The sequence below is a fragment of the Hemitrygon akajei genome, chromosome 2, assembly GCF_048418815.1.
Source record: "Hemitrygon akajei chromosome 2, sHemAka1.3, whole genome shotgun sequence".
Lineage (NCBI taxonomy): Eukaryota > Metazoa > Chordata > Chondrichthyes > Myliobatiformes > Dasyatidae > Hemitrygon > Hemitrygon akajei.
In genome coordinates this window covers 143,334,886-143,589,010 of record NC_133125.1, presented here as the reverse complement: position 1 = coordinate 143,589,010, position 254,125 = coordinate 143,334,886, and the positions used below count along the sequence as shown (strand labels likewise).

Genomic DNA, 254,125 nt, shown 5'->3' with positions numbered 1-254,125 from the left:
AGAAGCCAGAGTGTGCAAGGGAAAGAGGTATGTGATGAATGAGTGGGTGGGGGCAGTGTGGTGAACTACATATACCTGTCTGGACACGCCCCCCCCCGCTTACTGCTCCTGTGGCTCCTCCCACAGACCCCGGTATAAAGGCGATTGGAGGCACAGACCCTTCCTCAGGCTCCAGGATGTTGTGTGGTGGTCACTTGCTGCTTGTGCTTTCTTCCAGCCAATAAAAGCCTACCTTAACCCACGTCTCAGAGTTATTGATGGTGCATCAGGCAGGCAGAGAAATGAAGGAAGAAGCTGGGAGAGGGATAGGCGGAAGAAGTAAAGGGTTAAAGGAGAAGGAATCTGATAAGAGAGATTCAAAGATTCAAGGTATGTTTATTATCAAAGAATGTATAAATTATTCACCTTGAGATTTGTTTGCTTATAGGCAGCCACAAAGCAAGAAACCCTAAGAACCGAATTAAGAAAAAGACTAACCAATGCACAGAAAAAGGAAACACACACAAAAACAACAGAAGCAAATGACAGCCTTCCAAATCAGATTGAGTCCGTCGATCTGCTCCTTGGAGCAGCTGGAGTAGGCCGAAACCCCGACCTCAGTCCGTCATGAAACTCGCAGGGACAACAGTCGCCGGAGACATTCACAGCCTCATCGCTGCAGAGAGGAATGAACATCGCAAGAGAGTGAGCGAAGTCAGCCTCACTGATTCAGATCATGCAAGAAAGGGAAGGAGGAGGGGAAATGGAGGTGATGAGCAGGTGAGGAGAAGAGAAAGGGCGGAAGGGGAACTACAAAGAGGAATGGGAAAAAGAGAACAAGGGAGGGGGAAGAGGTTACAGGAAGTTAGAGAAACCAATGCTATCAGGTTGGAGATTATCCAGGTGGAACACGAGGTGTTTCTCCTCCAGCCTGCCTTGGGGCCTCATCGTCTCCATGGAGGAGGCCATGGCCATGTCAGAATAGGAATGAGAAGTCAAATTGAAATGGGTAGCTACTTTCACCATAACACAGCAGAACCACAGATCCTGCCTGCCCTGCTGACTGTTTCCTGGATACATCACATGTTGTCCCCTCACTGACATATTTCTTTTTCCAATAATCTTTGCTGGGATTGGGTGTCATTGTCCAGGCCAAGCCCTATTGCCTATTTCAAACTAAACCTTAGGAAGATGGAGTGAGTCACCTGAACCACTGCTGTCTGTCCAGTAGAGGTTCTCCCTCAGTGCTAGCTTGTACTCCACCTTGGTAGCCTCCAACTGATGGCGTGAATACTGATTTCTGCTTCCGGTAGAACATTCCCCCCCCCCCTTCTATTCCCCACTTGGCCCTCTCGCCTCTTCTCACCTGCCTATTACCTCCTTCTGGGTCCTCTCCTCCTTCCCTTTCTCTTATGGTCCACTATCCTCTCCTATCAGATTCCTTCTTCTCCAGCTCTTTATCTTTCCAACCCACCTGGCTTCACCAATCACCTTTTAGCTATCCTCCTTTCCCAACCCCCCCTCCCCACCCCCAACATTTTATTCTGGCATCTTCCCCCTTCCTTTCCAGTCTTGAAGGAGGGTCTCAGCCTGAAACATCAACTGTTTGTTTATTTCCATAGATGCGACCTGACCTGCTGAGTTCCTCCAGCATGTCGTTGGGAACTAAATTCCAGGATTTAGACCCAATGACTGGTGATATAATTCCAAGTTAAGACATGTCTTGGAGGGAGTCACGAGGAAATCTGCAGATGCTGGAAATTCAAGCAACACACACAAAATGCTGGTGGAAAGCAGCAGGCCAGGCAGCATCTATAGTCCTGACGAAGGGTCTCAGCCCGAAACGTCGACTGTGCTTCTTCCTATAGATGCTGCCTGGCCTGCTGTGTTCCACCAGCACTTTGTGTGTGTTGGAGGGAGTCCTTTGGCTGGTGCTGTCCTCATGTGAATGTTGACTTGGTCTTCCTGATGGTAGAGAGTGGAGGTTGGGTGGGGGGATGGGGTGCTGTCAGAATAACCTGGGTGCTTAAACACAGTGCGTTGTGTAGGCACTGCGCACTGCGGTCATTTTTGTTGTTAAGTAGTTGAATTCTGCATCTTGACCCTGCCATTCCCTGCCAATACATTGTTCCATCGTATAAATCAGTTTACTATTGACAATGTACTAAGGTCCATGGTAAAACTTGTATACCGCCCATACAAATCATTTCATTACATCAGTGCGTTGAGCTAGTACAAGGGAAAACAATAGCAGAAAGCAGAATAAACTGCTACATTTACAGAGAAAGTGCAGTGCAGACAGACAATAATTGTGAGGTCAAGAATCTATCTAGGGAACTATCCAATAGTCTTCTAACAGTGGGATAGAAGCGGTCCTTGAGCCTGAAGGTACGTGAAAGAGAGAGCGTGCTTCAATTATTGTGGGCTGTTTGTTGACCAGTCCTCAATCCATATTATGTTCTCTTTATCCCAGAGTTAAGAGCCTCACATTTGAACAACTCTTGCTGTGGAAGTTTGGTAAATCATTTCCAGCTCTCTGTTGAGAACAAATAGCAAAGAAAACACAAATTAACCTTCTGCTAAATGGCCTGTAAAGCAGGGAACCAGAATTGAAACCGCCTGACCTCCCGATCTCCTGTCTTCAGTCAACCTTAAGTTAATCATTACCTGCACAATTTCAAAGTCAGCCTTAACCAGGCATTTTTTTTTAAGATTGTTAACTTCCAGATTGAACACAAGAGTCAAAAAGTCGGCTTAGTTTCTCAAACAGTTCAGAGGAAACTTGGTAATGGATAATGGAACATTGCTCTCACTGCATTTTGAAACCAACCTACTCATCTTGTATTGTGTTAGGGGAAAAAAAAATTATGTGGTGCCGCTTTTAAGTTCAAGCGTTAGATGAAAATCAGTACTTTGCCACTGCTTCGGACTTTGTGAATTCCAATGGCAAGGTCATGAAAGCATGGAATAAGTTATCAATGACAAAGAAACACTGACTAAACACAAGAAGTTGCACAGATGCTGGAAATCCAGAGCAACATACCCAAAAAGGGTGAGTGATTTCAAGTTTCTGTGTCAACATCTCTGAGTATATATTCTGCGCCCAACATATTGATGTATTTACAAAGAAGGCTCAACAGCGGCTGTATTTCATAAAGAGATTTAGTTTGTCACCAAAGGCACTCGCAATTTTCTACAGATGTAGTGTGGAGAGTATTCTAACTGTCTGGTATGGGGGGGGGGGGGGTCAATACCTCATAAAGGCAGCATCCATCATTAAGGACTGCCATCAACTACGCCTACATTTTATTTGATGCCATTCCTATTGAAATGCTGGAGCTGTTATAAAGTAATCTATAAAATTCGGCCTTTGAACATTATGAATTAGCACGAGCTCAGAGTCATCTCAAACATTTCAAAACTTGAGGGCAAGGTGGGGAAGGTCCACCACTATAACAAGTTAACTTAGATAACCTATACACCAAACTTACACTGCAGAAACAACTACCTTCTCACTGCTGCCATGTAGAAGGAGCCTTAGGTCCCACACCACCAGGTTCAGAAATAGTTATTGCCCTTCAACCGTTAGGCTCCTGAGCCAGTGTGGACAACATCACTCACCATAACACTAAACTGATCCCCGAACACAACTCATGGACTCACTTTCAAAGGCTCTACAACTCATGTTCTCAGTGTTGTTTATTTATTATTATTATTTGTGTTTTTTGTATCTGCACAGTTCGTCTTCTTTTGCACATTGGTTGTTTGTTAGTCTTGTGTGTAGTTTCTCATTGATTCTATTGTATTTCTATATTCTACTGTGAATGCCTGCAAGAAAATGAATCTGAGGAATTCATCTAAATGGCATGTAACAACTTTGGTAATAAATTTACCTCAAACAGTCTAACAGGAGGGGGCCATCACTTCCCCAGCTATAGGCTGACTCATTATAGAATGGTTGAGGGTAAGAATGACCTCACATAGCACTTTTTGAAGCAGGACAGTTGTCTTAGTCTGTTACTAAAAATGTTCCTCTATTCAGCTAAGATGGCATGCAGCTGGTGAGAAACATTGTCCAGAATTGCCAGGTTTTCTGGAGGGTCCTTTGTTCTGTCACACCCTCTAGTGTGTCCAGTTTGACTCCCGTAACAGAGCCAGCCTTTCTAATCAGTTTATTGAGCCTGTTGGCATCACCTGTGTTGATGCCATTGCCCCAGAACACCACCGCATAGGAATTTGCACTGGCGACAACAGACTGGTAGAACATGTGTAGAGGCCTGCACACTCCAAAGGACCTCAGTCACGTCAGGAAGTAGAGGCAACTCTGGCCCTTCTTGTACACAGCCTCTGTGGTGGTGATCCACTCAAGACTGTCATCCAGGTGCACCCCCAGGTACTTGTAGTTCCTCACTACATCCACGTCCTCACCAACAATAGTAACAGGGAGCAGTGCAGGCTTAGTTTTCCTAAAGTCCATCACCATCTTCTTTGTCTTACTGATGTTGAGCTGCAGCTGATTCAGCTTGCACCATTTGACAAAGTCCTCCACCGGGGCTCTGTATTCATCCTCCCATTCTTCCTTTATACACCCAACTATTGCTGAGTCATCAGAAAATTTCTGCAGATGACGTGACTCAGTGTTGTATCTAAAGTCCAAGGTATCCAGGGTAAAGAGGAAGGGAGGCAATACAGCCCTCTGTGGGGCCCCAGTGCTGCTTATAGCCCTGTCTGACACACAGCTCTGAAGCCGCACAAACTGTGGTCTGCTGGTCAGGTAGTCCGTTATCCAGGATACATTGGAACCTGCATTGAGTGGAGCTTTTCCCCAGCAATGAGGGCGGTACGGTATTGAAGGCACTTGAGAAATCAAAAAACATGATCCTAACAGTGCTGCCCTGCTTATCCAAATGGGAGTGACTGTAATCGGCTCAGTATTGTCCAGTCCTGATTTTATTGATTTTATGTGACTCTGAGTCCAAATCACCTGTAGACAACCTTTCCCCTGCCTTCACATCTGGGTCATGTGAGATGAATGAGAAGTAAGAGAAAAAGATTTTAAGTTACTCTTGCGGCCACTTTATCAGGTACATTACCTCCTGCACCTAATAAAGGAGCCATTGAGTGTACGTTCGCTGTAGTCCAAAGCTTCAAGAATTTCCAACGTGTTGTACGTGCAGAGATGCTCCCTTCTGCACACCACTGTTGTAATGTGTGTTTCTTTGAGTTACTGTCACCTTCCTATCAGCTTGAACCAGACAGGCCATTCTTCTCTGACCTCTCAAAAACAAGGTGTTTTTGCCCCAGAACTGCCACTCACTGGATGTTTATTTTTGTTTTTCGCACCATTCTCTGTAAACTCAAGTGCAGGGGTTCCCAACTTTGGTTAATGTTAGGGGTCCATAGCATAAAAAAGTTTAGGAGCTCCTACTCTAGAGACCATTGTGGGTGAAAATCCCAGGAGATCAGCAGTTTCTGAGATACTCAAATCACCCTGACTGGCACCAACAATGATCATGGTCAAAGTCACTTGGATTACATCTCTTCCCCATTCTGATGTTTGGTCTGAAGAACAACTGAATCTCAAGACCATTTTTGCGTGTTTCTATCCATTGAGTTACTGCCCCTCGATTGGATATTTGCATTAAGGATCAGGTGTAAAGGTGTGTTGAATAATGAGACTACTGAGCCCAGACTGTGTCTTACTATTTACTAATTGCAAAGTCAACTAATTACTAATAAAGTGTAATTAAAGAGTTGCAAGAATAACAAGGAGAATAAGCAGACAAGTCTTTGTCAGTAGCAGACCAGTGACCAGATACTGACCCAGAGGTCGGTTCCCCATCAGTAGGATGATACACACTGTGCAGAAGTGGGTTGGAACTGCATGTTTCTGCTGAACTTTGCCTCCACTCTCAAAGCTGAAAGGGTCACCCAGGAGCTGCAGCTTGCTACTGATACTAGCAGATAGTAGCTGAGCTGAGGCTGTGGGAGCATAAACCAGCTGGAGACACTCCTGTAAGCTGCTGTGGTGCCCTGGGTCAGGCAGACAGGGCTCCCTCCCAGTCACACAGATCCCTCCTTCCAGCCTGCACCACTCTAGGATTGATTTTGCAAGAAGGTGCAAGAGGTGCCTGGGTCCTGTTTGCCTGTGGACTCATTTTTGGAAGACTCTTCGGTTCAGGTTACATGTACTTCTGGATTCTAGTTACTCTTTTTGTTCTATTTTGTGCGATTTGATTGGGGCACTTCCGAGCAGACCGGCTCTACGGCGTGCAGTCAACATGCTAGAGTGAGCTGATCTTTCCTAGACTGTTCCGAGGACGCTGCAGTCTGATATGTAATATTCTGTGTGTTATTCACTCACTTTAGCCTAGCCGTTGGCACGATTTGTTCTTCGTTCGCGCATTGGTTGAATCTTTGATTCCTGAGGGATGGTTATCACAGCAAGAATTTGACACACCATGCTTACAGAGAAGGGGTGAGGGGGTTAAGAATGCATCTGGTCGGACAAGTGGGGTGCAGGCTTCAACCTGACTTTGTGGGTATGAGGGGCGAGCTCCGGGGGAAGGGGGAGAATGTTTGGCAGCTGGAATGGGATTCATGTCGAATTTGGGGAAGAAAGCTGGTGGATGAGTGTGTTGTTCAGTGCAGGGGGATCAGCTCAGCCCCACAGAGCCTGCAAGTACTGACGGGAAGTCAGCATGCTGCAGAGTAATGGTCTGATGCTGCTCTTTTTTTACGTTTCCGGCAACAGAGAAATTCTGTACCATGCAGTAACTGAATTGCACAGAGAGGCACTCAGGAACAGTTATCACCATCAGGTGATTAAATCTCTGGAGCTCTTCACAAATAAATTCATCAACATAGGCACATTTAGTCATTATTCTGACTTTGAGGACACTGTAAGTAGTTTTATGCACAGACTTGGCTGCTCTGTGATGCCCTGCTGTCTTTAGCTATCAGTTAGAGCTATGGTTAACACCAGCCTCCCTGCCTAACCAGGTTATTCAGCAATCCCCTGACAAATGGTTTGTCCATTCTGTGCTTGGTGGATCTATTGGGCAAAGTACAGTATATGCATAAGAACATAAGAAATAGGAGCAGGAGTCGGCCATCTGGCCTATCGAGCCTGCTCTGCCATTCAGTAAGATCATGGCTGATCTGACCATGGACTCATCTCCACCTACCTGCCTTTTCCCCATAACCCTTAACTCCTCTTCTATCCAAAAATCTATCCAACCTTGTTTTAAATATATTTACTGAGCTAGCCTCCACTGCTTCATTAGGCAGAGAATTCTACACATTCACCACTCTCTGGGAAAAGCAGTTCCTCCTCATCTTCATCTTAAATCTACTCCCCCAAATCCTGAGGCTATGTCCCCTAGCTCTAGTCTCACCTACCGGTGGAAACAACTTTCCTGCCTCTATTTTATCCATCCCTTTCATAATTCTATGTACTTTGCATATCTCTTGTTTTCCTTTGCCTATTTCCTTCCATCTATTTAATTCTTGGTCATTTCAGTGAAGCCGTGTTCCCTCTCTATCTGGTCACGGAGTTCCACCTGAATGAATGAGTTCACTGATCTCACATTACTCTGGCTGTGGATAATTTTAGAATGCAGGAGCTCTAGATCATTTTACCTGCAGTGTAGATGGGATCACACACACCACAATGAGCAGATGGGCCAATGCAACATGTGGTCCCAGTACCTACTTCCATATAGACATCCCTGCAAAATTCAGTCTACTTCCATTGAAGCTAACATGCTGAAACATTGTGTGTGTTGATAGAAGTCCGGATTTTGCAGTATCTGTGTAGAAGACTCACTCAGCAGAAACCTAGTCTGTTCCCAGTGCACTTTGTACTTGAGCTGTATGAACAGGTGTGCAGAGGCAGTAAACAGAATAGATGTGAAATTGCTAATGTCACTCCACTCTTTAAGAAGAAAGACCAGAGGCAGGAAATGATAGGCCAGTTAGCCTGACTTCAGTGGTTGGGAAGATGTTGGAGTTGATTGTTAAGGATGTAGTTTTTCGGGATACTTGGAGGCACATGTCAAAATTGGCCAAAGTCAGCATGGTTTCTTTAAGGGGAAATATTGCCTGACAAACCTGTTGAAAATTTTTGAGGAAGTAACAGGCAGGATAGATGAAGGAGAGCAAATGGATGTTGTTTATTTGGATTTTCAGAAGGCCTTTGTAATGTACGAATCTATTTCTTCTAAGGCAATGACACCCACCCCCTTAGCATTATGTATTGATCTGTGGTCTATGCATGTGCATTGTTTTCTCTCTCCTACTGTGCACTGTGACATTATTTTCATTCATTTATTATGTGGAAATTGGTCTAAATAAGATATTTCATATAATGATTACTTGTCTTATACTCTGATTACCAACATTTAGTACACAGTCCCAGTTGACAGTAAGGAATGATTGATGAAGGCACTGTTTGGGAGTGAGTATAGGGAATTGCAACCAATGATCCCTGAAGAGTTATCATCACTTTTTCCAGGATAATTTGTGACTTGAATGGGAACTTGGAGGAATTGTTGCAACAACTTTCATTTCCATTCTAGTGTAGTAATTCTCAAATTACTGAGAATTTGGTTAAGTCAATTCTCAGTAACAAGCCATTACTGTCTAGGGTTGACTTTCAAGGGACTATTTAGATAATAGAGATAAACTTTTCAAGTTGTAACATACAATATATTTAATTCAGGCAAAAGGGATTACTACTCAATTCTTTACAGAACTGATTTCATAGAAGGTAGAATGTGGATTGTAGAACACTACAGTACAATATAGGCCCTTTGGCCCACGATGTTGTGCCCACTTTTTAAGCCTACTCTAAGATCAATCTAACTCTTCCCTCTTACATAGCCCTCCATTGTTCTGCCTTTCTAAGAGTTTCTTAAATGCCCCTAATGCATTTGTCTCTCCCATCAATGCCACCCCTGCAGGGTGATTCATGCACTCACCACTCTCTGTGCAAAAACCTTGAACTCTGACATCTCCCAAGATATTCCTCAAAGCACTTTAAAATGATGCCCCCTGGTATTCTCCATTTTTGCTTTGGGAAAAAGTCTCTGGCTACCCTCTTGTCATCTTGCAACCTCTATCGTCACTTCTCATCCTCCTCCACTCCACCCCAAAGAGAAAAGCCCTAGATTCTCTACATATCCTCATATGACATGCTTTCCAATTCAGGTAGCATCCTGGTAAATCTCCTCTGCACCCTCTCCTATAATGAGGTGACCAGAACTGAACACAATATTTCAAGTGTGGTCTAACCATGGTTTTATAGAGCAGCAACATTACCATGAACTCTATTCCCCTATTTAATGAATGCCAACGTGCCATATGCCTTCTTAACAACCCTATCAACTTGTGTAGCAACCTTGAGGAATTTATGGACTTGGACCCTAAGATCCTCTGTCCCCCACATTGCTAAGAATCATGCCATTAACTCTGTACTCTGTCATCAAATTCACCCTTCCAAAACGTATCACTTCAATTCTCCAGGTTGAACTCCAGGGTTTAAAGTTAGTTTTATGGAGATCTTTATTCAGTAATAAAAACAAAAATAACTTGCATTGTTTACTGCCAGTTTCAAGGAGAAAGCACAAAAGATTTCAATGCAAACTAAAACATAATCATGTTAAAATGGGAACACTAGAAGAGTGGATTAATATACCAGAAGAGGAGAGATTGCCTTTTCAATATTACTGGGCTGGGTGGACCTCCTGCTCTTCTCTCGCTTATCCATTTGTATTCAAAGTTCTCTCCAGCAAGTTGTTCTTGCTAATGTTGTGTCAGTTTCCATGTATGCTGATGGTACTGAATTCTGTATTACAGATTTTCAACTTTTGCTGATAATTACCTCAGCATGCACTCGATAAACACTTCACTGGGTACACCTACTTGGTAATGCAAGTATCTAATCAACCAATCATGTGGCAGCAACTCAATTGAATAAAAGCATATGGACTTTGTTAAGAGATTCAGTTGTTGTTCAGACCAAACATCAGAATGAGGAAGAAATGTGATCTTAGTGGCTTTGACCATGGAATGATTGTTGGTGCCAGATGGGGTGGTTTGAGTATCTCAGAAACTGCTGATCTCCTGGGATTTTCAAGCACAGTAGCCTCTAGTGTTTACAGGGAGTGGTGCAAAAAACAAAAATAAAAATCCTGTAAGTAGCAGTTCTGTGGATGAAAACGCCTTCTTAATAAGAGAGATCAGAGGAGAATGGTTCCAGCTAGCAGGAAAGCAACAGCAACTCAAATCTATCAGGAGGTACCTAATAAGTGTACATTTACTGAGATAGCATTTATATCTGATTAAAATGCTTCAGTCTGGGTTCAGTTTACACATATCATTTCCTTCCTTGACTTTGTTTTGAAAAATCTCATCAATTGTTGCTGGATCTGGCCATGAGTTTCAGTGATATTATTGGATTTTGAAGGATTCTTGTGCCACACCAGAGAAGAAAATGCCGTGGCAATAAATAATCACACATAAATTTGGACGAGACGATTTTGAATTTCCAGTGACCTTAAGCTCCTGCCATTTCCAGTCATCTCGAAGGACAGTACACTCAGGACTCCAGACTTGTGTGTGAAAGTATATTCCCACAGATTTCCTTTGCACCTCTAGTCTCTTGTCTGACACTCTCCCATCATGGGAAAAAGATAGCAAATATCTACTTAATTCTTATGTTAATTCTGCTTATCTATCAGTACCCCAGCCTCCTTCCCTCCAAGGAAACAAGTCCAGCTTATTGAATCTCTTCTCGTGAAGCACTACAAACCAGGTAACACTTTCCTCTGCACCCTCTCCATTGCAGTGTCATTCTTCCTATAGTGTACTAACCAGAACTGCACACAATTCTAACCAGATACTTTATAAGTTCTCTTGATGCAAAAGGAGTGTTGTTTTGTGGGAAGTTCTGAGCATGATAGTTAGTGTTCAGCTAACATGACTCATTGATGACAGTGAGAGTGAAACCGTATCACAAAAGGCAGGCCTGTTTATTTTACTGCCTCATACTGTGGAATGATTACTCAAGCATTCCTGGCACTGGTTAAGGAGGATCAATCATATAGAATTAGATCAATTACTGTTAATCTCAGTTACCTTTGTTTACCCTGGAACAAATTAGAATGGATTGGGAGGTTGAAAGGTGACTTGATAGAGGTGTATAAGTTGATAAGAGGCATTGATAGAGAGGACAGTCAGCGGCAGGCAGAAATGGCTAACATGAGAGGGCATAATTTTAAGGTGATTGATGGAAAAATAGAGGGGATGTCAGAGGTAGTTTATTTTGTTTTACAGAGTGCTAAGTTCATAACACAAACTAATGGGAGTGGTGGTAGAGGCAGATATATTGGGGACACTTGTCAAGACTCTGAGATGGGCACATGGATGTCAGTAATGTGGAGGGCTATGTGGGAGGGAAGGATTAGATTCACTTTAGAGTAAGGGTCAGCAGAACATTGTGGATGGAAGGGCCTGTATTGTGTCCTGTTCTATGATGACATGAAAACAATGTATTTCACAATATCTTGCTACATGTGATAATAATAAACCAACTATCCAGCCCAACGTTTCCTCTCCCAGTAAGCCAACAATTCTACCAACCAGCCCTTCACGCATAATGGAATGCTTAAGAATAATTTCAAGATCATCTGGCATCAAGTCACAAATCAAATTCAACCTACCCTTTTGCACTGTTCCTCAGATCTTTATCTCTGTGGATTATATCCTCATGTTCCTAGCATAAGACTCTGTTTCAATAATGTTGACAGTGTTTTATTTAGGGCAAACAAAGCCCATGGCACTGAAAACAGATCACTACTGCTCATTGAACACAATTACAATTTTATTTAGCTCATTTTTTTTTACAATTTTGCACAATGACTGAATTTTAAAAACATAACTATCCTGTGCACAAGAAATCATTTCTTGAAAAGTAAATTAGAAAACAATTATTGCCTTACATTAATCACAATGTTATTTTATCACCACTTTAAATTCCAAATATACTCTTAAAATCTGATAGAGCGATAAATACACCCACATATCATTTCTATTTGCTGCATTAGGATTTCAACATGAATTGGATCAGCAGGATTGAATGAAGTGCAGTGACTAGCTGTTTTCATACTGCAGGAATCAGAATTACATGCGCTTTCTGTTTACAAAAATGGTGTTATTTGAGGAAACCACTTTTTCTGTTCCAGGTCCTTCATTTGCCGCAGGTATTTATTATTTGCACTTGTTTTTCCTTTTTAGTCAAAGATCCAATATTCTAGGCCAAGCTAGCATAGGTCAGACAGATTTCCACTGGCTTGATTCCTTTCAGCAATTTTACAGTGAAAGTATTAAACATTCTTTACAAAGCTACTGCATGAACATCCTTTCAATTTTTTTGAAAAAAATCATGAAAACACCAAGGGCCAAATCCAAAGTTATTTACAACATTGACTTTATTTCTTTGACCTTCGACAATTGAATCCTGGACATTTAAGTGAACAATTGACCAATGAATATATAACTGAAAGTGATCTTGATAGAATCTTAAAACCAAGTTTTTAAAAAAAAAATGTAGTCTACATTCCAAGTTTTATTATGATAATGAGTATTGCACATTTAAGAATATTTTCCAGTTGGTAAAATAATATTGGAAATTTGTTTAATCTAGTTTGAAAAATACAAATTGGTTGTCAAAACTGGACTGAAACAAATAGACAATTCTTACCGACAGTAGATTTATAACACGAGCTTTAAGCATGGCAATGTTCTTGATCTTGTGCAATGAGCACTAATTCCATATTAATCATAGTGATTTCTTGTTAACCTTGTATGAGAGTATATGGGACTTCAAAATATTAACCTGCACATTAACTATTCAGCTTACTAGCACTAATTTTCACTCTAAACTCTGCTCACTTTGTTCTCAACTCCGAGAGGAATGCTTTAACCTGACTTTCATACATCTTTTGCTTTATATTTAAAAATATCATACACATTACTAAAAGCAAGTTTCTTTTACCAATCAGAATTTTAACAACTGAGAGCATTAGGAGTGTAATGAACAGTTCCAAACATCACATTTTAGGTAAAGCAGAGCAAGCGCAGAATCCTTCCACTAGACGTAAAAGCAATGAGATAATCTATTTTTTTTAGTAACACTGGACTCGTTATCTTCAAAATAATATATCCTACTGTAGGTTTGGAGATCCAGTAACAATACCAGCAAATGAGAAACCAACACTCAGTTCAGACTTAAGCTTGTTTACCATGAAGTTCAGTGTTTCAGTCACAGACTAGTCATACCTCATGAACCAACATTAACCCGTACAGACAGAAAAATATTATCCATCAGTTAAAATTCTGAGAGAAAGGCCATACTTTTGATGGTCAAACAAAATGAAATTTAAGAACACAAATGTAGTTACTGAACAACATGGGTAAAAGCAACAAAGCGAACCCAGTTTTAAACAGGTTTGTTGTTGCATGTTCCAAATATTCTGTAACCTCTCCTCAAATCCACCTTTCTGGTTTGAAAAGTTTGTCTCACCAAGTTAATGATGGCGTCATTGTATTTCTACATGCAGTGCCAATTATCCCTTTGGTGCTGTTTTCTGAAGCGCACCCTTGACTATTACATAACCCAATTTACCTATTTCTCAACAGAAAAACAGATTGGGAAATTGAAAGTACCTTTTTTATTGCCATAATTTTATATTTTAACGGCTTTCCAAAGCCTCCTTGGCCAAGTAACATGCCTTAGAATCAATCTCACAATCCAAAAAAAACAAGATCAGTTCATATTTGACAGGTTTCTGAAACCTAGAGATGACCTGCTGTAATGGTAATGTAGTATTAGGCTCTTCTTCATATGGATAAAAGCGGCTCCTATGAAAAGGCCACTGAAGAATCAGATTCTGAAAACACAAAGTGTACTGTAAATGAAGATAGAATCAGGGCAGAATGCCAAGCCCTGTGCTTTGTATAAAATCCAAAGGTGGAAAGTTATGCAAAGCTTACATTACCCAGAGACTAAAACTTATCTTGGCCAACAAATAAAATATCTGAAAGCCATCTTTGGTTCTGCGTTCAGGGTTTGGAACAGATCTGTATAGAGTTGGTCAGTTATTGGAATCCAACAAAGATAAATTCTCCATGTTTCTCCTTAACACAAACTAAAACATCTGGTGTTGAGAGTGGAGCTGGCAGACCTGCTATTACTGGACTTCCCCTTCCCCACAATTTCATTCTGGCAAAAAGTCACAAGACTGCATCACACATTGGTGATTGTTTCACAAAAGTGCTCCATGCCAAAACAGTTAATTCTGAATGCTTTGATTTCAGCCAATGAAACTACCGGTACAAGATTAAAGCTTTATGATGATGACTACTCTGAACATGTACAAAAGCCTAATATAACAAGGATACCTTACAGCTCATATATGCTAGTGGCTTATGAAATGAGGTGGTTACATTTACACTAGCAGTGGTTAAAAAGTGAACTCGACTTGTGAGTTATAGAAAATAAAAAGCATACAATACCAGTTATGGCAGAGACAGAATACTGATACGTGTTTCACTACTGGTAAGCAGACTTCACATTTGAACCAACACATCCAGAATAAACTATATCTATAAAGGATGTCTGAACAGATAATTAATAACCAGACATTGAATGCAACAAATGTGTTAAATACAGAAAAGGAATGCAAAGAAACAAAAATAAAACATAAATACTGGGGAAAAAACAGGTTTTGTTTCAAGTATTCTCAGTGAAAACCCATTTTAATCTTCTAGACTACGGAATGCAGTTTGCATGTCTTCATAAAGTTGTAGGTAGTCTGCTTTGATTTTTGCCTCACCATCCTTCACTGGGTCCTGGAAGAAAAGATTATTCACATCAACAGATAATTTAGTTATGTTTCACAAGTAGCAAGTCACAAGTGAAATCGTGTTTCATGTCCGTTTTGGTACTTATTTCTGAATGTCCTAAAACTACATTTTTTAAAATCTACAACAGGGTACAGTGACATTGTTTTTAGGTTACTGGTCTGATACAAAGGCCTGAAATGTAGATCTAGGGACAAATATGAATTGCAATAGGAAATTTAAATTTAAATTGGCATACTGTTTATTATTGTCATATGTACTGATATGAAATACAAAACAATTCATTACAACAGTGCATTGTGGTAGAATGAGGCAGTGCTGAATAAAGTGCTATAGTTACAAAGTGTAGTGCAGGTGGACAATAAGGTACAATGTCATAACCAGGTGGATTGTGAGGTCATCTTGTTCTTATAACAATGGGATAAAAGTTTCCTTGAGTCTGGAGGTATGAGTTTTCATGCTTTGAGATCTTCTATCTGATGGAAGGGGAGGGGAAGGAAAGGGTAGGCAAGGACTTTGATAAAGTTGGCTGTTTCTCTGAGGCAGTGAGGAGTGCAGACAGAGTCCAAAGAGGGGAGACTGGTTTCTGTGACGTGCTGAGCTGTGTCCATTACTCCTTGCAGTTTCTTGTGGTCACAGGAAGAGCAGTTGCCATGCCAAGCCATGGTGCATAAGGATTGGTCAGGGTCAAAGGGGACACGATAAAATTGTTAACTAAATTTGGAATAAAATGTCAGTATCATCTAATTGTGAACATAAAACTACTGACTATTTTTCCTTATTAGAGTCTGTGATGTCAGGGCAGAGTTGCAACAGACCCATTTGGGACACGATGTCCCATACCTGCCATTTATCCCATGACATTGACACAGAATGCCAACTATCCTGTACTTCTGGAGGCTGAGGGTAAAGCCAAGAGTCTCCAGTGCAGAAATTCCTTAAAAGATGATTGTAAAAATCGCCTCTGCCACGATCTGCTGTCTATCTAGTTCCCACATCTTAAGTGATGTTGGGCATGGGAACCCAAGTTAGATTTTTCACTGGCACTGACTAATCTTAAATAACTTTTTAAAAAAGATTTATTAAAGGCATAATGGACTGAAAGATTCTTTGCCTTGGCCTCCCTTCCTGATGAGACAAACAAATATAGATAAACCTGAGGGATTGCCCTGTAAGCAATGAAGTATTTTTTCAGATTGGCCAAGGAGACACTGTGTATATCTTCTTAGCTGAGGAGTTTGAAATGTTTGCCCCAAGTTAAAGAGTGATTAAGTGGGTTTGTGAAAACTAGCTTTTATATATTTTACCTTTTAGATTTCATGGTCAGATATCAGGAATGGGTAACCAACAGATTTTATATAAGCATAGAAGAAGGCAAGAGAAAACCACATTTATTTTCATGGTTACCTTGAATTTCATGGAGCTCAACTTGTACAGAATCTCTCCCATCTGCTCACGGATAATTGACCATGTGATCTTGTTATCACTTTGTGCGGTTGACTCCACTGCATGTCGAGCCATATCATAGAAGCCAATCATATTTGACAGCATACCGACTGTTTTATAGAAAGGACAAAAGCTTGGGGAAAATAAGAGAACTTTGTAAGAATCCAACAACAATAATCTTACTTCCAAACTCATGGTTTAACAACTCTGTCATTAAAAATAGAGTACAGGACTTAGCCATTTGATGCCTTGCGCATGGCCAATTTTTTTTTTTTTTAAACTTTATTGCAATTTTATACCAACCCCATAATTCTTGGTTCCTTCAGCATGCAAAAATCTATACAGGTCTTGAATATACTCTGACTGAACTTCCATAGCCCTTGGATGGAGAATTACACAGACTCATGACCCATTTTGGAGAATAACTCTTTCCTCATTTCAGTCCTGAATGACTTAAGTAGTTATTTTGAGACAGTGGCCCCAGTTCAGGTAATCCCAGCCAGGGAAACAGGATCCCTATATCTCTCCTGTAAAGGTCCATTTGAATTTTGTATATTTCAATGAGATTACCTGTCAGTCTAAATACCATGTACAAAACCTAATCTACTCAGTTGCTCAGTATGGGACAATTTCCTAGTCAAAAGCATCAATCAGAATCAGGCTTATTATCACTGACATATGTTGTGAAATTTGTTGTTTTGCAGCAACACAGAATATATAACTTATGAAAAGAAATATATACAAAAAAATTAAATAATTATAGCACTGCCGCCCAGATTAATATAATCAGCAAACATATATATATATTAAACTTGATCCACTCAGTCAATCACTGAACATCTGGGACTCCAGCACCACTTTCTGTGTTCCCCAATTAGTTAAAGCTTCATAATGCAAAAAATGACCCTTTTATTCCTAATATGTATCTCTCCATTAACAAATCTTTAGCTGATACTTCCAAACTCTTACAAAGTAATTTTATTAATAACCTCACATGGCATTTTATCAAAGGTCTTCTGTACATTCATGGTCCATCTCTCATCTCATTTACAACTTCAAATCAAACTACAGACTTCAAACATGAGTTTGCTATAACAAATCCATGTTGAGTCTTTTTAATCCTATTATTTTCTAAATATCCCATTACCACTTCCTTAACAATAGTTTCTAAAACATTCCCTGCCATTATAACCATATAACAATTACAGCACGGAAACAGGCCATGTCGGCCCTTCTAGTCCGTGCCAAACGCACGGACTAATAGCAAGCTAACTAGTCTGTAGCTCACCCATTTCTTCCCTTGTTAAGGAACAAAGCTACTTTTATTACCTTTCAAATCAGTAAACAAATCGCTTGGATAAAACCATACAATATTGCTCTACAGTACTGGTTGCCAACCTGTCGATCGTGATCGACTGGTCGATCTTTGAGACTTCCCCCAGTAGATCCCGAAAAAAATCAAAAATAAATACACAGATACTGCTGAGACAACAACACGCACAAAATACTGGTAGAACACAGCAGGCTAGGCAGCATCTATAGGGAGAAGTACTGTCGATGTTTCGGGCCGAGACCCTTCGTCAGGACTAACCGAAAGGAAAGATTGTAAGAGATTTGAAAGTAGTGGGGGGAGGGGGAAATGCGAAATGATAGGAGAAGACCGGAGGGGGTGGGATGAAGCTAAGAGCTGGAAAGGTGATTGGCGAAAGTGATACAGAGCTGGAGAAGGGAAAGGATCATGGGACGGGAGGCCTCAGGAGAAAGAAAGGGGGGAGGAAGCACCAGCGGGAGATGCAGAACAGGCAAACAACTAAATATGTCAGGGATGGGGTAAGAAGGGGAGGAGGGGCATTGACGGAAGTTAGAGAAGTCAATGTTCAGAGAGACTGTTGAGAGATTGTTTCCGGGTTGCGGGGTTTTAGTTCTGTTCTTTCTGCCCAGTGCGCATGCGCGTAGCTACCCGCACTACACAGTGTACTTCAACACGTACAAACAAGCTGGATGAATTCAGCAGGTCGGGCAGCATCCGATGAAATGAGCAGTCAACCTGCTGACTGCCGAGTTCATCCAGCTTGTTTGTACGTATTGATTTGACCACAGCATCTGCAGTGCACTTTGTAATTACGCACAGTGTAATTCAGTGGTCCCCAACCCCCGGGCCACGAGGAAACAATATGAGTCAGCTGCAACTTTCCTCATTCCCTGTCTCGCCCACTGTTGAACTTGAACGCACGCGAGATCATCAGTCGCCTAAACGCAGTGACACCCTCGCACCAGTGTTCGCCTCGCGCGGCTGGCGAGAACCGCTGATGCTACCGGCCCAGAGCGCAGCCGGCAGGAAGTGCCGTTGCTACTTTCGGGCTCAGGGTTCCATAAGTATCAGAGCAGCTACCGCGCTGCGATCTACTAAAACAAACTTTTGTCGGCTGATAGACCCTACTGGGGGGGGGGGGGGGGGGGGGCGGTGGGTGGGCCTGTCAATCTCCTCACTCAGTAGCTGTCTCCGGACTGGAACCGCCATGGCTCCGGCATGGGGACCTCCGGCCCTAACCTTGTCCTCTCACCCCACCCACGACCAGCCGCACCTGGCCAAGGCGTATGGCGGCGGGCGGGCGGAGGCTGTCTAATGAGGCAATGAAGCCCTCAAAACTGCTTCAGTACCCTGAGTCCAAGCACCCTGCACTTAAAGCCGAACCCATTGAGTTTTTTCAGCGGAAAAAACGTGAGCAAGCGGGACAGAAGCTAAGTGCTGAGAGCCGCTAAAACTACATTGCGGAATAGACTGGGCATAAGGAACCTGCTTTGAGTATCGGTGTATTCCGGTTGTCTTTAACACCATCCCCACCCCTGTCAGCCGGTCCGCAAAAATATTGTCAATATTAAAGCGGTCCGTGGTGTAAGAAAGGGTGGGTACCCCGATGTTTATACATTATTTCCACTTCCGGGTTGCGGGGTTCTACTTCCGGTCTCTTCTGCCCCGGTGCGCATGCGTGTAACTAATCGATCGGGGGGGTTGATCTCGCCTTTGACTATGGCCGAGGTAGGGGATCTTGAGCTTAAAAAGGTTGGTGACCACTACTCTACAGAATGTTGACCAGTGCTATCTACTCCCTGATATCCTTCCTTCAGTAAAAGTAGCAGCAAATCAAGCAGTTCATTGTCCAAGATTATGGTTTCAGCAGTCATCCACAATCATGACCGCCATCATTCAATCCCTTTTATCCCCTGCTTTCCATCACAACGCCTAAAAAGCAAATTTAAACATAATTTCCACAATTTAATCCCATCAAGCACCTGTTCATTTGTACTTCCTTCAGCCTTTTCTCATTGAAAAACTCTTCCCAATCACCTCATATCCATCTCATTAAATTCAGGCAGTTTTGAATAGTCATAATATAATTATTAGAATTCCAGTCAACTGCTACACCATTAAGAATCCCAACTTATTTCTTCTCTCTAAAACCAGAAAGAATGATTGTCTACAACTTCTTTAAGAAATAACTCTTTAAGAAAGTGGAGATAGTAAAAAGAAACACTCTAAACTAAGACCCGCAGTGGTATTCATACAAACAACAATCACCACTTATGGCATCTTGGTTACCAAATTAGAAAAGCCAGCTCTATACTTGCACTGTATGGAAATAGGTGCTTCAACCCAACTCATCTATACTGATCAAAATGTGTTCCTGAACTAGTCCCATTTGCCTGTATTTGGCCAATATCCGTCTAAACCTTTCCTATTCACGCACCTATCTAAATAGTTTTGAAATGTTGTAATTGTACTGTTATTATTTCCTCTGGCACCTTGTTCTAGGTAATAAATTTGCCTCAGGTCTGCCCTCTAGCTTTTAGACTGCCCCTACCCTGGAAAAAGACTGTCAACCCATCTTATCATTGCCACTCACCTATCGGTTTGTTTGTTCCAGGGAAAATTGTCTCAGCCTATTCTGCTTTTCCTTACAAGCCAAGCCAACAGTCTAGCAACGTCCATGTGGACTTTTTCTACACACACTCTTGGTTAATCATATTCATCCAATAGTAAACTGAGCACCATCTTTAACACCTTGTCCACTTGTGACACTGCTTTCAGAGAATTACGTACTTGTCAATGGTCTCAGGGTTCTCCAGGGCCTTATTATTTACCATATATATCCAGCCCTAGTATATCTTTTCAAAATGAACAATTTCCCAAGAGTTAAATTCCATCTGCCACTCCTTGGTCCACTTTTCCAGTTGATCAATAACCTGTTGTAACCTTAGACAACCTTTTTTCACTGTCCACCACATCACCAGTTTTGGTGTTATCAAGCTTCCTAACATGCCGGTGATGGTCATGGTAATTCCAGGCATGGCTAACATTTCAGTTCTCTCCTCTACAAAAAAAAATGTCAATCCCCAGACATCTGTCTTTGGCAATAATTAGTGATGTGACATTCCATATAAGTCATTGCAACAATATCTCTTTAGTAAAACAATCATTCAGAATTGTCTGAGACACTATAGAGGGAAACTAGACAAACTTTCCAGTATTTTGAACTATCCAGCAAATGCTTTCATTAACACTGGAAAAAAATTTGGAATAGTCCAGAGCAGAAAACCTTTCTCTCATCACTACCAATCACTTCAACTATGCAACAGTAACAAATAAGCTACAACTGATTGCTAAATATTGCCAAACAAGTTTATAAGCAGAGTAATAACAGAAAATACTGAACACACGAGTCAAACAGCATCCTGAAGCGTTAACATTCCACTTCTCACACAGATGAGAAACACACTTTTCGCTTCACCCTCTTGACATCTTGCTTTATGCCTGAGTTTTGTTTTATTTTGGATTTTTAGCATTTCATTTTTGTACTGGATGTTATTCTCAATTCAAACTTCACTTAAAAATAATTACATCATGCATTTGTTGGGATTGAGACACTTACCGATCATAGGGAGTGTATCCATTCTGTTGTAGGAAATCGTCCTTTATCAACTTTGCTACCTCCAAAGTTATTTTGTCTGTCTCTGCCAGAGATGCCTGCATAGAAATTTAGACATTGGAAATAACTATCCAAATCCAGAAAAAATTGTCAGAGATCATCCCTTCAAATCAGGAGCCAAAGAAATTTAGTTTCACTTACAACATATATTGTAAAATGAACAAAAAGAAACTGCCTAAAATAAAGCTGACTTTTACACTGCACAGAGTATGAAACTTCAGTAGTCTTTCAGAATCCAAAACTTCTTTTAAGCCATAAACCAGAAGGAAATAAAGCAGCCTTTTAGCACAAATACTTTAGAGGAAATGATAGTTCAGTTAATTCAACTTTAAGTCACTATGAAATGACTTTAAAATGAAAAATAAATTCAAACAACTTCTCAAGCTACTTTTAGGCTAAAATGATTGAATACAATCACCATTCCAATCCATTTCCATGTGCATTGCTCCGATGTCACAAAGTGGAAACTCCACACTGCAGAATGATAATGTGGTGGGATAGGTGACTTTATGATCTGGGAGACAGGCAGCATCAATGTAGCACAATAATGTATACCCAGAGGGTATACTGCCAACAGCCAGTGCAAGGGCAAGGGAGTGACTTGTAAAGTAAGTTGTTGTAGTACACTTTAAAACAAACAAGTAGGGCAAGGTCCGAGATCCTGTAAGTGTTCTTGCGTCCAGATTACAATTTAAAAAGCAGAACCTACTGGCTCAACCTCTTGTCTTTAGCACAAGGATAGGGTATACCAACCGAACCTAGTGTCCCATAAAAAGGATCAGTAAAAGGTTAGAATGTGCTAACTGTCTTAAGCTAGTAAGAAGTGGATGACCAAAAAGAAAAACAGGGATGACATTTCAGGTTACTAAGCTTTGATCAGTATACTGATGAAAGAATGCCCACCCAAAATATTTATTGCATCTTTTTCTGGAGACGAGACCTGCCCTGCTGAGCATTTCCACATAGAGTGGTTGATGCGAATGGTATGGTTGAATGTAAGACACTGAAAAGTACACGAGGTAGAAGGTAATGGAGGGAAAAAGCTTGAGTGGAACATAAATATCAGCATGTTCTGATAAAAGATTAGCTTTATCTGTCATATGTTCACTGATACAACGAAATTCCTGTTTGCATCAACAATCAACACAGTTTTTGAACGTATGCTGGGGGCAGCCTGAAGTGTCGCCATGTTTCCGGTACCAACATGGCATGCCCATGAATTTCCTAACCCTTACTAATCCACATGGCTTTGGAAATGTGGGAGGAAACCAGAACACCCAAAGGAAACCCTAGCAACCACAGGGAGAAGATGAATACTCCTCACAGACAGTGGTGGGAATTGAACCTGATTCCTGGCATTGTAAAGTATCATGCTAACCCACTACGCCACTATGCCAACTTATTGGATCAAACTCCCTGATTCTGTACTGTATATCCTATGAATCCTGTGCTTTTGGTACCTAGGATTTGTGTGTTATAAAAAGGATCAGCTGGTAGGAAACTTGTTTGTGTATATGCATGCTTCCCACTTCTACAATGAAGCCTCTAGAAGCCACTATTGAGAAACAAACTCACTTTTCCGACAAGCTGGACAATTTCCGCGAGGTCCTCTTCTTCCTGCAGAATCTCTTTAGCTTTGGTCCTCAGTGGCACAAATTCAGTGAAGTGCTTTTCATAGTACTCATCCAAAGCACGGGTATACTTGCTGTAGCTGATCAGCCAATTGACTGAAGGAAAATGCTTACGCTGAGCCAGCTTCTTATCCAAGCCCCAAAATACCTCAAGGAAAAAGTTAGCAAACAAAATGGTAAAGCCAATTTTCAGGATATCAAAATGTCAAAGAGGAAGACTGTTAACAAAACAGACTTTCCATTCCAAAGAGCTTCAATATTATACAATTGTGCAAGGGGTAAAAGAAAAAAAAAGTGACAAAGAAACCAAGAGCACAGGCTAAAGACTAGAAAATCCAATTGCTGTAGTCTGTAATCCAGAGAATTCAATCTGTTTTGTATACTATACCTCTTGATTAGATAAGTATCAAGACATGACACCAACATTATCCAATGCAATTTTTTTATATGAGAAGGTAAGGGAAATCTAATATTGCAGATAACCCTGTGGCCATTCTTTGCTTTGGATACTGTTTTGTGCAATGACCTACCAGGGGAAAGCTGCAGTGACTGGTTTCTGGCACTGAGTTTGGGTCTGTGGCTTGTAAGGGAAGGGGGAGAAGAAGAGATTAGTGGCGATAAGGAATTCAATAGTTAGGGGAACAGATAAGAGATTCTGTGGATGTGAAAGAGACTCCCAGATAATATATTGTCTCCCAGGTACCGGGATCAAGGACATCTCAATGGCAGCGTTTCAGATTGGTGGATCTTTGAGATTTCTTCTAGGAGAGGTAACACCTGTATAAAACAGACAGGTTAGACAGACATGAGCTCAATAGGGACCAATATTCTTGCAGGGAGACTTGCTAGAGCTGTTGGGGAGGATGGCAGGGGAATGGGAGCCAGTGTGATAGGTCAAAGGATGGAGCAGTTGTATAATGGTAAGTGGAGAGAGACAGTGAGAAAGGATAGGCAGTAGATAGGGCATAATTGCAGTCAGTTGGATGGGTTGAAATGTGTCTATTTTAATGTGAGAAGTATCAGGAACAAGGGTGATTGAAGAACATGGATCAGTGCACGGAATGATGAGATTGCGGCCATTACAGACACTTGCCTTGGTGAAAAATAGAGGGCTGAGGGTAGAATGAGAGTAGGTCTGATCAGCGAAAGAGGAAATGTGCCAAGATTCAGAGAAGGTAGGGGAGATCCTTAATGAATACTTTGTTTCACTATTCACTCGTGAGAGGGTCCTTGATGAATGTGAAGATAGTCTGGAACAGGCTAATATGCAGGAACATGTCAATGTTAAGAAAGGATGTGCTGGAACTCTTGAAAACATTTTATGTCCCTGGGGCCAGACGAGATATAACCCAAGTTACTATGGGAAACGAGGGAAGAGATTGCTGCCCCTTGGTCAATGATCTTTAAATCCTCACTGGCTGCAGAAGAAGTAACAGAAGATTGGAGGGAGGCAAAGGTTATTCCGTTGTTCAAGAGAGGTAATAAGAATAATCCTGGAAGTTATAGATTAGTGAGTCTATATCAGTGATGGACAAACTATTGGAGAGGATTCTTAGAGACAAAACTTATGAAAATTTGGAGAAGCATAGGCTGATTAGGGTTAGTCTTCAAGCCTTTGTGAGGGGCAGGTCATGCCTGAATTCTTTGAGGAAGTGACAAAACATATTGATGAAGTAAGAGCAGTGGATGGGTATATATGAATTTTAGTAAGGTATTTGGCAAGGTTCTCCATGGTAGACTCATATAGAAAGTCAGGAGGCACAAAATCCACTTTCAAATGAACTGATGATATACTTTTGAAGGCTGAACCTGAAGGCAGAGTACAGGGTTAATGGCAGGATTCTTAGCAGAGTGGAGAAACAAAGGCATCTTGGGATTCATGTCTACAGACCCCTCAAATTTGCTGCACGAGTTGATAGGATGGTTAAAGAAGATGAGGTGTAGTGGTCTTCATTCGTCAGGTGACTGAGTTCAAGAGTCGGGAGGTAATGTTGCAGATCTATAAAACTCTGGTTAGACCACACTTGGAATGGGTGAGCTAGGGCTTTTGTCTTTGGTGTGAAGGAGGACAAGAGGTTACTTGATAAGGTGTATAAACAATAAAAGGCATTGATAGAATGGACAGCTAGCACCTTTTCTCCAGTAGTTATAATATTAAGGTGATTGGAGAAAAGTACAAGGGGAATAGTTGGTCAGCACAGTACTGAAGGGCCCATACTGTGTTCTATAGTTTTTAAAACACAGTTAAGTGCAGTTACTCCAGTAACACATCTAAACAACCCAAAAAAGACAGAGGAAGAATAACTGCAAGAATTAAAAATGTTCTACCTTGAGTAATGTTCATTTTGGATGATAAACCACTATATATACTGGGTCCCAATCAATTACCAAGAGTGTATTTGATTATTTCTTTTGGCAGATAAAAACAAATTCTATTAACTTCGGCTTTATTGATTGCTAAAGGAGTGGTATGACAAGAGAAATGTTAAGGTTGTTTTGTTACCTGCACAATGCCAAGTGTAGCTGATGTCACAGGATCAGAAAAATCACCACCAGGGGGCGAGACACTGAAACAAAACACCCAATAATTTGAAGCAACCAGTTTATCTAGGTGCAACACACACAAAATGCTGGTGGAACACAGCAGGCCAGGCAGCATCTATAGGGAGAAACACTGTCGACGTTTTGGGCCGGGACCCTTCGTCAGGACTAACTGAAAGGAAAGATACTAAGAGATTTGAAAGTAGGAGGGGGAGGGGAAAATGCGAAATGATAGGAGAAGACTGGAGGGGGTGGGTGAATCTGAGAGCCGGAAAGGTGACTGGCAAAAGGGATACAGAGCTGGAGAAGGGAAAGGATCATGGGACGGGAGGCCTAGGGAGAAAGAAGGAGGGAGGGGAGCACCAGAGGGAGAAGGAGAACAGGCAGAGTGATGGGCAGAAAGAGAGAAAAAAAAAGGAGGGGGGGAAAAAACTAAATATATCAGGGATGGGGTAAGAAGGGCAGGAGGGGCATTAACCGAAGTTAGAGAAGTCAATGTTCATGCCATCAGGTTGCAGGCTACCCAGGTACAACTTCCATTTTGGAAGTATTGTCAAAAAGAATTGTACTAAGAACTAATGAGTAGAGAATTTGAGTGCAAATGAGGGCATAACCAAGAAAAATGGGAGGAATATATACAGATCCAATTATTAGGTTTCCTGATACACAAGGAAACTTCTGGAATGAACAATAGTCCTGATGAAGGGTCTCAACTTAAAACATCAGCTGTTTATTCATTTCCTAGATGCTACCTGATCTACTGAGTTCCTCCAGCATTGTGTACGTGTTGGATCTTGAACATCCACAGAATCTTGTGTTTTAGAATGAGATCAGGTTGGATATTATCAGTTTGAGATATCAGCAACATGGTAGAACATACATATTCTCTCTCATGGTCATCTCTCTATAAAGTGGACAAACATCGTAACGGTGATTGAAAGTGTGTCCCATACCACCTACCATTGTTTTCTGATAGATTTAGGAATTCTGAGGTAATGACGGGTGACTGGCAGCTTTATATGCTCACTGACTGCAGAATAAGGGGACAATACTGAGCAGTTATCAAGTAGAACCTAAATGTGCACTTACTCCGAGCTAACCAAGGAATGTTTCTCCATTGTTGCTGAACATATCAACTGTAATGCCAATGAAATATCAGATCATGACCTTACAAAAAACAATAATCTGGTTACACGAACCTCCTCTGGATTATTTTGCTGCTTTGCTCATGTAAATGTCGGATTTTGTGTAGAGTTCTTGATTGCAAGATTATATACTATAAACAACTGTTGAAAAAACTATGGTTTCCAAAAAGCAAGAACAATGGGCCAAAAGTACATTATTCTCTGATTTCAGCTTTTATTTTTATGAAATTCTAAGTGTTTGAAGGAAATTCTCCTTCATATTCTGGACTGGTACCAGGCCAATTTCACTTTATTTAGTATCGATAAAAATTATAATCCAATAATGGCCATAGCAAAATGGATCATTCTCAAAAACAAACCAAGCAGTTTCCCTTAAAGGCACATGAGATAGATATTTTGAGTTTCTGTGGAAATACTTACGCTCCAACAATGCTGATACTGCCCTCTCTTTCAGGGTTTCCCAGACACTTGACACGGCCTGCACGCTCATAAAATGAGGCTAAACGTGCACCCAGGTAAGCAGGATAACCACTATCTAAGGAGACAAAAAAGTTAGAAATGAGCATCAGGCTAAGTATGCTGCAAATACAAATCAAAGGCACTTAGTTCCAATTGCTCTTTTTGGATAACTAAATACAACTACAAATTTTGCATAAAATTTCACATATGTGTAAAAGATGCTGACTCTTAAAGAAGTAGCTCAAATCTTGGGTATCAGAGTGTACAACCACTGCAGTGTAATAGTTCAGCATTCAACATCATAATTCCCTCCTGGCTCGATAAGAAACTCATCGAGACTTTGGCCTTCACCCTGCCTTGTGCAGCTGGATCCTGGACTTCCTGTCAGACTGTCGGCAGGTGGTAAGAGTGGGCTCCCTCACCTCTGCTACTCTGACTCTCAACAACATACCCCTCAGGGCTGTGTACTGAGCCCCCTTCTTTTCTCTCTGTATACCCATGATTGTGTCGTCACCCACAGCTCCAATCTGCTAATTAAATTTGCTGATGACACTACACTGATTGGCTTAATCTCAAATAATAATGAGGCAGCCTACAGAGAAGAAGTCATCACCCTGACACAGTGGCATCAAGAAAACCTCTCCCTCAATGTCACAAAAACAAAGAAGCTGGTTGTGGACTGCAGGGGGAATGGAGATAGCCTAACCCCTATTTGACATCAATGGATCTGGGGTTGAGAGGGTGAACAGCTTTAAGTTCCTCTACATACACATCAATACGGATTTCATGTGGTCTGCGCGGTGAAAAAAAGCCCTTTTCACCTCAGATGGTTGAAAAAGTTAGTTATGGGTCCCCATATGAAAGGAAACTGGCGACTATTATCAAAGAAGATATTAAAAGCTTTTTTAAGTAAATAAAATGTAAAAGAGTCGAGGGTAGATATAGGCACAATACAAAATGACGCTGGAGATATTGTAATGAGAGATCCAGAGATGGCAGAGGAACTGAATGCGTAATTTGCATCAGTCTTCACAGTGGAAGACATCTGCAGTATACCAGACATTCAAGAATATCAGGGAAGTGAAGTTTGTGCAGTGAAAATTACAACTGAGAAGGTGCTCAGGAAGCTTAATGGTCTGAGGGTGGATGTATCTCCTGGACCTGATGGAATGCACTCGTGGGTTCTGAAGGAAGTAGCTGGAGAGATTGCGGAGACATTAACGATGATCTTTCAAGAATTGATAGATTCTAGTCTTGTACCGGATGACCGGAAAAATTGCAAATGTTACTCTGCTATTTAAGAAGGGTGGGAGGTAGCAGAAAGAAAACTATAGACCTGTTAGCCTGACATCAGTGGTTGGGAAGTCGCTGGAATCAATTGTTAGGGATGAGATTACGGAGTACAGGTGGCCCCTGTTTTTCGAACGTTTGCTTTACAACACCTTGCTGTTACAAAAGACCTACATTAGTTACCTGTTTTCGCTAACAGAAGGTTTTCACTGTTATCAAAAATGGCAGCGCACGCTCCAAGCAGCTAAGCTCCTCCCCCAGACTGCATTCTAGCCGCCATTGCTTAAACACGTGCCTATGAGCATCTGTGCTTTATGTCAATTTATTTTGTGCATCCATTAGCAAAATGAGTTCTGAGGTATTGGAAAAGCCTAAGAGAGCTCCTAAACTAGACATAATTAAGTGTTTCAATTAAGGGTGTACAAAGTGTGGTGTTCCATTAAGTTATCTTATACTTAAGGAGAAATCAGTCAGTCGTGTTAATAAGCTGAAACAGAAAGCACTGGACGATGGTGATGAAAGTGTTGCGAAAGTAGAATTTAAAGGTAGTCATGGGTGGTTTGATCGGTTTCTGAGGCGAGGGTAGCTTCATAGCTTAAAGTTTACTGGAGAGAGTGCTTCGGCTGATACTGAAGCTGCCAAAAAGTTCCCAGCAGAACTGAAGAAAATAATTACAGAAGGTGGTTATTCATATAAACAAGTGTTTAACTGTGACGAAACTGCAATTTATTGGAAAAAAATTGCCAAGCACCCCAACCTCCGACGAGTCAGCCCAACACACCATCAGTGTGCTTGCTGTCTTCCCGATTCTGGTAAGTGAAACTACACTGTACATACATTATTTCTACTTTATATAGGCTGTGTATTTTTATGTGTTATTTGGTATGATTTGGCAGCTTGGTAGCTTAAAGGTTACTGGAGAGACTGCTTCCGGTGAGACTGCTTCCATTACGTAGTGAGATTACATGCTACGTTAAGACAGTGCTGCAATGATTGCAGAAAAGTATTTCTACTTTATATAAGCTGTGTATATATATCATTCTTGCTTTTACTGTATGTTACTGCTATTTTAGGTTTTATGTGTTATTTGGCATGATTTTGTAGGTTATTTTTTGGGTCTGTGAATGCTCACAAATTTTTCCCATATAAATAAATGGTAATTGCTTATTCACTTTACAACATTCCGGCTTACGAACCGTTTCATAGGAACGCTCTACCTTCGGATAGCAGGGGAAACCTGTATCTGAAGGCACATGATAAGAAAGGCCAAAGCCAGCATGGTTTCCTGAAAGGAAAATCCTACCTGACAAACCTACTGCAATTCTGAGGAGATTACAAGCAGGGTAGACTAAGAAGATGCAGTAGATGTGTTGTCTTGAATCTTCAGAAGGCCTTTGACAAGGTGCCGCACATGAGGCTGCTTAGCAAGATAAGAGCCCATGAAATTACAGGGAGGTTACTAGCACTGGTGGAACACTGGCTGGTCGGCAGAAAACAGAGGGTGGAAATAAAGGGATCCTATTCTGGCTGGCTGCCGGTTACCAGTGGAGTTCCACAGGGGTCGGTGTTCGGACCGCTGCTTTTTACCATGTACGTCAATGATTTGGACTATGGCATTAATGGACTTGTAGCTAAATTTGTCGATGATACAAAGATAAGTGGAGGAGCGGGTAGTGTTGAGGAAACAGAGAGCCTGCAGAGAGACTTAGATAGTTTAGGAGAATGGGCAAAGAAGTGGCAAATGAAATACAATGTTGGAAAGTGTATGGTCATGCACTTTGGTGGAAGAAATAAACAGGCAGACTATTATTTAGATGGAGGGAGAATTCAAAATGCAGAGATGCAAAGAGACTTGGGAGTCCTTGTGCAAGATACCCTGAAGATTAACCTCCAGGTTGAGTGGGTTGTGAAGAAGGCAAATGCAATGTTAGCATCCATTTCTAGAGGTATAGAATATGAGCAGAGATGTGATATTGAGGCTCTATAAGGCAGTGTGAGACCACACTTGGAGTACAGTGTGAAGTTTTGGGCTCCTTATTTTAGAAAGGATATACTGACATTGGAGAGGGTTCAGAGAAGATTGACAAGAATGATTCCAGCAATGAAAAGGTTACCATATGAGGAACGTCTGGCAGCTCTTGGGCTGTATTGGAGTTCAGGAGAATGAGGGGGGATCTCAAACATTCTGAATGTTAAAAGGTCTGAACAGATTAGATATATAGCAAAGCTAATTCCCATGGTAGGGGATTCTAGGACAAGAGGGCACAATTTCAGGATCGAAGAACATCCATTTATAACAGAGATGTGGAAAAATTACTTTAGTCAGGGGGTGGTAAATCTGTGGAATTTATTGCCATGAATGGCTGTGGAGGCCAAGTCATCGGGTGTATTTAAGGCAGAGATAGATAGGTTTTTGATTAGCCAGGGCATCAAAGCGTATGGGGTGAAGGCAGGGGAGTGTGGATGACTGGAAGAATTGGAACAGCTTATAATTGAATGGCAGAGCAGACTCGATAGGCTAAATGGCATACTTCTGCTCCTATATCTTATGGTCTAAACTAGTAGTCGCCAGCCCGTCGATCACGATCGACTGGTTGATCTTTGAGACTTTCCCAGTAGATCCCAAAAAGAAATGAAAAATAAATACACAAATACTGTTGAGAGATTGTTTCCGGGTTGCGGGGTTTTAGTTCCGTTCTTTCTGCCCAGTGCGCATGCGTGTCGCTCCCCCGCACTACACAGTGTAATTCAGTGGTCCCCAACCACCATGCCGCGAGGAAACGATATGAGTCAGCTGCACCTTTCCTCATTCCCTGTCAGCCCACTGTTGAACTTGAACCCACGCGAGGTCATCAGTCGCCTAAACGCAGTGATACTCTTGCGCCAGGGAGCACTGGTTGGCCTCATGCGGCCGACGGGAAGTGCCGTTGCTACTGGCCTGGAGTGCGGACAGATGGGTGCCGCCTCTGAACCTGTTTACCACACTGAACGTTCGTGGGGAACCTGGTGCTAAAATATTCACAAACGACCTAATTCGGGCTCAGGGTTTCGTCAGTAGCAGAGCAGCTACCTCGCTGCAATCTACTGAAGCAAACTTTTGTCAGCCAATAGATCCTACAAGGATGGCGGGCGTGCGCCCTGTTACACTCCTCGCTCGGTTGGTCACTCTCTCTGGACTGCGACCGCCGCGACCCCGGTACGGGGACCTCCAGCCCTGACCTTGTCCTCTCACCCCACCCATGACCAGCCGCACCTGGCCAAGGCATCTGGCGGCGGGCAGGCGGGAAGCTGGAGCTCAGACCCGGAGGCTGTCTAATGAGGCAATGAAGCCTTCAAAACTGCTTCGGTGCCTTGAGTCCAAGCACCCTCCACCTAAAGACAAACCCGTTGAGTTTTGTGAGCGGAAAAAATGTGAGCAAGCGGGACAGAAGGTAAGTGCCGAGAGCCACGAAAATTAAATTGCGGAATAGACTGAACATAAGGAACCTGCTTCAAGTATCGCTGCATTCCCATCGTGTTTAACAACTTCCCCTCCCCCATCGTCGGCTGGTCAGCAAGAATATTGTCAATATTAAACCGGTCCGCCGTGCAAAAAAAAAGGTGGGTATCTCTGGTGTTTAAACATTATTTCTACTTCCGTGTTGCAGGGTTTTACTTCCGGTCTTTTCTGTCCCGGTGCGCATGTGTGTAACTAATCGATCTGGGGTCAATCTCGCCCTTCACTAAGGCCAAGGTAGGGGATCTTGGGCTTAAAAAGGTTGGTGATCACTAGCCTAAACCCTAAGGACTTTTTACAGGGGCACAATTAAGAGCATCCTGACTGGCTGCATCACTGCCTGGTAAGGGAACTGTACTTCTTTCAATCATAGGACTCTGCAGAGAGTGGTGCAGACAGTCCAGCACATCTGTAGATGTGAACTTCCCACTATTCAGGAGATTTACAGAAACAGGTGTGTAAAAAGGATCCGAAGGATCATTGGGAACCTGAGTCACTCCAACCACAAACAGTTCTAGCTGCTACCATCTGGGAAAGGGTACCACAGCAAAAAAGCCAGGACCAACAGGCTCCAGGACAGCTTCTTCCACCAGGCCATCAGACTGATTAATTCATGCCGGTACAATTGTATTTATTTGTTATATTGACTATCCTGTTGTACAAACTATTTATTATAAATTACTATAAATTGCACATTGCACATTTAGATGGAGACGTAATGTAAAGATTTTTACTCCTCTTGTATCTGAAGGATGTAAATAACAAAGTCAATTCAATTACCTACAGTGTAACTATTACATAGAGTGTCAAGATTTCACAAGCTTCTCCGATCTCATTTGTAGATATTTTACATTCAATGATTGGAAGTGCAAGTCTTCTGATATCACCCCCCTGATATGTTTGTTTTTGGAAAGTTTAGAGAAATGTGACCTAGATTGCAAGTACACTTCATTGCTATATAGATGATCCTGGGTTGATACAGAACAATGCAAGTCAAGCTATGTAATAGACTCTAGATAACTTAGAGTTACAGTTGCCAGTCATGAATTGAATTGCCATCAACATTGGAACAAGTTTTGAAATTATTTGTTAACAGTATTGTTCAAAGAAAACTTACCAGCAGGCATCTCTGCCAGTCGTCCAGAGATTTCACGCAAGGCCTCGGCCCATCGGGAGGTTGAGTCTGCCATCATGCTAACGTGATATCCCATATCCCGGAAATATTCCGAAAGTGTAATACCTTTTCAAAATAACATGCCAAATCAGAGGAAGGAATTAGAATTGAAATTATGTAACTGTTATAGATAAAGTGTGGCATTTTTCTGTGTGAAGGTAATGGGAAGAACTTTGGCATTACCATTTGAACACTTCACTAGGAGTCACCAAGATAGAGAGATAAGTAGGGTGTACCAGTGAGGTACTAGCGTGAAATTTATACCTAGGGATAAGGATAACTAGTGCAGAAATGGAGTGCTTTTTTTGTGCATTGAGAGAGCCAAGAATAGAGTCAAGCAAATGTGATGCAAAAATAGACACTAAAGCACAGAAGGTTACGTTACAAATAGAGAGACAAGAAACCGCAGATGCTGGAATCTGACGGACCCACTGAGTTCCTCCTCCCACTTTTGTTTATTGTATTATGAAAGTTTACATACTGTCAATATAATGAGATTGTGCAGTGCAAGATTGCCTCAGATGTAGCTGCTTGTGACTTTGGCAACTTGGAAAGGTGGGAGTCCTGACACAAGAGAATCACACAGTTTTATCAAAGATGGGAAGGAACAACATCTCCTATGTAGCATTAAAAAAGGAGTCAAAGATAGGTTTTTAAAGGGTGTGATCATCACAGCTGTTGTGAAAACATTTTACAATCAATCGGGAAATCAGGAGTTTACTTTATAAGTTTGCCTTCAGAAGCAGTCAAGATTAAACATATACAATGAGAATGAGAGGATGGTGCAGGAAGAGTGTTTGAAAATTTTTTTTTAAACACACAGACACACACACACATACATACACACACACACACATATATATATATATACACACATACCGGTATAGATGGAAGCTTCCCTGGCAGCCACAGGCATGTTGGAAGTATTAGCTACCAAAGATGTTCGCTTCATGATGCTTTCTACTTTACCATCAACTTCCATCGTCAACTACAAGAGGTAGAAAAATGAAGGCCATTAGCAGTGATCCAAAGAGTAAGTTTAGAGAGTGGTCATTTAGCCCAAATGATGTCTGAATGCAGCCTTCTAGCAATATGAATAACTTGAATTGCTCTTAAGAGTAATAGTAAAATCTGTACCCTCAAATTCATGCTAGCCCAACAACCATATTTTCTTTATAACAGAAAGAGACTAATAGAGAGCTGAAGGAGATTCCTGGACGAGAATACTATCTAAGACTGAGCACTCAACTTTAAGAAATTACAGGTGTTGAAAAAACATCCAAATGAAAGAGATCTTTGAGTCACTCTGACATTATAACAGGGTAAAGACATAAAGATATCTTTCTTTAGACCTTAACACATCCAAACAAGCTGGATGAACTCAGCAGGTCGGGCAGCATCCGTTGAAACAAGCAGTCAATGGTTCAGGCCAAGACCCTTCGTCAGGACTGCCACCACAGCATCTGCAATGTACTTTGTGTTTACTTTAGACCTCTGCTCTTGTCGGTGGGAAGTGCCCCAGGAAGAGTTTTGTTCAGTAGAATAAATTTTAGTTTCTGGGTGGAAGTCTCTCAGGAGAATAGTTATTTTTCACTTAGTCTTTGCTTTTGCTGAACTTGGAGTTTATGCCAAATTCTCAGGATATTTTGCAATGTATTCTTAAACAGCACATATAAATACTTTTTCTTGAAGGCAATTTTAAACCAACCTCTGGGAAATCTCTCAGTACTTCAGACATCTCATTGCCACGCTCCCCACATCCGACGTAGATGATCACATCACTATTGGAGTACTTTGACAGAGATTGAGAAATCACAGTTTTACCACAACCAAAGGCACCAGGGATGGCTGTTGTTCCACCTTGTACACACCTTTAACATAACAGAACAAACACTGGTAAATGAATCAACTCTCAGCTAACTTTCTAATCATACAATCCAAGTAGAGATAGGAGACTATTCTTTTTTCATCAGATGTATTAGTTATTAAAGTAGCTGTAACAGCATGTAGAAAATGTTAGTGAATAACCCAAGGTCCAGAGTATGGAGCCTTTTTTAAAGATTTGCAAGAGTCAAGAACATAGGTGAAAATCAAGGTGGGCGCATCTAAAAAGAGGGAAAAGGGTGGAAGCTGAAAACCTGCAGCTTACAGTCAAACATTAGATATGCATAAAGTCTACAAGGCCAGAGTCTGTTGCATCCTCCTATTGAATTTCAACATATCCTGTAGAAATGATCTCGTTATCAGCCACTAAGAGACACCGTGCCTGTAGTGATTACATAATCACTAACTTATGGCAGCTAGACTATTCTGACCGAGTGGGGCAGGCTTTACAATATTTCAAATATTGGACTGAAGATAAACTCACGGGAAAAGTGCATCCAGCACTCTCTGTCCTGTCAGTAGAGGGTGACTTGCTGGAAGCTTCTCAGTGACTGGCCTGACTTGGCGGACAGGCCAAACCTGAACCATGGTGAATTTCTCTTTAATTCCTTCAAATTCAAGTTCCAGCACTACATCCTTCAAAAAGGGAAGAAAAACATGAAATTGACAATTAGACTTGAACACTGTCATCTTCTAAAGGGATTACCATTTCTGCATACCCATGATCTTCTCCCTTTATCTATGTATGGAAGGCATCCACACATGTGGTGGCGTGTTGGGGAGGAAGCATTAAGAAGAGGGACGCCTCACGTCTTAATAAGCTGGTAAGGAAGGCGGGCTCTGTAGTGGGCAAAGTACTGGAGAGTTTAACATCGGTAGCTGAGCGAAGGGCGCTGAGTAGGCTACGGTCAATTATGGATAACTCTGAACATCCTCTACATAGCACCATCCAGAGACAGAGAAGCAGTTTCAGCGACAGGTTACTATCGATGCAATGCTCCTCAGACAGGATGAAGAGGTCAATACTCCCCAATGCCATTAGGCTTTACAATTCTACCGCCAGGACTTAAGAACTTTTTAAAAGCTATTATTAATGCTTTTTGAGATAGTGATTTAGATGCATATCATATTTTTTACTGAGTTAAGTATTGTATGTAATTAGTTTTGCTACAACAAGTGTATGGGACATTGGAAAAAAGTTGAATTTCCCCATGGGGATGAATAAAGTATCTATCTATCTAAACTCCCCGGCTCACAATGATCTGGGATCCCCTGCTGAAATTTTCATCTGTTCAACACTTCCAAAGAAGGTCCTCTAGGGACAACTTTCATTATATTTCTTTCTTCATGCTTTTAACATAAGGAGCTTCACAAGATTAGATATGTATTGAAGCAAAATGAAGTGAGATGTCTACCTATTCAGTTTCATAAAGTATATTTAACTGATAACTATAGTCATAATTTTGATCAGATTTATGACACAAACTATCGTAAATACTTACAGAGACATCATAGTTCCCTTTTGGGGCAATGTATGTCACTGTTCCTCTGTTTTTTGGAGGAAGCATGATCTTGTGCTTAATAAGAGAATTTTCAAACACGAAGCCATATATATCTCCACCAGTGATGTGACTACCAACCTAAAAATAAAAGATACGTGTTATGACTAAAAAAGACATTCCACACATTTTTGATATTATCCATCCAAAACCCGTTTACATTAGAATTTACATCAAGAATGGTACAAAATACAAATTCTCAAACTAATTACACGAGTCAGAATGATTCAAATTAGATCTTATAACTGCTAGAAAGTAACACAACTAAAAAAAAACAACTTTTATAAACTTGTTACCAAGAGCTCTTACCCGCATATTCTTGGAAGGTGTAAACTCCCACTTTAGGTCTCTACTCAGAGCATTTACATTGACCCCACGGGGGATGTAAATACTCTGTGTCAGCTTATTGATGTCCTTTAGGGGTCGCTGGATTCCATCAAAGATGGCTCCCATAATGCCAGGTCCCAGCTCCACAGATAAGGGCTTCCCTGTTCGCAACACAGGATCTCCAACAGATACACCCGCTAGTGGAGACAGCTCAGGATATAGGGCTTAAAATATTGCCAATAATGAAGCATCAATGGCTACCTTCAATGGCTTTGAACCTACTAAGTGAGGAAACCACTGCTCATCAACACCTGTGGCCTAGTTATTCTGCTACTTTGGCCAAGCTGTTCATTTGACTGTAACCAGATCCCTGAAAGAGATATTCAATTCATAGAAAGAGGTTACTAGGCCCATAGAGTCAATAATTCATGGATGTTCAAAGTATCATCCCCACCAATTACTAGTCAATGACTGTTCGAAGTGGGAGTAGTAGTATTCTAGATGGTACGGACAAACTCCAATTGATGCACTGGGGGCACTACACTGAATAACCATCTGTAAAAGACTCAATAATTCCCACATTGACCTTATCAGTCACCTCAGAACCTACTGAGAATGTTATTATAAGAAAAGGTAGCACTTCTATCTTCAAAGGAGAAGATTCCAAGTTTAGCTGGACTTCAGGGATTCTAGGCTGACACAGCCAGTGCAGCACTCACAGGGAGACAGTTGGGTGAGACAGTAAAACAAGGGCAATCTCTCAGATGGATGTAAAATACCCCATGAAACTATTCTAAAATATCAAGGTAATGTTTACTGATATGCTGACCATTAATCATTCTTTTATCAATGTAATTACTAAGTTACATTGCAATTTGTAGGAATCTGCTGTAGTCAAATCAGTTGTTTTATTTCTCACATTTTAAAACTATAATTCAAAAGTATTTCATTGGTTGTAAAATGCTTGAAAGCAAGTGCTTGAACACACATCTTTCTTACATTCTGTCCACACAAAGAATAACTCCTTGATAAAGTTACAATATATGGAATTAAATCATGGGTGTTTTTAAAGTTATTTTTGTCTTATTGACCCTAATTTTTCCTGCTGATCTCAAGAGATTAACCTGATTCTAGGGGATGGATATCTGGTCATGTTAGTTCAAAGTAAATATGATCAGAGATGTGCATTTATGAGCATATCACTCAAATTTTCTAAGTTAATTAGAAAGGATACAGGTTTCTTCATAGACCTGGATTGTGGCCATATCTCCCTCCAAGCGAATAATCTCACCAACCAGCTCAGAGTGACCAACACGGACCAGCTCGTACATTGCTGCTCCAGCCATATTTGAGGCAGTGACAACTGGAAAATACAAACGGTGAAAGGAAGTAAATGCACCCCTCCAGATAAAAGAAAATCTTGTCACTTTTCTTGCAAAATGAGCTGAGAATAGTCCGTGTTACCAAATGTCAGGAATTGACAGGAACAGGGTTGGCTAGTTGTATTTTAAAGAATCAGCTCATCTTTAAGGTAAATTTTAAAATGCCCAGAGGCAGATCCATACTCTTGAAATTAAGAGGAAGATAAAGAATCTGATAAAAAATTCAATGCACAAGAATGCTTATTTATAAATGCCGGTCAGTAAATGAAGTTCTAGAGAACACATCTTTCTTCTACTAAGTTTGCATCAGTTGCTATAGGATGTCTGTGTGCTTTTAGCAGTCAGATGCTTATGTCTGAGAATGAAACATAGAAACAGAGAAAACCTTCAGCACAATACAGGCCCTTCGACTCACGATGCCATGCCAAATGTACTTATTTTAGAAATTACCTAGGGTTACCCATAGCCCTCTAAAATGCTTTCCTGTTCCACAACAGTTCTTTATCAGGATACTCACCTGGTCCAGAGACACCATGAACAAATCCAACCATCGTCTCTTGGTCCACATCTTCTATTTTGCGAAGTTTGCTGAAATCCATCTTGATCGATCTGAAAATATTTGTTGTGATCAGTATACAAGTAGAAAAAAACCAGTGCCAATTAAAAAGAAGAGGGAAACTAATGGCTCCCTATAGAGATGGGAGAGTTTATACAGAGAGTAAGGAAATAGCCAAAGAATTAAATACTTTATAGCTTTATCACAGAATGAAAAAACTTTCAGTAATATTAAAATCAATGATCTAATGCAAATGAAGAAAAAGAAATTAGCATAAGTAAAGAAATGCTGCTAGAGACGTCAATAACCTTGAAAACTGCTAAATCCCAAGGACTTGATCTACATTTGGTTTTGAAAACAGTGGCTATGGAGTTAGTAAATGCTCTAGATCATGTCCCAAAATTCTATGGATTTGCTACATTTCCTATAGATTGAAGGGTAACAAATGTGACAATTATTAGAGATGGAGAGTGAAAATGGTGATAAACTGCAGAGGAGGACTAATATCAGTAAAATGTAAATTACTGGAATCTATCATGAAGTACGTGATATCAAGATACCAAGAAAATGTACGAGTACAAACAATATGGATTAAGAAAAGGGAAATCATGTTTGAATAATCTATTTGAGTTCTTTGACAGTACAAAAGAGAACACCACTGGATATCATCTATTTGGATTTTTGGATGGCTTTTGATAAGGTCCCACATTGGAGGACAGGACACACGAGGCTGGCATAATAATATATTTCTGTGGATTAGAAGTTGACATAGTAATGAACAGACTTATTTAAGGTTATGGCCAGTGAGTTGTTGCAGAGATTGCTTTGATCCAACTATTTAAAATCTACATCTAGTTGAGAGGAGTTATGCATATCTCTAAGTTTGCTGTTGACCTGAAACCAAGTAAGAATGTGGATAGCAATGGATTACAGAGAGCCTTCAGAGGAAAATATAAACACAAACTGAGTGAATGTGAAACTTGGCAAATGGTCTATAGGGAAGAAACATAGAGATTATCCAGCTCAGTAAAACAAACATAAATTTTGACACATTTTTAGAGAAATAGCGAGAGATCAGAAAATGTTGCTATCCTAAGGGACCTGTGTATCCTTGTACAGAAGTTACTCAAAGCTATGTGCAATTGCAGCAGGCAATTTGACATGACAATGGCATGTTGTGCTATATTGAAACAAGATTTTACTATGACATTATGTAGGCATCTTACTATAATTATATAGTGGTTTAGACAAGACCAGGCCTGGAATACTGCATAGAATTTTGGTCTCCTTTACTTAAAAGATACCTCAGTGACAGAAGTGAAAGTTTGGGCAAAAACTCCAATTTGAAACATTGATTCTATTTCTCATAGCTACAGCCTGATATGCTCACCATTTCCAGCATTTCATCTTTGTTTTAGATTTCCAGCACCTGTCTTTTATAAACTTTCACCATTCTGTGGAGTTTAGAACTACAAACCCCATTTCCAGAAAAGTTGGGATATTTTCCAGAGTGCAATAAAAACAAAAATTAGTGATATGTTAATTCATGTGAACCTTTATTTAACTGACAAAAGTACAAAGAAAAGATTTTCAATAATTTTACTGACCAACTTAATTGTATTTTGTAAATATACGCAAATTTAGAATTTGATGGCTGCAACACACTCAACAAAAATTGGGACAGAGGCATGTTTACCATTGTGTTACATCACCTTTCCTTTTAATAACACTTTTTAATCGTTTTGGAACTGAGGATACTAATTGTAGTAGATTTGCAACTGGAAATTTTGTCCATTCTTGCTTGATATAAGACTTCAGCTGCTCAGCAGTCCGTGGTTTCCGTTGTCTGATTCTCCTCTTCATGATGCGCCATACATTTTCAATAGGAGATAGATCTGGACTGGCAGCAGGCCAGTCAAGCACACCCACTCTGTGTCCACAAAGCCACGCTGTTGTAGCCCGTGCAGAATGTGTCTGGCATTGTCCTGCTGAAAAAAGCACGGATGTCCCGGGAAGAGACGTCGCCTTGATGGCAACATATGTCTCTCTAAAATCCTAATATATGCCTCAGAGTCAATGGTACCTTCACATACATGCAACTCACCCATGCCGTGGGCACTGATGCACCCACATACCATCACAGATGCTGGCTTTTGTACCTTTCACTGATAACAATCAGGATGGTCGTTTTCATCTTTGGCACAGAGAACTCGACGCCCGTTTTTTCCGAAAACTAGCTGAAATGTGGACTCATCTGACCACAGCACAAGGTTCCAGTCTTTCGGTCCATCTGAGATGAGCTCGGGCCCAGAGAACTTGCTGGCATTTCTGCATAGAGTTCATGTATGGCTTCCTCCTTGCGTAATACAGTTTCAAGTTGCATTCCTGGATGCAGCGACGGACTGTGTTAAGTGACAATGGTTTTCCAAAGTACTCCTGAGCCCAGGTGGCTATAATTGTCACAGTAGCATGACGGTTTCTTAGGCAGTGCCGCCTGAGGGCTCGAAGATCACGCGCGTTCAACAGTAGTTTCCGACCTTGCCCTTTGCGCACTGAGATGTCTCTGAATTCTCCGAATCTTTTCACAATATTATGTACTGTAGATGTTGAAAGACCTAAATTCTCTGCAAGCTTGCGTTGAGAAATGTTCCTTTTGAACTGACTAACAACTCTCTCACGAATTCTGGCACAAAGGGGTGAGCCACAACCCATCCTTGCTTGCAAAGACTGAGCCTTTGATGGATGCTACTTTTATACCCAGTCATACCCAGGCGTGTTGGGGAGGAAGCATTAAGAAGAGGGACGCCTCACGTCTTAATAAGCTGGTAAGGAAGGCGGGCTCTGTCGTGGGCAAAGTACTGGAGGGTTTAACATCAGTAGCTGAGCGAAGGGCGCTGAGTAGGCTACGGTCAATTATGGATAACTCTGAACATCCTCTACATAGCACCATCCAGAGACAGAGAAGCAGTTTCAGCGACAGGTTACTATCGATGCAATGCTCCTCAGACAGGATGAAGAGGTCAATACTCCCCAATGCCATTAGGCTTTACAATTCTACCGCCAGGACTTAAGAACTTTTTAAAAGCTATTATTAATGCTTTTTGAGATAGTGATTTAGATGCATATCATATTTTTTACTGAGTTAAGTATTGTATGTAATTAGTTTTGCTACAACAAGTGTATGGGACATTGGAAAAAAAGTTGAATTTCCCCATGGGGATGAATAAAGTATCTATCTATCCATCTATGATACCTCACCTGCTACCAATTAGCCTGCTTAATGTGGAGTCTTCCAAACCGGTGTTACTTGAATATTCTGTGCACTTTTCAATCTTATTTTAACTCTTATTTTGTTGAGTGTGTTGCAGCCATCAAATTCTAAATTTGTGTATATTTACAAAATACAATTAAGTTGGTCAGTAAAACTATTGAAAATCTTTTCTTTGTACTTTTGTCAGTTAAATAAAGGTTCATGTGAATTAACATATCACAGATTGTTGTTTTTATTGCATTTTGGAAAATAACCCAACTTTTCTGGAAATGGGGTTTGTATAAGATGAACACATTCAAATGTACAAAATTCTTAGGGTAGATATAGAGAGATCATGTCCCTTGGCCAAAAAGTCCAGAACTAAGGAGTTACTGTATCAAAATAGCAAGCAAGCCAGCTAGGACTGAAATGAGGAACAATTTCTTCGTTTAGAGCATACTGACACTGTGGAATTTTCTAAACAGAAATGTGGAGGCTTGGTCATTGATTTCATTCAAAGCCAAGTGGATTTTTTTTCTAAATCACAGAATCAAGTGATTATGGGGATAGGATGAAAAAATGGTGCAGAGATAAATCAGCCAGGACCTTTCCATATAATTGAAGGATCAAATGGCCTGTTCATGTTGTAATTTCTAATTTTTTGCTAAGCACAAAATTCAGACCTGAATTACATTCACATGAGTACGTTCTTCTGAATTGGTCCATAGTTACAAACACTGTAGACCAGTGCTTCCTAAAGTGTGTGATGTCGACCCCTGGGGAAACTCAATAGCAAGGAGGGCAACAGAGGGATTACAAGATTAATTTAAGAACTAAATTACTTAATATAAACATTTGATCCTAGTGCCTCATTATTGATTATAATTGATACCTCATCTCTTGCTAACATATCATTTTCTTAGACTTTGCTTGAAGTGCATTACTGTTGCTGAAAAGCATTGTGATACTTCAATCTTTGGCATATCATGAAAAATCTGGACTGAAGAAATGGTGCTATTTCCAGGCTGGCCCGCATATTATTGCCATTCATTTCTAGTAGTGTTAGCTAGTATGATCCCCAAACTCTAATCATGCAATGACAATTCCTGGTGGTATTTCCAGGCTGGCCTGCACATTATTGCTGTTCACTACATAGTAGTGTTAGCTCAGATTCCCAAACTCTAATCATGCAATGACAATTCCTGGTGCTATTTCCAGGCTGGCCTGCACATTATTGCCGTTCACTACATAGTAGTGTTAGCTCAGATTCCCAAACTCTAATCATGCAATGACACAATTCCTGAGAATTAGGCAATGGTGTTCAATGGGGTAAAGTTTAGAATCTGCCCTTTCAAATGGACTAGTCTCAAGCGCATGGTCCAATTAAGATATTTCTGCCCCACTTTATGTACCTTCAGGCAGAGAGTCAGGTTTTGCCTGATCTATGATGATATCATAACTTTCCTCTTTATGGATCACAGTGCTTGAGGTTGGACTTAAACAATAGGCAACAATGAAGATGTCAGAAGCAGACAAAATGAAAGAGTAGACAATATAGTGTGGAGTATCTTAAGTATGGATTTATATCAACACCAGGCAAACAGCAGCAGCCAATGTCTGTTGTACGCAAAAACTTATTCAAATGAAGCAATGAAACTGTCCAGACTCATAGAAACATAGAAAACCTACAGCACAATACAGGCCCTTTGGCCCACAAAGTTGTGCCGAACACATCCTTACCTTAGAAATTGTTAGGCTTACCTATAGCCCTCTATTTTACTAAGCTCCATGTACCTATCTAAAAGCCTCTTAAAAGACCCTACTGTATCTGCCTCCACCACCGTTGCTGGCAGCCCATTCCACGCACTCACCACTCTCTGAGTAAAAAACTTACCCCTGACATCTCCTCTGTACCTACTCCCTAGCACCTTACACCCGTGCCCTCTTGTGGCAACCATTTCAGCCCTGGAGAAAGCCTCTGACTATCCACATGATCAATGCCTCTTATCATCTTGTACACCTCTCATCCTCCATTGCTCCAAGGAGAAAAGGCCAACTTCGCTCAACCTATTCTCATAAGGCATGCTCCCCAATCCAGGCAACATCCTTGTAAATCTCCTCTGCAACCTTTCTATGGCTTCCACATCCTTCCTATAGTGAGGCAACCAGAACTGAGCACAGTACTCCAAGTGGGGTCTGACAAGGTCCTATATAGCTGCAACATTACCTCTTGGCTCCTAAATTCAATTCCATGATTGATGAAGGCCAATACACCATACGCCTTCTTAACCACAGAGTCAATCTGCACAGCTGTTTTGAGCGTCCTATGGACTTGGACCCCAAGATCCCTCTGATCCTCCATACTGCCAAGAGTCTTACCATTAATACTATATTCTGCCATCATATTTGACATACCAAAATGAACCACTTCACACTTATCTGGGTTGAACTCCATCTGCCACTTCTCAGCCCAGTTTTGCATCCTATCAATGTCCCGCTGTAACCACAGACAGCCCTCCACACTATCCACAACACCTTCAACTTTTGTGTCATCAGCAAACTTACTAACCCATCCCTCCACTTACTCATCCAGGTCATTTATAAAAATCACGAAGAGTAAGGGTCCCAGAACAGATCCGAGGCACTCCACTGGTGACCGACCTCCATGCAGAATATGGCCCATCTACAACCACTCTTTGCCTTCTGTGGGCAAGCCAGTTCTGGATCCACAAAGCAATGTCCCCTTGGATCCCATGCCTCCTTACTTTCTCAATAAGCCTTGCATGGGGTACCTTATCAAATGCCTTGCTGAAATCCATATACTCTACATCTAATAATCTTCCTTCATCAATGTGTTTAGTCACATCCTCAAAACATTCAATCAGGCTTGTAAGGCACGACCTGCCCTTTACAAAGCCATGCTGACAACTCCTAATCATATCATACCTCTCCAAACATTCATAAATCCTGCCTTTCAGAATCTTCTCCATCAACTTACCAATCACTGAGGTAAGACTCACTGGTCTATAATTTCCTGGGCTATCTCAACTCCCTTTCTTGAATAAAGGAACAATATCCACAACCCTTCAATCCTCGGGAACCTCTCCCGTCCCCACTGAAGATGCAAAAGTCATCACCAGAGGCTCAGCAATCTCCTCCCTCGCCTCCTACAGTAGCCTGGGTTACATTTCGTTCAGTCCCGGTGACTTATCCAATTTGATGCTTTCCAAAAGCTCCAACACATCCTTTTTCTTAATATCTACATGCTCAAGCTTTTCAGTCTGCTGCAAGTCATCATTACAATCACTAAGATCCTTTTCCATAATGAATACTGAAGTAAAGTATTCATTAAGTACCTCTGCTATTTCCTCCGGTTCCATACACACTTTCCCACTGTCACATTTGATAGGTCCTATTCTTTCACGTCTTATCCTCTTGCTCTTCACATACTTGCAGAATGTCTTGGGGTTTTCCTTAATTCTGCCTGCCAAGGCCTTCTCATTGCCCCTTCTAGCTCTCCTATAATCTTCTAGATCTCTAACATTACCCAACTCTCTGAACCTTTTGTAAGCTTTTCTTTACTTCTTGACTAGATTTATTACAGCCTTTGTACACCACGGTTCCTGTACCCTACCATAACTTCCCTGTCTCATTGGAACGTATCTATACAGAGCTCTACACAAATATCCCCTGAATAATTGCCACATTACTTCCGTACTTTTCCCTGAGAATATCTGATTCCAATTTAAGCCTCCAATTTCCTGCCTGATAGCCTCATAATTCCCCTTAATCCAATTAAACGCTTTTCTAACTTGTCTGTTCCTATCTCTCTCCAATGCTATTGTAAAAGTGATCATAATTCTATCTCCATCTCCAAAATGCTCTCCCACTGAGAGATCTGACACCTGACCAGGTTCACTTCTCAATACCAAATCAAGTACAGCCTCTCCTCTTGTAGGCTTATCTACATACTGTGTCAAGAAACCTTCCTGAAAACACCTAACAAACCCCACCCAATTTAAACCCCTTGCTCTGGGGAGATGCCAATCGATATTTGGGAAATTAAAATCTCCTATCACGACCACTCTTATTATTACACCTTTCCAGGATCTGTTTCCCTATCTGCTTCTTGATATCCCTGTTACTATTAGGTGGCCTATAAAAAAAACACCCAGTAATTGACCCCCTTCCTGTTCCTAACCTCCACCCACAGAGACTCCGTAGACAATCCCTCCATGGTGTCAACCTTTTCTACAGCTGTGACACTATCTCTGATCAACAGTGCCACGCCTCCACCTCTTTTGCCTCCCTCCCTGTCCTTTCTGAAACATCTAAAACCCGGCACTTGAAGTAACCAATCCTGTCCCTGAGCCATCCAAGTCTCTGTAATGGCCACCACATCATATCTCCAAGTACTGATCCACGCTCCAAGCTCATACGCTTTGTTCACAACACTCCTTGCATTAAAATAGATGCATCTCAAACCTTTGGTCTGAGCGTGTCCCTTCTCTATCACCCGCCTATCCTCCCTCTCGCACTGTCTACAAGCTTTCTCTATTTGTGAGCTAACCTCCTCTTCCCCAGTCTCTTCAGTTCGGTTCCCACCCCCCCCCCCCCAACAATTCTAGTTTAAACTCTCCCTAGTAGCCTTAGCAAACCTCCCTGCCAGGACATTGATCCCCCTCGGATTCAAGTGCAACCCCTTGAACATGTGAAGAGAACACACTGATAAAAGAAACAAGAACTTGGGTTACTTTCAGTCACTTTGTGAAAACTTTTAGAAATGGGAAACACTTCAAAACATGTTTGCCAGCATTTCACAACAGCGAAATACAACATTTCATTGCTCATTGCTAAATGTGGAGAGCCCCACGGAATTGTTGAAGAACTTATTCTGCCAGCAGTAAGGGAGATTCTGAGTAAAGTTTTACATAAATCACTAGACCAAATAACACTGGACAAGAAAGATTTTGCCTCCTGGATACTTTTAGGTGTATCTCATGATGTTGGACAGCTGATCATGAAAATTACCATATAATTTCCGTATCATGCACCTTTTCTTTGGGGAAATCGCCTATATTTGTTATTTCAATACATAATTCAAGTCAATTAAAATGTTGCCCACAATACAAGCCAAAAAGTTTATCTTGTCCAGGCATGCCTAGACACACTTAGGCAGGGAGGATGCTGCATGGCAGGACAGGTTTTAGAAAGGCAAAGAAACATCACACACACACCATTTTATTCATTGCATATACATGTATATCAGTTTGTGATCTCATAGTTAGTGATCTACCCGCATAGTATATTGGGCGTATTTTTAGTATTTGTGATAGCAAAATATCTCGCCAATGTTGCAATAGCCATGACACTTTTTGCTATATTTGTGGCAAATATGCACTGAAATCTCAAAGATGGAGCACGAGCTCTACTTCGGATGCAAAATTGGCAATCAAGATAAAGCCTAGGCTCCTCACATTTGTTGCATTACATGTACTGCCAATCTTAGAGCTTGGCTCAGAGGTACTTGAAAGTCAATAATATTTGCTGTCCAGGTGATATTGTGAGACCAGAAGGATCATGTGACACACTGCTACTTCTGTCTGTCCAATGTCTAGTTTCTCCGTTAAAAACAAGAAATCCATTGAACACACCAATTTCCCTTCAGCCATGAGACCTGTACCATATGACAATTACCTTCCAATGCTGAAGCCACCAGAGACATGGTGCCCAGAGGAGGCAGACAAAGATGCTATGATACACGAGCCAGGAATGGAAAACAGCACTGATGCAGGAACAGATTTTGAACCTTTTATGTCAAGTGAGCATCTGATAACTCAATCTGAGTTAAGTGATCTGGTCAGAGACTTGGGCTTGTTAATGTCAAAAGCAGAATTACTGGGTTCAAGACTGCAAGGATGAGATGTGCTGTCATCAGGTACAAAAGTTTCCATGAAGGATTCAATATTTGAGACAGATATATCCCAGAATACCTGATGCCAAGATTAAAAAAGGTATTTTTGTTGGTCCACAAGTTAAACAGGCCACCAATGACAGGCAATTTGAAAAACTTCTAGTGGGAGTGGACAAAATCACATGGAAGGCATTCAAGGATGTTGTTGAAAATTATCTTGGTAACTACAGAGCACCAAACTACATGCAGCTGGATGACAACATGTTTCAAGCATACAAAACCATGAAGTGCAACATGTCACTATAGAGTCATTTTCTGCATTCCCATTTAGACTTTTCCCTGAAAATCTTGGCAAAGTCAGTGATGAGCATAATGAAAGGTTTCACCAGGACATTGCGGTCATGGAGAAATTGTATCAGGGTAACAGGAATCCAGCAATGCTGGCTGATTATTGCTGGACTCTTAAGTGAGAAGCTGCAGACACCGAAAACAAATGAATATCATCAACAAAATTTTTTTAGCTTTGTTAAACAACTGCAAAGCATCAGCACTGTTATGCAATTAAACATATTAAATTCAATAAAAGTTAATTTCTTGTTTCTTCAAATTTCTATGTAACACAAGTAGTCTGAAATAATATTTTTGTTCAGCTTCAAGCGGTCCATTATAACCACAGAAAGATTCTGAGGAAGCAATACTTAAAAAAAAATGCCGTCCAATGTAATTAAAGAGCTTCCACTCAGTAACAACTCTGTTCAAAGACAAACAGATGAAATATCTAAGAATGCGGAAGACACATTGTGCAACAGAATAGACTCTGCAGTTGGATCAGTCAACTTTGCTAAGAAACAAAGCTTTGCTTCTTGGTCATGTTTGCTTCATAAAAGATGAAAGCATGGTTCAAGAGTTGTCATTTATAAGGGGACTAGAATCAGATGTAAAGTGCGAGTCAATAGTTTGGGTTGTTGAGAATTTTTTTTTTTAAATAGAGAAGGACATTTCACTCACCATTTTTCTTGCTTGCGAAACAGATGGAGCACCATCTATGACAGGGCACCACTGAGGGGTTTTATGTTCTTGAAGAAAGCAATACCTAACATATTTACCATTCACTGTGTAATTCACAGACAATATCTTGTCACAAAAGAAACAAGTGATTGGTTGCACAAAGTATTAAATACTGTTACCACAGCGGCAAATAAAATCAAGTCCCATGCACTCATTTCGACTATTTCGAGAGCTTTGTATTGTAAATAATGAACAGATTGAATGCTTGCTGTTGCACACAGAAGTCAGATGGCTCTCAAAAGGAAACTGCTTGAAATGCTTTTATGCGCATTTTGAAACTGTGATAAAATTCTTTGGTGACTTGAATGCTTCACTCAGTTATCAACTCCAGAATATTAGGCTACGTCCACACTACACTGGCTAAATCTGTAACCGAAGCTTTTTCTCTTCGTTTTTACCCTCTGTCCACACTAAAACGGCGTTTTCCTCCCCTGAAACCGGAGCTTTTCAGAAACGCTGTCCAGGGTGTGTAATTTTGAAAACGCTGCTTGGGTAGATCAGTGTGGACAGGGTAACGTGAGAAATCTGAAAACACTGTCAGACGGCAGCGCGCCATTTCATTGTTTTCCTGAACACAAACCCCACACACAATCTAACAATTTCAGAACAGACGGCAACAAGACTGAAGCCAGAAGAGTTGGAAATATACTCACCAAATACTTTGACCCATAATTTACTGAATAAATAAGCATACTCTCTTTGTCGTTTTCTGTCCTTGCTTCTATGAAGGTGGTTTACCTATTTATGCAAGTACTTCTCTGACATAGATGTGTAACAGCCTAATGTAGACCATGGAAATACAAGATAACACTGATGCAGGCATGTTTTATACATTTAACAAGGTGCTTTATTAATGCAACAGAGTTAGTCAGTTTTTCAATGTTCGTCGTCAGTCGGTTCATACTGTCCGTGAACTCCCTGTCGGTTGCCTCCATACGCTCCAGTATTTGTTTTTTTTTAACTTTTAAGTCATCCTGCGCGAGAGCCAACAGCTGCCCGTCGTTTAAGTTTTTTTAGTCTGTAACTGCACAAATGCGCACTTTCACAGCGAGATTCAACACCAAACATGTCACTTGTATTTGGTAGATGTGTCCTGTGCATGCGCAGGAGGAGATTTGCCGAAATCTCCGTTTCAATGTGGACAGAGATATTTTAAAAAATGCCTAGTATGGATGCCTATCATTTTTATGCGAAACCAGTGTTTTCAAAATTATCCTGTCTAGTGTGGATGTAGCCTTAGGCATGACACTCTTTATTTGTCTGAACTACTCACAACACTTACAGAAATGAATTTTCAATTGCAAGGAAATGATGTGAATCTTATCAAAGTCCTATCAATTGTCTCCACATTTCTGTCAAAGTTAACCCTATTTAAACAACATTAGCTGTCACAACCTTTTCCCATTTCCAAGCCTCTCTGAGTTGGAAGAGAAAGAAAGAATAGCTTGATGATGATCTTCAAATATACTGTGCCCATCTGGGTGAGCTGTATAAAGATATGCCAGAGAGATTTCAGAATTTCTCTCGATCCAAATTCCAGGTTGTGTAATAAATACATTCCTAAACAATCTTAATGAGAAACTAACAGGAAGAATGGAGGATGAATTGATCTCACAACAAAATGGACTTTGAGCTGAAGTTGTGGTTAAAAAAAAAATCACATCAAGACTTTTGGTTAAAGAAAGAAATTTCTGATCATTATGCTGCACTGTGGAAAAAGGTCAAGTTGTTTTTTTCTAACATGAAATTTAGTGGAGCATGGTTTCAGTGCAGGCACCCAACTTCTTTCAAAGCAATGAAACAAACATCAATGACGGATCGTGGGGATCTGAGACTCCTTCTGAGTGACATTCAGCCCGATGTTGAGAAGCTGATATCACTGCACCAAGCCCATGCATCTCCTTGAAAGGTGAAAAATCAGTGAAGTAGTGAATAGTTGGACTACAAATGTATGCTCTAAAATTGTTGGGGAGAAAACTGTTTTTACTGTATTAAATAAAAAATCAAAAACCATTATAGTTTTTATGTCATGGTCAAAAAGGGAGAGTGTAGTGCTGGGAATGTGGTCTGGGAGCCAAGGCCTAAAAAAGTTTGAGAACTACTGCTGTAGACTGTGCTGGTTGAATTATGTTATAATTTCAAAGCAAAAGAGAATTGAAGATTTTACAGAAATATATGGCTCACGTAATGGATAACTGAGCACACATTATGTTTCCTGTTCTACAAATGGATTACTTTTCAAGTTGTAAGTGAAAAGGATACTGCTGTTGTGCAGCTCGTGAAATTTAAATAAGGACTGAGCAACTACAGTGCCCTCTAGAGTACATGTACTTTCTGTAGCTACAGTGGGATCCTTAATTGGAAAAGGATATGAGTAATAATTAACATTCTACTTTCATTGCACAAGATTCTGGGATTATTTTAGACTCCAGTCAAAGTGAAAAATCAAGGGTTAAAATGTACAGGATTGAGAAAACTTTCAAATAAAATTGTAGATACTTTCAAATAGGTTACAACATAATCCTTTCACTTCTGCAATCTTAAACTAACTTTGGGACCTGTTTCTTAGTTGTTTGTGCAATTTTGGTTTAGTTTCCAGGAGAGCAAAACCCAGATTTAAACAAGGGTCACTGTTATTTTGCTGACACCATTCCCATCCAAATTTATCAATCTTCCCAACAGCAATTCATTGTCCCAATGAAACATATTGGAAGGATAAGCATTCATCATCATCATCAAGGGCAAGGGGAGAAAAATTCAACACTTTTGGTAAGGTTCCTAAACAGAAGGATCCAAATGATGAATGATGAATATAATTTCTGATTACTTCAATTTCCCCCTAGAAAAACAATTCACTAATTCTTATTCAAGTTATATCCTGTTCAGTTGAGACTAAAAAGGACAGCAACCAAGTGTCTATAACTGTCCAATTATAATTCAGTTAGATGACCTGAATAAATAAGTGATAAATAATCAGTAAAATGCCCTTATTGACTGACTAACCAAACTAGTCAGTAATCAGAAAGCACACTCTGAGCAGTGAACTAATGCAGCACTGGAGGTTTATACTTTTTTGTTCCTGCTCAAGCTAATTAGCAAGAGCTTCATTGCTTTCCCTTTTGGTGTTCAAACTGCAGTCACAGCAGGTTGGTTTTGCCCAAGGCACTATTTTTCTGGAGCTAGAAACGGTAAGGCAAATGCATATCAAAATTCCTTAAATCTTACGTTTTGTTTTGGATTGTCATATTGATAAAGAGGGAGTAAACCAAATTTTTATATTTAAACTATCCTTTTATACAAGCATGAACACAAGAGATCCTGCAGCTGCTGGAAATCCAGACTAACACACACAAATGCTGAAGAAACTCAGCAGATCAGGCAGCATCAATGGAGAAGAATAAAGAGTCGACAATTTAGGGGCAGGACAATCTTGACTGCTTTTATATATGCAACTTACTTCAATGACATGCATTCAGAGCTTTTGAAAATATATCAAATTTCAGAGACCTGTGTGGGGATACCTCACTCCTACACAATAACCACAGATCTTTTATAACATTTACTATTCACAATTTTAAGGAATAACTGCTGAAGTTAAGGAAGCAAAATATTAACCATTTCTCAAACTCAAACTTACTGAAAAGTAACATCTAAACAACATAGTTAACATGCCTAAAACATAAAGCTCAGTTGAAAGTCCAATTCTAAGTTGGCAAAGTTACTTAATAAAAATGTTCGTTAAGCATCATGATGTTAATATTTATACACACAATTAAACATGCTTATGATTTTCAATATAAATTTACTTGCATGACCTGTCTTATTTTTAAAACTTGAGTGGAAGCAATCACTTATTCATGTATAGTAATTCATGACAATGTCAACTATTTGCTTTTATAAAATAGACAAGAGTAAGACTAATTAAATTTGATAAAGATCTTTAAAAGGATTAACTTTGAAATGACCCATTATACAGAATTATACAGTGAGCAAGTTAGTGATGCAGTGGTGACTTGCGCAAGGTTAGTGACATTCCACTATGAGAAATCTTACTCAAGAAGATCGGTCACACCAGAAATTCCTTACTTCTAAGCTTCTGAAGAGCGATACATTTAATGCTAAAAAATAATATACTGCTCTTCCAATCTAAAATAGTTGAGAATCTAATCGTAGTCATCAAAAGCACATAATGAATTAAGAGCGAATATATTACATTAACAGTTTAAATGAGAAAAAAAATGATAGTGATGAATTTTGTAATTGGATAGAATGCAGTTGGACAATATGGCCCAAAAAATGGCAGTGAGCAATCAGCTCTAATTGCAAGACAGTACATTTTATGATATAAATCTGTAGCCATATTTGAAAATAAAGGCAAACGGCCTGTAGATGTGCAGATTTGCACTTTGATTTTGGAAAGCATCATGTACAAGTATACTTTTCAATGTAATTACTGTTGTTTATTATGGGTGAATCGCTTAAACTTTTTAACCTGAACAGCAAATTTCAATTGTGGATATCTTCTGATTCTGGCTGGGATATGACATTTATTTTGTGGCTGTGCTCTGATGTTGGACTCCGCATGGAAATCTTATGATGAAACAGGTGGTTGCTCAGCAGTTACTGTACATTGGAGAATCTGCTCTCAGATCCTGGCGTGGGTTATACTATGGCGCAGGATCTGCAGGCACATTCTTTGGAATGACAACTGTATGGCTGTGAAATATTTTATGTTAAGTTATAATGTGATGGCTTTTTTTTAATTATAAAGTTTTTTTGCATAACTTCTTTCTTTTCTGAATGGTAGGTGTTGCAGGGAATGCCAGGAATATTCAAAAACTTGACAGCTTAGATACATGGCAAAGCCAGGGAAGGTGGCTTGTTTTCTTCTAAGGGTACCTAGCAGAGACTTGCCCTGACCCAACAACATAATGCACAAGGTTCAGGTAATCCCTGGCTTGTTTTAAACAAAAGAAAATCTGCTGTATTGATTTGGATCTAACAAGTTGGGGATTGTGTGGCACACACTTAAGTATTTCTTGAAAAGTAGGCCAAATTAAAAAAAGTTACTCCATTACAATTATTTACACATTTTGCTTAATGTGCATGAATCCTGGTTATGAGTTTAAAACTTGCATGGAGTACAGAACAAGACAGCATGGATACACATCCTTTGGCTCACTGAGTCCCTACTGACCAGTCCCCACCCTGCCAGGACTAATTTTCTGTGTTTTGCCCACATCTCTTGAAGCCCCACCCCTTCATGAACATACCTAAGTGCTTGTTAAATGATCCTACCTCACCACTTTCTCTAGCTGCTCATTCCATATGCTCACCACCCCACGTATGAAAAACTGGCCTTTATAAATCTTTTCCCTCTCACCTTAAATCTATGCCTCCTAGTTTTAGTCTTGCTGCCTTTGATAATTTTAAATACTATAAAGTCACTCCTCATTCTCCTATGTTCAAGGAATAAAGACCCAGCCTGGGCAATCTCTCTCAACTCAGGTTCTCCACTCCCGGCAATAACTTTGTAAATCTTTTATAGACATAGAAACATAGAAAATAGGTGCAGGAGTAGGCCATTCGGCCCTTCGAGCCTGCACCACCATTCAGTATGATCATGGCTGATCATCCAACTCAGAACCCTGTACCTGCTTTCTCTCCATACCCCCGATTCCTTTAGCCACAAGGGCCATATCTAACTTCCTCTTAAATATAGCCAATGAACCAGCCTCAACTGTTTCCTGTGGCAGAGAATTCCACAGATTCACCACTCTCTGTGTGAAGAAGTTTTTCCTCATCTTGGTCCTAAAAGGCTTCCCCTTTATCCTTAAACTGTGACCCCTCGTTCTGGCCTTCCCCAACATCGGAAACAATCTTCCTGCATCTAGCCTGTCCAATCCCTTTAGAATTTTATACATTTCAATAAGATCCCCCCTCAATCTTCTAAATTCCAGTGAGTATAAGCCTAGTCGATCCAGTCTTTCTTCATATGCAAGTCCTGCCATCCCAGGAATCAATCTGGTGAACTTTCTCTGTACTCCCTCTATGGCAAGAATGCCTTTCCTCAGATTAGGGGACCAAAACTGCACACAATATTCTAGGTGCGGTCTCACCAAGGCCTTGTACAACTGCAGTAGAACCTCCCTGCTCCTGTACTCAAATCCTTTTGCTATGAATGCCAACATACCATTTTTCACCGCCTGCTGTACCTGCATGCCCACCTTCAATGACTGGTGTACAATGACCTTATGCACCTTTTCCAGTTTAACCACACCTTTCCTATAAGAGTGGCCAAAACTGTACTAAGTTCTCCAAGTGCAGCCTCACCAATGACTGACACCACTATAACATAACGTCCCAACTCCTAAACTCAATGCCCAGAAAGATTGAAGCCAGTGTACTTTAGCCTTTTCACCACACTGTCTAACTGTGATGCCATTTTTAACAAACAGTGCACGTGTGCTCACATATCCCTCTGTTTCATTGCACTCATTTGTTCATAGCACATGTCCTTCACTGGTTTGACATTGCAAAGATCATCACCTTACACTTATCTGCATTGAAACCCATTTACTACTCTATCTGTCACATGTACAGTGTAAAAACACAGAGAAATGTGTCAAATCAGATCAGCGAGGATTGTGCTGGAGGTAGCCTTTGCTTCCAGTACCAATATAACATGCCTACCATATATCTTTGGAATGTGGGAGGAAACCCACGCAGTCACAGGGAGGACGTAGGAATTCTTTACAGACAGTGGTGGGAATCAAACCCCGATCAGTGATCACTGGTGGTGCAAAGCAATTTCACTAACTTCTATGCTACCGTGATTAAGATCCTTTTATATATGATAGCCTTCTTCAATATCAACAAACTTGATTAAGCCTTGTGCATTTGCATCCAAATCATTTATATAAATAATGAATAAAAGTGTCCCAACACAGGTCCCTGTGGCACACCACTAGTTACCAGCCTCTATTATGAGAGAAAAAAGATCTTCAACTACTTCCTATTTACCTAACCATGAGCCAATTTTGATCCACCTATCTAGTGCTTTCAAGATTTCATTGGGAGCTTCCAGACCATGAACATAATTTCTAAAATCCAAACAGACAATATCCACTGCCCTAACCTCTTCTACCTTTTTGGATTCTTCAAAAAGTTCAAAGGTTTGTCAAACATAACTTCCCATGCATAAAGCCATGCTGACTCCTCCCATCCAAATGCTGGTAGATCCTGCCCCTCAGAATTCTCTCCAACAACTTTCCCATTACTGATGTCAGGCTGACCAGCTGTAGTTCCTTTGCTTGTTCTTGCTACCCTTTTTAAACAAGGGAAAATAATTAGTCTTTTGAAACTTCATCAGTACCTAATAATGAAGCAAATATCTCCACAAGGGTCTTGGTGATTCCCTCTTTCACTTCCCACAAAGCTCCAGGATGTACTTGGTCAGGTCCTGGGGATTTATCCACCTTTATGCTTTAAGATGCAAATATCTCTTCCCTGGTAACAAGAACACCCTCTCAAACATCTCCACTTGCTTCCCATGTTTTCCATATCATTCCAAGTGTTTCCCATTTTATGACAAAATTGGTTTAGTTCCTTTGTTGCAGCTAATATATTTCAATTTGGACCCAACGCATTTGGATATACTCTCACGAATTTAGTGATAATACAGATCTTTGCCACTGAATAACAAAAATGCAATATTGAATACAATTTTTTGCCCAATCATAAAGGAAACAACAAGACTAAAGTCTGGGATAAAAATGGAATGAATTCACGTTTCTGTCATGGTGCAACCTGTGAAATTTATGAGATGTGCACAAAGATACAAGAAACATTTGGTTACTGATTTACAAAAAACACTAGTGAAATAGATTTTCAATACTCACCACCATAACTTTAACCTTAGCTAAATGCAAAATATTCTAGTGCATTTCTACATTGTTGGTTGTTTAGTCACCGACTGTCAATAAGGATTGTTTAAAGGAAAAACAACACTTATTTCCCAGCCATAAGCTCCCTGAGAAATGGTTTTAGATACAAATAGCATGGTAAGGCACTGCAGAGAACATCAAGCCAGATCAAGTTGGTGGCAAATTTCTGACTTTGACAAGTGTTAATGAATCTATTGAATTTGTACAATATAAGATCACTTCCTGCTCTTAGCCAAAATATCAATTAAATGCAATGTTGCAGTTTGTCACAGTTGGATTGTACATATATATGCCAGTCCTCTATCATTCAAGTCATCTATATACCCATTAAACATTCAGGTGAGAGGTGGGAAGGAAGAAATTGAGAATAAATGAAACAAAATAACATGAATCTGACTGGATCATATGCAATATAAAAGTTTTTCACTGTATCTCATACAAGTGAAAATAAACCAACGTCAAGATTCAGCAAACAATGATTGGACACTACATTAAGTCCTCCCACATTAGTTGTGAAACTCCTGTTTCATTTCCTAAACTGGTACAAGGCACAGCTCTCATCCTCCCAATTTTCCCTGGGTGACTGATAATTCAGCACACCTACAGCCAATTCACTTGGCAATACACAAAAGACGTCAAAGCTGATAGGTTTGGAAGAAGAACGGACAATGGAGATTGTAAATGTGAACATGTGGAGATAAAACAGAACGTAATCAGGCTAGTGGGGAGAGATTAAAATCCAGCTTGATGCAGAGAGAGGGAGGATGCCCTCTCCCTCTCAGGATTTGGATTATTATCAATGACATATTGTGAAATTTTTTTGGATTATACACTAAAATATTATAAATCAAAAATAGTGCAGAAAAAAGGAATTAATGTCATGGGCAGCTCATAAATCTGATGCCAGACTGGAAGATGCTACTGTCTTCTTTACTACCTCCCATCCCTCATCGGCCCCTGACTCGCTGCCCTCTCCCCTTCCTCACGGCCCCTGACTCGCTGCCCTCTCCCCTCCCTCACGGCCTCGACTCGCTGCCCTCTCCCCTCCCTCACGGCCCCTGACTCGCTGCCCTCTCCCCTCCCTCGACTCGCTGCCCTCTCCCATCCATGACCGGCCCTGACTCGCTGTCCTCTCTCAACCCTCACCAGCCCCTGACTCGCTGCCCTCTCCCCTCCCTCACGGCCCCTGACTCGCTGCCCTCTCCCCTCCCTCACGGACCCGACTCGCTGCCCTCTCCCCTCCCTCACGGCCCCTGACTCGCTGCCCTCTCCCCTCCCTCACGGCCCCTGCCCGCTGCCCTCCCTCACGGACCCGACTCGCTGCCCTCTCCCCTCCCTCACGGACCCGACTCGCTGCCCTCTCCCCTCCCTCACGGACCCGACTCGCTGCCCTCTCCCCTCCCTCACGGCCCCTGACTCGCTGCCCTCTCACGGCCCCGACCCGCTGCCCGCTGCCCTCCCTCACGGACCCGACTCGCTGCCCTCTCCCCTCCCTCACCGCCGTACACCGGAGCCGGCCAGTCGGCCAGCTGCCCATTACCTGCGTCTCTGCACCGTCTCGCCTCCGTCTCGAGCTCCCGCAGTCGGTTGACAGTCAGCTGACCACCCACCACGCATGCGCACCCTGCCGAACAGTAAGCGGCGCTACAGAAGGCACTCAATTTCTCACAATTAATTTTTATTTATTTTTTAATTCCTCATAAAGATTAGGCTTTGAAAGTGTAAGCAAATTATTACTAATACATTATTTTCTTAAAAGAAAATGATATTTGGGATGCAATAACTTAACGGGCGTGACGTCAGCTTTGGTTTCTTCTAACCCGAATTCTGAAAATTATTCATTATGAATACAATTTAATTTAAAGATTTGATTATTTGTCGAGGTGAGACGTTTTGATCCGATGATCGGTTTCATTTTCCCGTAAGATAAACTCTTTGGGGGGGGGGGGTGGGAGGAAAGAAATCACAGTCACGTGATAATCGTTTTCCCAACAAATCCCTTTTCTCTTTAAAGCCGAAAAACATAAACATAACGATTGTTCAAATACAGTTGATGAATCTCCACTATGTGAAGATAAACGAAATATAAAGCAGGAGAGTATTAAAAGATTCATGGTTTCATTCTTTTCTCTCTTTTAACTCATTAGTGTATTGAAGCCAGTTTAAGGGACGTATCAAAAGAGATAAACATAAAAGAAGATGCAAACGGCTGCGAATCATTATTTCTGTGAGATTTGCTGTGTTCGGCTCGATTCGGGCCGGGTCGCTTGGAGTCGGCGAGACGCTTGACTCCGTCCGACAACGCTCGAACCAGAATTGTTTAGATTTGAACAAATCATTGCAGATCCTGGAAATCTGAAATAAAACAGGACACGTTGGGAATATTTAGGAAGTTATGCAGCGCTTGTGGAGACAGAAACGAAGTTAACATTTCAGGTCGTGACTTCCGTTTGTGTTTGTTTCGTAAAGACTCGGGTTCCGTTCGGCCGGACTCGGAAAATCTCGGGTATGTTCGGATGAACTCGGGATCCGTCCGGCCGGACTCGGGAAGGTTCGTGTCTCAGTCGATGAGATGCGAACGGAGTGTTGGCTCGGAGGTGGGGTCAGAGGTCGGAGGTGAGAGTGGGTGGCGCGGAGCGGAGGGAGCGCGGTGAGTGGCATGTGTTAGAGGTTGAGGAGTCGGGCGATTACCTTCATCCCCTACCCCGCTCAGTTAACAGGTGAAGACGGACAAGTGCCCGCGCACCATGAAGGGGTGAGTGAGTGGGCCCATGGGCCCGTCCTGTCGGGCGTTCATTCGTGGCGGGAGTTGCGCGCTGAGTTCATAGTCAAGTTGTTGAAGTGGAGGCCTCGGGCCGCGGCCGCCTCGGACTGTGCAGCTCCCGGCCTTTTCCTGCTGTGACTCGGGCGCTGTCTTCATCAGTCCCCGAGAGGCAATATTGCCGCCTCACAAAAATCTTTCTTTACCATAGTTATTTTTAATGGTCCCCAAAGGACTCCCAAGAATTGGCCAGATTTGCTGAATTTGGGATCTGCGCTTTTCGTCTGTTGTTTGTACCTGTCGACATGCTTGAAGTTTATTATATTGTTTATTTTTTTCTATTTTTACATAACTGAGCGAGACTGTATTTTTAATATCACTTTGTAACTGTTCATCAGTCTGCTGGAGGCTCGTAACGTATTCATTAGCTTTTGGTTATTTTATATTACATTTTGGAATGGCTGATGTGAAGTCTCGGTATAATTATGTATCATTTCATAATACTGTTAAGAAAGTTGAAAAAACCCTCAAAAGTACTTTTTTTTCTAAAGTAGGAACAGTTTCTTTTTTTCGAGGGAGTAGCTACATCAAAGCAAAGTTTGAGAAACTTAATAGCTTAAACACTTGGAAGTTTGAGGTTATACACCAGGCAATATAAATAGAAAGTTTTTTTTAGCTTGAGGGATTAGTAAAATTCTGAATTGCTGATTTATATTTAAATTTAATATAACATCTACTGTGTATGCATTGACAACATTCTGCCACCTGTAGCTTACTGGTAGGCCCTGTTGTTTCTGAGCTGGAATGTTAGGGGCTCACATCTCACTCCAAAGACGAAGCGCAAAACATCTAGGCCAATTTTCCAGGGCTGTGGGGTACTCTTCTGAAGGAGGCACAATCTCTTGGTTGAGTTGTAAAACCAAGGCCCTGCCTATTCATCTTGTTGCTCTCGTGTTGCTATTATAAATGAGTAGTGGACTAAGTCTTGGGCAATGCTTGTTCCCTGACCAACACTGCAAAAAAGTTTTCTAGTCATCACAATATTGCTGTATTTGAGATCTTACTGTGTAAACTAGCAGCTAGTATTTTTTTCCTCCAGTAATAATAACTTTAAAGATGACCTGAGATTACTGAAAGTATTGTAATAGAGTCATTCGTTTATCCCCTTCTCTGGCAAATGAAGCTGACAACTGTGTTGACAGCTTTGTGTTGTGTTGATTCTGATGAGTTTTATGAACTATATATCCACTGCATCAATATCTAAAATTATCTACCTTTGCCCCTGCTTTAGCTCTACTGCTGATGCCCTCTTACCTTTTAAGCTATTCCGATGCTCCTGGTGGGTAGGGGAGTACTTCTTTCCTACTTCAAGCGTGAAGCAATACAATTAAGCTGCTGATACCTTGACTTCTATTATGTTTCCTGTTGCTGACCTACACAGCCTCTTGGTTAAGCAATCCATTTCAAAATTTTCACTTTTGTTCTCTGCCTTCTCCCCACTATTTATGCTGTTTCGGGACTGTACTTTATCTAAGCTCATTGAGCTTTTGTGTTACTGCTGTATCATTGCGATTTGTCTTCTGCTACTGATGTCCAAAGTTCTGGAACTTATTTCTGTTCTATTAATAAACATTAATAAACTCATTCACTAATCTGTCTTTGTGTAACTGGCCCATTTGGATTCCCAGCTTTTATGCAATTTAAATCTTTAACTGGGTCATTAGTAGGAGGACTGCATTGATAGTGAACCCTGTACCAGGCAGCAGAAGATCAACTGCAGTTCCTCTTCCTCGTCATACCTGGGGTAACAAACCAGTTCCATTTTTACAAACATCCATGAGTCAATTTTGTCCATAGGTCAGAAATTGCACAACAATCACTTTGCAATACCTCTACAGAAAGAGAGGAAAATAGTTCTGATTTTGATAGGAAGAAATTTATCTACGCACGTTACACTACTGAATTTAGTATGGAGCTTGTTCCTATAGGGGTATCTGTAAGTCAGGTGTTGACAGCCCATGGATGGCCTGTACTGCATATCTAGTGGAATGTAAGTTTTGTCACTTTTGAACAACTTGTGTGCTTGAAAAGGAATCATTTCCATGGTAGCTTTTTGGATGAGATACCTGACTGGTCCCATCATCCATGAAACTGCTCAGTAACAAATGGTGTTTACAGGAGAAGTGATGAGAGAGTGAAAAGCTTTGCAGAGTAAATCTACAAAAAAAAAATAATCCATACTCATTTTGGATAAATCATAATCAGTGATCAACACTGGAATTTCATTTCTGAACAAATGAAAGCTAAATAAATTCAGAGTGCTTTTTAAAAAATTAAAGTCCCTCCTTGGCACTGGTCTTTCTAATCTCTATTATCCAAAATCTGCACTATTCCAGTTCTAGCATGCATAATTTCCTTTGCCCTAACCTCCTTACATTTCCATTACTAAGACTCTCTGGAACTCCCGTTTGTGTGTCTCTCCTTTACATTTTGAATCTCCTTGCAATCTGCATGTTGATTCAAACTGAATCTCGTTCATCATAACGTTTCCTCTGACCTAGCATCAGTTTTTATTTGATTTTGTTTATGTGAAGTATGTCATCTTGTGTTTAGGTAAATTCGATGCTATCGTTCTGAGACAGTGGTTAATTACTTCAGAGGACATAATGAAACACATAGGAATGAAGCTCAGACCACTGTGTTTGTTTAATATGAAGCTGAGTGAGTTTGTTTAAAATGAAAGAGCACAAAAACTTGATATTGAGACGAGTTAATTGAAGTGCTGAACAGAATGGTGTTATGTCAGGCATCATGTTACTTGGAATGGATTTCAATAAAAAGTGCTTAAATTAGGGAGGGTGTGGCATATGGTGATTGCATTTAATACAGCACCCGATATAATTGATCAAGGTGTAATTCTGTACGAAAAGATAATTTAAGAACCATTCCATTCACCACTTCTTGATTTTGTTAATAGGGTAAGCAAGAATCAGATGATAGGAATGACATGGGTAGCCCAAAATGGATACAATCTATTATCAAAGGTGTGAAAGCAAGTTCACTGCATAAGAAATGGGCCACCTTGACCAGTTTGTTCATTTGACAGGAACTAGAAATAAAACTGTGGTAATAGCACATCGACATGGGGGATTGCAGAATGTAATCAGACCTCTCGCTGTGAAAGGCTCAGATGCAAGAAATACGAGCTATTGGAGGATTAAGCTACTTGACGCAGCAGTTAACACATTTTGGACCATTTATCCAAGAGTAGCCATGTAGGAAACACTAATGAATGGTAGTGACCTAGGGAGTATTATGGAACAGAGGGACACAAGTACATAAACTTAAGGATCTTGGACAACTTGAAGTGCTGGGAATAGTTTTGGTGCATTTAAGGGAAAGCTGAGTAAATACAAATGGATGATAGGGTATGTTGATGGTTTAAGCCATGGCAGGGTGCAGAAACGTTGGCAGGTTCAGTTGAAATGCCTGTCCATGTGCTGTAAATGTACTAAATATTTAGAAGGTGAGCATCATTTCTATGGTGGGTGACTTGTGTAAAAAGTAAGCAAATAATCCAGGGAGGAATTCCAGATGCTATTATTGAACGATAAAAAAACATAGGATGAGACACTGTGGCTGCCATTTTTGCTGCCACTTGACTGTCTTCCTGGGATATTGATTAGCTTCTCTTTATGTACTTGCCAAGTATTTGTAAACATTTCTTTCTGCTTGCAAAGTTAAATCTCTGCAAATTAAACAAAATTGCTTAAACGTGTGGAAGAGAAAGTGATCATGAGGATCACAAGAATAAGCCACTTATCTTTCCAAGGCAATTCTCCCACACTGTAAGAACATGACTTTATTTCAATAGACTACCTTTGCATTGAACGTTAACAACGTAGTTTTTCTTTCAGTGGGAGTCCCTGGCTAGTCACCTTTCATTGCCCATTTCTACCTCCCAATTAAGCTGGTGGGCCTCTGCAGTCCATGTGCTGAAGATGCTCAATAGTGCAGCTGAGCTGTGTTTAACACAACAGTGTAAAGCAGTAGCAATGCATTTTCAAGTTGGGATGACATGGAACTGGAATTGATGGCACTTCCTTGCCCTTCTACCTGATGAAAGTCAATTTGAGAGGTGTTGCTAAAGAGGTCCCAGCGTGTTGCAGCTGGGCATTTCACAGATGGCGCAGATTCAATCCTGTAGATGATTGAGGTTTATTGGTCTTGTGTGCTTTCATCCTGAGAGTCCGAGATTCCGTCACCAGGCTTGAGAGGGTCAGTAACTTTAAATTCCTTGGTGCCACTATCTTGGAGGACCTGTCATGTACCCATCATATAAATGTAATTGCAAAGAAAGCACGACAGCACCTCTACTTCCTTAGGAGTCTGTGGAGGTTTGGCATGTCATCAAAAATTTGGGCATAATTCTATAAATGTAGTGGAAAGGGTATTGACTGGCTGCATTATAGCCTGGTGTGGGAACACCAATGTCTTTGAATGGAAAATCCTACAAAAGGTAGTGGATGTAGCCCAGTGCATCACGTGTAAAGCCCTCCCAACCACTGAGCACATCTACGTGAAATGCTGTCACAGGAAAGCAGCATTCATCGTCAAAGCCTAGGCCATACTCTTTACATGCTGCTGCCATCAGGTAGAAGAAGGCACAGAGTCGACTGTACTTCCTTAGAAGGTTGGCGTCATTCAATGTTTGTAGTGAGATGCTGAAGATGTTCTATAGGTCAGTTGTGGAGAGCGCCCTCTTCTTTGTGGTGGCGTGTTGGGGAGGCAGCATTAAGAAGAGGGATGCCTCACGTCTTAATAAGCTGGTAAGGAAGGCGGGCTCTGTCGTGGGCAAAGTACTGGAGAGTATAACATCGGTAGCAGAGTGAAGGGCGCTGAGTAGGCTACGGTCAATTATGGAAAACCCTGAACATCCTCTACATAGCACCATCCAGAGACAGAGAAGCAGTTTCAGCGACAGGTTGCTATCAATGCATTGCTCCTCAGACAGGATGAAGAGATCAATACTCCCCAATGTCATTCGGCTTTACAATTCAACCGCCAGGAGTAAGATATGTTAAAGTGCCGGGGTTAGGACTCAATGTATTTAAGTAACCTACTTAAGAACTTTTTAAAAGCTATTATTAATGCTTTTTGAGAGGGTGATTTTAGATGCATATCATATTTTTACTGAGTTAAGTATTGTATGTAATTAGTTTTGCTACAATAAGTGTATGGGACATTGGAAAAAATGTTGAATTTCCCCATGGGGATGAATAAAGTATCTATCTATCTATCTATCAGATATCTTAGGACTCGCACTACTGGCTCAAGAACAGTTACTACCCTCAACCATTAGGCTCTTGAACAAAAGAGGATAACTACACTCATCTATTGAAATGTTCCCACGAACAATGATCACACCTTAAGGATTCTATTTTGTTATTTCATTTTCTTGATAGTTATTGCTAATTATTTATATTTGCATTTGTTGTTTGCTGTCTTCTATGCTCTTGCTCTTTCATTGATCCTGTTTACAGCTACTGTTCTATAGATTTGCTGAATATGCCCACAGGAAAAGAATCTCAGGTTGTATGGTGACATGTATGTACTCTAATAAATTTTACTTTGAACTTTGTGGAAAACTAGCTTTTGCAAGAAATGTTCCCTTACTACGTTGCAAAATGTCATGATTTCTAAAAAAAATACTCAATATGTTGAGTCGATGACTTCCCTACATGTGTGTTCCTCTGCTCCATCTTAAATTTTAACTATTTAACGGTTTTAAATGCCAATACCTACCACACTGATTTTGCAGTAGTCAGTATCAGCTCTTGGGGCCATCATGTTCACACTAACTTCCATCCTTTCTTACATATGAGGCACAAAACTGCTCACAGTCCTCTGACCAATGCCTTATAAAGCATCAGCGTTACACCCTTGCTTTTATAATTCTGGTCCTTTCAAAATTAATGCTTACATTGCATTGCATTCCTTGCCTCTGACTCAGCCTGCAAGTTAATCTTTAGGGAACCTGCATGAGGACTCACAAGTCCCTTTGCACCTCTGATTTTTGAATTTTCTCCCCACTTAGAAAATAGTCTATCCTTATTCCTTCTGCCAAAGTACATGACCATATACTTCGCCATTACAGATTCCAGCTGCCATTTTTTTTAACCCATTCTCCTAAACTGCCTAAGTTCTTCTGCAGATTCCCTGCTTCCCCAAAACTACCTGCTCCTGCAGCTATCTTCGTATCGTCTGCAAACCTGGCCACAAAACCATCAATTCTGTCACCCAAATCATTGATACATAATGTGAACCGAAGCAGTCCCAAAACTGACTCCTGTGGAACACCACTAATCACTGGCAGTACACCAGAAAAGGACCCCTTTATTCCCACTGTGTACCTCCTGCAACTTAGCCAACCTTCTATCCATGTTAGTATCTCTCCTGTAATACCATTGTCTATCTTGTTTAGCAGTCTTGTGTAGCACCTTGTCAAAAGCCTCCTGAAAATGGAGGTTAGCACTATCCACTGACTCCTGTTATTTTTTTCCCCTTAAGGAAAGCATGCTGACTTTGGCCAATCTTATTATCTGATTCTTGAAAGATCACTACTAATGTCTCCACAATTTCTTCAGCTACCTCTTTCAGAACCCGAGGGTATAGTCCATCAGGTCCAGGTGGCATCTACCTGCAGACTTTTCAGTTTTCCAAGCACCTTCTGCCCCCTGACATACTCAAATTTCTGGGTATACTGCTGGTGTCTATCATAGTGAAGACTGACTTAAGGTACTTGTTGAGTTTGCCCACTATTTTTTTGTCCTGTATTACTACCTCTCTAGCGGCTGATAACCACTCTTGCCTCTGTTACCCTTTATATAACTGGAAAAACTTCTGGTGTCCTTTTATAGTATTTTATCTTTTGATGCTATCCTTTTATATTTTCTGTTCCCTGGCTAGTGAAGACAAATACTGTTACTTTCTTTACCACTTTACCTCCCCGTACTGTCACCTTTAGGAATCCTTAAGTCTATATATTTGTGTCCCTCTGTTCCATAATACTCTCTAGGCACTACCATTCATTAGCGTTTCCTATCCTTATTAATCATCCAAAGACCATTACCTCTTCCAGGAATAAATTCAAGCTTGCATTGTTTTGCCCCCACCCCCCCCCCCCCCAACAGGACAATATCATCCTATAGCCAATGACTATCATCCATATCACCAACATTACTTATTTTTGTGTCATCTGGAACTAATTATACCATATATGTGTACGTTCAATTTGTTAATGTATAAAACAAGCAGTAAGGATCCCAGCACTGATCCTTGTGATACACTACTAGCTATAGGCTTGCAATCACTAAAATAAATTTCCACCATTACCCTTTGCTTAGCCAAGTCAATTTTGGATCCAGCTTGTCATCTTGTCCTGCCATATTATCAGCTCTAAACTTTTAGGACTGGTCTTCCATTCAGGATCTTGTCAAAGATCTTACTGAAGTCCATGTAGACATCAGCACATTTTGTTACCTTTTGAAATGTTTATTCATATTGGTAGTATAGATTAAACAACCCACTTAAAGACTGCCTGTACTTCAAATCATCTCTAGTTTACTTATAATACCTAATACAATGTAAATGTTATGTAAATAGTTGTTATACTGTATTGTTTAAGGAATAATGACAAGAAAAAAAAGTCTGTACATGATCAAACAACGAGTGCTGGGGAGAGAACTTCCGGGTTTTCCGATCTGCGGTTGGTTGAATCCGCACATGTGGAACCCGCGGATAAGGAGCGCCAACTATAATTGATTTGCCCTCTCAATTAAATACTGTTCATTTAAAAAACAATGCTGCTTCTAGAAATTCCCTATAAAACACCATAGTCATAGAATGAATAGGGATTTGTACGTTAAATCGGAGCAGGTACATCCAGTATTATTTAGCGTCAGTCAAATGTTTGTCTTAGTATATAGTATATATTTTACCTTTCTATACATGTAAAACACTTAAATGTATGTATTTCAATAATTAAACCACTGCGTTGCTTAGTATTAATTGTAGCTTTCATCGGGGCAGGGCCTTCACATGCTCCATTATTCTCACTTTACCCTTTAAAATTGTTCCAGCAGTTAACCGACTGTAGCCTAAAGCTTTTCCGATGACATTTCACCTCTTTCCGATCGCTTTATTATTTCCACTTTATTTTCAATCGTGATCTTTTTCCATTAACGGAACAGAAACACTGCAGATTCAGCAGCAGCTGCGGGCGGCGGGTCCGGAGCTCCGCTGGGTCCTAAAGTCCACCGCATTGAGACAGGTTAAATAAGGGACTTGAGCATCTGCGTTTTTTGGTATCTGCCGGGGGGGGGGGGGGGGGGGTCCCGGAACCAATCCCCCACAGATAAGGAGGGCCGACTGTATAGCCTTATGTAAAAACATAACTGAACATTATTAAATTTTCTGCCACAAGTTATATATGTGGATTCTATTCAATGTAATCTTTGATTGTATAATATAATTGCTGTTATGCATATAAGAGTGTTTGGTGGACTTCAAAAATCTGAAGGAGGACGACTTATCGCATACTTAGGATCATAGGAGATATGTGGTCTGCTGTAGCCCATCCACTTCAGGGTTCAATGTGTTGTGCTCTTCGGCACATCACTGTTTAATGTGTGGTTTTTTGGGTTACTGTATCCTTCCCATTAGCTTGGACCAGTCTGGTCATTATCTCTGACCTCTCTCATTAACAAGATGTTTTTGCTGACTTGATGTTTTTGTTTTTCACACCATTCTCTAGAGACTCTTGTGTGTGAAAATCCTAGATCAGCAGTTTCAGTGATACCACCCCATCTGGCACCAACGATCATTGCACAAAGTCACCTGGATCACCTTTCTTCCCCATTCTGAATCTTGGTCTGTACAACAACTGAATCTCTTGACCATATCTGTTTCTATGCATTGAGTTGCTGTCACATGATTAGCTGATTAGATATTTGCATTAATGAGCAGGTGTACCTAGTAAAGTGTCCACTGAATATCTTTTTTTGTAACTGAAATTGAACATTATATGTAGAAAATTCTCCACTGAGCTTTCTTTTTTCACATCACCTTTCTACGAATTGTATTCTTGGGTATGTTCATTTAACTTCCCCTTGAGTCCATTGATTTTCTGTTCGAGTCACTACCTTTGATAGCAAGTTTCATATTCTCATCTTGAATAGAGGTTTTGTGAGATTTATTAGTGATTCTCTTATACTTTTGTCTTTTTTGCTCCCCCCCCCCCCATGAAAATTATATCCATTGGAACTTATTTACAATGATCACTCTGTCATCTTTTTGGCTTGCCTGAGCCTGTTCAGTGTTCTCTGACAGGTACAACTTTTTTGTCTGGTGTTGTTTAAGGTTGCATGTGTTAACTCTATTCCTATTCTATGTTCATCTTTTGCTCAAAGTTGAAGTTTATACAGTGCACAGAACAGCAGATTTAGAATTAACCAAGTGACATGTATACCTTTACACTAGATCTCATATTTGCATTGCTCATTTATCCTTTGCCCATTGGGGCTCAGTGGATAGTGCTTTCATTTTTAACTTGAAACATTATGGTTTCAAGTCCTTCTCAGTCTTCCTCGTTCCACAAGAAATCCCAGAGCCCCTTGCAGTCAGTGAAATGCTTTTGAAACTCGGTTGTTGTAATGTAGGAATTGGTTGCTATTGAGACAGTGAATCAGAATCAGGTTTATTATCACCGGCATGTGACGTGAAATTTGTTAACTTAGCATCAGCAGAGAGGAAAAAGGTATCAATAATAAATAAAACAAAACATAATAAATAAACAGGTAAATCAATTATGTATTTTGAATAGATGATTAAAAATGTGCAATAACAGAAATACTGTATATTTAAAAAAAGTGAGGTAGAGTCCAAAGCTTCAAAGTCCATTTAGGAATCGGATGGCAGAGGGGAAGAAGCTGTTCCTGAATCACTGAGTGTGTGTCTTCAGTCAAGTCAACTTTTATTGTCATTTTGACCATAACTGCTGGTACAGTGCATAGTAGAAATGAGACAACGTTTTTCTTGACCATGGTTTACATGACACAGTACAAAAAACTAGACTGAACTACGTAATAAAAAAAACACAGAGAAAGCTATACTGGACTACAGACCTACACTGGACTGCATAAAGTGCACAAAAACAGTGCAGGCATTACAATAAATAATAAACAGGACAGTAGGGCAAGGTGTCAGTCCAGGCTTCGGGTATTGAGTCTGATAGCTTGGGGAAAGAAACTGTTATATAGTCTGGTCGTGAGAGCCCGAATGCTTCGGAGCCTTTTCCCAGATGGCAGGAGGGAGAAGAGATTGTATGAGGGGTGTATGGGGTCCTTCATAATGCTGTTTCCTTTGCAGATGCAGCGTGTAGTGTAAATGTCCGTGATGGCAGGAAGAGAAACCCTGATGATCTTCTCAGCTGACGTCACTATCCGCTGCAGGGTCTTGCGATCCGAGATGGTGCAATTTCTGAACCAGGCAGTGATGCAGCTGCTCAGGATGCTCTCAATACAACCCCTGTAAAATGTGATGAGGATGTGGGGTGGGAGATGGACTTTCCTCAGCCTTCGCAAGATGTAGAGACACTGCTGGGCTTTCTTTGCTATGGAGCTGGTGTTGAGGGACCAGGTGAGATTCTCCGACAGGTGAACACTGAGAAATTTGGTGCTCTTTACGATCTCTACCGAGGAGCCGTCAATGTTCAGTGGGGAGTGGTCGCTCCGTGCCCTCCTGAAGTCAACAACCATCTCTTTTGTTCACATTAAGAGACAGGTTGTTGGCTCTGCACCGGTCCGTTAGCCGCTGCATCTCCTCTCTGTAAGCTGACTCGTTGTTCTTGCTGATGAGACCCACCACAGTGGTGTCATTGGCGAACTTGATGATATGGTTCGAGCTGTGTGTTGCAGCACAGTCGTGGGTCAGCAGAGTGAACAGCAGTGGACTGAGCACACAGCCCTGGGGGGCCCCCGTGCTCAGTATGATGGTATTGGAGATGCTGCTCCGGATCCGGACTGACTGAGGTCTCCCAGTCAGGAAGTCTAGGATCCAGTTGCAGAGGTGTTCAGGCCCAATGGGCTCAGCTTTCCAATCAGTTTCTGAGGGATGATTGTGTTGAATGCTGAACTAAAGTCTATGAACAGCATCTGAACATATGTGTCTTTTTTGTCCAGGTGGGTTAGGGCCAGGTGGAGGGTGGTGGCAATGGCGTCATCTGTTGAGTGGTTGGGACGGTACGCAAACTGCAGGGGGTCCAGTGAGGGGGGCAGCAGGGTCTTGATATGCCTCATGACGAGCCTCTCGAAACACTTCATGATGATGGATGTGAGTGGACGGTAGTCATTTAGACAGGACACTGAAGACTTCTTCGGCACAGGGACGATGGTGGCGGCCTTGAAGCACATTGGAATGGTGGCGCTGCTCGGGGAGATGTTGAAGATGTCAATGAGAACATCTTCTAGCTGGTCTGCACATCCTCTGAGCACTCTACTAGGAATGTTGTCTGGTCCAGCAGCCTTCCATGGGTTGACCCTGCACAGCGTTCTTCTCACGTCGGCCACGGAGAGACACAGCACCTGGTCATTCGTAGGAGGGATGGACTTCCTCTCCGCCACGTCATTTTCCGCCTCAAACTGGGCGTAGAATTTATTCAGCGCATTTGAGAGGGAGGCATCACCTGCACAGTCAAGCTTCTGTACCTCCAACCTGATGGTAACAGTGAGAACACCTGGGTGCTGGAGGTCTTTAATAATGGATGCTGCCTTTCTGAGACACTGCTTCCTAAAGATGATCTGGGTACTTTGTAGGCTAGTACCCAAGATGGAGCTGACTAGATTTACATCCTTCTGCAGCTTCTTTCGTTCCTGTGCAGTAGCCCCTCCATACTAGACAGTGATGCAGCCTGTCAGAATGCTCTCCACGGTGCAACTATGGAAGTTTTTGAGTGTATTTGTTGACATGCCAAATCGCTTTAAACACCTAATAAAGTATAGCTGCTGTCTTGCTTTCTTTATGACTACATCAGTGTGTTGGGACCAGGTTAGATCCTCGGATCTTGATACCCAGAAACTTGAAGCTGTTCACTCTCTCCACTTCTGATCCCTCTATGAGGATTGGTATGTGTTCCTTCGACTTGCTCTTCCTGAAGTCCACAATCAGCTCTTTCGTCTTACTGACGTTGAGTGCAAGGTTGTTGCTGTGGCACCATTTCACTAGTTGGCATATCTCTCTCCTATATGCCTTCTCATCACCACCTGAAATTCCTTCTCGTCACCACCTGACATTCTACCAACAATGGTTGTATTGTCAGCAGATCTGTAGATGGTATTTGAGCTATGCCTAGCCACACAGTCATGTGTATATAGAGAGTAGAGCAGTGGGCTAAGCACTCACCCCTGAGGTGCACCAGTGTTGACTGTCGGCGAGGAGGATATGTTATCACCAATCCACACTGATTGTGGTCTTCTGGTTAGGAAGTCGAGGATCCAATTACAGAGGGAGGTACAGAGGCCCAGGATCTGCAACTTCTCAATCAGGATTTTGGGAATGATGGTATTAAATGCTGAGCTATAGTCGATGAGCAGCATCCTGACGTAGATGTTTGTGTTGTCTAGATGATCTAAAGCTGTGTGAAGAGCCATGGAGATGGCGTCTGCTGATGACCTGTTGTGACGATAGGCAAATTGCAGTGGGTCCAGGTCCTTGCTGAGGCAGGAGTTCAGTCTAGTCATGACCAACCTCTCAAAGCATTTTATCACTGTCGATGTGAATGCTACCGGGTGAATGTTGTTAAGGAAGCCCGCATTATTCTTCTTTGGCACTGGTATAATTGTTGCCTTTTTGAAGCAAGTGGGAACTTCTGCCCGTAGCAGTGAGAGATTGAAAATGTCCTTGAATACTCCTGCTAGTTGGTTCGCACAGGTTTTTAGAGCCTTACCAGGTACTCCATCAGGACCTTCTGCAGTTATGTTTGATTGTTATGAGATAAATATAGGCACAAGGTGTTGAACTATTACCTTGCGATCTTAATGCTCACTTCAGAGAGTATCTGTTTAATGTTCCATTACTAAGACAGTGCCACTGACGGTGCCCAAGTTCTGTACTTATAACTCTAAAGTGGAACTTACACTAACTTCTGAGTCAGACCTGTATTGTTCTAGACCATAACTGTCACTTTGCCTTGATGACCATTATGCACTTATTCCATTCATTGGTTTCTTTAGTTTGCCCTCCATTTAGTGGGGGGGGGGGGAATCATTAAGCATTCCCCCATTCTGCCATGTGCAGAAGTTCGCTGACGACACGGCCATAGTGGGGTGTGTCAGGAATGGACAGGAGGAGGAGTATAGGAAACTGATACAGGACTTTGTGATATGGTGCAACTCAAACTACCTGCGTCTCAATATCACCAAGACCAAGGAGATGGTGGTGGACTTTAGGAGATCTAGGCCTCATATGGAGCCAGTGATCATTAATGGAGAATGTGTGGAGCAGGTTAAGACCTACAAGTATCTGGGAGTACAGTTAGACGAGAAGCTAGACTGGACTGCCAACACAGATGCCTTGTGCAGGAAGGCACAGAGTCGACTGTACTTCCTTAGAAGGTTGGCGTCATTCAATGTCTGTAGTGAGATGCTGAAGATGTTCTATAGGTCAGTTGTGGAGAGCGCCCTCTTCTTTGTGGTGGCGTGTTGGGGAGGAAGCATTAAGAAGAGGGACGCTTCACGTCTTAATAAGCTGGTAAGGAAGGCGGGCACTGTCGTGGGCAAAGTACTGGAGAGTATAACATCGGTAGCTGAGCGAAGGGCGCTGAGTAGGCTACGGTCAATTATGGAAAACCCTGAACATCCTCTACATAGCACCATCCAGAGACAGAGAAGCAGTTTCAGCGACAGGTTGCTATCGATGCAATGCTCCTCAGACAGGATGAAGAGGTCAATACTCCCCAATGCCATTAGGCTTTACAATTCAACCGCCAGGAGTAAGATATGTTAAAGTGCCGGGGTTGATTGTATTTAATGTATTTAAGTAAACTACTTAAGAACTTTTTAAAAGCTATTATTAATGCTTTTTGAGAGAGTGATTTAGATGCATATCATATTTTTACTGAGTTAAGTATTGTATGTAATTAGTTTTGCTACAACAAGTGTATGGGACATTGGAAAAAATGTTGAATTTCCCCATGGGGATGAATAAAGTATCTATCTATCTATCTATCTATCATTCTGATTCAGTCCCCACTTGCAGATTTGCAACCTTTTCCAATGATTGGATCAAAGGCATGGCTTAGAGCAAGTCTTCATTTTCAATACTTTTATATTTAACAAAAACATGGGTCCTAATCAGCTGTAAACTCTGTACCGCACAATGCAGATACCTGGGAGGTACACATGGGTCTGTGATACTGCCAGTTTAATTGCTTTTAAGTTTATGTTTGATACAGAAGGGTTCAGGCAACAGGGAAAGTGATTCTGATGTTCCCCAACTCTGGAATTTTGAGAAAATGACTTGCTCAAGATACCTGCCCCTTTGGCATTTAGCATAGTCATTGTTCTGTATATAGAAGTTAAATGATTGAAACAGTTACTTTGAAGTCCTTAATACATCGAAATACTTTGTATTTCATTTTTCTGTGTTTGAAAGCGAAGGAGGGAAAACCTATTCCTGTCAGCGGCACATATTGAAATCCCATATCATGATTCTATTTTAATGCTAACACCTGTTCAGCCTATCTAAATGTAGTCCTTTACAGATGTCACTGCCAGCTCAGCATGTAATATGTAAAGACTAATAGTAATTTTATTAGCAAAATGCCCAAACAATCTCAACAGTTTGTAGTTTCTGTTATTTATATGTATTAGATTAGATTCAACTTCATTGTCGTCGTGCCGAGTACAGATACAAAGCCAATGAAATGCAGTTAGCATCTAACCAGAAATGCAGAGAATAGTGTTATTTACAAAATAACTGCAAATAAAAAGTGTTACAGCACACAAATATAAAAGTACTGAGACAGTACAATATGGGTGCAATACTGCTTAGTGCTGTGAGGTGAGGGTCAGCAGGGTCACAGCCTCAGGGAAGAAGCTCTTCCTGTGCCTGCTGGTGTGGGAGCAGAGGCCTCTGTAGTGCCTACCAGATGGGAGGAGAGTTAAAAAGTCCATGGTTAGGGTGAAATGCATCCTTGTTAATGCTTTTTGCTCTGCCCAGGCAGCGTTTATGGTAGATGTTCTCAGTGGTGGGCAATTGGGTGCTGATAATGTGCTGGGCAGTTTTCACCACACGCTGGAGTGCTTTGCCATCTGATACAGGACAATTGCCATACCACACTGAGATGCAGTTGGTGAGTATGCTCTCAATGGAACAGCGGTAAAAGTCCATCAGTATCCTGGGAAAGAGGTGAGCTTTCTTGATGCTCCGCAGGAAATAAAGGTGCTGTTGCGCCTTTTTGATCAGGATAGAGGAGTTCAGGGACCAGGTGAGATCCTCGGAAATGTAGACACCAAAGAATTTGAAGCTTGATACACGCTCCACGATGACGAGCTAAAGCTTGGAGAAATTTTCACAGATGTCAATATAGAGCTTGTGGACAAAATGGAAAATGGGAGAATCATTGGTCAAAACACTTTTCCTCAAGCGTATTCAAAATAAACCAATATAAATCATATTTTCAAATGTTGGCCATCATCAATCTAGTCTATGTCTTGAATGTTTCCTCATGTGAGTCATCTAAATTTATGGAACTGATGTACTGTGGTGTTACTGAAGTTTAGTGTAAATGATTTCAAACCTCGTGGCACTTTGAGAATCTGAATTAATTTTAGTCTGAAAATGAAAAGTTGCTTGCAGTAAAATTGACCAGAAATCTGCAAAGCACCAACTCATGTCCTTTAAGGAAGGAAGCTTGCTGTTTATAACAGCTTTGTAGCTCGGTGACTATAGTTCCCATCTATGTTGTCAATGATGTCAACATCTCTGAGGATCTACCCTGGGCCCAGCATATTGATGCAATTATGAAGAAGGCATGCCAGTGGCTATATACCATTAGGAGCTTGAGCAGCTTTGGTACATCAACAAAGATTTTATCAAATGTCTACAGATGTACGGTGGAGAGCATTCTGATTGGTTATCTCGCTGTCTCGTATGGAGGCACCAATGCATAGGATCATAAAAGGCTGCAGAGTTTTTAACTCAACTAGCTCCATCGTGGGCAATAGCCTCCCCACTATCGAGGATGTCCAGAATGGGCGATGCCTCCCCGCTATCGGGGATGTCCAGAATGGGCGATGCCTCCCCGCTATCGGGGATGTCCAGAATGGGCGATGCCTCCCCGCTATCGGGGATGTCCAGAATGGGCGATGCCTCCCCGCTATCGGGGATGTCCAGAATGGGCGATGCCTCCCCGCTATCGGGGATGTCCAGAATGGGCGATGCCTCCCCGCTATCGGGGATGTCCAGAATGGGCGATGCCTCCCCGCTATCGGGGATGTCCAGAATGGGCGATGCCTCCCCGCTATCGGGGATGTCCAGAATGGGCGATGCCTCCCCGCTATCGGGGATGTCCAGAATGGGCGATGCCTCAAGAAGACAGCATCCATCATTAAGGACCCTCACTATACAGAACATGCCATCTTCTCATAGCCACCATCAGAGAAGAGGTACAGAAACCTGACACCTTCAACATCTTAGGATTAGCTTCTTCTCCTCTGCCATCAGTCCATGAAAACTTCCTCACTTCTTACTCTTTTTGCAGCACTTATTTTTTTTAGTATTTGTAACTAGAGTATTTTTATGTATTACATCACACTGCTGCTGTAAAATAACAAATTTCACAAGATATGCCAGTGATACTAAACCTGATTCTAGTTAACTCTTAATTACCTTTTGAAGTGGATTTTAAACACCATAGTTAAGAATTAAATATATAAATAAAACACACCTTGGAAGTAGGAAGTGACAACAATTTAAATAGAATTTGCATCTGATGCCTAAGCATTCAGTTTGTAATCCAGGCCATATCATATATTGTATATGCTGTCAAAGCTAAGACAACATCAGTCCTGTTTATTAGGATTGTTGTCCTCCACTTGCTACTTGAATTGACAGTGTTCAGTTCTCTTTCACAAGTAGATCATCTGATATTATTGTAATATATCTAGCAGTGTGTGGTGCAGGCAGGTGCATCCCTTGAGCTTGTTTCTTCTGCTTTCTCCCATTTTGCTAGGTTTGTATCATGGAATTTTTCTTCCTTCATCCCATTAAAACTGGATCTTTGTAGATTCTGGCTTACTTAAGTTTTGAATATGGTTCTCTCCGACCATCTTATTCCACTTTCCTCTTTTGTCTGGTAGAGCTGTTATGACAATATGGTTACCATGTATTCTAGAGGTTTTGAATAAGCCCTCTCTTGCAGGCGTTGTGCCATTTAGATTCCTCCTCTACCTTCTTCCATTCCCTTGACGTATGTTTCTCCTTTGTCTATTTTTTTTGCCAATTGAAATGTTCATTGAAACATCTCATCCTCTTCACATTATGTCCTTTATTGAGTGTTCATGGACCATGTGTCTCCTCTATGCTGGTGCTGAAAGTATATGTATCTTGATGGCATGGTTTGTACTTGAGTTTGAAAGCATAGAGGTGCAGAGAAAGTACAGTTATACAGTACAAGCACATTAGCGGCAATGCTGGAATTCAAAGTAAATAACGTATATCAGCATATACAACCCTGAGATTCACTTTCTACTGGGCATACTCAGAATTCAGTGACTATAATGGAATCAATGAAAGACCGCACCAACAAATGGACAATCAGTGTGCAAAAGTCAAAAATAAATAAGCAATAACTATTGGGAACATGAGATGGAGTCCTTTAAAGTGAGTCCAAAGGTTGTGGGAGCTTTTCAGTGAAGGGGCAAATGAAGTTATCCTCTTTGGTTCAAGACCCTAATGGTTGAGGAGTAGTAACTATTCTTGAACCTGGTGGTGTAAGTCCTGAGGCTCCTGTATCGCCTCCCTGATGGAAGCAGTGAGAAGGGATCATGGCCTGGGTGGTGGGGGTCCCTGATGATGAATGCTGCTTTATACTCAAAGTCCTCTCTTGGTCCAGATTCATCCAGCATGTTTCCCTATCCTGAGCAGTATATCCATTATGTACCTTTTACAATTATCAAGTAAAGACTGCAATATTCTACTCTTGGAATTGACAAGTATATGAATTAGATGGCATGGATGAAATTATTCTGAACTTTAACCTTCACAGTGCCTTGCTTGGTTATTTCATATTTTTGTTCACATAATTGCTCTTCAGTGAAGAGATGGATTGTTAAAGGTTGCCTAGGTATGGTTGAAAGTGGGGTAATCTGTTTCAAAAAAAAATTCTCCCATATTGGAGTTGGGAAGCTTTCGGCATGTCATCAATATCAATATAGTTGGGATTCTCCAAGCATTTTGAAGCAGTAAATGGAATCATTTTTAGCAGGTAGTGATACTGGGCACGAACATAGCTTGTTTCTGTCCAAACTTGGAGCAAGTACAAGTTATTTTAATTAGTATTATTGAACAACATGGGTGGCATCTGGGGTGGGATGTACAGTCAATTGCATGACAAATAAAAACAAGGCATGACAAGGAAATTACCTATCAGCTCAAATGGTATCAATGGAGATGAACTATTAACATCCCCAGTTGATCAGCATGTGTTGATGAAAGTTTATTGACTGTTCCTCTCTCCACTTGTGTTGCCTTATCTGAGTTTTTGCAGCATCTTGTGTTTTCATTCAGATTTCCAACATGTGATATTTTACACTTGCAAATGAAAATCAGACTGCCCAGAAACGTGTGTATTAAATGAATAGAGGGAATAAACTACAGAAACCTCTCCCAATAAAAGCAGGATAATTTATTCAAAGATGACAGGTGGTGAAGAATAATTACATTTAAGTTATTTGCATTAAAGTGATGTTGGCTGTTTGAGAGTTGGGCAGCTTGATTGATTCTGGTCATGGACCATAAGCAACCAGTAGGACTGATTATGCTGTCGTTGCCACTCAGGCTAGCTGTAGCAGTGCCACATAGAAACTTCATTGGAAGCAACCTGTGAATCGAAGAAGCACATGCTTCTAAACATTGTTATTTTTTCATATTAATTTATTATCTTTGATCCTTGATACTTTAGGAAGGGCATGAATGTTCTGATGAGTACGGAGTTACTGGAAGGGGTGTGAATTATAATTATGTTGTTACGAATGAGGAGCAAATCTGATGGGCAGAAGGGTACAGAATCGCCAATGCCCCCCCCCCCCCTTTTGAGAATCGCAAGATCGCTATTATTTCGGGTCTGATACCCAGGAAATGAGAGAGATACACATCATGTCAGTAATGAGAGAGAGAGAGAGAGAGAGAGAGACGCAGGATAACAGAAAAGGCAGTTGTTATTGACAATGCAGGAATACACAAAAAGTGGAATGTCTCCTAACAAAAGCGGAACGGAACCACTGATTACTGCTATTGTCACTTGGAGAAGGAATTGTGTATTGAGTACTGTACTATTCATTGAAACCCCTCAGGGGACAGCCAGAGTGGTCTGGTTGAGGGATTGCATCATCCCAACCTGATTGACACCTGAGACCCCGTGAGTGAGAATAAAAGTAGGGTCTGGGGAACACCCCTCAGACGCACCAGGAGAAACGCTACGAGACCGGTGGGGGCTTGTGTGTGTGTCCACCCTTGCCTGGGTGGAGTCCACCACGGAACGGTCTAGCTAAAGGACGCGGAGGGGTCATACGTGAATGGCCACAACAACAATGAATCGAAGGATCCAGATCGTAAAAGGAAAGTCGGCAAGTTAATAGCAGTTACTGCTTTTTCTCTCTTTCTCTCTCTCTCCAACAATTGCAACACCGCGAGCAACAACGACTGCAGCCTGTATGAACTGAACTGAACTTTATATTTCCATCGGACAATTTATTATCCCCTAGACAACGATAGAGCTTATTTCTTATTGATTATTATTATACCCGCACTTTTAGGTTTAGTATTGATGACGTATATTATCTGTATATTTGCACTGATATTATTTTTGTGTATTTTTACTAATAAATACTGTTAAAAATAGTATCATCAGACTTCAACGGCTACTCCTATCTTTGCTGGTAAGACACCCAGTTACGGGTTTGTAACAATGTAATGAATCTTACCTGGTGGATTGAAGAAGCTGGCTGGGCGTGTTCTCCATAAGAGTAAAAAAAAACTAAGGACCTATTTTCAGTTTTTAAATTTTTAAATTTATATGTTATAATTTTCCAATTCAAGCAGTTTTTGTAAACCTGAAAGAAGACACTGGCATTCTGGAAAGTAAATGAAACAGCTGCAAGTAGTGATAGGTCAAAACCTGAATAATTCTGAGGTCCAAAGCTATTGACTGAGTAAATGAGGAAACACTTCTCAGTGGCAGGAGGTGTGGTAACTATGGTAACTAGAGGGCAGTTTTAAGGTAACTGGCAGTTAACCAAATGACACACAGCAGCACCTTTGCAGGTTGGAGTGGGAGTAACTGGTTTGCTTCCTGGCATGGTCATGCAGATTTGCATGGCCAAATGGCCTCCTTCCATGCTGTGCTTCTAAATGTTTGATCTCTGTAGCGCTCTAAGTGCAGTTAAATATAATGTCTTTGTTTTGTTTCAGTAGCCGGATTGAGCTTGGAGATGTTACTCCACACAACATCAAACAGCTGAAACGGTTAAACCAAGTAATCTTCCCTGTAAGTTACAACGACAAATTCTACAAGGATGTACTGGAGGTTGGCGAACTTGCGAAATTAGGTACTTTTATTTTGCTTCTACTTCTGTTAATCTTGTTTAAATGTCTTTAGACAATTTGCTAATATTTTGCATGGGAATATTTTGATAGCATTGTATTTTCTGCTGCTACTATATTCAATTGAGTAACTGATTGAGGATCAATTATCCATTTATCCATATTACACAGATTTTGATTCACCTGATAAGATGTTATTTTGCAGAATTGGGGAACAAGAGGCAGAGAGTCCCCTAGGTTTCAGTAATATTTTGGAGAGATTCACATCATAGAGTGATGGTTAACAATTCTGTCTCAGGAATGAGGGGGTAGGAAAGAAGGTGGTGGGGTATGCTGAACTCAATTCTTGAAGGTGAAGCAATGCAGGACAATTCAGGGAGTGTCTGCTTGCATTCAAAAACCCCTCCAGAAATTCTTTGTTTTGGAATCTGGTACAGCAAATATGATTACTGTAATCCTTTCATTTTCTTTCAATGCCAGGAACGAAAATCAATTACATTGCTGTCATGCATTCAGCTGAAATTTGAAAGGATCTGTTTTGTGGGCATTTGGCATTTAACCACTTTCATTTGCAGAAGTGTGTTTGCTGCCCAAATTTCTACCACAAATTGTAGACCTTTCAACTTCTAAATGCTTGCAGTTATGTTACAGGGACACCAGAGATGGAATCCAGATTACATTGTTTAGGTTTGGCAAAGGCTCTGTTTCTGTACGATATTTAACTTGTGCTTTCTTGAAGTCCAATTCGCTGCTTATCTTGTGAAGGTAAGTAAGTTCATTGCAAAGAATAGCAAAAGTGAACCATGAAAACTGGCTGCTGTTGGAAACTAAAACACCACATTTATTCCTTGGGTATCAGTGAAGCGATGGGAAGAGCCTTACTGAAACAGTTGCATGGTCCAGTTGGATTGAATCCCTTTTTTTAAATGCATCACTTTCTAAAATAAAAGCTTAAGCATGGTTTGTAACCAAGCCACAAGCTTGTGTACATTTTGTGAGTCTGATCTGTCAGTGGTAAAAGCATGGGGCTGATTCCACCAGTAATGGGATTGCAAGTATCTAGGCTTGACTAAAAGCAGTAACAGAAAGATAAGTACTGTTGGTGTAATCCATTATAGCTTCTGGAACTTAGTACAAAAATATCTTTGGGACCTAAAGGGCTACATAAAGTTACAAACACAAGAAAAATCTGTAACTGCTGGAAATCTGAAGCAGCAGACACAAGATACTGGAGGGACTCAGTGGGCCAGGCAGCGTCTATGGAAAAGAAAAACAGTTGATGTTTCGAGCGGAGACCCCTCATCAGGACTAGAAAAAAAGACGAGAAGTCAGAGCAAGAAGGTGGAGGAGGGGAGGAAGAAGTACAAGGTGGTAGGTGATGAGTGACACTGGGAGGGCGAGGGGTGAAATAAAGAGCTGGGATGTTGGTAAAAGAGATAAAGGGCTGGAGAAGGGGGAATCTGATAGAGGATAGAAGATCATGGAAGAAGCAGAAGGGGGAGGAGCACCAGAGGGAGGTGACGGACAGGTAAGGAGATAAGATGAGAGAGGAGAACGGGAATGCTGAAGGGCGGGGGTTGGGGTAGGGGGACAATTACCAGAAGTTTGAGAAATCAATGTTCAAGCATCAGTACCCAGACAGGATACAAGGAGTTGCTCCTCCAACCTGAGTGTGGCCTCATCATAAGAGGCCATGGATTGACATGTTTGAATTGAAATGGGTGACCAGAGAAGATCCTGCTTTTTCTGGTATAGGTGCTTGGCAAAGTGGTCTCCCAATCTACGTCAGATCTCACCAATATACAGGAAGCCACACTGGATACAGTAGATGACCCCAGCAGACTCACAGGTGAAGTATTGCCTCACCTGGAAGAACTATTTGGGGCCCTGAATAATTGTTCCACTTATAAGGATAAACACGAGGAGGGAGATGAGTGAAGGATGAAAGGACAAGGGACTCGTGTAGGGAACAATCCCTGCCAAAAGTGTGGTGGGGGGGGGGGGAAGAAGAAGATGTGTTTGGTGGTGGGATCCCACTGGAGATGGCAGAAATTGTGGGGAATTATGTGCTGGATGTGGAGGCTGGTGAGGCGGTAAATGAGGATGGGAGGAGCCCTATTCCTAGTGTGGCGGGAGGATGGGGTGAGGGCAGATGTGCATGAAATGGAAGAGATGCAGGTGAAGGGAGCATTGATGGTGGAGGAAGAAAAGCTTTCTTTGAAGGAGGACATCTCAATTGTTGAATAAAAAGCCTCACCCGTGAGTGCAGATATGGCGGAGGAACTGAGAAAAGGATGGCATTTTTACAAGTGAGGGTGGAAGGAGTTATAGTCCAGATAGCTGTGGGAATTTGTGGGTTTATAAAAGATACCAGTAGATAAACTGTCTCCCAAGAGAGACATCGAAAAAGTGGAGGGAGCTGTTGGAAATGTACCAGGTAAATTTGAGGGCAGGGTGGAAGTTGTTGATGAAGTTGATGAGCTCAGCATGGGTGCAGGAAGCAGCACCAATGCAGTCATTGATGAGGTGTAGGAAAAGTTGGGGAGTGTGATCACATGTGGACCCATGGTTACAACTTAAATAACTGGATGCTGCTTTGCATCAACTCTTGGTGCATGGTGACTGTGGGTAATAAGAACACTAGTATTCTCTACAAATTGGGAACCTTTGAACATTTTGTTCTTGAGCAGTTTATTTTAAATGTTTAACTGATAGTGAAAAGAGATTCTAGTTTTCAGCCTTGTCTCTGTGAGGTACTTCTCCATGGCATATTAGCCTCAAATGTGAAAATCGTGAGATCCCAAACCCAACTCATTTAATCTCTCTAGACCAGGGGTTCTCAACCTGGGATCCACAAACCCCTTACTTAATGATATTGGTCTATGACTTTAGTGGTTAATCTGGATGCTTTAGAAATGGGAGTTACGGTTATAGCTCCAATACATCTTAAGTGGTTTTGAAAGATGATTCCAGGCACATGAAATAGAACATAGAAATCTACAGCACATTACAGGCCCTTCGGCCCACAATGTTGTGCTAGCCATGTAACCTACTCTAGAAACTGACTAGAATTTCCCTACCACATAGCCCTCTATTTTTCTGTGGCCTATCAAAGTCTCTTAAAAGACACTATTGTATCTACCTGCTGGCAGTGCATTCCACACACCCACCACACTCTGTGGAAAAACTTACCTCTGACATCCCTACTGTACCTACTTCCAAGCATCTTAAAGCTATGCCCCCTCGTTAGTTATTTCAGCCCTGGGGAAAAAGCCTCTGGTTATCCACATGATCTGTGCTTCTCTTCATCTCACTTCTATCAGATCGTGGTGAGGCCACATTCAGGTTGGAGGAACGTTCCGTCTGGGTAGCTGCCAACCCAATTTCTCGAACTTCCATAATGGGCTCCCCTCACATGCCCCCCCTCACCATTCCCCTTCTCCCTTTACTCTCTCTCACCTCCTCTCCTTGCCTGGCCATCACCTCCCTCTGGTGCTTCTCCCTCCTTTTCTTTCATCCATGGCCTTCTGTCCTCTCCTATCAGATTCCCCCTTCTCCAGGCCTGTATCTCTTTCACCAATCAACTTCCCAGCTCTTTCCTTCACCGTTCTCCCTGCTGATTTCACCTATCACCTTGTATTTCTCTCTTCCCTCTCTCCAGTTGTTGTCATTCTAGACTTTTTTTTAAAACCTAAAATTGTAGCTAGTGCACAGTACAGACAGGCCAGCCTGTCCATAGCAGCAGTTATTTCTACTTCCACCTTCTCATATCAATCACAACCTCATATTCCTCTTTCTCTTGTAGCTGTCCAACTTCCCTATAAACCCACTGTATCTATGTCACTTGCTTCAACCACACTGTGGGAATAGGCTCCATGTTCTCACTCTTTCTGCAGTGATTTCTCCTGATTTCCAGTTTTGCTCTTTATAGCTTAAGGAGAAGTATTTTTCAAGTAACTACCTAGTCAATAACTTCCATAATTTCAACTGCCTTTAGATTTTTCTTTTCAAGAGATAACTCTGCCTGTTCATCCTCTATAATTTTTCCTCTTCTCTGCTTTTTATTAGGACAGTTTACTTCAATTTGCTCAAATGCTTCTGGGTTCCTCACTCTGCAGTTGCAAAATTGGTGTGTGTGAGGGTTCTAATTGGGATGTAGAACAGGCAATCCCTGTGTGACTCGAAAATGGTTTGCACCGTGATTTCTCTTAATTTGAATCTGTGTCATCTGTGCATCCGTGAAGTAGCATGAGCTAGATTTACATTTTTCCTGCAAATTCTGTGAGAATGAATTTTTATTCTGTCTCAAACTTCTGGGCAGTGATTTGCAAATTTGTAAGGCTAGATCCATTATCCGTACAGCCGTAACTCAGTCACCTGTAATCGATAGAAACTTGATTGCATTGAAAGCAATGAGTAATTGCAAAACACTCAGTGTAAATCTGTGGCAAAGCCTTAAAGGGAGAGAATTTACAGATTGAAGCTACAGATTTCCATGCAAAGACTACAGAAAGATTCATGTCCTGCTGTGTTCTGAAATTTTAACAGCAAGCCCTTGAACACTTCAGCAGTATAAGTGAGTTTATGGATTATGAGCTTTCTGTGGGGCAGCAGAGGCTTGTGCAATTTTACAGTATTCCTGGTATGAAAAGTTCTTCATCTAAGTGTAAGATCCAAAAGGAGTTTTTATTGATTAAAGGAGGAAGCAAAAGAAAACTTTGACAAACTTTGGAAACATCAAGAATGGAAAAGGCTCCAAAAAGTGGACGATACAGCCCACTCAATCACAGGAAAAGCCATTCTCACCATTGAGCACATCTAAAAGGAGCACTACCGCACAAAAATAACATTCCATACATGAACGATTCCCACCGTCAAGGTTATGCTCTTTCTTCTTGCTTCTGCCATCGGGAAGGAGGTGGAGAGCCTTGGGTCCCACACCATTAGGTTCGTGTTCAGTTATTATCCCCTGAACATTCAAGAATTTGAACCAAATGGGATAACATCACTCAACTTTACTTGCTCTATCATTGAAATGTTCTCACAAGTTATGGACTTACTTTCAAGTACTGTCATCAATACTTATTGCACAGTTTGTTGTCTTTAGCACATTGAACTCCTAAGTTGGTGTGTTCTTTCTTTGATTCTATTATGGTTATTGTTCTGTTATGGATTTACTGAATATGCCCACAAGAAAATGAATTTCAGGGTTGTATATGTGACATGTATGTACTTAAATAATAAGTGTTACTTTGAACTGAATTCCTGCAAGAAAATAAATCTTGGGGTTGTATATGGTAACCTACTGTATGTACTTTGATAATAAATTTGAACTTCAAGCTTTTTCTTGTACAAGTGGTTCCCCTCCTAAACTGACCTGTTAGTAATAGTATCTATTTCTTCCATTTATGATTTGGAATAAAAATGTACAGGAAGCTATTTGGCCCAGTGTGTCTGTCCCAAATTGTGAAAGAGCTCCCCAATCAGTTCCATTCCATTCTCTTCTTTCCTTATAATGATGACATGTCACTTTTCGTATTTATCCCATTGTCTTAAAATCCAATGAACACTGTTTCAGCTGCTCCAATACTGGTCTCCCTGTGAAAGCATTCTTAATTCCCCCACAAGTTCTTCTGCTGATCACTTAAGATCTATGTTCTCCGATTTCCAGCCCTTTGACCAATGTACATCTGTACAGTATCATCAAAATTCTTTTCTGTAGTAATTTGAATACTAATTTATTTGCACACCTTTCTCAACTTTCCTTATTTATTCTGCCTTAACAGTGGATCTCACATCATTTCTGGCTCTGATGCAGAGATGGACTCGATGAGATTGAATAAAGAACATATTTTCCTGAAAAGGGATTTTACAAGATCTGGGGTTTTGAAGAGTGGTCCTACATACTAATTAAGATTTGGAATTCCCACTTGACAGTCCTCATTACATAGTCCTTGGGAGAGATGAGAGGCAAAAACAATAGTCAAACGGATCAAACTAAGTGGGGAAAATTTGGATTTTATAAAAATTTGGTATTTGAAAGGTAGTTAATCCTTGATACAGATTTTAGTCTCTGTAAAGTGGAATAGGTTTACAAAATTTGCATTTGGGGTAATTTTTTAGGGATTTTATGTATTTTTTACAGTAGCGTGTGTGGAAATATTTAAAAAATTGAATGGCACTTTGCCTTGCAGCATATTTCAATGACATTGCAGTGGGTGCAGTGTGCTGTCGAGTGGATCATTCGCAAAACCAGAAACGATTGTACATCATGACCTTGGGATGCCTGGCACCGTACCGGAGACTAGGAATAGGTAAGCTCTTAGGGGAGTATTGCACTAGTCTGAGTTCTCAGTTACTGACTAATATCACAGTGTGAAGACATGGTTAGTTTTCTTTCCAGGATATGAGTTTGCAATCTTTAAAGGTGCATAAAAAGCTGGAATTTATTTGCCTACAAACAGTGATTGTAGATGCTAGAATCTGGATCAGCCATCTGCTGCAGCAACTCGGGTGAGCAGCAACTGTGTTTGACAGGAAAGAATTATCGATGTTTCGGAATCAGCATACAATTTTATTGTATGGGTGAGAGAATTAGAGGGGAAAGAATTAAGTTATTTATATAGAGTTCACATTCAGGGCAAGTGTGATTCAATTGGCCAAAAAACTTCTGGAGCCTAAAGGTCTCCCCTTTGTGCTCCAATGTTCCTATAAATTTGCCTGCTGAAGATAATATTGTTAAATGTACTAGAGTTCTTTTTAACTCTAGAGTGTACTTACCCTATTGTCAGTAGAGATTGAAATTTCTAATTTTACTATTGTGAACCAAAAAATTAATCTTGAAGTGAAATGCATTTTGGATTGGGGCTGTTTTAAAACCATATTGGGGCCATTTGTGCTGCTTTGGAATTGAACTGACTTCACCAAGCTTTTAAATTGGTTTATTATTGTCACATGTATCGACGTACAATGAAAAATGCCAGCCATATAAATTATTCTTTCCAACAGTGTATTGAGTTGTATAAGGGTGAACGATAACAGAATGCAGAGAAGGTGCAGTGCGGGCACACAACAAGGTGCAAGGGCCCAAAAGGTAGATTGCAAGGTGACGAGCCCACCTTATTGTACTAGGGAACCATTCAATTATCTTATAACAGTGGAATACAGGCTATCCTTGAGCCTGGTGGTACGTGCTTTTATGTTTGTGTAATGTCTGCCCATTGGGAGGGGAGGGGGGAAAGAGAGAATGTATAGGGTGGGTGAGGTCTTTGATTATGTTGGCTGCTTTACCAAGGTAGACAGATTCCATGGAGAGCAAGAAGTTTTACATATCTTGCTAACACTAACAAGGTGCTTATATTGTTTCACATTGAATGACGGAATCTTAAATTGTGCTAGTGATAACCTGCCAAACTGCTTTGTCATGGCATTTTAAATTTCCGATTACAGCTTCTAATAAAAGAAAAACATTGCCTGCTTGATATTAACAACTGGTGTATTTCCAACTTTAAATTGTTTTGCTGAATTAAGCCATAAATGCCACTTTGTGCATTAGAAGGTAAGGAGTGCCCAAAGATTTCCAGTCTTTACATTTCACTCTTATAGCTCCAAAGATACAATTTCAATGAAGTGTAGACCAGCTTGAATGGCAGGTGTACTCATTATGTAATTTAAATGAAATGTTTTTATGACCATAGCAGTTAGACAATCAGCATCTTTATTCCCATTAGCTTTTTCCCGGAATGCACCAAGTGCAGAAGTTCAATCTCCCATGGTACTCCACCAGTATTCCCTACACTTGGTTCTTGCAAGTAACCTGTTGTGTTACTGGCTACTTATGATTCCAAAACATGTGAGCTATGCTTCACGTTACTTCCTTTTCCTTTATTTAGGAACCAAAATGCTGAATCATGTGTTAAACATCTGTGAAAAGGATGGGACCTTCGACAATATTTATCTGTGAGTATCTTATATTTTCTTTAAATCCAGTTCATTCACAGAATGTGTTAAGTTCGCTTAAGATTATGCGAGGGTATTAGCAATTCAGAGAGTATTGCTATTGCAGACTCAGAATATATCAACTTAGTGGCTGCTAGCATTAAGAAATACTTGTTGTATTCTTCCATTGTGAAATTTGAGAGTCAAGGTTTTTATATTTATAATGTTTATGGTGTTTGTGCTTTTCTTTAATAAAGTTAAAATGTAATTTTATTTTCTGATGTAAAGTTTGGAACATTGCAGGATATCTTGGTTTTAGTAGATCAGTTATAGAGCAAGTGATCAATTATGGGTAAGTTGTGCAATTACGAAGACTGGCTTTATTTGTCACAGTGAAATGCATCGTTTGCATCAACAACCGACACCATCTGAATATGTGCCACCATTTCTCTGGCACCAGCATATCATACCGACAACTTGCTAACTCCTTACTAATCGGCATGTCTTTGAAATGTGGGAGGAAATAGAAGCGTCATGCGGAGAATGTACCAACTCCTTACTGACAATGGCAGGAATTGAACCTGATCACTGGTGCTATAAACTGTTTCACAAGTCATTATACTACCACGCCAACCTGAGTTGTCTATGGGTATTTGTATTGTTCACATAGCCAAAACCAGCCCTGTGGATTGTAGCAATGTACCAGTCCAAAGGAGCTAGCTGAGTATAATTAAGAGCTAGGAATGTTAGCCTGTGAGAGGATACAGAAATTGGCTTGCTTATTCTCGTAGATAATTTGGAGAATTTTGTAGAGACAGCACACACAAAATGCTGGAGGAACTCTGCAAGTCAGGCAGCATCTATGGAGGAGAATAAACAGTCAACACTTGGGACTGAGACCCTTCATTGGGTATGGCAAGGAAAGGGGTGGAAGCTAGAATAAGCAGAGGGCGAAGGAGTACACGCTGGCTGGTGATAGGTGACACTAGGTGGGAGGGGGAAGGTGGGTAAATGGGGGGGAGGGTAATAAAGTTAAAATCTGGGAGGAGATAGGTGAAGCAGAAGGAATCTAATGGAAGAGGACAGTGGACCATGGAAGAAAGTGACAGCGGACAGGAGCCAGAGGGAGGTGGTGAGCAGGTGAGAAGAGAAGGTACGAGAGGGTAACCAGAATAGGGAATAGAAAGAGAGGGGGGGGGGGGAAGAGAAATTACCGAAATATTGGAGAAATCAATGTTCAATTACGTTACAGTGTGGGTGGCATCTTAGCAGGGCTTTGAGGTGTATTCCCAAAACTAGGCTCTGAAAATGGACATTCCAAGCTCTGCTATGGAAAGAGATGACTGGGCAGATACCGGAAAAGATCCTAGAATGTACTAAAGTTGTCAAGTCTGATATCCCCACTGACTCTTGGAATTCCCTGGTCCATTTACCCCCCAAGGAACATCCTGAGGCTGTGCCACAACTTCACATGGAAGGAGTCCTTACACATCTGGAGAAAAAGGATGCTTATGTGAGAATGCTGTTCTTGGACTACAGTTCAGCATTCAACACCATAATTCCCTCCAGGCTTGACAAGAAGCTCAGAGACCTCGTTCTTCACCCTTCCTGTCAGATTGATGACAGATGGTAAGAGTGAGCTCCCTCACCTCTGCCCCTCTGCCCCTCAACACAGGTACTCCATGGCTGTGTCCTAAGCCCCCTCCTTTACTCTCTGTATACCTATGACTGTGTCGCCACCTACAGCTTCAATCTACTAATTAAATTTGCTGATGATACTACATTGATTGGCCTTATCTCAAATAATAATGAGACAGCTTACAGAGAAGAAGACATCACTCTGATAACAATGATGTCAAGAAAACAACTTCTCCCTCAATGTCACAAAAACAAAGGAGCTGGTTGTGGACTACAGGAGAAATGGAGACAGGCTAATCCCTATTGACACATCATTGGATCTAGGGTTGAGAGGGTAAAGAGCTTTAAGTTTCTCGACATCCACATCATCGAGGATCTTACGTGGTCTGTACATACCAGCTGTGTGGTGGAAAAGGCACAACAGCGCTTCTTTCACCTCAGACTGTTGGAAGTTTTGTATGGGCCCCCAAATCCCAAGATCTTTCTACAGGGTCACAATTGAGAGCATTTTGACTGGCTGCATCACTGCCTGGTATGGGAACTGTACTTCCCTCAATCGCAGGACTCTGCAGAGAGTGGTGCAGACAGTCCAGTGCATCTGTAAATGTGAGCTTCCCACTATTCAGGACATTTACAGAGATGGGTGTGTACAAAACGCCCAAAGGATCATTGGGGACCGGAGTCATCCTAACCAAAAACTGTTCTAGCTGCTCCCATCCGGGAAACTGTCATTGTCGTGGCTATCCCTTGAGGTCAAGGATGATGGTCTTCATTCCATTGATCTTTTTATGGGCTCTCAAGTGGCTTTGAAAGTTCTTCCACATTCAGGACAGGTAGTTCCAGCTGGCAGATCGGGCTTTGGTTGTTGCTGCCTCTCTTTCCATTTTCTTCTCTTTTCTTCTAATTCTACACATCTGTTGGCTTCAAAAGTTGCTGTTCCTTCTCGGATGATGGTTTGCCAGAGTTTCCTGTCCTTGGCATTGGTTTCCCAATTGTTGATGTCGCTGTTACATTTCTTCATGTTGGCTTTTAAGATGTCTTTGAATCTCTTCTGTTGTCCGCCTCTTTTACGTTTGCCTTCTTTAAGCTGGGAGTAGAAGATTTGTTTTGGCAAATGTTTGTCTTTCATCCGAGCAATATGACTGCTCCATCTTAGTTGGTTCTTGATGACGTAGGCTTCAAGGCTTGTTGTTTTTGCTTCATTTAGCAAGCTGACGTTGGTTCTTCTATCTTCCCAGCTGATATTTAAGATGTTTTGAAGACAGTGTTGATGGAACTTTTCAAGTACCTTCAGATGTCGTCGGTATGTTGTCCAAGTTTCTGATGCATACAAGAGCGTTGGAATCACCACTGCTTTGTACGCTAACATTTTGGTGTCTGTCTGGATGTCACGATCATGAAAGACTCTTGTTCGGAGACGTCCAAAAGCCTTTCCAGCGCATTTAAGACTATGTTGGATCTCGTCATTAAGGTCGACATTGGAGGAGAGGTGACTTCCAAGATACGGAAAGTGGTCCACATTTTCCAGGGTTGCTTCGCCAAGTTAAATTGTTGGTTCAATCCAATTTGTCTCAGTTGGTGACAGTTGGTAGATGATCTGAGTCTTCTTGGAATTGATGGTAAGTCCAAGTTTCGTGTATGCACGTTTGAACGCAGTCAGAATCTGTTATAGGTGGTTTTCTGAGAGAGCTACAACACTGTTGTCAGCTGTGTATTGGAACTCGATGAAGGAACTCGTGGATGTCTTGTTTTTGGACTTGAGATGGGCAAGATTGAAAAGTCTGCCATCTGTTCTGTAGACAATTTTGGTTCTTGGGGGTAGGTCGTCCTTGATGTGGATGATTGTTGCAATGAAGATGGTGAACAAAGTTGGGGCAATCACCCATCCCTGTTTTACTCCTGATCTGACTTGAAAAGGCTCACAGTTACTGTTGCTGACCATGACTGTGGCAAGCATGCCATCGTGGAGGAGTCTCAGGATTTGAATGTACTTTTCAGGGCATCCATAGGTGGATAGGACATCCCATAGGAGTTCCCTTGATACCGAGTCAAAGGCCTTGGTGAGGTCGATGAATGCCATGTACAAAGGTTGAAGTTGTTCACGACATTTTTCTTGTAGTTGTCGCATTGTGAAGATCATGTTGATTACTCCAAGTGATGGGCTTGTGTCTCCGTCTCCGGAAGGATCTTCTCGGCTAAAGGCTTGAGCCGGTTGTTCATGATGTGGGTGAGGATCTTTCCTGCTGTTGATAACAGGGAAATTCCATGATAGTTTCCGCATTCGGATCGATTGCTTTTCCTTTTGTAGATGGTAACGATTGCTGAGTCTCTGAAGTCTGCTGGTATGTCTTCATTTATCCAGATCTTGATGAGAAGTTGATGCAGTTGGTAATGAAGCGGTTTACCTACAATTTTGTAGACTTCGGTTGGTATTCCATCAAGTCCAGCGGCCTTGTTTTTTTTCAAGGTTTTGATGTCTTCCTTGACTTCTTCAAGTGTTGGTATTTTGCTTAGGGAGTCGTCAGCGGGCTGTTTTGGGATGTTGTTAATCACATTCCTGTCAAATAGACGGTCTGATTTAGAAGATCTTCAAAGTGCTCCCTCCATCTGGAATTAATGTCAGCATTGCTCTTTAGAATGGTTGAACCATCTTTGCTTTTGAGAGGGGCTTGACCGTGAGTGGATGGGCCAAAAATAGCTTTAGTTGCGTTGAAAAAGCCTCAAGTGTCATTGGCGTCTGCTAGTTGTTGGATTTCCTGAGCTTTCTTCCTCCACCATTGATTTTCAGGCTTCGGGTGCTCTTCTGGACTACAGTCCTGCATTCCTGATAGCGTTTCCTTTTGGTAGCCGATTGTCGGTCATTTTGTAAGGGGATGAAAGCTTTTCTTTTCATTGATGAGTTGTTGGAGTAGTTTGTCATTATCATCGAACCAGTCCTGATGTTTTTTCGTCTTGAACCCAATTGTTTATTTTTAGGAGGTGATGATAGCGTTCTTCAATTGATTCCACTGTTCTTCTACAGATGGTGAGATTTGTTGAGGCAGTTCTTGAAGATTTTGTTGGAACTTCTGTACATGGTTGATGTCTCTTAGGATGTCAACATTGAATTTCTTAATAGTGTTCTGATTTTGGTGTTTCCTTTTGGGCTGAATCTTCGTTCTTATGATGGATAAGATGAATCGATGGTCTGTCCAGCACTTGTCGGCACCAGTAACAGCTCTTGCTATCAGTACATTTTGTTGGTCCCGAGATTGTATGATGATGTAGTGGATGAGGAGCCAGTGTTTGGAGAGTGGATGCTGCCAGGAGACTTTGTGCCTGTTTTTCTGGCAAAATACGGTGTTTATAATCACCAGTTGTGTTCAGCACATCTGGTGAGGAGGAGTGTTCTATTGGCATTAACCTTGCCAACTCCTTCCTTGCTTATTATTCCAGTCCAGAGCCGATGATCTTTCCTGACTCTGGCATTGAAGTCTCCCAAGAGAATGATCTTATTGTTGTTGGGAACAGGAAAGGATATGGTCAAGTTGGGCATAGAAGTTCATCTTTACTTCATCTTCAGCGTCCAGGGTTGGAGCATAGGCGCTGATGACGGTGGCCTGTTGGTTCTTGACGAGTTGGATTCGCAGAGTCATGAGAACGTTTGTTGGTTCCCAGTGGTTGCTCTGTCAGCTTCTGAAGTAGGCTGTTTTGGATGGCAAAACCTACTCCATGGATCCGCGGTTGTTCAGGATCAAGTTCTTTCCAGAAAATGGTGTATTGACCTTGCTTTTCCTTTAGTTGCCCTAATCCAGCTCTGCGGGTCTCCCTCAGAGCAACAATGTCAAAGTTGAATTTTTGGAGTTCCTGGGCAACAAAGGCCAGGAACTCCTCTCTGGTCGGTCTGAGTTTGGGTTATCCATCAGAGATCGTATATTCCAGGTTCCAAATTTCATAGTTTCACTTCTCGATGTTTTTTGACCGCATGATGATGATCCCTCTGGATGCAGCTTTCCAGACAGGATGGGGTGAAGCAGACTATTTTTAGGGCACCTTTTCCAGCCCCCTCCCAATGCAGCGTGAGCAGAGTGGATTGTAAATAGGGCTGCTCAGATGTGAATACTGCTACCAAACAACTTCTCTGCTTCTGTCCAAAAGTTGAGGACTGAATCAAGTATTCACCATTTCTGTGCCGGTTCTTGACTAGGAGCTTCTAGCCATTACATTGCATGCTCCCGTCGCCCTCCCCCCGATCGCCGAAAGACTCGAAGATGTGGCCCACAGCGCAAAGATGCCTGTGCATGTATTTGTTTAATGTGTACTTGATGTTGCACTCCAAGAAGCACACAATATTTCACAAATCAACCAACTGATTCCAATGGCATGGAAACCACGATGACTGGAGCTGATGGATTTGTTGCAGCCTTCATCCACCTTCACAGCCGTTGAGTTTGAAGTAACTTTGTCCGCCTGTTCCACCGTTGAGGTCTTGGTTGGATTGTTCTTTGTCAGGGTCCTCACCCTCAACCTTACTGCCGTGGGTGACCCTACCAGGAGCATAGCCCCAGACGGCATTGCTTTCGGGATCTCAGGACCACACAAGCTTCTCCACCACGACAAAGTGACAATCCATGGAGAAGGGGAAACTCTATTGCAGCATAAAAGTCAGGACCAACAGGCTCCGGGACAGCTGCTTCTACCAGGCCATCAGACTGATTAATTCATGCTGATACAATTGTATTTCTGTGTGATATTGACTGTCTTGTTGTACATGCTATCACAAATTATTATAAATTAGATGGAGATGTAAAGAATTTTACTCATGTATATGAAGGATGTAAGAAATAAGGTCAATTCAATTTAATTCAATACCAACTTAATGCACCTATTTGCTTGCGTCACTTGCCCATCTGTGTAAGAGCCTTTAGTTCACATATAGGTCTTGTTAAATTGGGTTTCATGTCATATGCTGAAGTACGGTGAGGTGTGGGAATGAAGGAAAACCTGCTTGCAGTAGCATCACAAGCAGTTAGATTCAGACAACACACAGAACAAATGCACATAAATTAGATAACACAGTGAAGAGATAAAAACTATCCAAAACCAGACATTAGTATAAAAAAAACAAACCAGCAATCAGAGATAAGACCATGACAGTGCAAGAGGTGGTCCATAGAGTTCCATTGTTGAGGTAGGATTAGGGATACGTGGGTGAGTTGTAGGAATGCATCTGTTTCTGAACTAGTTGGCGTTGGACTTCAGGCTTTCGTAACCTCCTGTCTGACGGGAGCAGCAGAAAGATGGCAGAAATTGCCAAGAGAGATGCTGCTATCTTGAGCTGTGAATAATTGGCTGGAAAGTTTATTGATCGGCAAGGATCTGAAAGACCAAATGGCTACCAACTGTTCAGTATGATCCCAATGTTTTTGCCCGGTGAAGGGGGGGAGTGCAGGTTTAACCCGTGTGGTTGCTTTGGTTTTGACTGCGGTGGGGGGGGGGGGGGGGGGGGGGGGGGTGGAGAGAGAAACTTTTTGAATTGCCTGACCACGCATTAGGCAGAAATAGCATGCCCAATTCTGCAACACTCGGGATGGGGGGAAACAAAGCAGCTAAATAAGCAACGAGGGCTTTTAATTGGGAGGTGGCTGGGGTCATATTTTGGAGAGCTTGTTACTACTGAAGCTTTCATTTCTATAAACAAGGGCATAATCTCTTCCTCAAGTTTGACTCAATGGCTTGCAGCCACACTGCAGTTGGAGGTGTCAATTAAGTGTGCAGTGGGAATCCCCTAACACTTAACATAATCTGAGGTAACTTGCAGTAAGCCCTCCAAGATCTTTATATACTGTTCCAAAATGAAAAACTGACCTCTGGGCAGCAACATAGTGATGTATTCACGCCTGACTAGTTTAATATAGATTGGAAACATGATAAAATCTGCAGATGCTGGAAATCCAAGCAACACGTGCAAAATGCTGGAGGAACTCAGCAGTCCAGGCAGCATCTATGGAAAAGAGTATAGTCGACTTTTCGAGCTGAGACCCTTCAGCAGGAGGGTCTTGGTCTTAAATGTGGACTGTACTCTTTTTCCATAGGTGCTACCTAGCCTAATGAGTTCCTCCAGCATTTTGTGTGTGTTACTTAATATAGATTTGCATTAACACTCACACCAATGCATTAATGGAATCAAAGCCAAGTGAGAATTTCTTTAGGAAATTGTGCCTCACTTCACTCTGTTATCTAGATTACACTGTAACTATATTTTATTCCAGTGCCACAGTTGAGTATTTTTCAGGGCTATCAAAACTGAGCTCCAACCTTCTCATTTCTAGATTAGAAGCTTCATAGTATTAAATTGGTTTCTTTCATCACTCTTTCATCTATAATGTACTTCAAATTTATTTTTTAGCCCATCTTTGGTGGAGTGAGGATTATGAAATAATGGTCTGGGTAGATGTAAAAACCCAATTGGTCCCTGTGTTCATGCGGGGGGTGGGGGGGGGGGGAGTGCTATCTCTATCAGATCAGGCCAATCCCAATCTTTCATTGACATATCTTGCCATTGTTTTCTGAAGTGACCCATTAAAGGCATGCAGAGAACACAGCAGAACTTGGGGCAACTGTGGATTGGCAGAATGGGCATAAAACCAGTGATGCCCACAGTACATGCACATTCCTTTTAAATTAAGAGATTCATGATGAAGCTACCAAAGTGCTTAACAGCAAATGAAATGCTGTTTTTTGAGATTTGGGCCAATAACTTTTCTATCCGTGAAACATGTTAACCTGAAATTTTGAAATTATATCTCTTCTTGTGAATACTGCCCAATCTTCTGAGTATTTTCAACCTTTTTTTTTTGGTTTTTGAAATACTTTTTAATTACAGTGTTACGTACCCCATAACTGGGTGTCTGACCAGCAGAGAAAGAAGAATCTGTTGGAGTCTGGTGGTACTATATTCAAAAGTGTTTATTAGTAAAATAAGCAAATCAATATCAATAATACAAATATATAGATAACACAAGTTAGCAATAATAAACCTAAAAGTGTAGGAATAATAATCAGCAATAATAAACAAGCTCTATCGATGTCTAGGGGTAAATGAATTGTCATAGAAAAGTATAAAGTTCAGTTCAGTTCATGAGTGCTGAGGTAGTTATGGTTGTTGTGTTGTAATCGTTGGGGGGAGAGAGAGAGAGAGAGAGAGAGAGAGTGAGCGAGATGTAACAGCAGCTGTTGCGGCAGGCAAACCTTTTACTCCTTTCTTAATCCGTTGTGTCGTTGTGGCCATTCAGTTATGACCCCTCTGTCATTCAGCTAGACCGTTCTTCTGTGGTGGACTCATCACTCTGGCATGAGTGGACACACACACGTCCCCACTGGCCCTGCGGTAACACTGTGAGTTTAACTGACCGATCTCCTGGTTTGGTCTCCGATGCCCCCACCTTTCCTGTGGGTTCCAACACTCAATCAGTGTCCACTGGTGTGTCTGAAGGGTATCTCTCCAGACCTGTCTTTTATCCCTACTAACGGGGTCTCAGCTATCAATCAATTTTGAATGACTGTGTCCATCAAACCAGCCCACTCCTGCAGTCCACTGAGGAATGTTAATGAGCAAAATGGTAGAAGATAAATAACTCTTGCAGAAGTCATAATACAGTAAATCAACAATTCTCTCTCCCCTCTCTTATCTGTAGCAGATGTTCTTGCATGTTTTTCATCTCTCTCTCATGAGCAGCATAGCAACAGTAATGGTTCGTGATTCTCGGGGGTGGGGGAGAAATGGGTAACTCTGCACCCCATTGATCATCAGATCTGTTCATCACTCATAACACCCCCATCCTTCTGGGAATTTTCACCAGAAAATTAACTAATACAGCATATTACAGAATTACAGAGTTTAACAAAATACAGAAGTAGTCTTAACTACAAAAATAAAACAGATACACATTCAACTTAATATCTAGATAAACAATCAGCAATTACATTGTCACTCCCCTTTACATGTTGTATTTCAATATCGAATTCCTGTAACAACAGACTCCAACTTAATAACCTATTTTTATTTTTCATGTTAGCCAAAAATACCAAGGGGTTGTGATCAGTATAAACAATTAATACTGTTTATCAAAATGCTGTATCGCCAAGATAAGTGCCAACAATTCTTTTTCCACAGTGGAGTAATTTCTCTGATGCACATTGAACTTTCGAGAGAAATACGCTACTGGGTGTTCCACTCCATCCCCTGCTTTCTGCAATAGGACTGCCCTTGCAGCCTCATCACTTGCATCAGTCGCCAGGGAGAAAGGTTTAAAAAGGTCAGGTGCTTTTAACACAGGGTGATGGCATAGTATGGTTTTCAACTTCTCAAAAGCTTCCTGACAAGGACTGCTCCACTCAAATTTTTCCTCCTTCCGTAGGAGTTTTGTAAGCGGGAGGGCAATGTCCGCAAAGTTCTTACAAAATTTTCGATAGTACCCCACCATGCCCAAAAACCTTCTCGGTGCCCTCTTATTTGTTGGGACAGGAACCTCGGAAATGGCCTGTACTTTAGCCTGCACAGGAGCCAACTGCCCCTGTCCTACCACATACCCCAGGTACGTGATCGTGGCATGGCCAAACTCACTCTTTGCGAGGTTCACTGTGAGATGGGCTGCAGACATTCTTTTAAACAGTTTTTCTACAGCCTCAATGTGCTCATCCCAAGTGTCACTCCAAACTACTACATCGTCAATGTAAGCCTTTGTGTTTGTTAACCCTTTAATCACGGCGTCAATCATCCTCTGAAATGTCCCTGGCGCATTTTTCATTCCAAACGGCAAGACATTGTATTCGTAGAACCAGGATGAGGTGATGAAGGCTGAAATTTCTTGAGCCCTGTCCGTTAAAGGAACACACCAGTATCCCTTTAGCAGGTCAATCTTAGTGATGTATCTCGCTTTACCCACTTTATCAATACAATCTTCCACCCTGGGGATAGGATAAGCATCTGTTTGTGTGATGGCATTCACCTTTCTGTAATCTGTACAGAATCTTATACTGCCGTCCGGTTTCGGTACAACCACGCATGGAGATGCCCGTGCAGAGGAAGATTCACGAATGATACCAGCAGCTAGCATATGCTCAATTTCTTTCTCCACTAGCTTGCTCTTTTCCAAATTCATCCGATAAGGGGATTGTTTAATCGGCTGGGCCGAGGTAACAATAACATCATGCTCTGTTACTTTGCATCTCCTGGGAACATCTGGGCATAAATCTGCATGCAGTTTAATTAGCTGTGTCAGCTGCTCTCTTTGTTCAGGGTCTAAATGACTGACTTTATCGGCAAAATTGGCTAAAATAACAGAGTTCTCTAGTCGGGTGGGTACTACGCTTATCTTTTCAAAACGCTCAGGCCCCTCCTTATCAATCTTTTCTGCTTCATCGGTCTTCGCGACAACACCGACCACTGTGGGGGTCACGTCATGATAACCTTTCAGTATGTTAACATGAACCAACCGGCTCGGCTTTCGTCTATCGGGTGTTTCAATCACATAATTCAGAGAGTCTATTTTCTTGATCACTTTATACGGCCTTGAAATCTTGCCTGTAGGGGGTTGGTAACTACAGGGAACAGGACCAAAACCTTATCGCTCACTTGAAATTCTTGATCTTGGGTTCGTTTATCATACCATTGTTTCATTTTAGTCTGGGAGTCTTTAAGATTTTGCTTTGCCAACTTGCAAACCTTATGGAGCCTTTCACGGAACCTCAAAACATAGTCAATCACATTGACTTGCACATTCGGACTAGACCATTTTTCTTTGAGTAAGGTTAAAGGTCCTCTGGGTCTGTGACCAAAAACGAGCTCATATGGACTGAACCCCAGAGATTCCTGAACCGTGTCCCTCACTGCAAATAACAGAAGTGGTAATGCATCATCCCAGTCTCGAGTGTTTTCCTGGCAGTAAGTTTTAATCATGGTCTTTAAAGTCGCGTGGAATCTTTCCAACGCTCCTTGAGATTCCGGATGGTATGCAGAGGCTAGAATTTGTTTAACTCCCATCTGTGTCAACATTTGCTGAAATGCATGGGATGTAAAGGTACTCCCCTGATCCGACTGTATTTCTCTAGGTAACCCTACCGTGGAGGAAAATTTAATGAGTGCCTTTACCACTGCAGGAGTCCTAATGTTTCCCAGGGGCACAGCCTCCGGGAATCGAGTAGCAGCACACATCAGGGTCATGACGTACTGCCGCCCACTCGCAGTTCTGGGCAAAGGACCCACAAAATCCATGATGATTCGGGAAAAAGGCTCCTCAAAAGCGGGTATGGGTCTGAGAGGTGCCTTAGGGATAACCTGATTTGGCTTTCCTACCACCTGACAAGTATGGCACCTTTTACAATAGTCCGCAATATCCTTCCTTATATTTGGCCAATAAAAATCTTTCATAACCCTATCTACTGTCTTCCTTACTCCCAAATGTCCATCTAGAGGTCCCTTGTGAGCCAAGTTCAAAATTTCATCCCGATAAACCTTCGGAACTACCACCTGGTGTACCACCGCCCAGTCCTCATCCACTGGCACCGTGGTCGGCCTCCATTTCCTCATTAACACTCCCTCCTTCAGATAGTATCCCTCTGGTTCTTTATCAATCTCTACTTCAGAAAGAGCTGATTCTCTCAACGCCACAAGCTCCTCATCACGACTCTGTTCCTTTATAAATTCCCTCCTGGCTAAGGGTAGATCTACCTCCTCTCCTTTACTCTCTTTAACCTCACGATTCTCTGCTTTACCACCCTCTAACCCTTCTTGGTACAGGGTCGGTAAAAACATCTCTGCTAAATCAACACTGGACTCATTTAAACTGGCTCCTTTCTCAGACGCCTTTTTAGACATGCTGCGAGTGATTGCGCAGGTGGGATAAATCTTGGAATCTGTGGGCGGGTCCTCAGCGCTTACAGGCTTACTTGTTAACTTCACTGCTGAATACACGTCACCACCTACCAAATCGTTACCAAGTAGGACGTCTACACCATCCATCGGTAGTTTCGATCGCACCCCTATTTCAACTGGTCCAGATACCAGGTCACATTTCAGAAACATCCTGTGCAAAGGTACGGCCTCTGTCCCTTTTCCGATACCCCTTAACACAACCTCTCCAGTCTCAGTCTCCGGGCCAAAATCCAGCACCTTCTTTAGAATCAAGGACTGATCAGCCCCAGTATATTTCCAGATCTGCACTGGAACTGGGGTTTCTCCTTCTTTCACAGACTGTCCCTTCCAAGATAAACTTCTCACGCCCCTCTTGTGCTCTATCTACCTTTGCCTTCCTCATCGATCTGCTGACCGACTCAATGCAACCAGTAGGGATTGCTGTTTTCCCTTTTCCAGTCTCCTTCTTCGGAGCAAAGCACTTAGATGCTATATTTCCAGCTTTCCCACAATTATAACAGGTAAAGCTAGGAACCTTCCTGCCAGCCTGCTTTTCCTCCTCCTTACTTTTTCAACTATCTCCCGGCTTATTCTCTGCCTTAGACGGTGGACTTTCTCTACCGTCCCTACTGCCTTTCTGGTAGCTCTTATTTGAGGAAAACTTTGACTTGTGGGTTAAGGCGTACTAGTCTGCTAACTTGGCAGTCGCAGACAGAGTCTCCGTCTCCTTCTCATCCAAGTACGTCTTCATACTCTCAGGGATACAACCTTTGAACTGCTCTATCAGCATTAACTGTAACAGTTTATCATAATCTCCAACAACCCCTTTTGAGGCGCACCAACGCTCACAATACATTTGCATCTCACGGGCAAACTCTAAATATGTGTGGTTCCATGGCTTTCTCCAGTTCTGGAACTTCAGCCGGTATGCCTCTGGCACCAACTCGTAACTCCTCAATACAGCCCTTTTTACTTCCTCATAATTCCTAGACTCATCCATGGACAATGCCGAATACGCTTGCTGAGCCTTTCCCCTAAGTACACTCTGTACCAGAACAGCCCATTTTCTCTCAGGCCAGTTCTGATTCACAGCCACTTTCTCAAAATGGAGGAAGAACTTATCGACATCCATCTCCTCGAATGGAGGTACCAACTGAATCTCCCGACCAATCTTGAACCCCTCATTTGGGTCTGCTGCCCGGTCTCTTCCCTGCTGTACCTTTAATTTCTCTATTTCCAGCTCATGCTGCCTCTCTTTCTCCCTTTCCTCCCTCTGCTTATCAGCTTCTTCCTTCTGCCTTGCAGCCTCTTCCTTCTCCCTTTCAGCCTCCATCTCCTTTATCCGGAGCTCATGCTCCCTTTTCTCCTTCTCCTCAGCCAACCTTAATTTTTCTATCTGTAACTGAACCTCACCTGCGACAGGTTTCCTGTCAGGGAACAGGTCCAATACATCCGATGTGAACACACCCTCGGATACATAATGCATAGCTATTACTCTCTGTACATCCAACTTTCTCATCGACGATTTCACCGCCGAGAGATTTAATCGTTTCGCAACACTCACCAATTCTGCCTTCCTGGCATCCTCCAATGCCCCTGAAGTCAGATCTTTTAAAAAATTTGTCTATTTCCATCTCTGCTGGTTTCCCGCCTGGTTATCCATGCAACCAGATCAGATAAGGGACGTTTATCCCGATTCACTGGCCCCCCCCCCCCAATTTGGTAATCAAATCCCGGAAGATGAGGCCCCAATTTGATACGTACACCGTAACTGGGTGTCTGACCAGCAGAGAAAGAAGAATCCGTTGGAGTCTGGTGGTACTATATTCAAAAGTGTTTATTAGTAAAATAAGCAAATCAATACCAATAATGCAAATATATAGATAACACAAGTTAGCAATAATAAACCTAAAAGTGTAGGAATAATAATAAGCAATAATAAACATGTTCTATCGATGTCTAGGGGTAAATGAATTGTCATAGAAAAGTATAAAGTTCAGTTCAGTTCATGAGTGCTGAGGTAGTTATGGTTGTTGTGTTGTAATCATTGGAGGGAGAGGGGGAGGGGGAGAGAGGGAGAGAGAGAGAGAGAGAGATGTAACAGCAGCTGTTGCGGCAGGCAAACCTTTTACTCCTTTCTTAATCCGTCGTGTCGTTGTGGCCATTCAGTTATGACCCCTCTGTCATTCAGCTAGACCGTTCTGTGGTGGACTCATCACTCTGGCATGAGTGGACACACACACAAGTCCCCACTGGCCCTGCTGTAACACTGTGAGTTTAACTGACCGATCTCCTGGTTTGGTCTCCGATGCCCCCACCTTTTCTGTGGGTTCCAACACTCAATCAGTGTCCACTGGTGTGTCTGAAGGGTGTCTCTCCAGACCTATCTTTTATCCCTACTAATGGGATCTCAGCTATCAATCAATTTTGAATGACTGTGTCCATCAAACCAGCCCACTCCTGCAGTCCACTGAGGAATGTTAATGAGCAAAATGGTAGAAGATAAATAACCCTTGCAGAAGTCATAATACAGTAAATCATCAAGTCTCTCTCCCCTCTCTTATCTGTAGCAGATGTTCTTGCATGTTTTTCATCTCTCTCTCTTTCATGAGCAGCATAGCAACAGTAATGGTTCGTGATTCGGGGGGGGGGGGAGAAATGAGTAACTCTGCACCCCATTGTCCATCAGATCTGTTCATCACTCATAACAACAGTTACAGAAGGAAATGCAGCAGTCAGTTAGTGGCATACAAAAATTGCTGGAGAACTCAGCAGGTCAGGTGGCATCTATGGAAATTCATAAACAGTCAACATTTTGGGTTGAGACCCTTCTTCAGGACTGTAAAGGGAGGGGGAAGGAGGGTGGCTAGAAGGTGATGGGTGAATCCAGGTGGGTTGGAAAGGTAAAGGGCTGAAGAACAAGGATGGGTACAAGGGAAATGTCAGAAGTAAGTTTTTCAAAGTGAGGAGTGTGTGGAATGCGCTGCCAGTGATGGTGGTAGAGGCGAATACAATGGGGTCATTTAAGAGACTCTTAGATAGGTACATGGAGCTTAGAAAAATAGAGGGCTATGCAGTAGGGAAATTCTGGGCAGTTTCTAGAGGAGGTTACATGGTTGGAACAACATTGTGGGCTGAAGGGCCTGTAATGTGCTGTAGATTTCTATGTTCTTTGTCTTATGAGAGGAAAGTGGACCATAGGAGAAAGAAGAGGAGGAGGGGACCCAGGGGGAGGTGATAGGCAGGTGAGAAGAGTTGAGGCCAGAGTGGGGAATAGAAGAAGAGGGGAAGGGGAGGATTTTTTTTATTATTGGAAGGAGAAATTGATATCCATACCATCAGGTTGGAGGTTACCTAGATAGAATATAAGGCCTGCACTTTATGCAGTCCTGTGTAGGTCTGTAGTCTAGTGTAGCTTTCTCTGTGTTTTTTTTTATTACGTAGTTCAGTCTAGTTTTTGTACTGTGTCATGTAACACCATGGCCCTGAAAAACTTTGTCTCATTTTTACTATGCACTGTACCAGCAGTTATGGTCAAAATGACAATAAAAGTGACTTGACTTGAGGTGTTGCTCCTCTACCCTGAAGGTGGCCTCATCTTGGCACAAGAGAAGGCCATGGACCGACACGTCGGAATGGGAATGGGGATTAAAATGCAAACACGAGGAAATCTGCAGATGCTGGAAATCCCCATAACAACACACACAAAATGCTGGTGGAACACAGCAGGCCAGGCAGCATCTATAGGGAGAAGAGCTGTCGACGTTTCGGGCCGAGACCCTTCGTCAGGACTAACCGAAAGGAAAGATAGTAAGAGATTTGAAAGTAGTGGGGTGAGGGGGAAATGCAAAATGATAGAAGAAGACCGGAGGGGGTGGGATGAAGCTAAGAGCTGGAAAGGTGATTGGCGAAAGTGATACAGAGCTGGAGAAGGGAAAGGATCATGGGATGGGAGGCCTCAGGAGAAAGTGGGGGGGAAGCACCAGAGGGAGATGGAGAACAGGCAAACAACTAAATATGTCAGGGATGGGGTAAAAATTTCGGTAACATTGACTTCTCTAACTTCCATTAATGCCCCTCCTCCCCTTCTTACCCCATCCCTGACATATTTAGTTGTTTGTCTGTTCTCCATCTCCCTCTGGTGCTCCCCCCCCCTTTCTTTCTCCTGAGGCCTCCCGTCCCATGATCCTTTCTCTTCTCCAGCTCTGTATCACTTTCGCCAATCACCTTTCCAGCTCTTAGCTTCATCCCACCCCCTCCGGTCTTCTTCTATCATTTTGCATTTCCCCCTCCCCCCACTACTTTCAAATCTCTTACTATCTTTCCTTTTGGTTAGTCCCGACGAAGGGTCTTGGCCCGAAACGTCGACAGCTCTTCTCCCTATAGATGCTGCCTGGCCTGCTGTGTTCCACCAGCATTTTGTGTGTGTGGTTATGGGGATTAAAATGCTTGTCCTTCGGGAAGTTCCGCTCTTGGTGGCTGGAGCAGAGATGCTTGACTAAGCGGTTCCCAATTTACTACGAGTCTAACCAATGCAGAGGAGACCACATCGGGAGCACCAGTCTCAATAGATGACCTCAGCAGGTTTGAAGGTGAAAAGTTATTTCACCTGAAAAGACTGGTGCCCTGAATGGAGGTGGGGGAGGAGGTGAATGGGCAAGTGACCAATTAGCTTGCAAGGATAAGTGCAGGGAAGGAGATTAGTGGGGAGGGATGAATGGAAAAGAAAATCACTGAAGGAGAGGTCCCTGTGGAAGTTGGAGAATTTGTGGGGGGGGTGGGGTGGAGGTAAAGATATGTTTGGTGAGATCCCTTTGGAGATGGTGAAAATTGTGGAGAATGATGTGTTGGATGAGGAGACTCGTAGGGTGGTAGATATGGGCAAGAGGAGCTCTATCACTGTAAAGGCAGCAGGAAGATGGGGTTAGCGCGAAGGTACGGGAAGTGGAGGGGATGCGGGTGAGGGCAGTATCAATAGTGGAGGAAGGGAAACCCTGTTCTTTGGAGGAGGAGGTCTGTGATGTCCTGCAAAGGAAAGCCACATCCTGGGAACAAGTGCAGTGGAGTCGAAAGAACTGAGAAAAGGCAATACAGGGGATGGGGTGGGAAGGAGGTATAGTCAAGAGATATTGGTGGTTCGCTGTGCTCAGATAGTTTTGAAATAATCATTTGAGGCTTTGAGGAATAAATGTTGCTTTTGGATGTGGAGCAGAATACTCTTGTTCAGATTTGTCTATTTGAGAGGGCAGGTGAGGCCTCCTACAGTGCTGTGGGAGTACTGCACTGATGGATCTCTGTGTCTGAGTTTCTTTAGTGGAACTTGATTTAACAATATTTTGACGGAGAGAGCTGTTAATTGAGTCACAGATAATATTAGTGCTGGTGAGTTAGAAGAAGGTATCTTGATGTGGAGTTAATGATTCATCTTTTGACTGAAATGTATTTATTTCTAAAAGCAATGTGAGCATTAATGCTGTGTTTACCTTTCCAGGCACGTTCAGATCAGCAATGAATCAGCAATTGAATTCTACAGAAAATTTGGCTTTGGAATAATAGAAACTAAAAAGAACTACTACAAGAGGATAGAGCCAGCTGATGCACATGTTTTGCAGAAAACCCTCAAATACATCGCTCCATCGCAAAGTGTGGAATGTCAGAAATGAAATTGTGGCTGATCTTGCACGTTTGTTGCCAAAAAAAATCTGTACAGACCGTTGGAGGGTGAGCGTCAAGAGGAGCCAATTCTCTACAGCGCTTTGTGGCAATAGGCTTACCACATTAACCAGAAACCACTCAAAATTATTCCCGCATAAAGCATTCTGTATCTTCACCAGTTAGAATTAATGTATCTGAGACAAGCAACCCATCCGCCAGGACTGTAATCAAAGCATGGGGTTTGGTCGTGTTATTATTACTTTGCCAGGTCCTAGGTGGGACAGTTTTTGTTTTCGAATTCAAGCGTGCAAACAAGTGATCTGATTTTGTATTTAAAAACAAAGACCTGTTCATGCATAGTTAATTTTTCCATAAAAGTTTAATTGGTACTTTCAAGAACTAATTGTCCTACAAACTTATTTGTGCCTATTGGAGTGATATCTCCCACTTTTCATTTTGTGGAATAAATATTTCAATTTTAAAGATGAGACTGGATCTTCTGTGGTTGCTCTTCATTTTGTTGGTTGGAGCCATGTCCTGCCCTGTCCTCCTGAAATTGTCTGGCTGCATATTTACCTCGATGTCGGTTGTCATAAAAAAAAATGGCTGCAGACCTCATCGGAATGGTTAATGGTTCAAAATGTTGTGACTACAAAAGACTCGTTGATTTATTTAATAAACAGGGCAGGAGGGAGGGAGAGAGTTAAAAGAACAAGTATTAAAGAAACCTCTTGGGCAACATTGAATTATTTCTGAGCTTGGAGGTGAGGGAGGGAGAGAATTTGCTGCACTGAAGAAACAATTCCTTGCACAATCTTAAATTATCTGTTTCATTTAAAACCTTGAACAATTAAAGTCAAGCAAAAGTACGATAAATTAACAGAATCAACAGTGGTCACAGAGAAGGAACACGTGTATCACAAATTTCAAGTTATCATTAATTATCCCCATTCTTTTCCACTTTGAACTGATAAGGCTGCATATGAATTAATGTTACTGTGGCAGACAGTTGTCAGAATCATCTTGTACTAATCTCATTATTCTCTTCAATCAGCTGCATGTCCTCTCACCTTCAGGAAGACTGCATAAGTTATATGGGTCATTGGGACCACACCCAGAATATTATAAGTAGGTCTGGCTTCCAAATGTTAGGAAGGATATGTTGACAGAGGGTGGAGCAGTGTTAACCAGATTGTTTACTGAGATGGATGTGGGGGGGGGGGGGGGGTCCCTTAAGTGGAAAGGTTAATCAGACTGGGCTTTTAATCAAGTTTGCCAGCAGGAGAACATACAATATTCTTACATGGCAGATACAGTTCATACTTCCTCTGGCTAGAGTGGGTGGACCCAGGGGTCACAGATTCAAAACAAGAAGCTGGTCCTCAGGGCTAAATTAAGAAATTTCTCTGCCCAGAAGGTAGTGAATCTTAAGAATTTCTATCCAAGGCTGTAATCTCAATTATTGAGAATGTTCAAGACCAGACAATAGTAGACTCCAAGCATATGGAGAATTTAAGTAGAATCAACGATATGAAGTGAGTGCAAGCAACTTGGGCAGAGGTAAAATATAAAGTTTGGTGTTACTAAATGGTGGAGTTGGCGCATAGGACAGAATAGTTTTCAGTTCTTAGCCCTCGATTGCTCCTTTTTGTTCTCTGTACTTGTATTGCATGTTACTATAGCTTTGCTGACAAATCTTGGTTCTTAAGTTTCAAGTTAGATTGTCTCTCTTTCACCTGGTTTCAAGCAGCAGTTGAACGTGACCACTCATCTCATGCTGGCCATTAGGAGGAGTTCTCCATTTGGCACTACTCTCCAAACCTTTCCATCTGGATCTACATAACACACAAGATTATACAAATGCTGGAAATCCAGAGTAATGTATTCAAAATGCTGGAGGAACTCAGCAAATCAGGCAACTTCTCTGGAGAGGAATAAACAGTCAATGAAGGTTCTTGGCCCAAAATGTTGACTGTTTATTCTTCTCCATAGATGCTGCTTGACCTGCTGAGTTCCTCTAGCATTTTGTGTGTGTGTTCCTCTGGAACTATAACAGTTTCCTTTTGAGAGTACCTGTTGAATATCCTACCACTGCCCTTTCAAGACTCAATATCGTTTCCTGTCTGCTTATCTCAAAAAGGGCAGGGAATTTCTAGAAATCTCTGCCTCAGATAGTTGTGACCAGATCATTAGATATACTTACAATGGAGATGGAAATTAAGCATTGATAAATTGAAAATTATGGGAAAATGGCACAGCAGAGTAAAGCCAGTATAGATTAGCCATGATCATATTGGATGGCAGGGCTTCCTTGAGAGGCTAAGTAGCCTACTCCTGTTTTCTTGTGTTTATGTCATTTACCTTCAGTTTGTTCTCATGTTTCATTCTGCTACCAGAAATGATCACTTAATTTACTGTATCGAAACTCTTCATTACCTTAAACTCTTGTATTAATTCTTGTTGATTGTCTTAAAATTGGAATTCCTTTATTACTGTGAACAGTGAAAAGCTGCAGATTGTACATCTGCCCCAGGAGCTGCAATGGTTGTCCCAAGTCCTGAATCACTGACGGGTGCTCAACAACCTGTGGCAGGGCTGGAGTGCCATCACCCCTCACAAAGTGAAACCAAGTGACGTTGATGGCAAGGCTTTGCTTCCGGATGAAATCAATGCCTTTAATGCTTGCTTTGACTGTCAAAACATGAAGGCACCTTCACAAGCTCCCTCAGCCCTGATGACCCTGTGATTTCAGTTTCTAAGGCTGATGTGAGAGCATCCTTTAGGAGGGTGAACCCATAGTACCTGGCCCAGATGGGAGATGCTGTGCTGGTCAACTGGCTGGAGTGTTTAACCTTTCTTCTGAGGTACCCACCTGCTTCAGGCAGGCTTCAATTATGCTGATAACCTGTCTCAATGGCTATTGTTCAGCACTTACACCCACTGTGGTGAAGTGCTTTGAGAAACTCATGATGAAACATCAATACCTGTCTGAGATGTGACTTGATCCTCTGACTCAATGTCAGCAAATTCAATTACTGACTTCAGGAGGAGTAAACTGGAGATCCAATCCTTATGAGGGTATCGGGTGGAGGGATTCAGCAACTTTAAATTCATCAGTGTTTTCACTTCAGAAGATCTGTCCTAGGTCCTACATTTAGGTGCCATGAAGAAAACGTGGCAGTGCCTCTACTTTCTTAGAAGTTTGCAAAGATGTTGGCATCTCATCTAAAGCTAAGAAACTTCTTTAGATGTGTGTTATATTGCTATTGTGGTACCACTCTGCCAGATTTTCAATTTCCCTCCTAAATGCTGATTCATCACCACCTTTGATTTGGCAAATGACAGTGGTGTCAGTTAACAAAGTTGTCATTGGAGCTGTGCTTAGCCCCACAATCATGCATATAAAGCGAGTAGAGTGGGGGGTACCACACAGCCTTGTGATGCACAGTGCTGACGGAGATTGTGGAAGAGATGTTTTTGACAGTCCGAACTAACCTGGATCTGCAAGTGAGGAAACATAGATCAAGTTGCACAAGGGGCATTGAAGCCAAGGGGGTGATAGTATTGAATGCCAAGCTGTAGCCAATAAAAATGCAGATTTGCTGTCCAGATGTTCCAGAGCTGAGTGCAATGAAATGGCATCTGCTTGTTGACCTGTTGTGATGGTAGGGAAGTTTGCGTCTCAGGCAGGAGTTGATATGTTTCATCACCAGCCTCTCAAGGCACAGTATGCAAACACCAATGCTTGAGCAAAAAAAAAAATGCCTACCAAAAGGTCACGAATACAGCCCAGTCCATCATGGGTAAAGCCCTCTCCACCATTGAGCAGATCTAGATGGATTGCTGTTACAGGAAAGCAGCATTCATTACCAAGGACCCATACCATCCTGGCCAGGTACAGGAGCTTCAGGACCCACACCACCAGGCTCAGACTCCTGAACTAGAGGGAATAACCTCGCTCTCCCTATCACTGATCTTGCCACAACCTATGGATTCACCTTCATAGACTTCATTCCATGTTCTTTATATTTATTGCTTCATTATTGTTGTTGTACTTGTACACATTTACTCTTTGAATCTGTCCCGTTCGGTGCAGTCTTCAGTGATTCTTATGGTGTTTCTTGCATTTACTGTGAATGCCCGCAAGAAAATGAATCTCTAGGTTGTATATGGTGACATATGTACTTTGACAATAAATTTACTTTGAACTACTAAGTCCCTCCTCCAGAGGGATGCGAAGGCAGCGTAGTCAACCGATCAATCAACGATCGTCACTGTTGCCCCGCCCCTTCTAGCACAAACACTTCCGGCTCCCACTCAACCGAACTTGACCCACGGCTCCCGCCTATTGGCCCGTTGATGTCACCGCCGGCTCGGCGATAGGCCCGATCGCCATGACAACGGCGGGTAGCACGTTCGGCTGCATTGGGGCCTGATTCTGAGGGGGGGAAGGCCTGGGCCCGAGCCCCGAGCTTAAGTTAGTTGCGGCCGTCTGGGAGTGAGAGCCTCCCCCCCCTCACCCCGCCCAGCCCAGCGCCCCGGAACTCCTGCTGGGTCTGAACCTCCACCTCCTCCTTCCTTCACCCCATACCCGTCTCGGTGGTCCTTGGGCAGGGTGGGTCTGGGGCTGGGCTGGGCTGGGCAGGGCTGAGTTGAAGCCGAGGCCCGCGCTTGTCTCTGGGACGTCAGTGGGCCCAATGTGTGTGTGGCAGATGAGGTGAAGAGACCAAGACCCTGGCCGGCCCAGCCTTGGAGCCTGAGCCCCCCTCCCCGTACCTGCCCTCTCACTCCTTCCCCACCATCCCCAAACACAGTGGGAGGCGATGTGGGCGCCGATGTCCGAGGCCACCTGGGAAGCTGCTGCACTGGACACTTCCCCCGCCGTACCCTGAGGTAAGGCAGGACTTTGGTGGAGGGCGGTGGGCGGGGGTTCAGTGAAATCTCCACCTCACCTCAATCACACACCTCTCAGGATTGAGCCCAGAACAGTAACCAGCTGTGTTTTGGAGAAGAGGGGTGAGAAACACTCTCAAGCAAGAAGGTTGTAGATTGAAGCCTTTCTCCACAGAGCTGCTGTCTTCTGGATGAAATAGTGGTCTGACTGCTAACTTGGGCAGGTGTAAACGATTGCATTATAGTATTCAAAGAACAGGAAACTTGTGTTTAGTTTCTGTCTTATTAGACTTTGCTACCACCTTTCTTGGCACATTTATTTCACTGATCTGTTTGTGATATTCCTCTATGAAAATAGATTGCTGCATTCCCATGTATGAAAAGGATTATACCCTAAAAATATTTCATTGGCTCTCAAGTGTTTTGGGATGTTCTGAAAGACAATGAAGATACAGTAGATATGCTTGTTCTGTTTTATTTTCCTCTTTGGTGGTGTTGAAGTCACTTTGCCCTTCCAATGGTAACTGTTCCTTCAGTTTTCAAGATCATAATCTATAGCCTCTTGCCATAACATCCTTATCTCCTTTACAAAGTTCCTTAAAATCTATCTCTCTGATGGAGCTCTCAACATAAATCTAAACTTCTCTTGTGAGCTGCTGTTAGATTTTCTCTTAAAGTTGCCTCGGAGTTACTGGACCTTGGGATGGTTTACTCTATTAAAGTGTTTTGTAATAAAAAAAATTGTCCAGGAAATACTCATCTGGTCAGGCAGCACCTGTAGAATAAAGAGTCAGCAAACTTTCAGTGTGCCAATTTTTTCATTAGCGAGTTGACCCGCTGCTGATCTTTACGTTATTTGTTGTTGCTAAATTTCCAGGCTCCTGCTTCATCATTGCGTTGTTGTAGTTATTACCTCTGGTAAAGTATGCTGGCCACATCACACCGAGTAACATTGAGGTCTTGCTGTATTTGTTCCAGCTTGCTCAAGTGGGATTGATTTTTGTCACTCTCTGACTCCTTGAGTAGAGAGGCAACTGCCGCCTTATTAGAAGTTGAAGAGTTGTGTGCTTTTTGATGCTCCAATGAGGCAGAGTTGCATTGGCGTCGCTGACAACAATCATAATGCTAAAGAGAGTGAGAGTTGGCCACTTAACCCTGTGGGTCTGCTCTAATATCCAACAACATTAAGCTGATCATCCTTTCCTTTCCTTCTCCCATTGGCATTAAGAAATTTATTTACCACCTTGTATAATGACCTGGTCTCTGTTGTCTTTGTGGTAGAGAATTCTACAGGCTCATTATAGTCTGAGTGAAGAAATATCTCCTGACCTCTGTTCTAAATGACAGCCTGTAACATGAGGCTGTGACCCCTGGGTCTGGAATCTCCAACCATTGGGTACATCACACCTGTATCTTGTCTGTTTCTCTTGGGGACATTGGGGAGGTGGGGTGGAAATGCATCTCTACCAAAGGAGGTGAAAGGCGCTGCTTTCCTCCATTAGCTGAAGGTCACCCTTGAGCACAGTGTAGCACCTGCTTAGCCCCCTCCTTCCCCCCGATCCAGGGGCACGTGAAGCCATGGTCATACGAGCAGCTGGTGCATATCACAAATCCTAGTTATGCAACCACTGACACCAGGCAGACAATCTCTGAGGAGTGTTGCTGATGACTGGGGGTCATCGTCTTGTAAAGACACAGCCAGGAAGAAGGCAATGACAAACCACTCCTATAGAAAAAGTTGCCAAGAACAATCATGGAAAGACCATGATCGCCTATTTCATATGACATGGTGCATAACAAACAAATAAGGCATACCTCTTATTCTTCTGTTGTCATGAATAATCCAAGACACTTTGTCCTGCAACCATAGGAGGCACAAACCTTGTCCTTACACCAACTCCCTACAACCTTCCAGAGCTTCACCTGTACCTCCATCCTCGTCCATTTCATTTGGTGCTGTCACTGTGGTGTCCTGTGGAATCCTGGAGGTTCACTCCTGCAACTTTCATCATCCATTTCCTTGTACTTTCTTAACATTCTTGGGAAATTTCACAGACCATTAACCATCCTTGATGTAGCAATCTTCAAATATCTGTTAATTTCATGCTGTTTTTCCATTCTGTGACGGCTGTTTTAACCACTGACTATCACAGTGGACGAGAATGAACAACTCTTAATTCATGAATATACTATTTAGATATCTTCCACTGCCTATGTCAAACCTTATAGCTAATTTGTGCCTCATGTCTTTGCAGCTTCCTTTGTTCAGATTCAGGGCCTCAAATTCCAGTACTTCACTCTTCTTCTTGATGAAGAATTCTGTCATGTTCTGTCACTTTGCACTCAGTAACCACACATGAAAAAAATAATTATTCCCTTCCATAGCATCTAGTTTAGGATTGCCTGCTATCTAGTCGGCCTTCAAAGTAAAAAGTACCAAAAAAATCAGTTTAAAGTAAATGTATTATCAAAGTATGTATAAGTCACCAAGGAAATACAATAGAATCATTGAAAAACTACACACAAAAACTGACAGACCAAAGTTCAAAAGAGACAGGTTGTACAAATACAAAAAAACTAATAATAAACGAGTGAGTGAGGCCTCCATTGGTCCTAGTTGTCCAGATAGGCAAGTCTGGGTAGTATGATATGGAGAGCAAGCTGTTGTGCGTGCCTTGTCACACAACTGATGAAACCAAAGGGCAGCAGAGACCAATACAGTTTGGTACCAGCAGCGTCGCAGCAGTTGCTAGTTAGCATTGAACTCAATGTAGGGCTTCCTTAGGGACTCCAGCTCCAGATTTTATCCTCGGGGTTTATTCCCGAAGCCTTCCCCGTGAGTGGGAGTAGCCGCAAGGCAGTGGAGATTTGAGATCAGAGTTTTCCTTCCAGATGGACTGCCAACCATGGTTAACGAGCCCCATCTGCATGAAGCGACTGGTTTTAAGGAGCCAGTCCCTTCTCCTGTCGGTAAAAATGTTTCCGCTGGGCTGAGTAACTAAGCCACGTGTAAAGGCCAGGCGCTGGACTTGGTTGTCAGAGGCACATGCTGTTGGGAGCATTTAATATGTAGTGAGAACTTGTTCCCATTGCCACCCCCAGCTATAACAACCTTAAGGAACCAAATAATAATAAACAAGTGAATAAATAATAGTTGGAACATGACTTGTAGAGACCTTGAAAGTGAGACCATATGTTGTAGAATCAGTTCAGCGTTAAATTGAGTGAAGTTATCCATGCTGTTAACTACCAGAAGTCAGTTGATTGAATGGTAATAACTGTTCCTGAACTTGGTGCTGTGGGACCTCAGGCTCCTGCACCTTCTTTCTGATGGCAGCAGTGAGAAGAGAACACAGCCTTGGATGGTGGATACTGCTTTCTTGTGGCAACACTCCTTGCAGATGTGCTTGATGATGGGGAGTGCTTTTACTGTGATGCAATGGAAGAGAATTATCCCATGTTGCCAAATACAAAATGGTACTTTCTGAACCAAATCAAAATATTATTAATGTTGGTAATCATTGAAAAGCTGAAGGAAGTTCATTTTGGTCATAAGCATTGGTATTGCAAAATGTAAAACAAACTCAGAAAAAGCTGGACATAATCACTGGTTCAGGCTGCACCTGTGGAAAGAGACAGAGTCAACATTTCAGATCTGAACCCCAGAGATTCTGCAGATGCTGGAAACCCAGAGTAAACACGCACAAAATGCTGGAGGAACTCAGATCAGGCAGCATCTATGGAAAGGAATAAGCAGTTGATGTTTCAGGTTCTGACTCTTCTACCTACTGTGCTGTTCCTCACCCTCACTTTGGAAAGTCTGATCATCTGGCTGTACTTCTACTCCCTGCGTATATGCAGAGACTGAAGACTGTGGAAACAGTAGTGAGGACCAAGAAGGTATGGACAAGGGTGGCACAGGAACACTTAGAAGACTGCTTTGCAGTGGTGGGCTCTACTTTATTCAGGAATTCATCTTCAAATCTGGATGAGTATGCCACAGTTATTACTGACTTCATTAAAACCTGCGTGGTTGAGTGTGTGCCTATGAAAACTTGCTGTACATTACCAAACCAAAAGCTGTGGATGAACCAGGAGGTTCGTTATCTGCTAAGGGCTAGATCTGTGGCATTTAAGCCTGGTGACCCAGGTCTGTACAAGAAAACCAGGTATAACTTGTGGAGGGCTATTTCAAGGGTAAAGAGACAATTCCGAGTGAGGTTGGAGGCGACATTGGATGCATAACAACTCTGGCAGGGATTGCAAGACATTACTTCGTACAAAGTAAAACCTAATAGCATGAGTGGCAGCGATGCTTCACTACCAGATGAGCTCAGTGCCTTCTTTGCCTGCTTTGAAAGGGAGAATATAACTACAGCTGTGAATATCTCTGCTGTGATCTCTGTCTTGGAGGCTGATGTCAGGCTGTCTTTAAGGAGGGTGAGCCCTCACAAGGTGGCAGACCCTGATGGAGAACCTGGTAAGGCTCTTAAAAACTACTGCCAACCAACTGGCAGAAGTATTCAAAAACATTTTCAGCCTCTCACTGTTACGGTTGAAAGTTCCCACCTGCTTCAAAAAGGCAACAATTATCCAACTGCCTAAGAAGAATAATGTGGGCTGCCTTAATGACTATCACCTAGTAGCACTCATATCTACGATAATGAAGTGTTTTGAGAGGTTGGTCATGGCTAGGATGAACTCCTGCCTTGGCAAGAACCTGGACCCACTGCAATTTGCCTTTCGCCACAGCAGACACAATCTCATTGGCTCTTCACACGGCCTAAGATCACCTGGACAGTACGAAGACCTGTGTCAAGATGCTGTTCATCAACTGTAGCTCAGCATTTAATACCATGATTCCCACAATCCTGATTGATAAGCTACAGAACCTGGGCCTCTGTACCTCCCTCTGCAGTTGAATCCTCGACTTCCTAAGCGGAAGACCACAATCTGTGCAGATTGATGATAATATCTCCTCCTTTCTGACAGTCAACACTGGCGCAGCTCAGGGATATGTGCTTAGCCCACTGCTCTACTCTCTATGTACCCATGACTGTGTGGCTAGGTATAGCTGAAATACTATCTATAAATTTGCCAGTTAGACAGCCATTGTTAGTAGAATCTCAGATGGAGATGAGAGGGTGTACAGGAACAAGATATACCAGCTAGTTGAGTGGTGCTGCAGCAATAACCTTGCACTCAATGTCACTAAGACCAAAGAGCTGAAGGGTAAGACAAGGGAAAGCAAACCAATCCTCATAGAAGGATCAGAAGTGGAGAAAATGAACAATTTGAAGTTCCTGGGTGGCAAGATCTCTGAGATCTAACCTGGTCCCAACTTATCGATGCAGCTATAAAGAAGGCAAGACCTGGGCTATATTTCATTGAGAGTTTGAAGAGATTTGGTTTGTCAACTGAAACACTTGAGAACTTCTATAGCTGTTACATGGAGAGCATTCTGACAGGCTGCATCACTGTCTAGTGCTGGGGGACGGGGGGCGCGGGGAAGCTACTGCGCAGGACCAAAAGAAGCTACAGAAAGCCATAAAATTAGTCATCTCCTTCTTGGGTACTAGCCTCTGTAGTACCCAAGACACCCTCAAGGAATGGTGCCTCAGAAATGCGACGTCCATTATTAAGGACCCCCATCACCCAGGGTATTCCCTCTTCTCATTGTTACTGTCAGGAAGGAGGTACAGTAATCTGAAGGCACACACTCAAAGATTTAGGAGCAGTTTCTTCACCTCTGCCCTGGACATTGAACCCATGAACATTACCTCACTTTTTTAAAATATATATTATTTCTGTTTCTGCACTATTTTTAATCTACTTAATAAAGAAATACACACACACACGCACGCACACACACACACACACACACACACACACACACACACACACACACACACACACACACACACACACACACACACACACACACACACACACACACACACACACACACACACACACACACACACACACACACACACACACGCACAACAGTTGTACTACTGCTGCTAAGTTAACAAATTTCAAGATGCATCCTGGTGATAATAAATCTGATTCTGGTCAGGATTTTCAGATCTAAGCCATGCTTTAGATTCAGTACAGATATTAATTGGACCTCTGCAGTTTTTTTTTAAATGGGATTGGGCCCAGTATTTATTTTGATCATTTTGTTCACTGGTGAGATGGTTAGTAATTGGATAACATTTTTAGGATAATCAGTTTAGGTTTCATTTTGTCTGAGTTTTTAACATTGTTGTGATTTATTAATAGTCATCTGATTATAGATATCTTCTAATTATATTACTGTTTAAATTGTAGAGGACATCCAAGGACTAGACAGGGCCATGCAGGTCCCACTACACTCCCACCCCTCTTCCACTGTTTTTGGATGAGAAAATGGCTAATTTGTCTTGAATTCCATTTCCTGAATTATTCTTTACTCACAATTTGTCAGTGTGGGTTTTGAGATTTACAATGAACTTCCAGTGTCTAGCTGCTTAGGAATTTGGGGTTTGTGAACACATATTTGAAAAGAAGAAATTTGTACGGTAATGGGGGAAAAGGCAGAACTGTTGGACGAGTTGGATAGCTGTTTCATTGCCGGCACAGGAGCATATAAGAAGCATCATCTGAAAAATGCTTTGTTCTGCTGACCATACTATTAATAAACCTTTTGGTTTCATACTATGTCAGTTATCTCCAGTAAGGAACATAATTAAGAACTTGGTTGTTTATTTTCCAGATACTTTTGATCATCATATAGAATTTTCCAATTAATCCGATATCCTCCCCTGTTTTTGGGTTACTGACTGCATGGTTGGTTCCTGTTCTTTAGATCTTACTGTGCATTTGTTGCAGACCTCTGAATTGTAGTCAGAGTTTGGCATTACTTGTTATGTATCCAATTCACTATTTCAACCAATATGTCAGTCCATGGCCTCTACTGCTGCAATGAAACCATACTCAGATTGGAGGAGCAACACCTTATATTCCATCTGGGTAACCTCCAACTTGATGGCATGAACATCAATTTCTCAAACTTCCAGTAATAGTCCCTCCCTCCTCTCCTTCACTGTTCCCCATTCCTTATTTCCTTACCTGCCCATCACCTCCCTCTGGTGCTCCTCCTCTTTCCCTTTCTTCCGTGATCTTCTATTGTCTCCTTATCAGATTCCCCCTTCTCCAGCCCTTTATCTCTTTCACCAGTCAACTTCCCAGGTCTTTACTTCACTTCTTCCTCCCCTCCTGCACCTTCTTACTCTGATTTCTCGTTCTTTGCACAATCTTAGCCTGAAACATCGACTGTTTACTCTTTTCCATAGATGCTGCCTGGCCTGCTGAGTTCCATGTGATGGATCTCATTGAGCCATGCAATATTCCAGGAGAGTCATAAACACAAGGAGTTCTACAAATGCTGGAAATTCAGAGTAATGTACACAAGTGCTATTTCTGCTCAGCAGGTCAGGGAGCATCTTTGGAGAAAATAAGGAGTTGACGCTTCAGGTCAAGACCCTCAGCAGGATTAGTCTCGTAAAGCAGTACAGCAGGGAAACTGGCCCTTCAGTTCATCTACCAATGCAATTTGAACTTCTGCGTAGTCTCACATTGACCATATCCCTCCAAACCCTTCCCATCCATGTACCTATCCAAACTTCTCTGAAGATGCTGAGAGGTTATTTCCCTTGGCTTGACAGTCCCCCCACCACCAGAAGCAGTGGAAGTTTTTAAGGGGACAGTGGGGGTTGCTCAGTCGCAAGGGGAACACCTGAGGGATTACAGGCTTAATTTATGAAATGAATTACTTATTATAAGTATTTGAACTAAAGTGTCTCATAATTAATTACAATGATCACATAATCACCTCATCGCTTGCTAACTCACTGCTCTTTTGGACTTTGCTCGAAGCGTGTTATAGCTGTTGATAATGTGTTTGGCATATCATGAGAAATCTGGAGTGATGAAATTGTGTAATTTCTGGGCCTGGTCTGCATATTATTGTCATTCACTATGTAATATAGTGTTAGTCAGTACTATTCCCATTCTCTAATCATGCAGTCCCAGTAAATGAGGGTATGGCGTTGAGTGGGGTAGGGTTCAGAAACTGCTCTTTTGAATGGTCTTGACCATATTTCTCGAGCCTATGGCCCAACCAAGATATTGTTGCACCTCATGTATCTTCAGGCAGAGAGTCAGGTATTGCCTTAGCTATGACGACTTCATAACTTTACCTTTTATTGATTGCGGCACTTGAGGTTGGACTTAAACAAGAAGTAATGACCATGGACATTAATCTGTAATGAAAAATGAAATTGCTCATTGATAAATCTAGACAGCCCCATACAATTGGAGAAAAACTGATTCTGCCAGCAGTAAGGGAAGTTCTGAGCATGGTTTTGCATTAGTCAGCAGGCCGAATAATCAAAACAATGCTACTCAGAGACAACTCTGTTCAAAGACAATAGATGAAGTGTCTGAGAATGTGGAAGATATTGTGCAACAGAATTTGGACAACAGAATACTTAGAACAACAGAATTTGCTCTGCATTTGGATGAGTCAACTTTGCCAGGCAATGAATCTTTGCTTCATGGTTATTTTCGCTTAATAAAAGATGAAAGCCTGGTTCAAGAGATGCTGTTTGCAAGGAGTCTGGAGGCAGATTACAAAGTGGGAATCAATATATCAGGTTGGTGAGCAGCAGTTTTTCAAAGAGACGAGCATTCAACTCATCAACATTCTTGTTGTGCAACAGAAAACGTAGAAAGGATGGTAGGGTACAGGAACCATGGTGTACAAAGGCTGTTGAAAATCTAGTCAAAAAGAAAAGAAAAAGTTTACAAAAAGTTCAAAAAACTAGGTAATGATAGAGATCTAGAAGATTGTAAGGCTAGCAAGAAAGAACTTAAAAATGAAATTAGAGAGCCAGAAGGGTCCATGAGAAGGCCTTGGCAAGCAGGATTAAAGAAAACCCCAAGGCATTCTACAAGTTTGTGAAGAGCAGGAGGATAAGATGTGAGAGAATAGGACTAATCAAGTGTGACAGTGGAAAGGTGTGTATGGAACCGGAGGAGATAGCTGAGGTACTTAATGAATACTTTGCTTCAGTATTCACTACGGAAAAGGATCTTGGTGATTGTAGGGATGACTTACAGTGTATTGAAAAGCTCAAGCATATAGGCATTAAGAAAGAGAATGTGCTGGAGCTTTTGGAAATCATCAAGTTGGATGAGACTGGACAAGATGTACCCCAGGCTATTGTGGGAGGCGAGGGAGAAGATTGCTGAGCCTCTGGCAATGATCTTTGCATCATCAATGGGGATGGAGGAGGTTCCAGAGGATTGGAGGGTTGCAGATGTTGTTCCCTTATTCAAGAAAGGGAGTGGAGATAGCCCAGGAAATTATAGACCAGTGAATCAAGTTGATGGAAAAGATCTTGAGAGGCAGGATTTATGAACATTTGGAGAGCCATAATATGATTAATAATAGCATGGCTTTGCCAAAGGCAAGTCGTGTGTTATGAGCCTGATTGAATTTTTTGAGGATGTGACTAAATACATTGATGAAGGAAGAGCAGTAGATGTAGTGTCTATGAATTTCAGCAAGGCATTTGATAAGGTACTGCACGCAAGGCTTATTGAGAAAGTAAGGAGGCATGGGATCCAAGGGGACCTTGCTTTGTGGATCCAGAATTGGCTTGCCCACAGAAGGCAAAGAGTGGTTGTAGATCGGTTATATTCTGCATGGAGGTCAATGACCAGTGGTGTGCCTCAGGGGTCTGTTCTGGGACCATTTCTCTTTGTGATTTTTATAAATGACCTGGATGAGGAAGTGGAGGGATGGGTTAGTAAAATTTGCTGATGACACAAAGAGTGGGGATGTTGTGGATAGTGTGGAAGGCTGTCAGAGGATACAGCAAGATATTGATTGGATGTAAAACTGGGCTGAGAAGTAGCAGATGGAGTTCAACCCAGATAAGTGTGAGGTGGTTCATTTTGGTAGGTGAAATATGATGGCAGAATATAGTATTAATGGTAAGACTCTTGGGAGTGTGGAGGATCAGAGGGATCTTGGGGTCCGAGTCCATAGAACACTCAAAGCTGCTGCACAGGTTGACTCTGTGGTTAAGTTATATGGTGCATTGACCTTCATCAACCGTGGAATTGAGTTTAAGAGCTGAGAGGTAATGTTATAGCTTTATAGGACCCTGGTCAGACCCCACTTGGAGTACTGTGCTTAGTTCTGGTCACCTCACTGCAGGAAGAATGTGGAAACTATAGAAAGGGTGCAGAGGAGATTTACAAGGATGTTGCCTGGATTGGGGAGCATGCATTACGAGAATAGGTTGTGTGAAGTTGGCCTTTTCTCCTTGGAGTGACGGAGGATGAGAGATGACTTGAAAAAGGTGTATAAGATGATGAGAGGTGTTGATCATATGGATAGTCAGAGGCTTTTTCCCAGGGCTGAAATGGCTGTCATGAGAGGGCACAGTTTTACGGTGCTTGGAAGTAGATACAGAGGAGATGTCAGGGGTAAGTTTTTTTTTACGCAGAGAGTGGTGAGTGCGTGGAATGGGTTGCTGGCGATAGTGGTGGAGGCAGATACAATAGGGTCTTTTAAGAGACTCCTGGATGGGTAAATGCAGCTTAGAAAAATAGAGGACTATGGGTAACCCTAGGTAATTTCTAAAGTAAGTACATGTTCAGCACAGCATTGTGAGCCGAAGGGCCTGTATTGTGCTGTAGTTTTTCTGTGTTCCTATGTTTCTAGATGGGCCACCAATAATAAGATGCCACCATGGGTATACTGGCTGTGTGGTGAAAAAGACACAACAGTGCCTCCTTCACCTCAGACGGTTGAGGAAGTTTGGTATGGGTCCCCAGATCCCAAGAACTTTCTAGAGAGGCACATTTGAGAGCATCCTGACTGGTTGCATCACTGCCTGGTGTGGGAACTGTACTTCTCTCAATCATAGGACTCTGCAGAGAGTGGTGCGGACAGCCCAGCACATCTGTAGTTGTGAACTTCCCAGGTGTGAAAAAAGGGCCTGTAGGATCATTGGGCACCACTTTATTCGGAGGCTGTGTCCTTGGGGTTTAGACTTCCCCACCATAGGAAACATCCTCTCCACATCCACTCTATCGAGAAATTTCAAGATTTGATAGGTTCCAATGAGATTCTCCCCTTCCCCCCCCCATTCTTCTGAACTCAAGTAAGTACAGGCCCAGTCATCAAATGCTCATCATTTAATATATCTTTCAATCGCAGTATCATTTTCATGAACTTCCTTTGAATCCTCTCCAATGTCGGTACATTCTTCTTGGATAAGAGGCCCAGATTTGCACACAATAACCCATGTGAGGCATCACCTGTGCTTTATAAAGCCTCAACATTACATCCTTGCTTTTATATTCTAGTCCTCTCAAAATGAATGTTAACATTGCATTTGCCTTCCTCACCACAAACTCAACCTGGAAATTAACCTTTAGGGAATCCTGCACAGGGACTCTCAAGTCCCTTTGTGCCTTAGTTTTTTTGAATTCTCTCCCCATTTAGAAAATATTTATGTAGTTGAGTGAGTCTTGAAGTGAGGTAGGATGTAGACAACTTAGCAAGTTAGGAAGTAGGCAATAGAGTTTAAGATGAGCTGATTTTTAGTAAAGGTAGAAGCTGTGGTGCTGGTCAGGGCCAATTAGGTCTGGACCTTAATAAAGTCCTTGTGAAAATTTGAGCAGCATATAAGGGCAGGCATTAAAATGTGGTTTCCTCTGCCAGTGGTAAGTCCAAAAAAATTGATTGAAGTTGCAAGGAAAGCCTAAAGCTTCTTTCCAAATGGTCTCCAAAGCACAACATGGCTTGTCACTCATTGCCTGGTTCTTGAGAGTTGAACTAATTCATTAAAAGCAGGCTTTTCATATTCTAGACATAACTTGCAATTTTCTTTTCCAAATCTATGAATACATCAGCCCTTCTGATGTATTTTATTTTCCAAGTATAAATTACGTTGTGTCCTATAGTTCAATAAGTGATATTGTAAAGAGTATTGTAAAGATCCAGGCACAGAATTGGTTTGGGAACACTATGTTATTTTGAGCAAGGTCTTGGAGGTCTCAATAATGAGACAAAGTTTGTTCATGTGGGAACATGTAAATGAGGCGTTGTAGGGGTTCAAAGTCAAAGTAAATTTATTATCAAAAAGGCTATTCAATCCAACTGGACCATGTAACTGTTTAGGATCCCCTTAAAGCTCTTTCTATCCCTTTAGTAGTGGCAAGAGAATAAACGTGGCCTTTTGTGGTTTCCTGTGGATCTCTCCAAAAATATTACTGGAACCTCTTGCTCCCCAATTCTGCAAAATACCATCCTATGAAATGAATCAAAATCTGTGTACATCGATAATTGATCCTCAAACAATCAGTTAATCAATTGAATATAGTAGCAGCAGAAAATGTATTGCTTTCAAAATATTAGCAAATTATCTAAAAACATACTATGCATGGTTCAAGAAAGTAGAAACAAAAACAAAATTTTCCTAATTTTGCAAGTTCACCAATCTCTAGCACATCTTTGTAGAATTTGTCATTGTAACTTGCAGGGAACCTTACTTTGTTTAGCAGTTCCAACTGTTTGATGTTGTGTGGAGTAATATCTCCAAGCTCCATCTGGCTTCTTGGTGCAGTCTGTGTAGTGCCTGGGTTTTCCCTGCATCCTCCAGTTTCCATTGCACAGTCCAGAGATATGCCAGATCAGTTAATTGGTCATTGTAAATTGTCCTGTGATTCGGTTAGGGTTAAATCAGTGGTATCGGATGTCGCTGGATAGTGAGCCTCAAAGGGCGAAAGGGCCTATTTTGTGTTGTATCTCTAAATAAATAAACTTAAATCAATGTGTGTACAGTATATATCACCTTGCAATTTTATTTGCATGCATTTACGAAAATGAAATACAATAGAACTTCTGAAAAACTATACATAGAGACTGGCAGACAATGTAGAAGGCAAATTGAGCAAATAGTTAAAAAAAAAGGTAAATAAATAATGCTGAGAATATGACTTGCAGAGTCCTTGAAAGTGAGTCTATAGGTTGTGCAGTCAGTTCAGTGCTGAAGTGAGTGAGTTAGCTAGGATGGTCAGGAACCGGATGGTTATAGGGTAATAACTGTTCCTGAACCTGGTTGTGCGGTTTACTTACTCTTCCAAAGTTCTAGACCATTGAGTTCATCCCACTATGGTAACTGGGGAATTCAAATTCAAGTAATTAAGGCTGGAATTTAATTCGTAAAAGGAACAATAACTATGAAACTGTTAGATTGTTGATAGATAAACACCTGGTTTATATAATATCCTTCAGAGAAGGAGGTAAGCCATTCTTTCCTGTTTTGGCTAATGAGATTCCAGGCCTGCCCTACCAAAGTGGCTGATTCGTAACTGCTTGTAGGGTTTGGGGTAGTTAAGAATGGTCAGCACATGCTGGATGTCATAGGAAATCACTCCTAGCACTGTGCTGCCTCCTTGGCTCCTGTGACCCGAGTTTGATCGTGACTTCCACTGCTGTCTGTGTGGAGTTTGCATGTTCTTTCTGTGATATCATGAGCTCCCTGGTTGTTCCAGTTTCTGTAAGGTGTGCAGGCTGGTTGATTAATTGTGCTGGTTGTTATATAATTGGCTGTAGGATGCAGTAATTTATTTTTCCATAATCTATTTGTTATGATAGGAGTGCTGTCTCAATGCAGAAATCACGGAAAACAGGGCAGTTGATGGGTGTGCAAGAGAGAATTGGCTTCAGGAATATCAGTTGGGGAATGGGATCTCTGAGAGATAGCATGGACTTAGTGGGCTGAACAGACTCCACCAATGTTAGAATCCAACCACCTCAGATTTACAATCATCCATTGCCTTTAGGTAAATCAAGTTTCACATTTCTACCACCCTGTGTGCATAGTAGAATGAATTTTAAAGTTTGAGAACAAAAGGGAGGTATGATGAAGTTAACTGAATGAATTAGACAAATCAAGTACAGAATGTAACAGAGGCAAGAAAGTGACAAAGTAAAAGAAAGATATTAAAATTCTGACATTTCTAAGAGTTGACTACACAGGAATGTGATTGCATAATTTTTATGCAGCAGATACAAAGTACTTGAGAATCTCAGCAAATTTGGCAGCAACCGTGGTGGGGGAATAAGCTGTTGACATTTCAGGCCAGAAACCTTCATCAGGACTGGAAAGGAAAAAGGGGGCAGAGGCCGAAATAATAAGAATGGGAGAGGGGAAAAATACAAGCTGGCAGGTGATGGGTGAGGGGAAAGCTAGATGGGTAGAAGAGGGGAAGATCTATTCATAGAACAATACAGCACAGAAATGAGCCATTCAGCCCATCTAGTCCATGCAGAACTATCATTCTGCCTAGTACCATTGACTTGCACTTGGACCATAACCCTCTGGATCCCTTCCATCCATGTAGTTATCCATATTTCTCTTAAATGTTGAAATGGAACCCACATCCACCACTTCCACTGGCTGTTCATCCACACTCTCACCACCCTCTGAGTGAAGAGGTTTTCCTCATGTTCCCCTAAACATTTCACTTTTCACCTTTAACCTATGACCTCTAGTTGTCTTACCCAACCTCAGTGGAAAAGCCTGCTTGCATTTACTCTATGCCCCTCCTAATTTTGTATACCATTATCAAATCTCCCCTCATTTTCCTACATTTATTTCCTGGAAAATAAAGTCCTAACTTATTCAACCTTTCCCTAAAGCTGAGGTTCCTAAGTCTCGGCAACTTCCTTGTAAATTTTTTCTGAACTCTCAATTTTATGGATTTCTTTCCTTTAGGTAGGTGACCAGAACTGCACACAACATACTAATATGCTATTACCTTATTTTTTTGTAATTGTTATGATAGGAGTGCAGTCTGCAGTCACAATGCCAGAAATGACAGAGAATCAACTGCTGCGCAGAACTCACAGGTAAGTGTGGATTGATTTTAAGCAAATGCGTGAGATGATTCTTTCAGGCTCTAATGCATCCTTTGTATTCAGAAGCTTAGAGCTAGTTGAATTTCGATCCTTGTTTAAAATATCTCTCGAGGGCCATCCTTTCCCGAATGATCAAAAGTTTATAAGGAGAGATTGAATAGGCTGGGTTTATTCTCACTGTAATTTAGGGGTTACCTTAGAGATTTACAAAATCATGAAGGGCCTAGAGTATTTTTTCCAAAACAGGAGAACCTAGAACTAGTGGGCACAGGCGTAAGATGAGAGGGGAGAAATTTAAAGGCCATCTTAGAGACAAGGTTTTCACAAAGAGAGTACTGGCAATCTGCAGCGAGCTACCAGAGGAGGTAGTTGAGATAGAAAAAACATACATTTAAAAGACATTTGAACAAGTACTTGGATAAGGGTCTCGTGCAAGGAAATGAGATTATCAAGGAGGAGGTGAGTTGAAGAGCCTATTTCTGTGCTGTATGATTCCCTGATTTTATGAAAACGCTGGAGTTACTCAGCAGGCCAGGCTGCATCTGTGGTGAATAGAGTTAATGTTTCAAGTCAAAGACTCTTCATCAGAAATGATCAGGAGACATAAAAAGCTTGCTAAGCTGCAGGAAATTTGTTAGGGAGGAGTGGGTAGGGTTGGTGGGGTAAAACCTGGGATTAACTGGGGGGGGTGGGGAAGAAGTCCAAGCTAAGTTTAAATTCAAGTTTAATTGTCGTTCAGCCATACATGAATACAGCCAAACAAAACTAGAGTTCCTTTGGGGCCAGGGTGCAAAACACAGTACTGAGTCACACATAACACATACATATAATTACGATAGCAGTAAACATACGGTCACCAAAAGAATATAGACCAAGACCCCGAGTGTCATGTCCTGTAGACTGATGTGCATGGGATGTTGTTCTGGAACCACATTTCTGCAAGCAGGTGATAGGTGAAGCCACAAACAAGAGAAAGTCTGCAGATGCTGGAAATCAAAACAACGCACACAAAATGCTGGAGGAACTTAGCAGGCCAGACTGCATCTATGCAGGTACTGATGAAGGGTCACGCCCCGAAATGTTGACTGTTTACTCTTTTCCATTGTGGCTGCCTGGCCTGATAGGTGAAGTCAGGTAGGTGGACAAAGGAAGTAAGAAGCTGAGAAGTGATAGGTGGAAAAGGTAAAGGGCTGAAGAAGAAGGAATCTGATCAGAGAGGAGAGTGGGCTATGGGAGAAAGTGAAGGAAGAGAAGCACAGGAGGGAGGGACAAGGTGAGGAGAAGAGAGGGGAGCTAGAGTGGGGGATGGAATAAGTGGGAAGGCAAAGGAGCAATATTACTGGAAATTAGAGAAACCAATGTTCATGCAGTCAGGTTGGAGGCTACCCAACCATGACCTCCTCTACTGCCACAATTAGGCCACACAGTTTGGGGGAGGAATACCTCATATTCGATCTGGGTAGCCTCCAACCTGATGGCAGGAACATCGATTTAGGGATGGTTAGAGAGAGAAAACATGGACTAAAGAATGTAGACAAACGAATATTGGAGTACAAGTGCAGAACACCAAGGCAGACCCAGCTGATCAGGTTAAAAATAAAGGACAAAAGGCTGAGCTATGTCACAGATGAGGGTGAAGAAGTGGCAAGCAATGTTTGTGCTGGAAGAGTGCCTGGCAATGACACTCCCCGATGAGAGAAAACCCAAGTTTGAAGTTCAATTGCATAACCATTCTGAGTCCTCTACCATCAATATCTTTGGGGGGGGGGGGGGGTGGTCATTATTGATCAGAAACTCAGCTGGACCAAGTACTTAAATACCACAGTTGTGAGGGCAGTCAGAAGTTAGATAATATGTGGCAAGTGACTTGCCTCCTGACATTCCAAGGCCTTTTCACTGTTCATCAGATACAGTTCAGGTGTGCAGTGGAATACTCTTCACTTGCCTTGATGAGAGCAATGTATCAGGAAGACACAAAATAAAGCAGCCTCATTAATCAGCACACCGTCAACCACCAAGTATTCATTCCTTCCACCATCTGCACACAGTGACTGCATTGTGTGCCATGTATAAAGTTTGCTGTCATTACCTGTCCAAACTCATGGGCAGCAGGTGCATGGGAACATCCGCTCCAAGTTTCACATCATCCAGTTTTGATGGGTCTAAATCCTGGAATTTCCTGTGTAGCAGCACTGTGTGTGAAATCCACCAGAACAACTTAAGCAATTCAAGAAGATGGATCAGCACCATCTCCGCTCGAGTAACATAGAACTGTTGTGACCTAGTCCAAAATCAATCTAACCCTTCCCTTCTACATAGGCCACCATTTTTCACTCATCTCTTAAAAGCCCCAGATGTATCTGCTTCTACCACTTACCACTTGTGTTTTTTAAAAAATAATGGCAGTTAATACTGGCCTCATTGATGAGGTCTAGACCCCAGAAAAAAAAGGATGTATTTACAGTATAATGACTTACTCTTTATTTTTCTCTTGTACATAGGAAGAAAAATAGAGAAACTCACAATGCAGGTAAGTGTTGTTACTGCTGATGATTAAGTATTACTCCCTTTTGGTTGTGAAGGGGAGTTTGAGAACACATTTCTTGAATCCCAGGGGACCAATATCCTGGCGGGGAGGTTTGCTAAGGCCATGTGGGAGTGTTTAAACTAGAATTGCTGGGAGGTGGGAACTGAACTGAAGAAACAGACGAAAAGGCGGTTGGCTCACAAGTCGAAAGCTTGGGGACAGTGCGAGCAGGAGGATAGACAGGTGATAGAGAAGGGACACGCTCAGACCAATGGTTTGAGATGTGTCTATTTTAATAGAAGGAGTATTATGAACAAAGCTTAGAGCGTGGATCAGTACTTGGAGCTCTGATGTGCTGGCCATTACAGAGACATGGATGGCTCAGGGACAGGAATGGTAACTTAGAGTGCCAGGTTTTAGATGTTTCAGAAAGGACAGAGAGGGAGGCAAAAGAGGTGGGGGTGTGGCACTGTTGATCAGGGATAGTGTCACGGCTGCAGAAAAGGAGGAAGTCATGGAGGAATTGTCTACGGAGTCTCTGTGGATGGAAGTTGGGAACAGGAGGGGTCAGTAATTCTACCGGGTGTTTCTTATAGACCACCCAATAGTAACAAGGACTTTGAGGAGCAGATAGGGAGACATTCTGGAAAGGTGCAATAATAACAGGGTTGTTGTGGTGGAAGATTTTAATTTCCCAAATATCGATTGGCATCTCCCTAGAGTGAGGGGCTTAGATGGGGTGGAGTTGGTTAGGTGTGTTCAGGAAAGTTTCTTGACACAATGTGTATGTAACATTTACCCAACAGGCTGGAATATGTCTAGGGGAAAAGGAGATCCAGCCACTCACCAACCCCACCTCCCGTACACGCAGGTGCTGTGAGAATCAAGTTTATGCCGCGCTTACACAGACAATATCAAACTCACACCGGATACCATTATGGAATACACTTTAAAGATTTTACTAAAACTAAAAGAGTACTATGCAATACAGTATATATGAAAGAAAATAAAGTAAAAGGCACCAACTTATCAAAGTTCAGTCAGTTTAGTGCACATCGTTGGAGCTCAACCATCGAACTATTCGACCCCTCGTCACTTTCCTCCGACCTCCACGTTCTCGCACCTGGGACCACCCCCGGTGGTCGACCGAGCAGTGCAGCGCACGTCCACCTTCCTCGGTGTCTCCTTCCCGCCTCCCCTCAAAAGACCGCGAAACCCCCAAGCTCCCAGCCTCACAAGACAAAATAACATTCCCCATTGGTTAACAAATGAATACAATCCCCATATCAGCAAGTCCAAAGCTAAACAACTGCGAGAGAAAACACTTATCAAATATAGAAGTGTTCCTACTCTAGCAAACCAAAGAAGCCATTTTGATTAACATACACAGTACATTGTACATTCTTCCCCCCCCACCAGCAAATGTCATACCCTCATGACATTACCAGAGTTCCCCAAGGCTTCTTGCAACACACAAAACACAACCCAGGTGCAGAAAGCAGCGACATAACTACCCAGAGCAGTAGAAATCACACTCGGTTCTCCTGGCACCACATATGTCAACCGCTCTGGGGGGCGCCTACTCCTCTGAGATCTCCGTACCCCTTCTGCTGACCTTTCTGCCTCACTGGGCTCCCTCTTCACCTGCGAACCCTCTGCCTCGGACACCCCAGGTCTACCTGTCAGATCCTCACTCCCTCCCTCACGGGGTTCCCCCCTCACCTGAGAACCCTCCGGCTCATGTTCAGGTTCCACCCTCTCTCCCCCCAACCATCAACACCTTCCCTCCTCTTGCCCATCTCAGTAGGGGAAGGGCCAGGAGCCTCCTCTTCTGGTACTGAAACGCCAGCGAATGGGAGCAGGGGCCACTCATCTGAGTTGTCATCTTCTGAATCGGTATCCATTCCCGGGTTAAGGACCGTCCCGGCTCTTCAGCAGCGGCCTCTTCCCTCGCTTCGCGCCCTCGCAGAGTCCTTGTACTAGGCGCAACCTCCCACTCTGGCTCCTTGTCCACCCGCACCGCTTGACCCAGGGGCAGCAGGTGATTCCGATGGAGTACTTTGATAGGCCCATTCCCATCCTCAGGTTTCACCCGGTAATCTGGTAGATTCGACATCTGGCTCTCTATTACATAGGGGCTGGCCGCCCATCGATCTGCCAACTTGTGCTTACCAGGGAGTCCCAAATTCCGTAAAAGGACCCGGTCGCCCGGCAATATTTGGGCAAACTTCACCTTTTGATCATACCGCATCTTATTCCTCTGATTTTGTTTGGTAGCCGCCACCTCGGCCAACTCGTACGCCCTCTGTAACTCCCTCTTCATATCGGACACGTACTTTAGATAGGGCTTCCCGGGTAATTCACCCACTTCAGCCCCAAAACACGTCAATGGGCAACCTCGCTTCCCGCCCAAACATCAGACAATAAGGCGAGTACCCTGTAGCATCATTGCGAGTACAATTGTAACAGTGAACCAATTGTCCAATATGATGACTCCACTTATTTTTCTGCCCAATCTCCAGCATCCCGAGCGTATCCAACGGGGTCCTGTTGAACCTCTCTGGCTGAGAATCACCCTGTGGGTGATAAGGGGTAGTCCTGGATTTCTCAACCCCAAGCATAGTCAGTAATTCATGGATAAGGCGGCTCTCAAAGTCCCGCCCCGATCACTATGGATTCGCCTGGGAAGGCCATAATGAACAAAATACTTCTCCCATAACACCTTCGCCACTGTCGTCGCCTTCTGATCCTTAGTGGGAAATGCCTGAGCATAGCGAGTGTAATGATCGGTGATGACTAAGACATTCGCGGTGTTGCTGGTGTCAGGCTCAATCGACAGGAAATCCATACATACCAAGTCCAGAGGTCCCGCACTCTGCAAGTGCGACAGTGGAGCTGCCGACGCTGGCAGGGTCTTCCTCCGGATGCAACGACTGCATTTCCTACAGTATTCTTCAACCTCCCCCCTCATCCGGGGCCAGTAGAACTGGTCTTTGAGTAATCCATAGGTCTTTTCCACCCCCAAGTGTCCGGAATCATCATGTAAGGCCTGGAGTACAGTCTGCCGATACTCCTCCGGCAGGACCAGTTGCCAACGGTGGGGTTGGTCCTGAGGTGCCGTGACCCGGTACAAGATTTGGTTCTTTAACTTTAACCGAGGCCACTCCTTCAATAACAGAGGCTCGGACGCGAGTTTCGCCTTCTCAGCCAATGCCACATCCCCCTTCTCTACCGCTCTCCACACAGTGCCAAGACCCGGGTCATTTTGCTGAGCAGCTGCCATTTCCCCCGGACTCAGTTCCGGCAACTGTTTAGTCCGCAGTGCGGTCAGGTCACAGTAAGCTAGGGGTATGGCGTCGTCAAAACCCCCCAAATGGTCCACGGCTCGTTCCAGCCTCCCTCTTCCCTTGGCCTTCACGGTGATAGCAAACTGGCACATCGCCTTCACTCCAGGGGCAGGGACACTCTCCCACTCCTCATCCCTCTCCTGTTCCTCCGGCTCCCGACGAGACAAAGCATCCGCATCGACATTCTTGCTTCCGGGGCAGTACCTCAGGCTGAAATCATATACCGACAAGGCCGCCAGCCACCGATGTCCTGTGGCATCCAGCTTAGCCAAAGTCAAAATATAAGTGAGAGGATTGTTATCTGTTCTCACCTCAAACTTGGCTCCGTACAGGTAATCGCTCAGCTTGTCCACCACCGCCCACTTCAGCGCCAGGAACTCCAACTTGTGAGTGGGATAGTTTCTCTCAGAGGGCGACAAGCTTCGGCTGACAAAGGCTACCGGTCTCAATGCTTTGCCATGCTCCTGGTACAGAATAGCCCCTACACCCTCTCGGCTGGCATCCGTGTGCAGCAATATGGCTTCTGGGGGCCTGGGTCAGTGCCCTTTTCAAAGATTGGAATGCCTCTTCACATCGATCATCCCATCTCGAGCCAAGAGGTCCTGCCGGGTTCCAGTGTCCTCCGGCGTCTTGCCTCCGGTCCCCCTTCCTTTTCTTTCCCACCGGGGGATAGCCACACAACAGCTGAGTCAACGGGTGACACATTCTGGCGTATCCTTTCACGAATCGGCGGTAGTACCCACAGAACCCCAAAAATGAGTGCAGAGCGCTCACGTTCTGGGGTCTCGGCCAGGTGGTCACGGCCTCTATCTTAGTTGGATCAGTAGCCACTCTTGCAAAATGATATGGCCAACGTAGCTGACCGACGACTTGCAGAACTGGCATTTGTCCAGGGAAAGCTTCAGCCCTTCCTCCTTAAGCCAGTTTAATACCTTTAACAGCCGCTCTTCATGTTCCTCCAAAGTCGATCCAAACACTATCAAATTGTCCAGGTACACCAGCACCTCCAACAGATTCATATCCGTCACAGTCCTCTCCATGAGCCTCTGGAAGGTGGCTGGGGCCCCTGATATGCCTTGGGGCATTCGTCCGAACTGAAAGAACTCCAGCGGGCTGATAAAGGCCGTCTTCTCTTTATCGCCCTCACTCATCGGGATCTGTTAATACCCACTTCTTAAGTCCAGCTCTCTGAACCATTTCGCTCCACTCAGGCAGGCCAACGCGTCCTTGACCCTCGAGACAGTATATTGATCAGGGACAGTTCGCTGATTCAAAGTCCTGTAGTCAACACACATGCGCACCCTCCCATTCTTCTTCCATGCCACCACTATTGGGGACGCATAAGGACTTCGAGACTCAGCTATGATTCCGGCCTCCTTCAACTTGCGCAGGTGCTGCCGCACGTCCTCAACATCTGCCGGAGCCAGCCGCCGGGATCTCTCTCGGAACGGGGTGACCTCCGTCACCCGGATGGTGTGGCGAGTGCTTTTGGAGCAGCCCACATCAAACTCGCCCCGAGAAAAAACAGCTTCCATCTTCAGCATCTTCTCCGCTAGCCTGCGTTTCCACTCCGGCGACACTGGAGAATCCCCAAAGTTAAAGGCTTCAGCAGTCAGCTCCCTTCGATGCTCCAATCCCACCCCATTAGGGGTCCTCACTGGTGTGCTAGACATTACCGTCACTGGGAACAGATGCGCTAGCGGCATTCCCCTCTTAAAGGTGATTTCTCTTGCCGTAGTGTTCCTGACACTTACGGCTATCTGCCTCGCATGTACCACCCCTGGTCTCTGCACTTCAGGCTTCACCAGCACCCCCGCCAGAAATTGTGTCTCCCCTTCAAGATCGTCCGGGGCATCTACTAACAGGGCTTTGCCCGTCGGCACTCTGGGGAATCTGGGGATCCCCATCACGAGTGCTAACTCCCCTGGTCGAATCACCTTGGGCCTTGCCTGCGTACACCACACCGTCCCTCGTTTACACTCCGGGTCCAGCCCTTGGGGGGCAACCCCTTCTTCGAACACCGCTCGAAACACTGGATGCACCGAGAGGGTCTCCAGAAAGTGTTCCCCCCCCTTTCTCCTTACAAGCTCCCAGGAGCCGTCGCACAACGGGGGAGTTAGTCCCCACCAGGAGGGCAGCACCACCGGTTTCCACCGGGTCAGGACACACCAACACCAACGTCTCAATAGCTTCGGACACTCCCACATCGCCCTCCGAGAACTCCAATCTCACTGATAGGTACCCATCATACGGGTAATCACCCTCGCTCACACCCCAAATCTGCAGGGCATCAAATGGGGTTACAGGCAAATGCTTTAGATATTTGTTGTAGAAAGACCGGTACAATAAGGTCACCTACAATCCCGTATCAAGAACGGCTTTTGCATAAAACTCCCTCTATCCGTAGACCCACACTGGCACGGGGTCCTACCAGCCCATCCGGAATAACCAGCCGGTGGTCCCCTGGCTGATCTCTGGGAACATGTTCCTCCAGAGGCTCTAGTCCGTTCCTTCACTGAGCCTCTCCTAAGTTTCCCGACACCTCTCCCTTCTTAGTCGCAGGGGGGCTTGCCCTCCGTGGGACTCCTTGTCTCTCACAATCCCACCGAAAGTGTCCCTCCTCTCCACAGCTATAGCACACCCTTGGCTGCCCACAGTCCCGCCTGAAATGCCCCTCTTTCCCACAGTTAAAGCACACGCTGCCCGCCGCCCCTCCTCTCCCAGGACGGCCCCCGCTGCCAACCCATTGCACGGGCCGCCCCTGGGAGTGAATATCTTCCCTGTTCTTCCCCTCCAGAGAGGGGTCCCTACTCCCCTGGGGGTTTTCAGACCTCCACCCAGCCACCACTTCCTGTATCGCTGAGGATCACTCCCGGTGGCCCGAGCCCCTTTTCTGCCCCAACGCTCTCTCTTCCTCCTGCACCTCTCTGATCAGTTGCCCGAAGGATGGAGGGGGGCCCTTCCTATAAGCCTGCCGGATAGTCCAAGCCACCTTGTCCTCCTCCAGAGAGCCACTGAATATCTGACTCATCCTCACGCTAGCCACGTCAGGCACTTTCACTACCCCCCGGCGCCGCAACCCCGTAAGCATCCTCTCCATCCGAAATATGTACTCGGAGAGCTTTTCCCCTCTCCGTTGTTCCAGGCATTGGAACTCTGCTAAAAGCAGCCAGGGTTCCCCTGACAACCCAAACGCTCCCTCCAAAACTTCTATGCATTCCTCCACTGATACCCCAGGCTTTTCAGCTTTCAACTCCCGGACTGTTTTGGCTGCCGAACCCCTCAAACTTCCCACCAGTCGCTGCCTCTTCTCCTCCTCCGAGCCTGGCCACTCCTCTAACATCAAAGACATATGCTTGATCCAGGTCTCATAGTCCACCTCCCCATCTGGGGTAGGCTTGGCTCCGGAGAACACCCCCAGCTTCAGCCGTGGCCTCTCAGCCACCCCCACCAGGGAGTTAAGTGCGGCTGCCAGCTCTGAGGCTTCTCCCCTACCTGGGGGGCTGGGCCTAGTTACGCCTTCCCCCTCCGACCAGCAAAACTGGATGATGTGAACCCCCTCTCACAAATAATAGGTGAAGTTGCCTCACCTCACTATGTCCCCCATAACTTCATCTCTCTTAATAGGCATGTACTAATTGTGTTAGTGGTTGCTAATCCAGAGGCCTAAATTAATAGTCTGATATACACAAGTCTCACCATGACAGCTGGGAATTTAACCCCTTTACCATGTATAAAGTACTTTATACATTGATTTATTGTTACAATGACAACTACTCTCATATCTTTTTCTTAATTATAACCAACCATTAGAAGTAGAAATGATCATATTTATTGATCAAAATTGTTGTGGTAATGTTTATTGTAAACATTACAATGACACTGTAGTTAACTTATTGGCCTGAATTTTTCAGTTGCAAAGGTAGAGTAACAACTTGTGCTCAGCATCACTGTTCCATGTAACTGACAGCAGCCTCACAACATGAAAATACTCCGATGTCAGTGATTCAGTACTTCTTCATTTACAATATGCAGTTTTCTCCAATGCCGTCAAGCTGAAATTCCTTGAACTGACATGAATTTAAACATTTTACCAAATTAGTTGTATTGTTAAAGAGCATGGAAATCCCACAGTAACAATAGTGTTGGAAATTCACAGCAGGTCAAAGAGGTGAAAGAAACAAAGTTAATGTTTTTTTCAATAGCAAATTTCAATAGCAGTTGATGAGGACATCTCTTGATTAATTTTATCAGCTCTGAACATTTTTAATTTGCTTTCCAAGCCATAACAATTAAACAGTCTGTCCCTTGATTTCCATACATAAAATTAGTTATTATTTCCTTTTATGTTTATTTCAAACTACACAAGTTTTTGTAGATTTCTCCTTTGTGGTGATATTTCTTCTACTTTAGTCGTTTGTAAATCCAGTCTCTGTTTAGAATCAGATTTATTATTACTGACATGTGATGTGAAATGTGTTGTTTTACCACAGAAAGGCAAAGATTTATTAATTAAAGATCTAAAAAATCTATAAATTACAAAAATAACTAAATATTACAAAAGGAAAGGAATGTCAAGCTATAGTGAGAAGAGGGCACGCCCCGATTTAGATGAAGGCATTGAGAATAACATCAGCAAGTTTGCTGATGATACTAAGCTGGGTGGCAGTGTGACATGTGATGAGGATGTTAGGAGAATTCAGGGTGATTTGGATAGGCTGGGTGAGTGGGCAGATACTTGACAGATGACGTTTAATGTGAATAAGTGTGAGGTTATCCACTTTGGGAGTAAGAACAGGAAGGCAGATTATTATCTGAACAGTGTAGAGTTAGGTAAGGGAGAAATACAAAGAGATCTAGGAGTCCTTGTTCATCAGTCACTGAAGGTGAATGAGCAAGTGCAGCAGGCAGTGAAGAAGGCTAATGGAATGTTGGCCTTTATTACAAAGGGAATTGAGTACAAGAGCAAGGAAATCCTTTTGCATTTGTACAGGGCCTTGGTGAGACCACACCTGGAGTATTGTGTACAGTTTTGGTCTCCAGGGTTAAGGAAGGACATCCTGGCTGTAGAGGAAGTGCAGCGTAGATTCACAAGGTTAATTCCTGGGATGTCCGGACTGTCTTACGCAGAGAGGTTAGAGAGACTGGGCTTGTACACGCTGGAATTAAGGAGATTGAGAGGTGATCTGATTGCAACATATAAGATTATTAAGGGATTGGACAAGATAGAGGCAGGAAATATGTTCCAGATGCTGGGAGAGTCCAGTACCAGAGGGCATGGTTTAGGAATGAGGGGTAGGTCATTTAGGACAGAGTTAAGGAAAAACTTCTTCTCCCAGCGAGTTGTGGGGGTGTGGAATGCACTGCCTCAGAAGGCAGTGGAGGCCAATTCTCTGGATGCTTTCAAGAAGGAGCTAGATAGGTATCTTATGGATAGGGGAATCAAGGGATATGGGGACAAGGCAGGAACCGGGTATTGATAGTAGATGATCAGCCATGATCTCAAAATGGCGGTGCAGGCTCAAAGGGCCGAATGGTCTACTTCTGCACCTATTGTCTATTGTCTATTAAAGATAGTGAGGTTCCTTAGTGATGGATACTGCCTTCTTTAGGCACCACTTCTTGAAGATGTTGTTCATGATGTTTAAGGTTGTGCTCGTGATGGAGCTGGCTGGGTCTACAACCCTCAGCACTTTTAGTACTGATGTTAAAATGTAAATTAAAGTGTTCTGTAGTTCTCTGTAGAAATTGTTACACATGATCGTCGGTTTGGAAAGCTGATTACTGACTTGATGGTGGGAATGGGTATCTCTAACGTAAGATTATCCACCTGTAACACATTAGTTTTTGTTTCCACAGATGCTGACTAAGCACTGGGTATTTCCAGAATTAGTTTTTATTTCAGATTTCCAGCAGCTGTTTATTCTGCATCTCTCTTTTTACTGCTCCCTGTGCTTTTCTTATTTATTTATCTCTTATTTACCTTCCTCTAGATGGATCAGCTTCTCCTCCTGTGACACTGAAATAACTGTAATCATGTGGACAACCTAACACACACATTCCCATTTTCAGCCCTCCTTTTTCCACTCTCTACATGCTTATTTTCTAATTTTTCAGCTCTTGAGGAAGGTCATTGACCTGGAATGTTAACTCTGTTTCTCTCCCCTCAGATTCTGCTTGACCTGCTGAGTATTTCCAGCATTTTCTTTTTTTAAAATATTTTTGATGACTTAACTGATACTGGCCATCAGGAATCCTTTTGAACTGATACCTGATAGAAGCAGTCATTGGAACATGGCAAGTTCTCTTCAAGGAGATTGCTTAATATTTGTTGGGATCTCTTTCTTTTTCCCCCTCAATGAGAAGCATAGTTACTGTAGCTGTGACTGTAAATTCTGAGGCACTTTATTATACTAAGGTAATAATCATATTCAATATACTATATTTTTGCAGAAGTTTCAACATTATTGTATACCATCTGTTTTTGTTATTGTTAGTTGAATAGTTTTACTTATGCAGTTTTGAAAATGAATGATCCAGAATTGTAGTTGTTCCTCCAATAAAGATAGCAATTTCATTGTCTTCACTTAATTACTAACGTTGAGATACAGTCTTTCCTGTGACTATGAAGAGGGTTAGAGTTCCATCATTGAATTGAAATATACCATTGTGGTGACAGAAATGAGCACTAAGCCAAGGACAGAGTTATGCGGTGGGGGTGGGGAGAGTTTTGGTAAATCTGGGTGTAAGTTAAATGCTGAAGCTTGCTGTGTCTGAATGCCATTTGATCGCTGAGTAACAAACTTATTGAACACTAAGGACAGTGGTTAGATGTATAGCAACAGTAAAAGTGTCAGGAATCCATTTTATGGGCAGCACATAGCAATTTCATTGTCATATGCTTTCGAGTAACGTGTATGTAATTTCAACTTTCCTATCACAATATTTCTGAGCCTTGCTGCATGTGGATCTGTTACTGGAAAGTTAAATATAGAAAATAAGGATTAGAAATTCAGTTCCTTCAATTTTTAAATGGAAAAATTCTGATTTTCTAGTCGAAAGACATCGAAAGAAGAAGATTAACTCTGGAATAAACAAAATTGGAGAACTTATTCCGTGCTCTCCTGCTTTGAAACAGGTAAAACAGTTCCAATTTTGTACGGCTCTTTGGATTTAAAAAATTAACAAATTAGATAGACAATGTAAGTTTGTATCCAACAAGGACACGGCCACGAATCAATCCAACCATTAACCTTCCCCATGTGATTCCAGATGCTGATACATTTCTTCCAAGTTTCTAATTCATGACCCTGTTGTGTAATACTGGATGGTGGGGGGGGGGGGGGGGCGTGGAGTGAGGAAATAAAATGTCAGATGTATAGCAGAAAGACCGAGGGGCTGGTTTGAAATAAAGAGCAAAACTCCAAATTTCACTTTGGTTCATTTGTATGCTTGTATAAATAATTTATGTACTTGGGAAATCTCTCTGCTCCTAATGATTTCTATTCCTTTGCCATTTAACTGTGTCAAAGAACCTCTAAAACACTTGTTTTCTACAGTCCTTTTTCTTTGTACCGCTTTTAAAAGCAGCAATGAATACAACTTTGTTAAACTATTTTTTTCTCTTGTACACAGAGTAAAAATATGATACTAGATCAAGCGTACAAGTACATTTCAGAGCTGAAGAGGCAGAATGATGAAATTCTTCTGAATGGAGGAACCAAAGAACAGGGTGAGCGTATGATAAGATAATCTGTATATTCAGTCTTTTCAGCCTTACTCAGTAATTGTTCTCTTCACTGCCCTCCCTATCCCCCATTGTATTTTTGTGCAATGCAATGGTGAAGATTTTAACAGCGTTTCATCATTGCTATATGTGAAGCTATCACCCCTGATCCTTGATCTTATAAACATAATTTAGCCACACAGACTCTCAAGTGGATGATTTGTTTGTAACTTAATTTGTTATATTCTGCAGCTGAAGAAATTGTCAGACTGCGTAAACAGCTGGATGATCTACAGAAGGAAAATGACCGTTTTGTGGAACTACTGAAAGCTAATGACATCTGCTTGCATGATGACCCTACGATTCACTGGAAGAGGAAATTCAAGGGCACTAAAACTACTATGATGATTTCTCCCAACCAAGTGCAGGAAGATATACTCATCTACACAAACGGAAACCAACTGAATGGGAATTGCCACCAAGCTGCAGTACAGAGTTCACTGGAGCTAACTCTGAATACCCTGAAGAACACTACTCAAGAAGCATGTCTTGATATAATGATGCCAATGGCAATACCTGACATCGGCCAAGTGGTAAATGGGATCCAGCCTCAGACACGGATCTCTCAGCGGAACATGCCCGAATGCCTCCCTACGACTCAGAATTCTCTGAACACTGCACTGTGCACCACCACTGCGGGCACGGTCCAGAGTGTGCTGAATGTCTCTACTAACAGTTCTGGGCCAGTGCTTCTTCAGTGCCCCGTAAGCACCTCTGCACAACTTGTGCTGGAGTGTTCACAAGCCACATTTGGGCGGACCACCTCAGGAGTTGCCAGTGGATGCCCCGTCCTGAACATTGCTGGAACTTCTGCCAACACCTGTCCTGCTTTACCTTTGCCCTTACAGCAGATGGGGTCGATGTGCATGGGTGTGGAGTCTCCTCACCAAACTGTTCTGGGGTCCACGCCATCCTGCATCCAGAGTTCCGAGTTCAGGTCAACGAAGTGGCCGGTTAGTGAGTGCCCACAGGGCGCGATGGTGCCAAACGTTTGCCAGAATTCACCTGTGTCGGCCCGTGGCTTGCCGCCACCTTTCAAAGCTGGGACAATGTGTCAGGGTGGTCTGGTGTCGTCCTGTCCCATCACCAGCTTGTGGACGGTGTCCTGCCCAGCTTCCACCTACACCTGCGCTGCTGACACGAATAGCCTGGGTGCTTTTACGTGCATGACCTTCGCAGGTAACACACGGACAACCTGGACCACACTGCAACTGGCAGGCAACACTGTACAGCCTGTCAGCCAGGTGAACTGCAGTGCTTTGCCAACTACGTTAAATGAAAATGTGAATGCCAGAGGCTCCTTCCCTGCTTCCGTTGCCGGGCACGTAGGAGCAGCATCCTCCGCTCCCTCCACACTTCATGGGGTGTCTGTCTGTTCTGCCCACAGTCAGCTGAGTTTCCAGACCCCAGTGCAACCTCTCCCACTGCAGCCAGTTCTGGCGCAGCCCCACGCTCCCGCCCCAACTGCCCCCAAGGTGGTGTCCCTGCTGCCCCCTTTGCAGGTGATTCAGATGGCCCACCCCCCAGGGGCCAGCGACCCATCCTCCCCAAACAGCCAGAAGCTGATTATCCTGCAGCCGGCCAATGCCAGCTCACCGGCCATGGTGAGGGGGGCCCTTCACAGCCAGAGGCAGGGTCAGCAGATTGTCATCATACAAGCAGCCGGACAGAACCCGGTCTCGGTGGTCCCCCCTCCGGGCAACAGCAGGGCAGCCCCCTCTCTCGACTCTGGTCAGGTGGGGTGTAGCAGTGGCAGTCAGAGCACGCCCAGCATTCAGACAGTCGGAGGGAAACACCTGGTCCACATCTTGCCCCGGCCCGTGCCCGCATCTGCCCCCGCCCCCAGCAGTTCGCAGTCGGCGGCCACCACCGCCCCCAGCACCCCGCAGAAGACGATTTCTGTCAACGGGCAGCTCTTTGCCCTGCAGCCGGTGAGGCCAGCTGGGGGCTCCAGCCACACCACCATGCACGTCATCCAGCCCACCACCAGCGCTGACCCCCACACCAATGTGGCCCTGAATGCTTTTGGAGCGCTAACCAGCCTCAGCCAGAGTGTGTCCCAGATGGCAGGCAGCAGGGCGATGCCCACAGCCCAGTGCACTGCTTCCACTGGCTCCAGCGGGCAGGTTCCCTGTGCCCCCGTCAGCAGCTTGTCTGCTCCCACTCCTGGCAGGCCCTCCCACGGGGCGCTCCAGCCCTCCAAATCCAAGAAGACCCCGAAGAAGCTCCTGCCTGCAAAGCAGGGCCTCCCCAGGAAGGGCTGCGCCACTGGGCACAAGCCACGGGACTGCGCCCCCTCTTGCCAGCCCAGCCCATCCGAGCGGGTATCCCCAGCCGAATGCCCCGCCGCACCTCCATCCTCCTTCACGCACCACATCCCGGCCGGGGCGGCTGCCACTTCTGCCTCGCCGGAACCAGCCCCCACCAGGCCCCCGGCGCCAAGCGCTAGCGAGGATGCACCTGAGGGACCGTCAGAGAGCAGCACACCCTTGGCAGCCCCCTCGACTCCGACCTGCCTGGCTACAGATGGTGCGTGCGCTGTCACGAATACTGCTCCGTCCCCATCCCACTGCTCCACCTCGCCCCTACCAGGGGCAGGAGAGGTGGCAGCTGGGGAATTCCAGGTGACCACGCCCACCCCTTGTGGCATCAGCAGCGTTTCCCAGCAGCTGGAGTCGCTGGCAGCGGCACAGTGCCAGGGTTGCGGAGATGTGGCTGGGGGCACGGAGCGGGGGTGGCATGAGCACTCCTCCATCTCCTTGCAGACAGCCCCGGGAGGCCGGGCCGTCTGGAGACCAGCTTCCACTGTGCACGCCGGAACACGAGAGTGCAGGAGCGCCAGCTGGAACCCAGCGCCACACTGACTCGCCCATGTCCAGCAGCTCAGGCAGCGGCCGAGGCTTTTCCGTCGCCTCCCTGCTGCCAGACAGTGCGCGGGAGGACTGCACCTTCAATGCCTACAGCCTGCCAGACCACAGTGACATCGTGGCCCTTGCAGCTCGGGCCATATTCGAGCAGGAGAGCCCGGAGAAAGGCGCCGCAGCAGAGGATGCGGTGCTGAAGCCGGAGAAACAGAAACCCCCGAGTGCGGACAAAGACAAAGGCCGGGATTCGAGCCTCCAGCCCGAGCATGACATCGGAGTGGAAGGGAGAGTGCAGGAATCTGTGCTTCCAGCCCAGGGTCAAACCACCCATACCTCGTCTGCCCAAGAAACGCCAAGCCTGGCGTGTCCAGCCCTGCCTCCTTCCAACTCATCAGTGCGAAGCCAGGGCCATAGCTGCCCACCGCTGGCAGCCGACCCAGCCACCTACCCGGAGCAGGTCGAGCACACGGCGGAGTACCCCTCCAGAGCCCCTCCGCAGCCTCCTGTTGGCCCGAAGCAGAGCACCGAGGTGCGCAAAGATGCAACCAAGCGCAACGGACCAGCGGATCACTTGATCTCCACGGCCAAACGTCCGAAGCAGTGTCCGAGTGGTGCGGTCCGTCCAGATGGGAAGCCGGGGCCGGGCGCGCTGGTGGAATCCCCGTGTGAGCGAGAGCAGCCATTCCTGGTTCAGCTGCCGGTCAGCTCCTCCAGTGCATCACACGGCCACAACCTGGGCACCTTGTTCCCCACCGCCAACTTGCTGGGCTCCGGCTCGGTACCCCTGCCAAGGAGCGCCGAGGGTCACTGTGGCGGGACGCCAGCCGGGCAGTTGGCACAGCAGCATGGGCTGGTGCAGGCCAATGGGTCGGCGCAGGGCGGGGTGCCGCTGGCCCACGGACATTCCTACTATAAGCACCCGCAAGGCCAGCTCCGCGAGCGGCACCTGTACCAGTTACAACAGCAGCAGCACCTTCCGCACGCCGAGAGCCTGGCACACGGCGTGCCCCAGGACACCCAACTGCAGAAGAAGCGCGGGCTGGTGAGGACAGGCCAGACGCTGGCCCTGCCTCAGAAGCAGCAAGCGGGGGCCAGCGGGCAGAGCCGCCACAAGGGCTCCCAGCAGCCGCCGCTGCTGCTGCAGCACTGCTTTGGCGGCGCACACCCAGAGAAGCGGTGCGAGAACCCAGTGGGCGGCAGGAACACGCATCCACAGAGCCTGCACGGCCCGGACCTCCTCCCGCACCAGGACGGCGGCCGCTGTGGTCCCTCTGCCGAGCAGGTGGCCGGACATCCCCGCGTCCAGAGGCTGCTCACCTCCAGGCCGCTGGAGCAGCAGCTGGGGCCCAAAGGCAGTCCGGCATCGCGGCCGCCCGACCTTCACCGCCCGGAGCGGAACCGCATTTCCAGCTACTCGGCCGAGGCCCTGATCGGGAAGCCGTCCAGCTCCATGCAAAGCCCCAGGAGCAGCACTGAGCAGCCCGAGCTGCGCACGTACCTTGACCTGTCCGTGAACAAGAGCCTGCCCGTGCACGGGCTCCAGTCTAAGCTCTCCCTCGACCACTGCATGGCTACCGACGTGGCTGATTGTCCCCCCTTCAAGGCCAGCGTATCTGCCCAGTCAGTCGGCACCTTCGAGGCACAGTCGTCCCGGGGCAGCGAGATGGGTGGTGGCATGGCGGGACACAGGGGGATCCCGGCCCACAGCTTCAGGCTGGCCCAGGGGACGGGGGTCGAGCGCCAGGGCCGGTTGCCCTACCTGCCTGTGCAGGGCATCTCAGCAGCGGGCGGGGCTTCGTTGAGGGATGGGGAGGGCTCCTGCCACCAGAGTTTCATGCAGGGCTTACTGCCCCCACCCCTGGGTGAACAGCTGGGCGGTGGACAGAGGTCGGGCCCCGATCATGCCAGGAGCACTCAGTGTGCACCGGTTGCCAGCATCGAGTATCCGTGCGCGCCGCTCCGGGAAGCGGTGCAGAGCCGGGATGGCTGCGATCTGAGCTTGGGCACACTGGGACCCCGGGGCATCGCGTACCCAAACCCCTCGTCGGTGCCCGAGATCCAGAGTCGCAACAGCAGCCCAGGTGCGGCCCCGCAGAAAGCGACGCTCGGAGCCGGCAACAAGTGCCACACTAGTCCGCAGGTCTCCAATCCGCACGGAGGTCTGCGAGCGGCCCTGGGGCATGGGGCCGAGCGGCCTCACTCTCTCCAAGCCGGTTCCACGGTGTCGCAGAGAGCACGGCACCCGGCACATGGGGGCTCAGCCGGCAAGCTGCGCCAGAGTGACCGGCCACGCTCAGGTAACCATCGGAGTGCCGAGGTGCTGGAGCGTGGCCTCCAGCTGCCCTTGCCCTCGGGCGGAGGCGTGATGCTTGCGCGGCAACAGCCCAGCACCAGCCGCAATGCCAGCATCGTGCGCTTCGTGGCTGACAGTCAGCAGGTTCCGAATGAGAACTTGGCCCCAGAGCAGCACTCTCTGTCTCAGAGCTTCGGCTTCCCTTTCATCGCGGAGGGCGGCATGAACCCGCCTCTCAATGCCAATCCACCGTTCATACCCCCAGTAACGCAGCCGGGTGCTAACCGGACCCCCACCCTCATCCCAGTCGAACCGCAGAATCCGCTGCCTTCATTCTATCCTTCCTACTCACCAGCACACCCCACCCTCTCCAACGACCTCTCCATCCCCTACTTCTCCAACCAAATCTTCACCAGTCCCAGCACGGAGAAAGCAAGCAACCCGTTTGGTTCCATCCTCTCCCCGCCCCGGCCGGTTGGCTTTCCACAGCCCAGCTTTCCTCTCCTGCCCGACATCCCTGCCAGGCCGATGGCCAACAGCTCCAGCATCACCCCACACCTGTCCAACTTCAACCTGACCACCCTGTTCCCCGAGATCGCCACTGCGCCCCTCACTGCCGACACCCCAGCCATGCCCATGTCGCCTTTGTTGCCTTTAACCAACCCTGCCCTCTCCGACGTTTCCAAGCAGCACTCCAACAGGTCAGCGCATAACATAAGCCACATCCTAGGCCACGATGGCAGCTCTGCCGTGTGAAGCCAGCCACTATGCTGTCTGCCCAATGCCCTGGTCTGAGTGGGCTCGAGACTCCCTCCACATCCTGCGAGGGGTGCAAAGGAGCCCAGCAGTCAGTCCGTTCCATCAGCAGGTCCTGTCAGGTGTACAGGATGCTTTTTCTCCAGTTCCCTTTGTAGGAGTGTGAGGGAGGGAGAGAGGTAGTAAGGGTGGGGATGCCAGGCGAGTGTGGTGGACAAGGGGAGAACCACGGGTGCATCACAGCCATCCAGCTGTTCCCATCACTTCCAGAGTACCAAAGTGTTCCCAATTCTAGTGGCGAGGACAGACCTTTCAAGAAACTGTAGGTACAATAACCTGTATTTCCACAGCTGCCGATAGATACAGAGTCTTACTACATAATAGAAGATTAATAAAATGAATATAAATATACACAGATGGAAAACAAACTGTTTCAGAAACCAGTGTCTGTTGGGTTTGATGCTATCTATTGCTTTGAGCGTGGAGCCGGTTAGTAGCTTTTTCGCCAAGCAGGTTGGCTCTCTGCTGTTCTTACCCACAGGAAAGTGTACAGGAGCAAGAAGTAATGTTAACAGGAGTGCTCCATGTTTTCATTAATGTCTTGATTCATTCCCCAAACTGCCATACAATCTGTTTCACAATGGGGTAAATCTCATGCCCATCAGATCTAATTTACCCAAATAAAGTGGGTAATTTGACACCACCTCTCCACTTACCCCATGTATCTAAGGTACAAGGTGACTAATTCAGCATTAGGCAGAGGTGAGATAAAGGCGTATTCTGTGTTTTATTTCATGGATGAGGGTCTGAATTTGCATGTGTACAAATATTTAAATAAAAATTCTAGTTAATTTCTATATAAATGTATTTTAGTTTGCCTTATTGTAAGGTACTTCAGTATATTTGTTTTAGTCGGAAGTAGGTTGGCCTCTGCAGGAATCTGACTGAAATTTGTCTTGAGCAATATTTTAAGTTCGATGGTGTTTGCAGCCACATTTATCTTTAAATGGCAGCTTATATCAGTGTGACTCACTGGCACTTTAAAGCAATACATCTGCTCAGGAGGTCAGGTCACTTGACTCACTCTTCTTGGGCATTCCTCATCTTGGAATTTCTGTGCTATCTTGTGTATCTCATTGTCTGAAGCAGAACGTGCAGTGAACGAGTATGTTTCCCCTTCACCTCCATCCTCTTGATTGTGGGCATATAGGAAAGGTTTGGTCCTGGTTTGTAATACATGTCAATGTGTCACTTGACAGGCCAGAGGGTATGGACGGTGGGCAGAGAATAAAAATACATGCTATTGCTGCTTCAAATGCTAGATTGAGGTTGGGGGTTCAATCTCAGTTTTTTATGGGTTGTTTCTAACTTGGGAGTGTTGTGATAAAAGTTCAGAAAAGGAGCTCTTCATCAACAATGTGTGCCAAGAAATTTGCCTAAAGTTGTAAATATTAAAGTGGTCTGTGACAGGTAGCTTTTCACTCAGCCAAGTTTACTACTATTGAACAATATATGTAAATCAGAGATAATTAAAGAACAAATTTAATATACAGATTCAGTCCCCATTGGTATCAGATACCTCAGGTGACTTTTTCTCTTGGACAAATTTTACTTGCTTCAATTAGATCATTATAAAAGGCCTGTTTAGACATCTATTATATGGGCTAGTTCTGGTGTTTCTCTTTGTCCAACATTCTAGTTGCTTTGTATCAACATAAACACCTTGTTGGGTAAAGTGGAACACGAGCAACTACAGGGGTAGTTTAATGATTTCATTGTGTTTCACTGGCAACTTGGAATCACTGTTTAAAAATACAACAAAATTACATGCACCTCCTTTATGGAGCTCATAATAGAATTTATTCAGAAAGCAAATTCTCAAGTAAATCTTGATACTTTCACCCTGTTGTTTTTCCAAATATATGCAATGCTGAGCATTAAAGAAAGAATTATCTATACAAAGACTGACAGGCAAATTTTACTGCAATAGCTATTATGTCTGGTGGTAGTTTGAGCTAATGTTAAGTTGGCTCCTTGAATTATCTTAAACTGATAATAAGCATAGCCAGGATGTTTTGAAAATCCGTCCACATCTGTAAAATAAAAGTGTTCTAAAAGTTGCAAAATCAGATATTTAAAGGTAACAGATTTACTGGTAATCAAATTCTGAATAAACTCCTCTCATCCCTTATCATCTTGTGCACTGATGTAGCTTCCTTGTGCATCCTTCCTTTGATGCTAGTTCCTTTCTCTTCATCAAATGTAAACTCCCACATCTCACTCTAGCTTCCAGCCTCTTGACCTGAACTTTGTCTTGTAGGAATAACTTTGCTAACAAAAGGTGGAGCAGGAGGAGCCCTTTCTTCTAGCACGTAGAATCACATTCCCAGAAACTCATGCTTCAAGTTGCATCTCTTGGGATTTGGGTTGTCCATGGAACATTGAGAATTTGCACTGGTACAAAGGAGTTTAGGGTGAATCAGTAACTGGCTTTGCAGGCTGGTCGATCTTCATTTCCATAGAGTGAAGAAAACTGTAGAACAGTTGTTATTGTGTGAGGAGCCCATTTCACACCTACTGCACAAGAGACCGCTTAGCCCATCATGACTGTCCCAACATTTTGTAAGAACTCTCAAACTAGATTCCATCTATTTCCTCATGGTGCGTAAGAGAAAAGAACTGCACATTCCAACCAACCCCTCACTACTCCCCACTGAATGTTAAATCTGTATTTTCTGACTATTAATTCTCACAGTAAAAACAGTTTCTTCCCATCTCCTGACAAAAGTTCTTATACATTTGATGACTTCAAATCTGTAACTCCTCTTTAGAGAATTTTGAAATTTTGTCTTTCTGAGGGCTGATTGTTGCTGCTGAAGACGGTTTTGTGAGTGTAAATGCCTGCACTTCTACAATTGAACCGTATCCCCCACATTGGTTTTGTTCCTTATAAAGATTTAAATCCTCATTTTAATTCCTTGGTCCTTTGCCTGTGACCTTTTGTCCTATGTCTGTTTTGTCATTTTACCATTAGTGTAGTTTTAGTGGCCTTGTTTCTAATGCATCCTCCTGGACATCTCCCTTTTCTCCCTAAGGGCCATCTGTTTGCTAGACCTTTCTTCACTTCAAATACTATTTCTAGCACTACCTCTCCAAACCCAACACCCCTTGAAACTTTTTTATATGCAGATATTATAGTCAGAATGCTTCCAATAATTTATTCACTGCTATTGGGCAGTTTGCAGCAACAATAAATTACATTAGATGAAGTGTTGCAAATGAGAACAAAATAAAGGGCATAACTAAACTGCAATTTTAAGCCTTTCTTCTATACGCAGAATTTTAATGCTAACACCACATCAGTCAGTTTCATAGTAAATTCTGCTATAAAGAATTCAGTTTACATAGGAAACAAAGAATGGGAGGATCAGTAACCAGAGTAACTTCCAGTAAAAGTCAGGAATTTCTCCTGAATAATAAAGAGAGTAGGAAATGCTTACATGTAAATCTAATCTATAAAAACATTGAACAAAACGGTTAACAGTGGAATGACTTAATTGTTTCCATTCTGAATGACCATATCGTTTTCACTACATACAACCTTATCCAGTTAAAACTATATCCTGGGTCTTTTATATTAAAACCAGTCCAAATTCCAATGCATCCACCTGATTTGTACCTAAAGCCCCTGACTTTGAGGGAATAATGCAAATACCCAGATGTCATTAAATATTATTCCATGGAAACTGCCTTGGATTCGTTTTGTATGATTATCATAGAAATCTTAGTGCTGGGGAATGAAACATTTTCTAGTGTATTATCAGTATCAAGATCTTTCTAGGTCAGGTACACCACTGTGAAGGTACCTCTATTCCACAATGTACTCTATAACCTACTAAGCTGATTCTATTCTTGATTTTTGCACCTACCCCCCTCAGTTGACCTGTTTTGAGTGTCATGATCAAATGAAAACAGCTTTGCTCCTACTAATCACATCTCACTTCAGGATCCAGAACCCAAAAGGCAAATTAATCTGTCATCTGACCATTCTGGGGTTACTTTTCAGTAGGGATCCTGGGCAGTGAAAGATCAGCACTTAGTATCCTCTAGTTCTAAATAGCATTGCTAGCCTGTGGGTTACAGACGGGCTTAGTCCAAATAAAATCGTTTTCTTTATGAAAAAAAAACCTGGTATGGATGAATGATTCCATGACACCCATAGTACACTATTGCTGAACAAAACTGTAATGAACTCGGACTATCCACATCATTTAGATCTTATGTATCATCAGTTCAGATTCAGAATTAGGTTTAATATCACTGGCATATGTGGAATTTATTATTTTGCAGCAGCAGTACATCGCAAAGCATACTAATAAAACTATAAATTACAATAGGAGATATATATTTAATCTTGTTCAAAAAGAGAGGGGAAGAAGTGTCCATGAAATCATTGTAGAGGGGAAGAAGCTGAAACGTTGTATGTGTTGTAGCTCTTCCTTGATGGTAGCAATGAGAAGAGGGGAGGTCCTGGGTGATGGGGTTTTTACTGATGGATGCCATCTTTTTGCATCACCCTTTGAAGGTGTCCTGGATTGTGGGGAGGATAGTATCCATGATGGAGCTGGCTGAGTTTACAACTGCAGCTTTTTCCAATCCTGCGCAATGGCCTCTCCATACCAGATGGTGATGCTATCAGTTAGTATGCTCCTCATGGTACATCTGTAGAAATACAAGTGTCTTTGGTGACCTACTGTACCAAGTCTCAAACTCCAAATGAAATATAGCCACTGCCTTGCCTTTGTAATTGCACCAATTTGTTGGGCCCAGGATAGATTTTCAGAGACGTTGACACCAGGGAGCTTGGAACTGCTCACCTTTTCCCTCTGCTGATCCCTCGATGAGGACTGGTGTGTGTTCCTTTGACTTCCCTTTGCTGAAGTCCACAATCAGTCTCTTGGTCTTACTGACATTGAATGCAAGGTTGTTGTTGAACCAGCACTCAACCAGCTGATCTATCTCGCTCTGTATGTGCCTTCTCATCACCATCTGAATTTCTGCCAACAATAGTTGTGTGGTCAGCAGATTTATAGATCATGTTTGTAGTGTGTCTAGCTATGTAGTCATGGGTGTAGAGAGAGCAGAGCAGTGGGCTATGCACACATCCTTGGGCTGCACCATGGTTAATTGTTAGCAAGGAGGAGATATTATTTCAGATCTGTACAGATTCTGGTCTCCTGGTGAAGAAGTCAAGGATCCAGTGGCAGAGAGAGATACAGAGGACCAAGTTTTGGAACATTGATTAGAACTGAGGATATGATGGTGTTGAAAAGAGAGCAGCTTGATGTAGATATTGGTATTGTCCAGGTGATCCAAGGCCAAGTGGAGAGCCAGTGAGATGGCATCCCTGTATAGGTAAATCACATTGGATCCAGCACCTTGCTCAGGCAAGAGCTTATTCGAGCTCTAACCAACCTCTCAAAGCACTTTGTCACACATTAGATGTGAGTGTCAGTGGGCAATAGTTGTTGAGGCAACTCACTCTGCTCTTGTATGATAGTCACTCTACCCTTTGAATGTTACATTTATCAGCTAGTACCACTTTTTGTGAATAGATACTTAAGCAGTATCCACAATACAAAATGTTTAGTGTCTGTGAGCAACGCTCGACACTATTTAATGCATTGCTGGTTGTGAAGAAGCAACTTTGAAATTTGCAAAACCATCTTATCTGAGTTAAAATCAAAACCAGCTACTTGCTCCTTTAAGAGTTTCCATTTTTGACACTGGTGTAAACATAGAAAGCCTCTGCAGAAGTGATGCAGAGTTAGAGTGGACACAAACTCATTAATAGTAAAATAGACCTGGTCCTTACATATACGGGTTAGGAGAGTTCAACGAGTCTGGCTAGTGTGACTTCAACACTGAAGTAGTCTTCTCCTTCAATGCTCAAAGTTCCTTGAAACATCATTTCCTTTTCCAAAGTAACTTGCCCATGTTAGCAACTGAAGGGTGACAGATTACTCCCTTATCACCTACACTAACATGATGGAAACAAACTGGTTGAAAGTGATGGTGTAACTACGGAAAATAACCCATCATCAAAGATTTGTATTAGATTTAAGCTATGTAGCACTTGCAAAGTAAAGCTACAAAATGGGTTAAACATTCAAAAGTATATTTTTAGCAGATGTTTTATGACGTTTAATTTTTTTAAAATGATAATAATGCTGTTCAGGCAACAGAAGGCTTTGATAAAGCCTGTTGTTAAAGAGCTTTTGACCCCAGTCTTCACCAAACAGATGCTGCTAGCATCTGCAGCTTTTTTTTTAACGTTTTAAAGTTAGTCAATTTGCTAATGTTTAAAAATCCTTCATTCAGATAGTGTGAGTTCAAAGAGAAGTTATCTAAAATTTCAAGACATTGAAAGTTTTGTGGGGCTGGTGGGGGGGGGGGGGGTTGTAAGTTGGACTTTGACACCTGCACAATTGTACAGTGACACTTTAGGAGAGTGGATGGTGTACATAATGCCTTTGTTATATATTTGTTCTTTAGTGTCTTTAGCACTGAAGATCTTGCAATGTATAACAGTCACCACTCTAACCTCCATGTCGATCAGCTTGTGAATATATTTAAATATTTCTAAAACAGGTAACATACTTGATTCTGTATGTATTCAATTATGTTAATTTTATTGGGAAATTTTCTATTTTGTTGTAAATACTTGTGAATAAAAATTTGAATTTGGTTATAACTGGGAATTAATATTGTTGCGCTGTCCAGACATTTGACTGAATATCTGCAGTTTGAAACGATACCAGCTGTCATATAAATATTATAGAAAAATTGGGATTCTCCATTTTTATGTCCTTGTTAACTTGCTACGTTTAACGATATCTGATAGTAAATCGCTAGATTTTGTTGTTGTTCTGCCCTATTTACAAAATGCAGCATCTCACCATTACTTCTGTTGGTTAAATCACAGACTATGATCCCACCGCCGATTTTGCCAGACTCCACATCCCACCTTTTGCTAAAAGCCCTCAACCATGACAGTTAACTATAATTCCCTTAATATTGTACAAGTTTTGAAAAATGTAATTCCCGATTCCAAATCCATTTTAAGAAGCACAATTAATAAAATCATTCAAACATCCCCTAATGTTGGCAGGACCTAGAGAAAATTTATAGTACAAAAATCATCCTTTTATTGCGTTGGCCATTTATTGCAGAGAGCCCTAAGCGTACTGGTGGCTGATACATCATGGTCGCCTCAGAATCTAATTCATTATTACTGACATATGTCCTGTTGTTTGTTGTTTTATGGCAGCAGTACAATGCAAGACAAAAAATTACTGTGTTGCAATATAAATAAGTAGTGTAAAAGACAATAGCGAGATAGCGTGGAATAAGCACGTGGGCATGAACAATTATTTTAGTTTGACCTTTCCCTGCCCTGAACCTAAATTTGTTTAACCCCACTGACATACTTTATGTCTTCCAGGCAAGACTGAATGAATGTACAATATAGGCTGTTTTCGATAGCATCACTATTGAAACCAAAGTCACCTCACGAAACAAGCAAGCTAGAGTTATCTTCTGACGTGGTACTGAGCCCCGTCATCTAGAGGGACTTGAGTGCACGCTATCCTGGTAACATAGAGATGACCTGACTTTGCCTGACTTTTCTTGAGCTTGAAATCAGGGTGCCCATCACTTCTAAACTGCAAGCTGTGCCTTCAGCTACTGGGGCCCGAAATTCTGCACACCCTCCTTTAAATCTGTTCGGCTCTCACTCGTCTCGGCCCGAAACGTCGACAGTGCTTCTTATAGATGCTGCCTGGTCTGCTGTGTTCCACCAGCATTTTGTGTGTGTTGTTTTAAAGTAACTCCTTGGTTAGCCATCTCACTGTCCTTCGATGAAACACAAAGCTGCATTGTTGCACGAGAGCATGCTTAATGCATTAGTGCTATATGATGCAAGTTTCTTATTTTTAAAATTAATATTTCTAATGCCCTAGTTAATGAAATTTCAGTGTGAAATGCCATTAAAGGTACATCGGGAGATTTGATGATTATTTCCCACGGTGATTCCGTTGAAGTATTAGTGAGTGAACACTAGATGGCGTAGGGTATCTTCCACTTAAATTTCCCAATCTGACAGTTGCAATGAAATAATTCGGATGAAGGGTCTCGGCCCGAAACGTCGACAGTTTACTCTTTTCCAAAGATGCTGCCTGGTCTGCTGAGTTCCTCCAGCATTTTGGAGTTCCTGCATCTGCAGATTTTATCATGTTTGAATTAATTCGGATTCCTCCCATCCCTGCCCATTTGGCAGGATTTAACTTCTCATTTGCATCTTTTGGATGAGTCGTTCAAGCTACGTGTGAAAGATCCCACGATGGAATTCAGATTGGTTGATTATATAGTCACACAGACCCTAGTACAATGAAAAGCCTATCTTGCATATATTCATACAGATACACTAATTGCACAGTGCATTAAGGTGGACAAGGTAAAGCATTAATAGAATGTAGGATAAAGTATGACAGTTACAGAGAAAGTGCAGCGCAGGTAGACAATAAGCTACAGGGTCATAACAAGATGGATTTTGAGGTCAAGAACCCATCTTATCCTACTAGGGAACCATCCAATAGTAGAACGGGCAGCTCCCCTCAACACCAGCCTGAAATTCATCCTTCAACCACTATCACTGAAATTTTGATACAATCATTCTTAATGTCGTTTTATGTGCACACCTTATCCGCTGCAGTTGCAACACTGCAACTGACTACGCTTTGGAAATGCGGTACTTCATTTGCACAAACACAAGCCTTTCGTTGTTTGAACGTAGCTGTTTATCAGCACAGTCGGTTTGACATGAATGATCTTTGCAATAGTTTATGGAACAATTTTCTTTACAGTGACATAGGGTTAGAGTTGTACAGGGCAGAAGCAGGCCCTTTGGCACACTACATCTGTATAGTCCATTTTGCCTGTCTAAAGTAATCCCACTTACCGGCACTATTTCCAAATCCCTCTACAATAATTTGTCATGCCCCTTAAGTGTTATTATTGTTCGTGCCTCCACCATCTCCTCTGACAGCCCATTCTAGATACCAACCACTCTGTGTTTTTAAAAAAAATACCCTCAGATCCCCCTTAAACCTGTTCTTCCTCCCCCTCCCCCCACCACTATCATTGGAAACAGACTCTGGCTAACTACCCTATCTATGCCACACTTCTCTGTCTCTGTCATTTCGCCTCTCAACCTCCTTTGCTCCAGGGAAAATTGTACCAATTTATCTAATCTCTCCTTACAATTCGACCCTTCCAATTCAGGCAACATCATTGAGATGGTTTTCTACATGCTCTCTAGTTTAATTCTAGTTTAATGCACTGTCCAGAACTGCTCACAATACTTAAAGTCCAGCCTAATTGTCAAAAAGGTGGCGTCCAAAGTTAAGGACCCCTATCACCCAGATCATTCCTTGTTCTCACTGTTACCATCAAGAAGCCTGAAGGCACACACTCAACGCGTCAGGAACAGCTTTCCCCCCTCTTCCCTCTGTTTTCTAAATGGACATTGAACCCATGACCACTACCTCGCCACTTTTTTATTTCTATTTTTGCGCTACTTATTTAATTTAACTACTTACTGTAATTCACAATTTTTCCCTCTTGTTATGTATTGCATTGTACTGCTGCCGTAAAGTCAACAAATTTCACAACATATGCCGGTGATATTAAACCTGATTCTGGTTCTAACTCTGATATATGATTTTTTAAAATTTTTACTAGATGCATAGATAGGAAAGAGAGAATCTTTTCCCCAGGGTGAGAGTGTCAAACACCTGGGGACATTCAGTGAGTGATAGGTGCATCAAATGAGACAGAATATAGACCAGTACAGTACAACACAGTACAGGTTCTTTGGCTCATGATGTTGTGCTGACTTATAAAATCTATCCATGATCAGTCTAATCCCTGCCTCCTACATAACATATTTTTCTTTCATTCATGTACCTAAGAGTCATTTAAATGTCTCTAAAGTATCTGCCTCTATCGCAAGCCCTGGCAGTATTTACCACTTTCTAGGTAAAAAGAAACATCTTTGACATTTTTTCTCCACTCACCTTAAAAGGAGGTCTTCTGGTATTATCTATTGCCACCCTGGGGAAAGGCACTGGCTGTACCTATCTAGTACTCTTATCATCCTATGCACCTCTATTATGTTGCCTGTCATCCTTCTCTACCCCAAAGGGAAAAATCCGAGCTCATTCATAAAACATACACTCTAATCCAGGCAGTATCCTGGTAAATCTCCTCTGCACTTTTTCTAAAGCTTCCACATCCTTCTTATAACGAGGTGACAAGAACTGGACACTGTACTCCAAGTGTGGTCTAACGAGATCTTTATGGAACTGCAACGTAGCTCTTCAGTTGTATCCCCTGACTAATGAAGGGTTACCATGGGTGGTAGTGGAAGCAGATATCTTGGTGGAGTTGAGACTTTTAAGATAGACACATGCAAATGAAGGGAATGGAAAGATATGGATGAGACACAGGAGGAGGATATTTAATCTGAAATGGCATCCGTCATGGGCTGAATGCTCTGTTCAGTGCCGTACGGTTCCACTGTTCATCTCTCTAACAATGAAGATCACCTACAACTTTAGTAGTGGAACCAGAAATCAATGTACATGATAAAATGCTTTTCAGGTTTAGAACCAGACTTGATCAGAGGTGAATTGGTACAATTTCTATTATTCTGTTTGGCATTTCTCATGAAGTAGTTTTTTTCAGCCACATTAAGTAATAACTTTAGGGAATTAATCTTTAATGTGTGCATTCACTTAAAAAAGATTTCAGATGTGGAAGAAAAAAGTCTTCACCTTTGATCACTCGACAGGTGGAAGAATGACCTCAGTGTGTGCACAGCAAGCTCCAAAAATTGTAATGTGATAAACAACTTTGTTTAGGACACTGAGGAGAACTCTCCAACTCTTTCAACATTGGCTCCGGAGCAAGCAGAATTCTGAGGCCTTCCAATTCATGTGACAACCGTGAATTTTCCTCAGCCTCGTCCCACTGAGTGGGGCTGACATGCAGAGGTAAGCCCATTCACCGAACACAAAGTGGCCGGCCCCTTTGCAAAAATTATTTGAATATGATATGCTCAACTTACAAAAACAAATGTGCTGAGTTTTCTGCTGCCTAAACCTCAGGCAGCTTCTGCACAGTGAGGTAGATTAACCACAGGACTGGTGCTCTAAAATCAAATGTGCTCGTTCCCCAAGACATGAAGCAATCCCCTTTCCAACAGTGCAACTTTGACAAGCGTGCCTTGTCCGGTCGCTTCCTCCCTCTGGTTACTCCCCTCTGCCCAAGGATGAATTTCAGTGGTAGATCTGCTTTCTGTGCGCTCTCCCGAGGGGAAAATAAAACTGGTATCCCAAGTGAGTACAAGAAAGAACTGTTTAGCAATCAACCAAGATTCTTCCTGCCCGCCTGTGAAACAGCGCAATCAAACATGACGTGAAGCACAGAGCATCTGCTTGTAAAATGGAACCATTTCATTTTTGCAGAAAGCGTGACACCCACATTCTAAGCAATGTGAAAATAGGAACCAGGCTGTGAATACCTTGTTCAAAAGCATACAGGTGGCAATGTAACTTAAAATAAATTCATACAGATTTCAAACTGTTATAGAAGGCTGGTAAATCTCACAGATCTGAGAAGTGACGGTGAAGCCTACTTTTCTACTATATCTTTTAATTTGTCATGGATCCAAGATCTAGTGGAGATTGTTATACTCGTGGAAACAGGCTCCCCTGGTCCATGCTCATCCAAGCCTGGCCTAACACTAGTGTTAGACCCATAACCTGAACCTTTCCTGTCAATTTATTTGTCCAACTGGTTTTTAAATGTTGTATCAAATTCAGCCTCTTCCTCTGGACATCCTGCACTGTCCACACGTCAAACTGCCTCAGTGAAAGCAGCCAATGTAATCATAGGCTTCACTCACTCTAAACATTCTCTCTTCTCCCCTCTCTCATCAGGCAGAAGATACAAAATCTTGAAAGCACATATTACCAGGCTCAAGGACAACTTCTATAACCACTTTTATAAGACCGTGGATGATTATGTTCATATGGATTCTTGAACTCAATCTATCTTGTTAGGATCTTACATCTTATTGTCTGTCTGCACTGCATTTTCTCTGTAACTGTAGAACTTTATTCTGCATCTGTTATTGTTTTATCTTATTCTGCCTCAATGTTCTGTGTAATGAATTGATCTGTATGAACTGCATGCAGGGCAAGTTTTCCACTGAAACTCAGTTCATGGGACAATTTACCAAGCTATATAAAATCATGGCAGATATAGATAGGGTGAATATTTGCAGACATTTTGCCCTCAGGTTTACTGAGACTAGAACTAGAGACTATGTGTATGGGGTGAAAGGTGAAATATTCAAAGGGAATCTGAGAGGGGTCTCCTTCACTTAGCGGATGGCATGAGTGTGAATTGAGCTGCTGGAGGAAGTGGTGGATGTGGGCTTACTTATAACAATTAAGAGATTTGGTTAGGTACATGGATGAGAGAGGTATGGAGGGCTATGACCCAAGTGCAGGTAGGTGGGACTAGGCAGAAAACCAGACAAACATGGAGTAGATTGGCCAAAGAGCCTTCTTCTGTGCTGTAGTGCTCTACAAGACTACCACATAGATATCATTGCACGGTCCTCAGACTCCTCTAAAATCTTTCCCGTCCTGCACGGCTCCCAATAGTAGGCTCATTTAGAAAGTCAGGAGATATGGGATCCAGGCTGCATGGACACAGAATTGGCTTGCCCACAGAAGGAAGTGGGTGGTAGTAAATGGAGCATATTCTGCCTGGAGGTCGATGACCAGTAGTGTTCCACAAGGATCTGTTCTGGGACCCCTGCACTTTGTGATTTGTATAAATGACCTGGATGAGGTGGGTTAGTTAGATTGTAGATAACATGAAGGCTGGTGGTGTTATGGATAGTGTAGAGTATTGTCGTAGGTTACAACGGGACATTGATAGGATGCAGAACTGGACTGAGAAGTGGCAGATCAAGTCCAATTGGAAAAGTGTGAAGTGATTCACTTTGGAAGATTGAGCTTGAAGGCAGCGTATAGAGTTACTGGTAGGGTTTTTAATAGTGTGGAGGAACAGAGGAATCTTGGCGTTCACATCCATAGATCCCTCAAAGTTGATAGAATGGTTAAGAGATATGGTGTGTTGGCCTTCATTAGGCGGGGATTGATTTCAAGAGCTACAAGATAATGTTCAGCTCTATAAAACTCTGGTTAGATCACAGGTGGAGTATTGTGCTTGCGTCATTATAGAGAGGATGTGTAGGCTTTAGAGTGGGTGTGGAGGAGATTTACCAGGATGACGTCTGGATTAGAAAGCAAGTCTTATGAAGATAGATTGAGCAAGCTAGGGCCTTTCTCTTTGAAGAGAAGGAAAATGAGAGGTGACTTGATAGAGGTGAACAAGATAATAAGAGGCATAGATCGACTGGACAGCTAGAGATTTTTTCCCAGGGCAGAAATGGCTAATACAAGGGGGCATAACTTTAAGGTGTTCAGAGAAAAGTATAGCTCGGATATCAGAGGTAGGTTTTTAAACAGAGTGGTAGGTACATGAACACACTGCCGGGTGTGGTATAATGAAATACATTCGGGACATTAAAGAGACTTAAATAGGCACATGGATGGAAGAAAAATGGACAGATATGTGGGAGGGAACAGTTAGATTGATCTTGGAATAGGTTAGAGGGTCAACACAACATTGTGGGTTAAAGGGACTGTACTGTCCTATGTTCACCTTAAACCTATGACTTCTAGATTTTTATTTCCAAACCCTGGGGGAAAATCTGAGATCATTCACTCTATCTATACCCCTCATAATTTTATTCACCTTAATAAGATCACCTCTCAGTATCCTATAGAGTACCAGCCTGTCCAACCTCTCCTTATAACTCAATTCCTTGAGTTCTTGCAACATCTTTGTAAATCTTTTCGTCACTCTTTCCAGTTTAGTAACTTCTTTCCTTTAGCAGGGCAACCGAAACTGAACACAATACTCCGAGTGCAGTCTCACCACGATCTCCGTCCCAACTTTTAAACTCATGAATGTCACCCACCAAAGCTTTCTTCACCATCCTGTCTACCTGTGGCTCCACTTTCAGGGAGCCAGGTACTCCAAGGCCCCTCTGTTCTGTACTCCCCAGGGTCCCGCCATTCACTGTGAAAGTCCTAACTGGATTTGACTTTACAAAATGCAACATCTCAAACTAAACAACATTAAACTCCATTCACCATTTCTGCACACACTTACTCAGCTCATCTAGATCCCCCACAACCTTCTTCATTGTCCACTATGCTATCTATTTTAGTGTCATTTGCAGACTTATTAACCATGCCTTGTACATACTTAGCCAAATCATTGACATAGATAACAAACAACGAGCTTGCAGACAGCTATGTGGTCTTCAATCTTATCTAGAGCAGGTCAGGAAAAGATGACAGATTTCCTCCCCTAAAAGGACACCGTTATTACTGACACTAGCTGTAATTCCAAATGCACAGTATTCAGTAACTGAATTGACGTCCCCAGCTGCCACATTGGAAAGGTGACGATGCCTCGATCAATTTGTGGTAGCCTAATGAAAATATAATAACCCTGAAGATGTTTGAAATACTCAGCAGGTCAGGCAGCATCTGAGGGAGGGGAAACTGAGTTAATATTTCATGTTGGAGCCTCTTTGCCACTCTGACAAGGGGGTTTCTTTCACCTAAAACCTTAACTCTCTTTCCACATATGCTGTTGACCTGCAGAGTGTTTCCAGCATTTTCAATGGGGGGAGGGGGTGCTTTCCATGCACAGCAAGCTTCCACAGACTGTAGCGTGAAAATGATCAGGTGATCGTGTTAATGATGATGTGGAGTAAGTGAGAGATCTGTGTCAGGAATGGAATGGACACAATGGGACAGTCCACCTCCTCTCTCTCTATGCAAGCTACTTTGAGAAAAAAGAATTTATTATTTAACACAGAATAAGTTGGCTAAAAATTTATCCATTTTATATAATTAATTAAAATATTTGATTTTAAATGCATTATTTAAATAAACATTCTGCAAGTCCACTTTGAAAAAAAAGGGGAGCTTAAAGTTTTCCACTTGTAGCAATTTCTCACAAGATGCAAATCATCAAAATTGTACGTTCAGAAGTCCTGGTAAACCCATTGCCCGATTTAGTTAAAACAAAAAATATATAGAAGATATGAACAGCTTTGGCCAAGAGGGACTGTTTCCATGAGAGCAGTATCATGTCTCCTGTAAGTTAGTCTCCGGCATGTGAATAGATCTCAGCTACTGTCGTGAAACGTCTCAATGTGCTCCGTGTTAGTATCAGCAGGAGCAGCCCTTGTCTATTGCACGTTTTGGTACCAAACTGCCCAGCAAGTAGTGGAACCATTATCTGGAAGTTGTCCTTTCTCCTGGGGTGTCTCTCAAACCCATTCCACCTAATGTTTAATATTAATGGCAGCATATTCTGTGTCTTCATTGTTAGTGAGCTTCAGAGATGATTTTCTGCTTAGCACAGATTCACTCAGTGAGGCATAGATGATGGTATCTTGCTGATCTGTGCAAGAGGGCTTCTCTCTCTTCTGACTTTGACGTGGAAAGGACTCATTAACAGTCAAAGAATTGCGACTTGAAGAGCTGATGCCTTCAGAAAATTCATTCATATTTTCATAAATTGTAGGTTTCTCATTAATTTCAGTCATATTCTTAAAAGAGAAAAAAAGAAGCAATGAGTTTTGAACACAAAGACATGCTGAATTACAACTAGAAACTGAGCATGGCTCATATGCTTCAGACAGACACATTATTAAGGTATTTTGCCACTAATATTTTATGTTAAAATCGAGCTAAAAGTATCACAGATATCCCACGCTCGAGGGAGTGTGTGGGTCAACTAAACTGCATTTCTTCCTCTGTCATGGGAACAGATGGAGGTTGTCCAGCGCCTCTGTGAGAGGGACCATGGCCCCTTGCTCCTCCTCCCCAATGCTGTGGTGCCAAGTGTTTGCCCACAGTTGTTCTGACTCCCTCAGAACCTGACAAAACAACCAGAAACAGCCCAACACTCAAGTCCAGTCGCCAGACCATTCTCCTGGCTTCAAATACAATCATTTGGCACCCTAGCCCAGCTGTGGTTGAGGGAGGGCCCTGCACTGGAGTAAGGATGAAATTAAGTGAAGCCTCTAGGCTGGACACTAACCAACAGCCAGGTAGGCATAGGTTCTGAACCCACTCCCTGTACCCTTTAAAGTCCCACAGTCTAATCCACTCTATTCTCCCTCCCACACCCTCCAGTATCCCACTCACACCCCTTCTCAATCCCCATAGACCCTCTCTCTCCCCCTTTAACTGAATTTCAGGTCGGAGCCTCTTTACAAATCTGCTGAGGGTTTTTTCCTATTCCAAAACTTTAATTCTCTTTCCACAGATGTGCTGACCTGCAGAGTGTTTCCAGCATTTTAATATGGCCATTCCATGCACAACAAGCTTCTACAGTCTACAGAGTGAAAATGTTCAAGTGGCTCATGTTCGACGTTCAAAGTGAATTTATTATCAAAGTACATATACATACAACCCTGAGATCCGTTTTCTTGTGGGCATACACAGTAGATCCAAGAAACATAGTATTAGTCTTAATGGTGATGTTGTGGGATATGTTGGGGATCTGTGTCAGTGATGGAATGGACACAAAGGGGCAAGATTACCTCCTCTATGGCCTCTTTCTCTCTCTATGGTTCTTTGCAAGCTATCTTGAGGACATCTCCACATTGAAACATATGGAGATGGCTGTTGACTGTTGACATAAATGGATCTGGGGTTGAGCGGGGTAAACAGCTTTAAGTTCCTTAGTATCGACATCACCGAGGACTTCGCATGATCTGCACACACCAGCTGTGTGGTGAAAAGGGCACAACAGTGCCTCTTCACAGACAACTGATGAAGTTTGGTGTGGGCCCCTAAATCCTAAGAACTTTCTACAGGGGCACAATTGAGAGTATCCTGACTGGCTGTATCACTGCCTGGTATGGGAACTGTACTTCCCTCAATCACTGGACTCTGCAGAGAGTGGTGCAGACAGCCCAGCGCATCTGTAGTTGTGAACTTCCCACTATTCAGGACATTCACAGAGACAGGTGTGTAAAAAGGGCCCGTAGGACCATTGGGGACCTGAGTCACCCCAACTGCAATGTATTCCAGCTGCTACCATCCGGGAAACAGTACCGCAGCATAAAAGCCAGGACCAACAGGCTCCAGGACAGCTTCTTCCACCAGGCCATCAGATGATTAACTCACACTGATTTGAGTGTATTTCTATGCTACATTGACTGTTCTATTTATTATAAATTACTATGATTGCACATTGCACATTTAGATGGAGACGCAACATAAAGATCTTTTCTCCTCATGTATGTGAAGAATGTGAGTAATAAAGTCAATCGAATTCCTCATTTTACCATAACCTGCTGTTTCTACTTCATTGTTTACTTCTTTGATGAAACACCATCTGTTGTTTCTGTTCTAGCAGGAAACCTTTGTCCATAAGGGTGTAGCCGTCTGTTAGTCTCGATAGACCATGGATTTGCACCTTGGAAAGTTTCCAGGCCGCAAGCCTGGGCAAGGCTTTTTTTTTATGGAAGACCGGCAGTTGCCCAAGCTGCAAGTGTCCCCTCTCCACGCCACCGATGTTGTCCAAGGGAAGGGCATTAGACCCATACAGCTTGGCACTGGTGTTGTCGCAGAGTAATGTGTGGTTAAGTGCTTTGCTCAAGGACACACATGCAGCCTCAGCCAAGGCTCGAACTAGCGACCTTCAGATCACTAGACGAACACCTTAACCACTTGGCCACATGATGTAGGTGCAGAATTAGGCCACTTGACCCATCATGTCTGCTCCACTATTTGATCATGGCTGATCCATTTCCCCCTCAAACCCATTCTCCCGCCTTCTCCCCAAAACCTTTTACGCCCTGACATCAAGAATCAATCAACCTCTGCCTTAAACGCCTCCAGTGACCTGGTCTCCACAGCTGCCAGTGGCAACAAATTCTACAGATTCACCACCCTCTAGCTGAAGAAACTCCTTCTCATCTCCGTTCTAAATGGTTGAGCCCTCTAGTCCTAGACTCCCCCCATGATAGGAAACCTCCTCTCCACATCCACTCAACATTCACCATTGGACAGGTTTCAATGAGATGCCCCCTCACTCTTCTAAATTCCAGTGAGTACAGGCCCCGAGCCATCAAACGCTCCTCATTTGATAAGCCTCTCACTCCCGGAATCATTTTCGTGAATCTCGTCTCCAATGTCAGCATAAGCGGCTCAAAACTGCTCACAAAACTCCAAGTGAGGCCTTACCAGTGCTGTATAAAGCCTCAACATTACATCCTTGTTTTTATATTCTAGTCCTCTTGAAATGAGTGTCAATATTGCATTTCCCTTCCTCACCACCAACTCAACTTGCAAGTTAACCTTGAGGAAATCCTGCATGAGGACTCCCAAGTTCCTTTGCACCTTGGATTTTTGAACTTTCTCCCCATTTAGAGAATAGTCTACGTGCTTATTCCTTCTACCAAAGTAAATGACCATACTTGCCAACACTATATCCCATTTGCTACTTCTTTGTCAATTCTCCTAATTTAAGTCCTTCAGCAGACTCCCTGCTTCCTCAACCCTACCTGCCCCTCCACCTGTCTTTGTGTCATCTGCAAACTTGGCCACAAAACCATCAATTCCGTCACCCAAATCATTAACATAAAAGCAGGTGGTCTCAATGCTGATCCCTGCGGAACACTGCTAGTCACTGGCAGCCAGCCAACCAGAAAAGGCTCCCTTTATTCCCACTCTTTGCCTGCTGCCAGTCAGCCAATGCTTTATCCATGCTAGTATCTTTCCTGTAAGACCATAGGTCCTTATCTTGCTAAGCAGCCTCATGTGTGACACCTTGTCAAAGGGCTTTTGAAAACCCAAGTACGCAACATCCACCAATACTCCTTTGTCTATCCTGCTTGTTATCTCCTCAAAGAATTCCAACAGATCTGTCAGGCAAGGTTTTCCCTTAAGAAAACCATGCCAACTTTGCCAGTGTGAAGATGTCCATCAGGTCACCGCTTAATATCAAACACAAGTTAATCAAAAGCGGCACCAAAATTCTCAACGCTGTCTTATCATTAACGTGTTTAAATGGGCTCATGGTCCAGAGGCAAACTTATTCAAGATTTAGTAAGAGAACTAATGCTAACATATATATCTAAGGGTCTCTGCTCTATGATAAAACCTGGTAATGCAGCACCTCAGTCTCTCAATTCCTCTCAGTTCTCTGCAGATTTACTTCGATGATACTGGAAGCAAAGTTTAAGAAGTGTTATTTAATAGTCATGGCGTAATTGTGATAAGTCGCGAGTCCTGGCCGGACAGGGGGATGTGTAGTGATGTGCAAAGTGGAGTGATGGGTGTGGGAGGGATAGAGTGGTGTAGAGAGGGGAGGAATGGAGTGGTGCGTGTGGGAGGAGCAGGGTGGGGTGTGGGGAGAGACAGTTTGGAGAGAGGGGAGGGGAGGAATGGAGTGGTGCGTGTGGGAGGAGCAGGGTGGGGTGTGGGGAGAGACAGTTTGGAGAGAGGGGAGGGGAGGAATGGAGTGGTGCGTGTGGGAGGAGCAGGGTGGGGTATGGGGAGAGACAGGTTGGAGAGAGGGGAGGAATGGAGTGGTGCGTGTGGGAGGAGCAGGGTGGGGTGTGGGGAGAGACAGTTTGGAGAGAGGGGAGGGGAGGAATGGAGTGGTGCGTGTGGGAGGAGCAGGGTGGGGTATGGGGAGAGACAGGTTGGAGAGAGGGGAGGAATGGAGTGGTGCGTGTGGGAGGAGCAGGGTGGGGTGTGGGGAGAGACAGTTTGGAGAGAGGGGAGGGGAGGAATGGAGTGGTGCGTGTGGGAGGAGCAGGGTGGGGTGTGGGGAGAGACAGGTTGGAGAGAGGGGAGGGGAGGAATGGAGTGGTGCGTGTGGGAGGAGCAGGGTGGGGTGTGGGGAGAGACAGGTTGGAGAGAGGGGAGGGGAGGAATGGAGTGGTGCGTGTGGGAGGAGCAGGGTGGGGTGTGGGGAGAGACAGTTTGGAGAGAGGGGAGGGGAGGAATGGAGTGGTGCGTGTGGGAGGAGCAGGGTGGGGTATGGGGAGAGACAGGTTGGAGAGAGGGGAGGGGAGGAATGGAGTGGTGCGTGTGGGAGGAGCAGGGTGGGGCATGGGGAGAGACAGGTTGGAGAGAGGGGAGGGGAGGAATGGAGTGGTGCGTGTGGGAGGAGCAGGGTGGGGTGTGGGGAGAGACAGGTTGGAGAGAGGGGAGGGGAGGAATGGAGTGGTGCGTGTGGGAGGAGCAGGGTGGGGTGTGGGGAGAGACAGGTTGGAGAGAGGGGAGGGGAGGAATGGAGTGGTGCGTGTGGGAGGAGCAGGGTGGGGTGTGGGGAGAGACAGGTTGGAGAGAGGGGAGGGGAGGAATGGAGTGGTGCATGTGGGAGGAGCAGGGTGGGGTGTGGGGAGAGACAGGTTGGAGAGAGGGGAGGGGAGGAATGGAGTGGTGCGTGTGGGAGGAGCAGGGTGGGGTGTGGGGAGAGACAGGTTGGAGAGAGGGGAGGGGAGGAATGGAGTGGTGCGTGTGGGAGGAGCAGGGTGGGGTGTGGGGAGAGACAGGTTGGAGAGAGGGGAGGGGAGGAATGGAGTGGTGCGTGTGGGAGGAGCAGGGTGGGGTGTGGGGAGAGACAGGTTGGAGAGAGGGGAGGGGAGGAATGGAGTGGTGCGTGTGGGAGGAGCAGGGTGGGGTGTGGGGAGAGACAGGTTGGAGAGAGGGGAGGGGAGGAATGGAGTGGTGCGTGTGGGAGGAGCAGGGTGGGGTGTGGGGAGAGACAGGTTGGAGAGAGGGGAGGGGAGGAATGGAGTGGTGCGTGTGGGAGGAGCAGGGTGGGGTGTGGGGAGGGGCAGAGTGGGGAATGGTGGAGCAGACTCAAGGGGCCAAATGGCCTAATTCTGCTCCTATGTCTTATGGCCTTGTGTGGGATGTTTGATGGTGTGTCAGGTGGGTGTAGAGTGAGTGTGGGGAGAAGCAGGGTGGAATGGTGTGAGTGGGCTGTGGGGATGCATGATGGAAGAGCCAGGACAGGTGAGGATGTAGATGCAGTTTGTCTCTGGATCGAGGTACAGACCGTGGTTAATTCCAGGGTTACCGACAGAAAGCTGTGGCGCGGATCAGTCAGGGTAATTCTTCAAGGAATTAGCCCAATGAGTCAGCTGGTCGTTAAATCTGCTCCACGCCCACCTTCCATCACCCTGTTGCCCTCCTTACCGCGTCCTTGCGCTTGATAGTTTTATGGCTGGATAAAGATGAGGCTTCACTCTCAGACCCAACGTGATGACCGATCGCGCATCAGTTCAATATTGTGGATGGGAGATTGACTAAACTTTTGGCCATTCTCCGACAGTGAGCTCTCGTAAACCTTAAGGTGTTACAGGCACAGAGCGGAGGGGTGATAGCAGATTCGGCCGATCCGGAGTGCACTGGGTAAACTGGGTGCGGATCCAGCACGGAGGAGTGAGTTCAGGCTGCCTGGAAGGAAAGCGGCGGCATGGAGCCCGTGCGGACGCGAAAGGGCGATGACCTCGCGGACCGTGTAGGGTGAACCAGGTGTAGGGTTGGCCACACCGAAGGGGCGACTGACTCAGGAATGCACGACCGTATTCGGCCGTGGGGTGAAGCCGGGAGAGCAGGGCGATTGTTAGTGGACCGGGAAATATGAAAAGGTTGTGGTAAAGTGAAGCAAAACCCGGCGGAGGGTAAATAGAATTAGTATAGGCAGGCGGAATGGAAATCGTAGGTCGAAGGAACTATTTCTGTCCTATACTACCCCACGACTACTGAGGAAGTATCACACTGTGAGAGGGGCTGTACTGGAAATGACACTCTCTGAGAGGCGCGCTACTGTGGGAACCTGGAGCAAAAATGAATAATACGAAAGCAGGAGACATCAAACCTTCAAGAGGACCACAACTTTGTCGTGACCCAGAGAGCTATGAAGGCTGGAGTTGGGGCTTTATGCTTTGTCTCTTGGGAGAGTCACCCATGCCAAACAGGTCAAAGGGTAGAGGACAAACTAAGAGTGGTCCACTGGTGCTCCTGGTTCAGGAGGTGCAGCTCAGGGCTAATGACCCTGACCGGTAAAACAAAACTTTTATGGAAACAGTAATTAAAAAATCCTTCTACGTCTGAGTGTGACGGTATTTCGTGAGTCTCCACTCTGGACTGGCAGTAGTGAAAACTGAGAGGAAGCTACTGACGTGATGACGGAAGCTCTGAGCGCGGCCACAGGACCTCAGCCACTGGACCTCTGACCACGGGACCTCTGACCACAGAACCTCAGCCACTGGACCTCTGACCACGGGACCTCAGCCACTGCAGCTACCGTTGTCCTGACCTTCCTCCATCTTCCCCGTTTAGCAGTGGTGGTAACTCTTTCAGGGCAAGATAAGTTAGGTTGGGGAGGGAAGTCAAGTGGGACAGAGATATCCAAACTCACACTGATCACTGACGGGATAAATGAGAAAGAACTGTCTCCAAGCACAGCAGAGTGAGTGACCAGAGGAGGCCAAAGCAATGAACGGGGGTCGGAGGGATGTAGCTAACGCTGTCATCTGGGACTCATTGCCTTAAGGGTGTTGGGATGTAGAATTGGTGTAAAGTTTCCAAAAGGATTTGGAAAAATGCTTAATATGAAGAATTTCAGCTGGGGACCAGGACTGATTGGACATCCTTCCACAGAGCTAGCACCGGGCTGATGGGCCACATGGCCTGGCATGGTTCTCTGGGACGAGTTCGGCGAGAAAGCCCCGGCTTGAACTTCTGACCCACACCCTCTGAAATTCATAGACTCACATGGTACTGGGTCCGTTGGCTGTTGGCACTGGGCTCGGCTGTCTCCAAGGGCTCTGGAAAACACGGAAGAAGCCAAGTTATGGGCCGGGCGTGGAGGGAAGGGTGTGGAGGTAGAGGGGCAATGCTGCCGAGCTGAGCACTCACCGTGGAAATTCCGGATGCAGAAGTAGGTGATCAATACAATGATTCCGACAGCGCTCACAGTCCCCACAGCAATAATGATGTAAGAGACCCAGGAAATGGAGTTGACAGGACCTTGAATCATCATTGTAGAGTTTGTTGGTATGACTGCAAAATAGAGACCGGAGTGGTCAGAACCCATGCACTGGGATAGAGGGCAAACCCACCCCCACTACTCTGCGGGAACATGAAGACAGACTTGGCGTTCCTCTGCCGTTTCTTTGTTCTCCCATTACGACCTCTCAAGTATCATTTTCTAGGTCTGATATCCACTCCTGTCTCTCTTTTACTCCTTATATAACTGAAGAAACTTTTTGTATCCTCTTTTATATTATTGGTGAGCTTACCCTCATATTTCATCCTTTCTGTCTTTATGGCTTTTTAGTTGCCTTCTGTTGGTTTTGAAAAACTTTCCAATCCTCTACCTTCCCACTAACCTTCTTTTGCTTTTATGCTGAGAGGGTGCAGAAGAGGTTTCTCAGGATGCTGCCCAGATTAGAGGGTATGCGCTATAAAGAGAGGCTGGACAAACACGGATTGTTTTCTTTGGAGAGGTGAGGCTGAGTTTTGTAAGATTATGAAAGGTACTGATGAGGTAAACATTCAGAATCTTTTCCCCAGGGTATTAACGTCAAGTACAAGAGGACAAGCACTTAAGACAGGGGCAGGGGGGGGGTGGGGGGGGGAAGTTTAGGGGAGATGTGTGAGGCAAAGTTTATTACACAGAGAGTGCTGGATGCTTGGAACAGGCTGAAGAAAGAAGCAGATACAATTGTGGCATTTAAGCTGCTGTTGGGTGGACATGAAAATGTCGGGAATGGAGGGATATGGATTACGTACAGACAGAAGGGATGCAATTTAATTTCACATTGTGTTTGGTACAAGTATCATAGATCAATGTGCCTGTTCTTCTGCTGTACTGTTCAATCTTCTATGTCATAGAAGTCATAGAACACTACAGCACAGAAACAGCCCCTTTGGCCCATCCGGTCTGTGCTGAACCATTAATCTGCCTACTCCCATTGACCTGCACCCACCCTCAATACCCCACTCATCCATGTACCTGTCCAAATTTCTCTTAAATGTTGAAATCGGACCCACATCCACTACTTGCGCTGGCAGCTCATTCCACACTCTCACCATCCTTGAGTGAAGAAGTTCCCCCTCATGTTCCCCTTAAACATTTACCTTTCACCCTTAACCCATGAACTCTAGTCGTAGTCTCTCCTTAAACAGTGGAACAAGTCTGCATGCATTTACCCTATCTATACCCCTCATAATTTTGTACACCTCTAAAAAAAAAATCTTCCCTCAATCTTCTACATTCTAGGGAATAAAGTCCTAGCCCATACAACCATTCCCTACAAATCAGGTCCCCAAATCCCAGCAACATCCTCGTAAATTTCCTCTGCACTCTTTCAACCCCGTTTATATCTTTCCTGTAGGTAGGTGACCAAAACTGCACACAATACTCGAAATTAGGCCTCACCATCTTATACATTTCAACATAACATCCCATCTCCTGTACTCAACACATTGATTAGTGAAGGACAATGTGACAAAAGCTTTCTTTACAGCCCTATCTACCTGTGATAGAACTGTAGACCAGTATTCCCAGATCCCTTTGTTCTACCACACTCCCCAGTGCTGTACTACGCACCATGTAAGACCTACCCTGGCTGGTCCTCCCAAAGTGCAACACCTCACACTTGCCTGCAATACATTCCATCTGCCATTTTTCACTGCAATTTTGCGGCTGGTCCAGATCCTGCTGCAAGTTTTTATAGTCTTACTCACTATCCACGACTACACCTCAGTCTTGGTGTTATTCATAGATTTGCTGATCTGATTTACCACGTTGATATAGCTGACAAACAACAGTAGTCCCAGCACCAATCTCTGCAACGCACCACCAGTCACAGGCCTCCAGTTAAAGAGCAAACATTTACTACCTCTCTATGGCTTTTTCTATGAAGCCAATATCTGATCCAATTTACTACCTCATCTTGAATGCCAAGCAACTGAACCTTCTTGAACAACCTCCTGCTTGGGACCTTCTTAAACGCCTTAATAAAGTCCATGTAGACAACATGAACTTTCCTTGTAACTTCCTCGAAAAACTTCATAAGATTGATTGGACATGACTTACCATTCACAAAATCATGTGACCAGTCCTAATAAGTCACTGTCTATCCAAATACTTATATTTCTGGTCCCTTAGAATACCTTCCAATAATCTTCCCGGTACTGACGTCAGGCTCAGCAGCCTATAATTTTCTGGCTTATTCTTAGAGCCTGTCTTAAACAACAGGAAAACATTAGCTATTCTCCAACCCTTTAGTATTTCACCTGCGGCCGAGTATGTTTAAATATCTCTTCTAGGGCCCCTGCAATTTCTGCCGTAGCTTCCCACAGGGTCTGAGAAAACACTTCGTCAGGCCCTGGGAATTTATCCACCCTAATTTGCCTCAAGACAGCAGCCATCTGCTCCTCTGTAATCTGTGTAGAGTCTATGACCTCACTGCATCTCCTCACATCTAGAGACTATGTGTCCCTAGCTATTCCTTTGTTCTTAATAGATCTGTAGAAGCTCATCGGGTTCTCCTTCACCTTGTCTGTAAGGGCAACTTTATGTCTTCTTTTAACCCTCCTGATTTCCTTCTATGGTCTTCTTTTGCATTTCTTATACTTCTCAAGTTCCTCATTTATTCCTGCCTGTCCATACTTGCTATGCATATCCTTTTTCTTAAGCAATATGTCTTGTAAATCAATATTCTATAAACTTGTTACCTTTGCCTTTTATTCTGACAGTAATATATAAACTCTGTACTTTCAACATTTCACTTTTGGAGGCCTCCCACTTAGCAAGTACACCTTTGCCAGAGAACAAGCTATCCCAATACAAACTTACCAGATCTTTCCTGACGCCATCAAAATTGGCCTTTCTCTAATTCAGAATCTCAGCCTGACCAGGCCTATTCTTTTCCATAGTTTATGAAATTAACGGCATTGTGATCACTAAATGCCAAGTGTTCTCTCATCTGCCCTGTCTCATTCCCTAATAAGAGACCAGATATCACACTCTCTCTAGTTGGGACCTCTACATACTGATTAAGGGAACTTTCCTGAACACATTTGACAAACTCTTTCCCATCTAGCCCTTTTACAGTAAGGGAGTCCAGTCAATATGTGGAAAGTTAAGATCACCTACAATCACAACTTTATATTTCTTACAACAGTGTGTGATTACTACAAATCCCATGCACTGTTGGGTGATCTGTAATATAATCCTATTAATGTTGTCGTACCTTTTTTATTCCTCAGTTCTCCCCACAAGGTCTCACTAGACGAGCTCTCCAGTCTGTCCTGACAGAGCACTGTCGTGACATTTTCCATGACTAGTAATGCTAACCCTCTCCCCCCTGCCTTAATCTGTCCCACTCTATCACATCTAAAACAAAGAATCCCTGGAACAATGAGCTGCCAGTCCTGCCTCTCCTGCAACCAAGTCTCAGTAGAGGCTACAATATCATAATTCCACATGCTGAGCTCATCCGCCTTTCCTACAACACTCCTTGCATTGAAATATACACAGCTCAGAGCATTAATCCCACCACGCTCAACCTTTTGATTCCTGACTTTGTCTGCAGGCTTAATAACATCTTCCTTCACAACCACTCCACTATCTAGTGCTCTACTTAACCCCCCCCCCCACCCCCACTGTGTAAACTAGGAAACCTTGCTGCCAGGACATTAGTCCCCGTTCAGTTCAGGTGCAAACTGTCTCTCCTGTACAGGTCCCTTCTTCCCTGGAAGACAGCCCAGTGAACCAAAAATCTGAAGTCCTCCCTCCTACACCAACTCCTTAGCCATGTGTTAAACCGTAAGATCTTCCTATTTCTGGCCCACTAGCACATGGCATGGATTGCACTCCTGAGAACACAGCCCTGGAGATCCTGCCCTTTAACTTTGCATCTGACTCCCTGAACTCACTTTGCAGGACCTCATCACCCTTTCTATCCACGTTATTGGTACCGACGTGGACTATGACCTCTGGCTGCTCACCCTCCCATTGAAGAATGCTGTAGGATGAATCCGAGATTCCCCTAACCCCTACAGCTTAGGCATGTCTTCCTCCTTGTAGTTCCTACCCATCACCTCCTCATTTCCCATATAAACCGAAGATAACTAAGCTGCAGCTCCAGTTCCTTAACACGGTCTCTAAGGAGCTGCATGTTGTGCAGATGTAGTTATCAGGAAAACTGCAGGTTTCCTGAAGTTCCCACATTTCACATTAGGAACATACCACTAACTCTGGACCAATTCTCAGTGCACTACCTATGTAATAACAGAAGTTACTAGAGCCTCTGCCTGTGTTTGCCCAAACCTGTTGAGCCAAAGCCAGGCCACTCTAATACTGCTCCGCTCACACAATGGCCACTCCATCAAATGAATAGTGGCTTGCTCCTCCCACGGTGAGACACTGTCTCGCTACCTCCCCTCCCCTTAGTACAGCCCCTCACTACTGCCGCTCCCACAATTTAATGTTCTCTAAGTATTGCCCCTCCCACAGCACCCCACCCATCCAAAACTCCCTCAGTACTGCCCCCTCTCAGTATTGCTCTGCTCATTGGAGCCATTAATCACCAGGGAAGATGACAGGGATTCATGCTGTTCCTATGGTTGGCAGGGGAAAGTGAGTGCTGTGTTTTCGGTGTTATGGTATAAATTGAAAGCTGTGCTTTGTACATTAAGAAGTGTGATAAGTTTATTGCAGACAGGAGCTGAAACACCCTAGGGGTATGAAGTGCGAGAACAGGAAGCGTGTTGAGGGCTGTTTTGCACTGGGTGTTATCAAAGGTTGCGGCTTCACACTGGGATAAGATCTGACAGCCCCGGGACCCAGTCACGGGTCCAGACCGAGCAGACCAGCTTGTATTCCTTTCATCTTTCATTGATAATAACATTGTTTTATAGATCAGGGTGGTTCTTCTAGAGGAACCTGGTCACCATAGGGCTCAGAGAAAGAAGGAGAAACAGAGTTCCCTCCACTGAGGAACCTACTCAGCACCCTGCTTTTCAGAGAAGACAACACTCTGTTAATCAGTGCTAAGATCCCAGAGGGTCACTGGAGTGGGATTCCTCAAGTCCATTAACTGTTCAACTCATCACCATCTCCACATTGGTTCCTCAACTCAAACCCAACAGAAATCTCTCAGACTATCCAACTTTCCTTCAGCCCTTCCTTAGAGTATTTGGGGGAAAACATTGTGTGCGGAGAGGTGATGCCAATATCAGTCCTGAATGGGTTGGATTCTCATTTCAAGGATGTGCTCCCCCCCCCACCCCACCTCCATCCCCAGTTCTGGGCACCCCCATAACCTTCTGTACAATGTCCTGTGTATGTTACTAAAAAGGGCTTCTTTGGTTTGTTACGAGTAGGAATGCTTCTTTGTCTGTTAAAAGTTTCTCTTGCCGTTGTTTCGCTTTAGAATGGCTGATATGGTAATTGTATTCATTTGTTAATCAATGGGGAATGTTATTGTGTTTTGTGAGGCTGGGAACTTGGGGGAGGGGTTGCGCGGGCTTGAGGAGTCCGGAGGGAGACGCCGAGGAAGGAGGACGTGCGCTCGGGAGACCACCGGGGAGTCCGAAGTGGGAGTTTCGGGAGGACGACCACCGAGGAGTCGAATGGTTCGCTGGATGAGCTCCACCTATGTGCACTAAACTGACTGAACTTTGATAAGTTGGCGCCTTTTGTTTTTTTCTTGTATATATATATTGTTCTGCCTAATACTCTTTTAATTTTAGTAAACTCTTTAAAGTGTATTTCATAACGGTATTTGTTGTGAGTTTGATACTGCCGGCGGGGGCGCGAGGCATAAACTCGATTCTCACAGCACCTGCGTGTACGGGAGGCGGGGTTGGTGTGTGGCTGGATCTCTTTTTCCCCTAGACATATACCAGCCTGTTGGGTAAGTGTTACACTTCCAACAACCTAATCAAACCATCCAATCATGTTAAAATTTCGACACTGTCCTCTGCTAAGTGTCAACACTCTGGAAACTACAAGCATAGCCCTGGGCAGCACATTCTCTGAATTTAACCCTTTGAGTTCCTGTATGTTTTGGCTGTCTCCTGCCTATCTCCGCACTTTGACCCCAAAGGAACTGAAGGCAGCTGTTTGGTGCAGAGCTCTGAACAGTCCTCCAAGCCCATCTGCTCGGAATGAAGGCCCACGGACCCAAGAAACCTTCTGTATCTGGTTACATCAGAGAATTACTCTGGCATTGACTTCCAATATAACTCGGAGTCCTGCCATGTGCAGAAGTTCGCTGATGACACGGCCATAGTGGGGTGTGTCAGGAATGGACAGGAGGAGGAGTATAGGAAACTGATACAGGACTTTGTGATATGGTGCAACTCAAACTACCTGCGTCTCAATATCACCAAGACCAAGGAGATGGTGGTGGACTTTAGGAGATCTAGGCCTCATATGGAGCCAGTGATCATTAATGGAGAATGTGTGGAGCAGGTTAAGACCTACGAGTATCTGGGAGTACAGTTAGACGAGAAGCTAGACTGGACTGCCAACACAGATGCCTTGTGCAGGAAGGCACAGAGTCGACTGTACTTCCTTAGAAGGTTGGCGTCATTCAATGTCTGTAGTGAGATGCTGAAGATGTTCTATAGGTCAGTTGTGGAGAGCGCCCTCTTCTTTGTGGTGGCGTGTTGGGGAGGAAGCATTAAGAAGAGGGACGCCTCACGTCTTAATAAGCTGGTAAGGAAGGCGGGCTCTGTCGTGGGCAAAGTACTGGAGAGTTTAACATCGGTAGCTGAGCGAAGGGCGCTGAGTAGGCTACGGTCAATTATGGAAAACTCTGAACATCCTCTACATAGCACCATCCAGAGACAGAGAAGCAGTTTCAGCGACAGGTTACTATCGATGCAATGCTCCTCAGACAGGATGAAGAGGTCAATACTCCCCAATGCCATTAGGCTTTACAATTCAACCGCCAGGACTTAAGAACTTTTTAAAAGCTATTATTAATGCTTTTTGAGATAGTGATTTAGATGCATATCATATTTTTTACTGAGTTAAGTATTGTATGTAATTAGTTTTGCTACAACAAGTGTATGGGACATTGGAAAAAAAGTTGAATTTCCCCATGGGGATGAATAAAGTATCTATCTATCTATCTATCTATCTATCATTGCTAAGCAACAGGGAACAGCCAATGACAATGGCGAAAGAGCCCCTGGTTGGTACCAGCACAGACTGAAGATGATTAATGGTCTCATCTCAGGAGAGCCCTGATTGTTTGAGACCAGGATGAGTCACAGTTTACCAACTCCCCGCAGTAAGTACTGTATTTAAACAGGAAAGGAAAATCAGCCAAACTCACATTCACCAGTGGTGCTGGGCTCATGAGTAGTCACTTTCACGCCTTAGGAAAGAGATAAAAGTCAATTAACAAAACTGTCTTGAATTTTTTGCTTGTAATAATCATTTCATTTCTTTCCTTTTACATCCAGAGGCCTGGATTCTGGTCATGAAGTGAGAAACAAACAGGTCAAAGCAACACTGAGACACTGGAATTCAGAAAAACTGCCCGAGATAATAAACAGAAGGCGTTCATTCTGAACGATCTTTTTAATTGCAGATAAACCACTTCCTCTGTCACCTTTAAATACGATGCCCCCCCCCCCCCCCACTGGCGCACAGTGCCTGCTGGGTGCACCGTCTATGAAATGCAATGCAGTTACTCGTCGAGGTTACTCCCGCAGCACCTCCTAGTCTACAAAAGCAGCAGCAGATGAATGGGACACCATCCCTTCAACTCCCATTTCTTCGTTGTCACTGGGCCTAACACCCGGAATTCCATCCCCAACAAAACAGTGGAAGCACCTTCAGCAGAAGGTAACTCGCTCCCAACCTTCTCTGTGGGAATTTGGGGATGGGTAATGCTGCTGATGCACAGATCCCATATGTTGATCAAAGAGAACCAATCTCACCTGCACACCAGAAAGATTGGCCACGGTAGAATGTGGACGTGCCTTAATACAATGACCTGAGCGTTCAGGGACCCAAACGGGAGATCCTCTGATGACTGGCCCGACCCTTTCAGAACATGAGTGGACCTGGAGCCTAGTCCACGTCACTTTCGTGAAGTGTGCATGGGCTGGTTATCATGGGGAACCACGCTTATTGTGATATCATCAGCATTCGCATCATACGAATAACCCATTCTGATGCAACAATGAAGGAACTCGTGGGGAGAGAGAAGAAAGGGGCAGCTTTGCAACCGTGCCCCGTTGGGACACAAATGTTATCGAGTGCAGGGTGAAACCATCTTTGAGTACTGGGCCCAGGTAGAACATGGGGAGTGACACGGTGATGCACCATCAATAACTATTAGACGTGGGTTAAGGTAGGCTTTTATTGGCTGGAAGAAAGCACAAGCAGCAAGCGACCACCACACAACATCCTGGAGACTGAGGAAGGGTCTGTGCCTCCAATCGCCTTTATACCGGGGTCTGTGGGAGGAGCCACAGGAGCAGTCAGCGGGGGGGGGGGGCTGTCCAGACAGGTATAAGTAGTTCACCACACACGGACACAACCAAGGTTGTATAGTGGCTAGCCTGATGCCATCACAGCTCAGGGAGTTCAATTCCGGCACCATCCTATAAGGAGTTTCTGTATATCCTTCCCATGGAATGTATGGGTTCCCCCCGGCATCTCTGGTGTTCTCCCACAGTCCAAAGACATAATGGGTAGGCTAATTGGTCATTGTATGCTGGAATGGCATGGCTGGAAGTGCCAGAAGGGCCTACGCCACACTGTACAGCTAAATAAATAAAGAAAGTGTTGGAGGAACTCAGCAGGCCAGGCAGCATCTATGGAGAGGAATAAACAGTCGATGTTTTGAGCCAAGACGCTTCACTAGAACTGGGAAGGAAGGGGAAAGAACCCAGAATCCCACTGGGAAATTGAGAGTTTCCTATTTCCCTCAGCATCCGCTGGAGGCATTCCCGGTCCTACCAAAGAATTCCTTGATTCAGGAGATCTGGGCATCGCAGGCAAGGTTGGGGTTGCCAGCTTGAAACATTCAGTCCTTTGACGAAGGTGTTTCCATGGTGTGGTTGGGGAAGGAATTTGAGGGTTTGAACACAGTGATGGTGACGCAACGATAATACATTTCCACGATGGGACAGTGTATGGCTTGGAGGGGAATCTGCAGGTGGCAGTGTTACTTGCACTGGCTGCCCAACCTATCTCAGTGGTAGAAAGGATGGATTTGTGAGGAGCTGTCTCAGAAGACAGGGGAACTGACCGCGGTGGGTGTGCAACACCCACACACCCCCTCCTTCTGACCCTCACATTGTGCGCCAGTGGCAGGGGGAAGGGGGTGGTTTTAGAGAGGTGGGTGGGGAGCTGGTCATGTGGGCTGATTTGTCCTGGATGGTTTTAAGATGTCTTGAGAGTTTTTGGAGCTTGGATAACTCTGTGGAGAGTGTCCCATCACCCTCCTGACTTTGCCTTCTGGGACCTTGGCGTGTCAGGCGGTGAGTCAGTTGCCACAGGATACCGAACGACTGAGGCTGGTTTGTGTTGGTGATGGAGGGGAGGGGTGGGGTGGAACAGCAATGGGAATGCTATGGAATGTGGCAGGTAGGTAGTCCCTGCCCGGTCAGTGGTGATGTGGACGTTACCTGCCCATTCCTGAGTGTGGTCCAGGTCAGCCTGCAGAGGAGAGGCAAACCGCTCTCATTCACTATGCATTCATTGTGCATTCACTAGAGAACGGCGACAGACCCCCTCCCCTTCTGATCTTATACAATGCAAGGACGATCAGCGATGAGGGGTTGGGTGATTTGATAGTTTTTGTGCGAGGGAGGGGTTGGTGGTATTATGAGCTACAGAGATTCCTTGGGATTGGCATGATTGACCACTAACACCCACACACCCCCTCCTTCTGACCCTCAATGAACTCTTTGAGCTTGTGCTGTGAGCTGGAGAGCATTGACTTTTTCAGAGCATCAGAATTGTTTAAATGTTGTCTAACAAGATCCATTAATCATTTAAAGTTCTTTTCATATTTCTTGAGCAACTGGTTCTTTGTAATGCGGTCTCTGGTTAAGCTTGTTTAGTTTATTTTGATAGGCTTGGGGATTCCATATTACTTGTATTTTTTTAAGCTGACGCCCAATTAATGCTAATCATGGGGTCCTAGTTTGGAGAAGTTACTCCTCGCGGTATTGCTCAGCTGAGCCACCGATGTTTTTGTTTGGAATTATTATGAATAAACTCGTGTTGTTATCTCTACATCGAGTCTGTCTTTCCTCTGCACTTGGGTTCCGATATTGCCAACGCATGCCGTAACACCAACCACTGGAGTTTTTGCCCGAAGCCCAAGGACCTTCGGGCTTTTCTGGGCTCCTTGATGCCAGACTCAGTCGAGGGTTGCCTATGGGGGGCGGTCACCTTCCCACTATGCTAGAGTCCAGCTCTTTAGTCCATGACTGTGATGTGGTCAGGAGCCGAGAGCGAGATTGTGAGGAGGTTGTTGGGAATAAATAGCGACACGGTCGAGCAGCGGTTAATGTAACTCTACTGCAGCACCAGCGACATGGGTTCAGTTCCTACCGCTGCCCGTAAAGTGTCTATACATTCTCCCCGTGGCCACTTGGGTTTTCCCTGGGTGACCCAGTTCCTTCCACATTGCAAAATTCACGATGGTAGGTTAATCGGTCAGACTGGTGATCTTAGCAGCTGGAAGGGCCTGTTACCTGTACCACTTTAAACAAACAAAATGCTGTTTGACAGCTCTGTCGGTGACCCCTCCCCACATCATGGTGTCACACGTGTGGAGAATGGAAGCATTTGGGAGCAGGCGTGGGACTGGCCAAGGGACGTACAATGTCATAGGTCTGCGGTGGCGCCTTGGTCAGCTAGGATGGTGAGAGCGGGTAGAGGTGAGATTCAGCCCCAGACAATACATAACGTGCAGTGTAATTAACTTACTTCGGCACAATAATGTTACAATCAATAACTTTCTACAGTTAAAGAACTGTCAGTACTCACCATGTACGTGCACGGTGATGATGTGTCCTTTTGACATCTCATTATTTTGTTTGGCTTGACATTGATATTTGCCGCTGTCAGTCAGGTTAACGGAAGGGACTGTGTAAACTATAAACGTCTTGAAAGGATGGTCCTTGAATGTCTTATCTTCCTTTAACAATGGTTCGCAACTGTTTCCACGCTGCTTGCACCAACCTGCGAATAGTGGCTTTTCACAGAACTGCACCGTACAGTTCAAAGTCATGGTGTCCCCGATGGAATAATCCAATGTAGCTTTAAGATACATCACAGAAAAATTACAACCATCGCTTTCATTCGCTGCAAGAGAAAAGTGGAGATCTTTAGAAAAAAGGATCAGTCATGATTGGATGGCGGAACAGACTAGATGGGCCAAATGGCCTAATTCTACTCCTATGTCTTTTAGAAGTCAGTGATGAAGAGAGAGAGGGGGAGGGTGAAGAGGGAAGAGGGAGATGTGGAGAAGGTGTCATGAAGGGGAGGGAAAACGACAAACATCGAACAGTCCACAACGTTGTGCCGACATTTTAATCTACTCTAAGACAATCTAACTCTTCCCTCCCCATAGCCCTCCATTTTTATTTCATCATGCGCCTATCTAAGAGTCTCTTAAACGTCCCGAATATATCTTCCTCTACCAGCACCCCGGCAGTGAGTTCCAAGCACCCAAAACTCTCCGTGTAAAGATCGGGCCTCTGACATGGCCCCTGTACTCTCCTCCACACCTTAAAATTACAGCCTCTCGATTTAGCTGTTGTCACCTGGCTGTCCACTCTATCTATGCCTCTTTTCATCCTGTACACCTCCGGTAAGTCACCCCTCATCCCTCTTCGCTCCAAAGAGAAGTTACACTTCCAGATATACTTCTGAACTGCGATTGATTGTAGCCTGTAATTTCCCCTTTAGTTTTGTACTTTCGATCCGATTAAACGATCTGGTGCTTTTGCAGTCTCCTGCGGGATTCGCTGAGCTAGACTTTGGTGAGTGCAGGTACGACAGGGACGGACACTGCACCGGAGAAACACGAACCCAATTAATGCTACGCGCTGGTTAGAAGCGCCCAGCTTTAAAATTGTCGAGGATGAGAGCAGAAAGTGCGTCTGACCATTCTCCCTCTCTTCTCGCTGCTACCATCAGGGCGGAGGTGCGGGAGCCTTGGTCCCGCACCGCCAGGTTCCGGGGCAGCTGTGCCCTGCGGCCGTCGGGCTCCGTCTCGTACGGACCATCACTCGCCGCAGCACTGAGCGGGTTCCGAGTTGTGGGCTTTCTTTCGGGGACTCTGCGGCTAATGTTCTGCATGTTATTTGTTTACTTTTTATTATTTGCCCGATTTGTTCTTTTCCATACATTGGATGTTTGGCAGTCCTGCTGTGTGGGTTTTAAGAATGGGTCCTGTTGTGTGTAACCTCACCGGGCTCGGACACAAACTTGGCTCTGCTAATAGCCACGTGACCAGGCCACCTTTCGCAAACAATATACAGCTCGGGTCGGTATGATTTGGGGTTCAACCGAGCGAGAACATCATGATTACAGAAACCTCGATGAGAGTGAACGCTGTGTAAATGCTGCCCATACAGAATTGTCGGTCGCCAGAAATAACAGGCCGTACACCGCATACAACTATAAAGAAAGTATATTTACAAATTTTAGCTATCAAACGGTTAATATGAAAAAGAAAAGAAAAGGGCCCAAGCAACGCACACCAAAAGCTGAAGGAGCTCAGCAGGCCAGGCAGCATCTATGGAAAAGAGTACGTAGTCCATGTTTCAGGCGGAGACCCCCGAGATGTCGACTCTTTTCCATAGACGCTGCCTGGCCTGCTGAGTTCCTCCAGCATTTTGTGTGTGTTGCTTGGATTTCCAGCATCTGCAGAATTTCTCTTGTTTATAAAAGGGCCCATTAGAGTTAAACCAGACAAATGTTCACAAGACAGTTGGAACTTGTATAGGTGTTGTCTTTTTCTCATGTGCTGGACTGTATGAAAGCACACACCACATTCCGAACTTCCCTGCCAGTCCAACTCCAACAATCTGGCTCTCTCTCAGGAGTATTGGCCTGTCTTCCTTGGAGCCATTCATCTGCACAAAGCACTCCATGCAAAGGGGACTGCCCTTCGGAGGTGTCTTCCCTTCTGTCCCTCTCTGCAGCTCCCTCAAGAGCCTCCAAACCAGACTACTGTCCTTCAGAAAACTCTTCCCCACAATCCTGACTCACATTCCTAAGCTGACCAGCAGGCCTTCTTATCCTAGCCGAAACCAAAACATTCTACTGGCACGACGCACAGCTTTTGCAGACAACTGCTGAAATAAAATACCTACAATATGGGAGTAGAAATCTTAACCAGGGCTGAAAGCACTCCCCCCCACCACAAAAATAGTCACGTCCTCATGAATGTTGAACTTATTAAACCACTATTAATAACACGTATTCAAATGAATTTTGTGTTTTCAAGACCCTCAATCCATTGGTAAATGAAAGTAGCATATCTCACCATGGAAATGGACAGACCACTCTGCTTTTCAGGTCCAGCCTAGCTAGGGGTTTCCTGACTCTCTGAGACCTCCTTATCATCTTCAGCTTCTCCAGCTTCAGCCACTCCTTGTGACCGTTTCTGTATACTGGAGGATGCCTCTTCGCTGTCTGATGGCTCAGGTCCCTATGCTTCATGATTAAACTTAGCTTCCTTCAGTTCAAGCAGGTGCCGCTGAACATCTTCAACCTCCATTGGTGCAAACCAGTGAGGCTTCTCTTAGAAAGAGGTGTCCTCAGTCACTCTAGCAGTGTGGCAAGTACACTTGGAGCAACCAACATCAGACTCGTCAGTAGAACAGACATCTTCATGTTCGAACATCTTCTCATTCAATCTCCTCTTCCATTCCTCGGGTATTGGTGAGTTACCGAAGTTGAATGACTTTGAAGTCAACTTCCTCGATCCAGGAGACTTTCTCTTCTGGTTCCCCCAGAAATCTTGTCACTACCATCACAAGTAAAAGAGGGGCAATCAGTATCCCACATCTGAGGGTAACATCTCTTCCTGAGGTGTTTCTGACAATCACTGTCAACCTGCTTGTGGAGACAGCCAAAGATACCTGTAGTTCAGGTGTCACCAGCACTCCTGCAGGTAAGCGTGCCCCTTCCTCCTGATCATCAGGACCAGCCACCTGGTGGGCCAAGGCCAAGTTTGGGGGCTCCTGTCACTCCAGCTACTCCTCCAGGATGTAACATGACAGGCTTAGACTGGGCATATTGCCCAGTTCCTCATTTCTGCTCATGAACCTGCTTAGGAGGAACTTGCCCCTTCCCTAAAGCAGTTCTATACTCAGGGTGAGTGAACAAAATGTTCACAAAGTTCTCTCCATTCCTCTCCTTGAATGCTCCCATGCATAGCATAGGAATCTTAACCAGGGCATTATATGTGTTTCTTTGTTTTTTTGGCGGCCTGTAGGAAGACGAGTCTCAATGTTGTATACGGTATACATTCTTAGAAAATAAATGTACTTTGAACTTCGAAGAGAAAAGTCCCAGCATTCCTTATAAGACATGCTGTTTAATCCAGGTCATTCTGATAAATCTACACTGTTCAGAAAGTCGCCAAACTTTGTGTCATCTGGAAACTTACACTTCCTTATCCAAGTCATTTATAAGTATCACAATGAGCATAGGTTCCTCAACAGACCTCCATGGAACTCTTCAAAGTTCAAAGTAAATTTATTATCAAAGCATAATGTCACCATATACAACCCTGAGATTCATTTCCTTGTGGGCAAACTCACTAAGTCCAAGACACATAATACAGACAAAAATACAGACATAAAAAGAAAACACCCAACAGGATGGACAAACAACCAATGTGCAAAATGCAACAAATTATGCAAATACAAAAGAAATAGAGAAATAATAATAAATAAATAAGCAATAAATATTGAGACCATGAGACGACGAGTTCTTGTAAGTGAACCCATAGGTTGTGGGAACAGTCAGTGATGAGGTGAATGAAGTTGAGACCAATTATCTCCTCTGGTTAAAAAGCCTAATAGTTGAGAGTTAGTAACTGTTCCTGAACCTGGTGGTATGGGTCCTGAGGCTCCTGTACCTTCACCCGGATGGTAGCAGCGAGAAGGGAGCATGGCCTGGGTGGTGGGGGTCCCTGATGACGGATGCTGCTCTCCTGCAGCAGCGCTCCGTGTAGATGTGCTCAGTGGTGGGGAGGGTGCTCTCCGTGATGAACTGCACCGTAGGATTTTTCATTCATGGGCATTGGTGTTTCCACAGCAGGCTACGATGCAACCACACATCTAGAGATGCTTGTCAAAGTTCTAGATGTCACGCTGACTCTTCGCGAACTTCTAAGGAAGTAGAGATGTGCTTTCTTCGTAACTGCACTTACGTGCTGGGCCCAAGACAGGTCCTCTGAAACAATAACACTGAGGAGTTTAACTTTGCTGACTCTCTCCACCTCTGATCTTCCGATGGTGTAGGATTGAAGAACGGTCTGGAAGAAATGACCAGCCACCGTGGGGACAGAGACAAGTGCAGTTTCATCCATCATGTTGCAGACTCCCAACCTAACGCCGTCCGCGGACTGAGGACGTGTTTGTCCACGTCCCGAGAACGGATGAGCTGAAGCTTGCTTTGGTTAAATCCTGAGAAGCCGCTGCTTCCAGTTTCTGTTGCAGAGCCTGTCACCCAATCTCCTGCTGCTTCCCAACCTGAGGGGGCTTTGGACTGATCTCCAAAGAATTGCCTCCTCAGACCTCACCAATGCTCTCCAGCCCGACCCCACCCCAGCCCTGTCACTGTTGTTCAGCTCTGGTCATCATCCAGCATCTCTCCACGTTGGTCAATCTGCTGTCGTGTCTGAAAACCTGACTCTGAACTACCTTCAGGTAATTCACTGTTAGGTTCAACCTGTTGGTATATATCCATGTGTTTATTATAATAAAATCTATTTTCCAGTGCATCACTGTTCACGTACATTGTGGAATATAATTAACTCATCACCTCCCCTGTCCTACCACTGTAAGAACTTGTGGACTCTCTATTAATTGCAGGCATGTGCTGTTTGCATTTATTCAGCACATTACACAGTTATGGGGGTGGGGGGGGGCAGTCTGTGCCTTCACTCTGTCTCACTCGTTGCTCCTTCAGGAAGGTCCCTGCATTCAGATGATCTCTCGCTCCCTCTATGCCGTTGGAGGGTGGGTGGAGCAATGCGGTTTGTGGATTGGACTCGGCAGTTCACGTTATGATGTGTTTCTGGCTTCTGGTCATGCCTTTTATTGTTGCTATTTTGGGCGATTTTGAATAGGGGCGGCTTGCAGATAATGAACACTGAGCTGAAATGAAATATGCCTGGACTCTTTCGATTTTGTGTTTTATATTCTGTGTATTTCGCTTGTTACTTTTGTTGCTGTTTGCGTGATTTGTTTTTTTCTGTATTGGGGTGGGGGGGGGGAATTGATGTTTTTCTTTGAACAGGTTCCATTGGTGTTTGTTTCGTGGCTGTCTGTGGAGAGGACGAATCTCAGGGTTCTATACTGCGTACATATTTTGATAAGAAATTTACTTTAAATCTTTGAATCACTTATCACATCTGTGCTGCCTTTGGCCGAAGACAGATTTGCACACACTGTAAGCCACATATCTCAGCCGTAAAGTAAAATTAGAGCTAAACTCATAGATTCATAGAGGACTACAGGACAGAAACAAACCCTTTGGTTTATCCACTCCATGTCAACTTGTTATCCTGCCTAGTCCCAGCGACCCGCACTTGGACCACAGCCCTCAATAACCTTCCCAACCACGTACCTATCCAAACTTCACTTAAATGTTGCAATCAAACCTGCACCCACCACTTCTGTTGGCAGTTTGTTCCAGTCTCACACTCAGTGAAGAAGTTCCCCCTCAGTTACCCCTTGAATATTTCACCTTTCACTCTTAACCTATGACCTCATTCTAGTCTCACCCAATGTCAGCGACAAAAGCCTACAGTACTTACATTTACCCTATCTATACCTATCATAATTTAGTATATCTCTATCAAATCTCCCCTCATTTTCCTGTGCTCCAGCGAGCATATCCCTACCCTATTCAATCTTTCCCTTTAACTCAGATCCTCAAGACCCAGCTACACCCTTGTAGTTTTTCTCTGTACTCTATCACTCTGTACTCTGTACTCTATTAGTGTTGGCACGTGGGCAAGGCATCAGACTAGTGATCTGAAGGTCACTGGTTCGAGCCTCAGCTGAGGCAACATGTTTGTGTCCTTGAGCAAGGCACTTAACAACACATTGCTCTGTGACATCACTGGTGCCAAGTTGCATGGGTCCTAGTGCCCTTCCCTTGGACAACATCGGTGGCATGGAGAGGGGAAGGCCTGCAGCTTGGGCAACTGCCGGTCTCCCTGCCCAGACCTGCGCCCTGGAAACTCCAGCCGCAGATCCATGGTCTCCCGAGACCAACGGATGTCACCATTACTCTATCAATCTCTCCTGTAGCTAGGCCACCAGAACTGTGTACCATATTCCAAATTAGGTCTCACCAATGCCTCACACAACTTCAACATAACATTCCAAATCCTATACACAATACTCTGATTTATGAAGGCCGAGCTACTCTCATTATCTCCCTGTGATGCCACTTTTAAAGAATGATGGATCTGTATCCCCAGGTCCATAGCAACAAGCAGTAAGAGCCGCTCATTTGAATTTACACAAACGTGTGCCATACAGTTATAACTCAACCTGCATGACACGCAAAATGCAGTGTTTTATAGTGTTGCTGTTAAATTCATTTTATTGAGACAGCATTGGCATAAATCAATATGTAAGCGGTGGTGAAATCTGCAGGGGAGGGAACATGTGGAGAATATTTTCCAGCAGCCAGCCAGCACAGCTTCAAAGGTTTGGGGCTGGATTATTCTCTGATTGCGAAGAAAAAGCATTTCAGGATGTACTTATATTGTACACATTTCTCCGACGTTAAATAAAACCTTTGATTATTGTTTCCCCGTCTGTATAATCAGTGGGTTTTATTTGCTCATAATCCTCCAAGAGAGAAAAAAAAAGTTAAGCGAGTGGTTGCAGAAGCTTGCACGTTTGGTATGGAGGGCCACAGAATGGAACTTCGTCAGGGCGTAAGTGTAAGTAACAGGCAACATTTTACTTTCAACATTAAAGTCTTTGTCTTAACTCCTTCGTTGGTCTCCAGTCTGGGGCTTGACCTCTGAAGTGTATTTTCCATAGGCTTGAGTGATAAGTTATATCATTTACCTTGACTTCATTCAAAAAGAAATAGAACAGGATGTGGGATAGTAATGCTCATGTCTCCCTCTAAAGCCAGTCACAACAACTTCCTACCAACCCTGGTTTCACCAAACCTCTCTCTGTGCCTTTTACTCCACCAATGTTTCCACTCTGGTTCCTCCAAGCTCACTAGTGACAGTCTCACATCACTACAGCCTCGCAGTTGGTTTGCAAGCAAGCAGCTTACACCCACGGGATCTCTCTGGATTTTAACTTCTGTGTAGTAATAATAACGCGAAAGCCACTTAAAAGTGAAAAACTCATAACGCAGATACAAAAGGGTCTCAGTCGGTGTTTAGGAAGTGAGCACAGAACCTTGGGGTGAAGGACGAAGGGAGGTCGGGGCATGGTCGATTCTCATGGGCAATAACAAAGTTTGGAAGAGAAGGAATGTAAAAAGAGAGAAGAGTAAGCAAATGAATGAGAAAGAGAATGTGAAAGGGAGAGAATGAAAGAGAAACATGAAGAAGGCAGAAGTGTGAAGAGGTGAGAGACTGTCAGAGTGATGTTCTCACACCATCTCCCATTTATAAACCGACACTGACGGATCCTGCCACCAACACATACCTTCAGAAATGTTCTCTGGCGTTTTCTCTCTCCCTCCTTTTTCAAAGATTGGCATTGCCTTAGCTAACCTCCAATCCATTGGTAGAGTTGCTGAGCCCAGAGGAAGTTCAATGCCAACCCTAACCCTCCACTGTCTCCTTCTGGTACTCTTGGATGTGGACCCCAAGGTTTTATCCATCATTTATATTGATTTCATTCAGTTCCCCCCTCTCCCTCACTTGGATCTGATCGCTTGGCTGTCCGCCAGCTGCAATGAGGCAGAGGCTAAAGAGCAAGGCTCCAGAGATAAGGACCTCAGAGCAATGCTTGTAGGGGCAGAGGAGTGCTACAGGATCGCTTTAAGTCAGTGGACTGGGCTGCGTTCGAGGACTCATCACAGGATCTGAATGAATACACCACCGTTGCACCAGACTTCATAAAAACAGTTGTACCTCCCAAAAATAATTTAGCGTCTTCTTTAACCAGAAGCCTGGATGAACCATGAGATCCACGATATGCTAAGGGCCAGGTCAGTGGCATTCAGGTCTGATGGCCAAGTTAAATACAGGAGGTCCGGGTACGATCTCCAGAAAGCAAAGTGGCAATTCCAGAACAAACTCGAATCACTGAACAGCTGTGGCAGGGCTTGAATGCCGTCACATCACATAGAGTGAAGCTAAGCAACATAGGTGACAAGGCTTTCTGTGTTCACTTTGACCATCGAGATATAGAAGCATCTTCAGGAACTCCCACTGCCCCTGATGGCCCTGTGATTTCAGTCTCTGCAGGCGATGTGGGAGTACCCTTCGGGAGGGCGAACGCATGGAAAGCATCTGTCCCAGATCAGGTTCATGGCCGGGCACTAAAGACCTGTGCTGATCATCTGGCTGGAGAGTTCACTGAGATCTTTAACCCCTTGCTTCAGCAGTCTGAGGTACCCACCTGCCTCAAGCAGGCTCCAATTATACTGGTGCCTAAGAATCATGTAGTAACCTGCCTCAGTGATTATCACCCAGTAGCACTTCAGCTCACTGTGGCGAAGTGTTTCGAGAGGTTGGTGATGAAACATATCATCTCCTGCCTGAAAAGCGACTTGGATCCACTCCAATTTGCCTTCTGGCACAATGGGTCCACAGCAGATGCCATTTCATTGGCTCTTCACTCAACGCTGGAACATCTGGACAGCAAAGATGCATACTTCAGGATGCTCTTTATCGACTGCAGCTTGACATTCAATACTATCTCCCCTCAAAACGTGGAGATCCCAATCGGTTGTTTTTGCTTGTGCTACCTCGAATATGATGATCAGTATGGAGGGTATGCAAAGCACAGCTTTTCCCTGTGTCTACAAAAAGTAGCGGACACAAGCCAGTCCATCACAGTAAAGCTCTCCCCACCATTCAGCACATTTACATGCAGCTCTGTCACGGGAAAGCAAGGAGCCCCACCACCCAGGCCATTCTCTCTCTCTCGCAGCTGCCATCAGGAAGCAGGTGTAGGAGCCTCAGGACCCTCACCACCAGGTTCAAGAACAGTTCATACCCCTCAACCATCAGGCTCTTGAACCACTGGGGATAACTTCACTCAGCTTCACCCATCCCATGACTGGACTGTCCCCACAATCTATGGAATAACTTCCAAAAACACTTCATCTCATATTCTCGATATTTATCGCTTATTTATCTTGTATCTGCACAATGTTTTGTCTTTTGCACTCTGGTTGTCCGTCCTGTCGGGCGCAGTCTTTCACTGATTCTATTACATTCCTTGGATTTACTGAGTATGCCCGCAAGAAAAACGGATCTCAGGGTGGTAAATGGTGACACATGTGTACTTTGATGATAAATTCACTTTGTACTTTGATCTTTAAAGTGAGCACTGGATTGCAGAATCACTTCAGAGCAGTGGTGAATGAAGTTATCTGTACTGGTTCAGGAGCCCGATGGTTGTAGGGCAATGACTGCTCTCCACAGTACACTTGTAGAGATCTGCGAGAGTCTTTGATCAAGTCTTTTCAAACTGCTAAACCCTTTTTGCGACTGAGCCCTGAACGAGGACGGGTGTGTGCTCCCTTGACTTCCTCTTCCTGAAGTCCACAACCAGCTCTTTAGTCTTACTGCTGTGGGGTGCAAGGTTGGCGTTGTGACACCGCTCAGTTAGCTGATCTACCTCGCTCCGTATTTCCCTCTTCATCACCACCAATCGCCGTGTCATCGGCAAATTTATAGGTGATGTTTGAGCTGTGCCTAGCTATACAGTCATGGGTATGTGGAGAGTAGAGCAGTGGGCTAAACACGCATCCTTGAGGTGCGTCGGTGTTCAGTGAGGAGGGGACGTTATTTCCAATCTGCACTGTCTCTGGTCTTCCGTTGAGGAAGTCAAGGATCCAGCTGCAGAGAGGGGTACAGAGGACCAGGTTTGGAGCTTTTTGGTTAGAACTGAGGGTATTTCTCACCTTCTGCATGCCACCTTGCCTGAGCAGAGGAGCCCTTTCAGTAATAGATGAAGCCTGATGCCTTGATGGTGTGCCTGGTTGGGCACCCTGTTGAAAGATGTTCTGATGTCAGCCTCTGAGACAGAGATCAAAGGGACACGGGACTCTGCAGGGATTTGCACAAGTCTAGTTTTGTTCCCCCATTCAAAGCGTGCATAAAAGGCATTGAACTTGGATGGGAGCAAAGCATCATTGCCATTCATGAGGTTAGGCTTTGCCTTGGAGGAAGTAATGACTTGCAAATCCTGCCAGATTCCGCGTATCTGATTTTGTCTCCAACTTCAAACAAAAATGTTTTTTTTTGCTCTAAAATAGCTTTCTGTAGGTCTCAAAGTCAAAGTCAAAGCACATTTATTATCAAAGTGTACATTCAGTGTACAACTTCGAGATTCATCTTCTTGCAGGCAGCCCCAAACAAACAAACACCATAGAATCAGTTTAAAGAAAACCCCGCCCAACAAGACCATCAACCGTGCAGAAAAAGAAGAACGACTTGTCCAAATGACAAAGAGTGAACAAGTAACACACCGAACGTTAAACCTCAAACTACAGAGTCCCCAGATGTGAGTCCACAAGCTCGAGCCGCCGAGGTAAGTGAAGCTGGTCCAGGAGCCGATGGTCATGGCCACAGTCAGTCAGTTCAGAGCTGCGTCGATGGCTGCAGGCCACAGCCACGGTTCCGTGCCGAGGCGTCTCGATCGAAACGCGCAAATAGCAAAGAGCGTTCAGTGCTGAGGATGTTAAGTCCATTAAAACATCAAACCGCAGAGGGAAGTGGGTCCGGAGCCATGATCGCCGAGGCGATTGAACCTGGTGGCGCGGGACCCGGGACGCCTGACTCCGGCCCCAGCGAGAGGGAGAGCGGTCAAACAAATGCAGACAGCACCGGGCACACACCCGTTCGTCTTCCGCTCTCGTCCTCATCGATTTCAATCTTGCTCGATGCTAAGTGAAATTTGTTGTTTTGCAGAGCGGCAATGGAGCATAAATCACAATAATAAATGCCGTCGACAGGTAGTGCCGAAAAGAGAGCAAGGCAGTGAGGTCGTGTTCATGGGGTCGTTGTCCATTCAGGAACCTGACTGCGGAGGGGAAGAAGCTGTACCTAAATGATTGAATTTGGGTCTTCAGGCTCCTGCCTTCCCGATGGTAGTAATGAGAATAGGGTAACCCTGCATGGTGAGGGGCCTTAATATTTGACACCACCTCTCTGAGATGTCCTCGATGATGGGGAGCCTGCTGCTCATTTACCCTCTTGACTGACCCACTTTCAACGATCTGTACACCCTCAGCTCTCTGTTCTTATTGCCCTGTAGGATCTGTGTCCTCTAGTTCATATAGCCTCTTCTCAATCTCCTTACCAAAGATGTAAACATTGAAACACAGAAAACCTGCAGCACAATACAGGCCCTTTGGCCCACAAAGCTGTGCTGAACATGTCCTTACCGTAGAGCTACCTAGGCTTACCCATAGCCCTCTATTTTTCCAAGCTCCATGTATCCATCCAGGCGTCTCTTAAAAGACCCTATCGTTTCCACCTCCGCTACCGCCACTGGCAGCCCATTCCACGCACTCACCACTCTCTACGTAAAAAACTTACCCCTGACATCTCCTCTGTATCTACTTCCAAGCACCTTAAAACTATGCCCTCTCGTGCTGGCCATTTCAGCCCTGGGAAAAAGCCTCTGATTATCCACATGATCAATGCCTCTCATTATCTTGTACACCTCTATCAGGTCACCTCTCATCCTCCGTCGCTCAACCTATTTCTCATAAGGCACACTCCCCAATCCAGGCAACATCTTGTAAATCTCCTCTGCACCCTTTCTATGGTTTCCACATCCTTCCTGTGGTGAGGCGACCAGAACTGAGCACAGTACTCCAAGTGGGGTCTGACCGGGGTCCTACATAGCTGCAACTTTACCTCTGTAACCCCTTTGTTATCAGCCATTGGAGGATCCTGCTCTTTAGAGTGAGGATGTTGTTGGTGACATTATTTTCCAGTTAAGCTCAGAGCATTAAAAGAGCAAAGTAATGAAAGTGTGAGGGGAAATCAGCTCGTTGTCAGGGGAACAGTGTCACTCCACAAGCATCGCGAAGAGTGAGTGTACCCGTAGAAATCCACCGCGGCTTTTAACCAGCAGAGCTTTCAGACAGCTGAGGTCACGGATCGTGCACCATGAAGGAACGCCTTTCAGCAAATTCTGCCTCAGGCCTTCAAGTTTATCTTTCACATGCACAATGAAATGCCTCACCTGCACTGGCAAACAACCTCCCCGAGGGTGAGCTGGGGGCAACCCGCAAGTGTTGCCACGCATTCGGGTGCCAACACAGCACGCCCACAGTGCTCAGCAGAGCAGCAACAGGCAAGCAAACAGCAACAGCAAAAGCAACCCATGCAAAGACATCGTCCCGCAACCCCGGTATGGGCCCACAGCTCCAGCCTCCAGTGATAGTCTCAGGCTTCCAGACTCTAGGCTTCAAACTCTGCAGCAGACTCGCAGATTCAGCTCTTGTCCAACGGGCCTCGACTTCCAGATTTCTGATTCGTCCTCAGGCTTCGATCCCGGGACACTCCGATCACCAGGCCATGAAATCTGGACTAGCCGATGATGGGATCTCAAATGCTAGGCCTCGAGCTCCGGTCTCACTGACTTGCAAAGCCAGGGGGCATCTGAACTCATTCCTCTTGCCCTCGTCTCTCACATTCCGGCAGCATTCTTACAATCTTCTTTGCACACTTTCCAGTTAAATGACACCTTTCCTAAACCAGGGTAGCCAGAGCGCTGCACAAAACTCCATACTAACACCCGCCCATTTTAGTCCTCCTTCCTATTTCCTTCTCCAACCACCTCGTCCCCCTTTAACCACATGCCCAAGTTTCTCCGACAGCTCCTGACCCTACACAACTCTGCCTCCTCTGCTTTTGAGCTTTCCAGTGATATTGAACCTATTGACTCAAGCCAGGGACTGCCTTGCCAGGACAAAGGGTCACTGCGCCCCGTTCTGCCTGCACCTTCATAGCTCTCGACGTCTGTTGCTCTGATGAGAACGAGGCACCTTCCCCACAGAGCTGAATTCCCGCACCCCCGATCTCATTCTGGAAAGCCTGCCCTCTCAGGACTGACGTTTTGGAAAGTATGCAGCCTGGAACTGGATGTCCTCCTCCAGATGGAGCCACATTGACGACTTACACACAAAAAGACCTACGTATAGTGGTGTGGCTTCCACTGCTCTCTTAACAACCTAATCTGGTATCTCAAGGATTTAATCAACAAACCGTTGTCCGTTGATGTCAGTGGTGGTGACCGTATATAGGACAGTGCAGCAGACAACAGGCCCTTCAGCCCACAATGTTCTACCGACCTTTTCATCTGATCCTTCCCCTCTGCCATGTCAGTCCAATTCTCCTTCATCCATCTGCCTACCAGTCCTCCAGGTTCCGGGCTTCAGCTCAAAGCTAACAACCCTGACTGGTAAAACAGAATTGTTACGGAGACAGCAATGAAGATTGTTCTACGTCTGAGTGAGACGGTATTCCTGAGTCTCCAGCCAGGACTTGCATGACTGACAGTAGTGAAAACCGAGACGGAGCTATTGGCATGACGAAGGAAGCCTGAACACCGCCAGAGATAGAGGACCTTCATTGCTGCCCTCAATGCCAGCGGTGTTACAGGCAATAAGTAATTATGTGCCTATCTACCAGTCTCCTAAATGTATCTGCCTCCATCACCACCCCTGGCAGTGCATGGAACCTACTACACTCTATCTCTGACATCCTCCCTGTACTTTCCTCCAAGCCTCCTTGTATTCACCATTTCTACCCTGGGGAAAAGTCTCTGGCTGTCCACTCTATCTAAGCCTCATGTTTTTTTGTACACATCTGTCAAGTTACCTTTCATCCTCCGTCACTCCAAAGAGAAAAGCACTAGCTCCACTCAAACTTTCCTCGCAAAGCACCCCCGTCTCCTCTACACCCCCGTTAAAGCATTCAGGGGTAGACAGGGTGGTGAAGGAGTACTTAGCCCACTGGTCGACGTCAGTCAGGACACTGACTACTCAAGCTGAATTACGTTGCAATTGTGTAAGTCATTAGCGAGGTCGCACTTGGACTAAGGTGTTTGGTTTTGGTCATTAAAATGGAAAGAGTGCGAAAATCTATTTACAAGACGTTTGCCTGGACTGAGTTAGAGGGGGAGTTGGGGCAGGCTAGGACCTTTTTCCTTGGAATGCAGGTAACTGAGAGGCATAGGGTGAATTTATTCAATCTTTTTCTGAATCAGGAACTACAGGGCGTAGGTTTAAAGTGAGAAGTGAACGGTTTAATTGCAACCCGAACGGTCGGTTCTTCACACAGAAAGTGGTATGTACAAGGACCGAACTGCCTGCCATAGGAAGTGGTTGACGCAGATTCAATAACAACATTTTAAAGTCAATGGGACAGGTGATGAGAAAGCATGAGGGAGATAAGGGTCAACTGTGGGCAAATGGGACTAGCTTTAATGGGCATCTTGGGCAGCCCGGGGTAGCTGGGCCGAAGCGCCTGATTCCAAGCTGTACGAATCTAGGACTCTATTGCTTTGCTCTCGGTCAGTGTTAAAATTGAACAACTGAGACGCTCAGGCATCTAGCTAGGGGAAAACTAGATTCTGAGATCCCAAGATTTGATCATTTGGAAATTAGCGGTAAGTGGCCATCGGGATACTTATAGATCGATGGCACATCTCGAAATCGATTGATGTACCTCAGAGGCACATCATTAGAGGCCTCACTAATGTTCAGTGGGTGTTATACAGTTCAGCATGAGGCGGCAGTGACCATTCCGGTGGGAATTCATCAGGAGACCCTAAATGCTTTGTTCAATCAGACAGATTACAAGGCGACTGCGTTCATTTTTTAGCTGAACCAGACAACCTGACTCTTTTCTGCAGCACCCCTCTTCTGTCAGAAACTTACTAAGCTCTTGTTTAAGTTCAGCTATATCTCTGCCTCTCTTGGGCACTGCTCAGTGTCCTCTTTGTGAAAGTATTCCTGCCAAAAAACGTATTTCCTTCTCCTGCAGGGAGTTCTTAGGTTGATTGCAGAAACCGGATTTTTTCGGTCAGCAACTTCGACTCTTATTTTCAGCTGATGTACTGGACGGGATGTGAGGGAATTTTATCGGATTCGCTCTCGAGAGGTTCTTCAGTTCAGAGATGGCTGGGGGGAGATTTCGTGGAAGCGTCTACAACCAGCAGGGTTTCTGAGTAAGTGAGACATTCTGAGAAGGGGAGAGTGGGCGGCCAGAGATAAAGGAGATCAACAGAAGAAGGAGGAGGAAGGGAATGTTTTCATACAGTGGGCTGCTGTGATCTGCCATGTTCTACCTGAACGGGAAGTGAGAATGGATTGTGCAGAAGTTTCCAAAAGGGAACTGATAGACACAGAAAAGGAGAAGTTCAGTGGCTGATAGGGAGGTGTTTGGTGAGATACACTGGGGACTCTGGCCCTGGGTTCTTGGCCACTGTTGTAGAATCAATGGTTCCTGAAAACAAGAGACTCTGCAGATGCCATAAATCTCGATTAACGCACAAAATACTAGAGTAATTCAGCAGGCCAGACAGCATCCATGGAGAGGAATAAACAGTTGACATTTTGGGCTGAGATCTTTATCAGGACTCTGCCTGACTCACTGAGATCCTAGTTTTGTGTGTGTTGCCGAATGATTCTAAAGGCGGTGAAGACGATGAACAATTGGACTGACCGTCAGCTCTCTGTCAAATGCACAGCCCTTCAGAACCTGTGTGCCCAGTTTTTCAGTATTTCACCCTGACTACAATCACACAGCTGGTACCATTTCACTCTCTCTATAAGTTAATATCTAAAGGTAATCTAAATAATCTAGGAAAGTGCTTCTTTAATCTAGGAAGGTGCTGATCGTGACTGTCCAAAAAAAGAACGGGGCAAAAATAGAGGTGTTGAAACCTCCAGTTCAAGTGTTCCGGCCCATGACGTTGGCTCTTTATTCCTCTCCATACATGCTGCCTGACCCGCTGAGCATCTCCAGCAGAATCTTGTGCGTGTTCTTCGGGATTTCCAGCATCTGCAGAACCTCTTGTGTAAGAGGGGTTGAAAATCTGGCAAGGTTGCAGAAATCTTCACCAAAAAATGACCCCTTGGGAGGGCTACAGCCACCTGTAACTTTGCCACCGTCGGGCAGGAGGTGTAGAAGCCTGAAGCCCCACACCACCAGGCTCAAGGACAGCTATTTCCCTTTGACCATTCAGTTCCTGAAGCAACCAGCAAAACCCCAATCACTACAGTTTAGCAACACCAAGAACACTTCGATCACATCGCACTAAAGTGAATTTTGGATAATTGTTCCCTTTCTTATAAAAACTGCCTGTAATTTATGAAACACACACAAAATGCTGGTGGAACACAGCAGGCCAGACCCTTCGAAGGGTCTCGGCCCGAAACATCGACAGCGCTTCTCCCTATAGATGCTGCCTGGCCTGCTGTGTTCCACCAGCATTTTGTGTGTGTTGCTTGAATTTCCAGTATCTGCAGATTTTCTCGTGTTTACTGCAATTTATGACTTTTCTTGTGAACGCTGCTTATCTGATGCTGCTACAAGTAAGTTTTTCTTTCTGCCTGTGCCCGCACCTACTTGTGCATATGACAATAAACGAGATTCTGCTAGATGCTGGAAATCCAGAGTAAAACATAAAAAGACGCCAGAGGAGCTCAGCAGGTCAGGAAAGGAATAAAGAGTCAATGCTTCGGGCCGAGACCCTTCAACAGGACTCTGACAATAAACCCGACTTCGATTTTAACAATAAAAGGTAGAAATCCAAAAGGACGAAGAGCTAGCTCCATGTGACACCTGTGTTAGTATATTCTCGTGTTGTTACAGGATTACTGAACGTCTTGTGTCTGGGGGCCCTAATTCACCAGTAAAACTCTGCACGCCCATTACAGAACAGACTGGCAACATATTTTCCCCCCACAAGGAGTTTCTTACCTTGCAACTGCATGGTGAACGGGAGCAGAGCAATGAGAAGGAACTGCTTGAGAGTCTTTACAGAACACATCTTTCTCCAGTAAACCATCATTCATCCATTAAGGCGGTGTCCTGGGACCCGAGCCAGACGGGACTCTCTCCACACTGATTACGACCAAGCTGCTCAAGATACTCAGTGGGACCTCTGAGTTCTAACATCGTACAGCACCCACTGCCAGTAACATGTGAACAAGCTGTGCATTCCTAGCACCAGAAATGACGTAACTCTGTGGTTAGTTCTGTAAACTGATGAGCTGTAGATCTGTGATTAAAATTATATTTACAATCAGGTTGTCTGTTGTGATTAGAATTAGTTTATTAATGAGTGAGGGAATCCTGCAGCTCTCTCTGCTGCCCAGTGTGGTTCTGCCTCTCTGTGACTAACCTCCACCCCTTCCCTGCTGTATGCGGCCTTGCCATAGTACCATTGACTGCTTTCTGATTTAAAATTTGATAGCGCTGGTCTTGTATTCACTGGAGTTTAAAATAATGAGGGGGAAATCTCATTGATTCCTAATGAATATTGAAAGCTCTAGATAGAGTGGAAGTGGAGAAGATGTTTCCAGTAGTGGGGAGAGTCTAGGACCGGAGGGCTCAGCCTCAGAATAGAAGGAAATCCCTTTAGAACAGAGATGAGGAGGAATTGGAGAATGAGAGGGAAACTAAATCAGCCACGATAAAATGGCGGAGAAGGGTTGATGGGCCAAATGGCCCAATTCTACTCCTCTGCCTTATGGTTTTAAGGACTTATGAACCACTGCCATTTGTCAAGAGGCCACGGCTTCTCTGATTCCCTCAGAGCTGACTCTGTCCTCCCCCTCCACCTTCTTATTCTGCCTTCCAACCCCTTGTGTAGTGGTGTAGTGTACCTTTGTGTATATGTAGTGTACCTTTGCGTGTGTATGGTGTACCTTTGTGTGTGTAGTGATGTAGTTTATCTGTGTGTGTGTGTGTGTGTGTGTGTGTGTGTGAGTGTGTGTGTGTGTGTAGTGATGTAGTTTATCTGTGTGTGTGTGTGTAGTGATGTAGTTTATCTCTGTGTGTGTGTGTGTGTGTGTGAGTGTGTGTGTGTGTGTGTGTGTGTGTGAGTGTGTGTGTGTGTAGTGATGTAGTTTATCTCTGTCTGTGTGTGTGTGTGTGTGAGTGTGTGTGTGTGTGTGAGTGTGTGTGAGTGTGTGTGAGTGTGTGTGTGTGTGAGTGTGTGTGTGTGTAGTGATGTAGTTTATCTGTGTGTGAGTGTGTGTGTGTGTGTGTGTGTGAGTGTGTGTGAGTGTGTGTGTGTGTGTGTGTAGTGATGTAGTTTATCTGTGTGTGTGTGTGTGTGTAGTGTATCTTTGAGTGTGTTTGAGTGAATTTATGTATTTGTGCATGTCGATAGATTGAAGAGATAACATGAGGCTCAGTTTTCATTTGATTAAAAGTAAAGTGAGTTTGCAGGGTACGTGGGTGGACTGAGGATAACGTAGCAAGGGGTGAATGGAGTGTAAGGAGTGGTGGTGTTAAGGAATGATTCAAACAAGCCAGTGATTGTCTCTCTGTGTCCAGGTACTCACTGCTTGATCACACATCGACTCTAAACAGCCGTGTTTACAACCTCCCACACATTTTCCACCTCGATGCACAGCAGGGAAAGTTACACTGAACATGTGTAACCACAAACTGTAACATCCAAGGTACATGCCGAAAGCCATTGCTGCTCTTGACAATGGCATCTTCCTCAAGCACTGGTATACACAGGCGTCTCACACATCGTCTGCAATTGTGCAATCAAACACACGGGATTTGCAGAAATATGTGAACTCTTGTATAAGATATAAACTCGCACACAGGAATACACAGACATGCACGCACGCGCACACACACACGTTGTTGCATTGATGTTTAAGGGGAACTTGAGGGAGAACTTCTTTACTCAGAGGATGGGACAAGCTGCCAGAGCAAGTGGTGGATGTGGATTCTATTTCAACGTTTAAGAGAAGTTTGGATAAGTACACGGATGGGAGGGTTGTGGAGGTACAGGTTGGTGGGACTAGGGAGACTAATAGATTGTCATGACTAGATGGGCTGAAGGGCCTCTTTCTGTGCTGTAGTATTCTATATTCTATGATTCACTCTATGTATACACATGTGGTCATCCATACAACACACTGTAGATATAAATTAAGGTTCTGTAAACTTCCCAATGAAGTTGTTAAGTTTCAAGGGTGCACCTTGAAACATCCCCTGGTGGGCCAGGTGCTGAAACACCTGAGGTTTGAATGGTCAGCACATTATTGGAGTGCTAATGAACACACACAATTGAATATAAATATATGGGAACAATTATACATACACTATAGTCAAGAGGGTGAGGAGTTTCAAATTCCTTGATATGCGCGTCACTGGAGATCTCACCTGGACTGTACACACCGGTTTTGTGGCAGAAAAGCACAACAGTGTCTCTTCCACTTCAGACAACTGAAGAAGTTCAGCATGGGCCCCCAAATCCTCAAGACCTTCTACAGGGGCACCAGTGAGAGTATTCTGAATGGTTCTATCACCGCCTGGTAAGGGAACTTCACCAACCTTGATCACCGGGCATTGCAGACAGTGGTATGGACAGCCCAGCACATCTGTGGATGTGAACTTCCCTCCACTGAGGACATTTACAGCAGCAGGCACAGAAAGAGGGCCTGGAAGATCATTGGGGTCACCAGTAATCCCAGCCATAAACTGGTTCAGCTGCTTCCATCTGACAAATGGTACCACAGCATTAAAACCAGGACCAACAGGCTAAGGGACATCTTCTTTCTACAAGCCATTAGACTTATAAATTCACATTTCTGTACATTGCGACAGAGTCATAACACAAAGATTTTTACTCCCTCACGTTGTGGGATGGATGTAAGATTTAAATAAATTCAAATTCAAATTAAATTCAAAAATAGACACCATTACAGTTATATGCAGATATCTGTGTGCACACAAACACACACACACACACATCTTCACACACAAATATACATCACTGTTACTTAAACACCATCCTGTGGTTCCTGGGCACAGTTTACACATTCCCACACACATGGTTCAAGGCACTACACCGCTCACCTCCGCCTTCTCAGGGGAAATTAGCAAAGAAAATTACTTGCTGGCCGCTTATTGATCAATGAATAAAAAATTTACAAATTCCTGCACGTAAATGCGCATTACGCAGAAACCTCATTGTGAAATTACACACTTCCACCCCGACCTAATCTCAAACCGATGGTAAACCTGACACTCTACTCCCTGCCATCTCCTCCAGAGGGTAGGGAACTGAGGGTAAGGGGCTGATCCATGGGGAACTCCACTGGTTACATTGTCCAGGGTGGAAAAGATTCATTTCCTTCCACTCTCTGATTGTACATGACAACCAGTCATCTATCCACACCGGCACCCCACACCGCAATACTACCTGCTCTATACCAGCTGTTCGCATGGAACCTCGGCACTCACCTCCTGGAGATCTAAATACTGACTGTCCGGTAACAGATGGGTCCTTGAGTTGATTTTGTCCGTAAGTTAGAAAGCTTGACTAATCTATTGGAGTTTTTCGAGGATGTAACCAGGAAGTTAGACAAGGGAGATCCAGTGGATGTAGTGTACCTCGATTTTCAGAAGGCATTTGATAAGGTCCCACATAGGAGATTTGTGGGTAAAATCAGAGCTCATGGCATTGGTGGGGGGGGGGGCGGGAGATATTGACTTGGATAGAAAACTGGTTGGCAGATAGAAAGCAAAGGGTAGCGGTGAATGGGTGTTTCTCGGAATGGCAGGTGGTGACTAGTGGGGTGCCACAGGGTTCGGTATTGGGACCACAGCTGTTTACAATTTACATCAACGATTTAGATGAAGGCATTGAGAATAACATCAGCAAGTTTGCTGATGATACTAAGCTGGGTAGCAGTGTGACATGTGACGAGGATGTTAGGAGAATTCAGGGTGACTTGGATAGGCTGGGTGAGTGGGCAGATACTTGGCAGATGACGTTTAATGTGAATAAGTGTGAGGTTATCCACTTTGGGAGTAAGAACAGGAAGGCAGATTATTATCTGAATGGTGTAGAGTTAGGTAAGGGAGAAATACAAAGAGATTTAGGAGTCCTTGTTCATCAGTCACTGAAGGTGAATGAGCAAGTGCAGCAGGCAGTGAAGAAGGCTAATGGAATGTTGGCCTTTATTACAAAGGGAATTGAGTACAAGAGCAAGGAAATCCTTTTGCATTTGTACAGGGCCCTGGTGAGACCACACCTGGAGTATTGTGTACAGTTTTGGTCTCCAGGGTTAAGGAAGGACATCCTGGCTGTAGAGGAAGTGCAGCGTAGATTCACAAGGTTAATTCCTGGGATGTCTGGACTGTCTTACACAGAGAGGTTAGAGAGACTGGGCTTGTACACGCTGGAATTAAGGAGATTGAAGGGTGATCTGATTGCAACATATAAGATTATTAAGGGATTGGACAAGATAGAGGCAGGAAATATGTTTCAGATGCTGGGAGAGTCCAGTACCAGAGGGCATGGTTTAAGAATAAGGGGTAGGTTATTTAGGACAGAGTTAAGGAAAAACTTCTTCTCCCAGAGAGTTGTCGGGGTGTGGAATGCACTGCCTCAGAAGGCAGTGGAGGCCAATTCTCGGGATGTTTTCAAGAAGGAGCTAGATAGGTATCTTAAGGATAGGGGAATCAAGGGATATGGGGACAAGGCAGGAACCAGGTATTGATAGTAGATGATCAGCCATGATCTCAGAATGGTGGTGCAGGCTCGAAGGGCCGAATGGTCTACTTCAGCACCTATTGTCTATTGTCTATTGTCTACACAAAGTCACTGGATGCGGTAACCAGACCTCCACCATAACGTTCTGAAGGGCTTCAAAAGCACTCAAGGTAGTACAATTACTGAAACTAGTCCTAAGGTTCATAGGAATGATCATATGTATGGCGTTGGACTTTTGTGTTTAGTTATATTACGGGAACTCATTTGTACATGAGGGTGTCTGTAAGTTGGTTGTACATAATGAGGTACGGTGTGTACACTAACCCTCTCAACTCTACTTGTTATTCCCTGAAACACCTTCAGCAATTTTGTCAAACAGGGTTTTCCTTTCATCAAACCATTGGTTTGATGACATGAAGCTTCTTTAAATAGTGTTGCTTCCTTATAGACTCATCTTACACAGATGCCCATGCACAGATAGATCTGTGGTACCTCCTGTACCTAATAAAATAGCCACTGTGTGCATGTACATGGTCTTCTGCTGCTGTAGCCCATCCACTTCAAGGTTCAACGTGTTTTGCATTCTGTACACCACTGTTGTAATCCGTTGAGTTACTGTTACCTTCCTGACAGCTCAAATCTCTCTCATTAACAGGGCATTTTTGCCACAGAGCTGCCACTCACTGGATTTTTATTTTGCTTTTTGCACCATTCTCTGTAAACTCTAGAAACTGTTGTGTGTGAAAATCCCAGGAGATCAGCAGTTTCTGAGATACTCAAACTGCCTTGTTTGGCACCAACAATCATTCCATGGTTAAAGTCACTTGGATCACATTTCTTCCCCATTCCGATGTTTGGTCTGAACAACAACTGAACCTCTTGATCATATCTGCATTACTTCTATGCATTAAGTTGCTGCCACGTGATTGGCTGATCAGGTATATGCATTAACGAGCAGGTGTCCAGGTGTACCTGATACAGTGCCCACTGAGGCGACGTCCACCCTAGACCGGATAATTTTGAAAATGCCAGTTTCGTATAAAAATGACAGGTGTCCACACTATGCATTTAAAAAAAATCTCTATCCACATTGAAATGGAGATTTTGGTGAATCTCCTCCTACTGCGCATGCACAGGACACATCTACCGAAAACAAGCGACATGTTTGGTGTCGAATCTCTCCGTAAAAGTGCGCGTTTGTGTAGTTACAGACCAGAAAAACTTAAAACGATGGACAGCTGTTGGCTTTCATGCAGGAGAACTTAAAAGTTAAAAAAAACAAATACTGGAACGTAACGGAGGCAACCGACAGGGAGTTCACGGACAGATTGACCCGGCTGACAATGAACATTGAAAAGCTGACGAACTCTATTGCATTAATAAAGCACCTTGTTAAATGTATAAAACATGTCTGCATCAGTGTTATCTTGTATTTCCATACAATGTTACATTAGGCTGTTACACATCTATTGTCAGAGAAGTACTTGCATAAATAGGTAAACCACCTTCATACGAGCAAGGACAGAAAACAGGGCAAAGTGAGTACAGTATACTTATTTATTCAGTAAGTTATGGGTCAAAGTATTTGGTGAATACATTTCTAACTCTTCTGGCTTCAGTCTCGTTGCCGTCTGTTCTGAAATTGTTAGGTTGCGTTCAAGAAAACAATGCAATAGCGCGCTGCCGTCTGACAGGGTTTTCAGATTTCTCCGGTTACCCCGTCCACACTGATCTGGCCAATCTGGTGTTTTCAAAAATACACACTTTGGGGAGCGTTTCTGAAAAGCTCTGGTTTCAGGGGATGAAAACACCATTTTAGTGTGGACGAAGGGTAAAAACAAAGAGAAAAAGCTTCGGTTACGGATTTATCTGGTCTAGTGTGGATCTAGCCTAAGGGTATATGCATACGCAGAGACTCATATACCTGCACTTCTGCAGGCTCGGCACAAACACTTTAGCAGAGACTCATGCGCATACACATTTCCATCTCCTTCCTCCTTAACTAAACACATCTCACCATTTTTCTATAGCCTTCACCCCGCAGTGAAGTGGCCAGATTATCACTCCCATCCAGAGGACAGAGACCGTGAAGGCAAGCCATCGATACCAGCCCAAGTACATCAAGATAATGTTGTGTGGCTCTTGTCCCTATTTGAAACCATCTTGCTGAAATCTGAGTGGCTCTAGAAGCCTGATTTAATATTTGTACAAAAAAAGAACATGTGAGAGTAGTGCTGCTCAGATTTGGGGATGAATTTTGAGGAAATGACTGCAAACAGAAAGGTAGTGAAATCGAGACCCATCTGCGTCCTGAAAGTATTCAGCTCACGTTCAACAAACATGGGTGCCACAATAGCATAGAGGCTAACGTGAATCTGTTACAGCTCGAGGTGCACGGTCTGTACGGAATTTGCAAGTTCTACCTGTGAATCTTGGGGTGCCCTCCGGGTGCTCCAGTTCTCACCCACGGCCCATTGGCATAGCGGTTAGTAGGTTAATTGGTCCTGTGATAGGCCTCATGTTAAATAGGTGGGTTGCTGGGCAATGTGACTGTATGGCTATATAAATAAATAAACGAGATGAAATGTCCCCCAAGCCAGTACAGAATTAAATAAAGATGGAAAATTCTGGAAATACTGGGTCAGGTAGCAGAAAGCAAATTCAGTGCAGTGGTTTGGGTGGCCCTGGGGGAGGGTGGGAGGGGTGGTTCTTTGAAGAAAACTTGGCAGATGTCCTCAGCAGCAAGTCCTTCGCCAGCACCCCAGCAGAGCAGCAGCGAAGGAGCCAGGCGACAAACACTGCGGCCAGACTGGTCGGAGAGACCCCAGCTGTCCCTCGGAAGAGGCTGGCTGTCGCCCCATGCAGGTGATGGCTTCAGAGCGAAGGGGAACTTTGAGATGGCAGCTTTGACAGCAGTCTCGAGAGAGCTGGCACCCAGACTTACCTTGCTGGAATGAGGAGAGTCTCTGCAGTCTTTGATTGCTCTGTGATGCTGAAAAAATACCTGTTGCACGAATCAGGAAAGCCCACGTAAAGGACCTCGTTTTGAAACCCTTTAGTACCAAGTTTAAACCCAGCTGGAGCACAGGATTACTCAGATCCTGGGTTTATCTGCAGAGGCCAATGCCAAAGTGGCTGTTAGATGTGTATGTATTAAATAATTCACTAATGTGTAATATACTGTACATTGTCTGCATTTCATTCTGAAATTCATATGGGATCATCAAAAAACAAAGAGCAAATAAAAAGGGGTGGTACTGATGGAGGGTCACGCTGTGGGAGGGTGGTACTGAGGGAGGGTCACACTGTGGGAGGGGTGGTACTGATGGAGGGCATACTGTGGGAGGGGTGGTACTGATGGAGGGTCACGCTGTGGGAGGGTGGTACTGAGGGAGGGTCACACTGTGGGAGGGGTGGTACTGATGGAGGGTCACGCTGTGGGAGGGTGGTACTGAGGGAGGGTCACACTGTGGGAGGGGTGGTACTGATGGAGGGTCACGCTGTGGGAGGGTGGTACTGAGGGAGGGTCACACTGTGGGAGGGTGGTACTGAGGGAGAGTCACACTGTGGGGCGGGTGGTACTGATGGAGGGTCACACTGTGGGAGGGGTGGTACTGATGGAGGGCATACTGTGGGAGGGGTGGTACTGATGGAGGGTCACACTGTGGGAGGGACGGTACTGATGGAGGGCATACTGTGGGAAGGGTGATGCTGATGGAGGGTCACACTGTGGGGGAGGTGGTACTGATGGAGGGTCACACTGTGGGAGGGACGGTACTGATGGAGGGCATACTGTGGGAGGGACGGTACTGATGGAGGGCATACTGTGGGAAGGGTGATGCTGATGGAGGGTCACACTGTGGGGGAGGTGGTACTGAGGGAGAGTCACACTGTGGGGGGGGTGGTACCGATGGAGGGTCACACTGTGGGAGGGACGGTACTGATGGAGGGCATACTGTGGGAGGGTGGTACTGAGGGAGGGTCACACTGTGAGACGTGATACTAATGGAGGGTCACGCTGTGGGAGGGGCGATGCTGATGGAGGGTCATGCTGTGGGAGGGGTGGTACTGAGGGAGGGTCACGCTGTGGGAAGGGCGATGCTGATGGAGGGTCATGCTGTGGGAGGGGTGGTACTGAGGGAGGGTCACGCTGTGGGAGGGGCGATGCTGATGGAGGGTCACGCTGTGGGAGGGGCGATGCTGAGGGAGGGTCACGCTGTGGGAGGGGTGGTACTGAGGGAGGGTCACACTGCGGGAGGAGTGGTACTGAGGGAGGGTCACGCTGTGGGAGGGGCGGGTACTGTGGGAGGGTGGTACTGAGGGAGGGTCACACTGTGGGAGGGGCTGTGCTGATGGAGGGTCACGCTGTGGGAGGGGCGATGCTGAGGGAGGGTCACACTATGGGAGGGGCGATGCTGAGGGAGGGTCACGCTGTGGGAGGGTGGTACTGAGGGAGGGTCACGCTGTGGGAGGGGTGGTACTGAGGGAGGGTCACAGTGTGGGAGGGGCGATGCTGAGGGAGGGTCACGCTGTGGGAGGGGATGTTGAAGGAGGACACACTGTGGCACAGTGGTTGAGGGAGCACAGTACTGTGGGAGGAGTGGTACTGAGGGAGGGTCACGCTGTGGGAGGGGTGGGTACTGTGGGAGGGTCACACTGCGGGAGGAGTGGTACTGAGGGAGGGTCACGCTGTGGGAGGGGTGGTACTGAGGGAGGGTCACGCTGTGGGAGGGGCGGGTACTGTGGGAGGGTGGTACTGAGGGAGGGTCACACTGCGGGAGGAGTGGTACTGAGGGAGGGTCACGCTGTGGGAGGGGTGGTACTGAGGGAGGGTCACACTGCGGGAGGAGTGGTACTGAGGGAGGGTCACGCTGTGGGAGGGGCGGGTACTGTGGGAGGGTGGTACTGAGGGAGGGTCACACTGTGGGAGGGGCTGTGCTGATGGAGGGTCACACTGTGGGAGGGGCGATGCTGAGGGAGGGTCACGCTGTGGGAGGGGCGGGTACTGTGGGAGGGGTGGTACTGAGGGAGGGTCACACTGTGGGAGGGGCTGTGCTGATGGAGGGTCACGCTGTGGGAGGGGATGTTGAAGGAGGACACACTGTGGCACAGTGGCTGAGGGAGCACAGTACTGTGGGAGGAGTGGTATAGTGAGAACTCTGTATTATAAGTGGTATATCATGCTGTGTATAGTACATATTTTTTCTAATGTAGGTTGATATGATGGTGACAAACAAGGGAAAATTTGCAGATGCTGGAAATCCAAGGCAACACATGCAAAATGCTGGAGGAATTCAGCCGGCCGGGCAGTATCTATGGAAAGGACTAGAGAGTTGACATTTCAGACCTCTCATCCCGATGAAAGACCTCAGCCTGAAACGTTGTCTGATGTAATGGTGTTACGGCATAATGAAGAGGGTGGAGTTCTCTACAAAGTCCTGGCCAAAACTTCACTTTCAATAACATGATGCTGACATATTTCTTATCACCTCCTTATCTGTACTCCAGACTCGAGAACGACAGTGAATTAGATGGAATAGCTTGAACCAGTGTCTTCAGAGCTGATCTGTACCGGGGGCTCTGTGTCCCTACATGTATCCCTGGCCCCCAGTACTTCCTTTGGGAGGTTCTCTTTTCTCCAGATCCCCTTCTCTCTTGTCTCCATTGTGTGTTAGTCGTGTGAGCAAATAAACAGAGGTCGAGTTAGCAGAGAGCGTCATTTATTGAAGTCAGTGATTCCTGCTCATACTACACAGTATTCTCTGATCCTCAAGGTATACCAGACTTGTCCTCCGTTAGAATTCATTGCCGGAGACAGCTGTGGAGGCTGAGTCATTGGGTATTTAAAACAGAGCTTGATAGGTTCTTGAATAGTAAGGGTGTCAAAGGTTACAGAGAGCAGGCAGGAGAGTGGGGTTGAGAGGGTTAATAAATCAACCATTATAGAATGGTGTAGAAGACCCAGTGGGCTGAATGGCTCAGTTATGCTTTTATGTATTATGGTCTTGTGCTTTTAGAGTAACAAATACAAATATAATTAATTAAGCCTTTGCACACATGAAATAGTATAAGCACTGCATTATTTGTGAAGAAATTGTAATTTCAACATTATGAATTCACTCAGTCTTGGTCTCTTCATTCACTGAAGTCCTGATAGCTTTGAGTCCGGCCTCTGGTATCTTGAGGTGACTATGTCCTCAGGTGCTTCCCACTTACATCCAGGTCTCACCAGCCTAGAGGACAATGTATTATTTCAACGTTAACTGTCTTGGTAATTTGGGATAAATATATTCATAGTGACATTGCAGAGTAACTCTGATTTACCTGCTAGAAGTTTAACGTGGTGATGCTCTGCTGAAGGACAATCAAAATGCCAAGTGTATGTGCAGACATCTCCAGCACGTTGGTGGCACCATTCCCGTTGGTGGCACCATTCCCGTTGGTTGCACCATTCCCGTTGGTTGGGTCCACTTCGGGCCTTACTATGGATTCTGTGAAAATGGAAAATGAGTTGAGTACGGCAGATGCCTTGGGGAGATGAGGTGACTAAATGAATTAATGGCTGAGGGTTTAAAATCCCAACGTTAGACTTCGGCTTTCATATGGTCAAATGAAAGTTTTCAGGCCTGGGTACTGCTCTACAGATTAAGGTGTTCTGAGGGTAACCACACCTATCCAGTACAATGTGGAACCAGGTTAGGCGGTCCCTCTGCCTATGCTGGGTTCCTGACACACATCTTTTCCCACTGTCTCCACCCCCTCTCCTTTATGTATTTATTAGCTCCCCCTTAGACACCCCAACACCTCTCTTTTTGGGGGCGAGTTCTCCAGTCTCCCCTTTATCTAGGGCAGGAAGCTTCTGAGTTCCCAAAGTAACATCAGGCCTCATCAAGTGGACACAGCTGCCCCATGGCCAAGGCAGGAGATCTTTCTCTACCCTCAAAGACTTGTCTGGGATCACACCACAGTGGTCTGTATCCCAGAGTAGAGGACATCAGCCCGCTCAGTCTAGTTTATGGGAACGTTGTAACCGAAGGGTAAACGCCAGTGGCTACTACCATTAAATCCTGCAGGTAGAGACTACTCACTCCGAACTCTGATGGTGATGAAGTGTCCCTTGGCTGAGATCAGTTCAGAGCCGGTTTCCCAGGCCTGACACTGATATCGGCCTCCGTCTGACTGGTTTATGCTTAAAAACTGAAGGTTCACCAAATCAGCAATGGTTTCACCCTCTTGACCCTTTACTTTCGTGACGATGATCTTGTGGCTATAGTCGTCTTGCATCAGAGAGCACTCCTCTTTTCCTTCCTTGCACCAGCTGATTTTGGGCGTTTTGTCATTTAAACTGTACCGGACAGTACAGTTTAGATTTAGCTCATCTCCTTCGGTGACCTCCAGGTGCTGCGATGGGTAGATAACCTCCAGCGAGCCTTCAGAATCTGTAAAACACCAGGCAGGGGTGGTGATTGACCATGGAGAGTGGGGTCAGAGGCAGAATCAGAATCAAAGTCAGCTTCATTAGCACTGGCATATGTCGGGAAATTTGCAGAGATAGTCCAATCCAATGCATGAGATATAGGAATTGAATAAGATATATATATATATACATACACACACACACTTAGTGGTCAGTTTATTAGATACACCTGTACACCTTGTTAATGCAAATATCTAATCAGCCAATCGGTGGCAGCAACTCAATGCATAGAGCATGGAGACATGGCTAAGAGGTTCAGTTGCTGTTCAGAACAAACATCAGAATGGGGAGGAAATGTGATCTAAATGACTTTGACCGTGGAAAGATTGTTGTTGCCAGATGGTGGTTGGGTGTCTCAGAAACCGCTGATTGTCATGTTACTTCTGTTTAAATGTACTGTGGGTTAACAGTAAAGGATCATATTCTGGGAGAATTAGAGAACTTTTATTAGCAGTAATAAACAAACACGTCCTAACCCAGCCACATGCTGAAACGTTCTGGCAACCCCAATCACGCTCAGTGCTCTGTCCAGTCATGTACTGGCACATCATTGTACATTATATCACCACAGCTTCCTTTCCTTAAAAAGAAAAACAATTAACAACATTAACCAGTAAACAAATCAGCTAACTGAAACTCTGAAGTTGGCTCTTCGTTATCTGAGCCATCACTCTTCTTGTGCTTCTTCTTTTTCTTCTTCTTTTCTGCTTTAAGCTTTTCTTTATGTATCTCAACTAAACTTTTTGGTATACTCCCACATGCCTCCTGGTTAGAATCTGGAATTTCAGGTAAGCAGTTCACGCTATTGTCCTCAGCAATCTGCTTCCCTGCTTCTGTTTGGACTGTATCTTTCCTAATTCCTTCCATTCCCATTTGTAATGAAATATGAATCTTCTTTTCTTCATCTAATTCATTCATTAACCGTGTAATCTCTGTTTTATACTGAGACTTCATCACTCCAATAGAACTTCTCAATTCCTTCACTTGTGCCTTCACTTCTTCCTTACACTGTGCCCACTGTGAGCATTCTTGCCCTAAATGGTGATGAAACTGAATCTCATATTCTCTCAGTGTCTCTTTCATTATCACTTGCATTGAAGCAACCTCCTCCTCCCATTGCTTTTTCATATTATCAATTGCCTCTTGTTTGGTCGTCTCAGAAACTACAGCTACTGCTTTTATATTCTCCATGTCAGCATTTTCATAAAGCGCATCTATATAAAATTCCTCACGTTCATCTTCAAGCACAGCATTTGCTTCTTTCATTTTATTTTTCTTCTTTCTACTTCCATAACAGCATGAAAAATGGTTAACCTTACTGCAGTTGTAGCAAATTTTGCCATATGCCAAACACTGATTTGGGCGATGTTCCCATGCACAGCGATCACATGACTTTTTTCTTTCAAATGCTGTCTTTCTCCCTTTCAGTTTTGTCGATGTATTATTATATTTCTTGAAATATTAGTGTTTTTTTACAGCATTTACATTGCAGTTTTCAACAAAAAGCTCTTCAGCCTGCGGCATCACGGTCACAGAGACTTTGCAGAGGGCGAAAGCTTTTTCAAAATTTAAATCTTGCTCTCTCAACAGCCTTTCTCTCAGAGCATTATCTCGAATGCCACAAATAAATCTATCTTTAATGAGAGAGCCCGTGAGCAATCCAACCTCGCATGTTCTACTACACTTTCTTAACTCAGTAACATACTGATCAATTGCTTCAGCAGCTCTCTGTGCACATGTGAAGAATTTAAATCACTCATATGTTAAATTACACCTAGGTATACAAAAAACTTCAAAATCTGTCCATTATCGACTTTAAATTGAAATTATCTCCATCTTCAAAGACAAAATCATTGTATACCTCTACTGCGTCATTTCCGATTACGTGGAGCAGAATTGCAGCTTTGGTTTTGGACGCTCTTCTATCAGCTCAGATCGCCGATACGAACTGTTGCTTGAATATCCTCTCAGCTACGTTGCTAGTCAGTTACAATTTTGGTGGGGGTTGTAAACCTTCCATTTTACTGCTTACAGTTCAAACTTTCTTCTTTTCCTTTTTTCTTGATTATCTTCAATTCTCGATTCTCCCATATTATTCTTCCAGAACCACTTCTGACAACATATTATGTTACTTCTGTTTAAATGTACCGTGGGTTAACAGTAAAGAAATATATTCTGGAAGAATTAGAGAACTTTTATTTACAGTAATAGACAAACACGTCTTAAACCAGCCACATGCTGGAACATTCTGGCAATCCCGCGCACGCTCAGTGCTCTGTCCAGTCATGTACTGGCACTTCATTGCACGCGATATCACCACACTGATAACCTGGGATTTTGATGCACTGCAATCTCCAGAGTTTACAGAAAATGGTGTGAGAAACAAAAAGACACAAACCAGAGCAACATGCACAGAATGCTGGAGGAACGGCAGACCACGCAGCTTCTGTGGAAAGGTGACAGCAACTGAAATAACTACGCGTTACCACAGCGGTGTGCAGAAGAGCATCTCTGAGCGCACAGCATGTCAAACCTTGAAGTGGATGGGCTACAGCGGCAGAAGTCAACACTGGGTTGCTCTCCTGTACCCAGTGAAGTGGCTGCTGATGGTGATAATGAGGAGAGGGCCTGTCCTGGGTGGTGAAGGGTCTTCATGATGGATGCCGCCATTTTGAGGTGTCGCTTTTTGAAGATGTTCTTGATGGTGGGAAGGCTAGTGCCCATGATACAGGACTGCCCACCGTAGGAATTGGCCAGTCGACGCTCGAGCTCTCCCTAGGGTCAGGGTAACTGTGCCTCGGTCATTACCATCCTGGGTCCTGAGGCTTCCATTCCGAATCTCAGCCCAGGAGCCACAGTCCAGTGTGATACCATTTTGGCGGTGGAAGGTGGATTTTGCTTGCAGCCCGAAGACCCGCCCGCCAGTCACGAGGGTAGTTAGATTTTGGTATGATGGGGTTTTAGTTGGGAGGGGGAGCTGGAACTGTGCGGAGACCTCCAGAGGTTGTTGCTGCTGGCTGTGGCGACAGGGAGGATGGAGGGTGCTCTTAAAATCAGGGTGACCAGAAACCAGTGTGGGAGCCTCTAATAGGGGGAGGTTAGGGCAGGATAGCAGATGATTAGATAGCAATAGCAAAGCTGCTGGAGGCAGCTGAAGTGTGTGATATGGGTTTTAGAGGACAGCAACAAAAGCCTTGAATTTTGAGCATTGAAGTTACAAGCGATGAGAACATTACCTGATAAGACTATTCTGCTGGGTGGCTGACACCACCCAGGGAGGGAGGTCTGTAACAGACCCGATGATTCCGATGTAAACAGTTCAGCTGAACAGTACGCCAACCAGCAAAGCACAACCCACCGACGGAAACTTCCCAAATCATTAACCAATTATCAGTTCCAAAATCTCCAGTCATGGAGTGAGGAGAACGATCCCATTCCCAAAATGAGCAGGGGAAATGTCAGATGTATTCCCAAAGGAAGGGAGTGAAGAGAACACCTCACTGTACACCCTGAGGTACTGCAGTACTGAGGGAGCAACTCTACTGTGGGTCGGGCTGTACTGAGGGAGCACCCCACTGTGGGATGGACTGTACTGAGGGAACACCTGACTGTGGGATGGGCTGTATTGAGGGATCACCCCACTGTGGGATGGACTGTACTGAGGGAACACCTGACTGTACACCCTGAGGTACTGTAGTAGTGAGGGAGCAACTCTACTGTGGGTCGGGCTGTACTGAGGGAGCACCCCACTGTGGGATGGGCTGTATTGAGGGATCACCCCACTGTGGGATGGGCTGTACTGAGGGAGCACCCCACTGTGGGATGGGCTGTATTGAGGGATCACCCCACTGTGGGATGGGCTGTACTGAGGGAGCACCCCACTGTGGGATGGGCTGTATTGAGGGATCACCCCACTGTGGGATGGGCTGTACTGAGGGAGCACCCCACTGTGGGATGGGCTGTATTGAGGGATCACCCCACTGTGGGATGGGCTGTACTGAGGGAGCACTCCACTGTGGGATGGGCTGTATTGAGGGAACACCTGACTGTACACTCTGAGGTACTGTAGTAGTGAGGGAGCAACTCTACTGTGGGTCGGGCTGTACTGAGGGAGCATCCCACTGTGGGATGGGCTGTACTGAGGGAGCACCCCACTGTGGGATGGGCTGTACTGAGGGAGCACCCCACTGTGGGATGGGCTGTACTGAGGGAGCACCCTTCAATGGTTTAGGGCTGTCCTGAGGGGACACCACACTGTGGGACAGGCGGAACTGAGGGAACACCCCACAGAAGGATGGTCTGTACTGAGGGATCACCCCTCTGTGGGATGGGTGGAACTGAGGGAGAGCACCACTGTGGAGTGATCTGTACTGAGAGAATATCCCTCTGTGTGACAGACTATGTTGAGGGAGGGTCACATTGTGGGAGAGCTGTCCTTCAGAAGACACCTTAGACCTGACCAGCGACCTGTGGAGCCGTCTCTGTAAGGTGGTTGAGTATGTTCTTGGTGAGGGCCAGCTGACTGGTTCATGCTGGGGTGTTTTGCATTTGGGCGATGAGGGTATGAGAGCCTTCACTGATGGCAGAGACTGAAAGCCTTGTGGACAGCAGATGGAAGCAGGTACTAAAGTGCTGACGGAGGCAGAGACTGTCTGATTTCAACGGTGAACAATATTGAGTTCCAGAGAGAGCAGGTTGACAACTGGTATTAAAGAACTTACTGCTCTCCGCTTTGGGCAGACTGTCTCTGGACGTTGGACCTCTGGAGGAAGGTCAGTCTGTTGGGACCTGGCTCTGACCCACAGCCAATCAGAGATGAGATGGAGCAAGTAACAGTGTGGGGAGAAGACATCTTCATCCTGATATAATCTCCACAGGCCTCACACCCTCCCCTCCTCCAGCCTCACCCTCTTTTCACCCCTTCCAACCCCACTGGCCTTTCTCTGTCCCCGTCCACTCCACATCCACTCTCTGTCCCCTCCACTCCACATCTTCTCTCTGACCTTTCGACCCCACACCCTCTCCATCCCCTTCCGCTCCACCCAACACCCCCCTCTCTCTCTCTCTCTCTCTCTCTCTCTCTCTCTCTCTCTCTCTCTGGGTTGTTCGAGGTATTATTGGATCTTGGGCAGCAACCATCCGTCTGCCATTTTGGCAGTGCATCCAGGGGTTTGATCTGCAGAGACGGGTGGAGACGTCTTTCATTCGAGCCGGAGAAGGAGTGAGGTACTTGCTGTGGCTCACGGGAACCTGGAAATCTCAAAACTAACATGATATGGAAGATCTGTTTGTGATTAACGGACTTGTCTAGGAACATCAATCCCGAGGTACGCGGTGATCATTAGTTAGTTTGTACATTTGCCACTGAATATGTCCTTCTGTACACGTCCATCTCACAATCTCACGGTTGTACCCGTGTACTCTCTGCATCTTTGCCCAGCCTCCGTATTTGAGTACAGATAATTAAAGTGGATTCACACCACCAGGTTCAGAAACAGTTACTCCTCCTCACCACCAGGCTCTTGAGCCAAAGGGGATAACTTCACTCAACTTCACTTACCCCATCACTGAAATGTTCCCTCAACCATAGAACTAACTTTCAAGGAGTCTTAATCTTGTGTTCTCAATATTTATTTATTATCATTATTTGCTCAGATTGTTGTATTTTGGCACACTGGTTGGATGCCCAAGTTGGTGAGGTCTTCCACTGATTTTGTTATGGTTATTATTCTATGGATTTATTGAGTAAGCTCGCAAGAAAATGAACCTCAGAGGTGCATTTCTATCATTAGTCTTGATTTCCAACACCCACGGTGTTTTGCTCTGTAAATCTCAGACCTTGGAATTGTTCTCTAGAATTAGTGTGTCTCCATGACAGTTCATTACACACACCTTCCCCACAACCCCACATCCATTCCCATTCCCATCTGAAGTCACTGATTGACTTGATCAGTTAGTTCCCAGGCAGAGAACTCCGGAGCGTGGTGAAAGGTTTCCTCATAACCCCTGACACCCTTTGTCAGTGTGAATCTTCCTCCAACCGTCTGTGCCAGCTTCCCTCCACTGACTCTCTCTAAACTTTACCTGAACTTGTCCATTGAATATCTCCCTATTCTCCACCTCCCCAAGATAAACGGCCCCATCTTCTTCCGTGCAGCCGACAAGCCCTTCAGCCCTGAAATCACTCTAGTATTGAATTGACTCTATTTCTTACATTCTTTACATACATGAGGAGGAAAAATCTTTACACTGTGTCTCCATCTAAATGTGCAATGTGCAATCATAGTAATTTATAATAAATAGAACAGTCAATGTAGCATAGAAATACACTCAAATCAGTGTGAGTTAATCATCTGATGGCCTGGTGGAAGAAGCTGTCCTGGAGCCTGTTGGTCCTGGCTTTTATGCTGTGGTACCCTTTCCCAGATGGTAGCTGCTGGTTGGGTTGATTTAGGTTCCCAATGATCCCTACAGGCTCTTTTTACACACTTGTCTTTGTAAATGTCCTGAATCATGGGAAGTTTACAACTACAGATGAGCTGGGCTGTCCGTACCACTTTCTGCAGAGTCCTGAGATTAAGGGAGGTACAGTTCCCACACCAGGCAGTGATGCAGCCAGTCAGAATACTCTCAAATTTGCCCCTGTAGAAGGTTCTTAAAACTTGGGGGCCCATACCAAACTTCCTCAACTGCCCGGGGTGAAAGAGGCGCTGTTGTGCCTTTTTCACCACACAGCTGGTGTGTACAGACCACGTGAGGTTCTAAGGTGATATGAATGCTGAGGAACTTAAAGCTGTTTACCCTCTCAACCCCAGATCCATTGATGTCAATGTCTTCACCCTGTCAGCCATGTCCACATCCTTCCTGTGGTGGGCAGTCAGATGCTGTCACCTTGCAGGCAGGGCTCGGTGTTCAAACAGGTCAGCACAACCTCTTCTACAGTTTCAGAATTAATTGTATATGTGTGATTGGTGTTAATTAGCTAAGAGAATCATCCCACTGATTAGACCTTCAAGATTCAAGATTCAAATTTATCTATTAAGTGTACAGGAAAAGATACAGTGAAATGCCTTCTTTGCATTAACAGCCAACACAACTGAGGGAGTGCAGGCGGCAGCCCTCAAGTGTGGGCACGTGGTCTGGCACCAACATAACAGCCGCACAAAGATCAACACAGAACCCAACACGCAACGAGACAACAGCAGTGAAACAAGCCCCTTTCCTTCCTGCCACTCACCCACACACACGGGGACACAGTCCTTCAACCCCAGGACAAGCTGCCTTCAGCCTCCGCTCCAGCAGACCCACACTCGGAGTCGCAGGCACTTCCCTAAACCCGGTTAACTTGGTAACCACCAGTAATGACTGATCTCGTGTGGGCTGAGCTATGTGAAGGAGTGGAGATTTGAGGCTTTGACTTGAGAGGCTTCGATGAGAAGAGGTGGAGGATGAGTTTGTTCCCAGTTAGTCTTTACAATGCCTCCTGAGACGGTGATGTGCCTCTCCTGTGAGATGTGGCAGTCTTGGGGGAGCTCCCCTCTCCCGCGGAGTCACTTCTGCCAGAAGTGCTTGCGGCTGGGCGATCTGGAAGACCGTGTGAGGAATATGGAGCAGCAGCTGGATGACCTTCAACTCATAAGGGAGAATGAGGCAGTCATAGATGAGAGCTACAGGGAGGTAGTCACACCTAGGCTGCCGGAAGCAGATCGCTGGGTGACAGTCAGAGGGGAGAAAGCGAAGGTGAGTAGACAGGTAGTGCAGAGCACCCCTGTCGCCATTCCCCTGAATAATAAGTTTACTGTCCCGGATGCTGTTGGTGAGGACGATCGACCAGGTATGAGCCACGGTGGCAGGGCCTCTGGCGCTGAGTCTGACCCTGTGGTGCAGAAGGATGGGACGGAGAAGAGGAGAGCTGTCGTCATTGGAGACTCTATAGTCAGGGGAGCAGACAGGAGATTTTGTGGACGTGAGAAGGAAACCCACATGGTTTGTTGCCTCCTGGGTGCCAGGGTCCGGGATGTCTCTGACCGGGTGCATGACATCCTGGTACGAGAGGGAAAGCAACCAGAAGTCGTGATACATGTTGGGACCAACGACATGGGCAGGAAGAGGGATGAGGTCCTGAAGTGTGAGTTTCGGGAACTAGGCAGAAGGTTGAAGAACAGGACCTCAAGGGTGGCGTTCTCAGGATTGCTGCCAGTGCTACATGATAGTAATGGTAAGAACTGGAGGAGATGGCAGTTGAATGCGTGGCTGAGGAGTTGGTGCAGGGCGCAGGGTTTTAGATTTTTGGATCATTGGGATCTCTTGTGGGGAACCTGTACAGATTGGATGGGTTGCACCTGAACTCGAGGGGGAGCAATATCCTTGCAGGTAGGTTTGCTAGCATGGTTTGGAAGGGTTTAAACTAATTTGCAAGGGGGATGGGACCCAGAGCAATAGAGCAGTGAAAGAAGTGCATGGAGTAAAGCCAGATGTAACATATAGTGAGGCTTTGAGGAAAGAGAAGCAGAATAAAGGGTGTAAAGGTAGTAAGGTAGAAGGGCTAAAGTGTGTGTACTTCAATGCAAGAAGCATCAGGAACAAAGGTGATGAACTGAGAGCTTGGATACATACATGGAATTATGATGTAGTGGCCATTACGGAGACTTGGCTGGCACCAGGGCAGGAATGGATTCTCAATATTCCTGGATTTCAGTGCTTTAAAAGGGATAGAGAGGGGGGGAAGGGAGGAGGGGTGGCATTACTAGTCAGGGATACTATTACAGCTGCAGAAAGGGTGGGTAATGTAGCAGGATCCTCTTTTGAGACAGTATGGGTAGAAGTCAGGAACAGGAAGGGAGCAGTTACTCTACTGGGGGTATTCTATAGGCCCCCTGGTAGCAGCAGAGATACCAAGGAGCAGATTGGGAGGCAGATTTTGGAAAGGTGCAAAAATAACAGGGTTGTTATCATGGGTGACTTTAACTTCCCTAATATTGATTGGTACTTGTTTAGTTCCAAGGGTTTAGATGGGGCAGAGTTTGTTAAATGTGTCCAGGACGGATTCCTGTCACAGTATGTTGACAGGTCGACTAGGGGGAATGCCATACTAGATCTAGTATTAGGTAACAAACTGGGTCAGGTCACAGATCTGTCAGTGGGTGAGCATCTGGGGGACAGTGATCACCGCTCCCTGACCTTTAGCATTATCATGGAAAAGGATAGAATCAGAGAGGACAGGAAAATTTTTAATTGGGCAAGGGCAAATTATGAGGCTATAAGGCTAGAACTTGCGAGTGTGAATTGGGATGATGTTTTTGCAGGGAAATGTACTACAGACATGTGGTCGATGTTTAAGGATCTTTTGCAGGATGTTAGGGATAAATTTGTCCTGGTGAGGAAGATAAAAAATGGTAGAGTGAAGGAACCATGGGTGACAAGTGAAGTGGAAAATCTAGTCAGGTGGAAGAAGGCAGCATACATGAGGTTTAGGAAGCAAGGATCAGATGGGTCTATTGAGGAATATAGGGTAGCAAGAAAGGAGCTTAAGAAGGGGCTGAGAAGAGCAAGAAGGGGGCATGAGAAGGCTTTGGTGAGTAGGGTATAGGGTAAAGGAAAACCCCAAGGCATTCTTCAATTATGTGAAGAACAAAAGGATGACAGGAGTAAAGGTAGGACCAATTAGAGATAAAAGTGGGAAGATGTGCCTGGAGGCTGTGGAAGTGAGCGAGGTCCTCAATGAATACTTCTCTTCGGTATTCACCAATGAGAGGGAACTTGATGACGGTGAGGACAATATGAGTGAGGTTGATGTTCTGGAGCATGTTGATATTAAGGGAGAGGAGGTGTTGGAGTTGTTAAAATACATTAGGACGGAGAAGTCCCCGGGGCCTGACGGAATAGTCCCCAGGCTGCTCCACGAGGTGAGGGAAGAGATTGCTGAGCCTCTGGCTAGGATCTTTATGTCCTCGTTGTCCACGGGAATGGTACCGGAGGATTGGAGGGAGGAGAATGTTGTCCCCTTGTTCAAAAAAGGTAGTAGGGATAAGTCCAGGTAATTATAGACCAGTGAGCCTTACATCTGTGGTGGGAAAGCTATTGGAAAAGATTCTTAGAGATAGGATCTATGGGCATTTAGAGAATCATGGTCTGATCAGGGACAGTCATCATGGCTTTGTGAAGGGCAGATCGTGTCTAACAAGCCTGATAGAGTTCTTTGAGGAGGTGACCAGGTATATAGATGAAGGTAGTGCAGTGGATGTGATCTACATGGATTTTATTAAGGCATTTGACAAGGTTCCACATGGTAGGCTTATTCAGAAAGTCAGAAGGCATGGGATCCAGGGAAGTTTGGCCAGGTGGCTTCAGAATTGGCTTGCCTGCAGAAAGCAGAGGGTTGTGGTGGAGGGAGTACATTCAGATTGGAAGGTTGTGACTAGTGGTGTCCCACAAGGATCTGTTCTGGAACCTCTACTTTTCGTGATTTTTATTAATGACCTGGATGTGGGGGTAGAAGGGTGGGTTGGCAAGTTTGCAGATGACACAAAGGTTGGTGGTGTTGTAGATAGTGTAGAGGATTGTCGAAGATTGCAGAGAGACATTGATAGGATGCAGAAGTGGGCTGAGCAGTGGCAGATGGAGTTCAACCCGGAGAAGTGTGAGGTGGCACACTTCGGAAGGACAAACTCCAAGGCAGAGTACAAAGTAAATGGCAGGATACTTGGTAGTGTGGAGGAGCAAAGGGATCTGGGGGTACATGTCCACAGATCCCTGAAAGTTGCCTCACAGGTAGATAGGGTAGTTAAGAAAGCTTTACATTTCATAGTGTTAGCTTTCATAAGTCGAGGGATAGAGTTTAAGAGACGCGATGTAATGATGCAGCTCTATAAAACTCTAGTTAGGCCACACTTGGAGTACTGTGTCCAGTTCTGGTTGCCTCACTATAGGAAGGATGTGGAAGCATTGGAAAGGGTACAGAAGAGATTTACCAGGATGCTGCCTGGTTTAGAGAGTATGAATTATGATCAGAGATAAAGGGAGCTCGAGCTTTACTCTTTGGAGAGAAGGAGGATGAGCGGAGACATGTTAGAGGTGTACAAGTTATTAAGAGGAATAGACAGAGTGGACAGCCAGCGCCTCTTCCCCAGGGCACCACTGCTCAGTACAAGAGGACATGGCTTTAAGGTAAGGGGAGGGAAGTTCAAGGGGGATATTAGAGGAAGGTTTTTTACTCAGAGAGTGGTTGGTGTGTGGAATGCACTGCCTGAGTCAGTGGTGGAGGCAGACACACTAGTGAAGTTTAAGAGACTACTAGACAGGTATATGGAGGAATTTAAGGTGGGGCAGGGTTTGAGGGTCAGCACAACATTGTGGGCTGAAGGGCCTGTAATGTGCTGTACTATTCTATGTTCTATGTTCTATGTGAGGCAACCAGGAGCCCTGCAGCCCCAGAAGCCCCGGAAATGACCTCCCCAATAGGGCGGGCACCTGTCCGTTGCATCGGAGATCTCCCCTCGGAGGGGGTCTGATTAGGAACAACCTCCATGGCATTTTCACCGGTAAGTCTCATAGAAGAGACTTACAGAGATGCTGCCTGGGTTAGAGGGTCTGAGTTATACGGGAGAGGTTACACGCTGGACCTTTATTCCCTGGAGTGCACAGAATGAGCGGTGATCTCATAGAAATTTATAAAATCATGAGGGGTGTGGATTAGGTGAATGGTCACAGTCTTTTTCCCAGGGCTGGGGAGTTGAAAGCCAGAGGGCAGAGATACAAGATAAGAAGGGGGAAAGATTTACAAGAGACCTGAAAGGTAACTTTTTTACACCCAGGGTAGTGTGTACCCAGAATGAGCTGCCGGAAGTGTTTGAGGTGGGTACAATTGTAACACAGTGGATTCTGGTTAATTGGGACATATCAGGACCAGTACATTTTGGCCCAATTAAGCGGCTGTTCCAATTAGCCAAAGTTTCATGGATATAGCGTTAAAGATGTAAAAAAATCAAACTACGCTTAACTGAGTAACAAATTATGTATTTAAGTAAAATAGAGAAAAAATTAGAATGGTGCCAATACTACTACAATATTATAAAACTGAGTGTTAGTTCCTAATAGTTATTGATGGAGGAATTCATCCAGTGTATGATGCTCTGTCCTTTTGATTAACTGTAACTGAACAAATTCAGCACAGACACTTAGTGCAGATCATAGACTGCCTTCATACAATGCTATTGCATCTGCCAGATCTTCACTTTCATTGTAATATTCAAGATAGTTGTTGATATTTTCAAATTCTTCATAGTTCCTAGCTTGCTGAAGTAGAGATATCACTTCATTTTCACTCCTGACTGTTTTTGGCATCTCCAAGCATGAATGTTTGAAACCGCAGTGAACGAAACGGTTCAGAGTTGTCTTACTGCTTATTTCTTGCCAGCTATCAGTGACAAAAATCACTGCTCTTTGAACACAAACACATGTAACTGACTCTATTTATAAGCGCAGTATGGCGCCACACGAATGCACATGACTGTCACTCGTGAGAAGCTGTTTAGCAGCAGTCTCCTCTTCCGATTACGTGGCATGGTGTCCCAAATAAAAGAAGAGAATCCTGGCTATTTTTTCTCGATTAGTTTTGTCCTTTAAGCGTTTTCCCAAATAAACAGCTGCCCCACTAAGCCGATGGCCCAGTTAACTAGATTCCGGTGTGTTTAAAAGGCATTTGGAGGGTTATGAGCCGAACGTGGACATCTGGGACTCTGATAAGTATTGACCAGAAGGACTGGATGTCCTGTTACGGTGCTGCATTGCCTGTCACTCTATGACTCTATGGTGAGGGATCTATCTGCAGCAATCTCTCCCACCTCTGACTCTGCTTCACTAACTTCCCTGCCCCATTAACTCACCCCACCCTTAAAACCTTTTCTATAGCCAGACACTTACAGTCCCAGGATGAAAAAGATGGTGACAAAATTCAAATTTGTCTTTTCTCAGTTTCAGCTTGACAATTTGTGCACTACTTGCCCCCTCCCCTTTTCTTTAACAAAACTATAAAAGTTTATTTACAACACATATACACAAGGTACAAACATTCAATATATACAAGACAGTAAGTGTACTCAAATTAAAATATGTTTTGTCTGGTCCATACTGCACCAGCCGTCGCCAAACGTGCAGGAGCAGTGTGTGGATAAGTGCCTTGCTCAAGGACACACACACTGCCTTGGCTGAGGCTCGAACTAACGACCTTCAGATCGCCAGCCCAAAGCCTTAACCAGTTGGCCACGCAGCACTACTGTCTGTAAAACAGTCAATACCCTGGGGGGCCCCACTGCTCTTGGAAATCCCCCAGTGTGCCCATTTCAACTGCGTGCTCCCTCTCCAAGGACAGCCGGGCATGAACGTTTCCTTGGAAAAGGGGCAGGCAGTTGGCCCAGGCAGTGCCCTCCACCCGCCACCTAGACCCGTGGATGGCCAGCCTGGGCATATCCAGGACCAAGCCCACGAGGAGATCCTCCTCATGCCCCACCCCCTTCCGAACTGGGCATCCCACAGTGTGGCCCTCCCTCATTACTGCCCCTCACTCAGCGACTGTGAGGATGGATTTGGTCTGCCCTGAGCTCAGTAGGTTTAGCAGTGATCTCTCTGCACTGGCTTCTAACACAATGTTTCCAGTGTGGACCCACCCACCATCATATGAATAGCCACAGACCTATAATTAGTCAGCTCTGTGTCGTCACCTGCAACCTACACAGTAAGGTGTGATGCAACAGGGTTACTGCAGATGACTCCTCAGTTCCAGCCTATAACTCTTTGTATTTTCCAGGGCGGGGCTCTCCCCATCGTTGGGGCTTTATCGGTTACAATAACGTCCGGTGTTACATAACAGTTGCTTCTTAAAGATACAACCACTCAGTTCAATGACTTGAACGCTGGTTCTCCTCATAAACTGAGAACAACAGCAGAGGGCCAGGCCTTTCTATCCCTCCACCCTGCTTTGATCTCTTCCAAGTCCTCTCCATCTCCTTCCATCACTCTCTTCCTACCCTTCCAATGTTTCTCCAGCTTCCACTGAACCTGCTGCCAGCCCTTCCAGTGGAAGCCAGCGTCCTATTCTCCCTGCTCCTCTGGCAGTGGGTTGCTGGACTCACCTTTATGTTCAGGTCCTTGGGCCTAGGCTTGACATCTACCTAAAACGTTAACTCTTTAACATCTTCAGGGTAACTATCAACTCCCCCCAAAATGCACAACCCAGCACCAACATACTTTGCAGAACAACGCAAAACACAGCAAACCGAACCCAACGAGCGGCAAAATAACCACAGAGAAACAACCCCTGTTCCCCCCCCCCCCCACCACACAAGCACACACTAATCCCAAGACTGCCTGTATTTTTCGGAGGGGTTGCAGCTCAGCGCCATCTTGGGCGTATATACCCTCCTAACCTGGCGTAGGTGACCGTGAGGCACTGCAGCCCGAAAGGGCTCGTGGGGGGTGGGGGGAACGTTTCCCCTGCTTTAGGCCTTGGTGAAGGTCCAGTGCAATGGAAAGGGAGAACCCACACCAGCAAGGAACAGGCCTCTGATATTTTCTGCAACGCTCAGAAACAGCTGGAGGAGCTCAATGGGCCACAATACTTGGCAGAACAGCACAAAACACAGCAAAGCAGAACCCAACAAGCAACAGAAGAACCGTAGCAAAACAGTTCCTCTAATGGGAAATGTACCGTTGACATATTGGGCTGAGATCCTTCACCTTGTGTCTCCCTGATACCTTCTGCTTAGGCAGCACCTTGGAGATGTGGTTCCACGCTGCTTCTGAGGGTTGCCATTGGCAATTAGTTTATTTTTGTCACACGCACCAGGACACAGTGAGCATGTTTCCATTCCACTTAGACAGATCAATCTGTCCACAAATGCATCGAGACAGCGAGGAAACAGAATGCAGAATAAACTGTTACAGGGTAAGTGTGTTGTGCAGGCAGAGAACAGCGAGGAAGGAGGGAGAGGCAGCTCTGACACTCCCCTCCTCCCGATAAGCTACATGGTCCTACTCTGTCGGAAACTATCCACGAGGGCATCACCATCAATTGAGTCAAGGGTGGCGACTAGCCACTGCAGGGAACACTGCCACGAGCCTGACCTCCTCTGCTTCTCCATCAAACTTTTTTGGAGGTCTAAAGGACCCCCAAAGGAAGCTGTTATCAGCCAGCGAATCGCAAACAAGCTGACCCTGGCCAACAGAAATGGCAGAGAGTCCACCAAGCCTGGATTGTCCTGAAGTCTGTCTGTGAAGATGCTTTTGGCTTCCACCTGAAAAATCCACAACCAGTTCATGATAAAGGCCAGGAGAGCCATGAGTAAATTAACCACAAACACACGGCATTCTTGGAGTGGAAACTTCTCACCTCACAGATAAAGAAATGACTCTACAGGCACCTGAAGAGCTAAAGTCCAATAGGAAACCTGTGACCCAAAAGCAAGTGCCAGAGGTGCAGCGACTTGCTGATATCCATGACCTTTGTTGGGGCCAACGATGGCCAAAACACCCAAGGAATCACCTCACTGAGAGGACAGGTGGTGAAGAAGTTGTCTGGAATGGTGGCCTCAGGGCACTGAGATAGGAGCTGGGAAGTTATGTTGTGGTCACTGGTGAAGCTACGCTTGGAATATTGCGGGCAGTTTTGGCCATCCTGTTATAGGAAAAATTTTATTCAACTAGAAAGAGTTGAGAAGACAAGGTGTTGCCTGGACTTGTGGGGGTCTGACTTACAAGGAGGTGCTACGTAGACTAGGACTTTATTCCCTGGAACATAGAGACTGACAGATGACCTGATAGAAGTTTATTAGATCATGAAGGGCACAGACAGGGTGGAAATACCGGGACTTTTTTCCCAGAGGAGGTGCAAAAAAGCACGAGGGCCAAAGGTGAGAGGTTTAAAAGGGACCAGAGCAGCTTCTTCATGCAAAGGAAGGTGTGTATTTGGAATGAGCTGCCAGAAATAGTGGTTGAGGTGGACACTGTAGCAGCATTTAAAAATCTCTTAGATTAGTACATGGACAGGAGAAGTTTAGGGGCAAGGGGCAGGCAGAGCTCTCTGCAAGGAACTCTTCGAGCACCTCTGTCCTTGACATGAGCACCCTTGACTCTGTTCCGCAGCAGGCTGGCCAGTCTGGTCTCGCCTACACTCTCGGCTGATGAGTGAAGGGCTGCACGCCAACTGAGCAGATGGATTCTCACTGAGGTTCTGAAAGTCAGTGGAGAGGAACTTCAGAGAGCCCACAGCCTCGTTATCCGAGGCTGGAAGGAGCAGGCTATTCCCAGGACTTCAGAGATGCCATCATCACAGCCTTCCTCAGAGGGAAACAAATCTGTCTGTGGTAAATACAGAGGGATTTTCTCTGTCAGCAGGAGGGAAATTGATTAAAGGGTGCCTTTGATTGCCTCCTTCCAGCTGCTCCCTGAACCATGGGAAACCTTACAGAGATTTATAACATCAAGAGTGGTATGGATAAGTGCGCCTGGCAATTCTGTCTGAGGTCCCCCCTCAGTGGGGAGGTGTGTGTGGGAACAACCTCCGTGGCATCCCCATCGTTCATACCCAAACCTCATGGAAGAGGTTTACAAGGATGTTGCCTGGGTTAGAGGGTCTCAGTTATATGGAGTGGATCTTTATTCCCTGGGGTGCAGGGCAGTTGTAGACTTTCCCCAGGGTCGCGAGTCCAAATCTAGATGGCACAGATACAAGATAAGTTGGGGAGAGACTTACAAGAGATCTGAGAGGTGACTTCTTTACCTCGAGGGCACTGGGTACCCAGAATGAGCTCTCAGAGGAAGTGGTCGAGGCGGGTAGAGTTGCAATATTTAAGCAGTGATTGGATATGTACACGGAGGGGAGGGGTTCAAAGCGTTATGAGGCAAACACGGGCAAATGGGACTAGCAGGGAAGATGGGCCTATTTGTATGATGTATGACTCTGACTCGGTGTGGACTCTGTCCACCCAGAGAACATGTCCAGGAGAGATGCAGGGAGCCGTACAAGGACCTGCTTTGTCCTCACTGAAACCTTAGATTCACAATTAAGAGAGACCGTCGTGTTCTTCTGAAACTTACAACGGCCAACTTTTGCTTCCTGTTTATGTCTGTTCCAAGAGGCTTGCCAAGTGGTGATCACAGCGGGTCAGCTCGGTGCAGACAGGAAGCAGGTGCACGGTGCCATTGTGCCAACTCTCTCTTCAGTACAATGCCGCCCCTCACCCCAACGGAGTTCCAGCTGAAATTGGGACACATGACACTGTGGATACTGGAATCTGGAGCAAAAAAAAAACTGACGGAACAACTCAGCGGGCAGAGCAGCACCTGTGGGAGGGAAAAGGACGGTAGCCATTTCGGGGCCTGAAATGTCGACAGTTCTTCAGCACCCCCGTCACGGATGGGTTGAGTTCCTCCCGCAGGTTGTCTGTTTGCGCCAGTTCCCGGTATCTGCAGTTCCTTGTGTCTCCGTCTTTGGTTTAAGCTGATTCTAGCTGGTGAATCCTCTGCATTCTCGGTGACCCTCCCGTCCTGGCCTCTTGCTCGTCTCCATTCCTGGTCACTCCCGCCCACTGGCAGCTGTGCCTTTTCAGCTTCCTGAGCCCTGAGCTCTGGAACTCCCCCCCACCTGAAATTCTCACCTCTCCCCCCATCTCTCTGCACCACAGGAAGCTAAAGCTGTGTCTAGGCTGGTCACCGCCAAACATCTGCTTACCTGGCTCAGCGCTAGATCTTCTTTGATAATTCTCCTGTAAAGCTACTTGGCTATTTTTCCACATGAAAGGCGCTATATAAATGTGGGTTGCCATAAGAGTTGGATACAAAAATACGACAGCTTTTCCTTCTCAGAAACCAACCACCTGGCTTATCTTACTTTTAGCAATAATTAAATCCCACAGTTGTTCATGAGAAAAGCAGACATGTCTCAGTGTGTGACTGAAAGGTGTTCGTTACCACATAAGACAGAGATTCGATGCTCGGGGCCGCGTTGTACACAGGAAACTGTTGGAACAAAGGCGTGAAAGGTACTTTATTAAAAGACTGAAACAGCCACTGTCTCCACTCTTCCTGTTTGCAAAGCCATGGAGAGATGGTGCTGTGGTTTAATCATACAAGTGCCACCTGATTTCTTGCTCAAGATCTCGAGCAGAAAGCAGCCTCTTCACAAGTGTTAGGAAAGAAATTCAAGTCACACCATTTGCAACACAAACACAAGTACTTTTTGAGTTATGATACACTTGTTCCCAGTAACCTCCCACAAGCAGCAAAGTGATAATGGCCAAATAATTCAAAGGGCAATTGTTGCAGACTGGGATTATGAAGTGAAAACTGGAAGCACTTTACAATTCAGTGGTACCCTTGGCCGAAAAGCAGGATGTCTGATCTGGTACAATTCTCATGGTCTACCCCAGCCACCTGTGATCCCTGCTCTCCTACATCAGGCTTCTCAAGGGCCTGGAGAAAGACCATCCACGCTCTCTCCACAAAGTTCTGCAAGCACATAGAAGGGCGAGGAAGAGGTGCTGGCAGAACTGCTGTCTCGCAGCTCCTGTGGGTCCTGCTGGAACCTAAACTTTGCTGCCTAAATGGACGCCCTATTCTGGCATGGAAGAGTTTCAAGGAGAAAGTTCTCAGCGGTGTTGAAAGCCTCCTCAAAGAAGTGCAGCATCCCCGCTGACTCCTGGAAGCATCTCGGCAAGTCCCTTGGTTTTCAGTGAAGGGTCTTCACACTGAGACGTTACCTCTGTTTTGTTCTTCTCTCCATGGATGCCACCTGACTCTCTGAGTGTTTCCCGCATGTCCAGTTTTTAATTGGAATCTGAGCTCATTTCTGCCAGTCCTTAGGGCTGGCCTTTGGATGTTAGGCCAGTTATTTATTTTAGCAATTCAGTTATTTCTAGCTATTGATGCTGGAAACCACACTACTAGACACTTCTTTGTAGCAGATGTCCCCGGAGAAAAAAAACGTCTCTGCCAGTTGTGTTCTTTAAAGAGAGTGCAGAGGGGATTTACCAGGATGCTGTCTGGATTAGAGAAGATAGCCCATGAGCAAGCTAGGGATTTTCTCTAGGGCGCAAAGGAGGGTGAGAGGTGACTTAATTGATGTGTGTGACAAGAGGCGTAGGTAGAGTGGGCAGCTGGAGACTTTTTCCTCAGCATAGTAATGACTAATACATCATAATTTTAAGAAGATTGGAGGAAAGTATAGGGGGAATGCCTGAAGTTGGGTTTTTTACGTAGTGGTGGTGCGTGAAATGCATGGCCAAGGGTGGTGGTGGAGGCAGAAACAATGGGGACAAATTTCTGCCTCTTATATAGGTACATGGATGAAAGGAAAATGGAGGGTTATTGGGTGGGAAGGGCTAGAGTACGTTAGAAGTTGTCACAACATCATGGCTGAAGGGCCTGTACTGTGTTGTACTGTTCTATGTCATAACTTGTTATTACTGGTCTCATCACTGCAAGAGTCCCTCTTCCAGTGCCTCTATATCTTAGAACCATAGAACATTACAGCACAGAAACAGGCCTTTTGGCCCTTCTTGGCTGTGCCGAACCATTTTTCTGCCTAGTCCCACCGACCTGCACCTGGCCCATATCCCTCCATACACCTCTCATCCATATACCTGTCCAAGTTTTTCTTAAATGTTAAAAGTGAGCCCGCATTCATCACTTCATCTGGCAGCTCATTCCACACTCCCACCATTCTGCATGAAGAAGCCCCCTCAATGTTCCCTTTAAACATTTCCCCCTTCACCCTTAACCCATGTCCTCTTTTTTTTCCTCCCCTAGTCTCAGTGGAAAAAGCCTGCTTGCATTCACTCTATCTATACCCGTCATAATTTTACATACCTCCATCAAGTCTCCCCTCATTCTTCTACGCTCCAGGGAATAAAGTCCTAATCTATTCAACCTTTCTCTGTAACTCAGTTTCTCAAGTCCCGGCAACATCCTTGTAAACCTTCTCTGCACTCTTTCAACCTTGTTAATATCCTTCCTGTAATTCAGTGATCTTATGTGAGCCCTTTGCTGCAAGGCTTCAGAAGCAGAGAAAATTCGACGCAAATCAGTCAAGACTTTCCACATGCACTTGGTCTTAGAAGTTTTATAGCCGCGTGGCTGCTTAATATGTTAATACAGAGTGAACGATATTAATTGTGACCATCGCTACACACAATGTCTCACACACAGCATCGGCCACAGCCTGTTGTCCGCTGGCTCGAGGCTCTGGTCCCCGCTTTTAACTGAGAACATGCTACGTTTTCTCTTACCTTGAACTTGGGTCATCCACAACATTAGGCAGACAATGTAAATCTCCCTGAACTTTCCTCTCATGAACATGGCCAAGCACGATGATTAATCTAGAGCTGTAAGCAAGTTTCAGCTTACGTTCTGCCTAAGTAAGAAATGACACTTTACTCAAAGAAATGTCACTTTAACACTGCTCTGTAACCACTGCAGATAATTATAATAGTGCCCCAGATGAACATTAACAGCACAGTGTCTGGGTTTAGTGCAGATCTGAAGCCTGCAATCAGCTCATGATACTGAGCTGAATATTTTCCGCTGGTCACAAAGGTTGTGGCTGTGGGATAGAAAAGGAAATCCACCACATCTGTGACAATCCTCTCAGTCCGAGGACAGAGCTGGGGACAAAAAAACTCATCGGTTTTCAAAGGTCAAAAACTTCAAAGTAAGTTTATTACCAAAGTACATATGCATCATCGGGGAGGCTCAAAGCTCACTGCTTCTTTCCGGACAACAGACCCAACCAGTTCCCCTCACCACCACTCTCCGCCGTTTGGTGGAACTGGTCCTCACTCTTAATAACTTTTCCTTTGGCTCCTCCCACTTCCTTCGAACCATAGGTGTAGCCATGGGCATTTGCCTGGGTACCAGCTATGCCTGCCCTTTTGTCGGCTACGTGGAACAGTCTATGTTCCAAGCCTATACTGGTGTAACTGCCCCAACTTTTCCTACGTTACATCAATGACTGTATTGGTGCTGCTTGCTGCACCCATGCTGAGCTCATTGACTTCATCAGCTTCGCCTCCAACTTCCACCCGGTCCATTTCCGACACCTCCCTCCCCTTTCTCAATCTCTCTGTCTCTACCTTTGGAGACAGTTTATCTACTGATACCTTCTATATACCCACTGATTCTCACAGCTACCTGAATTATAAGTAATTTTTCCCACCCTGTCCCTTGTAAAAATGCCATCCCCTTCTTTCAATTCCTCCATCTCCACCACATCTGTGGACGAGTCCGTTCCCTTCCAAGTAGAGAAGCATGGATGTGGATCCGTTTTGTTGTTAATAAAATTGATTATCAATTACTCCAAAAGACTGGAAGTAGAGTAAATACTGAAAGGAACAACACACACAAAATGCTGGTGGAACGCAGCAGGCCAGGCGGCACCTATAGGGAGAAGCGCTATTGACGTTTCGGGCCGAGACCCTTCGTCAGGACAGTGCTTCTCCCTATAGATGCTGCCTGGCCTGCTGTGTTCCACCAGCATTTTGTGTGTGTCGTTGTTTTGAATTTCCAGCATCTGCAGATTTCCTCGTGTTTGCTCTTTAAATACTGAAAGGCTTTTATTAACAACAAAACGAATCCACGTCCATGCTGGATGTCCGCCTGGACAGTGGGAGGAGCAGAGTCACAATCGCCTTTATCCAGGGGTCTGTGGGAGGAGCCACAGGAGCAGTCAGCAGAGGGGGGGGCGTGTCCAGACAGGTATACATGGTTTACCACACAGCATGAGGCTTTTCTTTTGGGCCCCTCATCTTGGAAAAGGAGAGGGTCCAGAGGAGGTTCATAAGGATGATTCCAGGAATGAAAGGGTTATCATATGAGGAACATTTGATGGCTCTGGATCTGTACTCACTGGAATTCAGAAGGATGGTGGGGGCGGGGGGGGGGGGGGATCTCATTTAAATCTTCTGAATGTTGAAAAGTCTTGACAAGAGTAGATGTGGAAAGGATGTTTCCCATGGTGGGGGAGTCTAGGACAAGAGGGCACAGCCTCAGGATGGAGGGGCGCCCTTTCAAAACAGAGACGCGGAGAAGTTTCTTTACCCAAATGGCGGTGAATTTGTGGAATTTGTTACCACGTGCAGCTGTGGAGGCCAAGTCATTGGGTGTATTTAAGGCAGAGATTGACAGGACCTGATTGGACTTGGCATCAAAGGTCACGGGGAGAAGGGCAGGAATTGGGGTTGAGGAAGAGGGAAAAAGAGGATCAACCATGATTAAATGGTGGAGCAGACTCGATGGGCCAGATGGCCTAATTCTGTTCCTATGTCTAATGCTCTTATAGAATCCCACTACCAAGTACATCTTTCCCTCCCCCCTGACTTTCTGCTTTCTCCAGGGATTGTTCCCTACTCCCTTGTCCATTTGTCCCTCCCCACTGACCTTCCTCCTGGCACTTATCCTTGCAAGTGGAACAAGTGCCACACCAGCTCCTACACCTCCTCCCTTACCACCATTCAGGGCTCCAAATTGTCCTTCCAGGTGAGGCAACACTTCATGTGTGGTTCTGTTGGTGTCCATCTACTGTATCCGATGCTCCTGGTGTGGTCTCCAGTATATCTGTGAGATTGGGAGACCGCTTCGCTGAGCACATGCACTCCACCCTCCATAAAAAGCAGGCCCCCGAGTGGCCACTCATTGCAATTCTACTTCCCATTCCCATTCCAACATGTCAGTCCATGGCCTCCACTACTGTCGTGATGAGGCCACACAGGCTGGAGTAACAACAATGTCTGGGTAGCCTCCAACCTGATGTTCCAACATCGATTTCTCAAACTTACACCCCCCCTTCACCATTTCCCTCTCCTACCTTATCTCTTCACCTCCCTCTAGTGCTCTCCTCACTTCTCTTTCTTCCTTGGCCTCTGTCCTCTCCTATCAGATTACCCCTTCTCCAGCCCGGAATCTCTTTCGCCAATCAACTTCTCAGCTCTTTACTTCATCCCTCCCCCCTCTCCCGGTTTCATCTATCAGCTACTGCATTGTACTTCTCGTTCTTACTCTGACGAACCTCTTTTATGCAGCCCTGATGAAGGGTCTTGGCCCAAAGCATTGACCGTGCGCTCTTTTCTGTAGTCGTTGCCTGGCCTGATGAGTTTCTCCAGCACTTTGTGTGTGTTGCTAAGATCAGTCAGACCTTTCCCACCTACACAGCCCTCCATTTTTCTAAAAGGTAAAATCTTTAAGGAGAATCTGGACAGGTACTTCTTTTGTCAGAGGGTGATGAAAATCTGGAAGTGGTAGGTGAGGGCTCGATGGTAACATTTAAGAGAAGTTGGTATAGGTACGCGGATGAGAGTGCTATGAAGGACCATGGCCCAAGCGCAGGTAAATGAGCGCAGGCAGGAAGCCAGGCCAGCATGAATTAGATGGGCTGAAGGGCCTGTGGTGCTTTATGATTCTAAGCCGGGTGAAGATGGTAAGGCGATGCTATAAAACAGGATGCTGACTATCAGGAATCACAGTGTGTTATATGTGGCGGGAGCGAGCGTGATGGTCTGCGTGTAGCTCGCTTGTCTCTGGGTTGGGAAGTCACGGATTGAAACCCAACCTGCCGACTGGAGCTCAGTAGTGTAGACCATCTCCTTAGTGCATGTCAGAGAGAAAGCTGCACTTTTGGAAATGATGCTGCCTCCCTCGTAAGTTAAATCTGAGATCAGCCACTTCCTGAGGTGGGTGCGGTGTGGAAGGACAGCACAAATCCTCCCATTTTCCTGGCTAATATCAACCCCTCACTTACCGTCATCTACACAGATGATGGTAACTGTCACTCTGCAGCTTGTGGGAGCTCACCCTGCATCATGTTGCTGGCCATACACCCTGCATTAGAACTGCTGTTACATCAGAATCAGGCATATTATCACGGATTTATGTGATGTAAAACATCACATAATTTTTACATAATTTTTATAAAAATCACTATAAATTACAAGTGTAAATAAATTGTGTGCAAAGAAAAGGAATAATGAAGTATTGTTCATGGCTTCATAGACCATTCAGAAATCTGATGGTGGAGGGGAAGACAATGTTCCTGGATCACTGTACGTGGAACTTCAGCCTCCTGTACGTCCTCCCCAGTGGAAGTAACAAGAAGAGGGCACTTCCCGGATGATGGGCATCCTTAATGATGAGATTCCACCTTCCTGAGGAACCACTCCTAGAAGATGTTGTCCTTGATGTTGGGGGAGTACTGTACCCATGATGGAACTGCCCGAGCCTACGGCCATCTGCAGTCCCTTGCAATGCTGTGCATTAGAGCTTCCATACTCGGGTGCGATGCAAACTCCCAGAATATTCTCCTCGTTCACCTATAGAAATTTAAAAGAGTATTTGATGGTAAAAAAAATCTCCTCAAACTATCAAAGTAGCTGCTACCGTGCCTTCTTCATGGTTTCAAAAGTACCTCTCTGACAACTCAGCATATTGGGACAATGTGGACAGCTGAGTGTATTGGACAATGTGGACTGTTGAGTGTGTTGGACAATGTGGACTGTTGAGTGTGTTGGTCAGTGTGAACTGTTGAGTGTGTTGGATAATGTGGACTGTTGAGTGTGTTGGATAATGTGGACTGTTGAGTGTGTTGGGCAATGTGGACTGCTGAGTGTGTTGGGTAATGTGGACTGTTGAGTGTGTTGGTCAGTGTGAACTGTTGAGTGTGTTGGTCAGTGTGAACTGTTGAGTGTGTTGGGTAATGTGGACTGCTGAGTGTGTTGGTCAGTGTGAACTGTTGAGTGTGTTGGGTAATGTGGACTCATGAGTGTGTTGGGTAATGTGGACTGTTGAGTGTGTTGGTCAGTGTGAACTGCTGAGTGTGTTGGGTAATGTGGGCTGCTGAGTGTGTTGGACAATGTGGACTGTTGAGTGTGTTGGTCAGTGTGAACTGTTGAGTGTGTTGGATAATGTGGACTGTTGAGTGTGTTGGACAATGTGGACTGTTGAGTGTGTTGGTCAGTGTGGACTGTTGAGTGTGTTGGATAATGTGGACTGCTGAGTGTGTTGGACAATGTGGACTGCTGAGTGTGTTGGACAATGTGGACTGTTTAGTGTGTTGAACAATGTGGACTGTTGAGTGTGTTGGTCAGTATGGACTGTTGAGTGTGTTGAACAATGTGGACTGTTGAGTGTGTTGGGTAATGTGGACTGCTGAGTGTGTTGGATAATGTGGACTGTTGAGTGTGTTGGTCAGTGTGAACTGTTGAGTGTGTTGGGTTATGTGGACTGCTGAGTGTGTTGGGTAATGTGGACTGCTGAGTGTGTTGGTCAGTGTGAACTGTTGAGTGTGTTGGGTAATGTGGACTCCTGAGTGTGTTGGGTAATGTGGACTGTTGAGTGTGTTGGTCAGTGTGAAATGTTGAGTGTGTTGGATAATGTGGACTGTTGAGTGTGTTGGATAATGTGGACTGTTGAGTGTGTTGGACAATGTGGACTGCTGAGTGTGTTGGGTAATGTGGACTGCTGAGTGTGTTGGACAATGTGGACTGTTGAGTGTGTTAGTCAATGTGAACTGTTGAGTGTGTTGGATAATGTGGACTGTTGAGTGTGTTGGACAATGTTGACTGTTGAGTGTGTTGGTCAGTGTGAACTGTTGAGTGTGTTGGACAATGTGGACTGTTGAGTCTGTTGGTCAGTGTGAACTGTTGAGTGTGTTGGACAATGTGGACTGCTGAGTGTGTTGGGTAATGTGGGCTGCTGAGTGTGTTGGACAATGTGGACTGTTGAGTGTGTTGGTCAGTGTGAACTGTTGAGTGTGTTGGATAATGTGGACTGTTGAGTGTGTTGGATAATGTGGACTGTTGAGTGTGTTGGACAATGTGGACTGCTGAGTGTGTTGGGTAATGTGGGCTGCTGAGTGTGTTGGACAATGTGGACTGTTGAGTGTGTTGGTCAGTGTGAACTGTTGAGTGTGTTGGATAATGTGGACTGTTGAGTGTGTTGGATAATGTGGACTGTTGAGTGTGTTGGACAATGTGGACTGCTGAGTGTGTTGGGTAATGTGGACTGCTGAGTGTGTTGGACAATGTGGACTGTTGAGTCTGTTGGTCAGTGTGAACCGTTGAGTGTGTTGGACAATGTGGACTGCTGAGTGTGTTGGACAATGTGCACTGCTGAGTGTGTTGGGTAATGTGGACTGCTGAGTGTGTTGGTCAGTGTGAACTGTTGAGTGTGTTGGGTAATGTGGACTCCTGAGTGTGTTGGGTAATGTGGACTGTTGAGTGTGTTGGTCAGTGTGAACTGCTGAGTGTGTTGGATAATGTGGACTGCTGAGTGTGTTGGACAATGTGGACTGCTGAGTGTGTTGGACAATGTGGACTGTTGAGTGTGTTGAACAATGTGGACTGTTGAGTGTGTTGGGTAATGTGGACTGCTGAGTGTGTTGGATAATGTGGACTGTTGAGTGTGTTGGTCAGTGTGAACTGTTGAGTGTGTTGGGTAATGTGGACTGTTGAGTGTGTTGGGTAATGTGGACTGTTGAGTGTGTTGGTCAGTGTAAACTGCTGAGTGTGTTGGATAATGTGGACTGTTGAGTGTGTTGGATAATGTGGACTGTTGAGTGTGTTGGACAATGTGGACTGCTGAGTGTGTTGGGTAATGTGCACTGCTGAGTGTGTTGGATAATGTGGACTGTTGAGTGTGTTGGGTAATGTGGACTGCTGAGTGTGTTGGACAATGTGGACTGTTGAGTGTGTTGGTCAGTGTGAACTGTTGAGTGTGTTGGACAATGTGGACTGCTGAGTGTGTTGGACAATGTGCATTGCTGAGTGTGTTGGGTAATGTGGACTGTTGAGTGTGTTGGTCAGTGTGAACTGTTGAGTGTGTTGGACAATGTGGACTGCTGAGTGTGTTGAACAATGTGGACTGTTGAGTGTGTTGGGTAATGTGGACTGTTGAGTGTGTTGGTCAGTGTGAACTGCTGAGTGTGTTGGACAATGTGGACTGCTGAGTGTGTTGGACAATGTGCACTGCTGAGTGTGATGGGTAATGTGGACTGCTGAGTGTGTTGGACAATGTGGACTGTTGAGTGTGGTGGTCAATGTGAACTGTTGAGTGTGTTGGATAATGTGGACTGTTGAGTGTGTTGGACAATGTTGACTGTTGAGTGTGTTGGTCAGTGTGAACTGTTGAGTGTGTTGGACAATGTGGACTGTTGAGTGTGTTGGTCAGTGTGAACTGTTGAGTGTGTTGGATAATGTGGACTGTTGAGTGTGTTGGACAATGTGGACTGCTGAGTGTGTTGGGTAATGTGGGCTGCTGAGTGTGTTGGACATTGTGGACTGTTGAGTGTGTTGGACAATGTGGACTGTGAGTGTGTTGGACAATGTGGACTGTTGAGTGTGTTGGATAATGTAGACTGTTGAGTGTGTTGGACAATGTGGACTGCTGAGTGTGTTGGACAATGTGGACTGTTGAGTGTGTTGGTCAGTGTGGACTGTTGAGTGTGTTGGACAATGTGGACTGTGAGTGTATTGGACAATGTGGACTGTTGAGTGTGTTGGATAATGTGGACTGTTGAGTGTGCTGACAATGTGGACTGCTGAGTGTGTTGGACAATGTGGACTGTTGAGTGTGTTAGTCAATGTGAACTGTTGAGTGTGTTGGACGATGTGGACTGCTGAGTGTGTTGGACAATGTGCACTGTTGAGTGTGTTGGACAATGTGGACTGCTGAGTGTGTTGGGTAATGTGCACTGCTGAGTGTGTTGGATAATGTGGACTGTTGAGTGTGTTGGGTAATGTGGACTGCTGAGTGTGTTGGACAATGTGGACTGTTGAGTGTGTTGGTCAGTGTGAACTGTTGAGTGTGTTGGACAATGTGGACTGCTGAGTGTGTTGGACAATGTGCATTGCTGAGTGTGTTGGGTAATGTGGACTGTTGAGTGTGTTGGTCAGTGTGAACTGTTGAGTGTGTTGGACAATGTGGACTGCTGAGTGTGTTGAACAATGTGGACTGTTGAGTGTGTTGGGTAATGTGGACTGCTGAGTGTGTTGGACAATGTGCACTGCTGAGTGTGATGGGTAATGTGGACTGCTGAGTGTGTTGGACAATGTGGACTGTTGAGTGTGGTGGTCAATGTGAACTGTTGAGTGTGTTGGATAATGTGGACTGTTGAGTGTGTTGGACAATGTTGACTGTTGAGTGTGTTGGTCAGTGTGAACTGTTGAGTGTGTTGGACAATGTGGACTGTTGAGTGTGTTGGTCAGTGTGAACTGTTGAGTGTGTTGGATAATGTGGACTGTTGAGTGTGTTGGACAATGTGGACTGCTGAGTGTGTTGGGTAATGTGGGCTGCTGAGTGTGTTGGACATTGTGGACTGTTGAGTGTGTTGGACAATGTGGACTGTGAGTGTGTTGGACAATGTGGACTGTTGAGTGTGTTGGATAATGTAGACTGTTGAGTGTGTTGGACAATGTGGACTGCTGAGTGTGTTGGACAATGTGGACTGTTGAGTGTGTTGGTCAGTGTGGACTGTTGAGTGTGTTGGACAATGTGGACTGTGAGTGTATTGGACAATGTGGACTGTTGAGTGTGTTGGATAATGTGGACTGTTGAGTGTGTTTGACAATGTGGACTGCTGAGTGTGTTGGACAATGTGGACTGTTGAGTGTGTTAGTCAATGTGAACTGTTGAGTGTGTTGGACAATGTGGACTGCTGAGTGTGTTGGACAATGTGCACTGCTGAGTGTGTTGGGTAATGTGGACTGCTGAGTGTGTTGGACAATGTGGACTGTTGAGTATGTTAGTCAATGTGAACTGTTGAGTGTGTTGGATAATGTGGACTGTTGAGTGTGTTGGACAATGTTGACTGTTGAGTGTGTTGGTCAGTGTGAACTGTTGAGTGTGTTGGATAATGTGGACTGTTGAGTGTGTTGGGCAATGTGGACTGCTGAGTGTGTTGGGTAATGTGGACTGCTGAGTGTGTTGGACAATGTGGACTGCTGAGTGTGTTGGACAATGTTGACTGTTGAGTGTGTTGAACAATGTGGACTGTTGAGTGTGTTGGGTAATGTGGACTGCTGAGTGTGTTGGATAATGTGGACTGTTGAGTGTGTTGGTCAGTGTGAACTGTTGAGTGTGTTGGGTAATGTGGACTGCTGAGTGTGTTGGGTAATGTGGACTGTTGAGTGTGTTGGTCATTGTGAACTGTTGAGTGTGTTGGGTAATGTGGGCTCCTGAGTGTGTTGGGTAATGTGGACTGTTGTGTGTGTTGGTCAGTGTGAAATGTTGAGTGTGTTGGATAATGTGGACTGTTGTGTGTGTTGGATAATGTGGACTGTTGAGTGTGTTGGACAATGTGGACTGCTGAGTGTGTTGGACAATGTGGACTGTTGAGTGTGTTGGGTAATGTGGACTGTTGAGTGTGTTGGTCAGTGTGAAATGTTGAGTGTGTTGGATAATGTGGACTGTTGAGTGTGTTGGATAATGTGGACTGTTGAGTGTGTTGGACAATGTGGACTGCTGAGTGTGTTGGACAATGTGGACTGTTGAGTGTGTTGGACAATGTGGACTGTTGAGTGTGTTGGTCAGTGTGAACTGTTGAGTGTGTTGGATAATGTGGACTGTTGAGTGTGTTGGACAATGTGGACTGCTGAGTGTGTTGGACAATGTGCACTGCTTAGTGTGTTGGGTAATGTGGACTGCTGAGTGTGTTGGACAATGTGGACTGTTGAGTGTGTTGGTCAGTGTGAACTGTTGAGTGTGTTGGATAATGTGGACTGTTGAGTGTGTTGGACAATGTTGACTGTTGAGTGTGTTGGTCAGTGTGAACTGTTGAGTGTGTTGGACAATGTGGACTGTTGAGTGTGTTGGTCAGTGTGAACTGTTGAGTGTGTTGGATAATGTGGACTGTTGAGTGTGTTGGACAATGTGGACTGCTGAGTGTGTTGGGTAATGTGGGCTGCTGAGTGTGTTGGACATTGTGGACTGTTGAGTGTGTTGGACAATGTGGACTGTGAGTGTGTTGGACAATGTGGACTGTTGAGTGTGTTGGATAATGTAGACTGTTGAGTGTGTTGGACAATGTGGACTGCTGAGTGTGTTGGACAATGTGGACTGTTGAGTGTGTTGGTCAGTGTGGACTGTTGAGTGTGTTGGACAATGTGGACTGTGAGTGTATTGGACAATGTGGACTGTTGAGTGTGTTGGATAATGTGGACTGTTGAGTGTGTTTGACAATGTGGACTGCTGAGTGTGTTGGACAATGTGGACTGTTGAGTGTGTTAGTCAATGTGAACTGTTGAGTGTGTTGGACAATGTGGACTGCTGAGTGTGTTGGACAATGTGCACTGCTGAGTGTGTTGGGTAATGTGGACTGCTGAGTGTGTTGGACAATGTGGACTGTTGAGTATGTTAGTCAATGTGAACTGTTGAGTGTGTTGGATAATGTGGACTGTTGAGTGTGTTGGACAATGTTGACTGTTGAGTGTGTTGGTCAGTGTGAACTGTTGAGTGTGTTGGATAATGTGGACTGTTGAGTGTGTTGGGCAATGTGGACTGCTGAGTGTGTTGGGTAATGTGGACTGCTGAGTGTGTTGGACAATGTGGACTGCTGAGTGTGTTGGACAATGTTGACTGTTGAGTGTGTTGAACAATGTGGACTGTTGAGTGTGTTGGGTAATGTGGACTGCTGAGTGTGTTGGATAATGTGGACTGTTGAGTGTGTTGGTCAGTGTGAACTGTTGAGTGTGTTGGGTAATGTGGACTGCTGAGTGTGTTGGGTAATGTGGACTGTTGAGTGTGTTGGTCATTGTGAACTGTTGAGTGTGTTGGGTAATGTGGGCTCCTGAGTGTGTTGGGTAATGTGGACTGTTGAGTGTGTTGGTCAGTGTGAAATGTTGAGTGTGTTGGATAATGTGGACTGTTGTGTGTGTTGGATAATGTGGACTGTTGAGTGTGTTGGACAATGTGGACTGCTGAGTGTGTTGGACAATGTGGACTGTTGAGTGTGTTGGGTAATGTGGACTGTTGAGTGTGTTGGTCAGTGTGAAATGTTGAGTGTGTTGGATAATGTGGACTGTTGAGTGTGTTGGATAATGTGGACTGTTGAGTGTGTTGGACAATGTGGACTGCTGAGTGTGTTGGACAATGTGGACTGTTGAGTGTGTTGGACAATGTGGACTGTTGAGTGTGTTGGTCAGTGTGAACTGTTGAGTGTGTTGGATAATGTGGACTGTTGAGTGTGTTGGACAATGTGGACTGCTGAGTGTGTTGGACAATGTGCACTGCTTAGTGTGTTGGGTAATGTGGACTGCTGAGTGTGTTGGACAATGTGGACTGTTGAGTGTGTTGGTCAGTGTGAACTGTTGAGTGTGTTGGACAATGTGGACTGTTGAGTGTGTTGGTCAGTGTGAACTTCTGAGTGTGTTGGACAATGTGGACTGTTGAGTGTGTTGGACAATGTGGACTGCTGAGTGTGTTGGTCAGTGTGAACTGTTGAGTGTGTTGGACAATGTGAACTGTTGAGTGTGTTGGTCAGTGTGAACTGTTGAGTGTGTTGGATAATGTGGACTGTTGAGTGTGTTGGACAATGTGGACTACTGAGTGTGTTGGGTAATGTGGACTGCTGAGTGTGTTGGACAATGTGGACTGTTGAGTGTGTTGGTCAGTGTGAACTGTTGAGTGTGTTGGATAATGTGGACTGTTGAGTGTGTTGGAAAATGTGGACTGTTGAGTGTGTTGGACAATGTGGACTGCTGAGTGTGTTGGACAATGTGGACTGCTGAGTGTGTTGGACAGTTTGGCTGCTGAGTGTGTTGGGTAATGTGGACTGTTGAGTGTGTTGGACAATGTGGACTGTTGAGTGTGTTGGTCAGTGTGATCTGTTGAGTGTGTTGGGTAATGTGGACTGCTGAGTGTGTTGGACAATGTTGACTGTTGAGTGTGTTGGTCAGTGTGAACTGTTGAGTGTGTTGGACAATGTGGACTGTTGAGTGTGTTGGTCAGTGTGAACTGTTGAGTGTTTTGGACAATGTGGACTGCTGAGTGTGTTGGGTAATGTGTGCTGCTGAGTGTGTTGGACAATGTGGACTGTTGAGTGTGTTGAACAATGTGGACTGTTGAGTGTGTTGAACAATGTGGACTGTTGAGTGTGTTGGGTAATGTGGACTGCTGAGTGAGTTGGATAATGTGGACTGTTGAGTGTGTTGGTCAGTGTGAACTGTTGAGTGTGTTGGGTTATGTGGACTGCTGAGTGTGTTGGGTAATGTGGACTGCTGAGTGTGTTGGTCAGTGTGAACTGTTGAGTGTGTTGGGTAATGTGGACTCCTGAGTGTGTTGGGTAATGTGGACTGTTGAGTGTGTTGGTCAGTGTGAACTGTTGAGTGTGTTGGATAATGTGGACTGTTGAGTGTGTAGGACAATGTGGACTGCTGAGTGTGTTGGGTAATGTGGACTGCTGAGTGTGTTGGACAATGTGGACTGTTGAGTGTGTTGGTCAGTGTGAACTGTTGAGTGTGTTGGACAATGTGGACTGTTGAGTGTGTTGGACAATGTGGACTGCTGAGTGTGTTGGACAATGTGGTCTGCTGAGTGTGTTGGACAGTTTGGCTGCTGAGTGTGTTGGGTAATGTGGACTGTTGAGTGTGTTGGACAATGTGGACTGTTGAGTGTGTTGGTCAGTGTGATCTGTTGAGTGTGTTGGGTAATGTGGACTGCTGAGTGTGTTGGACAATGTTGATTGTTGAGTGTGTTGGTCAGTGTGAACTGTTGAGTGTGTTGGACAATGTGGACTGTTGAGTGTGTTGGTCAGTGTGAACTGTTGAGTGTTTTGGACAATGTGGACTGCTGAGTGTGTTGGGTAATGTGTGCTGCTGAGTGTGTTGGACAATGTGGACTGTTGAGTGTGTTGAACAATGTGGACTGTTGAGTGTGTTGAACAATGTGGACTGTTGAGTGTGTTGGGTAATGTGGACTGCTGAGTGAGTTGGATAATGTGGACTGTTGAGTGTGTTGGTCAGTGTGAACTGTTGAGTGTGTTGGGTTATGTGGACTGCTGAGTGTGTTGGGTAATGTGGACTGCTGAGTGTGTTGGTCAGTGTGAACTGTTGAGTGTGTTGGGTAATGTGGACTCCTGAGTGTGTTGGGTAATGTGGACTGTTGAGTGTGTTGGTCAGTGTGAACTGTTGAGTGTGTTGGATAATGTGGACTGTTGAGTGTGTAGGACAATGTGGACTGCTGAGTGTGTTGGGTAATGTGGACTGCTGAGTGTGTTGGACAATGTGGACTGTTGAGTGGGTTGGTCAGTGTGAACTGTTGAGTGTGTTGGACAATGTGGACTGTTGAGTGTGTTGGACAATGTGCACTGCTGAGTGTGTTGGGTAATGTGGACTGCTGAGTGTGTTGGACAATGTGGACTGTTGAGTGTGTTAGTCAATGTGAACTGTTGAGTGTGTTGGATAATGTGGACTGTTGAGTGTGTTGGACAATGTTGACTGTTGAGTGTGTTGGTCAGTGTGAACTGTTGAGTGTGTTGGACAATGTGGACTGTTGAGTCTGTTGGTCAGTGTGAACTGTTGAGTGTGTTGGACAATGTGGACTGCTGAGTGTGTTGGGTAATGTGGGCTGCTGAGTGTGTTGGACAATGTGGACTGTTGAGTGTGTTGGTCAGTGTGAACTGTTGAGTGTGTTGGATAATGTGGACTGTTGAGTGTGTTGGATAATGTGGACTGTTGAGTGTGTTGGACAATGTGGACTGCTGAGTGTGTTGGGTAATGTGGGCTGCTGAGTGTGTTGGACAATGTGGACTGTTGAGTGTGTTGGTCAGTGTGAACTGTTGAGTGTGTTGGATAATGTGGACTGTTGAGTGTGTTGGATAATGTGGACTGTTGAGTGTGTTGGACAATGTGGACTGCTGAGTGTGTTGGGTAATGTGGACTGCTGAGTGTGTTGGACAATGTGGACTGTTGAGTCTGTTGGTCAGTGTGAACCGTTGAGTGTGTTGGACAATGTGGACTGCTGAGTGTGTTGGACAATGTGCACTGCTGAGTGTGTTGGGTAATGTGGACTGCTGAGTGTGTTGGTCAGTGTGAACTGTTGAGTGTGTTGGTCAGTGTGAACTGTTGAGTGTGTTGGACAATGTGGACTGTTGAGTGTGTTGGACAATGTGGACTGCTGAGTGTGTTGGACAATGTGGTCTGCTGAGTGTGTTGGACAGTTTGGCTGCTGAGTGTGTTGGGTAATGTGGACTGTTGAGTGTGTTGGACAATGTGGACTGTTGAGTGTGTTGGTCAGTGTGATCTGTTGAGTGTGTTGGGTAATGTGGACTGCTGAGTGTGTTGGACAATGTTGACTGTTGAGTGTGTTGGTCAGTGTGAACTGTTGAGTGTGTTGGACAATGTGGACTGTTGAGTGTGTTGGTCAGTGTGAACTGTTGAGTGTTTTGGACAATGTGGACTGCTGAGTGTGTTGGGTAATGTGTGCTGCTGAGTGTGTTGGACAATGTGGACTGTTGAGTGTGTTGAACAATGTGGACTGTTGAGTGTGTTGAACAATGTGGACTGTTGAGTGTGTTGGGTAATGTGGACTGCTGAGTGAGTTGGATAATGTGGACTGTTGAGTGTGTTGGTCAGTGTGAACTGTTGAGTGTGTTGGGTTATGTGGACTGCTGAGTGTGTTGGGTAATGTGGACTGCTGAGTGTGTTGGTCAGTGTGAACTGTTGAGTGTGTTGGGTAATGTGGACTCCTGAGTGTGTTGGGTAATGTGGACTGTTGAGTGTGTTGGTCAGTGTGAACTGTTGAGTGTGTTGGATAATGTGGACTGTTGAGTGTGTAGGACAATGTGGACTGCTGAGTGTGTTGGGTAATGTGGACTGCTGAGTGTGTTGGACAATGTGGACTGTTGAGTGGGTTGGTCAGTGTGAACTGTTGAGTGTGTTGGACAATGTGGACTGTTGAGTGTGTTGGACAATGTGCACTGCTGAGTGTGTTGGGTAATGTGGACTGCTGAGTGTGTTGGACAATGTGGACTGTTGAGTGTGTTGGATAATGTGGACTGTTGAGTGTGTTGGACAATGTTGACTGTTGAGTGTGTTGGTCAGTGTGAACTGTTGAGTGTGTTGGACAATGTGGACTGTTGAGTCTGTTGGTCAGTGTGAACTGTTGAGTGTGTTGGACAATGTGGACTGCTGAGTGTGTTGGGTAATGTGGGCTGCTGAGTGTGTTGGACAATGTGGACTGTTGAGTGTGTTGGTCAGTGTGAACTGTTGAGTGTGTTGGATAATGTGGACTGTTGAGTGTGTTGGATAATGTGGACTGTTGAGTGTGTTGGACAATGTGGACTGCTGAGTGTGTTGGGTAATGTGGGCTGCTGAGTGTGTTGGACAATGTGGACTGTTGAGTGTGTTGGTCAGTGTGAACTGTTGAGTGTGTTGGATAATGTGGACTGTTGAGTGTGTTGGATAATGTGGACTGTTGAGTGTGTTGGACAATGTGGACTGCTGAGTGTGTTGGGTAATGTGGACTGCTGAGTGTGTTGGACAATGTGGACTGTTGAGTCTGTTGGTCAGTGTGAACCGTTGAGTGTGTTGGACAATGTGGACTGCTGAGTGTGTTGGACAATGTGCACTGCTGAGTGTGTTGGGTAATGTGGACTGCTGAGTGTGTTGGTCAGTGTGAACTGTTGAGTGTGTTGGGTAATGTGGACTCCTGAGTGTGTTGGGTAATGTGGACTGTTGAGTGTGTTGGTCAGTGTGAACTGCTGAGTGTGTTGGATAATGTGGACTGCTGAGTGTGTTGGACAATGTGGACTGCTGAGTGTGTTGGACAATGTGGACTGTTGAGTGTGTTGAACAATGTGGACTGTTGAGTGTGTTGGGTAATGTGGACTGCTGAGTGTGTTGGATAATGTGGACTGTTGAGTGTGTTGGTCAGTGTGAACTGTTGAGTGTGTTGGGTAATGTGGACTGTTGAGTGTGTTGGGTAATGTGGACTGTTGAGTGTGTTGGTCAGTGTGAACTGCTGAGTGTGTTGGATAATGTGGACTGTTGAGTGTGTTGGATAATGTGGACTGTTGAGTGTGTTGGACAATGTGGACTGCTGAGTGTGTTGGGTAATGTGCACTGCTGAGTGTGTTGGATAATGTGGACTGTTGAGTGTGTTGGGTAATGTGGACTGCTGAGTGTGTTGGACAATGTGGACTGTTGAGTGTGTTGGTCAGTGTGAACTGTTGAGTGTGTTGGACAATGTGGACTGCTGAGTGTGTTGGACAATGTGCATTGCTGAGTGTGTTGGGTAATGTGGACTGTTGAGTGTGTTGGTCAGTGTGAACTGTTGAGTGTGTTGGACAATGTGGACTGCTGAGTGTGTTGAACAATGTGGACTGTTGAGTGTGTTGGGTAATGTGGACTGCTGAGTGTGTTGGACAATGTGGACTGCTGAGTGTGTTGGACAATGTGCACTGCTGAGTGTGATGGGTAATGTGGACTGCTGAGTGTGTTGGACAATGTGGACTGTTGAGTGTGGTGGTCAATGTGAACTGTTGAGTGTGTTGGACAATGTGGACTGCTGAGTGTGTTGAACAATGTGCACTGCTGAGTGTGATGGGTAATGTGGACTGCTGAGTGTGTTGGACAATGTGGACTGTTGAGTGTGGTGGTCAATGTGAACTGTTGAGTGTGTTGGATAATGTGGACTGTTGAGTGTGTTGGACAATGTTGACTGTTGAGTGTGTTGGTCAGAGTGAACTGTTGAGTGTGTTGGACAATGTGGACTGTTGAGTGTGTTGGTCAGTGTGAACTGTTGAGTGTGTTGGATAATGTGGACTGTTGAGTGTGTTGGACAATGTGGACTGCTGAGTGTGTTGGGTAATGTGGGCTGCTGAGTGTGTTGGACATTGTGGACTGTTGAGTGTGTTGGACAATGTGGACTGTGAGTGTGTTGGACAATGTGGACTGTTGAGTGTGTTGGATAATGTAGACTGTTGAGTGTGTTGGACAATGTGGACTGCTGAGTGTGTTGGACAATGTGGACTGTTGAGTGTGTTGGTCAGTGTGGACTGTTGAGTGTGTTGGACAATGTGGACTGTGAGTGTATTGGACAATGTGGACTGTTGAGTGTGTTGGATAATGTGGACTGTTGAGTGTGTTTGACAATGTGGACTGCTGAGTGTGTTGGACAATGTGGACTGTTGAGTGTGTTAGTCAATGTGAACTGTTGAGTGTGTTGGACAATGTGGACTGCTGAGTGTGTTGGACAATGTGCACTGTTGAGTGTGTTGGACAATGTGGACTGCTGAGTGTGTTGGGTAATGTGCACTGCTGAGTGTGTTGGATAATGTGGACTGTTGAGTGTGTTGGGTAATGTGGACTGCTGAGTGTGTTGGACAATGTGGACTGTTGAGTGTGTTGGTCAGTGTGAACTGTTGAGTGTGTTGGACAATGTGGACTGCTGAGTGTGTTGGACAATGTGCATTGCTGAGTGTGTTGGGTAATGTGGACTGTTGAGTGTGTTGGTCAGTGTGAACTGTTGAGTGTGTTGGACAATGTGGACTGCTGAGTGTGTTGAACAATGTGGACTGTTGAGTGTGTTGGGTAATGTGGACTGCTGAGTGTGTTGGACAATGTGGACTGCTGAGTGTGTTGGACAATGTGCACTGCTGAGTGTGATGGGTAATGTGGACTGCTGAGTGTGTTGGACAATGTGCACTGCTGAGTGTGTTGGGTAATGTGGACTGCTGAGTGAGTTGGATAATGTGGACTGTTGAGTGTGTTGGTCAGTGTGAACTGTTGAGTGTGTTGGGTTATGTGGACTGCTGAGTGTGTTGGGTAATGTGGACTGCTGAGTGTGTTGGTCAGTGTGAACTGTTGAGTGTGTTGGGTAATGTGGACTCCTGAGTGTGTTGGGTAATGTGGACTGTTGAGTGTGTTGGTCAGTGTGAACTGTTGAGTGTGTTGGATAATGTGGACTGTTGAGTGTGTAGGACAATGTGGACTGCTGAGTGTGTTGGGTAATGTGGACTGCTGAGTGTGTTGGACAATGTGGACTGTTGAGTGGGTTGGTCAGTGTGAACTGTTGAGTGTGTTGGACAATGTGGACTGTTGAGTGTGTTGGACAATGTGCACTGCTGAGTGTGTTGGGTAATGTGGACTGCTGAGTGTGTTGGACAATGTGGACTGTTGAGTGTGTTAGTCAATGTGAACTGTTGAGTGTGTTGGATAATGTGGACTGTTGAGTGTGTTGGACAATGTTGACTGTTGAGTGTGTTGGTCAGTGTGAACTGTTGAGTGTGTTGGACAATGTGGACTGTTGAGTCTGTTGGTCAGTGTGAACTGTTGAGTGTGTTGGACAATGTGGACTGCTGAGTGTGTTGGGTAATGTGGGCTGCTGAGTGTGTTGGACAATGTGGACTGTTGAGTGTGTTGGTCAGTGTGAACTGTTGAGTGTGTTGGATAATGTGGACTGTTGAGTGTGTTGGATAATGTGGACTGTTGAGTGTGTTGGACAATGTGGACTGCTGAGTGTGTTGGGTAATGTGGGCTGCTGAGTGTGTTGGACAATGTGGACTGTTGAGTGTGTTGGTCAGTGTGAACTGTTGAGTGTGTTGGATAATGTGGACTGTTGAGTGTGTTGGATAATGTGGACTGTTGAGTGTGTTGGACAATGTGGACTGCTGAGTGTGTTGGGTAATGTGGACTGCTGAGTGTGTTGGACAATGTGGACTGTTGAGTCTGTTGGTCAGTGTGAACCGTTGAGTGTGTTGGACAATGTGGACTGCTGAGTGTGTTGGACAATGTGCACTGCTGAGTGTGTTGGGTAATGTGGACTGCTGAGTGTGTTGGTCAGTGTGAACTGTTGAGTGTGTTGGGTAATGTGGACTCCTGAGTGTGTTGGGTAATGTGGACTGTTGAGTGTGTTGGTCAGTGTGAACTGCTGAGTGTGTTGGATAATGTGGACTGCTGAGTGTGTTGGACAATGTGGACTGCTGAGTGTGTTGGACAATGTGGACTGTTGAGTGTGTTGAACAATGTGGACTGTTGAGTGTGTTGGGTAATGTGGACTGCTGAGTGTGTTGGATAATGTGGACTGTTGAGTGTGTTGGTCAGTGTGAACTGTTGAGTGTGTTGGGTAATGTGGACTGTTGAGTGTGTTGGGTAATGTGGACTGTTGAGTGTGTTGGTCAGTGTGAACTGCTGAGTGTGTTGGATAATGTGGACTGTTGAGTGTGTTGGATAATGTGGACTGTTGAGTGTGTTGGACAATGTGGACTGCTGAGTGTGTTGGGTAATGTGCACTGCTGAGTGTGTTGGATAATGTGGACTGTTGAGTGTGTTGGGTAATGTGGACTGCTGAGTGTGTTGGACAATGTGGACTGTTGAGTGTGTTGGTCAGTGTGAACTGTTGAGTGTGTTGGACAATGTGGACTGCTGAGTGTGTTGGACAATGTGCATTGCTGAGTGTGTTGGGTAATGTGGACTGTTGAGTGTGTTGGTCAGTGTGAACTGTTGAGTGTGTTGGACAATGTGGACTGCTGAGTGTGTTGAACAATGTGGACTGTTGAGTGTGTTGGGTAATGTGGACTGCAGAGTGTGTTGGACAATGTGGACTGCTGAGTGTGTTGGACAATGTGCACTGCTGAGTGTGATGGGTAATGTGGACTGCTGAGTGTGTTGGACAATGTGGACTGTTGAGTGTGGTGGTCAATGTGAACTGTTGAGTGTGTTGGACAATGTGGACTGCTGAGTGTGTTGAACAATGTGCACTGCTGAGTGTGATGGGTAATGTGGACTGCTGAGTGTGTTGGACAATGTGGACTGTTGAGTGTGGTGGTCAATGTGAACTGTTGAGTGTGTTGGATAATGTGGACTGTTGAGTGTGTTGGACAATGTTGACTGTTGAGTGTGTTGGTCAGAGTGAACTGTTGAGTGTGTTGGACAATGTGGACTGTTGAGTGTGTTGGTCAGTGTGAACTGTTGAGTGTGTTGGATAATGTGGACTGTTGAGTGTGTTGGACAATGTGGACTGCTGAGTGTGTTGGGTAATGTGGGCTGCTGAGTGTGTTGGACATTGTGGACTGTTGAGTGTGTTGGACAATGTGGACTGTGAGTGTGTTGGACAATGTGGACTGTTGAGTGTGTTGGATAATGTAGACTGTTGAGTGTGTTGGACAATGTGGACTGCTGAGTGTGTTGGACAATGTGGACTGTTGAGTGTGTTGGTCAGTGTGGACTGTTGAGTGTGTTGGACAATGTGGACTGTGAGTGTATTGGACAATGTGGACTGTTGAGTGTGTTGGATAATGTGGACTGTTGAGTGTGTTTGACAATGTGGACTGCTGAGTGTGTTGGACAATGTGGACTGTTGAGTGTGTTAGTCAATGTGAACTGTTGAGTGTGTTGGAGAATGTGGACTGCTGAGTGTGTTGGACAATGTGCACTGTTGAGTGTGTTGGACAATGTGGACTGCTGAGTGTGTTGGGTAATGTGCACTGCTGAGTGTGTTGGATAATGTGGACTGTTGAGTGTGTTGGGTAATGTGGACTGCTGAGTGTGTTGGACAATGTGGACTGTTGAGTGTGTTGGTCAGTGTGAACTGTTGAGTGTGTTGGACAATGTGGACTGCTGAGTGTGTTGGACAATGTGCATTGCTGAGTGTGTTGGGTAATGTGGACTGTTGAGTGTGTTGGTCAGTGTGAACTGTTGAGTGTGTTGGACAATGTGGACTGCTGAGTGTGTTGAACAATGTGGACTGTTGAGTGTGTTGGGTAATGTGGACTGCTGAGTGTGTTGGACAATGTGGACTGCTGAGTGTGTTGGACAATGTGCACTGCTGAGTGTGATGGGTAATGTGGACTGCTGAGTGTGTTGGACAATGTGGACTGTTGAGTGTGGTGGTCAATGTGAACTGTTGAGTGTGTTGGATAATGTGGACTGTTGAGTGTGTTGGACAATGTTGACTGTTGAGTGTGTTGGTCAGTGTGAACTGTTGAGTGTGTTGGACAATGTGGACTGTTGAGTGTGTTGGTCAGTGTGAACTGTTGAGTGTGTTGGATAATGTGGACTGTTGAGTGTGTTGGACAATGTGGACTGCTGAGTGTGTTGGGTAATGTGGGCTGCTGAGTGTGTTGGACATTGTGGACTGTTGAGTGTGTTGGACAATGTGGACTGTGAGTGTGTTGGACAATGTGGACTGTTGAGTGTGTTGGATAATGTAGACTGTTGAGTGTGTTGGACAATGTGGACTGCTGAGTGTGTTGGACAATGTGGACTGTTGAGTGTGTTGGTCAGTGTGGACTGTTGAGTGTGTTGGACAATGTGGACTGTGAGTGTATTGGACAATGTGGACTGTTGAGTGTGTTGGATAATGTGGACTGTTGAGTGTGTTTGACAATGTGGACTGCTGAGTGTGTTGGACAATGTGGACTGTTGAGTGTGTTAGTCAATGTGAACTGTTGAGTGTGTTGGACAATGTGGACTGCTGAGTGTGTTGGACAATGTGCACTGCTGAGTGTGTTGGGTAATGTGGACTGCTGAGTGTGTTGGACAATGTGGACTGTTGAGTATGTTAGTCAATGTGAACTGTTGAGTGTGTTGGATAATGTGGACTGTTGAGTGTGTTGGACAATGTTGACTGTTGAGTGTGTTGGTCAGTGTGAACTGTTGAGTGTGTTGGATAATGTGGACTGTTGAGTGTGTTGGGCAATGTGGACTGCTGAGTGTGTTGGGTAATGTGGACTGCTGAGTGTGTTGGACAATGTGGACTGCTGAGTGTGTTGGACAATGTTGACTGTTGAGTGTGTTGAACAATGTGGACTGTTGAGTGTGTTGGGTAATGTGGACTGCTGAGTGTGTTGGATAATGTGGACTGTTGAGTGTGTTGGTCAGTGTGAACTGTTGAGTGTGTTGGGTAATGTGGACTGCTGAGTGTGTTGGGTAATGTGGACTGTTGAGTGTGTTGGTCATTGTGAACTGTTGAGTGTGTTGGGTAATGTGGGCTCCTGAGTGTGTTGGGTAATGTGGACTGTTGAGTGTGTTGGTCAGTGTGAAATGTTGAGTGTGTTGGATAATGTGGACTGTTGTGTGTGTTGGATAATGTGGACTGTTGAGTGTGTTGGACAATGTGGACTGCTGAGTGTGTTGGACAATGTGGACTGTTGAGTGTGTTGGGTAATGTGGACTGTTGAGTGTGTTGGTCAGTGTGAAATGTTGAGTGTGTTGGATAATGTGGACTGTTGAGTGTGTTGGATAATGTGGACTGTTGAGTGTGTTGGACAATGTGGACTGCTGAGTGTGTTGGACAATGTGGACTGTTGAGTGTGTTGGACAATGTGGACTGTTGAGTGTGTTGGTCAGTGTGAACTGTTGAGTGTGTTGGATAATGTGGACTGTTGAGTGTGTTGGACAATGTGGACTGCTGAGTGTGTTGGACAATGTGCACTGCTTAGTGTGTTGGGTAATGTGGACTGCTGAGTGTGTTGGACAATGTGGACTGTTGAGTGTGTTGGTCAGTGTGAACTGTTGAGTGTGTTGGACAATGTGGACTGTTGAGTGTGTTGGTCAGTGTGAACTGCTGAGTGTGTTGGACAATGTGGACTGTTGAGTGGGTTGGACAATGTGGACTGCTGAGTGTGTTGGTCAGTGTGAACTGTTGAGTGTGTTGGACATTGTGAACTGTTGAGTGTGTTGGTCAGTGTGAACTGTTGAGTGTGTTGGATAATGTGGACTGTTGAGTGTGTTGGACAATGTGGACTACTGAGTGTGTTGGGTAATGTGGACTGCTGAGTGTGTTGGACAATGTGGACTGTTGAGTGTGTTGGTCAGTGTGAACTGTTGAGTGTGTTGGATAATGTGGACTGTTGAGTGTGTTGGAAAATGTGGACTGTTGAGTGTGTTGGACAATGTGGACTGCTGAGTGTGTTGGACAATGTGGACTGCTGAGTGTGTTGGACAGTTTGGCTGCTGAGTGTGTTGGGTAATGTGGACTGTTGAGTGTGTTGGACAATGTGGACTACTGAGTGTGTTGGGTAATGTGGACTGCTGAGTGTGTTGGACAATGTGGACTGTTGAGTGTGTTGGACAATGTTGACTGTTGAGTGTGTTGGTCAGTGTGAACTGTTGAGTGTGTTGGACAATGTGGACTGTTGAGTGTGTTGGTCAGTGTGAACTGTTGAGTGTTTTGGACAATGTGGACTGCTGAGTGTGTTGGGTAATGTGTGCTGCTGAGTGTGTTGGACAATGTGGACTGTTGAGTGTGTTGAACAATGTGGACTGTTGAGTGTGTTGAACAATGTGGACTGTTGAGTGTGTTGGGTAATGTGGACTGCTGAGTGAGTTGGATAATGTGGACTGTTGAGTGTGTTGGTCAGTGTGAACTGTTGAGTGTGTTGGGTTATGTGGACTGCTGAGTGTGTTGGGTAATGTGGACTGCTGAGTGTGTTGGTCAGTGTGAACTGTTGAGTGTGTTGGGTAATGTGGACTCCTGAGTGTGTTGGGTAATGTGGACTGTTGAGTGTGTTGGTCAGTGTGAACTGTTGAGTGTGTTGGATAATGTGGACTGTTGAGTGTGTAGGACAATGTGGACTGCTGAGTGTGTTGGGTAATGTGGACTGCTGAGTGTGTTGGACAATGTGGACTGTTGAGTGTGTTGGTCAGTGTGAACTGTTGAGTGTGTTGGACAATGTGGACTGTTGAGTGTGTTGGACAATGTGGACTGCTGAGTGTGTTGGACAATGTGGACTGCTGAGTGTGTTGGACAGTTTGGCTGCTGAGTGTGTTGGGTAATGTGGACTGTTGAGTGTGTTGGACAATGTGGACTGTTGAGTGTGTTGGTCAGTGTGATCTGTTGAGTGTGTTGGGTAATGTGGACTGCTGAGTGTGTTGGACAATGTTGACTGTTGAGTGTGTTGGTCAGTGTGAACTGTTGAGTGTGTTGGACAATGTGGACTGTTGAGTGTGTTGGTCAGTGTGAACTGTTGAGTGTTTTGGACAATGTGGACTGCTGAGTGTGTTGGGTAATGTGTGCTGCTGAGTGTGTTGGACAATGTGGACTGTTGAGTGTGTTG

At 44.5% G+C, this 254,125-nt stretch overlaps 5 protein-coding genes across 11 annotated transcripts; 2 read left to right on the top strand and 3 right to left on the bottom strand.

Moving 5' to 3' along the window:
* Positions 1–11,845: 11,845 nt before the first annotated feature.
* atp6v1ab (ATPase H+ transporting V1 subunit Ab) lies at positions 11,846–58,584 on the bottom strand. Its single transcript, XM_073028893.1, has 15 exons — positions 58,501–58,584; positions 38,744–38,835; positions 38,079–38,207; positions 36,827–37,041; positions 36,461–36,598; positions 35,443–35,594; positions 34,783–34,945; positions 33,954–34,062; positions 33,018–33,140; positions 27,076–27,190; positions 25,473–25,536; positions 22,914–23,117; positions 21,282–21,376; positions 16,312–16,483; positions 11,846–14,892 (listed from the first exon to the last, which is right to left on the bottom strand). Exons 1-15 carry the CDS (start codon positions 58,575–58,577, stop codon positions 14,800–14,802), a joined length of 1,941 nt encoding a protein of 646 aa, XP_072884994.1. The 5' UTR covers positions 58,578–58,584; the 3' UTR covers positions 11,846–14,799.
* Positions 58,585–59,510: 926 nt separating this feature from the next.
* Positions 59,511–107,214, top strand: naa50 (N-alpha-acetyltransferase 50, NatE catalytic subunit). 3 transcript variants are annotated; one of them, XM_073028896.1, is made up of 5 exons: positions 59,511–59,576; positions 80,473–80,606; positions 86,796–86,915; positions 88,494–88,560; positions 106,563–107,214. In XM_073028896.1, exons 1-5 carry the CDS (start codon positions 59,533–59,535, stop codon positions 106,732–106,734), a joined length of 537 nt encoding a protein of 178 aa, XP_072884997.1. In that variant the 5' UTR covers positions 59,511–59,532; the 3' UTR covers positions 106,735–107,214. The 3 variants fall into 3 exon arrangements, with proteins under 3 accessions (XP_072884997.1, XP_072885001.1, XP_072885003.1); XM_073028900.1 differs by having other exon boundaries at positions 59,575–59,715; positions 80,470–80,606; XM_073028902.1 differs by lacking the exon at positions 59,511–59,576 and adding an exon at positions 59,577–59,715.
* A 3,856-nt stretch (positions 107,215–111,070) lies between these two features.
* LOC140716277 (basic helix-loop-helix domain-containing protein USF3) lies at positions 111,071–152,935 on the top strand. Its single transcript, XM_073028888.1, is given in 7 exon segments — positions 111,071–111,619; positions 126,536–126,599; positions 129,110–129,138; positions 139,538–139,620; positions 140,118–140,214; positions 140,461–142,969; positions 142,971–152,935. Coding segments are annotated over 6 exon segments (5,973 nt in total). The 5' UTR covers positions 111,071–111,619; positions 126,536–126,555; the 3' UTR covers positions 146,182–152,935.
* An 8,273-nt stretch (positions 152,936–161,208) lies between these two features.
* LOC140716240 (B- and T-lymphocyte attenuator-like) lies at positions 161,209–198,049 on the bottom strand. 5 transcript variants are annotated; one of them, XM_073028873.1, is made up of 7 exons: positions 197,849–197,957; positions 194,212–194,318; positions 180,484–180,801; positions 176,804–176,845; positions 169,362–169,505; positions 169,218–169,270; positions 161,209–162,013 (listed from the first exon to the last, which is right to left on the bottom strand). In XM_073028873.1, exons 3-7 carry the CDS (start codon positions 180,767–180,769, stop codon positions 161,747–161,749), a joined length of 792 nt encoding a protein of 263 aa, XP_072884974.1. In that variant the 5' UTR covers positions 180,770–180,801; positions 194,212–194,318; positions 197,849–197,957; the 3' UTR covers positions 161,209–161,746. The 5 variants fall into 5 exon arrangements, with proteins under 5 accessions (XP_072884974.1, XP_072884956.1, XP_072884960.1 ...); XM_073028855.1 differs by lacking the exon at positions 194,212–194,318 and having other exon boundaries at positions 180,484–180,822; positions 197,849–198,049; XM_073028859.1 differs by lacking the exon at positions 194,212–194,318 and having other exon boundaries at positions 197,849–198,049.
* Positions 198,050–208,676: 10,627 nt separating this feature from the next.
* LOC140737711 (uncharacterized) lies at positions 208,677–230,541 on the bottom strand. The gene is made up of 4 exons (XM_073064278.1): positions 230,376–230,541; positions 209,708–210,058; positions 208,944–209,110; positions 208,677–208,852 (listed from the first exon to the last, which is right to left on the bottom strand). Exons 1-3 carry the CDS (start codon positions 230,443–230,445, stop codon positions 208,947–208,949), a joined length of 585 nt encoding a protein of 194 aa, XP_072920379.1. The 5' UTR covers positions 230,446–230,541; the 3' UTR covers positions 208,677–208,852; positions 208,944–208,946.
* Positions 230,542–254,125: the final 23,584 nt, after the last annotated feature.

What these genes read in the sequence shown, in the direction of transcription:
- atp6v1ab (XM_073028893.1), bottom strand. Translation starts at nt 58,577, where the DNA reads ATGCGTGGTGGGTGGTCAGCTGACTGTCAACCGACTGCGGGAGCTCGA. An exon ending in AGTATCAGCATTGTTGGAGC is followed by an intron (nt 25,537 to 27,075) that starts GTAAGTATTTCC and finishes GTTTTGTTTCAG; the next exon opens with TGTCTCGCCCCCTGGTGGTG. An exon ending in GGATACACTCCCTATGATCG is followed by an intron (nt 16,484 to 21,281) that starts GTAAGTGTCTCA and finishes ATTTTCCCCAAG; the next exon opens with CTTTTGTCCTTTCTATAAAA.
- naa50 (XM_073028896.1), top strand. Translation starts at nt 59,533, where the DNA reads ATGCGAACGGAGTGTTGGCTCGGAGGTGGGGTCAGAGGTCGGAG. An exon ending in TGGCGAACTTGCGAAATTAG is followed by an intron (nt 80,607 to 86,795) that starts GTACTTTTATTT and finishes TTTGCCTTGCAG; the next exon opens with CATATTTCAATGACATTGCA. An exon ending in ACCTTCGACAATATTTATCT is followed by an intron (nt 88,561 to 106,562) that starts GTGAGTATCTTA and finishes TTACCTTTCCAG; the next exon opens with GCACGTTCAGATCAGCAATG.
- LOC140716240 (XM_073028855.1), bottom strand. Translation starts at nt 197,939, where the DNA reads ATGATGGTTTACTGGAGAAAGATGTGTTCTGTAAAGACTCTCAAGCAG. An exon ending in CATCACCGTGCACGTACATG is followed by an intron (nt 176,846 to 180,483) that starts GTGAGTACTGAC and finishes CTCTTTCCTAAG; the next exon opens with GCGTGAAAGTGACTACTCAT. An exon ending in GCCCAGCACCACTGGTGAAT is followed by an intron (nt 169,506 to 176,803) that starts GTGAGTTTGGCT and finishes TCTATTTTGCAG; the next exon opens with TCATACCAACAAACTCTACA.
- LOC140737711 (XM_073064278.1), bottom strand. Translation starts at nt 230,445, where the DNA reads ATGTTCATGAGAGGAAAGTTCAGGGAGATTTACATTGTCTGCCTAATG. An exon ending in GTGGATGACCCAAGTTCAAG is followed by an intron (nt 210,059 to 230,375) that starts GTAAGAGAAAAC and finishes GGTGTTTTACAG; the next exon opens with ATTCTGAAGGCTCGCTGGAG. An exon ending in CATCACCATCAGAGTTCGGA is followed by an intron (nt 209,111 to 209,707) that starts GTGAGTAGTCTC and finishes CCATTTTCACAG; the next exon opens with AATCCATAGTAAGGCCCGAA.